Source organism: Onychostoma macrolepis, chromosome 08, assembly GCF_012432095.1.
Source record: "Onychostoma macrolepis isolate SWU-2019 chromosome 08, ASM1243209v1, whole genome shotgun sequence".
Classification (NCBI taxonomy): domain Eukaryota; kingdom Metazoa; phylum Chordata; class Actinopteri; order Cypriniformes; family Cyprinidae; genus Onychostoma; species Onychostoma macrolepis.
Genome location: NC_081162.1, coordinates 11830196 through 12058651, shown reverse-complemented (window position 1 = coordinate 12058651; position 228456 = coordinate 11830196). Strand labels below are relative to the sequence as shown.

The window sequence follows — 228456 nt, the reverse complement described above, 5'->3', positions numbered from 1 at the left end:
GTTGAATGGGATTTGTGAACTTTTTTAAATTTTAATTAATTGCATTTTAGTTAATGTCATTTGTAAATATTTTTATTATTTAAATGCATTTTTATTTACTTATCATTATTTTTATTTTATATTTACTGGTTTATTTTTGGAATCAGCTGGGAACAGTTACATATTTATATAAGTTGCATATGCATATTTTGCATAATTTATTTTACTTCATTTCTAAATATTAATATTTGTATTATTTAAATGTATTTTTATTTTTATTTAAGCTAAAATTTTAAAAAGTTTCATTAGAATATTAACAGTGTGCATAAAGCCTTGTAAGTAGTTTTATGTTACCTTTTGTTCAGCATATGCAGTAACATCTCTGTTTGACTAGTCAAAGGATGTCACCTATAAGCTACTAACTAAAGGGAGGGGAACCTCTCTACGCTGGATCTATGTCAATACCAGACTGACATTGCTGGGAAGGAGAGAGAGAGAGAGGGCGAGAGAGCATGCTTTGAGTGTCTCACTGTTTACTATTGCTTGTTTGGACATGTCACATCAGTTGGTGACCCTGACCTTTCAGATCCAACTGTCAGGAAAACAAAACTTTTTCCACCCCACACTGAGCAGCTTCAAAATGTCATTTTCCCTTTTTTGTCATTGCAACCCATTTTATTTTATTTGTTTGCTTTGTGCTCTGTACCCTTGCCTGTGTGCAAAAGGTGCAGAATAAAATCCAAAGAATTTAAGTCACCTGTCTTTTTTAAGTCTTCTTTTTTCGTTTTGATCTATGAATCATGTCATTTGGTTGATCACACTGCAATGGCCTAGCTGTCAAAAGGTTTCTCTGTATTTGTCTTTCTGTTGTCTCTATGTCATGTAGCAAATGTCTTTGATGACAAGCAGGTGCATTTATAGAGCTTAGACCATCATAAAGATCTGGAGTCAGTGAGGCTTCTAGACTCCTTTGATACCCTTGTGTAATCCTGTTAAACTCTATTGCTTCTTGCACTAAGACAGTTCTATCTTATCCTTTTGGATTAGGGAACTATCCCTAGTGAATTGGAGAGGCCCTTTAATCTGTTTCGCTGAATCAAGCAGACTAGAAATCAGTTAGTGAAACTGTAATATTGTTAACTTTAAACATTCCTCTCATCTGACAGACTGGACTTGTTCCTGTGTGCTCACGTTTGTCTTAGTGAAGTGGAACAATCAATGATGGCATAGAATACAGCTGGATAGAGATGCAATCACTGTAAAAATGTGACTCAAATATCCCAGTATGTTCTCAGTGAACTTTTTTAGATGTTTTTGCATTAATGTATCTGTCTGATATGGACTCTGCCCTTTTTAAAAAGCTGCCTGGAGCTTCTCCAGAGGTTTCCTATTTTACAGTGTGCTGCTGCTATGAGCTGTGTAAGTCAGAATGCTTTGGGTAACACAGCTGCTAAAAACTCTTCGCCTAAATTTATCCTGACACTTTCTCTTGTTCTCTGCTTCCTTATGTGACCATTCACATCAAATGCAATTGCACTTAATGGTGTGTTTATACTGCAGTGGGGAAATGCTATAACACCTCCGCTGCAATGCCCATAGTAAAGATTCAATGTCAGTTGAATACATTTTTGTAAGCCTATTCGAAATCAAAGCATCCAAACTGTACGCTTTAACATACAAATAACAACTGCAATGCATCCAATGTGTAAATAATTACACATTGTCCAGCAGAAACCCCAGCACAATCTGCATATTCTAAATGCTCAAGACTGACACATATTGCTGAAATTCATAGATATTTGCTGCCAATTCCCTCCTTATATGCATAAAGTACAACATTTCGAAACACTCCATTGCTTTCCATGGTCCCCTGTCAAATACGTTTTTAACAGCATGTCTCAAATCCATGCATTATTTTCCATTCCTCAAAATTTTGCATTCTCAAAGTGTAGCGTGAATGCTTTAAGGTCACACTTACAATTATTTGGGAGAAATTTTGTGGGTGATATACACTCATTTCAATAGTTCAGGAGTTTTGTGTGAAGAACACACTGAAATACATTGCAACAATGTACCTGTGAAATTTCACCAAACTTATGCTAATAACGGCACCTTTACAGCTTATAAATAGCTTAACTAACAGAAAATCATTGTGCCTGAGAGCTTTAGTCAATCTAATAACACCTCAAGAATTTCACCTCATACGTCTCTTTCTCGGCCTCTGAATTATCCTGAAGACATTTCTTGCGTTTCTGTATGAAAGCTATGTGAGAGTTTTTTCTTTAAACTCCATATATAGCTCACATTTGGCAATCTGCTGTACCTGCAGTGGCATCTGCCACAGACTTTCAGATATCTGAGGCATGTGGAGAGGCACATAGTGCCGATATCACAACATACCTACTGCATTTCATCTCTGTACAGACTAATCGTGTCTGAACAGTTCTGCATTTGATTCTGATATTTCGTGGACGTCAGATCTGCATTCTCAAATATCTGGCATACATGCTTATACCAACATATTTAGGCATCATATTTGAACATTAGCAGCGCTGCCAAATTTGTGACCATGCCTCTCCCACAACGACAGCATAGCACAGACACATGACTACAAAAGATAACCTAAAAATGCAAGGAATTTTGACGCTGTCTTCCACCCTGCATTACTGCCTTAATAGTAGATCAATGAAAAGGAATGCAGAACAATCTGAGCAGCATGTGACCCATGAATATCCTGGTGTGCCCTGCACTCATACCACACAGTTCAGGCCTGAATGTAGTGTCTGTACTCAGGCGCTACAATGCTATTCTGGGCCTGTTAGTTCATGTACTCTGAGATCAGAACAGGTTACATAAAGAGCAACCATCGTAATCAGGGAGATCACAGACTTCTTTAGAATGACAAAAGTACTGCTTATTCAACAAGAACAAGAAGTTTGTTTATCTGTTTCACATCAATGTATAAGCATGCACACATTTCTTCATTATAATATTGCAAACTCTGAAGAGATTGCATCCCCCAAGAAAAGGGAAATAAAAAACCTGTGTGAAATTCCTTCTTCTGTGGAAAACTAATTCTCAATGTTTCAACAATTTTTGTCACAAATGTGAAAGTCAATGGGGTCCAATGTTGTTTTTATTTCTCGCCAGGGGTTCCGTAAGGGGTGGAGGTTAGGACGATTCTAAAGGCCTGATGATGGAGGGGGGCCTCCCAAGGGGTCTTGACCTTTAGTCTGTCATCATGACCATCTGGGAGAATATGAAACACTGAAGGGCATCTACAGTCCGATAAGTTCAAAACAGCACTTTCAGAAAAAGCTGATGTCTACTCTCATATCTACTTTCTATGTCTACTCTCAAACCCACATCTCGTTGTTCCTGAGTCACTAGACACAAAGAACACTATGTCTGTGGCTGGTGATCAGAGCGAGCGTTAGTCCTAACAGATGCCAGTACTACTGTCTGGGTTGAGTCACTAGCTGCAGGGCTTACAAAGGAGGGGCACATGTGTGCACTGCAGACATCAAGCCAGCTGCAAAGCGGTTTTCAGGGTGAAGGGTTTTTTTCTTGGTGTTTTGAAGCCTTGTGCACCTGTGAACACAAATGAAAAGACACAAAATTTTTAATCGGTGGGGAGCAACAAGTCATTGCTGTTTACAAGTTGGTGAGTAGTCTAATGCTGAAACTCTGAAGCACACTTTGTGCACAGGGAAGTTTGGTGACCTTTCACTGACATTTCCTGAAAAGTACTGTGTGGAACTTTACTGTGTGGTTTTCACAAGAAGGTCTCTTGGTCTCTGAGAAAAACGCTACGCTTTGGGCGGAAATATGATGAGAAATGCGTTTCATATTGAGAGCATGTGAGGGCCCGTCGCTAGTCACATGCAGTGCACTCTCCACTGAGCAGGTGACAGATGTGTGAGTTGCTTAAGTCACGCAGTGAATGCAACAAATGACCAGACAGAAGAAGGCAGACACATTACAACATTTATTTTAAAAAAGGTGCGAAATCTGTCTGTTATTTTAAAGGAAATGATGTCTAGATTAGATACTATCCTTTCCCCACAACAAGCAGTTCAGAAAAAGATGTTAGCTGCAACTCTAAAACAGATACATAAAGACCTTTTTTCTTTAAATGGCTGTCTGTTTCTGAGAAAACTTGGACAGCTGTGATGAAAAAGACAACAGCCCATTTTTGACTGTCTGTCCGATTGGTTTTTAATTGCTCTTTGGTTCATGTAGTTAGGATGCACACAGTGATATTTAATATTCCCATTTTTCACAATTAAGATATTTGAAGTTGTATTAGAGTAGAAACAAGGCACGTGAAACTCCTTTCAAAGAAAAACTTTGTGGGTGTTTGTTACTAGAATGACCTGAAGGGGATCTCCATGGAACCTCCAATGCAATTGACCCAGTTTCTTGACTGCAATGCATTAGCTGTCATTAGTTAATGAAAGTAAACTGCAAAGATCAATTAGTATCCAAGGGAGTGTAAGATTCTCTTTGTGCAACCTCTGTCTGCCGTTCTTTGTTTTCAAAAGCAGGTGTGTGTTGCTTTGTGCGTGCATGAGCTTAGCTTTCTTGTCGGTTGACTTTCAAGTGCACAAAGACTTTTCAGGCACTACCTGAAATGCTCTTTTAAGTTTGGATACACATGCTTCGGGCATTTGCCATCGGTACACAACACCTGGTGCAAGTATTTGCTGTTAAACACATGCGGCTTTCTGTTCAGAAACTTTCCAGTGATGTAATTTTGTAAGACTGAGCACAAAGCTGACTGGACAGCGTAGCTAGAGATCAAACAAACCACGAATGAGTATCTGTCTTACTGGTAGTTTAGAACCCTTTCTCTAGTAAACCACAAACCATTTGCACACAGTGAATGAATTGAATCGACTTAATAAAGCAAGGAAATGGGATTCCTGTTAACTTGCTGCTAATGTACTTCAGCTTGTGCAAAATGTATATTTTTTCTTATTAAATTTTATAATTTTATTTAATGCAACATAAAAAAGGCGCATATTAGATTTAAAATCATCCCTTATATTGTAAACTTTACGGTCAAGACAGCTCAGTTTCGACTGTTGTGTTTGGTGAGTTCAGCTCAATTAGTCATCTCTAGCTCTACCCTGCCTCTGCTCCAAATGGATGGTGCAAAACCTACACATGACAGAAGTCAGTCCTCCATTGTAAAGGGGGCCCTTCAATTGAGCAAGCCGTTTAAAGAAAGCAGCTGGTGCATGGGTGGTGAAAGGTCAGGAAGAGCTTGGAGAGATGCCAGTTTCTCTAGTGCATTCGCAACCTCTTTTTCTCTCTTATGGACTGTGTTACTGAACTGCCCTGAACTCTATCCTCTTATGTAACTGTATGAAAATAAAACACATTTCTGAAAGCCGACAACTTTGAAAAGAAACATACCATAATTGCATTTTTAAGGTATTTATTTTTAAAATTTATTGCAGAAATGGTGGCTTCTTCACCACAATTTTTACATTGCATTGTGAATATTTGACATAAAGCACAACTTTACGATAAGAAAATCCATCTCCCCCCCCCAGGATATCACAAAAGACAAGTTACACTAGCGTCCGTGTAATATTTTTCAAACAACATCCCAAGTGCCCATTAGACCTCAAAACATCTTCAAAATGTCACTTAAACATAGTTCCTCTTTAAAATCCACATCTCATTCCTCAAGAACATCAATTCCAAGACTCTTCTTCGCCGTCAATCTCAAACGTGCTCTCACAGTCCACATGTCCTTTTCTCTCCACCACAACAGACTTGAGTGGCACGGGAGGCTTGACTTTTCCATGCTCGTCCAAAAAAAAGATTCTGAACATCAGCTTTTCCAGGACGGCCAACCGTACCGTACGCTGGATCAGTCCACTTTTATCTTCCCAGTTGTGAGGGTAATCCAGACAATATCTCAAAGCTTTCTCGCTTTGCACCGGTGTACCCTTTAGGATGGACGTCTTCGACTTGTTTCCGGTTTCATTCACGTGCCAAAGCCATCTCCTATCAGCGCTCTGGCAGAGTAATAGTAGGCACCCATTCGTAGACATTGCGGCTCTCCTCACAGAACAAGCCCAATCTCTCAAGAGCAGAATCTTTCCACGAGTCAGCAGTGGGGCTCTTTGGAAAAAAAAGAAGAAGCGATATTAGTATGACATGCAGATGTAGTACAAATGTAGGCGATGACAACGTGTAGGTGTAGATGCAGTAAAGAGGAGTTCAGCTACTCACCGTTACAAGTATGCAGTGTACGTCCTTAGGTTCCTCATCCTGATCGCTGCCCACGATGTCAGCAAGACGTTCAATGTCATTCACACGAACAATGTTGATGTCGTTGTCGAAGCAGAAGGCTTGGATGAGAGTGAAGTGGATCTGCAAGGCGATGTCACATTCATACTCCTCATCCGTAGCCAGGACGCAAAAAGCCACACTGTCTGGGTCACTGAGGTTGCATAAAGGAGATAAATTGATTAGGGAACGGTTAAACGTGTGCTGCTTGCATATATGCATAAGGATGTATCCAGTTATTCATTATTACGAAGACTAAGTAATTAAAAAACATTTCCATATGCCACCCTCTCAGTGTCTAAGGTCCTAACGCATACTAAAAGCAACAATTTTAGTAATAAATAAACAGATACTTACACATTCATGACTTGTGCAGACTCATATACCCCAACGGTAAGGCATTCTTGCTTCTTAGCGGAGACCAGAAGCTCCTCTAGTGCCGTTCCTGCACTCTGCATTCTGGAGAACACAACCGGCGCGTTAGTCAATATACCTTACGTAGTATTCACTTGATAAACGCAAACAACGAAAACAGCATCAACTGAAAAAGAAACTCACCTATCGCCAGTAGCAGCTGCGTTATCTTGTCCACTAAATTCTTCAAAAGTCATTGTTTAAATCCACGTTAGGTCGCGTTTCGCGTGTGTTTTCTCTGCGGCGAGCGGTGAGTTTGTGATGCCGTGTTAAGCGCTCGCCGTGTTTTATACAAGATGAGCTGAGTTTCTCGGCAGTGGGCGGGCATTCCCCTCATGCCCGGTTCTGATTGGCTGGCGGCACGGGTGTATGCAAATTACTCTGATGCAAGCGCCTTGACTGTAAACAGCCCACGTGGGTGTTCAAATATCACTCCATCAACAACACAAAGCACGGCTCGTGCTCTTGAGTACAAACTGCGTGAAGTTGAGTTCATTTTATTACTTAATCCTTCTTCTAGGAAGACGGAATTAATGGCAGAATTAATGTGGTTAACTCGCATCCCTTACTTTTTAATAAACTGATTTAATTATATGTTCATTAATCTAACTAACCCTTACAGAAAAAAATATTTGGAGTCTCATTAAGACTTTAATTAGTATATTTATTTTGTACATTTTCATCATGGGGCTGGTCCTCACAATGTAGGTGACTTCAGGTTGTTGATTTGTGGTTGTTGCTCCAGTTCAAACCAGCTACCATTTTCCATCCATGAATCCAGCAGGGTTAATGTCCTTGGGACATTTGGTCCCCACAATGTAAGCAAAACATGACCCCCACCACCCCCACAGACACAAAGACTGGTAAGTGAGGCACACGCCACTCTTTTGCATTTGTAAAGGAGTCATCCTAATTTACGTGTCTTTGTCGTGTGCCTATTAATGACTGTTTGGCCGGCCCTAAAGCAGGAATAATAGCCTCATGTTCCACCTGCCCCTGGCTTTGTTGCAGCCTGCAGAAAGTGTGTCCCAGTGAGACCAAGAGCCAAAACTTTTGTTCCAACTTCTTGGAAGTCAGTCAGTCAGTTGAATGCAAACATACAAATAGCAGATAACTAAAACTTCACTCCAGGCCTGTTTAGCTCATAGTACCACATCTAAAACGGTGAGCAATGTTATTCCCGTAAATAGAGATTAATCAATTATTCAGTAACATCTCGAAAGAGCATCGTGCACATATCGGACTACAGCATCAAGTCTTGTTCAAACTGGTCTAGGCTATTGGAAGCTCTTTGTAACTATGTCAGTTGGTCTTAACTGTTATCCCAGCCTAGGTGTAGAGGGGTATAGGCACTTTTGGGGTAGTTAGGATGGTAGACGAAGTCAAGTCTTGTTCAAACTGGTCTAGACTATTGGAAGTTCTGTAATTCTGTATGCAGTTGCCTGCTGACCAGTTTATTTATTTGGTCTTAACTGGTCTCCCAGACTGATTTTAGAGGGGTTGTAGGCACTTTGTGATAGTCAGGATGGTAGACTAGCTAAAGACCATTATAATCGTAAGGGAATCGGGTTTAAAATTATTTTTACTGCAGGGTGGAGTAGATATGACTTGATCTATGTTTAATTGCAACTTGTGGAGATTTTTCTCCTAATATGCCAAACGATGAAATGCGTCAAAAAGCACTGAGATTTGGGGTTTATGATTGCTAGAACTATAGAAAGTGTATGTTAGGCGCCATCTAGCGGCTGTGCACAATACCCTTTCACGCAGAGTATTGTAAATGTGGCCGAGTGAGTCACACCATGCAGATACAAAAGATGCACTTGCTCATCAACTCAAATAGCAGGGATGATTATTTGCTCATGTTGAAACACTCCACAAATTTATGCATCTGAAACCAAACCCGTAGGGTATTGATACACGATACTACAGTAAAACACAGTACAACTGATGATCGAATGTGGCGCTATATATCAATAGATTTATTGTTCTCTAAAAGCACCTATGCAGAACCAATGATGATGTGATTCGAGATGTTGTGGCGCCATCTGCAGGTACAACGAGGACATAAGAAAAACGATTTATCAGCGTTCCACTGATACACTATATTGCCAAAAGTATTCAAAAAATTCAAAAAGAAATGATTGATTGAGTCAGTGTGGAAGAACTTGACTGGTCTGCAGAAAGCCAAGTCCTAATCCAAGCTGAACACCTCTGGTGTGATTTTAAATGCAGATCTTGAGCCAAAAACTCTTAAACAAACACCAATGACTTGTACATATGGGTACAGTCATTTTAGACACTTCCAAAACTGTTGCAACAGAGGTGGAAATACATTTTTTAAATACATGAATTATATTTCCATCTTGGTTGCCACAGTTTTGGAAGTGCCTTTTTCTGTTCTAAAGAAGGGGGTGTCCCAATACGTTTGTCCATATAGTGTATGTACAAGTCATTGGTGTTTGGTAAAGAGTTTTTGGCTCAAGATCTGCATTTAAAGTCACACCAGAGGTGTTCAGCTTGGATTAGGACTTGGCTTTCTGCAGACCAGTCAAGTTCTTCCACACTGACTGAATCAATCATTTCTTTTTGAACCTTGCCTTATACACAGAGGCATTGTCATGTTAGAATAGAAAAGGGTCCTGTCCAAACTGTTGCTTTAAAATGAGAAGCACACAATTTGCCTAGAATATCATTATATGCTTAAACATTAAGATTTGTACTCATGGAAATTACTAAAGTAGTCAAACCTGTTCATTAGAAGGGGGTGACCCAATACTTCTGGCAATATAGTGTATTTAAATTCCCCTTAAAATTTACTCTTGGCCAAATATATTTAAGCGGTTTTAACTTTTAACATTGTAAGCAATTATGTTTTGTACTTTTATATACTTTTTTTTTTTTTGAGGTTATGACTTTTTTTGTGTAAGTGTCAAATAGATTGGTGCAGTTTTAGCTAGTGCATTTGCATTAAAGTCAGACAGGATCATTGTGGTTTTTATAGGTTACCTTGTGATGATTTGCATTTCGTTCTATCAGCATAAAACGGACATGTCTGGCTGTGATAACATGCTCGGACATGTACAGAAGATTGACCTAGTTTCAATGTAAGACTTTTATAGATCACTTTCTAAGAATCCCAATGGTCAAATGAGTGCCATTATATATCATATCTAGTGTAATTATTATTATTTTATTGTTTGTTGACATTTTTGTAGCAATTTTCATTGTGATGAATGACAAAAATGCATTTTTTTATAGTAAACTGATCATTTTTAAATTAATAATAACATGATCACGACAGAAAAAAAGTTTACAGATAGAAGATTCCAAGTTTACAGATACATCAGTGCATCATATGACCAAAGATTAAAAGAAATCAATAAAAAAGACTGCAATAGAGGAAGTCTTTTAACAGACAAAATATCAACATAAAAAAATAACAAAAATGCTTCGCTGACACAGCAGATCATGACATTTTTTCATACACATATATATATATATATATATATATATATATATATATAGACAAACAATGTATTATTATTGTGTGGATATGCAATACTATACCCCCTCTAAAAGGTACATTTAAAGCTAAATTTACAGCGGTTTAACTGAAGGGGTTCTAAGCCACAACAAATGCACAAGCAGAAAAAAATAGCTTTTCCCTTTTCTAAATACACTCCTATATCACTAGGATTGATCATTTTTCAGTAGTGAAATCTCTTTACGCATGTGGCTCCCTTACTAAAAAAGGGAAAATAATATTTTACTAGATGCCCAAAAGTCCTAAAATGTCTCAAGTAATACAGACAAATGAACACATTTCCTGAATGTACTAAAACTCAATGTGGACGCAATGCAGAGTTCAAAACAATATGACTCCTTCACGTTTCCATTGAAAAAGAATCATAATTTGTGCAGATGAATATAACAATAATTTCCTAACAAATGGCTGGGTATAAAAAAAGTGCTATTATTGCATGACAGTAGATCCATGTAAAAAATAAAAAACGAAAGAAAAAGGGTCAGGCTGTGATGCTACAATGAGGAGAAAATGGCTATACTGAATCTCTCATCTAAAACAAAGCAAGTTTTGTTTTAGATGCTCTCCTACATTTCATCAGATCGGTGCTGTTGTATAATAACTGACGTGGGTTTCTGCTCCATCCAGCTCTCCTTGGTTTTGCTCTGGCCGTCGTAGATCCCCGCAGACGCTGCTGAGTTCCTGTGGGACTCTGAGAGAGATGCGTCCGCTTTGAGATCTGACTGGGCAGGACTGGGGAAGTCAGCGGAGGAGTTGCTGTTGACACCAGACTCAGAGTCAGACTGCTCGACCCGCTGGTAGTCAGGTGTGTGGTTCTGAGCGCCGGACAGCAGCACCTGGTTATTCTCTACAGTGGCCATGAGGAGGACATCCTGCTCTGGCACTTCTTTAGCAGACGTGGATATGATGTCGTCTTTCAGGATAGCTGGATAAGACCGCAGGGCTCGAGACATTCCTAGAAGGCAGAGGAAAAAACATGTTTTTTAATTATGCATAAAGCACCAGTGCTTAGGTAGAAAACTGATGGGTAAAAAAACCATCTTAACACAATTGTTTTTTAACCTTGTATTTCTTTTACTGGTTTTTCATTGACGATTACAAGACTATTTATATATAACTTTAAAAAGTGTTTACTTGAGAAATATTTAAAGCACATAGTTATTGATATTAACATATTATTAGCAAAAATTGTGAAAAAAACATATTATTGTGAAATTTCACTGGTATTGCTTACTGGAACTGCATTATTGCATACATAGAACAATACAGTACAACAAAACACAGCAGAATAACAAGCAGGACAACATTCCTCAGCACCCTATGGAAACAATGACAAACATTGTGCTCACCTGTAGATGATGTATACAGATCTTTCTGATTGCTGCTGCCAAAAGGATTGACTGAGGGGAAAATGATCAGACAGAAAGAAAGCAGGAACACCTGAAAAAGGGACAGCAGAAAAGGTCAGGAAACACGTCACGCTGTCATTGTATTTATGTAAGACAGAAAGTTCACATTACGTGCTGGTGAAAGATTACACTAATGCATCAATATTTCATTTATGACCAATAAATATGTGTTAAAATAAACCAACTCAACAGAAGTACAACCCCACTGATAGATTAAAATTCTATATAATAAAAATACTTACCATAATACAAGTGCTAGTTGTGGTGGTTTTCATCGTGGACATTTTCACCATAGCCTGCAGTTTTCTCAGCTGTTCAATAAGGGACCTTAGAAAACCAACAATTATTGTTATTTGCAATTAAGTATAATTATAATCTTCACTAAAATTATGTTATGAAAACACACGATGAAGGCTTACATGTTTTGTTTCTGCAGCATCTCAACTTTCTTCTGTAATTCCTGATTGTGAGCAGTGCAGATCGCAACCCTATAGACAAACACAATATTATTTCAATTACTTATTAAAATAAGGATATTCAGCATTAAATTGAACAAAAGTGAAAGTGAAGACGTATAATTTTACAAAAGATTTCTATTTCGGATAATTGCTTATCTGAACTTTCTAATGGAATAAGATGGAATCATTTCTGAAGGATAATGTTGACACTGAAGACTGAAGTAATGGCTTCTGAAAATTCAGCTTTGCATCACAGGAATAAATTACATTTTAAAATATATTCTAATAGAAAACAGTTATTTTAAATTGTAAGCATATTTTACAATATTACTGTTTTTACTGTATTCCTGATCATATAAATGAGACCCCATTCTTTTGAACGATAGCGTAAATCATAAAAACAATACAGTATTACATCTTTTGTTTGCACAATATATAATCATTCATTCCTGACACCTTATTCATTGAATTAATAATACCTTCAATACCTTCAACTGATCTATAACAATTACAATCATTGGATTTACAGTGTATTGTGCAATACCTTTACAGTTAGGTGTTAAGTGCTTCCTGTATTTTGAGAGACATTATGATTGTCATGGAGTTTTTCTCTCTACACTAACCTGTTCTCTAGGCCATCAACGTAAACTTTCTTCTTCTTGCGACTCTCCTGAGCAGACTGCTTATTCCGGATCTTTCTCCTCACCCTCTTCAGGGTCCGTTCCTCTGCCTAAAGAGACATAACATTTTAGTGAACACTATCATGTTACGTTTCAAAATTTGTTGCAAGGCTTCAATATGAAACCATCATAAATCAGAAACCACTTCTCTTACCTTTGTAAGAGGCATATGAGCTGGAATGGTTGCACCTTCTTTCGCCAGAAGTCTCCTCTCCTCATCAGTCAAAACAATCTCTTTGAACTGGAACTGGAGACAAAATATGCACGTTATATCTGAGTTGTCATGGTAACAATCTGCTGTTTTCTTAAAATCCTTTGAAATGTACCTGGTTGTCTGGTTTGCTGCTTTGTGTGGAGTCTTCAATCGTGAGTGAGCAGGGCAGCTCTGGGGAGAAGCCATCATCCATATCCATATCCATATCCAAATCATCTGACAGGAAGAAAATCAATCTTAAGATGGGACACTTAAATAAGCCATTTGAACAAAAAAACAAAACAAGAATATTTCATATGTCTCTACACACCACAATAAGACCTTACCGACATCTATGAAGACATCAGACTCGGGGTTCTCTGATCGGACGCTCAGCAGGGCGTCTGTGCCCTGTGGGAGGGTGTAGCAGTGGTCTGTCTGCACCACCTGGGCCTCATAGCTCTCTGTCATATACTCGGAATAAAGCAGAGGCTCGACGCCTGGACTGGGGACGGTGTCTGTCTCGCTGCTATCGTGTGGACTCTGGCAGAGTGGAAGGGAGGTGTCCTCAGAGATGCCGCTGTCGCTGCCGTGAGGAGACTGAGACAAGCAGTTGATAGTCAGGCCGTCCTCTTCCTCACCCAGAAGACTGCTGAGAAAGTCCTCTGTATCCATTCCACTCAGCATCTGCAACAATAAAAGCATTTCTTAGTCTGCTTGTCTATTTAATCTACAGAATGTACAATAATGATTTCTATTTAGTTTAATAATAATAGTTATTATTATTATTATTATACAAAATAAATTTATATAATTGTTAACAATAAATGTATTAAATCTGCAACAATAAAGTCTGTCTATCTATCATGCACAATAATAATAATAATAAATAATAATTATTATTATTACATAAATAAAATGCATATAATTGTTTGTATTTATATTACTAATACTTCAATAATTATTATAATTATATAAAATAAATGTTTAAAATTGTTAACAAATGTATATAATCTGCAGCACCATTAGTTATTCTATCTATCCATCAATGTATCATCAGTCATGCACAATTATTATTATTATTAACATCTACATTACTACATAATTATTTTTATAACAATCAAATCATTGGTTATTCTATCTATCCATCATCTATCATGCACAATAATTATTACTATTATATAAATGTACATAACTACATATTATTATATAAAATAAATGTTTAAAATTGTTAACAAATGTATATAATCTGCAACAATCGAATCATTAGTTATTTTATCTATAATCTATGTTTTTATCATTTGTCAAGATAAAAGCATTTGTATCTAATCGCTATATGCATAATACTATAAAAGGTGCCGTTGTATCTAATTTTTATCGATTTTCTTATCATATTCATATCTGACTATATTATAGCTTTTACGTGACAAAAAACATGAAATTATATTTTTAGATTTAGATCACTGGACGTGAAGGGTACATACATCTTGCTCTGAAAGCAAATCATGCAGCAAGTTGTTCCCCTCTGTGAGGAACAGATCGCCGGATCCTGGGTCTTCATCCGGGAAGATTAGACCAAGCAGGTCTGTATTCTCCATATCCTCGCTTACTGACATCTGACACTGATTTGGAGAAGAAGAAATCAAATAAGACTATAAGAAACAGGGCAGATCCGCAGCGACGCTGCGCACTGACAGCTCGATCAAGTTCAGACCCCGCCCACTCATCACGTGACTGCATTTCCGTTTGAAACACAACACAAATAACAACTAACAACTTCACAGCATTAACAGTTCAACATATAAATCAAAATCGCAAACATAAAATCGTTATACTGTGTGTGAAAAATAGTTTTACAACTCATTAAACCCAACAGGAAATACTACTGCAACACGCAAAACGACGAAAGCTCTTTATAGCTCAGTGCAAATAATAATGTTACTAGTGCAAAGATGATAACAGGTCAAATTTGAATCTGATTTGGTTATGTGATCTGAATTGCTACATATTCAACACAGTGACCATACGTATTGCATAATTTACAGATTTATTGATAATAATAATAACGCTATTTATAATCCTGAAAATAATAAATACAGAACAAAATCTAACAGAACAGAACAACCGAATTATGACAAATGGAATATATTCTAGGAAGTAAATAAAGTATTTGGTAAAGCATGTGACAAGTCTGACATTTGACAGCTCAACAATAACTGTATTATGAAGAATTGTGAATTTTTTTGAGGAAAGCAAAGTGGACCTCACAGATGCATCTAAAATGCTTTAAATAAACCCTTACCTCTGATGATGTTGAACCGAAATAAGATACGTTGACATATACAACAAATAGGAAGTGCCTTCTCTCTTTGTCCTGTTCCTGATGAAATCACCCTCCAACGAGGCAAAAATTGCGTCATCACGTACGGGCGCGTCAGTGCGTGCACGTCTTCTGCGAAAGGCTTCCTGGAAGTTGTGGTGTAAAATGTCATGCCTCGAATACGCCATTTATGAGGAAGACTGTGAAAATGTTATTGCAAGTTTAAATCGAAAAATCCTAGAAAATGTACGATACGTTTTATATATATTAGAGGCATATTGCAAAGGGAATGTTCGAAACAATGCAGTCCAAAGCACTTTATTACATTTATTGAATACATTTATGACATGACATCCATGACATTAAGACAAAAGTCTTACACTCACTCACTTGCAAACGTTCATATTTTCCATTTATTCATAAAGACTACTTTATTAAAGGCATTCACTGATCTCATTTTCAATTGAAAAAAGATAACAAAAGAGGTATATCAAATATAACTAGCTGAACTAAGGCTCCTGTGAGCTGTCCATTATTATTTATTCGTTTTCTGAGCATCACAGAATGATGCAGAGTTTAGACGTATGCCTAAGGCTCCTGTATATCTTCAGACGGTCCTTTTTAGCTTCGGTTCCGTTCACTACGTGAGTAACTACTGGCATGCTCTCCACTGCTTGTCGTTTATGTGCGCGGTGTAAGAGGATTCGATAGACTCCAGTGATGGAGCTCCTGCAGTCTTTGCCCTGGTTGTTACGAATGTGGTCTGCGGTGATGCCAAGAGCCTCCAGGGCGTTCCTCACCTCTATCTCATGCTCTTCAAGCTCCCCTGGCTTAGACTCAGCCAGATGGAGCGGGTCCAGTTTGAAGGGCTCCATGGCCTTGGGAAACTCCACTGGCAGCAGCCACTCACAGCCCATCATCTGCTCTACGGTGTAGCGGTCAGACGGCTGAGGTTGCAGGATGCCGCGGATCAGTTTCTGGCAAGGTTCCGGGACCCAAGTAGGCACTGTGTACGTCCCATCCAGGATGCAGCGCTTCAGCTTGGCCACCGTTTCCGCACGGAAGGGCATGGTGCCGGTCACCATGAAGAAGAGCATGACCCCCAGGGCCCAGATGTCTACGCAAGCACCTATGTAGTGCTCGTCCCTGAAGAGCTCAGGAGCAGCGTAAGGGGGAGAACCACAGAAGGTGTTGAGGGTCTCATCACGGCGGCTGACGGTGCTGAAGCCAAAGTCTCCCACTTTAACGCAGGTGCTACAGGTGTAAAAAACATTCTCTGCTTTCAGGTCTCTGTGAATGATGTTATTGTCATGCTGCAAAATAAGAAAGATAAACTACTAAATATACAGATATTTTGAATAACAATATTGATAAACTGATTTAACTGGATATATATATATATATATATATATATATATATATCTTCTATGTGAGTATGTGTGTTAAAATATATGTTTAATAATATTTTATTTTTTTTAAATGCCAAACTATTTAATAAAGGTTTCTGTGTAAGAACTGCATTTTAGAGGCTTTTTCTTTATAATATCATGACAATTGTATCAGCAATTTTTAACTACAGAATACTTCCCAAAAAAAAATTGTCATTATTTATTTAATTTATACATAAGGTACACCATTGTTTTACATCAAATGTAGCAGTCTTCTAAAAATGCTGATTTATTTTTGCTGTTTTCTTTTACATTTTTTGTCATGTTACAACACTCAAAATAGCAAATAAATAATAATTATTATTAATTAGAATATTAATTATATTAAAAACATTTAATATTTCTTCATAAATTCTGCAAATTTCATATTTTGAGACAACTTAATTAAATTCAATTTATCCTAATAAGACTTTATATACTAAATATTTGACTTCAACAATTATTTATTGATGCAACATTTTAAAAAGTTAACAACTAATAATTACCAACTATAATATTAATTATATTAAAATATATATAATACTTTAAAGACTTCAATCTAATTAACTAATTCAACAACCTAATAAAAATTTAAAGATGCATATATCAAATAAGATTAACATTTATATATATATATATATATATATATATATATATATATATATATATATAAAATATATTCTATCAGATGAATACATACAGATGTATTTAAATTCAGAAATGATCATGTGAATGAACTGCATTTTCATTGTACTGTTGTATTTCTGAATACATTCTGACAAGAAACGGGCATTGTGTCACTGACCTTCAAATTATGCATCTTATAGAAAAACTGAAAAAGTAAACTGGCATGAAATGGCTTAAATCTGCCAAATTGTAAAGGTCAGGAAAACAGAGGAATCATAATGAGAATATGTTTGCACCCTGTAAACGTTCAGCCCACTATTATAACAGATTTCCCTCACTGAATTCTATTCATTTGCATCATGTACATCTCACCATATGCCTCACAGCTGAGAGAACCTGAGAGAAGACAATCTTGCTATCGATGTCAGAGAGCTTCCCCTCAGTGCTGATCTTCGTGTAGAGCTCTCCTCCGCTTGCGTACTCCATGACCAGGTGTAGACGGGTCAGCGTCTCCACCACCTCATACAGACGGATGATATTTGGATGGTGCAGCTTTTCCATGCTTGATATCTCCCGGGACAGCAGCCTTTGCGTCTTCTGATCAAGCTTGGTTTTGTCCAAGATCTTGATGGCTACTTTGTCTGTGGATGACGACGAAGCATAAAGTTTCAGTTACAGGAGTTTCTCATTCAGAAAACATTCATATTCTTCTGTCTGTGGGACATATGCATTCCTACTAATTTCAATATATACAATAATTTTTATCGATGTAAATCTAAACGTATTACACCAATTAAGAGAGTGGTCAAGGAATGGTCTGTGGAGGAAATAGATATGCTTATGGACTGTTTAGAGGATACTGATTGGTCTGTTTTTAAAGAGTCATGTTATGATTTGGATGAGTTCACTGAGGTGGTTACCTCATACATAAGTTTTTGTGAGATGGTGCGTGTACCTTTTAAGGCTGTTACCATATACAACAATAATAAGCCATGGTTTAATAAGGAAATTAACATATTATGGAGGGAGAAGCACAAGGCATTTAAGAGTGGGGATAAAGAGCTTTATAAAATCACCAAAGGTGACTTTGAAAAAGCTGTTAAAAAGGCAAAAGGAAATTATAAGTCTACGTTAGAAAATAATTTGAAGATCAATGACACTTATGGTGTATGGAAAAGTCTAGAGAAGATCACAGGCTATAAGATAAAATCTCAAGTCATTTCTGATGATATTGCATTGCCTGATGAACTTAATGCGTTCTACAGTCGATTTGAAAATACAATAGAGGGACAGGTAGGTCAGCCGACGTGGCACTCCTGGCCCTGTATTATGAGTCCTCCTTTTAAAATAGAGGAGTATGAAGTCAGGAATCTGCTTTGGAAGCAGAACAGCAGAAAGGCAGCAGGCCCTGACTCCATATCATCTGCAACATTGAAGTGGTGTGCGTTCTTCCTTACCCCAGTTTTTACTGATATATTCAACTGGTCGTTAAGAGTATGCAGAGTCTAAAGCAGCTGTTATAATTCCAGTGCCAAAAAAGTCGAATATCAGAGTTGCTTAGATGATTACAGAACAGTGGCCCTAACTTCAGTTGCTATGAAAATCTTTGAGCGATTGGTGCTTAGGTATCTAATTTCTCAAATCTGTTTGGATTCTCACCAATTCGCCTATAAGGCTAATAGGTCGGTTGATGATGCTGTGGCTCTGTGTCTCCATTCAGTTTTGCAACACCTCGAAGCACCCAACACTTATGTCAGAGTCCTTTTTGTGGACTATAAATCTGCATTTAATACAGTTATTCCAGTTAAACTTTTTGATAAGGTAAAGCAATTGGGGATTCATCACTCCCTTGCTCTTTGGATTTTGGATTTTTTGCAGAACAGAACACAAGTAGTTAAAATTAATAATACATTGTCAAGTTTTAAGACAATTAGTGTGGGGCCCCACAAGGATGTGTACTGTCACCATTATTGTACTCTGTGTACACTAATTATTGTGTTTCACATTGTAAATCAGTGCAAATTTTTAAGTTTGCAGATGATACTACATTGGTTTAATAACAGATAATAATGAATCAGACTATAGAAGGAAGGCGTCTACACTGTTTGAATGGAGTTGTACTCATAATCTGAAGTTGAATGTCCTAAAAACAAAGGAAACGGTGTTTGATTTCCAACGGAGCAAAAACGCTGTCTTGCCATTGAATATTAATGGTCAGGACATTGAAAATTAAGTTTCTCAGGACTACCATCTCTGCTACGTTAAAGTGGGACGACAACCTAAGAGGCATTGTGAAAAAATCCCATCAAAGGCTTTTTTTCTTAAGACAGCTTAAAAAGTTTGGTGTATCTAAAGTCGGTATGTTCAATTTTTATAGAGCAGTCATTGAAAGCGTGCTGACTTTCTCACTTATAGTATGGTTTGGTGGCTCCACAGTACAGCAGAGAAGTCAGATTTGTAATATCACTCGGGCTGCTTCAAAAATTATTGGTTATGATCTTCCCACTATTGATGAGATCTATGTCTCACATTTGCAGAAAAAAGGTTTAACAATCCTGAAAGACCCCTTACATCCAGCCAGACACCTATTTATGCCTCTTCCTTCAGGCAGACGCCTTAGAGCAATTAAACCTAAGTCTACATGTTTTCTGAACAGCACTTATTTTTGAATTGTTCATGCTCTTAATTCCTCTGGTATTTATGCATCTGCATTTCACTCCTTATAATTGATAGGACATATATGTATAGTTGGATTTATGTATGTGTATGTACTTATGTATGTATTTAATGTATGTTGTCATTGTTGATGAGCTCACCAAGCAAATCCCAAACAACTAGGATGTTTGGCAATAAATAAATAAATTGTTTAGTCAAACAGCAGTAATAATCAACTGTCATAAAGGAAAGACATTTGAGCAGTTTTGGTATCAGATATGGTGCCATGCGATATGGAATGTCATTCTACACCCTCCCTTCAAGATCTGCTGCAGCACTACAAATCCTCAAAATGCTCTGCGCATGAATTCACAAATGGCTTTGTAACGGCACACCTCAACCTCCTATCCCTTACACACAGCAATCTTTGATGAGGCCTACAGCGATTCTAAAGGTCTCAACAGAAATGTGACACGTCAAATCCACCCATCTGTGTCTGGACCAGACAAGTTGTCTCAGCTTGACTTTGACCGAGGGCATGCTTCCCACATTATCAATGTAAACTGGACTCTCAGGACACATATTCATCAAGACAATAACACTGAGCAAAAAGCATACGCGTGTAGCCAAAATAAAAAGTAGAAAAAAAATAATAATAATATATATAATATATATATATAAAATATTATATTATATTTAGTGCTGTCAAACGATTAATCGTGATTAATCACATCCAAAATAAAAGTTTTTGTTTGCATTACATGTGTGTGTTCTGTGTATATTTATTATGTATATACAAATACACACACATACAGTATATATTTTGAAAATATTTACAAGTAATTACATGCCTATATTTGTATTCATATCATTTATATTATATATAAATATATTTAATATATAAACAAAACATATTTTTCTGAAATATATACATGCATGTGTGTATTTATATAAACATAGTAAATATATATATAGTACACACATACACATATTATGTAAACAAAAACGTTTATTTTAGATGTGATTAATTGCGATTAATCATTTGACAGCACTAATTATATTACATTAATATAAAATGTGTTTCAAATAACATTTTCCTATAATAACATTAACCCCCTATTTAGTGAGAAGTATGTATTAATAATACATAATGGCTTTTTTTATTTTTTAAAATATGGGTTAAAACTTCATATAACAGCACTCTGGAATATATCATAGCAAGTTCGGAAGGGAAATGTTATTTGAAACACACATTTTATATTAATATACTATATAAACTATAACTACCTGTTTTGGTCCAAATGTCTTCTAAATTGGTGAGCTGTAATATATATAATTTTGCACAAGTTTCAATATGTTTAGTGAAAGTAAATTAATAATACTTATTAATTATAACATTAATTGTACAAAAAATGAACTACTTTAGAATTTAAGCATTTACTTTATCATTTTATATTCAAATAGACTTATATCTGATTCAACATAGCCTAATAAAACTATGTTTACAACACTGTTCAAAAGTTCATGGTCAATAATTTTTTTCATTATTTTATTTCATAAAAATAATGAAAAGTGACAATTTAAAAATTTAGCTTTGCCATCACAGGAATAAATTACATTTTAAAATATATTATAATAGAGAGCTTTTTTAAAATGGCAAGAATATTTCACAATATTACTTTATTTTTGATATTCTTAGTCAAGGTCAATGCAACTACAAAAACAAAATAAAATAAATCTATCAATATTGTAGCCTCCTTGTGAGGAAAACCTCTCAATAAAGTCAAGAATATGTACCAATTACTCAGAATTCAGTTCAGAGTCTTTTAACTGACATGTACCTTTCGTCAGAGCGTGGATGCCCAGCTTGACATGGGAAAAGTTTCCACAGCCGATCTCGCCACGTATCTTGTAGAAGCCGATGCGGCGGCCCACGGTGAGCTCTCTCACCATCTTCTCATCTTGACACATGTCCAGATTGAGCTTCTCCAGAGGGGTGAGGCGGCGTGGCTGGGTCCCCTCGTCGTCCGTGCAGATGTCGGAGCTGTCTTGTCGGCTCCATCGGGCATAACGCTGGGGACCCGTAGCCACTTCTGAGACCCCGACAGAGCCCCCCCCAGCCGGGTACACAGCAGTCATCCTGCCACAGGCCACTGGGGGGCTTAGCTCATGGCAGGAGACCTGGAACTAAGGCACCACCTGAAGATATGAAATGATAGACAATAAGAGAACCTGCTTTTTATTATTTATTTATTTTATATTTTGTACACTTTTTTTAACCTCTGCCTATAAACAAATCCATTATTTATCAAGGAGCAAATAAATAAACAAACAAATAAATAAATAATAACGTTTTAAATAATAATATTTTAATTTCTTAAAATTGTAGTAATTGTTTTATATGAAATTTTCTATATTATATTTTTACAATAATAATTTATTTAGTAAAATTTTATTTTTGATAGTTGTAATACACACACACACACACACACACACACACTTATTCATAATTAAGTGTATACAAATATAAATCAAATTATTATATACAATAATAAACTACACCTCTAAATATTATTTTTGATATTTGTAATACACACACACACACATTTAATTAATTAAAATTATTATATACAATAATAAATAACTACACACAAACAAACAAATATTTCTTAATAAAAATATTTGACAATATAATTTATATTTGTAAATACTGTTAGTAATAAATAGTTATATTATAAACACACTTTAATAAAATAAACGCACAACACAGTGACCGTTTTTCATTACAAAAGCAAATAATGGATAGTCCTTTCTCACCTTCACATGTTGTCCTGCACGTCTGCGTTAATTTCCAAAATTAGCTCATTATCGCCACATCTCAACCCAAGCTTACACACATATCAAAGTATAAAGGAGTAGATGTTTAGGGTCGTCTGCTTCACCCAAGTGGCCCGGTGCACAGTGCTGTTCCTTCCCCTCAGTCCTGCATCTCCCTGAACATCATCAGATATGCCCGAATTAATTGGTGCGTTGTCTCAGCGATAAAAATAGACCGCGGATCAGCGTTGAGAACGATGAGGGCTGTGATTGTTGCCTGGCTGCTGTAACAAGGCTCCACGTTACTCTCGGTGGCCCTGGCTTCTCTCATTTAACATCTTTACCTGGTGGTTCATTCAGAAATGGGGTCCCACATGGAAAACAGCCACTCCCTCTCATTTGTTCACCTTGATGTGTATCTTTGGTGGTTCAGACTCACTCTACAGTCTTCTTTCTGGGATTAGCGTGTACACAGATCCTAATCCGTGCCTTTTTTAGTGGCCCTTAAGTCTCCAATTTAAACAGTAGGGACTAAACTAAAGGATTCCCGTTTATCTGGTGAGAGAGAGAGAGAGAGACAAAGAATATATCAAGACCATTACACTGCCTTTACCCTGTTCTTAACTCACCTTTCCTTAAGGAAAACCCTTAGCTTATTTTTTTTAGCTTGTGTAAACCAGTATGTTTGTGGAAAATTGATGCATTTGCAGCATTTGTTAAATAATTTCAACTATTTACAATTAAATTATCCTCATTTTAAGACTCCAATGACAAGATTTTTTTGTTTAAAACTTGAACTAAATTATATCTTCCTACAAATGTGACTCAATGTGTGCGTTTGTGTGTGTTTCAGGATGCAATTAGGGTGAGTTTGCTGATGTAGTTCCTGTAACAATGTCCCTGAAGAGCAGAATATAAGAACACAGAGTGCCGTCACCTCGCTCTCTAGAGCCACTGAGTGTTAACAGCACACATAAAACAAGCACTACACACCCACTGCACCACAGTGGACCACAAATAAAATGATATATTAAGCAATAACAGAATATCAATTCACATATTCAAATGATCAATTCAAATGATTTCTAAAGGATCATGTGACACTGAAGCCTGCTGAAAATTCAGCTTTGCATTACAGGAATAAATTACATTTTAAAATATATTAAAATAGAAAAGAGTTATTTTAAATGGTAATAATATTTCACTATATTACTGTTTTTTTTCTGTATTTTTGTTCAAATAAATGTCTTGGTAAGAGATTTTTAACCTTAAAAAATCTTACAGACCCTAAGCTTCTAAAAAGTATTAAATCATTCAGAATGTAGATATGTGAGTTAGTTTTTGCCTGAATGTAGTTCATTATATTATGTACATTATACTTTTAGACTCTGTATGTTTTTTGCACGCGTTTCTTGATCAAAGAACACCAGGTGTGTTGAACTGAGGCAGTTTCTCCACACAGGACTGTTGAGCATTGCACCTGCACATACACCTTTAGGTGTGACAATGTGTTTTTGCAGGTGGAGGTGAGCGGTGATCATATAAGCTGCTGAGCTTGGTTTTCAACAGGGTTCTTTGACGCAATATTCTTTTGTTTTAACTTTCGAGCATCAGCATTATAGAATTAGCTAAACCAATCAGATCTGTTGAAAGTGCTTTGGAACTGACCAAGTGTAAAAATGCAAGTTTTGCCATTAAAAAGTGACAAAACAATCCTATAGCTTTGTATATTTACATGTGTGTGTGTGTGTGTGTTGTACATTTCTCTAAGTACTTGCTTGTGTAACTGCCATAAATGATTAGTGCTTTGACAATCGAACTAGAACCCGAACACTCTTCATGAACACGCAATCAGCAGATCTTTCTGAGAGGCAGATTTAATCCCCCTTCATTCACTCACTCACTCACTCAAAACAAGAGCTTACTTCTTCTGGCATCAGCACTGAGCTTTCAGATACCCCAGGTTTATACGCACAACTACACTGATTATAGAATACACTACTGTTCAAAGGTTTTTAGTAAGATTTTTTTTCATGTTTTTGAAAGACGTCATTATGCTCACCAAGGCTGCATTAGAAATGCAGTATAATTTGTAATATTGTGAAATATTATTTTAAATTAAAATAGCTGCTTTATGTTTTAATATATTGTAAAATGTAATTTATTCCTGTGATAGCAATGCTGAATTTTCATCAGCCTTTACTCCAGTCTTCAGTGTCACATGATCCTTCAGTAATCATTCTAATATGTTTACAATATGAAAACCATAACATTTTATTCAGGATTCTTTGATGGACAGAAAATTGAAAAGAACAACATTTATTTAAAATGAATGGAAACTAATGTTTTTGGAAACTATTCATTTCTTCTTTTTTTTAAAATAAATAAATAAAAAAAGTAGGCAAAAACAATTGCCTGAATACTGATTGCTCAACTTATTCTTATATAAATAGTTGGATGATAGCAAGAACAAATAACTATATGGCTGAAAAAATACTTCTGTCTGATACAGATATTTGACCTTCCTTATATTTGATATTGTTCTGACTGCCCTACTTCACACGCTCTATTTACCAAGGCACAGCACACAAAATCAAAGTGATGTTTCTCATGAATACTCAAATCCTCAGGCTTCAAACACCTTCCTGCATATGTGTGTATGTGCTGAAGGGGCTGAAAAGATTCACCGGCTGACAGAATTCTCTTTTAAAGTGTAAAACAAGCAGAAATCCTAAAACGATCCTTTCAAGTGCATGGATGTGCATGTGTCTGCATAATGGTCTTCCTCGCTCACCAATTTCCACCATCTTTCTCACCTTTAGAAATAAACCATTTTATTTATTCAATAAGTTTTTAAAATTTTATTTAATTGAATTATTCATTTTATTTTATATATATATATATATATATATATATATATATATATATATATAAATATAAGTAAACACCCTCTTCTAATGTGAAATAATATACAGTGCTTGCCTTTGTTTGCTGTTGGGTTCAAGGTTTAACTGCTTTATTCTCTAACAGATATATATATTTTTAAATTAAAGGAATTTACAAGTATTTTACATTGAAAATCGTTTAATGATTAAAACCCCAACTTCAATATCAATTACTAAAAAAAAAAAAGCAAATAGCTCATCATTTAGCTCCTTTCTGGTACACAGCACCATTAGCATGAGCCTCATGGGCAGGATTTAGAATGTGGTACTCACATCAACTGTGTGACTCCTTTCACGCTCAATGCGACAGAAGCACTGACTAAGCGTTAAGCGTCATCCACAGGGGCCATTTCTACTGATCCGGCCCTGATCTACACACAAGTGTATCAGTGGCACCTGGGCAAGAAAAAGCCTTGTTGCATGTACAGGGTTCAGCTAGTAAAATCTCTGGCTCTAAATGCAGGTACACATTTTATAGAAAGTAGAATTAAGTGAAGTAATTCTCACTTAATTGCTTATTCACTATGACTTTCCTCACAACATCCAATATGCCTACTTCCCTACTATATAGTGTGTATGTGAAAGGAGCTGTATGTCTGAATTCACAGTATTATTCACAAAATATTAGTACCAGGATGACCTTCTACTTCTGGCGAGATTCCAAAATGTGCATATGCTGGACACTTTACTATTCCATAAGGTCACAGAAGAGGTGTTGACGCAACTGACAACGTAAGTCACATGACAATGACAACATGATAAATGAAGTACATCCAGATTATGTTAAAAATATATATAACATCCTTTTTTAACGGCCGTGAAGTAAGTTCCAAATCAAATGTAGCACCTACTCAGTATGCGATTTCAGAAGCCGCTTCTGTGTTCACACTCACAGCCACGGCTACACAAAGCCCTCCTGTGTGTGTTTTGATTGAGACACATGGACAGAGAGGGGAAAAAAAGAGCTCAGTAGTGAAAAGATCAGGGACAATAGGGGGCCAGAGGTGCCAATCTGGAATTTCCATCACGTAGCTACAACTACCAAATTTCAAGTCATTTTCTTGCTATCAGATCAGCCACACAATAATTAAATATGATTACTATTTTGATAAATGACATGTCGTTCCTAACCCGTATGAATTTCTTTCTTCAGTTGAACACAAAAGAGGATATTTTAAACAATGTGGGTAGCCATTGATTTACACAGTATTTTTTTTTTTTCACACTATTGAAGTCAATGGCTACTGTGAAGTGTTTGGTCACCAGCATTCTTTAAAAATTGTCTTCAGTAGAAGAAAGAAACTCATAAAGGTTTGGAACAACTTGAGGGTGAGTAAACGATGACAGTATTTTCTTTTTTGAGTGAACTATCCCTTTAATGACAGAGTATGTATTAAATATGTGTGGATGACATTCATAAACATATTTTGAAGAGACTCTACTACACATGATGAAATGATGAATTGGTTAGTGTAAATAATGCTATTAATTCTACATAACTGCATTAAAAATGCACAAAACCACAAGCATCACACATGCTTCAGAACATGTATTCAGATTTTGATACATGTCTGAATGTGTCCATATTAATGAGTCCTTAAATAAGGAACATCAATTGATGTTTGGACCTTTGAGAGAAAAAACATGCAGATTATGCGATGAAACCACAAAAAAAGGCTGTTTCCGTTGCATTGTGCCCTGTTAATGTATTCTCAACCCATCAAAGCAGCTTTAATCTCAGACCTAAAACCATGTTTCATGTCATCCAACTAAGGAGTCATCAAAGGAGCCTGAACAAAAGTTGACATCAATCCGTGAGAAACTAGAAAGGATCATTCAATATCATAAATTACAATATTTTCAGTAAATTAATACTTCTATTCAGGAGCCATTTGGGATTCACACACCTGTACTGTTCAAACACTAATGCGGCTTTATTTAAACCAGAGGCCCTCTGTAGACCCCCACACATTCCCAAATGCAAGACTAAAATCATGTTAATTACAAATGCCATTTGTTCAGAGAATTTTTAATTAGTTTTACAAATGTTCAGCCATAAGTGATGGTATAAAAATGAAAAATATAATAAATCACTTTTACACAAATAATAGCAACACTAAATATGAAATATTATATTAATTAATTATATATTATTATTACTGGCAATAAATTACTCTGCAAGGGTAAATCTTTATTTCAAACGCATCTCAAGTCACTAAAGGTGACACCACGCACGTTTTAGTGTGTAGTTCAGCTCTGTGCAATATAATTATAAAATATAAGTAGCCTAACAGTAACACCAGCCTAATTTTTAATGAGATGATGCTCGTATCTGCGCCAAAGATTAATTGTAGTTTACACGCTTCCATAACAACTGCTGATGGCAGTAACGCCAGATACATCAACATCAAGATTTCTCTTTTGATATCTGAACAAATGATTTATATAAGCCTTGTAAACAATTTGTAGGCATACATTAATTCTTCATGCTTTTATGTATTCAATGGTAACCTCCCAGGATTATGAGAATTGATAAAAGTAAACATCCTTACCTGTTTTAAGCGTTGCCTCGTTGAATTATCGTGCGTATTAGTTGCAGGATCATTCAGTTTGTTTAAACTCGGTACGTGTCATTGGCCTGAATGTGATGCGCGAGGACTCCACTCCAGGCACCATCACAGCAACAGGGGGGTGTGACGGACAGTTCTGTTACCCAATCACAGCTTGGAGGTGGGACTTATGGCTTTCTTTAACCAATAAGATATTAGGACATTTCTCAAATATAAAAAATTATGAAAGTCCTTTGAGTTTTGCAAAAGACACAATATGCGTAAAAATATTTAAAAATTGAAGGCTCTAGTCTAATTTTTAGTTTTAAAAAAAGTCACACCTTTGAGCCTATCAATAAATTATCAGTTTTATAACAGTGATTATCCTGTAAACCAGTGGTTTTCAAACTTTCTAATTCCATTTATCAGTAAACCAACCGTCCCCTTGCGAAATATAAAGACAGCTATGTATTTTACTTTGTAAAGAAACTACAAATAAAAATTATAATGGAACGTTTAAGCATTTAATTCAATTGCTGTAATATTGAAATTAATTACCCATAGTGGGTCCCAGCCCCTTAGTTAAGAGCCACTGCCTTTATAGGAGGTCAAAGCTCCTCCGTTTGAGAAGGCCTGGTTTAATCCATACCTGCTTCACAGTGAAGAGATGCTACATATCCCAATTACATTTAATTTCCTGTTCACATAACTGCAACTGAAAACAGGCTCAGAGTGCCACACCAGGGTTAAAACCTGTGACAAATATTTTATACATTATTTTATTGCTCTGTACATCTGAACAGCAAACTCACTTAAAACGAATGAATGGTGCAGACTGAACAAAGAGAAAGATTAGAAACACAAGCCAGAACTGCATACATGTCGCCTCGATTATTTGGGGAAACATTTTGCCCTTTAATTCTTTTATGAAAATAAGCGTCTTGCACACACTATACACATACATCCAAAGATAACTTAAATAAAATAAAATGAAATAAAAAAAACATTCTTTCCACACCCGAAACAGTCTTGGCGACGTGCACTATTCATGAATTGAATTACATCTTACTATTCTTATCCACAACATACATTAAAAGCATGACTGAACCTGTGATCAGATTTATAGACGCTGCTTTCTGAGAAGTGAAGAGCAAAGCTTAAAGAAATTAAGCTGGTGACCCATCTTTGTTGGATGACACCACAGTGAGCATTACTGTATCATTTTAATGCGGTGGGAAAGGAGAAAAGGCCTGTTCACCTTCCCAATTCATTCTCAAAGTGTCCATGCACAGGAGAGGCCTTTCATACATCTGCAGTCTTTACTTTTTTCGAACAGTCCACTGCCTCTTGTTTAACTTGACATTCTGCTGGTTCTGCAACAGTCACCTGTGCTATTTGGATATCCATTGCTTGTTCTTTCAATCTTTCGCCATCTACTTGTAAAACCACTGTCTCTTCCACCCCACCCACAGTCTGAGAAGGCTGTATCGGCGTCTCTTCCTCCACCATGAGAGTCTCCTCAACAGCAACAACGTCCACCGGCTCCACAGTGACATGCTCCACCCGCATGCCATCCTCCAGGATCACTCTCTCCTCTCCCTCCTCAACCTCCGCCATAGCCAAGACCGTGGCTGGGTCTGAAATCATGACTTCCTCTGTGACGATAACCTTCTCCTGTAAGCCGTGGAGCTCTTGCAGATGAGTGTGGAGGTCTCTGGGTTGCGTGAACCACTGATCGCAGATGGTGCAGTGGTTGGGTTTCTCACCCGTGTGGGTCACTAAGTGGTCCTTGAACTGCTCCCAACTATTGAAAACACTGCTACAGACCTAAGGAATGAAAAAGATAAGTGAGTAGGGCTGCATAAATAAGCAAAATACAACCAAAACTGCCATATTGCTTTTTAATAAATAAATATATTTTTAGTTTTTGGAAATACAATATGCGGCAAACATCTTTCGAAACTTATGAGAAGTAATTATATACATGCTGTTGTCAAAGAACGAGAAGAAACCTGAGGTATTCTGTCAAAGATGAAGCTTGATGCTTTGATGTTTGTAAATGATATGAAGACTTTAATTATACATACATACATATATACATGTATTAATTTTACAGTTCTACTCTCAATTATAACATTATTATATTTTTCTTAAATATTCAATGTGTTATTTTGCAATGTAATATCACAATGGTATTATTTCTTATTTAATAGTTTACATTTTTTATAAATACTATTATCAAGTTGATAATTTCCATATTAATTGTAATTAAAGTTTTAGTAATTTTATGTTTCTCCAGTCTCTTTTTTTTTTTTAACTTCAGTTTTAGTATAAATGAAGTTATACTAAAATGAATTAATTGAGAAATTGCATGCAATATATTGCATCTTAAAAACCACAAAATCACATTTATCAGAAAAATTGCAATTTGATATTCTTTAGCCCTTTAAGTGAGTTTTTCAGAAGGTTTGGCATAGTTCAAATGCACGTTTGGGTAATATTTTACTGGCTAAAACCAACCTGGCATTCATATAGCTTCTTTCTCCCTTTTTTGGCTCCAGCGCCATTTTGACATGCTGACATGTGGCACTTCAGCGTACTGTTCCTGGCAAAACGTTCATGGCACTCCGGGCACTCAAAGGGTTTCTCACCTACACATACATGTATAAATGAGAAGCTGATTAGAGATTACATTTGAATACATTTCTTAAAACACATTTAACCTCATAATATCTCACCTGTGTGCTTCCTTAAATGCTCTTTGAAGTGTCCAAAATGATCAAACTGCTTTTCACAGTACTCACAAACATGCACTTTCTTTTTCTGTCGTCGGGATTGTTCCTCTGCATCAAAATGGTAATTATTCAAGTGCTGTTTAAGGGCTCCTTCCCGGGCATATGTTTTACCGCAGTGCCTGCAGACAAAGCCCCTATCCGGGGTAGCGGTGTGAGTCTTCATGTGCTGTTTGAGGTGGTAGTAGAGTTTGAAGCAACGGTCGCACTTGTCACAACGGAAAAGGTTGTCCAGCTGAGAGATCTGAACCTCCACCACTTCAATATTCTCCAGGGTCTTGGAGGCAATCACAGCCTCTTCCGGCACGACTACCGAATCCTCTACTTCCTTTTTCATCACATGGAGCGTCTGCTCTCCCTGTTGGTACTTGCTGGTGATGTCGGCCAGTAAGGCCAATGCGGAGTCATCCGATGAGGGTTCGGTGGAACTCCTAGCAGCATCCACTACCTCCACCAGGCCGCTTTCCTCCACCTCAATATGTTCCTCGTCAACCTCCACTTCGATTTCAACCGATTCAGTCTCCACTGAAGGAAGAGTCTCAGTGATCACATTGGAGGTCTCTGCGATTTTCCTCTTCTTAGCCTTGCTCTTTCCAGCCAAGGCCTGGGAGGAGTTCACTGAGGCGCTACCATTCCTTCTACATGGGAGAACAAACATAATAGTTTAAAATCAACTTCAGGATAAAATCAAGCAAAGGAAAATATACAATAGTGAGCAACCTGTTGTTCAAGGCTTTGATCGCCTCCTGCATTTGAAGGTACTCTGCAGCTCTCCAGACATCACTGACTTCTTCCTCACCATTCACAGCTAACGTAGCTGTATAAGTGAACTCCATTAGGTGACGGAAGGCAGTGTTGCCAACACCTGTTCATTGCAACAAAAATACCATAGTAAAGATTATTATTGAGCATTCATTATTTGGAGTAATTTTTAGCTTACTACTATTAGGGCTGGAAGAACATATAAAATGCAATAGCAGTAATGTGTCAACTGGTAGAATTAACTGCAGTCAACTTGGATACAAACACCTGAGGTCTGACTCAAATGGGTCAGGTTTAAAATTGACATGTTTCAGGTCTGATATCAGTAAACTTGGGTCTCTGGTCATTTTAAACAAATTTGAATTCAGGACCTGAATAGACGTAGATTTCTTTAAAAAGCCAACTTTCATTATTTGTTTTGGGCAATAAATAATATCTGGTAACTAGGGATGCACCGAAAAAAAAAATCTCTTTCGGTGTTCGGCCGAATAAGCGAAAAGACTGAATAAATTGTACCGAACAATGACGTGACGTGATCAAATAGAGGCGCACACTAATGCAGCAAACACTCTGCAGTGTGAAAGTATTTAAAACTGTCAGAGAAAGACGCAAAAATCATTCCAAGCACGAAGCACCGACAGACAGATAGATGCTTAGCGCTGCATCTCATGTCTCCGATGAGAAGAGGAAGAGGTGGTTGATGCTGGTTACTATGATGATTGAAATCGCCTCAAATGATTAGTAAATAAACTGCAGAATGTTATGTTTTCTAATACACGCACGGATTGCATGTATTCAAATAGCGCTGCACGAGCTCGCCGTGCCAGGATTCAAAGTCCAAAGCGCAAGGAACATCTGAGCTAAAACACTGTTACTCATCATTTGCTCAGTAACTTTTTTTTTTTTTTTTTTTTTTTTTTAAAGACACGTGACAATGTGATAAGTGCGACATACATCTTCCCAAATTCGTAATGAGAATCATTTAAATATCTGCATGCTGTTGTCAAAAAAAAGAAGCACCAAGATCTTCCTGTGGGTTTCTACCAAAATAAAGTCTAAGAAAAAGCAACAACTCCTTCAACATTCATAAAAGTTAGTATTGTAATTTTACTGTTGCTCTGTAAAAAAAATTAAAAAATAAGACAATAATAATACTGATAATAATTACCCTACAACCGCTCTATACATTTATTATAACATTCACAATAGTGTTCAAATTGGGATCTGTAATATGTTTTAAAAGAATTCTCGCTCAGCAAGGCTGCATTTATTTGTACAGTAAAAAATACATGCAAGGGGTCTCAAAAATGGCCCAAAAAATATTATTTTAATAACTTATTAATTTTAAGTTAAATTGTGCTTTGTTGGTATAATGTCTGATAGAATGTTAAAAAATGTTCAGTGTTAAGTAAATATTTTTAAATTGTTTTGTAACTGATTTTTCTTTTTTCTTTTTTTTAAATAAAAAGGACATTTTGGCTATGTAATTTATGCAGTGGTGAAAAAAGGAAAAAGGAAAGGAAAAATAGGCCTACATGGGGAAAAAAAAATACGAAAAACCGTGTTCGGTATTCGGCCTTTGGCCCAGTGTTTCATTTTGTTCGGCTTCGGCCAAGAATTTTCATTTCGGTGCATCCCTACTAGTAACACTTTATTTTAAAGTGTCCTTGTTACACATATAACAACAATAAATTATGCATAATTACATGCAAGTAACCCTAAGCCAAACCCTAATCCTAACCATATAGTGAGTACATGTAATTAATTAATATTACTCAGTATTTAAATGTATAATTACACTGTAACAATGATACCTTAAAATAAAGTGTAACCCAATATTATTTAAAACAAATACATGGCAATAATTCAGTGACATTGGTAAGTGCTTCTAGTTGCTGATTAAGATTAGTCATTGTCCAGGAAAAACAGGCTACATTGTAATAATATATAACAGTTTTGCCACATAGATGCATGTTAGATACCTTCAATTTCCACCAGAGGCTCTTGAGTGAAGTCCTGAAAGAATTTGTGGAAAAACTGACTGCAGGCAGCCAGAACAGCTTTGTGGGCCCTAAACTGATGTCCTGTTAAAGTAACCACAATCATCAGCACCTGTTTATTCAACTGTATAATATTTTGCAAGATTCCTCAAAGTAATAGAAAAAAAGGAAACCTCACCATCCACAATAAGAGTGATGTCTGTGAACTGATCCAGCTGACGCTGCTCATTCAGTTTGTCAAGCATCACTTTGTAATGGGCTGGAAACTCATGCCCATAGTCAACATCTCCATCAACAGACATGGTTCAGCCCTTTCCCTGCGCATGCAAGTACTGTGAAGAAACAAACAGACAATAAAAACATGACAGCATAATAAAAATAAGTAGGTGTAATATGTATATTATAATAAAAAAGTAAAGTTGCATTGGCTTCTTGGTACCAAAAAGCAGTTACAATAGTTCAGATTTTGTAACAGAGCTAACGTACAATATTAAAATGTTAAATGCATTTTGAAAGCCAAACTATTCGTCTACAATCTTTCACAGGCGTGTGTCATTTAACACAGACAATGCTTTAAGATAAATTAGGCACATACTTTGTAATGGCCCCTATGCCAACAGATCCACAGAGCGGCAGGCATATCTAAGCAGCATGCCGAATAAGCGCGCATTTCTACAGAGAGCTTCTTTACGCAAGACGGGCTGCTATACACCCAGCGGGTCAAAGTGCTGCAAAATCCACGTACTTCAACAGTCCAACCGTATGGAGGTCCTACAGAAATATACAAACGGCAAAAGCAGCACTGTGTGCTAGCCAGCTTCATGTTAACGTACTCGCACGCAGGGCCTGCGGCCGCTAACGCATTCGCCATTTGTTTTCTGGACCATTGTCGTTACGTCATCAAATCGCGCATTAAAATGCTCTTTTAATCAGACGGATTCCCTTTCGGCTAAATTATGAGTGGCGCCGGGTGTCTAACGCTCCCAAGAACTTACCCCGGGTGACGCTCCGATGTTTAGTGCGGTTGTTTATACGCGTTGGAGGCCTGAAGCGATCAATGTGCCGTTTTTCCTCCGCTCGTCGGAAAAGGGCGGTCGCTCCAGCTCTGGCCTCGAGTTCCCATAAGCCCCTGCGGTAGAGTTTTATCGCGCGAGGCTGACAGGTGGTGGTTACCAGGGCAACGGTGCCAAAAGAGCCTCTTATTTTCAAGTATGGAAAATGTACATTTGTTTTGGCTTAATTATTTTAGTAGATTATCACTGTGTTTTGTATCCTGGTTGTGTATATGCTTTACTGCTTTGCGTCAAGTCACATAGGTCTATTGTTCTTTTAAACAGCCTAATATTTGTGCTGTATGTATCCCTTGTGAGTGTTATATTATATGTCCTAAATAAATAAATAAATAGCTACATTTACATAAGAAGTAAAATTTTGGTTGGCAACCTGATTTGGATTAAAAGAAAACACAAATGCTATAATATAGCCTACTCTATAATTTATTTTAAAATTAAAGCATCTTATGGAAGGCTTGTAAAATTCATTGATATATGATTAGCCTATAGTTTTTGTTCACATTTTAAATTCATTTCAATGTTTTCTTTTCACTTTTTAAGTAATCTTATTGTCTTGTCATTTTTATTCGTTTTTCTTAAAAAAAAATTTCTTAAACAAGTTTTTTTCAATTTTTATTTCAGTTTTAGTTATTTTAGATAAGATAAAATAAATTTAAGATTTGTATATTTTTATTTCAGTTTTATTTTATTTCATATTTTTATTTTTATATCGTTTTAATTTTAATAAACCTGATCCAATGTTACTTTTGTTCAAAAACACATTGGTGAAAAAAATCCACAAATTAGGGAAAAAAACAAAACAAAAAAAAACAACATTTTATAAAATCAAAAGAAAATATTTAGTTAGGCCTAATTCTAGATATATATTATATTTCATAAGACCTTTAACAGAAGTAATTACATTTTTCACTAAGGATATTTGAAGTTAAGCTGAAATTTGACATAATAAAATGTTTTTTACTTCTCTCAGACTCCGAAACATGCCATATTCATTGACAGACAAAGCTCTCCACTGCCCTCCTGAGGCACAACTGAGATACCATGATGGTTCCTTGAAGAATCTTTAACATCCATGGAACGTTTCCATTCCACAAAAGGATCATTATAGTGGAAAAAGGTTCTTTAGATTACAATTTTCTTTACATTAAGAGAAATGGTAGTTTTAAGAACTGTTCACTGAGAACTAAAAATGGTTATTCTATGGCATCACTGTGAAAACCCACTTTTGGAATCTTTATTTTTTTAAAGAGTGCAGCGTTTAATGTATGACAAAATACTGATGCCTTTAAACGTAATTAAAGTAAGAACTAAGATTTGATTACTGGAAACATGTGTAAACTGTAAAATTAAATGTAAAAACAGAATACAACATAACCTTAATTCATATATCTTACAATAGTAACTAAACATCAATAGGTTTATACATAAGCTGAGTATGTTAAACCATTGCAGGTTTGCTAAACATTAGGCTAATCTAAAATGATTGTCAAAATTTGAGAGAAAAAGAAAAAACTAAAATCAAATAGATTAGACAATTCCTGAAGATGCTATTGATTTAATGCCCAGTTGTTATGACTTGGATATACAGTTTATTCTTAACTAAGAATAGACAAATGTATTGTCGAGATTTATGAGAATCAGTTTATCTAATAAATGATTTCATAACACCTTCTTCAAGTTAACTATTAACTAGCAGTAATCAGTTAAATGTGTTAACTGCATCTAAAGTGCATCACTAGGAGGTCAAACAGTCCTCCAGATCATGAGATCTGATAATGAACATTAACTAGTTGATCAATCATAAAACATAAGACGTTCTTGAGACTGTCTTTGAATGTTTATAAAAGGGTTTTGGATGTTTATGTAAGTTTTAAACACTTGTCTTCCAAGAAAATGCACTCTATCATTGTTTTTCCAGTCTTACAGAATTTTAAAAACAGGGTGTTCATCAAAGTTCAGCAAAAAGACAGGAAGTTTCAAAGTTTCATCTCAGCAGGAAAAGTGCTGACACTAACCCAGCTGTGCACTGCTGCACAAACAAAAATTACAGGAAGTTAAGAGAACCATGCAAATAAAATGATCATTGATTCTACGAATGAATGCTTTAATATTGCACACAATGCTCTGATACATAATTGGCTGTAATGTCTTTTCAGTGTTGCACTCAGCCCCCCACTTTTCAGCCCTTAGGGAAACAGAAGTCTGGAATGCAGTGTTCGTTAACTGTTTACTCTCTGGACTTTTTTTTTGTTGGCAAAAACAAGTGTAACTTTGCTATCAGTTTTTCTTTTCTTTCTTTTTTTTACATGAAAGAGACATGTGTGAAGAAATGAAAAAGTTAGAAAGGACAAAATGAAAAAGAAAATAAAAACAGACTTTGGCAGTGACACATACCAATACTTAATCCACTTTCTTTTTTTCCCTGCTCAAGCTTTGGCTTGTCCACTCAGAACATATTATGGAGGTTACAGACATTTACTGCTGATGCGTGTAACTCCTGGGGTGAATACGTGAGCTATTAAAGTTTTTGAAACAGGGACAGAGGGACCTTTGCCCTGCTTTCAGTCAGGAAAAACAAGAGGAGTATAAATAGGAGGAGCCGTGTGGGAGCGGGTTGTTTTTGTCTAGATCCAGCTCAGAAAGTATCTCTGCTGAAGACTCTCAAGTAAAACAAGTAAGTTTCTCATCAGTTATGAGATATCATATTTTTCTCTATTTCTTTTTTTTTTCCAGCCATTCTGAAAAACATCTTCTTTGCATTACTTAAGAATTTTTTTAATTATTCACATATATTTAAAGTTTAATGTAGGTATTAATGCATTATTTAAAACCAATTTGCACATTAATTTGGTTCTGACAACTGTGTGTAATGAAAATTTACAGTTTCCAGTTTCCTCCAATAGCATTTGTATGTACTATGGACTTTGCCCTAAACTTGATTCCATTGACTTTGATCACTAAATCAGGGTTAATTACCGTAATTACAGTTACATGATTATTATATGGCTAATACAAAAAAACGATATGGTTAGATATATAACTGCTGAGCAGACAGTAATGTCGATATGTGCTGACCAAAAGAGATTAGATTCCCCTGCAGAGTTTCCATCTTGTTACAAGTTTTACACCATTTTTCCTTGTTTACTGTTGAATTAAATATCAGCATTTTATTAGTATATTTTATTAGTATATCATATATATCTGTATATTTTATGGCTGACATTTGAGTATAATAAAAAATAAAATATACATACATAAAACTATTTATAATACAAAATGTTTTATTAGTATATTATTTTACAATAGTATATTTTATATAGCTGACATTAGAATAAAATAAATAATAAAATATATATTTATTTAAATTATAAAAATTAACGAATTTTGTGAATATGAATTCTGTGTACACACACACACAATTCATACTAACAAAATTCATAAATTAATAATAAATTCATAAAAATATATATGAATTGTTGATTTTCCGTTTGGAATTGTATCAGCAGTTTACAATTCAAATGTCTTCTATTTTTAATGGATATGAGACAACCTGTTGGTCTTTGTGTTTAGGTTAGTGGGTCTGTTGTTTGGAGTCATGTGGAAGGCACTCAGCCTTACCCTGGCTCTCTGCCTGCTGGTGGGCTGCAGTGCAGAGAGCGAAACAGAAGGAGCCCGCTGCAAACTTCCTCCCGTGTGGAGGATCGGAGAGGAGGAGCCCATGAAGAACGCTCTTGGACGTGTGACAGTGGTGGCTTACCTCCAGGCCAGCTGACTGTTCTGCTTGGAGCAAGCATCGAAGTGAGTGCACACTTTTTACTTTATACTAACAATTTCAAACATATCAAAGAAAAACAGCAAAACGTTGATGAGACCTTGTTTTTCAAACTCTTATCTGGTCGCATTCTTGATAGTGTTCTCTTTGTATTGTTTACACAAGGCGTATTTATCTAATCCAAATTGTTGAATGTTCTTCAAGGCTCAATGACTTGCTCCTGAAGTTAGAGAACCAAGGTTATGTAAATATAAACTACATGGTGGTAAACAACCGAGACGAAAGGTCCCAGCAGCTGCACCACTTGCTCAAAGAAAGACTGATGAATATCACCCTCTACACCCAAGACCTCAGTCAGCCGGATGTCTGGCAGGCAGTAAATGCTGAGAAGGATGACATCTTGGTCTATGACAGGTTCGGCTTACCACTCATCCAGTTCAATTCACCTGATGAACATGATCACTATATTACTTTAATAATATTTCACTAAACACCTTTTTCTCTACCAGGTGTGGCCGACTCACTTACCATCTGTCTCTTCCCTACACCATCTTGAGCCACCCACATGTGGAGGAGGCCATAAGACTTACTTATTGTGATGGTATTTGTGGAGAATGCAGCATTGAGGTAAAACAGCAGTGATAATAAATATAGTGTGTGATATACATAGAAAATAATATGCTTTCTGTAAGCTCAACAGCAGTTTGGACGTCTCTTTGGGAGGACGTCTCTTTGTTTACGTAAGGGCAGTCGCTCTGCACCATATAAGGAGAAGAAGGCGGGGCTACAGAAACGCCATTTAATGAATGTCTAGCGTGTCCTTAAAGCGGTAGATTTGAATGTGTGCAAGCGAATGCGCAGTGAGGGCTTTTTAATCGGCTTCGTTCAGAAAAAGAAATTCAGAATATGTACAAACACTTTCAATTATGTTGTTCTTTATTACAGATAATTCGTATTCCGTATAATGTTAATTTATTTATTATTCTTGGTGTTTCATACACGAATGCACATTTTAGGTAAGAATCCTCCACTGTTATTACTTAATGGCCATATAAAACAACAACAACAACAACAGCAAAACAAACAAACAAATAAATAAATAAAATAAAATAAATAAATAAATAAAAAACTTAAAAGTCAAAATTATTTTTAATGTTTAAACTAATATAAAAGTTTTTCTCTGGCTTTTGGATTTTGTAATATATGTTATGTTTTCTTTACCTGATACAATTTCATGTAAGTTGTTTGGCATGAAAATGCACATTTAAAAAAAGGTTATTTTTTGGGATCAGTTCTATGGCTCAGTGAAGAACATCCTTGGAACCTTTCCATTGCACAAAAAGGTCCTTATATTGGAAAAAGGTTCTTCAGATTAATAAAATGTTCTTGATAAATAAAAATTAAAAAAAACTTTTAAAAACTGTTCCCTGAAAGGTTCTTTGGGGGACCTAAACGGGTTCTTCTATGGCATCACTGAAAAAAAAAAAAAAAAAAACCTTTTGGAAGCTTTGTTTTATGAGTGCATAAAGTATTTTAATTTTGCCCTTTTCGTCTGGTCATTACAGAGTTCACTGCAACTTGAAAAGTGCAAGAAATCCACAGATGAGAATACACCAACAGAGGGAGAACAGCATCACCATCACGAACATCACGGTAATCATGGACATGGTCATGAAGGGCATCACCCCGACGGTGTGGAGAGGCACAGGCATCATCATCACCATCATCACCACCATGGCCAACAACAAGTTGATGTAGGTCAGCAGATCCTGACCCAGGTTGACTTTGGCCAGGCAGCCGTTGAGCCACCAATCATGAAACGGCCTTGAGCTAAGCACACTAGGTGAAAAGTTCAGTACAGCTGACAGCAGGGGGCAGACGCTCCAGCTACCAGCTGATGCTGACACTGACGACAGCTCTTTGGTGACAGCAACGGGCGTGTGGCAGGCCTTTGACACTGTGAGGGGGCTCTTCCAGCCTCCTGACACTGACAGGGCCTGAAGGAGGACAACCACGTCAGGGAGACCTGACAGTGACGTCCCGTCCCACAAGCTGAATGAGAGCTGTCGCAAAAAGCCTGAGCCTGACCAGCTGGGGATGCGAGTTGAGTATGACAGGAGAAGTAAGCAGGGCCGTTGGCTTTGTAACAATCTTGTCTGATCATTTATAGCTTCACGTAAACATCAGTGAACCCCACATTGCTGGTCAACGCTCTCAGTTAATCTTACCAACTAGTATTTGCACCTCAGTGTGTGGCAGCACTGGACCTTGGCATCCCATTCAGAACAATTAGCAAATTGGTTATTGTTAGAAGGAAGATAAATAATTCAGGAACATCTAAATGACAAAATGTGCACTAGATTTGGATATTTTTTTTGGTTACATCAAACAAACTTTAATGGGTCCAGTGTCTGTTTGCTTCTGAGAGTGTGTTAGGTTCATCATGTTACTGTCTTTTCACCTCTAGGTGCTTTATGTGGCCTTTATGAAGGCAGGTGCGGAAACTATGAACTAGTGGTGCCTGTTTGATGTTAGGCCACACAGAGCAGAGGGCAAAGGTCATGTAACATCCTGTAACCCTTGCTATACCCAATTAAAGCTATCCTATATGAAAATCTGGGGTATTAAAATCTTTTTTCTTTCTTTTTTCCTGGTATTCTGTGAGATGTTTTAGTTTTGCCATGTGGAGATGGAGGTGGTAAAGTAGGCGGAATGATTCTGATCTTAAAAGTTTCTTCTTAAGGACCAAACACTGTTGAATTATCTAGAATCTATATCTGTATTTTTCTAGTTAGTAGAAAAGATGTTGTAAGGGGATTGTAAAATGCATTTCATATTTGGCATTACAAAAATGTTAATGGATCATAGGGAAATGCACAAAAATTGTAATTTGTTACTACACATTTATTAGAGTGGAATTTGTATCCAAGGGAGTAACTGGAAAAAGGTTAAGTCATTGTTATCTTGAGAAAGATTGTTTGAAACATTTTACATACTTAATGAAGGTTGTCTGGAAAATCTAGTATCACCTGGAAGACCTGAGAAACTGTATGAAAAAATGTATGTTGTGGTGCCAATGACATATGAATGTAAAACGCATGTGAAATGTAAGACAGAAAAAAACATGTTACTCAGATAAACTCAAATAAAGTAAAAAAAAAAAAACCTTGAGTGAACTGTACTTTGATTTACAGTATGTGGAACAGACACAAAACATCCTACCAGTAATTCACGAGTTTGTGTGCCCATATAATCTTAGCATTAGCGGTAAACAGATTTGGCTTGATGTCTGCAGTGGAGGGCTCAGAGAGACTATTCTACTTGAGCTCCAAAAGCCCCCCTATAGACAGAAGGATAAATTAAATAAATATGTATAAAGGAGGAGATGGGGAGGTGGAAGGATGCCGAAAGAACTAAAAACGGAAATGGTAAGAGGCTGTTTTTATACTCGGCTATTAATTGGAAGATTAGATGGGCGTACTCCTCCCAAAATTACGTTAATAACTTCACTTCACATATGATTATTTGTTTTATCATTTAAATCAATATTTACTTTTTTTTATTTAAAAATGTTATAAAATATTTTATTTAGATATTATATATAAATATAATATTTTAATTAATTAAATTAAATTAAATTAATGGATTATAAATACATTGTTTTATTATGAATTAATGTACAATATACGTATAACATAAAGTAATTTTTCGAAGGTAAATAAATATTGGTAACACTTTATTTTACAGTGTCCTTGTTATATGTTACATGTACTTGTAGTAATGATAGTTAACCCTAACCCTATAAGTACACTTTGTACTCAGTACTTGCATAATTACATTGCAACTATGGCACTTTAAAATAAAGTGTAACCTAAATATTTTATTTTATTATAACTTTTAAATTTTGTTTAGATAATTTATATATGTACTTTATATATATAGTAATTTATATACTATTCTTTGCATACAAACGTTTAAATCATCAGCAAATGTAATTAACTACACATTTTTTTAAAGGGAAAATATAACAAAACCAGTTCAAACCAATTCTTTTTATTGTTTTATGTCATTCCGAAGTTCACCAAAAGATGGCGCGCGCGCACTGATTCATCTTTCGTCCATGTTGTTTTCCCTTTGAGAGCCTCTCCAGCATTTTTCTCCCAGACCTGCTGGACCATGAGCTGTCTGTAGTGTTTCCTTTTAGATCCGGTTTAGACACACAGATGTCTCTAGTCATACGCGTGGAACTTAAACACACAGTCTCCTGGCAGAAAACACGGGTAACGTTAGAGAGAACGTGAAGGAGAAATGATCCCTTTTAACCGCTGCCATGCAATACCTAATTGCCAAATTAATGTCATTTTTCAGAAAATTACTTGCACTATTAATAGCAAGACAGCATATGAGCCTCTAAATTGCAAACTAAGGGTTTCTATGTAGGAACCCACATAACTGTTTCAACTGTTATATTCATCAGTGAGATTTTCATCGACGTTTAGCAAAGAAATAATTAACAGTGTAGGTTTTTTTTGTTTTGTTACCATTTGTATAACCACAGATTGTATAACCACAGATTTACTACAAATACTTATTAGGCTAAACTATGGACAGTGCAGCAAAATCATAGTTAATTTGTGGTTACTATGGTTTAACTATAATAACCACGTTTGTTTGTTTTTATTTGTAGAAAAACCATAGTTAATTTTCGTAAGGGCTGGTACTAATATGTACTTTCAAACTACTAATATGTTCATTTAAAGGGATAGTTCACCCAAAAAATGAAAATTCTGTCATTAATTATTCGCCCTCATGTAGTTCCAAACCCGAAAGATCTTTGTTCACACATGTGTGGTACTCTCGTGAACGCGTGTCGAAAACTGACATGGAAGAGGAGAAATAGTTGATTAAAGTAGTTATTTTTGTTTTCTTTGAGCACAAAAAGTATTCTCGCAGTTTTATAAAATTACGGTTGAACCACTGATGTCAAATGGACTATTTTATTGATGTCCTTACTACCTTTCAGGGCCTTGAACTTTGCTGTCTATGCAGGGTCAGAATAAAGCTCTTGAATTTCATCAAAAATATCTTAATTTGTGTTCCGAAGATAAAAGAAGGTCTTACAGGTTTGTAACGACATGAGGGTGAGTAATTAACAACATAATTTTCATTTTTAGGTGAACTATCCCTTTAAGGTTCTAATGTGTACAATTTAGATGCAAATATGTACCTTTTAACTTTTGTACTGCCCTAGTGACAGCTTGTACTTTTTTCTGAGAGAGTATAGTGAAAATGTTCATGAAAAGGCCTCAGTTTCTTTCAGACCTCATGACTTTCAGGATATTTCATTGTTTTCAAATCAGCAAGGGCGCTGTGGGTTGTGTGGACAAGTAATAATTTGATCCCCGAAATATTTAGCATAAGATCAAGAATGACGTTCCCTCATTTCAACAGCCCTTGAGATGCCATATAAACGTCAGCTCTTTTAAACACATCTCAAACCTCCCGTTCAAAGCATGCAATGCAAAAGGTCAACAAGCAAGTAGAGGCAATAAATGGTCAGGGTGGGTGGCTTTGATAGGCTTAATTGGCCTGAAGATCCAGTGCAGGAGAGCAGAGACTCATGGCCAATTACTTACAATGTCCTGAGAGGCGGACTGTGAGAGCGGGCTACACAGATCCAATCAGCCTCACACAGTGTTGCTAAGTACGCACCGCTCGCCAAATTGCCTGATCTGCTTTCCCTATCAGCTGGGGTCCTGCTGCTTCTGTATCCACTTAGCAGAGACCGGAGAGCTTCTATCTGGTACTTGCTGGACGCCTGCTCTTCCCCTCGTTCCTGGTACATTAAGGCTTCGGTGGTGTTGACCTGGCCTTCATAATGCATCAGGCCTTCTCCACAGCATGGCTCTCAATGATGTAGTTAAGTTAGTCTGTCATACACATCACACCAACATCATATTAATGGACCCCTTGTGCTGTAGGTTACAGTTTGTTCCTGTTTTCCATTACAACGCTGTGAAATGAGAATGAAGACAACTTCCTGAGGTGTTATGAACTGGATATTACCCATGCGTAAGTGAGATGATCCATTTATTCATATCATAAGTGCCATGTCCATTAGCACCGTGGCATACTACAGAAACAGTAAAGTATATCTATCATAGTAATGTAATACATATATGTGACTCTGGACCACAAAACCAGTCACAAGTAGCACGGGTATATTTGCAGCAATAGCCAACAATACTGTCACGTAATGTGGAAGCAAGGAGAAAGCAGGAGGCATGAAATAACTTAAACTGTCTTTAATGACGAAACACAGGGATAATCCTGACAAACCCGAACTGAACAGACAGGAATTAAAGTACACAGGATGATTCACAAACACAGGTGCAGGGGATAAATCAATGAAACTAAACGATGAATAATCAGTTAACTAAACAAGAACAACCAAATAAGGGCATAAGGAAACACGGGGAAAAACTAGAACATGGAACACATGGACAGAAAACACAACACAAGCCTGACATTACCTCCCCCTCCCAGAAGGCGCGTGCCTCATAAAATCTACCGGGGAGGGGGGTGGGCGCTCTGGAGGCCCCTCAGGACAGGTAACACACAGGGATGGTCGGGCTCCAGAGCGGGACCCGATCCGGGAGACCCTGGCGGAACAAGAAGCTTGGGAAGCCATGGCGGATGGATAGTCCAGGGAGCCATGGCGGAGCAGGGAGCTCAGGAGGCCATGGTGGATCGTCCTCCGTGGCCTTGGCCAACGGCCTGGCCCCTACGGCTGGAGCTCTATTAGCCCGCCCCCAAAAAATTACTTGGAGAATCTCGGGTCTAGAGGCCCACCCTGGGCTGGATTTGGGGACTGGATCTCTCTCAGGGCCGGATATGGGGACTGGAGCCCTCACTGGGCTGGATTCAGGAACAGGACCCCTCTTTGGGCTAAACTCAGGAACAGGAGCCCATTCAGGGCTAGGCTCGGAATCAGGACATGAGACCAACAGCCCTCCTTGGGCTGAACGTGGTGACAGGAGCCCTCTCAGGAACCGATTCCATCGAGGCAACACGAGAAGCAAGCGGCTTGGGAATGGCCTCCATGGCCTGCTTCTGAGGAACCTTGACTTCAGAGCGGGGGATAAATCAATTAAACTAAATGAGGAATAATCAATGAACTAAACAAGAACAGGAACAACTAAATAAGGGCATAAGGAAACACAGGGAAAAACTAGAACATGGAACACATGGACAGAAAACACAACAAAAGCCTGACAAATACATTGTATGGGTCAAAATGATCGATTTTTCTTTTATGCCAGAAATCATTAGGATATTAAGTAAAGATCATGTTCCATGAAGATATTTAGTAAATTTCCTACCATAAATATATCAAAACTTAATTTTTGATTAGTAATATGCATTGCTAAGGACTTAATTTGGACAACTTTAAAGGCAATTTTCTCAATATTTTGATTTTTTGCACCCTCAGATTCCAGATTTTCAAATAGTTGTATCTTGGCCAAATATTGTCCGATCCTAACAAACCATACATCAAAGCTTTTCAGATTTTTGATGTATAAATCTCAATTTCAAAAAATGTATTTTATGAATTTTTTGTGGTCCAGGGTCACATATTATCTGGAAGTAGAAATGGTTTGAGAAACAGAAATGTGTGTATTATATATATATATATATATATATATATATATATATATATATACACAATAATTTGTTGGGAGATTGCACTAGTGCTCAGATGTTTGGGGTCAGTAAGAGTTTTCTTTTGCTCACCAAGGCTTCTTTTATTTGATTTAAAATACATTAAAAATACTATTATTGCGAAATATTATTACAAATTAAAATAACTGTTTGCTATTTTAATATAATATAAAATGTAATTTATTCCTGTGATTGAAAAGCTGAATTTTCACCATCATTACCCCAGTCTTCAGTGTCACATGATCTTTCAGAAATCATTCTAGTATGCTGATTTGGTGTTCAAGAAACATTTCTTATTATTAGTGTTGCAAACAATATTTTTGACCGTGAGACATTTTTCAGGATTCTTTGATGAACCGAAAGTTCAAAAAAACATTTATTTGAAATAGTATTTTTTTAAATTATAATTAATAAAATAAGTTAATGAAATTATTTTATTATTATAAATAATACAATAAAATTGTAATAATTAATATTTTAATAAATATATTTCCTGCTATTCACTACAAAGGCAGAAAGGCACTAAAAAAGGCACTACACTTTTCCTTATCTGTAAAAATATTGTGGAATACAAGTTTAGTAGAACTCTCTTTATGGTATACTGCTTTATAATTGTAGACTCTTGGGTGCCCATAATGCAAGTCTAACACTTTTTCCTCTTTCACTTCTATTGCTTGCTTAAAAATGAATTCTGTTCACATGCTGGAGGCTTTTTTCAGTTGTTGTTCACAATCCATCTTGTGTTCAGGGCTATTTCTGTTTATTTTTTACCAGTCTATCCTCACCTTGAGGGAAATGATGTCTGAAGAGCCGAAACATATATTTTCACAGTAATACCCAAGTGCACAGTACACACATTCAGCCAGAACAATATACTAATATTACCTGCAACAAGATTAACTTAACAGTCCAGTCCATGTCTATAAATAAAACATGAAACAACCAACAGCATACGGCCACAGATAATCTAATAGTTTGAAGCTATCTTTATTAAATTGAAGAAAACAGAACAAAGCAAATGCTGAAAATTAAGATCATTTGAGGTATGACGAATTCATCCAATTCCAAATAGCAAACCGTACAAATGTTTCAATAACAAACCTGAATCAAGTTCTTTATAATGTCTCTAGTAATGCTCAGCGGTGTGCATCCATAAGGCAAATACATCATTTGGCACAAAACTGCTCCAAAAATATCTAGTCACATACAGGACTAACCGTACAGAAGATTAAATGTACTAGCATGTCTATATATCATGTGCATTTGTCAACTTGCATGTACAGACAGGCATTTAACTGCCAATGCATTTTAAGAATTTCGTAAAAGACAGAGATTCATAAGAAAAAGCTACATGAGAAGGAAAGAGAGGAGCAGCGCTGCAGGAACGCAACATACAGCAGAAGCTAAAATGCATTTCGTACACCACATATCATGAGAGCTTAAGACATTTCCATTAAAACACGAACATGCTGGTTTCACAGCAATGGCAGCAGCAGAAGAGTTGTATAATACTTGATATTTCTCAATAAGGCAATATCTTTACATATAAAAGAATGGCACGTTGCTTAGCACAGTGTTAAGATTGACTACATCATGTATAGGCCTATTAATCATATATACACATAATAAACATGTGCAGGACTTCACAAGTGAAATCGTTACTCCTCATTTATGCTTTATCCTTACTGATTTAGCTTATGTCCTGTTGTGTGTGTGTGGAGGCACATAGAGTGTAGGCCATTAAAAATCTGTCTTATATATCAGAAATATATCATATATATTATATTAAATACTTTATATTTCTGCATGTCATAATATAAAAGTAAATCGTTTTTTTCTTCGTTTTCTCCAGCTCAATATAAGAAAAATCTAAATACTTTCTCCTGTACCATTTTTAAAATTTTTTAGCTCTACACCAATATCTACACTACATATATGGTAACACTTTACAATAAGGTGTCATTTGTTAACATTAGTTAATGTATTAACTAACATGAGCAATACATTTATTACACTATTTATTAATCTTTGTCAATGTTAGTTAATAAAAATAAAGTTGTTCATTGTTTGTTCATGTTAGTTCACAGTGCATTAACTAATGTTAACAAGCACAACTCCTGATTTTAATAATGCATTAGTAAATGCTGAAATTAACATTAACTAAGATTAATCAATGCTGTAGAAGTATTGTTCATTTTTAGTTCATGTTAACTAAAGAACCTTATTGTAAAGTGTTACCACATATATCTCTGAGCTTCAGCATCAAGTCAACTCCTCTCCGGCTCATTGTTCAACAGTTTTTGGTCCCATATGTCTTAGGTGTATCTGTGTGTTTGCACAATAACACAGGCTTAGCATCATAATTATGGCACTTCATTCTACTGCAGTACAATAGAACACTCAAATTGTACTAAATAAATTGTTAAATCAAACAATTTGACACACTTGATAAGCCTGAGCTGTTATTATGAAAACACATACAGTGCCCTCCAAAAGCAATTTAAAAAAGTTTTGTATTTAAATCGATTTTTCTCAGTAAATAAAACTATGGATCTGAGATTAAATACAGAGTTTACTTGTGGACTATCAAGTATTTAAGGACATGTTAACCTACGTGCAGGTTAAAAATAACAGTACATTTTAGACCTTTCGCATACTAAGGAAAAAACTGACCACAAAGTCTGCCCTAGACAAGCAGGTTCTGCTCATGGCATCTGTACAGATCTGGCAGAACATCAACAGGGAAAGATCAGCCTTGTTCTGTGATGTCTGTGAATAGTCATTTACGAAGATCAGTTCATCCAAAACATAATATTCTGTCATTATTTATAGTGTTATTTTATTCTGTGGAAAACAGAAACACCAAAAAAAAAAAATATATATATATTTGTATGCGCCCTACCATAAGTGTCCGCACCTCAAGAACCGCTGAGACTAAATGAGTGAGCCAGCGAGTTGAACTCAAAGACTGGATAATTGAACAAATTGTTTGGATTAGGATTGGATTAGATTTATAAATTGGACTATACAAGTCATTCCTGAATTGTTCAACTGACTGACTTCACTCTTAAAAATAAAGGTTCTTTATTGGCATCAATGGTTCTATGAAGATCCTTGAACATCCATGGAACCTTTCAAATGCAGAAAAGGTTCTTTAAAGGTTTAAAGGTTGAAAAAGGTTCTTTTTTTTTTTTTTTTTTTAGAAATTCTTCAAAATGGTTCTTTTAAGAACTGTTCACTGAAAGGTTCTTTGGGGAACCACATGGTTCTTCTATGGCATCACTGCAAAAATACCCTTTTGGAACCTTTGTTATTAAGAGTGTTCATGACCCAATCTAAATGGAGCTGAACATTATCACAGAATAACAGCTTCAAATTTGGTTTGTTCATCACGCAAAGCTTTCAAATGACATCAGGAGACTTTCAGCCATATTGATGACTTTTATGGGTCTTTAAAGTCATGGTCTATTGTTTTTGTAAACGACGAGGCTAAGATCTGCCTGAAGAATCTGTTTAAATATAGATTGAATTGAACTATTGAACTATTCCTTTAGCTTCCGTTGGAATATGCAATATTAATCATTAAGAGCAATTCATTGTGTCAAATGGTTTGCCAAACTGTCTGTATACCTTTAATATACTGGTTAAGTGTTTGGGGGACAAATAAATTTACCTCAAAATCAGAATAAAAATAAAAGAATTTGGGGGCACAAATAAATCAAAATCAGAAGAAAATCAAATGCTTTTGGAAGGCACTGCAACTACAACAGACACCTAAAACAAGTCAGGACCCAGTATTCAAGCATCATAGGCAAACCCAGGACCAACTGAGCTTGTAATCCAAAGGCTCCTTCGTCACAATCATATACCTCCACTGTGCTTCTCTAAAAACAGAGAACATGTAAGAATCACAAAGCGCTCAAAATAAGCTCATCAATACAACTTAACAAGCAAAACCTTTTCTGTACAAACTTATCAACAGCATAGAATTACATCTGTGAGAAATTCACTGACTGAGCTTCTAATGTGTGTCTTGAGAACTCTTAACAGTCTATGGTTGTAAAAAAAAAAAAAAAAATAATAATAATAATTCTCCAGTTATTATTTCTTCTATTATAATGCATTGATTTCATAAAATAGCTGTAGTTAAAAGCAGCCTTTGTCCCTGTGTAGAGGCTGTGGTGCACAAGAGTATGCTGTTTCTAGAGGACATCACTGAATTAACTGTCCTGACAAGAATTATAGCCTTATTTAATGGCAAGACTTTGTCTAATAAAACAAGTCCAAAAATTGGCACATCTTTCCCAGCTATTCTGTACTGTAACTCCCATTGTAAATGCGTGTATACATTTATAGTGTCTTCTTCAATATAAAACTGCTACATGTACAAAGGTAACACATAAGAAAACTTGCCATACAGTTTGCATTGCACAGCGAAGACTTTACAAGCGCTTTCTTTTGACAATTCCCCTGGATACATTAATACAAATAAAGACAAGTTCATTTTTCATTTTTTGAACAAGTAAAGGTAGCACCTTGTTCAGTGGGCTAATATCATTACAAAACTTGTCTCAACATTTTCTAGTAATGATCTCAAATATTACAGTCATATACAGTGATGCTAAAATACACATCTGCACCACAGCCCCATTTTTTAGTGTTTAAGCATATTGAAACAGTTCATTTGCTGAGTTTATCCATCTGACTATGGCAGAGGATAAAATGTGCAGAAAAGACGCAGCGCTCAAAATGGCTCCCATAAATATGGAGAAGCAGGTTCCCTTAAAAAGATTAACAAAAATAACGACTCGTCCACAAAACGAAATATTTTGGGAACCTTAAAAATGATGCAATGGGATATATTTAATATTCCATATTGCGAGCAAATCCAGGTTGAGGAAATCACAGTAAAGCGATACGTCTTTCACTTGTGTGTAAACAATTTTGTATAAAGATATGTTTGAATTTATCTTATTGAATCTATTTCATCCGAATGCCACTCTAGCTTTTGATCTGCATCTTTGTAATAAGATAAACACATTTTCAAAATGGTTCTCAGACACAGCAAGCGAGCATATTTCTGTAGTCTTTTTTTTTTTTTTTTTGCATGTAACCAGCTGACGTTTCTGATTGTAAATTGATAACACATTTATACTCTCTCGGCGAGCTAGCGTAGCACTACTGCAATAGCTGACAGAAAAGAAACGTTTTCAGCTTCTTACATTTTGTAGCATACAGCAGAGAAAATTCATGTGCAGAATTTCTGTCCCGTGTCGCGCCATTCATGCAACTTTGGTTTCCAGCAGTGAGAAGGTACAACAAGACCATGAACTTTGCTCTTTTTAGTCTCTTCATGGGGTCAGGTTTCCCAGAAGGTCTGGGGTGAGGTACCCCATGGGCATGGTTGGCATTGCTGGGAGGTGTTTGTTTGGGCTGTGAGGGCATATCGCAGGCTGTGAGGAAGGAGGATTCAGGAGGAGGCTGTGCTGGCCATCCACTTCCTGCACTACAGTATAGTCTGACACTGGGGGCAGTATGGGGGCTGGAGGAGCTTCGGGAAGAAGGTACGGCGTCTGGGAATCGCTGGTGGACACCAGGTACTCCCCGTTCCAGAGGTTTCCCTCAATAGCTTGGGTTGGAAATGTTTGGTACCCCTGCTCAGGACCAGGGCTGGGCGGCACGTCAGCGGAAAGTTGTCTGGCTGTGTTCTCTGAGGTGTAGGCTCCATCGGAAACCAGCTGGAATTGTATCTTCTTCTCATTCTCTTCTTCCTTCTTTTTCTCCGGAGAGCTGTTCAGTTGTCCAGGTGAAAGCACCACTCCTCCTGCTGGTGTGAAATCGCTTACTTGGGCATAAAAGTCCATGTTAACCCAGCTGGGCACAGCAGGTTGCGTTTGAATGGGCGTCTCCTCAACTTCTGATGTCTGTTGGACGCCAAGGTCAGGGATGGACGAACTGCTTCTGGAAACCAGAGGGTGGTTATCTCCCCGTCCAGAATGGCCAGGCAGAAGGGAAGCCAAGTCCTCGGCATTTGGGATTTCTGGGTCGTAGCAGCTAGCACGACCCGAATCGTCGTCGCTTTTGAAATTAAGGACGTGAGAAGAGCCTGAGCGGGACAAGCCCAGCAGATGTTGTGTATCAGAACTCTCATTCTTCTCTGCAGGGTCATCAAGGTCCAGCTGGATGAACTCCACCCATGGATCCTCGTGGTAGAAGTCCGGCTTGTACATATCCTGACTGCTCAGCAAAGAATTGAGCTGGTCAAGCTTTCCATTCTGTCAGTGAAAGAGAGAATATATGGTGTTATTAGATAGGACATAAGTGCTAATTAATAATAAATAAATAAAAATTCGTTAATTAAATAAAAAAATAAAACTGTGATAGAAAAAATACATTAAATCATTTTCAAAAGCATTTGTATTTCAAACATTACATTTTTATGTGGGCATAGGTGTGTTTGTTCTCGATTGCTCTGGGGATTTAATTGTTTCTTGCTTACACTACACTCTAAAAATGGAGTATGAGGGTTGTTTAATTAACAAGTCCCCAAGCTTTTTGTAGGTTTTAATAATTACAGGATAACACCAACAACATGTCAACAAATATGACCTTTTCAAAACAAGCAAATTCTGCAGTGATTCATTCCACTTTGCAGCTCATGCTAGATTTGCACACAGGCTTAATCTTGTCAGTCTAATTTTATAATGCAACAGTGAAAAAATTCTTATGTAAGGCTCTGTGTAATGTTCTCATTCATGTATTCACCTCTCATTGTTTTGCTGACAATTGCTGTAATGTATTTTATGATGAGCAACATGCCAGGCTTAATGTCTTTGTCATTAAAAAAAAAAAAAAAAAAACCCCAGTAATTCTTAAATCTTTTATCCTGTCTTATATATCAGCAAAAACACACTGGACAATACATTTTCCATGCTATATATACTGTATTACACATTATAATTACTTGCAGTTGCAAAAACAAGACAAATGTAATCTGTATAAAAAGATTAACAACATAAGGTACAAGTTGTACATGCTTAATGCAGAATTACCTTCAGCAGCTCTGGGTCAATGCCTTTAATTTTAGGTGCAGGAATAGGTGGTAAAAATATTACCATCAACCTGTGAAAACAAATTAGTGAATAATTTGAAAACAAATTATGCATTTGTAACTGTGTTGTTCCAAGTTTGTGTAGACAGAGCAATTCCCTGCTTATTGCTTAACATTGAAAATTGAAAATTCAAAAAAAATTTCATTTCAATTCAAAAGCTTCATTTTCATTGTGTAGCATACCATTTTTAGGCCTTTTATTTTGGGTCGAAATATGACCATATTATGATACACCCTATAGGGGTTTAAAAAAAATGGTCTCACCTCTGCTGCTGAGAGAAGATGAGGAGGACAAGTAGAATCACCAATCCAATCACTCCAAAAATCAACACCAACGTCATCGGGAACGTTGATTCTGTGCAAAGAGAAATGGTCTTTTCTTACCCTGGAGCATTTTGCTTAACTGATTCCTGATGGTTGAGCTGCACAGCTGCTTTTACTTTGTGCAAACAACAAGTCAAGTTTCTGGCGTCGACTAACCTTTGCTTGGTATCTGTGCCACATGCACAATGATGCTGTCACTGAATTCGCCAAAGTTGTCAAAGGCCGACATCTTGCAGCGCACCCGGACTTCATATTCTTTGTCAGTATGTAAACCATAGATGGACTGCTGTGTGCCACTCTCCAGGTCCAACTGCGAAAAAATGATGAAAAAGTATAGTAACAAAAGCACAAAACAAGGGATTGAGCAATGAACTAGCATTTGTGTGCCATTATGTTTACTCAGAGAGAGACAAATTGATATGTGAAAAGAACTGTACGTTTTCTCCAGGGCTGTCAATTTAATGTGTTGTGAAATGGTAAACAGATTTAATGTTAATTTAGTTGACAAATTGCAAAAAGGATTACAGTGGACTGTAGGCCAATGATATGGAAATAAAACAATATTTAAAGCCACTTTTTCAATGCGTATTTAATAACATAATGACTTTTAATTATCTTCCTTTGAGGGGCTTTTCTCAACAATGTTATTTATTTGTTTTTCTCCAAGCCTTGCTTCGTAACATTACTTTTTTGTACTAATCTAGCTTCATTTTAACCCACAAAGAGAATAACTGTCAAGAACCTCACTAAAATAATCCTTAAAGTTTATATCTGAAACTCTCTTGAGGACACCAAAAAGCGAATGTACTTGTATGTGACCTCAGCAGAGGGCCAACAGGAATAAATCATTCCCCTCTGATCTATTCAGGCCTGCCAACATACGGCAGTGATTTAACATGTGGCTCAGTGTGGTTTTTCGTGTGTCTGCTCAGTCTGGGCAGGATCGCTGGGCAGGCCGGGGGAACGTGGCTGTCGGGGAGTGTAAACCGAGAGGGCCCCTGAAGATCCTGCCAGATGCAAAGATCTCCCAGAAACAAGCCTGAATTACAGAGCACATATGACCGGATACACATATGGACCAGCAGTGACCCTTTTAGAAAGAGTAGATGAATACTGGCTTATAATGCGTCTCCAACACAAAATTGTATTTCTCAGAATACAATAAATAGCGTGGTATAGCCAATTTCCTCCACCGCAATGCTTACGAGTACATCGAGAAAGGAAAATTAAAACAACTACAGAATGTTCTGTGATGGTCTGATGAACTCCACAAACTGACTTTTAAAGATGGATTCACTAGGTTTAAATTACTTCATGCCACAGCACTGCTCATTTTTAATCCTCACTGGCTGTTAAAGGTTAGGGTAACACTTAATTCTATGATGCCATTGTTACAAGTTGCATGTACTGTACTTACTATAGTAATAACAATAAATTATGCATAATTACATGCAACTAACCCTAAACCAAACCCGCATCCTAACCCTAACCATATAATAAGTACAATACATGTAGTTTATTAATATAACTTAGTACTTAAATGTATAATTACATTGTAACAAGGACACTGTAAAATAAAGTGTAACCAAGGTTAGTTTTAATATATTAATATGAATGATATATTATCTAAGCAGCATTTGTTTTTACAACCTTTTACCGGGACACTACAGTATTTGCTCTAAATAGATAGATAGATAGATAGACAGTTACAAGTTTGTTGACTGCATTATAGTTGCATATCACTTTGCCACATCATCTAACTATTTAAAGCGAGAACATTTTATAAAAATGTAATAACAATTTTACTGTTTTCATTACATTACTTTTATTATCTACTGAAAGTGTTGCAAATTCAGTAGCTGGGTGAAAGTTCAAAGCAAATAATATCTGTGACTTTTAAGTCACGTGTATGGCTTATAATCAAAATGAGTCTCTCCCACACACAATATTTTTACTTTAATAACCGCCTAGAAACATTTTCAGGACATACCATTTCCCAGTGGGAGGCGTTTCTGACCCGGTACTGAACCTGGTACACCAGGCTCATCCAGCCCATCTGCACATCTGCTGACGGAGGCGGAGCCCAGCGCACAAGGATGTCAAAGTGCAACCCTGAGCGACTCACATTCAGTAGAGTCCAGTTCAGCCCAATTGGTGGGTCAGGATGCACTGGAAAGTCACAAAACATTTGTCAGACCTCCAACATAGATCATTCTGTAACTGTGTATAAACATTCACAGAGCAGTTTCACAGCTATTAACTCACCTATGTTCTCCACTGTAAAGCAGGCCTCGTCATAGGTTATGTTCTGACGAACTGAGCGCAGCTGGATGCAGTAGGAGGTCCAGATGTGTGTGAAGGTCTTGTTGAAGTAGCACTCGTTTTTCACAGTACGTGTGTAGTCTGGACACTCCTGCCACTCAGAGAGGGCGCTATATGCCAGTCAATAAAGAAAACAATGTTATTAGATGTATACAAATATTAGTCACCTCAGTACGTTGCACTGCATGGATTTATTGCTACGGGTAGTGGGCTTGAAGTACTTATAAATGATGATGAAAACATTCAATCATACAGTACAGTGAAACATGCTATACTCTAAAACCATTTTAAACAGCATTTGATAATTATTATGCATGCAGTTTTTATGACTTCATAATTAATGCACTCATACTTTTAGCAATTCATTTTTTACACCACAAGATAATTAAAGGGATAGTTCACCCAATAATGAAAGTTCTGTAATTAATTTCTCACCCACATGTTCCAAACCTATAAGACCTCCCTTTAGAATAGGGAACACATATTCACTATTAACTAATTAATAGCGAGAATAGGTCCTTAAAATAAAATGTTCCCCAGGTTTGGAATGATATGAGGGTGAGTAATTAATGGCAGAATTTTCATTTTCACTATCTCTTTAATATGAATGAATATAAATTTTACCTTAAAATGTTAAAGGTCCACCAAATGATACACAATTTAAATGAAAAATTCTGAACATTTATCAATTTATTTACATTTATTTGATAAAAATACAGTAATAAAAATAATACTACTGTGAAGAACTTTCTTTAAAATTTTAAAGAACTGTTTTCTTTTTTTGATATATTTTAAATTGTAATTTATTTCTGTGATGGTAAAGCTGAATTTTCTGCAGCCATTATGCAAGTCTTCAGAAATCATTGTAATATACTGATTTGCTATTAATAATGTATATATATTTTTTTAATTTCTTGAGTAAAATAAGAGACTTTATTTTATTTTTATTTTTAGACTCTTCATGATTCCAAATTTTTGACCGGTAGTCTAAAGTTTCAAATTATATTATATTATATTATTTTACATTATATTATATTATAAAATTGGCTGATTTGTAGTCTTCTAGACCCTGAATACTGTTTAGGAATTTAAAACATTTAATTCATTAAATCACATACTTTAAACTGTGTTTTCTCATGCTCCTGTGTAACTTTAATCTCTCCATTTTGCCTTCTCTTTATCTGCACATGTGACAGTACAAGGTCTGCATATTGGCAGGAGGAACGACTTTTGTTTATTAAATGAAAAGTATCCTCCTTCACCCTGTCTTTTTAAAACCTTAAGGTAGTTGGTGTCTTTCAGTGTTTGTCTCTTACTTTTTTGTCTGGTAGAAGACCCTGAGAGCTCCAGACTCGTTGAGGTTCTGAAAGATCCCAGTGCTCCACCAGCAACGGAAGGTCTCCTGCTCTCTGGAGCGGCAGCCCGTAAAATGAGGTCCTCTGCTTGGATCTGAAGCAGGAAGAGAAAATTGGACGGGCTATAAAATGAATGAACAGCATGTATATATCATTATTTAAATAGACAAATAAATACATAAATTATTCTTATTATACACTGTATGTACAGTATGTTATCTTTTGGCTCATTGTCAGCTCTGTCCTCTGCAGTTGAGCTCCTCTGGTGCCAAGTTTACCAGCAGTCCTCTCCGTCCTCTGCTTTTGCGCAGCCATAAATAAGCTTTGGAGGGTGCAATTGATTTCTCGTCCTCTATTTCTCCGCTCCTTTCCTAACTGCAGTATAAATCAGCAGAGCTTGCACGTGGCACCAAATCCGCTAAAGGTATCAAGATTTTCTATGACAGTGTTTTTATTTTATCCCTTTCTAAATTGTAACTAAGAGTAAATCCAGGTTAAATTAATAGTGGCTTTGGGGATGGAGAGGGCCATTAAAAAAAATCTAATTTACTCTGAAGAAACGTTTCTGCTGAGGATCCCCTACACACCAATTTTTCCCCGTTCTCCTTCGTCCAGCCCCTCGTCTAGTGACAACAAGATGTATTTCCCCCGTCCCACAGCTGCTGAGCGCCACAAAACTGCACCACAGTGACACTGGTCAGGACTGATCGTGTGGGGGAAGGGATTTCTTGTGGCTCAAGTTCACAAAAATGCATTCACATACACAGAAAACATAAACACAAACCTTGCTTATGATGGCGCGCTGAATTACTACAATGAGAAAATCACATTATTATGTGATTTTAAAAACAAAGCTACTTCAAAATCAATTTACAATGATAAATATCGATACATAATGTTTCTAAAACAACTTGACAGACTGTCAGGGTCGAAAAAAGGACAAAAACCAGGGATGCACAATATATTGGTACCACTGTAGTTATTGATATTAGATACTAGAACTTCAACAGAGAAATTCAGAATTATTGGATCTTTAATTGTGCATACTCATTTTTACATTTAGATTATGTTTCCCATTATCTAATGCCCACTTAAGGTTTTTTAAAACACAATCATTCTGTAACTCAACTCTGTAATCTTTAGCAAATCTCAAAATGAATATCAAATATCAAGACACAGAGCTACCTAAACAATCACTAATAGACACTAAAGCTTTAGTCTGGATTTTCTCAGTGTCTAGAACTCTCTCTCTCTCTCTTCCCCTTTCTGACTCCCAACACTCTGTTATTGCTACTCCCTCCCCCTCGAAATTCCGGCATGTGCAATAAAAGAGCCTGCTATGGAAGCGATTAGGTCTGAGATGAACAGATGATTTGTGGGCCACTGCGGAAAGGATGGGGACAGTACAGATAGGGACATTATCACCACTAAATTGTTCCTGGTCAATATTTGGTTTGGTGCTGGAAAGGGGGCAAAAAAAAAAAAACTTAGAGCACACACAATTTGCTCTCAAAAAACGTTGCAAAAGCAGCTGTAAAAAGGCCACATTTCAACTTCGGGACCAGTTTCAACTGTGTTAGATGTCAGTTTGGGAAATTTTTTATCACAATCAAATCAGATGTGGTACAAGTGGGAAAAATTACCAATGTGTTTTGGCTACGCTTTTGATGAGGTAAACTATAAAGTATAAAACCAGCTGCTCTCATGCAAAAACAGAATATAATTTCTTGTTTTTTCCCATAATATTAAGCAGAGAACGCAAATTGTTTGTGGGACGTTTCACCACAATCTCTTTTTTGATAATTATACACGCAGTGAGTTATGTGCATGAAGTTGGAACTATGAGTTGAAACTTCTGAGCCAAAGTACTTGCGCAAAATAGAGCTTATCTATCATTCAGATGTTTGGCAGAGCTGTGGAATACTAATCTGCGAATGTGGTTCTGCAGGCGTGAATATTTTGGACCTGTACTGACCAACGATTCCTACTCAAGAGACGTTACAAATCATTAATGAAATGCAATATGGATTTTTATACACTTGTTTCAGCATGAAATGCACCAAAGAAATCAAATACATTTTTTTCAGTTAGAACTTTAACACTGATTTTGCGAGTCGTGAGGCCAAAAATGCTTCATGTGATTCTGTTAATCCCCCGCCCCCCCACTCCCCACTCCATTCAGGTACTTATGAATAATAAATGAACATGCAGTTTCTTATGCACACACCTCCTGCTTGGAAACTTAAATAAAGCTACAGCTTGTGTGGGTGAAGGTTTCCTGCGAATGAAAAACATAATGTTTACTCAGCTTCCCGCAAAGACAGACCACTGGTAACTAGGATACCAGCCCAGACAGAAAGCCAGGACAAATGTTTTCCACTCCAGCAAGCCGCAAACTTCTGAATAAATAGGCCATATTTCAGCAATTAAACCATCTTGATGGATTGCGATCACTTGAAAAAGCACCTTTATCACTGGCTGTCCAGCAAATGTCTCGATTGGCTCAGGGTTATGAGCTGCTGAGCAGACACACCATCTTTTCCAGCTCATTTGCTGCAAAGATGACAGTTTAATAGCAGAATCAGAAGAAAGTGCGTACTTCAGCGACGCTAAGAGACTGTCAGATGCATGTGTCCGCTCGCACAGTGTCGGTTACACGTGCACTTATGAGAGCACTTACATAAGAGCTTGTGAGATTCTGTATGTATGCTGTTACAGTTGTGCGTCATTCTGGAACCATGTGAAACTCATTTGACAGTGAGCATTACTGTGCCCTACTGACACTGAAGCACCTCAAGTAAGCACTAAGAAGCTGCACGTTACATGGCACTTCATTTAAATCAGAATATTACCTTGATAACACGGCTTTGCTTCATTTAGTTGTCTTTAAATAGAGAAACAGCTAACCTTCTAAAAACATCAGTTAATTTCATTAAATAATTAATAAATTAATAAATTATGTCTTACATTAATAGGCTACAAACTCCTTGCAGATTGAAGGACTATTTTTATTCACATTTAGTGTTAAGTACTCTAACTGAACATTTCAAACACAGAACCTTAAACAATTACTACATATACAGTACAAATAATAAACCAATCATACATCAAGACATTCTGTATAAATACATTACCATTCAAAAGTATGGGGCCAGTATTTTAAAAATAAATAATAATTTTATTCAGCAAAGGATGCATTGTGTTACAAAATCTTTCTATTTCAGATTAATTCTGTTTATCTTTTGAAATTTCCATTCATCGAAGAACCCTGGAAAAAATGTATCAAGGTTTTGTCTTCATCATTTATAATCAGCATATCATAATGATTTCTGAAGAATCATGTGACAGTGAAGACTGGCGTAATGACTGCTTAAAATTCAGCTTTGCCATGGCAGGAATACATAATATTTAAAAAATGTATTAAAATAGGAAACTTGTTTTAATTGTAATAATACTTCATAATATTACTTTTTTACTATACTGCCCTACAAAGGCAAAAGACCTTAACTCGCTACAGTGTGAAACTGAGAAAAATTACTTTAAAATTTTTTATTTATCCAGCCAAATTAATTATAGGTAGGACACTGGAAATTTGGCAATTAGATGTTTTAGTAATGAAAATTATCTACATTAAAAAATTATGGGCTCAAACTAGATTTTTTTTTACCCCTATTTTGAAGTTACTGTACTCTGCTTTTGCATTGTCTGCAAAAAGTGAGAAGTCACACCAGGGCAAAAGGCAGTAACTTCCACATCATCAATATTTGGTTGCTGATCACCATTTACAAAATCGTTACAGTAACACCTGTATAAAATCTAGTGATCATGGACTATCTCATATAGAAATGTGACTGTATTAATGTTTTTTTTTTTTTTTTGACCGTAACAAGCAGACTAAATGTAAAACATTTGACCGTTTTGCAACCAATTTATCTGTTATGCTCAGTAACATAAAAGAATGCTAGACATAGCATAATTGCTTTTACACTGAACAAAATTATAAACGCAACACTTTTGTTTTTGCCTTGGCTTGAATGAAATAGCGTAACCTAAAAGAACGACTTGCGGATTTATGTGAACGCCAGCAAACAGGAATAATGCTCAGAATGCTTGTGGATTAAACATCTCCTACGATGTTCATTGCCATGGATTGATTTTATCGGGTTACAAGAAAAGGTAGGATATGGATTTAATTGCGAACTGTTAGTAGGCTACTGATTTTATGATTGATCATGCTACATGCTACGGCATTCGAGTCCACACACGTCCAACTAGAAGTGACAGCCTGGTGAATAATCTGCATTATAATAAGGAAAAAAAAATTACGTATTGCTACCAAATTATCTAGTCTTTACAGTGCTTTGTTAGGCTATATGGTGTTTGGTAGATCGTGATCTAATTCGTTTGTCTAAACCGTAATTTAAATGCGGCAGACTTTAATGGACAGTAAAAAAAAAAGGCAGAACACCGTATAACTCCAAGCCGCAACCGTAACTTCATTTTGACGCGCAGTTAAACAAAGTCAGAACGCCGTAACTCAATTTTAGTGTTCCAAACAAAGTGAAAGAGCCGTAACTGGTGTTATACGGTGTTCTGCCTTGGTTTCGCCAGGTCTTTTCGAAGTTACGGTTGAGACCACCCATTATTTTCTTGGAAAAACAACAAAATTGACTCAAGATACTTATGCACATGATAAAGGATGTCTTGAATGTCCCAAAAATATCAATAACTAATTTTCGACCAAAATCGAAGTGCCTTTACACGGCAGTATACTATGGCTCAAATAAATGCAGCCTTGTAAGAATAAAAGAATTCTTTAAAAACATTTTTAAAACCATATCGACCCAAACTTGTTAAATGGTAATATAGTACAGTTTACGGTTTACAGCCTACTGACAGCTGAAAACTGCCATAGCTGGCACATTTACCATTGCATTATAAATGTTTGTGTGGTGCAATAAATTGTCACGCGGTCGTGGTTGTGGAATAAGGCTCTTGACGAAGAAGTAAACAAACAGGGATCTTTAATAAACATACACTCACGTAGACCATTGAGGAGAACATTAAATACGAGACAAAGACTAGACAGAAACTGAAGGCTTATAAAGACATGGAACAAAGGAGCAAACAAGACGATTAATAGATCTCAGGTGAACAGACTAAACGATAATTAACTAATGATGAGAATTCAGGAAACTGACCAAATAAGGGCAAAACGGAACAGACATGTGACAGATCACCCCCCGTCCCGGATGGCGCGTCCCGCGCCGTAACAGTACCATCGGGAGGGTGGGCGGGCGCCCTGGAGGCTGGTGCAGGACAGGGACACAGAGGAAAGCCTCCACGGCGAATCAGGCAGACCTGGGAAGCCATGGCGGATCAGGGTTCTCAGGCGGCCATGGCCTATGGCCCCCCCCCTCCCAAATTGCCCGCAAACGGCGGTGGGCTTAACAGGGGAATGACTGACGGACTGGATGGCAGGCTGGTTCTGGATCGAGGCTGGACACTCTCCAGACACCGGAGGATCCCTTCCCTCCAGCTCAGTCCAGTGGTGCCTGGGAGGTCCACGGGGTGATGATAATTTGCCCCGATCCAGAACAGGGAGTTGAGGGTGGTGTCGTCCAGAGCTGTAACCACTGCGAACTCCCACGCATATTCCCCAAATGGGAGATCTCTGCGGGCCAGGGCGGAGAACATTTCGGTGACATCCATGCTGCGGAGAGGAGGGAAAAAGACAAACAAAAAAACTTGCAAACACGGGGGAGAAGAAGCGCCGCTTACTGTCAGTTATGGGTCTCGTATTCTGTCACGCGGTCGTGGTTGTGGAATAAGGCTCTTGACGAAGAAGTAAACAAACAGGGATCTTTAAGAAACATCAACTCATGTAGACCATTGAGGAGAACATTATATACGAGACAAAGACTAGACAGAAACTGAAGGCTTATAAAGACATGGAACAAAGGAGCAAACAAGACGATTAATAGAACTCAGGTGAACAGACTAAACGATAATTAACTAATGATGAGAACACAGGAAACTGACCAAATAAGGGCAAAACGGAACAGACATGTGACATAAACAAACATGAAAACATGCAAGGAATATTTCCTATTGATAGTCTTCGGGCGAATGTGCATGGGTATAAATCCCAGGAAAAAATATGTGACATGAGTCTCATCGTCTGCCAACAGTTTCCTTCAAAAGAGCAGAAAATGATCTTTGTATTTTTATGTGTTTGGTGTGAGGAGGTCATTTGGACACCTCAAGCTATCTGGAAACATCACAAAGCGAGTAATCTAAAAAAATCCTGGCCTTTCTGAGAAAAACAGCACGAGAACATTATGTCCCATTAGCATATGGATGCGTTCATTACCAGACAGGGATTCTAAGCCTTTATCACAGAGAAACAGAACATGATTATTATCATCCATTTACCATCCACAGATAGCTGGATGTTTTGTTTTTTAATTTATTCAACAGTAATTGGTTCTGGAAACATTTTAACCAGTATGCTTCATACCAAGATCATACCATTACCATTTACTGATTCTTTTACCTTTATTTACTCCAAAAGCCTGAATTATGAAAGAACACAGAAAGCTTCTCTTCATTTAAATTAAATGGTTGTGATTTCATAATTCATTACGTCAATGGGCTGTTGATGGGTAAAGAGCTACACAAATCGGGTCTTTTTATTTGAAAGACTATAAGAGCTCAACATTTTGCTTTAGGTGTTTAATAACATTTTTGAGTTAAAGGGTGAAGTAGAAACAAGTTTTACCATCGCTGTTGTTGCCAATTTTAAACTAATTTTTCTGACCTAAGCAACAAGAGGTCCACTTGGTTAATAAACAAGCCAAATAATGAGCACAAAATATGACAGCAGTTATTATGTGATTTTCATTCTCCTAGTCCCTCAAAACTAATTACCAATCTCTCTCACACACACACACACACACACACACACACACACACACACATTCACAGTCACTAATGAGCACATTTAAAAAGCCCTCTGACCCACGGCATAACCACATCTAAAATGGTTCAATATTTAGTCCAAAACACAATTAAAATAATCAATACATTTTCAAGAGAGCAAGAACTACAGCAGCAAACAACTCTGAGTAAATAACCTTTACGCAAATTAGTTCCTTAGCTTAAAAAATACACCCTACACGATAAGCACCCAACATACAGAAATGGGCTTAAGTGTAAGAAAGTCATGATTTGCTTGCGTTGGTAAAATCTGATGGGGCCAGACTTTCCCTTGGAAACCATCCAAAGGAAGTGCCTTTCAAATTATGCCTGATTAAAGTCCCATGGGAAAAAGGTCTCTAAGAAAGATCCATACCTGCAAGGTCATCTGGGGTGACCCTTTCAATGCTTTCAATGTTTATTACTGGTAAATCATAATACACCATAACACATAGCCTGCACTAAAGCACTTGTGAGACTTGAAAATCCATTCGTCATGCTGATCTGTGTTTACTATTGAAAAGAAAGAAATTCACTTAATACCATAATTTTCTGCTCTTAACAGATTTATATACTACAAGCACACAGGATGTTGCAAATTTGTTTTGCTCTGGCAAATCTCAAAATATTTTTAAAGAGACGCCAGTGTTTTATGTAATCAGATATTAGTCTACTCAAACACTGATAACATGATTTTGGCTTTGGCACCCCTCAAATTCCACCTATATATGAGGGAAATGGTTGAGAGACAGACATTATGAGAACATAAGAGCTGTGTTTCCAGAACTGTGCTGAGCATAAGAATTTGTGTCAGCAGCTGGGTCAGACTAACATCGGTCTTACAGACCAGCACATAAAAATACTCACTGACAGTCCAGCATGTGCACCACCTGCTCTTCTTTGTCCTTTACAAAAAACATAATGCTGAAAGGGGGGCAAAGAGGATGGGCAGTGGTTATGGAGAAGAGTGAGAGAGATGACCCTACACTGTAAAAAATCCAATTAACAAAATGTTGGAAGGGCAAAAATATTTAAGTTGAATTAACTTTATTGATTGGGCTTAATTGAGAAGACATATTATATTAAGTCTGCACAAATATATTTTAAAAACATTAAATGAATGGTTATTTTCAAATACAGTCAACATTCAGAATGCTAAATGTTGACTAAACTAATAAAAACAAATCCAGCCAACACTGAGATCATTCTACACATGCACGAGCCTGAGTGACTTCGCGGGAGAAACAGCGCCACCATCTTGTCAAGTTCACGTGTCAGGTAAGTCCCACTAAATAAATGTTATTTTTTTAGACTAAATTTAACGAGAAAATCATGCAACATATTCGATTTTTTTGAGTGGACATTTAGAAAGTGTTTTATGAGTTGTATATCCGAAGAAATGTGGATATAAGACAGTATGTCAAGTTCAGGCGTATATGTCAAATATTTTCTCAATATTTTGATTTTTTTGCACCCTCAGATTCCAGATTTTCAAATAGTTATATCTCGGCCAAATATTGTCCGATCCTGAATTTTCGAAAAAAATTGACACCTAAGACTGGTTTTGTCGTCCAGGGTCACATATGTCTGAGGGAAATTTAAGTGAATGGTCTTTCACCTTGTTTAATCCATAAAACACTTAATATCAAAAGCTGTGTTACTATAATGAATTTTAGCTAATTTTGGCATATTGTATGATATTTTTTGATGTTTCCGTGACGTGAAAAGATAATGAAGAGATTGCACAATCTTTCTCCATTATGCTTAACACGACTAACGTTAACCGAAATCTATGAAACGTGTAACTTAATGTAAACCACAGTAATGCGTTCATTTGAAGTTAACATGGGCGTGTTGAATGGGTTTTTCGACATTGAACGTGACTAACAACCAGCCACAGTGAAATGTATGTCGCTCTTTTCAAACTGGGCGGATTTCAAACAGCGTTTCTGGTCTCGTGATTGGAACTTCGGAGGAGTTTGTCGTTCCGAACGAAAATGAACAACTGAATCGTTTCACAAGGCCGTTCAAAGCGTCTCAGTCAGTTCCCTATAGGTAGTGAATCAGTAGATAGTGCACACAAGTTCCTGCACAGGGTGTGGGAAAGACCGTGGCTCAGTAAACACTGGGACAATTGATCAGTCAACTTGTAAATCGTCACCACTGGCGTTTATCAACGACAGGCAGGACCGTTATATTTTGATATTATTTTTATGCTATTTGAGGTAACTTAGCCCTATAATATGAAATGAACATTTTCTATTACAAATCCAGTAAGCATCAATGCTCCCTGTTGTGCAATGGATTGTGGAATGGATTTGTGCCAAAAAAAAAGGTGTGTGTTTCATCACAAATTTAATTAACTGATATAGATACATTGTGAAGTGTTTAAAAGGCATCATTTCATTTTTTTAACTTAAAATGTACTTTTCTTTCTCCATCAGGGTGTGGCCAAAGGTTTCATTTGTGCTTTGTCATCGTTGCAAGATTTCAGATGCTGGCCAGTCAGTTCTTCCAAGGCACCAAACACTGGCTTGTGACCAGACCACTCTACTGCAGCTACATACTGTGTGTGTACTTTCAAGTTTAGGAGTTTATTCTTTTCATTCCAGGTAATATGTGTAAATGTTTAGAGTTTTTACTACAATTATAATGTGCTTTACTGTTCTTAGTGGCATCTACACTAATATTAGTCTGCTTCATTCTTATTCCAAGGTGAATGTAGCCACCCAGTCCGTATCCAGATCAGATGGTGGATCAGAACCTAGAGATGACCTCGGCAGCCCTGAATGTCAGCTGAGACCATGTCAGCTAGATGAGCTCCAGAGACAGATCCCCTCCAAAGACCTCATTGCCCATCGGGACCACGAGAACCAGACAAGTCCTCTGCTCAATCTGACCTGTGTTGCAGCCTAGAATTAAAACAGGGCATGCTGGTTTCGTCTGGCCAGAGGAGAACTGCCCATTTATTTGTAAATGTTTGATTGCTAACATATTGTTTAGCTTGTTTAGTTTTTTCTTAAAATCGGCATGAAATCAAAAGTGAAGATTCTTATTTTTTGATGGAATACTGTAGTGTTTTATTAAAAATAATTTATCTGTGCACTTAATTATTATTATTTTTTAATTCATGTGCCCTCGTAATCTTTAATCAAAAATGTTAACCTCCCCTCCCCCTCAAAACGACTCATCTTCTCTTCTGGTCACGAGCAATGGTGCAAGGGCAGAGCTAGTGACGTAAGGGGTAAACGCTGGGATAAACGACAGGGGAAAAGCTGCTGATGCTTCACTTTATAGCATTGACACTAATCATGAGTATGTTACCCTTAAACACTGAAAAGATATTAGGATATCACGACAACATTACTCTTAGGACATCGTAAACTAATTTGTTTCATGAATATGACTTAACCTGATGGAGGACGTGCTCAGTCATTCAGGCAGTCTCTCTCTCTCTCTCACACGCACTGTTTTGGCATGTTTTGTGCCATTGATTGTCGTCGTCATCCCTAATAAATAAATAATTTATTCATGCTTGGTTGTCGGCAGTGAATCCAGTGGTGAGAAATCCCCCACGACTAACTGCAAACTGGCATTTCAGATCTGCCTCCATTTTGTTATTAACGCCCCAACTTCCAATGATCCAATCAATTCTCAAAGGACGAAATCAAGTCCCGCCCTCTCATTTTAGATGCCATTTCACTCGGATATACGTTACAGTAGAGAAGAAAAGACAATCGCAACTTCCGTTTCATGCCGACTTTAAGATTAAACTGAATTTTGCAGTTGTATTACAGATGTAATACATTAATAATAATAATAATTTGCTGTTAATTTACTGACCCTTAGGCCTAGGTCACTTTTTTTCATTCAAACTAATGTTTAGTTTGTATGAAAAATGTTATAAATGGAGATTGTTATTAAATAAAGGCTATTATGTGTTGTAAAGTGTGTATTTAGTGATTGATAAACACCAGTTAATAATTTTTTATTATTTTGTTAAACTGTAAAAATATATGTTTATGTAGTTCCCCAGCAATTTCTTATGATGCCCAAATAATAAATCTTAGTTTAGGTAACATATAAACACACATAGAGTAAACAGTTAAATTGACATAACTTGCTGTAGTCTTGTAAATATTTGACCAATTAAAACATTTTAGTTGAATGGACTATAAAACTAGTGCACTAAAGGTTGAGCCAATTACAAAATAACAATTGAGGTAACACTTTGAAGTCAGAAATTGACTGAACGTAAAATTTCTGTGGAACTAGTTACTAAATAATAATTTAATAACCGTTTGAATTTTTTTAACTTACTATAAATAAGGCCCTATGAAATCCATTTAATTTTTTTCCCAAATTCCATTTAATTTTTTTCTAAACTTTTTTCCGTTTTAATTTTTCTGGATTCCATTTTTTTTTCCTGGACTCCCATTTTAATGGTTAAATTTAACATGTCTAATTAATTAAAATCATGAAACTTATACAATTTAACATCAAAATATTAAAAGTTAAACAAAATAAATTACATTTTTAGGGCCCTATTAAATATGTTTTATTGTTTTCTCATGTTCTGTTTTATTGTTACCAAATTATGTGTTTAAGAATGTCTAATTATTTGAATGCATAAAACAACTTTATTTATTACAATTTATTTTTACAATAGCCCTATATAAAATGTTTTTATTCCCTCCCCCCAGAAATTCTGTGCTGTGTATTGAAATTTTTCTGGCTTTCAAATGAAGGCTTTGTTTTTTGCAAACATTTTAAATTTGAACATTATTAAAATTAAAACATGGGAGAAATATTGTGTGATTATTCCTCAAAAAAATTTTTTTGAATAATTTATTATTATTATTATTAGTAGTAGTAGTAGGACTAGTATTGCGTACATTCTACTGCACAATAATATATTTTTGACGGGTTGTCATGAATACCTTTACTTTTCTGTGTATGATATAACGATAGTTTTACTCAAATGAAATGGTAAAATGCTCATGAAGTGACTCTCAGAGCAGTTCTGGAGATGTTGCTCATGTATTTATGTCCTCATTTAGTGAGACAGCAGATGCTGAAATCACCGCACGCTTCAGTGTGTGTGTAGTAAACGAAACTGCGAGTCTGTGCCATTCATTCATACAGAGACACGCAGAACATGCAGGATTCATATTTAAAGCCCTTTTGTGGCTTAATATTTACAGATAATGGTCCATATCACGATTTAATTTACGCGTAATGACCTACTTTTGATTAATTCATCCAAACTTTGACAAATTCCGTGACATTCCACGTTATACAGTAAATTCCATTTTTATGACAGGATTCCGCAATTCCGTCCACGTTTTCTGCATCGTGGAAATCATAGGGCCCTATATAAAGCAATAGATTACCCATCATTGAAAAAATGGAGAAATTTTTAATAATGTCCAGGTCCCTTTTTTCCATTCAATTACAATGATTAGGGCTAAAGCTTTCAAGATTCATAAAGGTAGCAAAATCATCATAATTCATAATATTCTATTTTATATTTCAATAAAACTGAATATTACTATTCTACATAATATTCAATATTTGATTATATACACACATAAAATATAATTATTTATTTAGGTCTTGTTGTCTTTACGCCTGCAATTGTTTGTGGTCACAGCAAAACAGTCTTGAGGATGAACAAAAAGGTCGAAGGCAGCAGACACTTACAGCAGAATGTAAACTGGTGTTAAAAATAACTGCAAAGAACACACACACACACACACACACACACACACACTCACACAAAGTGTACAGAAAGGCGGATGAGAAACTCAATACGTTGCAAGTGCACACTTAACACAAACTCCAGTACTCAGATAATGTATAAAGGGAAGCACTTGAAACCACATTATATAGAATATAATTCTATGGCAGATTTGGAGGACGAAATCCAGACAGAGGCATCAATAACGACAGATAAGTGCCTATTGCCATTTGCTAACATGCAAATGATTGTTTTTCCCAATGTAATGTCAAGCCAGTGCAAAGAGCCATAAACAAATGCTGGCCTCCAACTGTCCTGTCTAAGACCATTATTAGCACAACATCTCTTTGATGTTCAGTGAACACAAATCCAGACCCTCAGGCCGAATTACAGCAGATTTATGTCAAGTGAATCTGCGATAATGACCGTAATCCTCCCTGATAACATAATAATGAGGCCATTACTTGAGTTAATCTACTAAATCAATTCTTTATTGGGTATTTTACCACATAAATAAATGTATAAAAGTAACTAAATATATTATGTTAAAGTACAGCATTACATAAATAAATAACATTTTATATTGTTATTATATTATATTATATTATTATACTTTGACTGACTAGAGATGCTCTTTTTAAATTGCTTACAGTTTAACATTTTTATTACCACAAACAAAACGTTCCACATTGCTATTCCTCAAAATCTATCAACCAAACATTTAACATTTGTCTCTCATATTTCTACAACCATTATGCTGAATCTGCAGACCACAGGAGGTTTAAACATGCCTGCAGATGCAGAGAAATTGTTTTATGGGCACACGTTCCTTGTGGAAAAAGTTTCATGTGAACACCCCTGCGGTTCTGCTCTCCATTTGGCAACTGGACTCTGTTTTTCTGAACAAAAAGAGCCAACCACTGCCTTATGTAACAGCAAACTTTGCTGTCCTCTGCTGTTCTACTTTCTTTTCGGGCTCAGCTCTCTCCCTGATTTCACCCCGCTGTCTAGTGTAAATAAACTTCAGCCCAAAAGGGGCTCCGCCTGCGTCTGAAACTCCCTGAGTCACAGCAGCAGACTCTCAGGTTGCGGAGCGCTCACAGCGGCCCCTGTGTCGTGTAAGGGTTATGGCAGACAGAACAGCGCAGGGAGAATTAAGGAATCAACACGCAAACATAATCACTAGGCTTTTAAACACAATGCTCTGCAGAAAACATGGCTTCAGCGGTACAATGGCTTGCTCCTCAGTGAACATATTGTTAGTGGAAAAAAAACTTCCACGAAAAAACTTTAGACAACTTCCAAGAATTTACTCGTGCTTCCGGCTGTTTCCTGTGTATGCACCGATTGCTCTGAAGTCTTCGGCACTTCTGTTTGCTTATTTATTTATTTATTTATTTAGAGGGCAATCCCCTTGAAACAACTTTACCTTGGACATTGTAGTACATCAGGATTGTGTTAAGATCCAAGCTTCTTGGGACTGCAGCACATATTGTGATTATTGTAATCTGAAGGGCTCTTTGATTTTTCAATGTTAGGTCTACCGATAAATAGCACAAACAGATGGGAAGCCAAATGGTAAAGTAATTTATTTATTATCATGTTATTGCATATTTTTTTGCATTAATTATACCCAAAATGAGTAAGAACCATTCATACTCAGATGAGAAGTACATAATGCCTCATACATTCATTCATAATGCTTTAAACTTTACAGTTAGACAATAAAATTAAGACAAAAACAAATTTGCAACTATTTTGCATAAATATAATAGTATACGTAACAATTATTATAGTTTATTATTATTCATATAAATAGTAGCAGTATAATATTAACATTTTCATAATGCATTTTGTTTTAATCACCTAATTATTACTTTTATTGTGTCAAAATGCAGAAATATAAATGATCATAATTATTATTATTTTATATATTCATAAATAATAATAATAATTATTATTATAATTACATGTTTTTATTAGAATTATTAATAATAATGATATTATCATCATTATTCATTTTATTGACTATATTGTCATTTATATTTTACTAATTAACATATTTATGAAGTTATTTAAATATTATGAATAACAATTATATAATAATGACAATGTTAGTAATTATAACAAATTGCATCATTAATGTATTAATTAATAACAGCACTTATTATTAGTTATGATAATAATAATAATTAATTATTATTATAATGTTGCATATATATATATATATATATAGTGAATTATAATAAATGTTATTGTTATTATTATTATTATTAAAATATGTTCTGTGTAGTGCTAAAAAGTACATGCTAATATTTTTGAAAATTTAGTAAACACGTAACTCTCTTTAAAGTGCTGCCAAAACATCAGGGCTTTGATAATTCCACAGCTCTGCTAATTAAATAGAGAATAAAAGGCTAATAAACTCAATAACACATTGCATCCTCGGGGGACTCTTATCCAAGAATTTAGCACATCTAAATATTGTAACCACATAACACAATCACTGAGTGATATCAAATCTATCAGCAGTCATCAGTAATTTTTGAAGCACAACAAATCTGCATGTTGTTAATAGCTGAAATTAGGAGCCTTATCTCATTACACCTCTATCATGAACCCCCATATGCTTGGCCCAGAGCGAGTTGAGTGAGTTGATCCACGCACATATGATTTATAAGAGACACATTAGCATACACGCATGACTTTGAGAGCACAGGCCTGAAGCGCTGCCAGTTCACTCTCTCCTCCATAAGACATTATCATGTCTTTGAAATTCCAGCCAAAACTGAAGAGTCATGCTTGCCAGACCTCCCTCACAAAAAAGTCCACAAATATGGCCCCTGTCTGAAGCCATAACTCAAGACGATTACTTCTGTTCTCAATCAAACCGCAGCCTGTCCTCAGAACACCTCTGAAGAGACCTTAGTCAGGGCAGACAGCATGAAAAAAGTCAGATGGACAGCCCGCTCAATAGGTTTTCCAGATTTCTGTCCCAAGGAATTTGTTTTTATGCAAAAACATATTTTTAATGCCGCATCATTTGAACAATTGACACCCAGAAGCACAACGGCACCACCCATCAAACACTCAATTGTGGAAAATATCCTAGGCAAACGATCTGTTCTATGAAGCATAGCTAGAGCAGTTCCTTAACATGCGATGCCTGCTACATAGAAAACTCATGCACATTATGATCTCATATGGTGTTTAAAAACTCTATTAATTGCCTTGGACAATGCACTCTCCTGACAATTTGTAACTAATAGTGGTGAACTCATACGTTTGAATTCAAATCTGCTTACGCCCCACTATGGACCTTCATGCTTAGTTTTTTTTCCTTCTAAAAATCGTACAAATTCATACAAATTCACCAGAACATAAAATAGTTGCGTTTTCTCATGAGACTGGGTTGGCTCGGGCAGGACATGTTTCACAAGGCAACATGTTGGAATAATTAAAGATTTTTGCACATAGTCTGATGAAAATAAAAACCTTTTATGTCATAATAAGTTCAAGCACATCTTTGTTGGCATGAATTAATAGCCCTTTCATTAGTTTAAAATATTATAAAAATGAAAAATGACACCATGGACTTGTTCTCCACATCACACTTTTCCAATAAACCATGCACTCCAAAGGCAACAAGGCAATATTTTCATCCACAGCAGTTAAATAATAGCTTAATAAACATTAAAAGAGTATATATTTAAACATAAAAGCAAAAAAAGTCGAACTTTAATCAAAGTGCTAAAGTCTGTGCTCCAACTTGTGTGCAGCTACTGGGTCATTAACCCAAGTCATTCACTGCATCTGTGAAAGCCTATTCTGCAAATGTTACTCACCAAAACATATCACTGTCTCCGTCTCAATGATAAGCTACGTGCAGTGATGACATCCCGTTTAGTTCATCATCCTATAAGCGCCACTGTATCCTGTCCCTGGACTTTGGATGACCACAGTCAATGTGTTTACTTTCAAACAAAACCTATTTATTGAAGGATTGTTTGACTAGACCAAAGTAAAATGTTCTGTGTGCTCAAAGGTGAATAATCTTGACACAGGCCCAATGATTTTCCAATAATGACCTGGCACAAACATCTACAGTTTAATTCTGTGATTGATGAAAGCCCTTTGTAAATGTATTCATATTACAATTGTCATTTTAACATCTTACATGTACATTTGCTACAATTATTTAAAATAAATAAATATTCATATATTCAAGTATGTATAAATGTATTTGCTTTAAATATTCCAAAACAAACAAACAAACAAACAAACAGACTGATTAATTGTGGCGAGTGGGGCGGGGCCGAGAGCCGTGGGAACGGAGCGAGGCCGGTGGAGTTAATGATAATGAGCGACACCTGCGCCACTCGCCGGTCTCGAGTCCCACGGAGGAGCTCCGGAAGGATAAAAGGAGGAGTGACGACAGTGGAAGACGAGAGAGGACCAGGCCTGGACTTTTATTTTGTATTTTATGTGCGGCAGTCGTCCGTGAGGGGCTGCCGCTTTACTTTGATGTTTGTTTATTTTATTAAAAACTTTGTTTAAGTGTTCGCCGGTTCCCGCCTCCTTCTTCCCGACCTACGAACTGTGTTACATTAATATAATATCATTAATAACTGCACAAGTCAACATTTGAAGTGGATCAAAACCTTTCATCAAAGTTGTCTTAAAACCTAAAACCAAAATGCGTTCTTGTCTTAGGACAACTTTGATGAACTTTTTTGATCCCAAATGTTGACTGCTATACTTATCGGTTTTAAAATTATACTATCTATTAATTGTATTATTTATTAATTTTATTATTAAATTCTTAATTTACAATAAAATAAAGTGACGCTAATTAACAATCCATGCCCCCTATAACTCATCTGTAATTTCCATAGTAATACATTTTTTTTTTTACCATCAGAGTAATTCAAAAAGTTGCACCTAAATACAAAGCACATTTTTGCTGTTGTACAGTTGACAAAGTAGCCAAACGCATCCATCTGATGTACGGTATATTTACATAAGCAAACAATTTTAAAAAATAGGCCATTTGCATAAACCGCATAGTACAGTTGCCTCATTCCAGCTTGGATAGACCTTAGGGCTCCACCATATTTCTAAATAAAATCAATATCACAATATGGATTTGTATGACTGTCAAATGGCCCAGGCAGTGATTTAATTAAATAAAATTATGCATTTTACAGCATGCCATTACACATTTGTAGCTCATGATACAGTGTTCAGTGTCTGGTTCATTTACTCTTCATTTACTACTTATTATTTTAAAGTATTATTTACAATATATTTCTTATTTTGTTTAATATTTTTATTTAATAATAATCACAACAATCTCAATTTTAACCAAAAACCACAATAAAACCATCACAATTATTATTTAATAGTGGGAATGTGGCCTATGAGAGCCAAAAATGTGATTTTTTTTTTAAACTCTGAAATAGTTAATGAAAGAGATCTGAGGTGGTGCTTGTAAAAAGTAAACCCAAGTAAAAACGCACTGATTAATTCTTCCCATATACAGCTATTCAATCATCGGATGAAAATTCCTGTATTCATTCATATCGGAATATAATGCAGAAATACAAAATATCGCCAAGTCAGTTTATTTTTCCCGCAGTATCGTGACTGACCAACTTGATTGCAAATTGGAATGCTGAGGCAATGTGAAATAACAAATGTTTCTGATGTGGTTGTGAGTGCAGTACCTGGAGTGAAGAGCTCGGATCTTGCAGACACCAGTCCGTTTCCACACAGCAAGCCCAGGTAGAGCAGACCGAGCAAGAGAGAGCAAGCCATAGCTTCTGCTGTCTTCCTGAGCGGGGGAAAAAGAAAAATCATTATCAGTGGTTCTCCCGGATGACACCCCTCTGACAAATACTGAGCTGAAATCCCCTGAGAGCCCCAGGGCCATTGCCATCTCCACAGCTTCTTCAATTAATTTCCTTACTCCTTCACGCCAAACTGCGTTGGCTGTTACCGCCATTAATTCTTAGCTGGTCTGTGCAAAACCCTATACGAGGACACCAGACAATTAACAACCAGACACAGCCTCTGCAACGCTCAGCACTTCCAGCCATACGTGGGCTTGTCATTATTTGTAGGTGACCAGGGGTCTTTTAAGCATGCAGACAGTGCGGAGGATGTTTTCACAGGCTAATACTCTGCATTTACTGTGTTAAACTAGAGTTTCCATTATAAAATTATGCTAGCCCGATGGAAAACCTTTCAAAATGTCAAACGTTCATGCTATCTCAGCTAAAGGTCCTGGTGAAACATCATCTCACACAGAATGAAGCATAAAGAATTTAAACTGGCTTCGACTTATATATTAGTGGTGGATGTGTGACAGAAATACTGTTGACAAGTTGCCATCGTTCATACGGTGATTTATGTATGTGGGGTCACTTCGTGATTTACTCGTTGTGCTTGGTTGAATCTGTTGTTGACCCTTGTCTCTATTCCCTCGCCACTTTTGGGTCTTATCACAATAATATTCCATAGAAGAGATATTGGTTTGTCTGAAATGGCGATGACATTGTGACATAGTGAGAAATAACTGTCACAAGCAAGTAGTTTGAACAGGCTGTATCCAGCTAGCCGAAGAGTTAGGCTAAAAATAAGTACACTATATTTGTTTGGTCACCAGCACAAATCATAGAGAGGTCAGTTGCGCTTTGGGACGGATAAGTATGATCTCAACAGTCCAACTAAGCCTGGAGATTTATATAGACAGTCTGATAGAAACGGAAAAAAACACATACTGATATGGTTTAAATGTGCGTCAAATATATGACATCAAATAAAATCTTACATGGAAAGTTAATAAATACAATCGGCCAATAAACGTTGTTTAGACTGGCCTCATCCTGATGCGTTTCTGGATCTGGTTCGATTAATGAGGAGTTCTGGCCTAAAACTTGGCTTTAAAGCTATTTTTCTTCTGCACTTGGCAGTGGATTGTTGAAAACAGCATCAGGCTATAATTTCCAAATGTGGGAAAATACGCAGTCAGCAAATAACTGGCTTTGTTGCATCTGACCTGTAGCTTCACCCCATCTGAACATCTAACAATGCTAGAATAACAACATACAGGTTTCATAACCATGTTTTTTTTTTTTTTTTTGCATTGTGATACATACATACAAACTCATTGGTACTTTGGTATTTTGAATTTACATTCACAAAAGCTAGCTAAAATATTTTATAAAATTATACTGAAATATTTTATTTATAAATTTATATATTTTATTTATACATTTATAAAATGATATTCTAGATATGTTCTTGCGTCCTTGTTCTTTGGTCTCAAGTCTGGTACAAAAAGGAGTGAACAAACACGCCTCAAACTCGCCTTGATAGTCTCTATTCTTCTCAAGGAGATGGCCCTTCTCAGTCAGGTATGGAGAGGCCCCAGTACTCTAAAGGAATGCTGCTATCATACAGCAAGAGAGTGTAAAATGCATTACACACCCATATTGACAGGTCCAATGCTTATTAGCAGGTCTATGAGACTGAATTGCTTTTAGTAAAGTTTAATTAAGTACTATTATTGATAGGATAAAAATAGTAAAACAGTGGGGCCGACCGACAGCGGCACAGCAGGTGGAGGAGGAGCCCGAGCCGGAGCGCAGATGAGTCCGGGCGAAGCCGAGGATCCAGAGGGCCAAGGTGGAGCCGAGGGCTCTGGCGACCGAGGCGGAGGTCCGGAGGTACGCGGCGGAGCCGGAGCGACTGAGGACCAAGGTGGAGCTGGAGGGAGGGAGGAGCCCAACGGAGCCGGTGGGGCGGAGCAACGAGGCACAGCCGGAGGAGTGGAGTCCTGAGGCGATGGCGGGATGACGACAGACCAAGGCGGAGCCGGAGGGACGAAGGAGCCCGATGGAGCTGGTGGGCCGATGGGCGACGGTGGAGATGAGGGAGCTAGGAGCCGAGGTGGAGTCCAGGACTCAGAGGCTGGAGGCGAAGACGAGGGATCCCCCAGCCACGATGCCGATGGAGACAGGCAGACCCGCGGCGATCTCACCGCACAGATGGTGGGCTGAGGGTGAGCAGAGGGACTGCCAGGATGCAGCGGTGGCGGGGCTGAAGTAGCCGGGATGATAGGAGGAGGCAGGAGAGGGAGGGTGGGTGGGAAATCCAGGTAGGTAGGCAAATCAGGATAGTTAGAGATTACAGATGAAGGCGTGAGCATGGAAGGCATGTCTGCAGGAGTTTCCCAATTTATTAAGTTCCCAGAGTCCTGCGACTGCTCACCCTCAGCGGCGGTGCAGTGGGCGGGGCTTTCTTCGGCACCCTCACGCTCCACTGTAGCTTCCACTGTCGCTTGCGATGTAGCCGGCTCTCGCACCTGATCGGACTGTCGATGAAGCTCTGGCTCGGGGCAATCTCCAGCTCAGTCGCTCCTTCTTGCGATGGCTCGTGGGTTGCAATGGGCTCTGGCTCTCCGTCCGCGGTGGGCTCGGGCTGACGCTCTGCGGCTCGGGGTGACGGTTGGCTGGGCTCTGGGTCCGGAGTGGGACTGGTGTCATCGTCCTCGTAGTCCACGGTCAGTGGGGATCCACAAGACACCAGCAACCACTCCACAAAGGTGGCAAAATCTCCCCGAGGACCATCTCCGGACAACCGCGCTCTGCACTCGTCATTCAAGCTCATCCGGTAGAACGTGCAGAAGTAGTGGGTATAGTTGGCGATTTCCACAAATAGTCTTGTATGGTCCTCGAGGGAAAGGCTCCTCTGCTCCAGCATGAGGAGGAGGCAGGCAGGGTCATTCATGACAAAACAGAAAATAAAAACTGATAAAAAACTGGAAAACAAAACGAGGGGAAACTATGCTTTACTTTCGTTTGTGGTCAGTCACGGGTCTGTGCAGTGCACACACAATATAGGCGAAGACGAAGGTTCAAAAGGGAATAAGAGATTTAATATAACATCAAGAAGAAGGAGTCCAACACACACAGGGTAACATAAGCAATAACCGACAAACTGGAACTCAAAGGACAGCAACTAATATAGTGCAGATAACGAGGGGCAGACAGGTGAACACGATGAAGGTGATTAACTCATAATCGTACAATGGCAGAAACTAGGTCACACATGGGGAATGAAAACACAAACAAAAGTCCATAACTGTGACAATATTATTATATTAAAATGCAATTTCTTTCTGTGATGGCAAAGCTGATTTTTTTAGCAGTCATTCATTACTCCAGTCTTCAGTGTCACACAATCCTTCAGAAATCAATCTAATATGCTGATAAGGTGCTCAAAAAACAACAACAACAACAAAAAAACATTTCTTATTATTTTCAGTGTTGCTTAATATTTTTGTGGAATCTTTGATACAATTTCTTCAGGATTCTTTGATGAATATAAATTTAAAAGAACAGCATTTCCAAAAAAAAGAAACCTTACCTAACATTATAGGCCTACATTTCTTTACTGTCACTTTTAATTAATTTAATGTGCCCTTGCTAAAAAATAATAATAATAATAATTGCACTGACCCCAAATTGAACATTATATTATGTTATGTTATATTATATTATTATATTATATTATATGGGTAATTTTATGAGGCATATACAAATGCCCTGCTGTCCCTCTTTTGAGTTTGCAGTCACATTTCCACAATGTGGAGTGTTTGGAGATACTGGGAAGGGCCAGTAGGGTCCGACCCCACGAGGGAGTTAAAGGGGCACGGCAGTCTACACAGAGGGCCTGATTGTCCAGACAGCCATGAGAGGGAGGAGGGGAGGAACCTCCCTTGAATCTGATAGGCTGAAAGAATTTCCCGCTTCTCGAGTTCTTCACAGATTGCTCAGCACTGCATGCGTATTAGGCAATCCTTCTCACCCTTTAACCTCCAAAATTTGTCTGCTGTTGAAAACACATCCCATCTACGGACTACATTTACATTTTTGCCATTTGAGGGCCATGACCAGTGTTGGGTGTAACGTGTTACCAAGTAATAAGTATTAAATTACTTATCCACTGAAAAAGTAAAGTAAGGGATTACTGCTCATTTTTAGGTAATTTAATTACAGTTACTTATAAAGTACTTGCGTTACATACAGTAAATCATTTCAACAGTTCTAAAATCAATATTGAATTTGAAATCTAAATTTACCGTCTAAAGATAAAACTGAATGCAGCGTCTTTTTATCCCTCTGCGTGCCAGCGCGTTCACTTTCAGTTTTTCCTGATTCACAGAGAAACATTAAATACTCAGATACAGATAAGACTAAAATCAATCGAATCTAAAAAAGGGCCTACTTTTTATTTGTGTACACTGACAATAACAACAAAACATTGTGCTTTTGCAAAATAAACAAAACAAACAGGGTGCACTTTCTGCCGTCTAGGTCTCTGTGAGCAACTTTCTATGCATTACAAACTCAGCGAATATTTGACACCATAGACATGAGAAATATGTCTATAGAAAGCTTGTGTCTCTACACTCGAAAACGAATATTCTCTGATTATGTAATCCGTATGAAACTAAAGCAAGGTACTGTCTTTCCCGTATATGAAGCTTGAAGTGTCTACTTTTAAATGAACGAATTCAAATCGAAAACGAATATTATCTGATTATGTAATCCATGTGAAACTAAAGCGAGGTACAGTCCTTCCCGTATCTGATCTCATTATACGCAGTTACATGTGCGCAAACACCCTCATCTAGATACAAAAATTAGATTAAAAAATATGTAAAAACATTAAGATTCGTCTAATTTTCATCGTTTTTGAAAGAAGACTTGCTATGAGGAATTTACATCAGAAGAACAGCGCGATCCGACATGGCTTTTTTTCAGCAGAGAAGATCATTTATGTAATTTATTCTTACCTTACCTACATTAGTTAACGTGTTATTTTTACATAAACCTGTACGGATTTTACTAGTTGGGCTTTTCCTGAACATCTTGCCAAACTGAAATGTATTGTTTAACTTTTCTTAAGCTTTTTTGTTATTGAGATATTTTCTTATCGAGAGTATTTCTATTTGTTAACCAAAGATATAAAAATGTTTAAGTATTACAGTTGTTTTAAAGCTAAAAGGCTAAACTATTCTATGTTTGACTCAAATTGAAAGAATAAAGAGTTTAATTTCTATTAAGGTTTAAAGGGATTTTAAGATGTAGCCTAATTAGCGATTTGAATAATTAAGTTACTTATTGAGTAACTAAGTTACTTTTCAGACAGAATAATTAGTAAAGTAATTTAAATACAATATTGATGATGTAATTAGTAATAGTAATTAATTACTTTTTGAAAGTAACTTACCCAACACTGGCCATGACTTTGAAACAAAAGTTACTGCAATGTTTCTCTTAGTCATTAGTGATGAGTCGTTCTTCAACGATTTGTTCTTTTTGAACAAATCTTTAATGTGATTCGGGAAAAAAGAGTCATCTTGGGGAGTGATTCGTTCAGTCGCGCATGCGCAATATCCTATAGATTCTGTACTGGAATTAGTCAAGTAGTTCACCTGTTTCGAGTCTTTGGGTTTTTCGAGTCGTTCGTTCATCAAGTGACAGCCCCATAAGCTTAACCAATGCAGTCTGAGCCGGAAAGAGAATTAATAACAATAACCAACTCTTTATTACCTTTGTTACCACATTCAGTGTTATGGAAAAGAACCATCATGACAGAAATTCACACATTTATAAACTAAGAAATAAAAAGCTATAATTTGAGACCAGAAACGCATCACATAAATGTAAGAGTAAATAATTATAATAATGATAACAATACTACTACTACTACTAACAATAATAATTATGCCCCCATTTGTAAGGAAGCTTGTAAATTAACTAATTTCTCTGTCCAATGCTGTCACGTCACGTGACAAAAGAACGAACGACTCGAAAGACTCGAGAGATGAACTAATCAATTCTCTTTCTGGCTCAGGCTGCATAGGTTAAGCTTACGGGGCTGTCACGTGATGAACGAACGACTCAAACCCGAAGACTCGAGAGATGAACTAATCAATTCTCTTTCCGGCTCAGGCTGCATAGGTTAAGCTTACGGGGCTGTCACGTGATGAACGAACGACTCAAACCCGAAGACTCAAGAGATGAACTAATCGATTCTATTTCCAGCTCAGACTGCACTGGTTAAGTTTACGGAGCTGTCACGTGATGAACGAACGACTCAAACCCGAAGACTCAAGAGATGAACAAATCAATTCTCTTTCCGGCTCAGACTGCATTGGTTAAGTTTACGGGGCTGTCACAGGGCTGAACGAACAACTCAAACCCAAAGACTTGTCAGATAAGAGGTGAGGTGAGCTAATCATAGACTGAAGACCCAGGTAAACAATGAATTAAACTTTTCTGTTTCTTATAGCATTATAGTTTTGTATTGTTTGTAGTTTGATCAATGTTTGTGTAAGTAGTAGACGTGTTAGTAACACGTAACATTTTAATTATATTTCGCTAAAATGAACGAAATGACTTGAAAAAAGATTCGTTCATTTTGCTGAATGAGACTCAAAGGTCCGAGTCGGTAAAATGATCCGAACTTCCCATCACTATTAGTCATGCGAACCTGTTGTATTTAGTGATAAGCTTTATGGGAATACAAACACTTTTTTTGTAACGCAGACATTTATATATATATATATATATATCTATCTGGGCAGTGTTGTACAGTGGGTTGTGCAAATAAACAGGTCTGTTTTACGCCAGTCGCAATGTGTGGTTGAGCGGATGACAGCCCACAGTTTGTTCAGATTTATTTGTTGCTTAAAGCATTTAGGGCAAAACTGTCAGACTTGTGTCCCTATGTCCTGTGTTTTTCCTCCCTCATGTTTCCTCATGTCCTTATTTGGTCTTCCTGTTTCTGTCCTCGTTTAGTGTCATTAATAGTTCATTGATTTCCAGGTGTGTCTCTTCATCCCCTCATCTTGTGTTGTGTATTTAAAGAGTGTTCTGTTCTATAGTCGGCCCTCGTCTGCTGTTAAATGTCTTCCTTCGTTGCATCCCCTGTTGATTGTACCATTAAAGATCAGTTTATGTTGAAGAACTCCACGTCTCCTCGTCTCCCCGTTCCACGGGGAACGTGACAGAACAGCGGACCAATAAAGATGACTGCGGCTGAGGATGCTCTATGGGGTTTGCGGCAGGGCGGTCTGAGGTTGGAGAGATATGTGGAGGAATTTCTCAAGCTTTCTAACCGGGTGAGCTGGCACGACGCTGCTCTAGGTGCGTGCTCCCAGCTGGGGTTGGATGACGAGATAAGATGCGATCTTCCCGTGGGTGATTTTCCCCTTATCGAGCTAATTAATCTGATTCTCTTCCTTAACGGTTCTGACTGAAGTCGAGGAAATCCCAGAGTCTCGTCATCCTGCTCCAGCTGGAACGTGCCACGTCTCCCCAGCTCACCCCACACCGAGAACCCCCACATGCCTCTCCAACGGCTCCTACTGCCTGCCCAACTCCAAAACCCCCTTTCCTCCGAAGTAGCTCCATCCTCCTCAGCCCAGAGCCGGAGTCTGCGGTAAAGTCGAGGCCGCTGTTCGCGGCTCTCAAGCCCACCGTCCGCGGGGAAATCCCCGGCGCCATCCACGGCTCACTCCAGCCCAGAGCACGCTCCAGTGCCAGCCTCTCGAAAGCGCTATGCTGTGCCTGCGCCTCCAGAGCCCGCTCCTTGACGCCGCCATCCAGAGCCCACTCCTCCAGAGCACCCTCAAGTGCCCGCTCCTCCAGAGTGCCAGCCAGAACCAGCCTCTACTTCCCCCAAGGAATTTATTGGGGGGGGGGTAGTATGGCTCCAGCTGTAGAGGCCGGGGCCGGGGCCGGGGCTGGGGCTGCGGCCTCGGAGGTGGTCCCGCCATGGCCTCCCGGGTCCCCCTGACCCGCCATGGCCTCCCGAGCTCCCTGCTCCACCGTGGGTCCCGGAACGGGTGCTGCCCTGGAGGCCGTCTGTCCTGTCTCCGTGTCCGTGTCCCTTTCCCATTGGATGTTATAGCGCGAGGGGGGCGTGATGTCAGACTTGTGTCCCTGTGTCCTGTGTTTTCCTGCCTCATGTTTCCTCATGCCCTTATTTGGTCTTCCTGTTCCTGTCCTCCTTTAGTGTCATTAGTTCATTGATTTCCAGGTGTGTCTCTTCATCCCCTCGTCTTGTATTGTGTATTTAAAGAGTGTTCTGTTCTGTAGTCCCTCGTCCACTGTTAAATGTCTTCGTTGGATGCCCTGTCGATTGTACCATTAAAGATCAGTTTATGTTGAAGAACTCCATGTCTCCTCATTTCCTCGTCTCCCCGTTCCACGGAGAATGTGACAAAAACTTTATATAAATAAAAAATTATTGCTATCAGTGTGGGTTTAAACCAGTCCTTACCAGTTCACACACAGACCACAAGACTCTTAAAACTATATAATTAAGGGAAATTATGCATCATTAACACTCTCAGTGTAAGACACATAACTCAAACAAATAGAGAGAGAGTGTGAGAGAGGGATGGGTTGATAGATAGAGATAGATAATTTTCTTTAAAATTATTAAGGCTGACAATCCTTGATTTAAGCAAAGAAATCCTGTATTTGGTATGGCAGGAAAATCACAATTACTTGCCATATTTAATAATATAATGTAATGTAATATAATATAATCAAAGTTCACTGTCTGTCAGAATTTTAATTATTTGCTGCCACAACTCTAATAAAAGGATCTGGTGCTGGCATGCATTTCTGCTTAAATGGCTGACCTTTTGTGTGGAAGAAAGGTCAGAAATCACCATTTTCACATATTCACTTCATTTAGTTCACATCTGCAAACACAAAATTTCTGAAAGCTGACTGTTGTAGCTTCCCTAAATGAACTACTAAGTTATCAGGTCTAGAACTCTAGAACAAGCAAGAGAGTATTATTCCTGTTGGGCCAGCATCCAAGACTAAATTAATAGCATCCAGAATTAGCAGTGAGTAATACATACAGAGTTCACCATTTCAAACCTGTTGATCCCTGCTATATAATAAAACGTCACTGAGTCATATTATGATGGTGTACTCCAAACAGGAAGTAATACTAAATCTATGTGCAGTGATGTGCTCAGTCGTAAATCGCTTTTAATGGCACCTATTTAGCAACTTTATATCAGCACTCAGACAATCAAGCAGAGATTAAATCTGAATGACTGAGTCTATGTGCACTAAGACTAAAACCACTGTGCCTTTTTCCAGGTCTTCTGAGCTCAATCCTGCTGTCAGCACATCTCTGATGTAAAACAAACATGTGGACATCACCTTTAGCAAACTGTGCTGAAACTACCGATGATATCAGTCCATTACCATGAATGTTGGGGTAACATGTTACACAAATAAATGTATTTGTTCAAGTAGCGTACCATGTTACAAATTTATAAAATTGACACCATCACTTAAAAAGTACAAAAGTAGCATGCATTACTTTTCCATTTATTTACTTTATTTAGTGGCAAATATAAATAGAAAAACAATGCCTTCCCAAAAAGGGAAAATAAAACAAAGATTACTGGAGTATGTTTTACAACAACATTTCAGTCTTTCTACTTTAAAATGTGTTTAATTCAACGTGTTTCTATCTAGTTATTTGTAACATTTACTTGCACAATCTGAATAAATCTACAAAATAAATCTAAGGGCATCAGTGGAATCTAATCGGACAAAGAAAAAATATAACTTCCATAGTATGGACAAAAATATGGAAGTCAATATAGGGACCGGCAACTGCTTGGTTACATTCTTCAAAATATCTTCTTTTCTGTTTAGCTGAAGAAATTAAGTTCATACAGATTTGAACAATTTGAGGGTGAATAAATGATGACAGAATTTTCATGTTTTCATCTAGTTATGTTGAATTAGGCCTTTAACAATTGCCATTACAATGGATCTCAGTAGAGTTCAGCACTTATGCATTCTTGCAGCATTGCAAACATCTCTGAATTTATTGCTGTAATCTAATTCTAACATAAACTTCATTAGCGCAGTACTGTAGCATAGATCTACACAGCATTTGGCTACTGCAGAAAAGAGGATAACAGACAGGATTAAACCTTTCCTATTCTGATTGATTTAGTCAGAAGACGATATGCAAAGTTCAAAGGTGACATTCAGTAACCCCATTGCACAAGCAAGCAAACAGTGTGTTATGGTGAAACAAGCACAAAACCTTGTGTAAACCATTATACATGTATATACATGTGCACAGAAAAAAAACTGCATGTGGTGCAGTTTAGCTGGTGGAAAGGGGTTTTAAACTTGGTTAGACAGGGGTTTAACACTTCACTGGGCTGTTCAAATAGAGATTAAAGTGGGCTTCTGCTAGCAGCAGTATATGAGAGTCTTTTCGCTTTGTGATGGCATTCAGTTCTGGCTGGTGAGACCCGATCGTCTCTGCCGCTCCTATTTCACAAGGGCAGTGGAAAAGTCTGGGTCAGCAGAGCAGGCTGCTGGAGGGGGACGGAGCTACATTCTGCCAAACCGAGTGTGAGTGTGTGAGGGGAGAACTGAGTTTTACTATTCTGACTCTAAACAAGAAGGAGAGAGCGATATCACGCTTCCAACACCCCTGGTAAACTGAGGTCAATCATGTTTGTGCAGATAGTGCTTGCAAACCTGTTTGTGTTGCAAAGGTCTTCGAACGTCTAGACATTTTTCATAGAGAGTCAAAAGCTGGTGCATTGTAACGTTAAACCTTTATAGTCTGTTCTCATACAGAGTTTGACACTTAAGCCACATCTAAAAACGTATGAATGTCTTTGCATCATACACTGCTGTTCAAAAGTTTGGGAGTCAGAAAGTTTTTTTTTTTTTAAAGAAATTCATGACTTCTATTCAACAAGGATGCATTAAATTGAAAATGGCAGAAAAAAATCCAAAAGATTTATCTTTCAAATAAATGATTTGAACTTTCTATTCATCAAAGGATCCTAAAAAAATGTATCATAGTTTCCACAAAAATAATAAATTAAGCAGCACCACTGTTTTCAAAATTGATAATAAGAAATGTTTCTTAAAAACCAAATCAGCATATTGATCAGATTTTCCATCACATGAATAAATTACATTTTAAAATATATTCAAATGGAAAACTGCTATTTTAAATTTTAATAATGTTTAATAATACTACTGTTTTTTTTACTGTATTTTTAATCAAATAAATGCAGTCTTGATGAGCAAAAGAGAATTCTTTAAAAAATATTAAAATATCTTACCAACCACAAACTTTTGAATGGTAATGCATAACAAAATATCAAACCAAATGCCATTTGCTTTTAACAAATTGTAGCAAAAACACGCTTTTTAAAGAAACAAATTACCACAGAATGGTCTGTTAATTAATAAAACAATACTCATACTACTAATAAAACAATATGTTTATTATTAATATGATGAAGTACAGTGGCTATTCTGTAAGAACACGTCAACTTGAGGAGAACAAAGTGCCACTAAACACAACTTAGGAATGGGTTAATTAAAAGTAAACACACACTGGCTCAAAAAAGTGAAGTTATTTCTGAGAAAATGCACAAATGCCACTTGGTTTGATATTTTGCATCCAAGTAATGATATGCAGACTTTTTAAGTGTGTTCTAAATGTGTGCAGATACTAATGCAATATCTAACCTAAATTGTAACTTTTCTTCAATTACCAGCACCTTGATCTCCTCTCTGTGTACACAGTGATTTCAGTCAACACAAAATGTTCCTGCATGTCTGGTGTGCAAAAAGCAATTACCATCAGCACAGAAAACATTTAATTACAGACAAACATTAAGCTGAAACAAGTAATTCAATTTACTGAGGGATGGCAACAATTTTATAATAAATTAGTTTAAATGAATAATAAATTTCAGGTTCAATAACAGCAGAACGCATTTTGCAATTAGCATGTGAAAATCTACTAAACCCATAGAGGAAGAACAGCTCCTCAGCATTAGGGGAAAATTTTGAGAGTGGAAACCAGCCGATCAAACATCTAGAGTTTACCATAAGTGCTTCTGTGCATGTAATGCCTTGACAAGGAAACCTGTACAACCTGTAACCTTTTCCACAATGAAGAAACATGTCGGAAACAATCTAAATAAACTGGGGATCTTCTCATGTTGGCAAAAATTTGCAAAAAAAAGAGCACTTTAAAGCAGTAGTTTAACTTCTTAGTTTAACATTTGAGTCATTTTTTTAGGAATATGCAAATCTGCAGCACTCTTCTTGCTCTATCATCTTAAGACCTCTCTCTTCATAACAAGCCGCCCATGTGCTTCATTCACAGACTCGTATCTATCAGGGACTCATGACCTTTCTGTTTAAGCATCTGTGAAATGGGAAATTTGATTGCAGTGCTTTTAAATCTCTTTGTTCAGGATTTTGTAGAATTGCACAGGTAATGTCATGGCTGCTTGGAAATATAAAATGCAGGGAGTCTCAGATTTGTAGCCTCATTTCAACGCCATTCCTGATGTCTGAAAAAGTGTTAGAGATGGTCAGAATGCATTTTTATAATTACTCCACACATTTTTGAGTTTTTAGATTTTCAGGCTTTGTTTTCTTCATCAATATTAAAATTCAAGGTGCTTGAAAAATTGATTATGGCAACTTTTAAAATTAAGATTTTAATTTTAGTGGGTTGTTTTTTTTTCTTTTCTTTCTGGGGACATACATTTAAATATGAGCATGAAAAGAATAAATCTAGCTATTTAAATACTAAAAAAATTCTAACAGTTTAGAATTATTTGCTCAATTAGGCTATTAGAATATTTGCTCAAGTTATATCTTTAATACTCTAAATTCTTATTTTACATTAGAGAAACAAAGTACAACAAATAATAATTATACAAAACTAGAAAACACATTTGTAGAAACAGTAAAGAAATGCCAGCTGCTTCACATTCTCATACCCCAAGTGGACTTGACAAAACCCGAAGTGCCCTAAAGTGTGTCAAAACCTGCGGAAAACACCTGTATATGACATATACGATATAACATGTGCATAAATCCAGCTGTCACGCAAAGTCATAACAGGAATAAACAGCAAATGTGTCCATTAATTCCCTCTCTGTTTAACTTGTTACTCTAGCCTTGATTTAACGAGGGTAATAAATATGTTCAAACACTTTTCACAGCAGATAAGCCACCTGAGGCCCCTTATAAACATACTGAGAAGCGCGTAAACTACATTTCTGCCTTATTCCCACTGTGCAGAGCAAAGTTTAGACGGCAGAACAACATCAAATGAAAAAGAAAAAGATTACTTTACTATCAAAAGATTTTCAAGCTGCACACACACAGCGCGCAAAAGTGCTCGATTTCGCAAACTGTTTACTGCCCTGTGCCCCACGAGCTCTGCACACCCCTGTAAACCAACGTGTAGCCCAACTAAAACTCTTCAATTTCAGATGTTTAGCTGTATATCATGCAAGAACACTTGATAAGAAGACAGCGAAACTCACTCAGCTCCAGAGAAGTTGTCCGCGAGCAAATTCTGTTGCGAGTTTTCACTTTTTCGGCAGTTCGTTCATCCGGATCAACAGACTTGCGCGTTGTGGGTCACTCGATATTCTCCCCTTTTAAAACGATGCAAAAACGTGGTCAGATCAAACTCACAAATCACCCGAACATCTTTTCGGGAAAACTGCTGAAGGCGCTGCAGGGTTTTTAGGTATAACGAGCAGAAAAGTGTTGACAGGGAATTGTTCAGAGGGAGTGGGGGGCACAGCGCGGATCCTGAAGGGTCTCACGTTGACTGCGTAGCACTTCAAGTCTTCAGATTCACATTTACTGGCTCGCGCAGTGTCACTGGCTCGCGCCCCCTGTCGACAGATATTCCAGTCCTGGCGCGAGCTACCAAATGCAGCGCTCTCCCACGCGCTGAGCGCGCGCAACATCCAAAACACTCATGCCGCATAGAATCGAGTGAGTTTAATCAGATTAGAACTTTTTGTTGTTTTTGAAAATCAGTACTGGTCACTTTTTTTTGTCGTATTTGGCCAGTTTTCTGAGAGAGCGAGGGAGAGAGACTAGTCACTCTTTTAGTCTTTTAGTTAGGCTACTTGGGAGAGAGCGCAATTATTTTTTTAACGAGCTTTTAAAAGACAGCCAGCTCAAGGCACTCTTTTGGGTCACTTATTAGCAGTGTTGAGCAATAACAGTAATAATATGCAGTAACTACTAATTACTAAGATTTCAGTAATAATATTACAGTTAGCTACCATCCATAAAACAGCTCCTTACTAGTTAGGCCTACTTTTGATGCCTCAACACCTACTGAGCCTCAACACCAAGTCCAACGATCCAATAATTCACAGATTCATAATTTTCATTACTTGCACATGAAGTCACCAGTGCAGCAGGCAAGCTTGAAAAATGGAAAAGCTTAGGCTACATTCAGCGGATGGAAATATTGCCATTAAATTGATTTTCTTTTCTTTTTTTCCAGGAGAAAAATGATCTGAACAACGATGTGTAAGTCGTGGCATTACTTTACATGGCCCACCCTCATCCCTCTGATCCCGTAATAAATTATATAAAATCTTTTTAGAAAAGGAAACATTTATGAACTTATGTGATTTCTGAAATTATTACATCAGAAATAACAGAGAAATTACAATTAGCTCCAAGCTACACATGATTAATGAGATTAATACAACACTTTTACTTAAACGTTACTATCAGTCACCACTTTTTGGTGGTGTGGAGTGTTTGCAATAAATTCTGACTGCGATTCAATGTGGATTTTGGTCAAATGACGAGGCTGAAGATATGCTATTACAACTTTATGTGGGGTGAAAGAAAAGTAATAACTAGTAGTGTGACTGTTACCAGAAAGTAAAGTAATAATATTAATTATGAAAGGAGTAACTATAGTAAAGAGTAATACATTAATTTTTTGGAATAACAAGCCCAACACTGCTTATTAGGGAGAGAGGACACTGGTTGCTCTTTTTGGTTCATTTAATTGGACTCTTTTGGGTCACTAATTTGGGAAAGACAGCACAATGGTGACGCATTTCTGTAATTTTCGTCAGGTATTTGAGCACGACAGGAGTGTTTTGTCAGTTTTTTAACTTACCCACACTTTTGATCTCTTTGTAAACAAAATGGCTGCTTTTTGGAGTTTGGCCCAAAAAGTATACAGTATTGAAGAAAGTGCATTGGACGTGTAGTCTATTTAAACATTTAGATTAACATAAATCTTGGGTTTTTGTAGATTATCTCTGGGTTAATGAATTGCAGATCAATGGACCTGGTGTGGACAAATTTCTTTAGATTATCGGGACAACAATACAACTGCCGCAAGAGAGTAATGACAGAGTAATATTTGTGTATAGGGCTCGGAATATTTTCTTTTCATCTTCTCTAACATGCAGTGAAGGAATAGAATTCAAACCACTGTAAATGTTTGTCTGGACAGCTAGATAGAATGATTTCATCTTTACTTTAGGTCAGAGTTTATCATGTCTCCTGTTATGTGACCTGCCTTCAAATTATTTACTGGACTTGGCTCTAATGGAGTAGTTTGCCATCTGTTTTTTTTAGACTTTGAGAAACCGTACATGCTCAAATAGATTAGACATCCTTAGTAATGTTTCCTTGTCAAGCTTAATTTTGTTTCATCATTCATGATCTCAGATGTGAAAGGGTATGATCCAATTCAAGATCTGCATGTTTTTACTGAAGCTTGCCTGTCTGCTTAGTATGAATTTAATCAATGCAAGGGTTGTGTTTTAATACATGAGAGGCTATCAGTTCTCATACCCACAGGTGTCTTAAAAATATATCAGAAATCCAAGGTTCTTTCAAAAAGAAACCATAACATGTGAGGTGTGATAGCCCTGTAGTGAATTTTGATCAGATTTTAGAAGGTTGGTCCATTGAAAGGGGCCCATTCTTTGCTCCCTATAGTGCCTCAGTGAATGAGAGTGGAAGAAAAAACAGCAACTTCACATTAAACGAATGTGGCATGTGAACAAAGCTCTTGGTCTAGATGCTGAGTGTCCAACTTCTCTTTCACCAAACTTAAAACGTTGCAACTTGCCCTTATATTTTATCTCAATAATGTGCATCATATGCTTGGCCAACATCTTTGTTGTTGTTAATCGATTTTGAGTCAGGGTCAAGCCCACATTCTTCAACTTATGAATACAATATGTACACATGTTGCATACACACTGAAACTCTGCCAGTACTGTGGTAAGTGTTTAGTTACATGCATGTAGTTATAAAAAGTATAAAAGTTGGAAAATGAACAGCTGGGAGGAAAATAGCCTTCGGATGGAACTTGAAAAGTGGTTTAAAACAGTAATACTTGTAAAATCCTTCTTTTCACACGAAACATGGCCTTTTCTGGCTCCAAATGAAGCGTAATTCACTTAGCTGGTGTCACACCAAGCTAATGTGTATTTACCTCAGTGTCAGTAGCTAAACCTCAATTGGATTAGAAGGGCTGTTGTGCAGCCTGTCGGCTGGTTGGACACAGCATTGGTTTTAAGTTCCCTGAGGCGTTAAGATAACATCATTTGTATAAGTTGTTGCGTAATTGAAATGACAGTAAGGCGTAAAGAGAAAAGGGAAACTATTTAACAGAGACAGAATGCAACCTCCATCAACATTTAGCAGATCGGCTGTTACCTTTTTTTGCCTCATATGCTCTTTTTTGGAATTAAATCTGTTCTAAGAAATTTTAGGTGGGATGTAAACTTGATTGGCAAATCAACAGTTAAAACAGAACTAATATCTAGATCCGGTTCTTGAAGGAGTGGCATTTGAAGACTGGTTTTTATGTAAATCTTTCCACGTTACATAATTACAGTACACAATTCATTTAACCAATTTGTCATTCACAAATCAAGTCATTTGAATTATTCACTCAACCTATTCGTTCAAAAACACTGATTCACTCTGGAATGAAACCGTGTGTCTGAAATCACATACTAGCTACTTCTTTTGGATAAGTAATTACTACAGTAGTTTAAAAAAGTATGTTCTACACTATAGTATGAATATGTGTCGTATGAATGAAATCCAGAAATACTACATTCGTCATGTTGTTATTACCATGTGACCTACCAGCATTAATTGCCTCGCTTAACTGCCATTCACAGATCCCCTCCCATGGCCTCATGGGATAGTAAAGTCAAAGCGTTCTTCAGATGTGCACTTCAGAATTTCACCAGTAATTTTATGAATACTATAAATTTGGACATACTACTTTTCGCTTACTGTTTTTGGCCCAAGGGAAGTATGCAGTTTCAGATGGTGTTGTTGGCGATAACAGCTTAATAACTTTACTAACATCAGATTTGAACACTGACTCGGGGATGATTTAATGAGCACTAGTGTAAATGTTTATCAGGCTGTTGAACTCAAAAGAGATGTTTTACCCACCTGCTGACAGTCTCAGTGGGTGAATAAAAACAAAGCAATTAGCATCCCAGTCCTTGTCACTGTTTTAATATAGTATGCAAATGAGATGTTTTCCTAATATTTTCTTGCGCATGGATGATCCTAATGGAGGTTAACGTTGAAGAATACAAATAAGACATTTAATTCTAATTGGCAGTGAAAATGGGTGTGTATGGGGGGAAGGGAGGGAACATGGAGCCATGTGTGAAATATTGCTATTAATCCAACAAAAAGAAACTACACTGTGTCAGTAATTCATGAATAAAAATGTAAAAGGTGGAAAAGTTATGATACAAAAATGCTCTCCTGTGACCAGAACTGCACGCCTGTTGCTTAATTCTGTTATCCCGTTTGAGGAGAATGGTAACCGTAATCATACTAGTGGATATCACAGGTATTATCCGAAGAGAAAATAGGATTAATTATTTTCGCAGACAGAAAACAACAACATTATAAGCTTTTACACAAAAAATAGCTATTTGGGGAGGAAAAACCATGATATTATCAGAAAAGAGATGCTACTCTGTAGACTCTGACCCACTGTGTCATGATGGAAAAATCTGAGTAAACAACTCACATACTAACATAAGAACTCATATGTTAGTCACGTTGTTCATGACCCACCTCTTTATCTCTGCAGCACTGTTTCTGAGATGAGCCGGGTCTATGCCACAGGTATTCATGCAGCTGAAGTGTTTGGCAGAGCTGAATCACATTAAAGCCACCTATGCTGAATGTTTTCTTTGTCTTTACACAAAGGATTTCACTTTATGAAAAGTTCAAAACAGATTACATCCATCCAAATGAGATTGTTTGTTTGATTGAACATATTTGATTATTTGTCCTGCATAACTTGGATGGAATATAGTCATCTCAGATGGTCTGTTTTTGATCCAGACAAGAGGAACGTTTTGCCGAAGTTAATCATTTAAAATATATTATGGCCTGCTGTCTGGTTAAATCTATCTATCTATCTATGGGCCTATTTACATCTGTTATATCTTGATTGGACAAACAACACAGAAAAACCTATAAGATTACAGTTAATTGTGATGCACACAATTTCAAAATAATCTCTGGAAACTGAACTTTTTTCTGCATAACTTGAAATATGGAATATAATCATCTCAGGTGGTCTATTTATGATCCAGACATGAGGACATTATGTAAAAGCAAACTGCTTTCGCAAAAGTAAATCAGACTGTCTGGTCAAAAATTGAAAAATAAATTCTGGTCATAAAATTGTCTCAAATATGTAGGAAATGAAATACAAACTGTGCATCTATCTATCTAACATCTGTTTGTTATATCTTGATTGGCCAAAGGAAATAGAAAAATCTACAAGACTTGGAAATATACTATAGAATTAAATTGATTTACTTACAATAAATTATAGGGAGAAATTATGCATGTAATTTTAAAATAATCCATGGAAATCAGCCGGCAATTTATTCTAAAAAGATTTCAGGCCTGTAGGTAGCTTTTCTATGGGTGCGGACAATGTGCAGTCTGTCTTGCTACATGAAATCATGGTATGAGTGAGTTAGAGAGGGATGTGTGGAGGAAAACTGTTTGCAAGAGCTTCTGGGGAGATGAAAAGAGAAAATTTTAATATGGAAAGGTCAACACTTTCTCTATTATGTCAAATTTCATTACAGAGCAGACAGCCATCTCTACCGTTCAGGTTAGACTTAATGCATCCAAATTGCAGCAATTACGATTTCATTTTAAAACATCCTTTTATTTCAAGACAATGATTATTGCTATACATAATCATTTTATGAGTAAGAACAGAGATTGCAAGAGAAACAATTCTGTTCTTCCTCTAGGGAAATACAAAAGGACTAAACATAATTTAATACATCTTCCACCTGGAATGGATTTTAAACCAAAAAAAAAAAAATAAAATAGTACATGCACTTAGTGCTCAAAAATGAGTCACTTGTCACATAAAACCCACCTGTCTAAACTATCAAGCACTCAACCTTTAAAATATGTTGGAAAGACAAAAAATACAATGACTCCTGTCTCTATTCTTTAAGGCACTTCAAGGCAACCTTTATCCTCCTATCGAGTCCCATTTTTCACTATTTCAAGTGACTCAAGTTTGACAGTTTAAGCATGCTCAGTGGCAGTGTGGCCTTTAGTTAGGCTGAACTTTAGGATTAGTCTTAATTACTCAGTTTAGCATATTACCTCTGGAAAATGCCGAAAGCATAGGCTGGCTTTAACTTTAATTAAACAGAGGAAGAGATCAGGGCCGCCTGCAGGCAGTCGCCAACAAAGAGAAGACAGAGACAAAGCAATACCTAAATATTTCTGGAACACTGGCCACTGGATGACCTCCACCCTGAATAAAACTGGGCAGCAGGTTATACAGGGTCAGTGCTCTTATCGTTGTCAACAAATCATCTTCATAAAGCTGAAGATGCTGCCTCTTTGTGGACAAAAGAGGAAAAACACCCTTCAGGAGTTAGAAGTGCTGGAAGAATGATAAAAACGGAATAATAAGTAATAAATAATAATGATTTTCTTTCCCCAAAATTGCTAGTTAATGTTAACTCTTTGGACTGAAACTTACTGACTTTGCTCACACAGAGCACTCACAATTTCCCAAAATGCTTGGAAAAAAAAAAGTTTAAATATTGGAACACCAAATTAGATAAAGGATTTTCAGCACAGCACAGGGTTAAAGTAATTGAACTATCATTATTTCACGTATATATATATATATATATATATATATATATATATATATATATATATATATATATATTACATGCATTATTCACCTAAGATAGTTTCATAAAGAGAGGAAACTGTTATGCTGTGCAACACATTTATACAACGGTTTCAGTCCTTGAATTTAATTGGCTGAGCAACATTTCAAGTGTAAATACGCACATATTTAGTCCAACAGCACTTGGACTATGACGAGTGAGTCAATGAATCATTAATGCAACCAATTCACTTAAAAACACTGATTCATTTATAGTTGTTTGGAGATGGTTGGGTCTGCTTTGTTTGCAAAGCAAAAGAAGAGAGAAGTAACAGGCAAAATCGTGTCTAAAATGTAAGCTGATTAATATTAACTTCTTCTTTATTGAACTACATTGTATCACAATCATAACATGTTATTCTGATTCTGAATATCACCTGCCCACAGTCAATTTTCAGACATGTTGATATTCAGTACAAAATCACTCTTGCTTGTGTAATATTGCCTTCAGAGCTATAATTTCCCTTAAAAAAATGAAAAATGCTATTTTTCTTTAAAAAATCTAATAAGTAAATTAAAGGACAACATTTAGTGCCAAAAAGTTTAATGTAAAAACAGTTCACTGAATTATGTCAATTGATTTCATGGCATGACTGTGGTCACCTCCAAAAGCATAACCACTACAATGGTGTGACTTGTATGTTGTATATTAATAAGATAATAAGATGATTGAAAGGCCTCTGTTATAACACATCCAGCAGCTTTCAGATTTCTTATTGGTTATAGTTTGACTCCAGAGTGCCTCAGCAGCCAATCAATGCCATCCAGCAGTCCTGTCAGTGTTTCCGCAGCAGTGTCCTGAACCTATGGCATGACAAAGCATATACCGAAGCCTTATTGCATATACAATATTCATTTCTTCTACACTTCAGTCAGAAATTCTTTGGTTATGTTTCCAGATGTCTTACCATCCAAGGGTTGGTCAGTGAGCTGAGCTGTAGCTGATGGGCAACAGTCACACAAGGTATCCTGCGTCTGTCTGCTGTCTCTCTAGACACACAGGAGAGCACCAGGATAGGGCGAGACACAGCACCCACCGCAGGGTCTAAAATAACCCTGATCTGGGCACTTTCCTCCTCCCACCCTCGGTCTGTTCCTCCAATATAGAAAAGAGAGATATATGGTACAGTACAAACTGCAAAATCACTTTGGGGATCTGCTTACATGTTTCAGCAAACTAAAGAAATTGATACTTAGGCACAATTTATATTTGTGTACAAAACTAATTTCAAGCATATAGGCATAAGCCTTTAAATCCAAAGTGTACTCAAAACAATCCAGGACATTCATACCTCTTTCTGTCTCAGCATTGACCACAAAGATGAATCCATTCACAGCTTGACATACTTGATTGAACATGGGGTTGATGCTTAAGGGTATGTTGGACTCACTATCCTCCTCATAGATGAAGAGTTTACTGCGCAGATTGAGGTGCTCCAGACGTGCTCTCTCTCGCTCTGACCTAAATCCAGAGACACAGACTCCCATTCATACATTCAAACTGTATTATGTGACACATTAACACATGAAATCCCATTGAAAATGATTTAAAGTTTCATGTACATGTGCGACAAATCAATGCACAAGCAACATAAACTACTACCTTTCAAAAGTTTGGGGTGAGTATGAAAATTAATACTTTTCAGCAAGGTGGCATTATTAAATTGATCCAAAGGAGAAATCAAAACCAACAAATGAGCAATAATATGCATCTTGGTTAGGCTGAAGAAATGACACTTTGCTACAATGTAAAGTAGTGAGTGTACAGCTTGTATAACAGTGTAAATTTGCTGTCCCCTCAAAATAACTCAACACACAGCCATTAATGTCTAAACCGCTGGCCACAAAAGTGAGTACACTCCTAAGTGAAAATGTCCAAATTGGGCCCAAAGTGTCAATATTTTGTGTGGCCACCATTATTTTCCAGCACTGACTTAACCCTCTTGGGCATGGCGCTGGAGTCCTCTTTCACTCCTCCAAGACAACATCACGGAGCTGGTGGATGTTAGAGACCTTACGCTCCTCCACCTTCCGTTTGAGGATGCCCCACAGATGCTCAATAGGGTTTAGGTCTGGAGACATGCTTGGCCAGTCCATCACCTTTACCCTCAGCTTCTTTAGCAAGGCAGTGGTCGTCTTGGAGGTGTGTTTGGGGTCGTTATCATGTTGAAATACTGCCCTGCGGCCCAGTCTCTGAAGGGAGGGGATCATGCTCTGCTTCAGTATGTCACAGTACATGTTGGCATTCATGGTTCCCTCGATGAACTGTAGCTCCTCAGTGCCAGCAGCACTCGTGCAGCCCCAGACCATGACACTCCCACCACCATGCTTGACTGTAGGCAAGACACACTTGTCTTTGTACTCCTCACCTGGTTGCCGCCACACATGCTTGACACCATCTGAACCAAATAAGTTTATCTTGGTCTCATCAGACCACAGGACAAGGTTCCAGTAATTCATGTTCTTAGTCTGCTTGTCTTCAGCAAACTGTTTGCGGGCTTTCTTGTGCATCATCTTTAGGAGAGATGAACCTCTGCAGCAATGCTGGCAGCACTCATACGTCTATTTCCCAAACACAACCTCTGGATATGACGCTGAGCACGTGCACTCAACTTCTTTGGTCGACAATGGCGAGGCCTGTTCTGAGTGGAACCTGTCCTGTTAAACCACTGTATGGTCTTGGCCACCGTGCTGCAGCTCAGTTTCAGGGTCTTGGCAATCTTCTTATAACCTATGCCATCTTTATGTAGAGCAACAATTCTTTTTTTCAGATCCTCAGAGAGTTCTTTGCCATGAGGTGCCATGTTGAACTTCCAGTGACCAGTATGAGAAAGTGAGAGCGATAACACCAAATTTAACACACCTGCTCCCCATTCACACCTGAGACCTTGTAACACTAATGAGACACATGACACTGGGGAGACAAAATGGCTAATTGGGCCCAATTTGGACATTTTCACTTAGGGGTGTACTCACTTTTGTGGCCAGCGGTTTAGACACTAATGGCTGTGTGTTGAGTTATTTTGAGGGGACAGCAAATTTACATTGTTATACAAGCTATACACTCACTACTTTATACTGTAGAAAAGTGTCATTTCTTCAGTGTTGTCGCATGAAAAGGTATAATAAAATATTTACAAAAATGTGAGGGGTGTACTCACTTCTGTGAGACACTGTATATAGGCTATATAAAGAAACAAGTAGATAGAATAGAAAAAGTACAGGGAATTCTAGTTTTAGAGGTTAATTTTTTTTATAATAAATGAAAAGAAAACAAGTAGACAGAATAAAAAAGAATAGAGAAAGATAGTTAGAGTCTCTTATTTTATTTTTTAAATTAAAACAAGCAGTTAGAGAATTAATAGAGAGTACAAGTGTTAGAGGCTCAAATGTTTTTTTAATAAAAAAGAAAACAAATAGATAAAAATAGAATTAGAATAGAGAGTGCTAGAGTTAGAGGGTCAAATAAAGATTGAAGAGATGTGTTTTTAGCCGTTTCTTGAAGACTCAGCTGATCGGACTGAGTTGGGCAGGTCATTTCACCAAGAGGGAACAGTTAATGTAAAAGTCAGTGAAAGTGATTTTGTGCCTCTTTGGGATGGCAAATAATGCTTTGGGATGCAAAATAATTTGCAGAATGCAAGCTTTTAGAGGGCACGTAAGTCTGAAGTAGTGAATTTAGTTAAAGGGGTGCAGAGCCAGAGGTTGTTTTGTAGGCAAACATCAATGCCTTGAATTTTATGTGAGCAGCTATTGGTAGCCAGTGTAGGTTGATGAACAGAGGTGTGACGTGCATTCTTTTCGGCTCATTTATGATTAATCAACCGCATTCGTAATTAATTGGAGAGGTTTGATAGAACTGGCTGGAAGACCTGCCAAGAGAGCATTGCAATAGTCCAGCCTGGACAGAACAAGAGCTTGAGCAAGGAGTTGTGTAGCATGTTCCGTAAGAAGGGGCCTGATCTTCCTAATGCTGTAAAAGCAAATCTGTATAAACCTTTATAAAAGATGTAAAAATTTATATCTGAGATATAAATTCATATTTGCATTATATAAGGAAAAAAAGTCAGAATTGAGAGATAAAAAGCTGCAATTAGCTTTTCAATTTAAAAAAAAAAAACAGAATTGCAAGATGTAAACATAAAAAGAACGTATGTCTTGCAATTCTCACTTTTTACCTTTTTTACCTTTGTCACAATTACCTTCTATATTTTTAATCCTTTGGCAGATATGGGCTTCCATAAGACACTGCTTTCAAAAACATTAATCTACAAAAATTCCAACCCCAAACATTTAAAAAGTAGTACACATATAACACTTATAAATGACAATATAAAATCCTCTCCCTCACCTGTTAGTCGAATATAAAGTTGCAATATTGAATCTGTGCTGATCTTTGTACTTAAAACTGATTCCAGATCCAATGCCTGAAAAAGTAAAAAAAAAAAAAAAATCCCATCAAGATCAAGTGCAGAAAAAGAAACCGCAGAACACAACATCCATGTATTCAGTTTAATAACTGACTAGAATAAACTATAAGTAATGGCACAGCACCATCAATCTGACGCTGAGGTAGTCCTGCTACAGGCAGTACATGAGGGGAACGCATGATCGTATTCATGAGGGAAATCTCCAACTGCTCAAGCCCCGGGCCGAACATGGCAAACTGTGGCTCTGAAACCGGTACAAGGGACTGGAAGAAGGACGTCACAGATTCAAACACTCTGGGTTGGTGTCGCCATTGGTTTCGACAGGCCGGACAAACACGTAGATACCTGTGGGTGCCATGTTAAAGAGAATATTACAGTAAATATTAAGGGTTTTAAATACAGGCTAAAAACCTTCATAGATACAAGTTAAAAAGCACTTTTATTATTTTTCATTAAATAAAGTATAATATAAATAATAATAAAATACAATTTTTAATATATTATAAATCTACCAGTGCAACATAAACAGGGTGCACCTAGAGCTGATTATTTCTGATACTGAAGTGCCATGTGGCACAGCGTTAAGCACTTACTCTGCCATATAATCAAGCTGCATCTCAGAGTCATCCAGCACAGCTGAGCCACTGAGCTTGACTTGAGGCACTGATAAATGGTCAACTGACTGCCAGAGTGGCATATCACGCAACAGGAAGTACTTCCACAGGACAGGGTCTCGAACCATTGACCGCCAGTATGTACTGGTGCCTCCCAGTCTGCAGAGGTCTTGTGGAGACAGGAAGGTCATAATGAGAAACTGCATGTCAACCTAAGAAAGACAAAAAATGAGTTATGGAGAATTGTTTTAAAAATATTACCATTCAAATGTTTGGGGTTACAGTAAAACAGTAATGAATGTGAAATATTATTGCAGTTTAAAAAAAAAAAAAGTTTTCTATTTTAGTATATTTTAAAATTTAATTTATTCCAGGGATGGCAAAGCTGAATTTTTAGCAGCCATTACTCCAGCCTTCAGCGTCGGATGATGCTTCAGAAATCATTTTATGTTTGTTCTAATGTTCTTCGTTCATTCTTCTGTGATAATTTTTTTAGGACTCTTTGATGAAAGTTAAAAAGAACACCATTTGTTTAAAATAGAAATTTGTGTAACATTATAAAATACCTTAATGTCACTTTTGATTGATGTAATGCATCCTTGCTGTAAAATTATTAATTTCTTTAAAAAATCTTACTGATTCCAATATTTTGAGCAGTAGCGTAAATAACACTACTACTAACAATAATTATTTAGAGAAATTATCTGGTATTAGCATCTATACAGCTGCAGTTTAGTCGACATGTGTAGTATATTGTATTTGTATATGCAGGCTATGTTTGGCAGAGCATACCACCATACTGCTCTTATTACTGCAGTATGTAGTATGTATACTGTGCACAGCAAAATGAGTGGTAAACAATAAGGCTTACTGTTTACAATACTGTATCCCTCTATTCAATGCACTTGTGTGATAAATGAACTGGAAGTAATAACAGCTGTGATTTTTCACATTTCTTTTTCTCATCTCATTATTTGATCAAACAAGCAAAAAAAAAAAATTGATAACTGGACCCCATTCAAATGAAATAAGCAAGATGATATAAATGTAGTAATATATACTGTTGATATGATGCCTTTCAGCCTGCAGTATACAGTGCATTCCATTCGCAACATTATCTGTAGGTTTAATAAAATATCAGTTAAATTAAAAAACCATACCGGTAGGTTATCCAGAGAGGGGCCCGTGACGTCATTAGCAGGCCCCTGGCCATCACTTTGCTCATTTCGTTGTCGTCTTGTATCAAAAAACCTGTCTCTAATACTCCTGAGACTTTGCACGACTATAGATCGGCTCAGCATACTGACACTTATTTGTCAACAATTTCGTGGAAACTTTTTTTTTTTTTTTAATGGAGCAAAGATGTTAATACATTTGCTTTAGTTCGTTACATGACATGTCAGTCGCCCATTACTCCTGATTTCAGTTGTGAAGTATCCCTGTGAATTTTTCCGGAACTGTCAAAAGTTGCACGTCTCTCGTGTTTTCATAGGCGTGCAACGTCACTCACAGTACTGCATTGTGGGAACTGTAGTTTTGGAAACACTGCCAAACTACAATGGAATAAAGCATGGTTTATCTGTCACGTTCAGTATTTGGGAACACATGTGGAGGGCTAGGAGTGACATGTAAAAATAAAATGAAGGAACAAGTTATCAATTTAATAATTCAAGCACAAAAATGTAATAATAGCACTTTTAAATAGACAAACTTTTATATTTATATATATTTTATTTGTAATTTGCAAATGTATTAGCCTATCAAGAGTTTAAAACACGAATTGAATAAATGGTTCTAAATGTCTACTTATTTCTCAATTTAAAAATGATTTATTAATTTATTGGATTTAACTACATTTAAAAACATGAATTTGAATTATAAACCTAATTCCTTGATTTATTTCTTCATCACTCCTAGTGCTTCCTAGGGACATACTGCGAAGCAGTTAACCTACTTCAATATTGTTCTTTTAGTGCCCCAGTTACCTACAGATTGTAATTAGAGTCAGTTTTGCAGAAAACTATAGTAATTCAATAGTAATAGCTATTCACAACCACAAATTAGTTATCTTTTGTGTGAAAGTTTACTTTGAATAAGCATATGATTTATTTTGGTTTAACATCAACAAAATTATGTTAAAGGCCACTACCATTATGTAGTGTTGCCATTAACCCCAAAACTGATGACTGAAATGTAAGGTAGTAAAGGTTTTTACTATGTCTTAAAAGGTTAGCAAAAGGAATATAAAATACAAGTACAACCTGAAATTTAGCTGAAGACCTTTTGATCATTACTGGGGACATGAAGACAATCAGCATCTTGTATCTATTAACACTCCTCTGGTGTGAAACCAAAAAAAAAAAAAAAAAGAGCACACATTCACATTTCTTAACCCAAAATTTATTTCAATGAAGACATAAAAAACAAAAAATGAACTTCATTTGAAAAAGAATATGACCAAAAGGTTTAGCTTTTTAAAAGTATACTATCAAAATATCCAAATCCCATCTCTGAACATTACATCTGGTCAATGAAAGGAATAAAGATGCAACTTTTAATAAGTGAGCAGAAGAGGTGTCATATACAAAGATGTTATTAAAAAGAAAAGGTCCATACTTAAAAATGGTCACAAATACTTAAATATGCAACATATACCTGCATTTTCCCCTCCTTTGTACCATTTCTTTTAACATATATAAATGTAATTAATTAAAAATAAATAAATAAAAATTAAAATAAATAAAAAGTTGTGATGTTTCTCAGCTGGAATTTTTCTTTCTTAAACAAATAGTTATTTGTTTATATTTTACATTAGAAGTATTATTCCACATTCTCAGCGAAAACACACATCCAGAAAACAAATCTGGACCGGAAGATAAGTGCCTTTTTTGTTTTCAGTATTTTCTTTTTTAATCTTTTTTGTTTGTTTGTGTTTTTACTTTTTTTTTTGCTAGCTTCAGAACAATGACATTTTGTGAACCTCCTCTCCTAAAAGCTCTCTCCAGGTTTACTGTAAAATACTAAGGATCTCCTTGGCATTCTCTGTGTTCCAGCCCTGACCCTGAAGTGGCCCCTCGCATGCCAGCACGTACTTATGGAGGATTTGTGTGCCAATATCTCGGAAATGAAGCCTGTCCTCTTTGCGCTCTGTGGTGTCCATGCTGCAGTCCTCATATTTCACTGCCCAGAAACACATCTCACCAATGTACATCATTGTAAGCAAGTGAGTATCAGAAAAGATACCTAATAGGGAAAAAAGGGGGAAAAAAAGTCAGTTTTGATAAGAATATAAACACACACACAACAAACATTTTATTTTGACTAGTAAAAATCATATTCTCTAAAAATAACACGTTATGCTTGATTTTAAGATGAATTAATAAATAAAACTCAACTGTCTCCTTCCAAAGTGACCGATAAGCTACATGACTTCAAAAAATATAATTTATTATTACATAGCAAATATTAATCATAACGAACTTCAGTTGAAAGCAGTGCATTATAAAACCGCTAGCAATCTCAAAAATGGAGTGGAGTTTGCAGGCTGCACATCTTTCCAATTGAAACGCACTTTCCTTCGTAAATCAGCTTAAATATTTGAAGATACTGATAACCCACTGGCAGTGCTGTTTAGAGATGCTATAAATCATGCTTTGAAAATCCGTCCCTGCAGAGACACAATGCCTGATGTGTCACACAGAGACACAATCTGAATTCACAATGACTTGAATGTCTGCAGCTTTCAGCTCCCAAATTCCAAACAAAACTCAGAAATGCCACAGAAATCAACCATTCGTCTTTCAGTTTTAGAACAGAAAGTACATTTGCAAAGATGTACCTTCTGCCAGAAAATTGGCGGTTGCAGAGTCATGAAAAACCACACCATCATTCAGCTTGACTGAGTTCCTCACTTGCAACATTCTCATAAGGTAACGCACACCTTCTTGAAGACACTGTGAAGACACGGAGCATTGCAACACTTACTCAAATCATGGCCACTAAAACTGGCACTGTGGAGTGAGAGGTTGGTGAAAGAACCTTAAGGAATGTGGCTTTGTTCTTCTTGATCCATTGCTTGCGTTGGTGTAGTGTGTGGCAGTACATATATAATAATGCCCCACGCCTCCAATATAGGCACTCCAGCAGCTCCAGCCCCAGCACAGACTGCACCTGATCCGAACCACAGCATCACACTATAGTTACTCAGAACAGCTTTCTAATCTTATTCAGTCTATGCCAATTCAACTAGAAAAGCATGTTAATGCTATGTATGCTTGGAGTAAAGAATATTTATTCTGAACACCCACATGTAAAGACATGATGCATAAAAACAAAAACAAAATGATGCTACAGTAAAAAAAAAAATTGCTTCAATTGCAAATTGCACAGGTGGTCTGTAACCAAAAATATTAACCAGTGAGAGTGGATGCCTTATTTAGAATCAACAGCAAATTAATCTTATTGTTCTAAGTAAATATCTTCTATGGATACAGAAATACAACACCTCTTGTGCAGGTACCAGTCGCCCGGCTAACACCTCTGGCTCTGTCAAGTCCTGTAGTAACTGCTGGATTTTGAAAGGGGAAGTGTCCTCAGGAAACTCCTGATCTACAAGCCTGTTTTCCTCATAGAATGTAATGTCCAAGACAACCTGTAGAAAAGCAGGTAAAACAATAGTCATATGAGCCATTACATCTACAACAAGGTATCTGCAGTGTTTTTACATTTAAAAAGTTTTGAAATGTAAGACTTTATATAAGCCCTGCACAAATAAAATACTGTATGCAGAACAAACTCATAAAATAAATAATATATTGCATATTCTTTTACTCAAGTAATCTAAAGGCTTAATCTAAAGGCTTAAAATGATATTCAATTACTAATTAACACAGTATTTTCATATTATTAACAGTTTTTTCACAAATCAAACATGTTAAAATATAGTCACGCTACGCTTAAGGGAATGTTATATGAATATATGAAGTACCTGTGTATAATCCTGCAGCAGTTTAGGGAGGCTGCTGCTCTCTCCTCCATGTCTATAATAGCTTTTCAACTTGTCTAGTATGGAAGATGCATTCTGTAAGTAGTCATCATCTAGGAAGGGAAAAAACCCAACATGTTAATATATATAATATCTAATAGAGGACATACAACATGAGAGTTTATAATTGGTAGTCTAAAACAACAACAGCAGCAGCAGAGGTTATCTATCGTTCTGGCAAAATATCGGCCCTAAATGACTTTGTGGAATCAGGCTTCCAAACATATCTATAAAATGAAAATATTACACTTATCAATTTTAATGCATGTAAATCCGTAAACTAAAGCACAGCTTTTGGTATAGCCTAAAACAAATCGCAACATTAATATCACAATGACAAAGAGGAAACTAGCTCTGTAAAACCCACATTGCACTGTCTGAAAAGAGCTTAAAACCCTTGTATATGTCCTCTGTTTTATTCTGATCACATGATGAGAATGATTCAATTGAAACATTTGAAAACAAAAAGCAGTAGTATGTATGTATACTACTACGTAAGACTGACAGGACCTAAACGCCAATATAGTGCAATAATCGGCATCATTTCAGACTACAAGTAAATAAACAACACAGAAACGTGATATTTTGATCATTTGTGACTATTTTTATATTACCGAGACCTTTTGTCTGGCTGAAGTAGGCAACATACTTATTGAATAATTCTGCTAAAAGAGTTTGACAGTCCGTTAAATTGCTATTTATCTCTTATATTGTTTAATGTGAAGCTTTATAACTATTGCAGAATAATTATGACTAACGTTACATATGTTATGTTTCATGTTATTAGTGCGTCGTTCTGCATCACTGCATGACCACATGCGTCTTCACAGTTTATGCAAAGTACTAGCTAGCCAAAAAATTGAAAAATTACAGAACGCAATAAACGTGCTTTACCTTTTACATCAGCTTGCGGTTTAGTACAAATACTATAGTGTTCGAACAAATTAGTTAGCCAAACGTTTGTCGTATAAACGGGGTGATAGCTGGGCAGGAAAATGTTTGTTGTGATTCGGAGGAATGCTAACGACGAGCGGCTAAGCTAACTAGCTAACGATGACAACACCGGGCTGATTCTGCCAATAAACATGCGTTATATATAATAACGAGAGTCTGGTTTTGTGCAATTGACGACACGATTCCTGGTTACCTGGTTTCTCCGTCCGAAGAGTGGCACACTTGTTATCTAACTCAAAAATCCTCCTCTCCAGCTCGACGCTTCGTCTGTAGTCGTCGGCCATGACTGCAAACGACAGTCACGTGACGAGCGCGCGATTACTCACGTGCAGAGGATTACAGGGGTGTTTTGTTCTTTCGTTTCATTCATAAACTTCACGCTTGGCACTTATATCAAAGCAAGAGCTTACTTTGTCCACTCTTATCCAAACTATCACCACAATACCCGGTGTTTGATAACGGCGGATTTAAACATTGGCAGAAGTGATGAATGGGAGTCCGACTCATTTTCCGCGAATCGATTCTTTCAAACAGTTCATTTTAAAGAATCATTTCAGAGAGAGATTCATCAGTTATTTTAGGTTGTGACGTAATTATGCCATCACGCGGTGCCATGTTGTAGCTTGTGCCTATTTCAAAATTATACCGATTAGCATTGATCTATTCTATTTTCTTCTGTTCCTTTTTATGTAATTTACTTTTTATGTCATTTACATACTGTTATTGTGGGTTTTATGTATTTTTATTATTTGTATTTGCATTTTATTTATAAATAACAATTTTCCCTGACTGTATTCTGATATATTGAAACTATATTGTAATTGAATAGAATTAGAATAGAGAGTGCTATATAATATAATAATACGTTATAATGTAATGTAATGTAATTATTATATGATATTATATTATATTATATTATATTATATTATATTATATTATATTATATTATATTATATTATATTATATTATATTATATTATATTATATTATATTATATAGATCACTGAAACTCGGACATGTACTATGCTGCGTTGTTCAATCTGGAACCACTGAAAGATTCAGGAAGATTCGTGAACGAATCGTTCAGGCAGGTATGGTGAACAGCCATGCGATTCATTAGAATGAATTCATAAGAATGAATCGGAAGTCGCTGGATGGTGGTGTGAGGGTTAAATGCAAATAAGCAAATCGAGCCCCCGACACTCCTTCGCTTACTTCATCCCGCCTATCTGAGATCAACGAGGGCATACTGTCACCATCATTCACTATACACAAAATTAGGCCTGTAATTTGCAGACATGGCGACTCTTAAAGCACTATCTAGAGTGGAGAGTGTGATCATCAGGAACGTGACAGCAACGATCAAGCCGAACATCTCGCGATTCTCCTTTGGCAAGGTCAGTGTTTACAAACAGAAGACGGTGCATCCGAAATTTTGCATGATGTTGAACGTGTCGGTGCTTCTGTTTTTGCCCCACTTTCCAATGCATAGCGAAGATGGAGGTGCAGATATATGAAGTGTGTGCATTAGTTTAAAATAATGGTGTGTTGCAACGCTTATATATTCACCTGAAGTTAAAAGCTTGTGTAATTGCATATTTCAGAGACTAGTGAAACTAGTCATTTTGTGCTGCATTGTGTTTTCTCAGCAAACCATTTCAAGAGCATCAGCATACATTTGACCTTGATTTTCAGAGTCACAACCAATCATTCATGTTTGTTTTCATGTATTTGTTTTATTGTTGACCTGGAAACACATGGTCACTAAGCAAAGCTGTCATGAGGCATAAACTACCACAAATTTTATCAATAACTTCCATAAAGATACTAGTTTTTAAAATTAGGACAACCTACTTGACAGCATTGCCAACACTATTTCTTGGTTACCAGTAATTTAACTCGGTTCTCTCCTACTCACACGCCTCCCCTTTTGTTCCACCCACCAGTTTTGGCTTATTATATCTCACAACATGTGAACAAGTTCACAGAACAAGGAGAGGAATTCTCCCTGACCGCTAAGCCTAGGTTTTGAAGTCATAATAGTTATGAGACAGTCCCATGCTAGTGTCATGTGGCAGTGAGTTTCATCAGGTTGTTCTGTATGCAGTCAGAGCAGAAACCTTTGTATGATTATTTCAAGGAATAACAGTGCTAATGATCATACATGGTTTCTTAGTTGAGTGAGATATTATGGTTTTTAGATAACTACTATAACTCAGTATTTTGGTTTATTATTATTTAGTAATCCTGCTTAAGGCTGCCATATATACAAAACAGAAGCAGATGAATTATTTATTGAGGTCAAGTGATAAGTGTTCAGCTGTTTCCTCTCCTTGTCATTTGGTGGGGCATTTGTGAGGTCAAACACACACTGTTGTGTCAACAAATAAAGATAAATTAAATGGATGGCTTGGCCGGACTCCTGGGGTTTATTTAGCATGTGCATGCCAGCATGAGAAAGTGGTCAAACTGTTGTAGTTGACTGAGGAAATCGATCTTATGCCGTTTATTTTAATTCACTTTTCTATGCATGATTTAGGATTCCATGAGAGGCGCAGCACTCATGAATGAAAAAGTCAACCACTGATCTATGTAGTATTTGTATTCCACTAGGCTTTGGAATAATCTGTGTCTAGCCATTCGTGCTGCCCCCTCTGTGTTCACTGTGTTTGAATCTGATTTAGGAGAGATGTAATGTATGTTTTCTTTTTTTTCTTTTCTTTTTTAAGATGTTGTGTTTGTCATTGTATGTGTTTGGTTTTCTTGAATGCATTGTACAGCACTTTGGGCTGCTCTGAAGGCAGTAGAAATGTGCTATGTAAGAAATTAACTAAACTATATTCCTCAAATCACTACTTAGATGGAATTGAGCAAACACTTGATTTTTTTCAATGGAAAATTAGGTAGAAGATTTACAGACAGCTTAAAAGATTTCAAGTGTTGTACAGATTCATTGACTGAATTCAAGTTTGTAAATCTCTTTCATTAATGCTTTAAAGTTGCCGCCTTTAGTCTTTGTTTTTGTGTGTTCAGCCTGCTTCATTCACTCTGTTAAATGCCTGTTGTTGGCAGACGTGTGGCTGTTACTTTTCCACTTCAAGTCAACGGTCCGGACGTTTTTATTCAGACCCCCTAGACGCCATCAAAGATATTCCTAATGGAGCAACTATTCTTGTGGGAGGTAAGGGTTATGATTTATTATCAACTCATCCTTTATCAGTAACTGTCGGATTATTACTTAGACTAGCATTCACAAGTATTGAGGCCAGTAATATTTCGTTAAATGTTTTTAAATGAAGTCACGTATGCAAAACTGTGTTTATTTGATCAAAAATAATTCAGCAGGTAGTCCATTACTCCAGGCTTCAGTATCACATGATCCATCAGATATCATTCTGTAATGCTGATTTGGTGGATATAAGATACATTTCTTACTTATCACTTATCACTATACTTATCACTAAAGCAGTATTCTTCAGCCTATATTTGAATTGTATTTATTTACATTGATTAAAAGTGACAAAGTTATTACAATCTAAGGTGTCCTTGCTAAACAAAGTATTCAATTCTTTAAAAAAAATTGCACTGATTTTTTTGAATGACATTATTATTATTGTATATATTAGTTATATTACATTACAACAGCCTTACGACAACCATTTTGTAAATTCTTTAATATCCTTTCCTCTCATTCACAGGTTTTGGCCTGTGCGGTATTCCAGAAAATCTGATCAACAGTTTGCTGAAGACAGGAGTTAAGAGCCTGACTGCAGTCAGCAATAATGCAGGGTAACCCTTTCTTATAGGCTATGTAAACAAGAACTTAAACTCAGCCAAAAACTGTGATTGCACTGAATTCGTCCAAATTTGTTACTTCACTAGTAGGCCTAACACTGACCTCCTGTACTTCCTGGCACATGCAAACAAACAGCTTATATTGAAATATTAAAACCAAGACATAATGTCAAGAACCAACAGTAAATGATGCTTCTGTGATTTGAGATTTAAAATCCATTTGGAGCCTTTTCAGAAATGGCAAAATAACCAAAACAATAAACATCTGTTAAACATCTGCGGTCATTGAGTACAACTCCATAACCTCAGTTGTTCTCTAGATGTCGCTACAAGAATTTCTCCCTTAAATGACAATGAGAATGTGTGCACAACTGACCACAAATAGAAAGAGATTACCAGTATGAAGCATCACACCACCTTTTTCTCAGTCAGGATAAACAAGTCTAATCTGTCAAGTAGGCCTAGGCATACTGGTAAATACAGCTGAGTGAACAAAGGGAAATGAATGATCAAAATTCCTTCTTAGAAGGAGTTAATGTTTTTTTAAATGGCTAGTTATACAGTCTGTTTGCTATCTTATTGGATATTGGTGTTTGGTTTATTGCTGCTATGTTGCAGCTGCTGTGAACATGTAACTTGACACTATGTATAGGCCTCTCTGTTCTGGCATTTTCCCAGGTTGGTTGTCTATGAATATATTATTGCGTAATTTCTGAAAATGGGCCGGTTATGTTATTTTGGGCCTTTATTTTTTCATTTCTATCGTGACCAGAGAGTGAGGACAGTGTGGGTTGCTGCTGAAGATGGTATAAGAATGTGATAAAGTGCATTCTAATCATCTTAGTCAGGCTTAAATAAGACTATATATATGTTGAATACACTCAAAAAAAACTTTTTCCTGCACCATTTATTATTGTCAGCTCCTTTATAACAGAATACAAACTTCCCAAAACCATAAAAGTACCCTTTTAGTTCAATACATATACTCTGGCTTTTTTCCAGAGTTCCCGCAAGGGAAGTTTCGACCTGTTTTAAATAGAAAGTTCTCAACTGATTCCCTTCTTGAAATTTATTTCCTTCCCGTCTGACTGCTTGAGTCCTGTTGTTCTTGTTTGTTGTCGTAGACCTTGTTCTGCGAGTTCTGAATCTCTGTGGTAAAAATCTTTTGGTGTACCACAGAGACACTTCTCGGTGAGACTGTAATGTGAAACCAGCGTCACAGCAGTATTTGGCATTAGCATGACGCTGTTTCCTATGCAACTTCTTTCCATCAACAACCCCTGCTGATACTTTTAACGTGTTGCTCATTACTTAGAAATGGAGTGCTGACTTGTTTGGAAGTAGTTATTGGCCATTGTGTATTATCTGGTTACAGACTGGTGTTCTTCTATGTTGAAAGAGCTTCCGCAACCCTGTAGCAGTGTTAAAGGTATAATTATACAACAGTTAGTTCCGCGTCTTGAATTTAATTGGCTGAGAAGTATTCCAAGAGTGCTGATTTTAAGATCCTACAGCACTGGGACTTTTCAATGTTTGACTGTCAGTCTGTATAATAGTGGAGTGGATGTTTCAGTAACTTTTTTGGCAGGTTGCCAGTAGGTGGCGAAAAGTGACTCTGTTTTTATGACAGAGTCACTGTATGATTCATTCAACAGATTACTCCACTGATGTAGTCTACTCTACTTGAAGAAGTGAAAGAAAACGAGTGAGCAAATTTGGACGCTGAGTGTGCCATCTGCTGGTCAGTTCTGGGAATTCAGGGCGCTACCTGTGCATGTGAATTAGCAGCTAGTTGTTGCGCGTACATCAGTTATTAATGTGGTACATTATGGGACTGAATGACTCAGTGTCAAACATTGGTTTCGGACACCACTACAAACGGCTGTCCCCTCAAATAATGCATTATTTACAGGTATAGGGGGTGAATCACTGATTTTGCTTGAACTTCATTTTGAACCTTTTCCACTGGCAGAGCAAGAATAAGAACAAGTAACTTCTGGCAATATTGTCTAAAATGTAAGTGGCTCAATATTAACTTGCACTAGTTAAGTTGTTGTGCTTTTTATAAAATGCAGAACTTCTAAGCACATATGACCTAGATAGCGGCTTCTTTGTTCCTTTCTCTTAAAACTAGTTTAGGTTCAAGCACTAAAAAGCCTTTGTCTTTTCTCTGGCAGGAGAAAAAGTGAAGAAGACACATTAGAAGAGAGTTAATGAGAACATGGCATGACACAGTATGTGTCTAATTGCAACCTTTCTCGGTCCAGTGAATGAGTCGTGACATGAAGAGTCTGTGCTCCCTGTTGATTGAATGAACCTAAAAATATGCATGCGCTTATAAAACGTCTGTATTAATTTTCATCAAACATTTGCCCCTCATATTTCACCAGAACTCTTTTGGTATTAACAGTGTAAAAAATATCCAGATCTGCTCTACTGCACTGACTACCTTTAAAATGGGATAACCAACATTTTTATACCTCAGTGCGTTTCAAGTCTCCGTAAGTCATGCCATTAGTTACTGAGTGACTAAATCAGTTTTGAGTCACTGCTTCTGTAACTGTGCCAAGCCACCGCACACACCAAACTGAGGAGGTCCGACAGATCTGTAAAATGTTTCTTGCTGTAAAATTGAGATGTGCGGCCTTTGTCTCAGTATTCTCTGCGTGTTTAGAATTTTAATGACAGGTTTGTTATAGAATGGCCAGTGGACACTGGATTTAGACCTGTTTAGGCAATAAGTGCTACTTTTCCAACAATAGTTCAGCCTAAATTGGACATTGCTTTTTTTTTTTTAGATGTGTATTTATGGGTTTGCAGATAAGACTGTATCTGAGGGCAGTGTGCCTAACTATCTGGATTTTCAAGAGATTTCAACCATAATTCAAACTACGTTTCAAAAGTTTAGGATTTAATTTCATATTTTATTTTAATTTATTTTACATGGACAATAATATGAAACATATTTGAGCACAGAATCGGCATATTCAAATGATTTTCTGAAGGATCATGTGACACTAAAGACTGGAATAATGGCTGTTGAAAATTCAGCTTTGCATCACAGGAAGTAATAAATATTTAGAAACATATTACAATAGAAAACAGATCATTTAAATTATAATACTGTTTCACAATGTTACTGCTTTCACTGAGTTTTTGAGCACATAAATGTAGCCTCTGTGAGCATAAGAGACCTAAAACATTTGAGACAATGACATTGTGATGTTACACATTCTCTTTACTAGATCTATGACGTCAAAGGTAGCAGACAAGGAAAAATATCTAGTCCATTTCTGACTATTTATTTGACATGGTTACTTTTGAATAGTCATCAGTGGAGAATGATCATTTTTACAGTCATGTTGTGTTCTTAAGGCAAATACTAGAAGGTGATAACAGAAATGACTTATGTATTGATTTGAAATATATTGCATAAGGATATATTAAGGTGTATTTTTTTAATTTTCTTTATGGTTTACACAGAGTGGATGACTTTGGCCTGGGCCTGCTCCTTCGGACTAAACAGATCAAGCGTATGATCTCGTCATATGTCGGGGAGAATGTGGAGTTTGAGAGGCAGTATCTCAGTGGTGAGCTGGAGGTGGAATTGACCCCACAGGTGAGACCATCCTTTACCCATCCCTTTAGAATAAACACTTTGCCTCTGTTCTCAATTGCAAGTTAACTGCCAAGTATATGTATGCTAAAGATTTTATAGTACCATTCTTCCAAAGAAATCCAATCAGGTGGATTTTGTTTACCCATTGTGCTGTGTTGATGGCAGGGCACGCTAGCAGAGCGGATCAGGGCCGGAGGCGCAGGTGTGCCTGCCTTCTTCACTGCCACAGGCTATGGCACACTTATCCAAGAGGGAGGCTCGCCAATCAAATACAACAAGGACGGCACCATTGCTATTGCAAGTGAACCCAGAGAGGTCAGAGCAGCTGCTTTCATCTTCCAGTCTTATTGAGTGATACAATAATACTGCTGAAGTTTGATCAGTAAAAATAGATATAAGATTTATATCGATTTCTATGTCGTGTTTCAGGTGCGTGAATTTAATGGCCGGCACTACATCATGGAAAAATCCATCATGGGCGACTTTGCGCTGGTCAAAGCCTGGAAAGCAGACAAAGCTGGGAATGTCATCTTCAGGTACAAGTGTCTATTTTTTTCTCCAGTTGTTCAGCCCTACTTCAAATAGACTAGAAGTTGTTTTCCTTAGCTGTACAGTGTCACATGTTCACTGGTATGGTTGGTGTTTTGCCCAAACCTGAGAATAGCTATTTTCTCTCACCTTTCTGATTTCATTTAGCACAATCCCACGGACTCTTTCACTGAAGGGAAGGCCACATGAGACTCTTTTGTAAAAAGGAGACATAAACAGTACCTTATTTTAGATTAAATTTTAAAAACAGTAGACAAGGCAAACTATTAAAATGACTGTCATTTCTAACCCAGTCATTTTATTCATTATACATCCCACAGAGAATAATGTTCTAAAAATAGTACTAAAATACATTAAAAAAATAATAGTGATGTTTTTAAATATTCTTTTTAAATGCACTACCATTTAAAGGACGTCTGCTTAACAAAGCTGCATTTATTTACTCAAAAAAAAAAAAAAAATGCAGTAATATTGTGAAATATTATTACAATGTAAAATAACTTTTCTAATTGTAACATATTTTAAAATGTGTATAACATATCTTTATTGAGTTTTTTTACAGTTTTTCCAAAAAACACATCATTCTTCCCCACAACTTAACCCAGACAGGTTAAATAAATAAATAAATAAACAAATAAATCGATCAATAATAAAAAAAATAATAATAATATAAAAGATAAAATAAAATATGATACACTTCTTACATTCCATAACTTCACACATCTAAAGCATCTTCAATATCTCCATTTTTAACAAAGTCTAAAAACACCTCCCAGATATTAAAAAAATCAAAGGGTTTCTTTCTTATTACATATGTAAGTTTTTCCAACATATTTTAAAATGTAATTTATTCCTGATGATAAAGCTGAATTTTCAGCATCATTACTCCAGTCTTCAGTGTCACATGATCCTTCAGAAGTCATTCTAATATGCTGATTTGGTGCTCAGTAAACAATTATTATTTTTATCCATATTGAAAAGAGTTAAAGCTGCTTATATTTTTGTGGAAATCATCATGATTTTTATTTTTTTAAATATTCTTTAATAAATAGAAAGTTCAGAAGAACTGCATTTATTCAGACCTTTTTTTTTTTTTTTAAACAATGTACTGTAAAAGTCTTTATTGTCACATTTGATCAATTGAATTAATTCTTGCAAGATTTAGTTTTTTTTTTTAAGTATTAAAAAATCTTATTGACTGTATTATATGTATAAAATGCATTAACAAATGTTATAAAATGTTAAAACACAAAAAGCATGTTACCATATTAAAATGATTGAATTGTAAGTGTTGTAAAAATAGTTGTGTGTAGTATATTGCATTGGTCTTATATTGCATTTGAAGAGATTTCACATTCCCAACATTACATCATTTTGTACAGTGTTTTGTTTTACCACAAGGGTGCACTGTTTCCTTTTCCATTAAAAATGAATGTACTCTTATTCTGCTTTGGTTAAATTTTTTTTAGCATGGCACCACTATGGATGATGAGTTGATAATAGGTGTTTTTGACAATAGTCAAACTGATTTTTAGAGCTTGTCATTCTGGCTTATTTCACTAGATTTCATCATCAGTGCCTCGTAAACAGAGGAAAGAACATTTCAGTCTTTCATATACAACATTTCACCTCAGCTCTGGAGATTTAAAGTCAGTTTTACAGACTTTAATGTTGATCGTGTACTTTTTATCAGGAAAACAGCACGGAACTTCAACCAGCCCATGTGCAAGGCAGCCAAGATCACAATTGTGGAGGTAGGTGGATACCACATGACCACATAACATGTGCTTCTTTTAGATTCTGTTTGGTGCATTGTTACAAGTTTAAAAGCTTGTACATATATCATATTATCCATCTTATTAATTCAATTGCCCGGAACATATATCTCTTCGCCTGCGTTTCATTTCATCATTGTTTTTCACATAAACAAAATAAATTGTTGGTTTCATCTAGATCTTTGAAGTCCCCAGTTCACTCCTTTTTCATTTCCTTTCTACCAAGAGCGCTTTTCAAACACTTGTCTGCATATCAAATATGCTTTTATCTAAGCCTTTGTTCAAAACACACAGCTACGAACAAAAGACTTATCAAAAGGCATTTTCAGTCACCATGAACGAACTCCATTAATTAATATGGTCTTCCAGCATTCCGTTCTTTCTCTTGCAGCCCTGGCTAGAAATGGTTTACAATGTGAAGCAACAACTGAATTCAAAACCTTTGAGTAGAGATTTTTGTAACTAGTCTTCACTCTTTTTTGTTATCAACTTTTTTTATTTTTTATTTTTTTACATACAACATCACAACATCTATTCAAAACAACAACAACAAAAACCAACAGACATATAATCAATACTTTTAAAGAGTCCAGTCAAAAGGAAGAGAGAGTGGGAGGGAAAAAAGAAAAATTCCTTTATATAATCAAGTATGTTAAAGGAAAAACACTGCCAAGCATCAATAGTAGAAGGCTTGGCCCCATTAATTCGTGCTGTTGTACATTCACAAGTCACTATTTTCAGGAGGCTATGGATCCAATATGTTTTTCCACGCATGTGCGGTGTAAACCAGTTCTGTATTATTGTCTTCTTCGCAGCTGTAAAACCAGCAAACAACATTCTCTTTTGTATTAAGCTTATACAGACACCAGAATCATCATTAAGAAGACACAAACCTGGGTTAGCAAACCAGTCAGTTTGTAGTAAGGAGGGTAAAACCAGGTTTACATGTGTCCATATATTAATGACGATAGGACACTCCCAAAACATATGAAGAAAAGTTCCTGATGATGCAGTATTACACGCATGGCAGTTAAAATTTGGTTGTAGTTTCATTTTGAAACTTTTGTAAGGAGTTATGTATGCTCTGTGAATGACTTTGAATTGAATAAGGTGATGAGCCAAGTTTTTAAATGTTAAGCTGATGTTAGACCACACTCTCTCCCAGTCGACAGATAAATTAAGGTCAGATAATTCCCTATTCCAAATAGATTGAATAGAAAGAGGTTTTGTAATGCAATCAATAATTTTATTATATATTAAGGAAACAGATGACCGACCAGAAGATGGTGCAATCCAATCCCGCATAGGATGAGAGGAAATGGGAGATGCCCAAGGATCTCCATACGCTTTGAGAGCAGAACGTAATTGAAGAAAGACAAAATATGCGGATGCTGATAAACAAAATTTGGTTCTTAATGTCTGAAATGAACAGAGGCCCTGGTTATCATATATATCACCGCAAGCGTTTACGCCTAAAGAAGACCAAGAGGGTTGGACAAATGGACGATTTCTGCATACAAAATTAAAATTGTGTCATAAAGGTGTACTGCTACATAATTTGAAGGGTCCTCCTATCAGACGTTCATTTTAGTAGAATTAGCCACAACTGGACCAAATTTATGATTATCACCTTTTTTTCCTGTGCCAGTAAATAAAATATCTTGGAGTCTATTTGGTTTAACCATGTCGGCTTCAATCACTCTCCATGAAATTTTCGATTGAGGATCAATCCAACTAGTCTTCACTCTTCACAATCTGTTTACCAATCAATCCATTGCTAGTAGTGTTATCAGGAGGGAAGACTTTTTGCTCACTCATATTGTTTAATTGTCTTCTGCAACAATCATTTCGGATGCTATCAGCACATTAGAGCTTTTATATTTCTGCTTTTCAATCTTTATTGTGGCTATGCAGCAATATGAGCAGTTATTAGTGGCCAGTATCATCTGACAATACGGTTATTGCAGTCCCACTAAAGATAAGATTATCAGTTCACTTAACACAGAGTAATGGTTAAAGGCCTTTTTCAGTGTTTGCGCATCTGGTGATGAAAACCGTCCTGCTAGGAGAATGAATCAGTCGGCTGAGTGCTGAGAAACAGTGTGTATCTTGCATTCTCCCTCTGTTTGACTGGCTAAGCTGTTGTTTGTTGCAGCAACTCTTCAGCTTTCGCAGCAGGGACTCAGAATAAAGATTGACTCATGCCATGCGCTGCCATCACTGTTGTCTGGAGATGAGAAAAGAAAACAGTCATCTGGTTTACTACAGGTGTCTGTCTCAAATGTTTTAAAAGATAAACTCCAGGATTCTATACTTATCCATTGTGCTTATACACTACCGTTCAGTTTGGGGGCAGAATTACTTTTATTCAGTAAGGATGCATTAAACTGATCAAATGTTACAGTAAAGGCATTTATAATTTTTCAAATGGTTTCTATTTCAAATACATGCTGTGCACTTTTCTATTCATCACGGTTTCCAGGAAAATATTAAGCGGCGCAACTTTTTACAACATTGATAATAAGAAATGTTTCTTGAGCAGCAATTCAGCATATTAGAATGATTTCTGAAGGATCATGTGACACTGAAGACTGGAGTAATGATGCTGAAAATTCAGCTTTGCATCACAGGAATAAATTACATTTTAGAATACATTAAAACAGAAAACAGTAATTTGAAATTGTAATGATTTCTTTACAACTATTACTGTTTTTACAGTATTTTGATCAAATAAATGCAGCCTTGGTGAACATAAGAAACTTCTTTCAAAAACACACAAAAAATGTTATGCTAACATTTGAACTGTAGTGTAGTTTGTGAATCATTGATTTTAATACTCAATAACAAAACAAGAATGGGAGCAAACAGCAGACGCACATAATTGTCTGATTCCAATAATCAAAAATCACAAAATTCAGGGTATTTCCTATATACCCATGTTTGAGCAATAGTTTTATAAATGTAGGATGTGCAGACAAATCTGTCAATTACATTGCATTGATTGCATTTTGTTCACACCATTAACTGCAAATTCAGACCAAAAAAATGACACGATTATTTGTTCTAGGGCTGTCAATTTAATGTTAATTTACAATTAATTATTAAAACAATGGTCTAATTAATATATTAGATTCCGGTTATGATGTTCATATTTTTAATATTGTGTGTATTGGTAGTATCTTTATTATTAACATTGTTATATAATACAGTTGGAGCAAGCTACAATTAATGAATACATTTAGTTGCATTTAGTTACTATGGAGTTGGTTAATTAATACATTGTATAATTAATTATGTTACAAATCTAATTGATTGACAGGCCTAGTTAAAACTTTAGACCAAATGCATGTAGTGGAGATTTTGTGCAAATGCTTTTTGAGAGCATAGTGCTTGTGACCCAGTTTTGTGGATATTGTGTGGATATGCAAGTACATGATGGTTCCAAACAGAACCATCCTGTTATGTGAAGATGATGATGTGAATCATCCTTACAGTCCTTGATCAGCTTATTATGGTCTCTTGAGCTTGACTGGAACCAGCATAAGCTCTGTCCCATGTTTTACTTCAAAGAGACTGCCATTTCCTTTGGCCCTTCACCTGTACCCCCCCCCTGCTGTGTTGGCATATATTATCTGGCCACGGAGTACGTTATATTTTAAAGCTTCAGCATTTCTTTGACTTTCTGCCATCTGATTTTTCACTCTAAAATAGCTGAGGCCATATTTAGCTGCGTGGAAGGGAGACAGTGTTTTATGATCATCCAGTTATAATCTGCCAAAATCAGCAGCCATGTTGAATTATTTCCTCTCAATTGGCTGGCTGATGAGGCTTGCCAATGGCTCAGTGTTTCGAGAGAAGCGTTCCTGTTGCCTGTCAGAGCCAGGCGCTGGAAATACTGATGCCACTGGAGGAAACTGCCACCTTATTTCCTCTCGTTATGAAACAGACAGCGCATCACAGCGTCCTAATTAACAGGATATCTGATAGCTGCGCATCCATAAAGCTGCTATTTTCCTGATGAATTAAAAAGAAATGATCATTAGCATTAACCAAAGGAAATGCAGATTGCCAAAAAAAACAATAATAAAGCAGACAAAATCGATTCGGTCAGTCAGTTGCCAGGCGACAGAAGCCTGCACGGCAGATCCGTGGCATATTCCAGTTATCCTGTTATTGCAGGTACAATGAGGCCCAGAGCATTGTGGGATGTAAGGGCAGTTGGTTCAAACAAGGCCATATTTGCTAGTCGCTTCGGTTATAAAGGAACCGATCTGTTTTTTTCAAATTTTGTTGAAGCGACAGGTTGCATGAAATGGGTTTTCCAGGATGAGGCTAATTGGTTATTGATGAAATTCGTCCTCAAAGGTATTATCTCTCCTCCTCCCTCTGCCCAATTTCAAAACGCTGATTATCCTTTTGGTTTGTTGCACATAAATTACCAGTGCGACAGCTGGGGCGTTGTGAGCGAGTTCAGGGATATTGCAAAATGTGAAGCCAGTAGATCATAGTGTTGATTTTTTCAATCCTGTTTCAATCAAATAATTACCTAGTATGTAAAGATTTCCTTATTAGTCTGCAAATTCTTAGTTTTGCTCCCTATCACGTCTTGATCACAACTGTATAGGACACAGAAAGGTTATTATAAATAGAAATGTATTTGAAGAATTATTTCATTAATTTCAAAATGATTCATTCTATCTTTATGGATACATGATATATAATTTTTTTATGAACTTACAGTTAGTTTTCATTTTAGATTTAAAGGTTAAAAAAGGGCACAAAGGCACCAAAAGTATTATACAGTCTTAGAGTAAATGTATAAAAGTTGTCACTGGGGAAGTACCTAAAAATACTTGTTACCTTAAAAGTACATTATTAGTACCTCAAGTGTACATATTAGTACCTAGAAGAAACAAAAGTGTACCTTTTTGTACCTTTTTTGGTAACACTTTACAGTAAAGTTCATTAGCTAACATTAGTAAACATAAACTAAGAATGAACAATACTTTTGTATTTATTAATCTTAGTTAATGTTAATTTCAGGATTTACTAATGCATTATTAAAATCACAAGTTATGTTTGTTAACATTAGTTAATGCACTGAACTAACATGAACAAACAATGAACAACTGTATTTTCATTAACTAACATTAACAAAGATTAATAACTAGTGTTCATTGCACATTGTTCATTGTTTGTTCATGTTAGTTAATACATTAACTAATGTTACCAAATGACACCTTATTGTAAAGTGTTAACTTTTTTTTTTCTGAGAGTTTAAAAGTATAAAAACTGCATCAGTGAACAGTTTGTTCTTTTAATTTGAATCTTTTCAATGGATAAACTGTTCTGGTTTACAAAATGATTCGTTCACAAATCTGAGATTCTGTACCGTTGCTGAGTTGAATGATTCACTAACTGTGATTAGGTGATTAGGATCAAAAGATGATTGTGTGTGAAATTTCTTTGCTTCTCACACATATACTATAAATACTAATTTTTGCTGCTTTAATGTTGCCTTGTAATGCCTTTTTGAATACTGTACAAAACAATCTGTGAAATTACTGGTCAAAAACTGGCAGCATTTTTAATGTTAATTTACATGAAATCTCACATTACAGTTTTCACCATATAAAGTAAGGGAACAGGTTTTTACTATATAATTTTTTATAGTCTTTTACCATTAAAATGATGATATTTTTTTATAGTAAAACATCAGTCATTGTTTGCTGTAATGTGGAATAGAATGATTAAGCATATCATCTAAATTTTCTCCTTTCGTGTTATCATATGAAGCTGAATAAATTTTGACGATTTAAAAAAGCATGTGCAGAGACCGTATGATAATTAGCTATTTATATTATAGATTGCCTAGTTAGTTTATTTGAAAGTTCATTCTGTTTTATCAAGGCCCTTGGCGTAGATTCATTTTATGAAAATGTGCTTGATAAATACCATTTTTAAAACTTACCTGTTTCTTTAGAGGTCCCCTTCTCTTCAGTTGGTGCATATTCCCCTCAAGGGCCACTTGAGTGAAGTGGTAATTGTATTTAGCCTCAGGTTGGCGGCCCCCTCAAGGTGCATGCTGCTGATAGGCCAGGACTCTTCTAACATACTCATACTGAGCTGAAACCTGCTTCAAAAACATCTGGCTAGGAGCAGGAAGAGAAGAAGTAGTGTTTTTTTTTTGTAATTTAAAAATAGACAACTATTTTTAAACATACCTGTTTTTGTGTTTATTGGAAAATGTCACATGTTGTTTTGTCTTAGTGCTGTTCATGCTTCCATTGGATTTTGAGTTTGGATTTGTCTCATCATGCTCAGTGCCACAATGCCTAACTATTCTTGAAGATTATGGTTTATTTGTGCACCGTCTGTTGCCTTTGCTTGGCATTGGTATGAAGTGGGACGTGCAAAAATAAACACTGAATCATATTTAGCTACCTGCCTGATTCTAAGCGTTATGTAGAATATATCCACTGCATGCTTTTGATCGAGACACCAACTGTTTCATAACAACATGTGTCAATCATGTTCTGTAGATTTAACCAGCTTTGACAAGGATCTCGGTCCAAAAAAAGAACAAACCCTTGAAAAAAGGTTTCTCTGTATCCCTCAGGGATTTTGGATCCCTGTTTTCCTTCTTTCTAGATGACATCAAGGTTATTTTCATTCCCATTGAAGACCGAACGCCACTTCAGAGGAAGATATGTCAATATCTGAGTTAATTCCTGGGGGCTGCTTGTGTATACATATAGATAATATGTGACATATAGTATCACATGATATCTGTATATGATGTGTAATTTATAGCTCAAAAAGCATAGATATTTTATTTTATTGTAATTTATTATAAACAAAATGATATTAATGAATATTACAACACTAACAAATTAACAAAGTGATAATGCATAATGTATTGTAAAGCTAGTACACACAACACCTTTTCACATTATAAATGAAAAATATTATATAAAATAATATAACACAAATGCAGCAATATAAAGCAGTAAATTGTCCTTTACTGCAGCGATTTTCTTGTACATAATATAATATAAAATAAAATATTAATGTTGCATCTAAAATCAGTATACACACTATTTTTCACGTTAAAGCAGTATATACTTTCTTATTACATTATAAATTAAAAAATACTTTACTTTATATAATATAAATGCAATATATAGTCCTTTAAGGCAGTTATTTTTGTATCTAGTCTAATATGATATAATATAATATATAATGTAATGTAATAGCAATTCACCTCTGTAATTGTCACTTTAAAGGAATAGTCCAACCAAAAAAAAAAAAAAAAAAATTGTCATTTATTAAAACTGTAATTTGTTTTCTTTCTTTCAGTAATGACAGTTTTGTGTAATAACAGCATAAAGATTTGGCCTGACATGAGGTTGACCATTTTCATTATGGGTGTACTGTTCCTTTAACCACTATACTATCTATTTGTATCTTAGCATATATGGTAAATGCATGCATGAAGGGTTAATGAGGCAGCAAACTCTGCAGAGAGAGTGTTGCTAACTCCAACAGATTTAATTTTGTGCTCCGCATTAAACCCTTAGGCCGTCTGGAAGCCTGAGCCCTTCAATCACTCTCTGCCCTGCGCAGCCCGTCTGATGATAAAAAGCCAAACGCCACCAGCGGTAACCATGACAACAGCAACACCGCTCAATCTAGGCTCATCTTTTTGCCCTCTCTAACGGCGCCGTGTGCAGAGGACACATTTGTAATATTTCAAGAAATGTCCCTCTATGTGCGATGCACAAGTGTGCAGAATCTGAAAAGTAAAGTCAGACTGTTGAGGTCTGTAGGATCCTTAGGAAGCCTGGCCTTTGTTCTCTGTTTGTGCACATCTGCAGGGCTTAAACATGCTTTGGGTGCATCGATTTGCTTCTCGGCGAAGTGTGTTTTCTCCCCCGAGCCTTTATCTGAGCTTCAGATTTTGTTCAGTATTTTAAGAGCTTATTTTTGGTCCTTAAAGGAGTGCTAAGCCGCTCTGTGAGCTCTCAGCGGTGCTGTCTGTGAAACCACGTGTGCGGCTTTGTGCTGTTATCACACACACCACCAGAACAGGTACAACATCAACATTCATCACGGGAGGATGCGGTTGAAAATACGTTTCTGCAACATGAGACCTACTCGGCAAAATTTAAAGTTTACACTGTATGATTTCTGATCACAAAGTTCATCCAAAAATTGAAATATCTTTTAAATCCTGTATCATTTTCTCTGTTCCATGAAACATAAAGAGTTTTTTAGCAGGATGTTTCACACGCTATTGGTTGTAATGTGTACCTTGTAACTGGCCACGATTTGCAAATATTAAAGTTGCACAAATTAAATATTAATTACTAATTTTTGAGTATTACTAATATTTAATCACCATAGGTTTGTTATTAGTAATGGTAAACACTATCTCTTGTTTCTCGTAATTGGTTACAAGTGCCACATTTGCATATGCAAATATTAAAATTGCACAAATGAAATATTAATTAGTATTTAGTATTAGTATTAGTTAATTAGTATGGAGTATTAATAATTAAGTGCCAGGTTTGTTATTAGTAATGGTTTCTTGTAACTATTTACAAGTGCCAAATTTGAATACAAATATTTAAATTGCAGAAATTAATTATTATTGGAGTATTAGAAATGAATCACTAGGTTTGTTATTAATAAAGTTAAACACTATTGGTTCTTGTGTTTCTTATAAAAAGGTTAGAAGTACCAAATTTGAATATGCAAATATTAAAATAGCACAAACTTGGGGTGTTAATAATGAATTAGGGATAGTTGACCCAAAAATTTAAATTCTATCTTTTATTACTTACCCTCATGTCGTTCCAAGAAAACAAAAATAACGACTTTATTAAACAATTTCTCCTCTTCCGTGTCAGTCTCCACCGTGTGGAGATGAACAGAGGTCTTAGGGGTTTGGAACGACATGAGGGTGAGTAATTAATGACAGAATTTTAACTATCGCTTTATCAATGGGAAATGTGCTTGCATTTTTTTGTAACCAGTTAGAAGTGCCAACTTAGAATATTCAAATAATAAAATTCACAAATATTGGTAGCTACTATGGAGTGTTAATAATTAATCACTTTGTTATTAATAATGGTCATTTTTGCTCATGTTAATTGTATGTAAAAGAGCTATGTGCATTTTCTGCCAAACATCTCTGTAAAAACTGACTTTCATGAAAAGTGTCACTTTAGCCTGATATATAAAGGAGTTTTAGAAACTTGAGTTCAAGATTAGTGGTTACGGAAAGTTTGTGATTTTTTTTTTTTTTTTAAACTGAGTAGCTGTCAGCACTTTATTCCCTGCTTCTCATATCCTCTAGTCTCTAAAGAGAGATAGGTTAACATTTCCCCATTTGCAGGGCAAACCCTCCTCAATCAGACTGCTTATATGTGACAGGTTTATTGTTCCCTGTAGGCTCCTCAAACCTGCCCATATCAATGGTGTGTGAAGTCTCTGTAAAGGTAAAATCAACATCAATTCAGAATAAAAGCTTTTTCCTACATCTGACAAAGTGTAAGGCGTCGCCACCATTTTCAAGGGGCAGTTTGACCTACAGAGGATGGTATGTTTTTCAGCTGTAATGGATCGCAGACAGAGAGCTGATGATAGATGATGATACAGGGCACTGAAGAATTATCTGACACTGAACTGTCATCTAGCCTGGCATCATTTTAAACTGTAGGTTTTCAACCTCACCCAAGAGTCGCAAGTCTTAAAAAAATGGGTTGTCAGGATAATTTAAAGAGAGAGTTCACCCAAAAATGAAAATTCTGTCAGTAATTACTCACCCTCATGTTGTTCCAAACCCGTAAGACCTTTGTTCATCTTCTGAACACAAATTAAGATGTTTTTGATGAAATCCAAGAGCTCTCTGACCCTGCATAGACAGCAGTGCACCACCATTGTGCAAAGTTTATCCTAATGCATTCACTTCAGATTGCTGCGTATGCAGGGTCAGAAAGCTCTCGGATTTCATCAAAAATATCTTAATTTGTGTTCCGAACATGAACGAAGGTCTTACAGGTTTGGAACGACATGAGAGTGAGTAATTAATGACAGAATTTTCATTTTTGGGTGAACTATCCCTTTAAGGAAAATGTGTTTGTAAATATTTACAGCCTATATGTATGTAATAAATTCCAGTACTCAGGGAAGAAGGCAGGAACTAGCAAATGACATAAACATAAACAACATAAAGAAAGTAGAGAGGCAGCTGCCTCACAGCTTATTCCTTTATTGGCAGAGATGAATTTTCAGCATGATTACTCCAGTCTCCAATGTCACATGATCCTTTAGAAATCATTCTAGTATGCTGATTTGGTGTTTAAGAACCAAATCCAAAAAAGAAAAGAACCAATCTTTTCTAAAGTCTTTACTGTCACTTGTGATCAATTAATGCATCCTTACTGAATAAAAGTATTACAAAAAAATAAAAAAATCTTACTGACCTCAAACTTTTGTATGTATTTGATATATACAATGATATAATGATATTCAGCCGATAAATAGGCTAAAGCGTAACATTCATCAGCTGGAAAAAATGGTTCCGAAAGTGATATTGTTTCTCTGTGCCTTTATCGTTATAGTTGTGGTGTGGACTTTGCTATTCTTTAATATTGAGAACGACTTTTAGACCTATATCTTTATCGTTATCTTTATAGTTATCGTGCTTTGTGTGAACGGGCCTTTAATAGCTGCGTTCTGTTATTGCACTAAATTAGTTTTTGAACCTTACGGATTATGCAAAATAACCAAAATATTATTCATTGCAGGTGATCTGAAGTCCGACAGTGCTTTAAAAGGGATGAATGTAGAGAAGCAACTTATCCGACAGTTTGCCATGCTGACAGTACTGATAGACTCTTAATGTGCGAAGTGCTACATACTGTCAACATCCTATAACTGTCTCTGAGAGGTTACAGCACCCGCTCTAACCACTACACACTAAATTTAAAGCTACTTAAAATGATCGTGACCGTACTAATCAATGGACAGTCAGCAGTTCTGCCCATCTGTAGTTCCTTTCTTATTGCAAAGAAACAAGAGATCTTAACCTCATTGTCATCATCAGCTGGTCTATGTTCTGTCTTCAGGTGGAGGAGATTGTAGACGTGGGCACGTTTGCAGCAGAAGACATCCACATCCCCAGCATCTACGTCCACAGGATTGTCAAGGGAGATAGCTACGAGAAGCGGATCGAGGTGAGGTGACTTGACTTGACTCGTCTGGCTCGTTTCTATCAGTTTTCCTTTATCCAGCTATACTCTGTCATCTTTTTTTTTCTTCTTATTGCCGCCCCTCTGTCTGACCTTTTGCAGAGGCGTACAGTAAAGAAAGGCCAGGCTGAAAATCCCAAACCCAAGAAAGACTCTGATATTGTGAGAGAGAGGATTATTCGCAGAGCTGCGCTGGAGTTTGAGGACGGGATGTATGGTATGTACGGTGTTTCAGACCATGTCGCTTACATTTGATCGATTTTAATTTCACACTGAAGACTGAAAATTAAAATCCTGCCATCATTTATTCACCCTCATGTCGTTCCAAAACTGTATGAGAGTTTTGTGAACATAAAAAGGGGAATTTTGAAGAATGTGTCTTTGCCATGCAATTACAATGAATGGGAATTGAAGCTTTCAGAGCATAATAGAAGTGAATCACACAACTTGTGTGCATATTTCAAATATATGAAAGCTATATTGAAATTTGGTGACGTTTTCCTTTAATTTTAACCAGTTATTATAAGTAACAATGGTTTTAATGTTTGCTAAGAATGTCATTTCATGTGTGTCTCTCATGATAAATCTGTTAATGCGGTTTGATAACCTTTTTAGCTAACCTGGGCATCGGAATCCCTATGCTGGCCAGTAATTTCATTAAATCAGATATTACCGTCCACCTGCAGAGTGAAAATGGCATTCTGGGGCTGGTAAGCTCTCTTTTTACAGATTTGTATTGAATTTGCTAAATACGGTTATAGATTTGGTTATACAAGCATTTGAAAATCCTGTCTGTTATGATTTTATTGTTCTTGCATTCTTGTTTATTTTAATGAAACAGAAAATCACTCAAAAAAATAATAGTTGCTTATGAAATTTTTTAAATGTTGACATGCATGAAATTATTTAAAAACTACACTACAAGTCAAAAGTGTTTTGAATACTTTTATTCATCAAGGACACATAAAATGAGTTAAAAGTGACAGTAAAGACATTTATAATGTTACAAAGGATTTCTGTTTTAAATAAATGCTAATCTTTTGAATGTCCTTTCCTTTCCACAAAACTATCAAGCAACACAGCTTTTTTTTATCATTGATTATAATGGGAAATATTTATTGGGCAGCAAATTAGCATATTTGAATGATTTCTGAAGGATCACGTGAGACTTTACATTAAAAAAAACCCTCCAAATTTTTGAACTGTAGTGTACATTACAATATATGCAACAATATATGTACAATAGTGTATCTAGTTTGTATGATTTGTATTGTATTGTTGTTTAATGTCAAATATGACCACTATTAGATATACAGCAGGTATCATGTATGAAAGGAATAATAATGAATTTAGACACACAAACAATATTCTTCATCTACATTCAACAGTTGAATCCTTGGCTCCATCTGACTTTAAGTGTTGTTAAACGTCATATTTATTTTTGTAAATCATAAAAGCATTCATAAGTACTGTTGTTTTTTTTTTTTTTTTTTTTTTTTTTGTGCTTTTTGAATAATTCAGGGCCCTTACCCAACAGAGGAAGAAGTTGATCCAGATCTCATCAACGCAGGTAATAATTATCCCTGATTTTCATACTAGTAGACAGTCATACAGCATTAGCATTGCATAAATTGCCTTTTAATAACCTAATTTGTCCATTCAGAGCACTTAATGAAATCTCTTTCCATTTCACCCTCACCCTTTCAGGTAAAGAAACTGTCACAGTTCTTCCTGGAGCCGCTTATTTCTCTAGCGACGATTCCTTTGCCATGATCAGAGGGTAAGGACGAATCACATTTAAGTCTAACGTTATTCAATCATATTTAAGGACTTTTTTATATAAATTCAGTGTGTTATAACCATTCCCACAAAACATTTTTCACAAGTTGACTTTCAGTAGATTGTTCCTCAGACAGCCTGAGTACTTTGACCCAGATACTGACACTTTTAAAGTGGCCAGCTGTGGGTGGAAGAGCTCACTTAGACATTCCGGTAATAAATGTGACTTTTCGTGTCGAATGAAGCGCTGTGGCTGTTTTGTGGCGTAAGGGCTTGATTTGGAGCAGGTAAATGGTTGTTTGCTGGGTGTTAATGGTGAAAGTGAGGGATGGAGCGGAGGCAGAATATACAATGAGTCGGCCGTGATGCTGCCTGCGCCTCAGGCCACGTTGGCTGACATTTTCAGCTCTGTCAAAACAGGTGGCTACTTTAATTGGATGCTTCTTGTACAGCTCAGTAGGGTGAGACGGCCGGAATGAAGGTGCTTTGTCTCTGCCGGGACCGTTCTGGCCTTCACAGAGAGATCGTGCAGTGCTGTCGATAAAGCAATTGACTCTTGCTGGTCTTAAGTGCGTGAGTGTGTAATTGTGTATCCTGTGTGTGTGAATATCAATTTCCTGATGACACCATTTTAAGTGGTGTTTTTCCCAGTGTACTTTATGAGGGCCCAAAAGCTACTGGAGTCTAAGACCACTAATAATATTTATATAAAGAGAGATTTATTTCAATATATGCATATAAAAACATATTTCTTATATGTACTGGTTATTTTGATTCCTTCCAGTTATCTGTTTTAGTGCAATCATAAGTTAAAATTTGCTTTTAATAATTCTGTTATTTGCATAGCTGTATGTAGAAAACTCCCCGTTGATGCTTTATGAGCCTTATCGATTTTTCCACAGGCAGCTGACGCCTTCTTCCCACAAGCTTCACCGTTATTTCTGTTTTATCCGTCTGCGAATTCAGCAGCGGTCATATATTTAGGCCTTAATTGTCTGGTGCAATAGGGAGCACAGTGAATGGTCATGGGGTCTTTGCTGTTCCCAGCACAAGGGGAGTCGTGACAGCACATACATTAAGAATAGAGCCCTTCCACCCACTTACAGTCTGTCTGTAGATTCATGAATAAGACCTTCTGACAATCCAGTGGTTTAGTGGTGCACTATTTCAAGCCAATAGGCTCAACTTTTTGGCACACAGGACCTTGCTACTTAAAAGATTTGGTCTAGTCTGTTAGGAAGTGTTGATGTTTTTGGGATGGCCTTTTAGAATCGACAGTTTTTCTTAAAGGGATACTATACCCAAAGATGAAAATTCTGTTTAATTACTCACCCTCTTGTCGTTCCAAACCCGTAAAACCTTTGTTCATCTTCAGAACACAGATTAAGATATTTTTGATGAAATCCGAGAGCTTTCTGACCCTGCATAGACAGCAATGCAACTACCACATTCAAGGCTCAGAAAGGTAGTAAGGACATTGTTAAAATAGTCCATGTGACATGATCAGTGGTTCGACCTTAATTTTATGAAGCTACGAGAATACTTTGTGTGTAAAGAAAACAACAATAGGGACTTCAATAGCAATTTCTTCTCTTCCGTGTCAGTCATTGACACGCATGCGTGTACATTCCTCTGCTTTTAAACAAGGCAAGACAGATCCAGGTTCTACATCAGAACGCCGGCTCCTGCGTGGTACTCTCGTGGAAGTTAAACACAATATTGGCAAATAAAGACATGGTCACATTTAAGATTGTTCAGTGAATTTTCATGGACAAAATCCAGTCATTTCTATAGGAAGCTGAAATTGTAGGAGCAAAAGATTTCCAAATGCAAATATCGAAAAAGGTTTAGTTGAAACCAACAGAAAGCTGGTTGTTTTGAAAGCCGTGTTTTATATATTGCTATACTTTTGACAACAGACAATAGACCTTTTTTTCCCCATGAAATTTCAGCATAATGACAGTTTTCCCATTGTTGATTTGATTTATTTTTTGTTTCCTCCAGGGGTCATGTCAACTTGACCATGTTAGGAGCCATGCAGGTATCCAAGTATGGAGATCTAGCCAACTGGATGATTCCGGCAAGTTCACAACTTAATTTCCTTATTTATACAGTACGACTGACTTTGAACAATAAGAGTGAAGCCGAAACAAGATTTGTGTAAAATTTCACTTGCTTCAATCCAGCCATTTGTATCTCGCACATAAAACATTTTGTTGTTTTGCAGATACTGTATGTTTTTAATTGCTAATAGTTGTATCCTTCTTAAGTATTTTAAGACACCTGTACAAGGTAAAACCTTATCCATAGTTTCATCATGCACACATTCATTGCTGAATCAAACCGAACTTCAAGACCATCATAGCCCAACTCCAATTCTTTCCCTTCTTTCTCCCGCTGAAATTAACTCGAGAGCTTTCCTTTTGTTTTATGGAAATCACTGAGCAGCTAATGACAGAACTCGCAGCGTGAAATCAGAAATGACTTATGTAGAAGATGATGTTCTCTGAGGAGCACAAATACAGATGTATGGTGTCATTTTACGCCTGTTACCGTCTCCTTTCAAGCAGAAAAAATAAGTTGTCACTCAGGTAGCACTTGTATGAACCCATGAAGAGTTTAATTCATAATGTAACATGGTAGTGCAAACGTGCATAACAATTTTGGTCTGTATATTAACTAAACCAAAAGCTAATCCAGATTTTCAGGATCCAAATTTGACTTTAGACATGTCTAATCTGTATTTTTTTGGGTCACAATCCACGAGTTGAGAACCACTACAGTTAAGAACCACAACGTAAATCTCAACAGTTGAAATGTACAATAGCCAGTGAGCTAACATGGACTCCAGTTAATCCGACCCACATTGTTCAGTGTAATTCTTTCTTACAGTCATCCAAGTATTGTCTACACATCAGTTAGCCTGCTATTGTCCTAAATCCAAAGTCATTGCTTCCTTCTAGGTTAACAAAAGGGTTTCCAAGGCTTAATGAGAGTCAGTGTTGGCTGTGGTTTTTTGGAGCCGTTTTTCTGCTGGCTGTCGCCTGTGGCGCCTGGTCCTGCTGTCAGTTGAGGGACTGTCGATACACAGCTGCCCTGCATGCAGACACCTCTGCAGGGTTATTTATAGTTCTCCAGTGCCCTCGCCCTGTCACTGACTGATGCCTCCCAGCCTCCTGGCCCTCTGCGCGTCTCGCTTATCGAGTTTGGTTGAAGGTTATTTCTCTCAAACTGGTGCACATGGACCATGAGATGCACTCTGCTTTCGGTGATTTTTTTTTTCCCCCCTCGCTTGCACTTTGGTAAGGGCAAAATGTGAAGCAGAGATCACACTCATGAAAGATGTGCTACTTAATGTGTCTAAGATGGCGAAGAAATGGATTGGTGAGCTGATAACATTTAAATTAATGTGTTTGTCAGAGGCTTTTATCCAAAGCGACAGCAACATAGCATTCAGAGTATACACTTTATCACTTTGTGTGCTCCCTGAGAATCAAACACATGACATTGGTGTTGCTAGTGCTTTGCTTTACTATTTGAGGGCCCTGCTTTACCATTTCTACCCTCTTATAATGGAACTTCAATGGGTTCCGGGGAGAAATATGTTATTTTATTATGTGTTTCAATATATAAAATGTATATTATTTATTGAACCTTTTATTTATATATATATATATATATATATATATATATATATATATATATATATATATATATATATATATATATATATATATATATATATAATTATGATTATTATTATGATTATATATATATATATTTTTATTTTTATTTTTGCTAAAACTATGACCATTTTATTTTATTTTATTTTATTTTATTTTTATTATTATTTATTTTTATTTCCATTTTATTCCAAAGCTTTGTTTGGTATATTCTAATAAATGATACAATTCTTTTGTTTACTAATATAATTAATTTTTTATTTATTTCAATAAGACTATGTTGTGATTTTTATTTTATTTTATTTTAATCTAATTACTGGACATTTCAGAAATCTCAGGCTTACTCATTTTTACCTGCATACTGGAAAACTAAAACTGCCTACCCATTACACAATATGTACAAATGCTTTCAGAATAAGGATGTATTTGTAAACAATAGTTATACAAAGTATTTGATCTAAACTCGAATAGCCTTTACCAAAAGGTAATTTTAGATCCATTCATACTTTTACACATTTATTTACATATGTCTGACTCTTTTCAGTCAGAAACATAAAGCGTTCTACTAGCTTAAACAGTGGTGCATAGTATTAGCAACAGCAAGTTCATGGGTCGATTTCTAGGGAAGTGTGCAATGTAAATGTAATGCAAATTTAACCTAAATACAACATACCTGTAAAGTCTATATTCTCCCGTGATGGTATGTTTAGGTCAGTAGCTGTCTGTGGGGACATCAGAGTACATTATCAAAAATAAATAGATTTGCATGCAGCACTAGAGTGTGCTGTTCTAAGCTGTCTTTAGCCTTTAAACTCTTAATGAATCAGACAAGCCTGGCAGACTAATTACAATAATCCCTCCAATTACTGTGAGCTCCCCAGCCACCTCTCAAGACTAAAGGGACAACAGTCTGTAATGTAGCCAGAGGGCCTAGCTGGAAGACTCATACTATCAAGAGAGGAACAGGGACGTTATAAGATCCCTCCTCTTCCATCTGCTCATCGGCTGATAGCAGCTCTCTCTCCACAGCATCCTAAATGATGATGAAGACATGCTACATCAAATAGTCATGGCATCTTCAACAGGGGGCCGGTAACAATAAGAAGCGGAAGAGTTGTGTCAGGGTGTGCCAGATTACAGTGTGAACTATTATTTATGGGAAAAATTAGTGTGAAACTGGCGTTCAGCTGTTATTATTAATCTTCACTTTTTGGACCATTAGTCAACAAATCCCCTGTAAACACCACAGGTGTTATAATGGCGACAAGTATGAAGGTTAATATTTTATTTAATCGAGCTAACAGGTTGCTAAAACCCAGCTCTCTCGTAGATCGTCATTTAAAGTAATTTCAATTCAGAATTGGCCAAAAGTGGTTTACTTCCTAAAGTCTTCTTTATAATTAGTCCATTTTCACCAGTTTGACCCATTCCTTTGGATTTGCTGACCAGTTGTGAGCATAATAGAGTTTGTTAGTGCCTACCTACTTTTGGTTCTGTAAGTATTTTTTCCATTTCTCACATAGATTTTTTTTTTGTTAAGGTATTATAAGCCATGAATCACAACATTACAAACTTTGATTTGAAGCAAGAAAGCATTTGAAAATCATACAAAAAGGTACAAGACTGCATATTTAATGGCTTTAGTGAGGGAAAGAACTACAGTCCCACTAAGCATTGCAAATAACGTAATCAAATTAAAAACTATGGAGAAATATAAAACTAATAATTTAAGGTTATATATGTGTGAATGTTTGTGTCTATATATATATATATATATATATATATATATATATCTCAGAGGTTGTGTTAGACTTTAACATTGTCCATCATTTTGACAGACAGGGTCGTAAAAATTCCATCATAATCTATCATCTTATCAATATTGTGTTACTCCCTAAAACATTTACTAATTACGTTACTTAGTTACTTTTTATGTAAATTAATGCGTTACATTACTTTTGTGTTACTTTCGCGTTACTTTTTAAATATGAGCAGGGCTTGATTGTTTGTTTTTAATATAAAAAGTTCTATTTATAGCAAATGTAAATGCCCTTTCACACCAAAAAGTGTAATGAATGAATAAACCTCAGGCTGAAGGAAAAGTAAATTAACGACTGTACAGTAGAATGCAGGAGAAGAAGGTTCAACACTCTTCAACACTAAAAAACAATGAAGCACAATTGTTAGTTTATCTAAAGTCATTTTTGCTTATTAGTATGGTTGAACTGGATCGTCAAAGGTCAGCAGCAAAGACATTGGTTAATAAAATGGGATTAGATACATTTGTGTTATTTAACATTTAATTGTTGCAGGTTTGCGTCATATTCTGAGTTTGCATTTCACTGTTTTAATTCATTTTGATGAATACTGAATCTGTTTTTTGTTTTTTTTGCCAGTGAGATGAATTAATGCACGTTCACATTTAGTCTAGAACTACAGTAACATCATGTTCACGCCTCTGTACTTCCAATTTCTCCCAACATGGGGACAGGAGATATTTTCTTCTAAATTAAAAAAGTAATGCATTACTTTACTAGTTACTTGAAAAAAGTAATCTGATTACGTAACTCGCGTTACTTGTAATGCGTTACCCCCAACACTGATCATTCTTATGAACCAATGTCTATTCTTAAAGGGGCCATCGGATGCCAAGTTGATATGATTCTTTAGGGTCTTAATGAAAAGTCTATAACATACTTTGGTTAAAATTTCTCAATGGTAGTGTAAAAAACACCTTTTTTACCCTGTCAAAATCAGCTCTGTTTTCAGTGAGATGTTTTTTAGTCCATGTTGCTTTAAATGCTAATGAGCTCTGCTGACCCCGCCCCTCTCTTCCGTGGAATGACGAGCAGACTGTAAACTTCAGCCGTGAAACTGGCTAACTAGCACATTATTAGGAAAGGCGATTTGCAAAGATTCATAAAAACCTTTATACGCACTTCTTCTGTAGGTGAGGCTGGATCACGAATGATTTGCGCAAACATAGATGCATTTATGTAGATCGGGTTCGGCACATTCCCTTCAAAATGAAAGTAATGTTAATCCTCTGCGTCTTCAGCGGCTCAGATGGTGGGAGTAAATGACGACTGCTATATTCGTTATTACATCCAACAACAAAAGCAAGGTTCCATTTTTACGCAGATGATACTACTGTATACTGTTCAGCTCCCTCTAAGCAACAATCAGTGGCTGAATTACAGTCTGTTTTTGATATTATCCAAAACAGGTTTCGTGCTTTGAAGTTGGTTTTAAATGTTGAAAAAACTAAATGTGTGCTATTTTCAAATTCTAGAACTTCTTTAGAGAATGCTATTGTCCTTCAAACTTCTTAGGGGAGCCAATAAGTTACCTCAGTGTCAGAGAACAAATATCAGGGTATTATCATTGATAACAAATTACTTTTCGGCTCACATATTAAGTATCTGAGTAAAAAATTAAAGAAGACGTTAGGGTTTTACTTCAGAAATAAGTCATGTTTCCCATTTAAGCTGAAGAAAAAATTTGTGTCCGCTACATTTCTGGCGATTCTCGATTATGGGGATGTGGTTTACCAGAATGCCCCCTCTTACCTTCTTTCTTCTCTGGATGCTTTGTACCACGGTGCTCTAAGATTTATAACTGATTGTAAATTTTAACCCATCACTGTGAGTTATATGAATGAGTTGCATGGCCTTCTTTGAGAATTCGGAGAAAAATGCATTGGCATTTGTTGATATATATAAGGCAATTCTGGGTAATTTGCCAAATTATCTCTGTTGTTTTATACAAAGGACTTTGTCTGGAAATCATTCATTGCGTTCTCAATCAATTTATAATCTCTGTTTGCCCTTTGTCAGAAATGAGCTTGGTAAAACCTCTTTTAAATATGCTGCTCCTCAGATTGAAATCTTCTCCAAAGGGAGGTGAAGTTACAAAATTTGGTGTCCTATATTTATTTTAAGTCCTTAATATGTAATCTAGAGAGCAATTTAACGGTGTGTAACTGGTTATATGTTACGTAATGTTTGCCGTAACTATGTTGTTTATTTGTATATGCAAACTCGGCTGCCGATCTTGGCCAGGACACTCCTGGAAAAGAGATTTTAATCTCAGTCAGTCTTTTTCTTGGTTAAATAAAGGTATTAAAAAACACCTCAATCGCTTAATCGGAGACATTCTTGTCTTCCCCTGCACCAGAGTCGACACAGTGGCGGACAGCTCTCAGCTCATTCAGGGTGGGTCTAAGGTAAGATGGCCTTGTCAATCAACTATCGTGGGAGAGGTCTGTGCAACTACGTCATTCTGACAGGAATCTCAGAGCAGCCTGATTTGAGAAAGGGGATTTTAAAACAGGGATTTAAAAAGAAAGACTGGGTGGATTTTTATCATCATAGGATGGATGTGTACACACACTTCCAAAACACATTTATGTTCAAACAACTTGTAAAGTGAATTTTGCATCTGATGACCCCTTTAAATCCCAATCAATGCTGTTTTCTTTGATGAATGCACAGTAGCCTACATATAGTCAAAGACTGATATAGTGCACCAACATCAGTGATTGCGCCTCCCATCCACTAATTCGCACTAGGCTAAGCTTTGTGCTTTGTTACTTTTGATATGAAACAAAGTCTCAGATTTCAAATTCTGTCCATTTTATTAGGAAATTCAAGCAATAAATACTGTTTTGGCGCTCTTTAATGTGGTGTGATAGATAGCTGTAGACACCTCAGATCAAGTGCAGTGGCAATAAACTGATCATCTCTTTTGCTTGACTAGTGTGTACTCGCCTGTGTGCAAAGACTCGTGACAGTTTTATTTTTGTTCTGGAGCTGATGATCCCATGCTCTGCTGCCACACTGGAGCCCAGTCGCCACCAACTGGACAGGGGTGGGAATTACAGTTACAAATTACAATAGATCACCCTCAGTGTAATCTGTCAGAGTGACGGACGGCCTTCAGATTATTCCATTACTGCTAAAAAAAAATCCGTCAATGAGAATTCCGGAGAATTTTCGGTTAATGCGACCTCTGAGATATATTTGAGCGTTTGTTGCTCTAAAACCTTTATATACCTTTCAGCATTCATAGTGCCTTCCAAAGAATGCAAGCTGCCCATACCATATGCACTTATGCACCCCCATACCATCAGAGATGCTGGCTTTTGAACTTAACACTGATGACATGCTGGAAGGTCTCCCTCCTCTTTAGCTCGGAGGACACGGCGTCCATGATTTCCAACAAGAATGTCAAATTTGGACTCATCTGACCATAGAACACACTTCCACTTTGAACCAGTCCATTTTATATGAGCATTGGCCCACAGGACACGATGGCGCTTCTGGACCATGTTCACATATGGCTTCCATTTTGCATGATAGAGCTTTAGTTGGCATCTGCAGATGGCACGGCGGATTGTGTTTACTTGAGTGGTTTCTGGAAGTATTCCTGGGCCCGTTTAGTAATGTCAATGACAGAATCATGCCGATGAGTGATGCTGTGTCGTCTGAGGGCCTGAAGACCACGGGCATCCAACAAAGGTCTTCGGCCTTGTCCCTTATGCACAGGGATTTCTCCAGTTTATCTGTATCTTCTGGTGATGTTATGCACTGTAGATGATGAGATTTGCTAAGCCTTTGCAATTTGACGTTGAGGAACGTTGTTTTTAAAGTATTCCACAATCTTTTTATGCACTCTTTCACAGATTGGAGAGCCTCTGCCCATCTTTACTTCTGAGAGACTCTGCCTCTCTAAGACATTATAGCTAATCATGTTACAGACCTGATGCCAATTAACTTAATTAGTTGCTAGATGTTCTCCCTGCTGAATCTTTTCAAAATTTCTTGCTTTTCAGCCCTTTGTTGCCAACTTTTTTTAGACCTGTAGCAGGCATCAAATTTGAAATTAGCTCATTTAGTGGATAAAAGTGTAAAATTTCTCCATTTAAACTTTTATGTTCTGTTCTATTGTGAATAAAATATTGGCTCATGTGATTTGAAAGTCTTCAAATTTTATTTATTTGGGTTGTGTGTGTGTGTGTGTGTGTGTGTGTGTATATATATATCTTAGTGCTGTCAATCGATTAAAAAATTTAATCGCGTTAATCACAGTCAATCACAGGATACTAGGATTTACCTGTAAATGTGTTGAAATAAACTAGTTTGTCATGCATTTCTTTAAGGAAACAGAACCTTTCACACTTCCGCCAGGTATGAGACATAATCCTTATTAATCTTTTATCATTATTCTTTTGTTTTTATTCAGCCATTATCAGCCTTTATACTGCCAATAAAACGTTTACCAAGCCACATCGCTTCAATCCCAGTATACATTTACCCAACTATTATCAAAAGTATTTCTAAATAAATACAACAAAACATTTCTTGTGACCTTACGTGAAGTATTATGACAAAATACATTATGAAGAAGAATTGGACCTGTTCTGCAGCTGCATTAGAGCTAATATTAGCATCATGCTTCATAAGACAATTTATGAGATTAATAGTACACTTTTACTCAGAACTCACTTCAAACCACCATCGAGTGTTTGTAATAACTTCCTTTTGAGATCACATGTGGAATTTGGTTGTTTACTGTTGTTAAAATATGCTATTTATAGCCTTTTATATCGCTGCACAAATTAACATTTCAGATGTACACATTCAACTCAAAAATCACATACAGACCATATCTATCGTAATCATGTATTTATTATCTTATATAATCTATAGTGGCTGTTGTCATGTTTATTTCTGCTGTGTAAAAGCCTTAACATGTATGCGCTGCTGAAATTCACGTTGTTTGATGTTACAACCGCCTCTCCGTTCTTAAGTTGCCAGGGATACATTCCAAGTATAATACACATTAGTAAAAGGATCTATTTTAATTATTATTTGTCTATATACACTTTGGGCGGCCGCCGTACATTATAAAAGTAGCCCAAAAAACTGCAACCCACGGCTATGTAATTTTTCCCACAACTGTATTTTCAAAATAGCCCATTCGTGCCTTTACCCTGGCAACACTAGTTTGCTGTACCCTCATCACACAATGATATATAACCTTCCAGGCTGCGATGACGGGAAGAAGTTGGGGTCAAACCTTATCAAGCAATTAATTTGCGTTAAAAAAATATTAACGCGTTAAATTTTTTTTTGATTAATCGCATTCGTTAACACGTTAACGTTGACACCCATATATATTAGGGTGGAACGATACATGTATTCATACCGAACCATCACGGTACGGTCATCTCGGTTCGGTGCATGAGGCCTTACAACGAATAAAGGCAATTCACCCCCAATCCGGAAGGGGGCGCCTGCAGTAATGCAACGCTGTTTGATAATCGCCAGCAGAAGAACAGCGAATGCCATGAGTTGCGCACTTGAAAACAAAGTCCCCTAGACAGTGACTATGTGCTGATTCTGAATGTGTCTCTCACATAGACAGACAAAGGAGTATACTTTAAAGGCTTGCGCACTCAACTGTTTGCAAAATGGAGCTTTGTGCTCATGTATCCTACCTCTCTCATTCGGCACAAATCCAAATATTCTGTAATATTTCCATATTTGCGATGTAATGTATCTGAATGCTAAAATTTTATTTATTATGTAAATGATAGGCTTTGTACTTCAGTCACGTTCCAACGGTGACACAGAGGCGGGTGTGCTGATGTTTGGTTCACTGTATTTTATTTTGATAAAGTACCAACTGTGCTGTCAAGTTAGCAATGCTGGAACTGATGTGTTTTGTGTGTGTGTGTGTGTGTGTGTGTGTGCGCGCTCCGGCGCGATCACTTCAACTGTTTCCTTATACCAGCAGAATCAACTTTAAACACTTATTGTCTTATTAATAATGCATCACTGTATAAAGATCTGTTTTTATTTGTGGACACTCACAATGAAAACAAAACATGCTTTTGTAAACTAAGGAAAACAAATAGAATGTTGCTTTCTGCCATTTCAGTTTCCTTTCTATGAACAAATTAAGCGTCACAAAAATTAACTGAACAACTCAGCATATATAGGCTACGTTATGTGTCGCACTGTTTTTTTCCCTTGTTTATCTGTAAACTAAATCAAATATTTTTCAAGAATTTATTCCTTGTATGTAGTGTTGTCACGGTACCAAAATTTCAGTATTCGGTACCGATACCAGTGAAAATCCACGATTCTCGGTACCAATTTCGGTACCACATGCTAATTAAAAAAACACACTATTTTTAATAATAAAGTCAAACAAAAATAAAATGTACAAAAATCAATGCCATTCTTTAAATTGTGTTACAAGTTTTTCCGCAAGTAATAAAAGTATGAAAAACAGTAAACAAGTTTCACCCAAATTTAATTGTCTTTTAATTAATGAAATTTAAACACATTTTTTTGGTAAATAAAGGGGATTTACTATTAAAATTAAAATGTGAATACCTTTTAAATTTTTGTGTGTAGCTATATGATATATGCTGGTTTTACTCAAATGAAATGGTAAAATGCTGAAATCACCGCGAGCGTCACGCGCGCTTCAGTGTGTGTAGTAAAAAAAAAAAAAACACGCATCTGTCATTCATTCATTCATTCACACAGAGACTCGCAGAACATGCGGGATTCATATCTGAATCGATTTTTGCGGCTTAATATTCACAGATACTAGTCCATGTTGCGATTTAATTTAAGTGTAATGACCTACTTTTGATTAATTCATCCAAACTTTGACAAATTCCGTGACATTCCGTGCTAAACTGTAAATTCCATTTTTATAACTGGATTCCGAGATTCCGTCCACGTTTTCTGCATCGCGGAAATCATCAAGTATGCGTCAAGAACCGGGTTGACCAGGTACTCGGTAACACCGGTAGTTAAAAAAAACCTGGTGCCGTGACGTTTTCATTTTTTTAGTACCGACTTGGTACCGAAGTACCGGGTCTTTTGACAACACTACTTGTATGTATATATGTACTGCAGTTTTTATATATATGTAATAATATTTAGTATTTCCACATGTAGGTGGAAAAAATTGTAATTTGTACTACTGTCTGTTCAAAATAAATGAAACCGAGCATAGTAGATTATTATTATTTTTTTCTTGTTGTACCGGAATCATATCGAACGTGACCCCGAACCGAGGTATGTACCGAACCGTGACATCTGTGTACAGTTCCACCTAAAAAAAAAAAAATATATATATATATATATATATATATATATATATATATATATACAGGTGCATCTCAATAAATTAGAGTGGAAAGGTTCATTTATTTCAGTAATTCAACTCAAATTGTGAAATTCGTGTATTAAATAAATTCAATGCACACAGACTGAAGTAGTTTTAAGTCTTTGGTTCTTTTAATTGTGATGATTTTGGCTCACATTTAACAAAAACTCACCAATTCACTATCTCAACAAATTAGAATACTTAATAAGATCAATAAAAAAAACATTTTTAGTGAATTGTTGGCCTTCTGGAAAGTATGTTGTTCATTTACTGTATATGTACTCAATACTTGGTAGGGGCTCCTTTTGCTTTAATTAATCTTGGGAGATTTTTCAGCTTTTTTTCTGAATAACATGCACTAGATAGACGTTTGTCTATTATGCACTCACCTTGCATGTCTTTTGCAGCATTTTGTGCATGGCTAAAGTTCTAATGACTTTGCACTCAAGTTTTAAAAAAAGACCTTGCATTTTTTCCACTGCCCACGTCTTATTTTTTCAATGCAAAAACACGTGCTGTGTGAATGGCCAATTTGACCTTTCATATTTAATTTTATTTTTGTACTGTTGATTGTTTTCTCATCCAAATTATTTTGAGGATGCGCTTGCATCCTAGGAGAAAATGCCCCTGAAGCATCGGTAATGGGGATTTTGAATTAGCATTCGTAATGTTCCAGAACAGCTTAATCCAAAAACAAATGTACATCAGCCTTGAGCTCTCAGAAGAGCTGGTTGGCGTTCATTGGTAAAGGAAGGCTTTTGGTTGTCGTTTTTTTTTTTTTATGATGAAGTGGTGTTATCTCTCTCTTTTATGGACAAGAAGAGGGAAAATAGAGCCATTCCTCGCTTTATAGTCATGCTGTGTCTTTAATTATAATGTACAACGCTGATGCAAAAAATGGGGGTCGAACGCGTTCTGAACTAGATGAAATGAAATAGTCCCGCTTGCTTCCACATCCTAACACCCACACAATCTCTTGTTAAAAAGATGTGATTCATGTGCACAAACCTTATTTGGGACTCTAACTCTTGACCCTCACTCAGAAATGGCTCTCATACAGCCTTTCAGCAAGCCCAGACACAAAATTATAGTCCACTTCAAATTACCCATTACCTGATGGAACTTAAGGACACAGAAGTTGCTCAGTCTCTGCTCACTATTCTGCGTGAATCTTGTTCTCTCTTATATGTTTTAGGGCTTTCAATTTAACGTTAACTTGGTACACTTAATTATTAAAAAAACCCATCAAAAACGTATGCATATGTACATGTACACTACCGGTCAAAAGTTTTTGAACGGTAAGATTTTTAATGTTTTTTTTTTTTATTTTATAAAAGAAGTCTCTTCTGCTTACCAAGCCTGCATTTATTTAATCCAAAGTACAGATGTTTTTTTGTTTTTTTTACAATTTAAGATAACTTTTCTATTTGAATATATTTTCAAATTTTATTTAATTTTAATTATTTAAAGCTGAATTTTTTGCACCGTTACTCCAGTCAAATGATCCTTCAGAAATCATTCTAATATTCTGATTTGCTGCTCAAAAAACATTTATTATTATTGTGTTGAAAACAGCTGAGTAGAATGTTTTCAGGGTCCTTTGATGAATAGAAAGTTCAGAAGAACAGCATTTATCTGAAGTAGAAATCATTTGTAACATTATAAATGTCTTTATCATCACTTTTGATCAATTTAAAGCATTCTTGCTAAATAAAAGGAAAAAAACGGTATAGTGTATAGCTTTTTATTACAGATAAATGCTGATCTTTGGATCTTTATATTTATCAAAAAATCCTGAAAAATGCACTCAGCTGTTTTAAATATTGGTAATAATAATAATAATAATAATAATAGTCTCTTGAACAGCAACTCAGCATATTAGAATGAGTTCTGAAGGATCATGTGACACTGAAGACTGAAGATTTAGCTTTGATCATGAGAAAAAAATTATATTTTAAAATATATTCAAATAGAAATCATTTATTTTAAATAGTAAAAATATTTCACAATTTTACTGTTTTTCTGTATTTTGGATCAAATAAATGCTGGCTTGGTGAGCAGAAGAGAATTCTTTAAAAAACATAAACAAATCTTACTGTTCAAAAAATTTTGACTGGTAGTGTTTGCACATTTCATAATAAGGAATTTTCATATCTTCAAGGTTACACCAAAGCTGACTTAGATATGTTACAAAACTTTAATTATTTTGAACTAATTTAATGGATAGTTTTTGGTATTAAATTAAAATATGATATACATTTATTTATGTCAGAAACTCATATTAATTTATATAATAATACAAGTAACTGTATAATTATTAAGTATACTATGGGGCTGTTGAATGCTTGAATCTGATTGGTTGACGAACGTTCTAAGGTGTGCAATTATTTTCAGGGAAACGCACAGCTAAAGTAGTTAATTCACCAAATGATTTCCGATATTTTAAAGGTCCTTACAGCATACAACAGCAAAAGAAACAAAACCCACAAAGACACTGACCAAGCATATACATATAGCAAACAATAGGAAAAAACTAAATAACTTATTATTTCTATGTTTTTGCCACAAAGTTGCATTTTATTATGTATGTAAAGCCAATGCTTCACGTCGTAGCAGCATAATCATCTCAGGAGTGAATTATTTGCTAATAATTCAGTGGCCTGCTGTTGACTGTTCCTTACTTATATTAATAATATTCATAATATCTGATTGTAAATAAGTAAGTATATTTATAATGAACCTTTCTTCATGGATCTTGATGAAGTGCATTCTAGGATTGCATTATTAACGAAAGATGTATTGGATGCTGCTTACATTAACTATGTATACATAATTAAATATTTAATTTTCTGTATATTTTTTAAATACAATGTGTTATTTTTAATTTGCTTAAAGGGATAGTTCACCCAAAATTTAACATTCCCTCTTTACTTACTCATTATTTTCCAAGCCTGTACAGTCTTACAGATTTGGAAATGATGAAATTTTCTTTTAACTATTTATTTATTTATTTTTGCCAAATTTGTGCTTCAAGGTTCCCTGAAACCAATTTCTTGATATTAATTAGGGAAAAGTGTCAGCGGCTATCACGCTGCACAGAGGAAAGCCACCTTGCCAAAAGGTTATGTTTCTGGTTAATTATTTAAAAAAGAACATGGAATGTAATAACCTAAAGTTCACAGACTTCATAAGATGTGATAAAGAATTATACAATTCTCTGCAGTTTTTCGGCTCTGTTAAACTACACAGCCTTTTGTCACACTGTCACTGGCACTTCAATTGTTGTCTAGGAAACGGCATTAGCGCTAGTCACCGTTGTATTGCCACGCATTTAAATGTCCAGCCGGTTTGTGTAGGAGAGAATGAATTTAGAGGAGTGGATAAGGATGCAAACCGACAAAAGGAAATCGCCTGAAGTGAAGGGCATAATTTTTGTCTTAATCAGCAGGCATGAAAAGCAAGGATAGTGTGATTTACAGAGGAAATATTTGATAAGTTGTCATGGAAACTCTCAGTCTGCTGTTCACTAAAGTTGAATTCATTTTTTTTTTCTCCATGTGAAATATCCCCTCAACACATATATACACACACACACCCACACAGCACTTCCATGTGGCACTTCCCCAACGTGTAAACAGCTCTCCTTCCAGAATGTGCCTCCTTCAAAGCCTGCATAAATGAAGAAGAAAAAAGCCCAGGTGTCTGCACTTGGACCCTTTCTTTCCACTTTGCTTCCTGTTATTTATTTGCATGCTTGTCAAGCTCTCTTTGTTAAGAGCCCTTTGCAGTGATGATGAGAGCTTGATAGTTGATTGATTGATTTGCTCTTTGTGGTTTTGAGATAGACTCTTGGACCATTTTCAATCTGTTAATGCATTATTATTCATCTGACAAATCACAGTTCGAGTTTCATATCCATATACGTCATTTGATGTGATTTGTGAACTGTTTTCAAGGCTGGAAACTCAATGAAAGCTTACATCACCCTTTGGCAATTATTATTTGCTATATTGTTATTAAGTTGTAGGAAAGCCATATGTAGGGCGGGGAACAGCAACAAGATTCATTTCAGTGAGTAATGTACAATGTCACAATTGGATTGCAGTTATTATTACTGCTTAAAACTAATTTGGAAATAATAAAATTAGATTTTAATTGCTTTAATAAAAAGACAAATATAACAAAATGTGCCAATTAAATAAATATTGAATGTTAAAGACCACACTGAGCTTGTGACATAAACCACACACATCTGAAGAACATTTGAAGGACTGTCTACTGACCTGTCAGTCAACCATTGAGCAAAAAAAGGGTTTAAATGTGTCAAAAATAGAAGTGTTTTTTTTGTACTTTATCAACATGTTACACTCTGATGTAAGTGATTTATCAAGTCATGAAATGACCACACTCTTGAAATCAGTGTTAATTTAGCATTATATATGTATTACAGTATTTATGAATATTTTTAATATTTAATTTAATTAAAACAAAAAAAAATTTCCTTTAACTTTTAATAATGTGTGATTTTTCATTTTTTTAAATAATTATTTCTAGTTTTATTTTTAAAGTAATTTTTGTACTCCAACTTATTTCAGTAAATTGTCAAGGCAGAAATTCCCTTTTTTTTGTTTTGTTAAATGCAAGTTTTCATCTAATTCCTATATTTTATTATATTTAATCTTTATTTCAGTTAATGAAAATTGTTTTTATTAGTTGTAGTTAACAATAACAACAAAATTGAAATTCCGATCATAAGTGGTCACAGGAGACTCATTGGAGACGCATGTTACTACTAGTTATAAGTCGTTTTTCGTCTCACCTGACCACTGTTAAGATGTATTGTAGTGTGAAATGTAAACTGGGCCCAGCACAATTAAATATCCAACTGGGACAATATTGTGCATCCCTAATCGTTGTGCAATGTCGTGAAAAGTTTGTAAAATTTTTTGCATATTTGTCACACTTAAAAGTTTCAGATCATCAAACTAATTTTAATATTACACAAAGATAATCTAAGGAAATACAAAATGCAGTTTTTAAATGATTTCATTTATTAATGGAAAAAAGCTGTCCAAACCTACCTGGCCCTACGTGAAAAATTAATTGCCCCCTCCTGTTAAATCATGAAAGAACTGTGATTTAACCACAGTATTTAAAAAGCGGCGTTAAATTTCAATAGTCAAACCCAGGCCTGATTACTGCCAGACCTGTTGAATCAAGAAATCAGTTAAATAGAACCTGTCTGACAAAGTGAAGCATGCTTAAAGAGCAACACATCATGCCACGATCTAAAGAAATTCAAGAATAGATAATAGTTTACATGTAATAGTTTACACAAAATAGTTTACATGTATCAGTCTGGAAAGGGTTATAAAGCCATTTCTAAGGCTTTGGGACTCCAGCAAACCACGGTCAGAGCCATTATCCACAAATGGAGAAAACTTGGAACAGTGGTAAATCTTCCCAGGAGTGGCCGGCCTACCAAAATTACTCCCAAGAGTGCAATGACGACTCATCCAGGTGGTCATAAAAGGACCCAGAACTGCAAACCTCACTTGCCTCAATTAAGGTTAGTGTTCATGATTCAACAATAAGAAAGAGACTGGGCAAAAACGGCATCCATGAGAGAGTTCCAAGGCAAAAGCCACTGCTGACCAAAAAGAACAGAAAGGCTCGTCTCACATTTGCCAAAAAATATCTTGATTATCCCCAAAACGTTTGGGCAAATATTCTGTGGACTGATGAGACAAAAGTTGAACTTTTTGGAAGGTGTGTGTCCCGTTACATCTGGCGTAAAACCAACACAGCATTTCATGAAAAGAACATACCAACAGTCAAACATGGTGGTGGTAGTGTGATGGTCTGAGGCTGCTTTGCAGCTTCAGAACCTGGATGACTTGCCATAATTGATGGAACCATGAATTCTTCACTCTATCAGAAAATCCTGAAGGAGAATGTCCGGCCATCAGTTTGTGACCTCAAGCTCAAGCGCACTTAGGTTATATAGCAGGACAATGATCCCAAACACACCAGCAAGTCCACCTCTGAATGGCTCAAGAAAAACAAAATGAAGGTTTTGGAGTGGCCAAATCAAAGTCCGGATTTAAATCCGATTGAGATGCTGTGGCATGACCTTAAACAGTCCATTCATGCTTGAAAACCCTCCAGTGTGGCTGAATTAAAACAATTCTGCAAAGAAGAGTGGGCCAAAATTCCTCCACAGCAATGTGAAAGACTCGTTGCCAGTTATCGCAAACGCTTGATTGCAGTTGTTGCTGCAAAGGGTAGCACAACCAGTTATTAGATTTAGGGGGCAATTACTTTTTCACGTAGTGCCAGACAGATTTGGACAGCTTTTTTCCCTTAATAAATGAAATCATCATTTCAAAACTGCATTTTGTATTTACTCAGGTTATCTTTGTGTAATATTAAAATTTGTTTGATGATATGAATTTTTTTAAGTGTGACAATTATGCAAAAAATTAAAAAACCAGGAAGGGGCAAAAACATTTTCACGGCACTGTATATTAATACATAATTAGCCATATATACAGTCATGGCCAAAAATATCAGCACCCTTGGTAAATATGATCAAAGAAGGCTGAAAATTTATCTGTATTGTTAATCCTTTTGATCTTTTATTTTAAAAATTCACAAAAATCTAACCTTTCATTGGATAATAAGAATTTAAAATGGGGAGAAATATCATTACGAAATAAATGTTTTTCTCTAATACACAATTAACGGCACCTTTTTATTCAATGCTTTTTGAAACCTCCATTTGCCAGTTTAACAGCTCTAAATTTACTCCTATAATGCCTGATGAGGTTAGAGAACACCTGGCAAGAGATCAGAGACCGTTCCTTCATCCAGAATCACTCCAGACACTTTAGATTCCCAGCTCCATGTTGGTGCTTCTTCTCTTCAGTTCACCACTCATTTTCTACAGGGTTCAGGTCAGAGGACTGGAATGGCCAGCAGAAGCTTGGTTTTGTGCTCAGTGACCCATTTTTGTGTTGTTTTTAAGGTTTGTGTTTGGATTATTGTACGGTTGGAAGATCCAAACATGGCCCATTATAAGATTTCTAACAGAGTCAGTCACTTATTGATTTTTTTATCTGTCTGTATTTGATAGAATCCATGATGCCATGTGTCTAAACAAGATGTCCAGGACCTCCAGCAGAAATATAGGCCCACGACATCAAAAATACAGCAGTATTTTTCATTGTACACATGGGGTACTTTTTGTCCCTGTGTTCACCAAACCCATCTTGAGTGTTTGCTGCTAAAAAGCTAATTTTTTAGTTTCATCTGACCATAGAAGCCAGTCCCATTTGAAGTTCCAGTCGTGTCTGATAACTGAATATGCTGTAGTTTGTTTTTGGATAAGCTAGGAGAATTTTTCTTGAAAGCCTCCCAAACAACATGTGGTGATTTTATTTAATTTTTTTTAAGCTTTTCTGACCCCGAAACTCAACTGTTTTCTGCAATTCTCCAGCTGTGGTCCTTGGAGAGTCTTTAGACACTCAAACTCTCCTTCTCACCGTGCATTAGGACGATATAGACGCATGTCTTCTTCCAGGCAGTTTTGTAACATTTTATGTTGATTGGAAATTCTTAATTATTGCCCTGATGGTGGAAATGGGAATTTTCACTGCTCTAGCTCTTTTCTTAAAGTCACTTCACTAATTTGTGAAGCTCCATTATCTTTTGCTGCACATCAGAAATATATTCTTTGGTTTTTCTCATTGTTATGGATGATTAAGGGAATTTGGGCTTTGTTTTCCTTCCTATTTATATTTCTGTGAAACAGGAAGCCATGGCTGGATGATTTCATGTTCATAATCAGCCTGGAGTGCTCAAAATTGTGAATATGAATGGGAATATACTTCAGAGATATTTTACTCATAAGAATTTCTAGGGGTGCCAATAATTTGGTCCAATGTGTATTTGAGAAAAACATTTATTTCATAATGATATTTCATAATTCTTATTATCCAATGAAAGGTTAGATTTTTGCTTTGTTCAGGTTAGATGTTTGTTCATATTTACCAAGGGTGCCGATATTTTTGGCCATGACTGTATGTCTTTGTGGCCACTTAATTTAGCTAAGATTTCTCCAGCACGTTTAGAGTACACAGAAATTACTTTCCGTAAGCCTGCATTGAAGACATTATCATAGATAAATAGACCTTGAAAAATAATATTGTTCATAATTTTTATTTTTATAAGATATTCCTCTGTACGTAAGTGTGCACAAAATGTAGTCACCTGTAGTAGAGAAAAACCATAAAAGACTTTAGGTATTCCATTCTTATTCACTTCTTTTATTGAGAGTCTACTCAAGCATTTTAAGTATGTCTGTCTCTGTTGGAGACTGAAGGAGATCATGCTGGTTGAGCTCGAGCCCAATACTTTGAGAAACAGCCGAAGACATTTTCTTAAATGAATTCCCACAGCCTATAAAATAGATTTTGGAAATTCCTGTAAAATGACACTACGGGGGATCAGGAAGCATGAACGGTCAAGGCCGTTTCCATTTTTCATAGCGGAACTAAATTATGGCAGAATATCTAGGCATTTACTTAATGTGTTGCTTCAGGGATGGCAGGAAATGTTGTGTTGATGCATTCAAGAGCGAAACAAAATCTATATGGCACACAACAAGCTTATACTCCTCACGGATTTCTTAGCCTCCATGTGCCCAGTTTGTTTGTGCATGTCTGTATTCGAGCATGTTTGGGAAAAAACAATAAAATCAACGTCACTGAAAAGGCCCTTTTGTTAAGTGACTCCAGCCACAGGTAATCTGGTTTATGGTTTCCTAGCAACAATGCCCTTTCAGATCCCCTCCAAAACAAACCTAACCGAGCTCTCCTGTGCTCTTCGAATTGAACTAGACACATAGACCACTGTAGGATTTCATTTGAATTGCTTAATTAATTCTCAATTGTTTTCTTCAACCTGAAATATTGTGTGTTTGTAATGCAAAAATGTGTTTTGATTTACATGCATGTGTTGCTCATGTCTTGCAACATCTTTATTTGTATGTTTCCCTGCAGGGTAAGATGGTGAAGGGCATGGGAGGGGCTATGGATCTAGTGGCCAGTGCTGGAACTAAAGTGGTTGTTACAATGGAGCACTCTGCTAAGGTTGGTGTAATCATATGAGACAGCTGGTCAATAACAAAAGTTTTATATAGAGTAATTTGCATTTCAAACACAATATGGCCATTTGTTTGTTTGTACTCTGCTAATGAAAATAATTCCAAAAGAAGCCAAATGATCAAGTTTTGCATGTCGCAGAGCAACTGAGCCATTCTGGAACACAAACAAGCAAAGTGACAGATGGTAAAGTGTTTTGACGCTGCTGTGGTTGAATTGGGCCAGAATGACACAGAATGATGTCCCGGGACCTTTGAATTAAAAAAGAAAATAAATTCCATTTCATTTTGATCCAGTACACAAAAATTTGATAACACTTTATTTTAAGGTGTCCTTGTGACACATGTTGCATGTACTTACTATTATAATAACAGTAAATTATGCATAGTTACATGCAAGTAACACTAACCATATAGTAAATACACGTAGTTCGTTAATATTACTCAGTACTTAAATGTATAATTTAACAAGGACCCTAAAATAAAGTGTAACCAAAATTTTTTTAAAGTTAGTAACGAATTAAAAAATTATATGCAATGAAAAGTGACCCATTTCCGACATATGCACTACTGTTCAAAAGATGTTTCTTTTTTTTATTAAATTGATCAGAAGTGACAGTATTTCAGTTCAGTTTTCGCAAAATATTTCAAATAAATTCTGAACTGTCTATTCATCACAGAATCCTGGAAAAATGTACCATGGTTTCAGCAAAAATCTAATAATAATAATAATAATATAATATGAAATGTTTCTTGAACAACAAATCAGCTATTAGAATGATTTCTAAAGGATCATGTGGCATTGAAGACTGGAGTAATGGCTGCTGAAAATTCAGCTTTGCCATCATGGGAATAAATTATATTTTAGAAAACTGTTTTTAAATTCTAATAATATTTCACTATATTTATTGTTTTTACTTTTAATCAAATAAATGCAGCTTTGGTGAACATAACTTCTTTCATTAAAAAAATAAAAATAAAAATTACAGACCTGAACAGTAGTTTATGTTAGTAATTTTACATTTACATTTACATTTAGTCATTTTGCAGATGCTTTTATCCAAAGCGACTTACAATTGGGGATTTTAATTGGATAATTGTTAGAAGTTGCTTGGCTTATTAAAAGTGAACTTTAGAACCAACTTAGGAAAAGTCATGGATGACATGGATAAATATATGACACGAGTGGTCCTGTCATATATTTATCCATGTCATCCATGACTTTTCCTAAGTCATTACACTGTAAAAAGTGATAAGTTGACTTAACTTAAGAAAATTGAGGTAACCCGTTGTCTTAAAATTTTTAAGTAAATTATAATAATAAAAAAATACGTTAAGTGAATTGTCAAGTTCACTTAACTTTTAAAAAATATATATTATTTACTTAATAATTTTAAGGCAACGGGTTTCCTCAATTTTTTTAAGTTAAGTCAACTTATCACTTTTTACAGTGTAGAACCACCACTCAGTTTGAAGACTTTCCCCACTCCTGAAATCCCAATTCATACCCTGGTTTTTAGAAATGTCAGCACCTTTTGGGAAGCTACTTAGAAAAGTAAAAGTGATGTTTCTTTCTCTTGAGACAATGGTAAATCAGCTCTCAAAGATATGGTATATGAACAGAATATGTTGCGTTGAGCATTATGTTGAAAAGGTATTTCTTGTAATTCCTCCTAGTAGTTTTGTTTTAAATGTAGAAGCAAGTGATGATTGCATCAATCAGTTTTAATGAGCAGATTCTTATTGAGTCACAGTGCATGGCACGTATTCCCTGTGAGAAGGGCATCATTATTTCCTGTGAGTGACAGAATCTCTTTTCCCTAAGCAGACAGTTGGAGAGGCGTCAGTATTCTGAGAAGCTTTCAGCTGTGCAGACAGTGCAGTGCATATACGCCGTGTCAGGGGTGTATGCTACACATTCTTGCAATCTTAAAGGATAGTTACTCAAAAATGAACATTGTCATTTTTTACTCGCCCTCATGTTTTTCCAAATTTGTATGCTGTCATTTTTTCAGTGGGGAACAATTTTTTTGTTTGTTTGTGTTTTGAATGTTTTGCTCCAAACAGCACAAAAAACAACAAAAAACTAGGGATGCACCTTATTGGTTATTGGCTGATATTAGAGATATTCAGATTTTTTTGGTTTTCATTTTTGATCAGTTTAGACCAGTGTTATTTTAGTTCCATTGATATACTACTACTATAGTGTTTGTTAATATTTTGAATTACATATTGTTTTCTGCTTTTACAATTGTAGATAGTTTTAATCATTTTTATTAGTTTTTTTTTTAAACATCAGTACCATTTTTCAGTTTATTATTTTTAGTACTGCAAATTATACTAAATGAAAATGAGAAATATTTCCTTGGCAGCTAGACTAGTTTTTTTTTTAATGGTTTTAGTTTTAGCTAGCTTGAAAACAATTATTGGCTTAAGAGTATCGCACACACAGTTTTAATAATGATGCATCTCTACAAAAAAGCATCATTAAAGTATCCTGAAATTGGCTTGTGCATTACAGTATTTTGAAACTACAGTATATATAATAGCTTTGTATGGTTTCAAAAGATTTGTAATATACTGCATGAGTCACATGGACTACTTTTTCTGCTGCTTTTGTGGTGTCTTTTTGTAGCTTGACAGCCACTATGAACTGTCATTTAATGGAAAGAGCTGTGTAAAGATTCTTCAAAAGCTTTGACAGCATACGGTTTGAAACGGCATGAGGGTGCTCTTTACTCTTCCTAGAAACAGTTCTTTAGGTACAGCTTTAGTGATATATGCAGCACATTTGGAAATTGTCGATCGACTCACTACATGCTGTAAAAGAAGAATCAAAGAAGAATTTAAATAGAATGTAGTAGAAAGAAATTCATATTTAAAGAATTAATTTTTCTGCAGAAATTGGCCATCGGCATGTTGTCAGATTCAAAACATAGAGTATTAATTAACAATATTTGTTTTAATTTATAATTTGATATAGATAGATTATATTTATATACTGTATGTGTGCGCTAAATTATCAATTCTTCATGCAGGCTGTTGTAATAAAACTAGTAACGGCACGAGGGGCAAGAGGGAGAGAGAAAGACAGACATAGATTTGGATATTTTGATGTGTCCATCATCAAAACCCCCTATTAAACCTAAATGACACCATTGCTCAATAATCTATGTCAGAGTTCAGTGTTCCCATCTGTGAAATGTGCTTAAATTTGTACCAGGGTCGTGAATAGTCTCGATTATGACAGTGGTGACATAATTCCCTTCACACCACTCAGATCACATTGTTTCAGGCAGAGATGGAGTGAAAGACGAGAGAGATGGGCATAGAAAGACATGGCTCCTGCTGTTCACATGCTGCCCTTGCTTTGTTCATGCTGGCAGTGGCCGGCCTGGAGGAAGGCTAACAGGGCCAGCTGCCTGCCCCTGGTGGGATGTGAACTCTCTGGACATGAGTAGAATTAACCACCATCAGCTATCTAATTATTATCCCCTGATCCAACAGCACATGGAGTCAGCAGGGCCAGTGTATCCATTACGCCTGATGATGAACACAGCTAGCTTAGAGTGTTTTCTGTACCCATGGGCTGAGTGGATGCACCATTCAGCATTTAATTCAGAGCGTCTTTTTTAACTTGCAGTTCCTGAATCTAGATAAACCATCCAATTAAAATTGAAATTCAAAATTATAAAAAGTAGTGCAAAGAAATTCATGTTCAATGGATGTTTTTCTCTAAAAATTAGTCATAAGCATATAATTAGATACAAAACATATGGAGTATTTATGGAAAAAAATTAATGTGCAAATGGGTTAAAATGGGAAAAATGGATTAATAATGTTTATGTATTTATATTAGAACTATTTAAATGATCATACTTGAATATAATTCATATTAAATAAAAATTAAACATTAAATATGTATGCATATTTAGTATTTATTGTAAATAAGTTATATTTAATGTCATGTATCAAATTATGTTACTATTATATTACTTATAATTATTTATTATATCATTTATAATATTACTACTATAACTACTTATTGTTATATAATTAATCACTAATAATTCATTTCATATAATATATTAAATATATATTATAATATTGACAAATATTATATTATTTATATAATATTATTGTATTGCGTTATTTTATGGAGGAACACCAGAATGCTCTAATGTGATGAGTTCACTTCATGAATACTCATTTATTCATATTCATATTCATATTCATATTTATTCATATTCATTTATGTTATAATTAGTGCTGTCAATTGATTAAAAAAACAACAACTAATTAATCGCACATTTTTCTGAAATGAATCCCACCTAACATTAAAGTTTTTAAATATACTTTAAATTGCAATAATTTCGCATTCAATCTTCAAATTAATGTACAAACAACATATTTTTAATATTTGTTTAATGGCATCTTTTTTATGACTGGAGGCCAGTATCACTGATACCAAGTAATACTGATTTCCCCTATAATATTTAACCATTGACTGTAGCCATTAAACATTACATTATAATTAAGAGCTTAAATTTTAACATTTATTAGACATAATAAATTATTAGAAAATAACTTCTAATTTAAGTGAACTTAAAACAATCTTCACATATACCCATTATAATAAATGTCATATTTGCTAGTAGAGGTCGACCGATTCATCGGTTTTGCCGATTAATCGGCACCGATAGTTGATTGCCACAACTATCGGTTATCGGCAAAAATCCATGCCGATAGTTTTCCGGTTCGCAACCGTTGCCGGAATGGCTGAGAAGGGTCCTCTGGCATTATACAGTACGAGAGCGGCCTCTAGAGGCGAAAATCACTGACAGCACGTGTTGTTTATTTTGACACGTGACACTGTGCGCTGCACAGAGCGGGAAACTCCAGACACGCATTTAAATACAGCCAACAGAAAAGCCTGCCGCGGAACAGAGCGCCATTCACATAGTTTTCTATTAAATTTGTCCCAAATCGTTGTGAATGTATATAATGACTTCACCCTAGGCTATAAATTATGTATTGTGCATTTTTCACCAAAACGTTTCATCACAGAAAAAATTTTAATAAATTGTTTTAGACCGCCACTTGATTTGAACACAAAGCATCTGGTGTGTGTGTGCGTGTGTGTGATACCTCTGAGTTCTCCTAGACGCAGCGCTGCGTGACTAACTCTTTTTTTTTTTTTTTTTTGATTAGATAATTATCAAGTGTTAAAAAATAGAAGCAAATAAAGTGTGTGAGTACACATACAATATCCATATGTATGTAATTTTAATGCTATGGCCTTGTGTAGATATTTAAACATGGCCATCTTTAAGCATGACTGTTGAAATTAAATGGTAACACTTAACAAGAGTCCATTCGTAGCATTAATGAAAACTGTAGACGTATTGTTCCTTGTTAGAGTGTTTTCATTTCAACATTCACTATTAGCTACTAATAGGCTATATTTTTACTTTTTAAAGTTTCTTCTTTTAACATTAGCAAATTATGAAATAACTTTAATGATCAATATAGTAAATAATATTAATATTTTTTTCATTTACAAAGTATGGTTCAGTACTGTTGCTGCTTTTTTTTTTTTTAAATAGTAAAGCACTAGCTCTCTTTCAGTATCCATTTTGAAAACTATCGGTTGATTAATCGGTATCAGCCAGTGTGGTCCAACCTAGCTATCGGTATCGGTAAAATCCACTATCGGTCGACCTCTATTTGCTAGGCTACCTGTGCTCCTCTGCAGAAATATTTAATTTTAACGCATTAAACTGAAAAAATTAATTGCCTGCGTTAACACGCTAATTTTGACAGCACTAGTTATAATTTAATTTCATGCCATTTACAGAAGTACATTTAATCAAAAATTGTTCTGCATTTAAGAGGATAAATAGATGCACGTCTTATGGGTCTTGGTAATTCAGTTTTAAATTAAATTAATTAATTAAATTGAAATTAGTTACTAAATCATCCAACCTTTAGACAGTCCTCAATAATATGTATTAATATATATTATAATTCTAATATAATATATTAACACTAATATAAGTCAAAAGGCATTTTATTTTTTTGTTTTCATTTGAATATTAAATATTCTACATTATATTTTATAGTCTTTGTTTTGTTACATATTTTCTAGGGTGATGAGCACAAGATTCTGGAGAAGTGCAATCTGCCTCTGACTGGAAAACAGTGTGTGGACCGGATAATCACAGAAAAGGTGGGTTTTTATTTATAAGAGTCATTTTAATTTACCTTTTTTACATAGGAGACTACTTTAATCAACAGCCCACACAGCGTCTAACCAGACTCTGCTGGTAACGAATAAATGTCATCTATTCAGCAGCTTATCACTTCATCAATATACCGAAACAGCCTCGGATAAAACTTCAGTCACCACAGTGAAAATGGCTTTGCTCTTTTCTCTTAACGCACGTGCAAAGACATAAGGAGGCATGACGAATTGATATGACACTGCACATAAACAGTGGAAAATAGAAATCCAATTATTGGGCCAACCCTAATCAAATCTCCTGATCGGAGCGACATTACATATCGACTGTGTTTTTTTTTTTTGTTTGTTTGTTTTGTTTTTTTCAAACCCAGAGCTCCTTAATGTGAATGTTACCTAATAATATTATTAGCCCTGCCACATGGCCTGTATTCGGAGAGCTGGATGGTGGAGACTAAGGATTTGCTGTAGTCTCATCAAAGAGCCTTACTAGATGGTTCAGGGGCTCTTGATTGCTGTGGCTGTTCATAGCCGCTGGTTTTTATGGACTGCTGCTGGCACTTGTTGAGCCGACCTCTCTTCTCGCCAGCGGTGTCACTGGACTGTATAACAGCAGTCTTTCTCTGCTCCTTACCTGTTAGTCTTCTGTTTCTCTTTGTATGCTTTGCCAGCGTCTGCTTTTGTAACAATTACACACCGTGGTTTCCAATGAAAGGATTCTGTCAACATTTGGAAAGGTTAGACCTCTCCAGCTACACTGCCACCACCTTCTGTTCAGCCTGTGTTTGTCATGCTACCCTGCTGTTCAACACAACCCCTGTCTGTCAGCCTAACAAGCTGAGCTTTAGCTTCGCTTGTAAGAAGAACCTTTGGGCTCTTTAACCCTCATGTTCTTCAGGACCCCAAGGCCATTTTAATAGCTCGAGGAACATGTTTAGCATTCGGGTTCTTATAAGAATTTATTATAAGGAACTGAATATAATTTCAACTTGAGAACATTCTTCAAATAACAAAGTGTTATATTTTATCGGTTTGTGGTCTGGGAGGTTACAGGTTCCTGTCAACAAAACGTAAATTAAACGTTTATTGTTTATTTATTTGATAGGGACAATGCATGTTAATGAACATTTGTAGTAATAAAAAATGTAAACAGGCGGGATTATAGCAACATTGGTAATTTACATCCGCAGTCCCTAGGCAGGTACACACAAGGACACAAACTCAAATACACATACAACAGCGCATAAAAGACTAATATCCTAATAAGCCAATTTTTTAAATGATCTTTAAAGGTATGATAAGTAGAGCATTGTCTTATTGACGGCTGTAGGCTATTCCAATATTTACTCCCTATTACAGATAACACTTTCTGTCCAAAAGAGGTTCGCCTATATGGCACCTCACAGTCCCCTCTAATAGTAGACCTAGTACCAATACTACAATCTATGCTCGCTTTTGTAAATACTTTTAATGGAGGGGGAGCAAGCCCATTCAAGACCTTATAAATAAAACATGTATATTTAAAATTTTTAAAGTTTTCAAAACTCAATAGATTGTTTTTTTTTTTAAATATTACAGCAATGAAATGACAGTTTTATCTAAAAGTGTTTTATCTAACACTTTTTGATCGCCGCCTTATACAATGATTCTATTGTCTTTAGAGTTGTGTTACTTATAAATGACCAACTATTAAAATAATACTCAATATGAGAAAAGACCATTGAATATAAATACAACCTAGTGGCATCGACTGTCAAAAATGGCCTAATATGCTTAACATTCTTTAAATTAAACTTTACAATATTAGACAACTTTTTCACATGACTTTTAAAAGTTAACGCAGAATCCAAAGTCACCCCAAGGTATGTAAACTCTTTAACAATTTCAAGCTCCTCCCCTCTCAGGAATACCTTGGAATGTGTCATCTCTACTGGTTGTTTTGCAAACATCATACACTCAGGTTTTTTTGTGTTCAATAATAAACCTGATTTGGTAAGCCATTCCTGAACATTGGTCATAGCAGAAGCAAAGTAGCTGAAGCTTTTTCAAAGTTATTAGCATGGGTAAAAATTACTACATCATCTGCATACAACTGAACATTTACATATTTACATACTCAAGGTAAATCATTAATATAAAGTGAAAATAAAATTGGTCCCAAGATGGAGCCTTGTGGAACCCCCTTGGGGCAAGCAAGGTATGAAGACTTTGTAATTTCAATACACACACATTGTTTTCTATTAGAAAGATACGATTTTATCAAAAGTATAGCCCCTTCTGAAAAATTAAAATTTGTTAATTTAGATAAAAGAACCTGATGGTCAGCAGTGTCAAATGCCTTCCTTAAATCTAAAAAGACAGCACCCACAAAGTTACTTCTATCTAACAAGCATTTGACTTTCTCAGCAAACAAACGATTTGCTGAGTCTGTTGAATAATTACTGCGAAAATCAAATTGCATTGGATGTAAAGAAGTAAAACCGTTATTATTATTTAAATGATTAGTCAGAAGCTTAGGTACCCCATTTTTCTGCTACCTTCGATGTAATCGGAAGGATACTAATTGGCCTATAGTTACTCAAATCTGTTTTATCTCCAGATTTATAAATTGGAGTAACTGTAGCCACCTTCCAAGCTGATGGAACCACTGCTTGCCTAAAAGACAAATTTGGCATATGTGTTATTGGTCCTACAAAGGAATCTTTATTATATTTTTTTTTAAAAATAAAAAAAAATCGTATCAATCCCGTAGGCATCCTTTGCTTTAGAGCTTTTTAATGCATCAATAATATTAGCTACTTCTAATTCAGTTACTTCCTCTAATTGAAAAATAGGTTGAGCACAATTAATAGGGCAATGAGTAATATCTTTTAAGGTAAAGAGCTGAGTTATTTCATCGACTGAATTTAAAAAATAAGCATTAAGATTAGTAGCTATAGTTAATGGATCTTTTACTAAAATATTATTAATTTTAAGTTCAATACTTTTTTACATATTCTTTTGTTTTCCAACTAGTTTATTAATAGTTTGCCAGATTTTTTTCCCATCCCCTTTCGATCCCTCAATTATATCCATAAAAATACTGGCTTTGGTCTTTCGTAAAGTCTGGATTACTGTATTCTTCATAGAAGTATATTTATAACGATCAGTAATAAGACCAGAGTTCAATGATTTTTTAAGGAGTTGATCTCTATCCTTCATCAACTTCCTGCATTCATTGTTAACCCAGGGCAGAGTATTCCCTTTTCTTTTTATTAATCGCCCCCTTCTAGTCGTGTCCTAATGGTTAGGGAGTTGGGCTTGTAACCTGAAGGTTGCAGGTTCGATTCTCGCGCCGGCAAGAATTGAAGGTGGGGATTGTGAATGAACAGCACTCTCTCCACCTTCGATACCATGACTAAGGTGCCCTTGAGCAAGGCACCGAACCCCTAATTGCTCCCCAGGCGCTGGAGCAATAGCTGCCCACTGCTCCGGGTGTGTGTTCACTCTGTGTGTGTGTGTGTGTGTGTGTGTGTGTGTGTGTGCATTTGTTCACTACTCACTGCTGTGTGTGTGCACTTGGATGAGTTAAATGCAGAGCACTAATTTCGAGTATGGGTCACCATACTTGACAATACGTCACTAACTTAACTAACTAACTTAACTTCTGGTAAACAACTCAGACACTTCTTTGATTTTTCCCAAAAAATAATCACATCCTCTCTCTAAGTCCCCACTTAAGAGGACTTCACTCCAGTCTGTCTCTTTCAAAGCTATTCCAAGATTTTGTTTCTGATTTTTAGGGATGATATCTTGATAAACAGTATTTTTAAATGAATTTAAAAAACGTTGTTTTGTAAGTTTTCTTGAAAAGAAAATTACATTATGATCAGACAATCCTGTAAAAAAATGATAATGCTTTAAGATACTTTCAGGTTTATTTGTAAACAATAAATCTATTCTAGTTTTAGAATGAGGGGTTATTCTAGTAGGCTGTTCTATCAGTTGTTTAACATTAAAATAATCAAAAATCTGTTTTAAATTTTTTCTTTCCTTCCTTTCATTCCAATTGACATTAAATTTTCAATTGGTCATAGTTTACGATACATACAGATTAAAATAAATGACATTTCAGCAGAAAGTGAGATATTCACACCAACACATTCAAGACCCGATTCACTTAACCATTCAATTTGCTTGCATTTGAGAGTGATTTTTACATATAATAAAACCCCTCCACCCTTCCCGTCATCCCGATCTTTTCTAAAAACATTATATCCAGGAATATTTACTACTGAATTTTGTTGATCGATACCTTTTCATAACCGGATTCCTAGGTTTGATGGATCTGTTCAAATGTGCGTTCGAGCAGATAGGTGTTGAAGGTAACCGAACACTCACCACCAACAGATTTGGCACTTTGCAAGCCAGCTTGCGCCTCATACAAATACACTGGATCCAGTCCACTCCGCGCACGAACACGAACACCTCCGCGATTAAACATTCCAGCGGCATCATTGTTAGAGAACCCCAGAAGAGTTGGCACCTCTGGGCCATCAGAAACACGCCCTGAAGCCGCCGACGTTGGCATCCCCGCTAAGGAATCCGCACACGGGCCAGCCGCACTACATAGACCAAGCCATGACACAGGAGGCTGAAGCTGAAATCCCTGGGACAGTGAGAGTGGAACAGTCTTGGTCGGATTAATTAGACAACCGTTATTCACGTATATTCGCACAGACATCGCCATTATGTAATCATGCCGTAGAAGAATGTACACAGCCAGGACCCATTATTCCAGATGGTTGAGGACCTGGATTAAGCTCTATATCACCAGCCAAGAGTAATATTAATGTGAGCTGAACATATCATTGTTGGATGACAATACCTTTTCACGAGTCCGGTACAAGCCGACTTTACATTCCCATTGTTTAGAATCTTAGGGAATAGTGCATGTTGACTCCTCAAAACCAAGGGGAAAACTCCATTGTTGTTTTCATTAATATATCGATGTTGCACCATTAGCAGTAAAATTGCAAAAATATATGACATGAAAATCCAATTTAATGAAAAGGATATAGATTAAACAAATCTTGATGTCGATTATAATTATTCTCATATATATTTTCAAGGATTCTTTGATGAATGGAATATTAAAAGAACAGCATTTATTTGACATAGAAATCTTTTTTTTTAACATTATAAGTGTCTTAAATGGCACATAATCAATTTAATGTGTCCTGGCTGAATAAAAGTATTAATTTCTTTAAAAAAAAATCTTACTAACTACAGACTTTTGAACTGGCTGAATGACGCCATTCCGGACAGCGCGCTTCATCTGCCGGGCTTTCAGCTGTTTAGAGCGGACTGCGACGCAGAATCAACGGGTAATCGCGCGGCGGCAGGACATGCTTTTGCATCAACGAAAGGTGGTGTATAGATATAACTGTGTTAAAGAAGATGTGCCGTTCAGACCTAGAAGCTCTCTTCATTAACTGCAAGCCTTTCTACTCGCCGTGGGAGTTTTGCTCGTTCATTCTCATGTGTTTACATTCCTCCGCAAGTGCACGTGAACAGAAACTGGCTATCAGATCACAGAGACAGAACAACAGCACCCGGACTCTGTTTTAATCATTCTCGGGGACTTTAATAAAGCAAATCTCTCCCGTGAACTGCCAAAATACAGACAGCACATCACATGTCCCACCAGAGACAGTAATATACTGGATCACTGTTACACAGCAATAAAGGATGCATATCACTCTGTCCCGCGGGCAGCTTTGGGGCTCTCTGATCACTGTTTAGTTCATCTCATACCAGCCTACAGGCAGAAACTGAAATCAGCTAAACCTGTATTAAGGACTGTAAAAAGATGGATTAATGAAGCAGAGCGGGATTTACAAGCCTGCTTCCACCTTACTGATTGGAGTGTTTTTGAAGCTGCTGCCACCGATCTGGAAGAGCTCACAGAGACTGTAACATCATATATCAGTTTCTGTGAGGATATGTGCATTCCTACCAGGTCTCATTTAACCTACAACAATGACAAACCATGGTTCACTGCAAAACTCAGACAGCTCCATCAGGCCAAAGAAGATGCTCTCAGGAATGGGGACAGATTGTTGTATAAACAGGCCAAATACACCCTGGAAAAGGAGATCAGAGTGGCAAAGAGGAATTATTCTGGAAAGCTAAGGAACCAATTCTCTTCCAGTGATCCTGCTTCAGTGTGGAAAGGTCTGAAAGACATCACCAATTACAAGACACCATCCCCCAGCACTGTGGAGAATCAACAACTGGCAGACGATCTGAATGAGTTCTACTGCAGGTTTGAAAAAACACCATTCACATCTCCTGCGCCCCCCCTCCCCCTCCTGCACTGCAGATCAGTGAAGATGATGTGCGCCAGGTCTTCAGAAAGAACAAGAGAAGGAAGGCACTAGGCCCAGACGGTGTGGCACCAGCCTGTCTGAAAACCTGCACTGACCAGCTGGCCCCCATCTTCACACAGATCTTCAACAGATCACTGGAGCTGTGCGAAGTCCCCTCATGCTTCAAATTCTCCACCATCATCCCCGTCCCAAAGAGACCCAAAATTACTGGACTTAATGACTACAGACCTGTGGCTCTAACGTCTGTGGCCATGAAATCATTTGAAAGACTGGTTTTGGCTTATCTGAAGGACATCACTAGACCCTTACTGGACCCCCTGCAGTTTGCCTACAAAACAAACAGGTCTGTGGATGATGCAGTCAACATGGGACTGCACTACATTCTGCAACATCTCGACAGACCAGGGACTTATGTGAGGATCCTGTTTGTAGACTTAAGCTCTGCTTTTAACACCATCATCCCATCACTCCTCCAGCCCAAATTAACTCAGCTATCCATCCCCACCTCTGTCTGTCAGTGGATCAACAGCTTCCTGACAGGCAGGCAGCAGCTAGCAAAGCTTGGTAAATTCTCATCCAGCACCCGTACGATCAGCACTGGTGCCCCCCAGGGTTGCGTCCTCTCCTCTCTGCTCTTCTCCCTGTACGTGAACGACTGCACATCTAAAGACCCCTCTGTCAAGCTCATGAAGTTTGCAAGATGACACCACAGTCATCGGCCTCATTCAGGACGGTGACGAGTCTGCTTACAGACAAGAGGTTGAGCAGCTGGCTGTCTGGTGCAGTCTTAACAACCTGGAGCTGAACATGCTCAAAACTGTGGAGATGATCGTGGACTTCAGGAGAAAACCCCCCTGCTCTTCCCCCACTCACCATCATGAACAGCACTGTGACTGCAGTGGAGTCATTCAGATTCCTGGGTACCACAATTTCTCAGGACCTGAAGTGGGACAATCACATTGAGTCCTTTGTGAAAAAAGCCCAGCAGAGGTTGTACTTCCTTCGGCAGCTGAGGAAGTTCAACCTGCCACAGGAGCTGCTGAAACAGTTCTACTCCACCATCATTGAATCCGTCCTCTGCACTTCAGTAACTGTCTGGTTCAGCTCAGCTACCAAATCTGACCTCAGAAGACTACAGAGGGTAGTCCGGACAGTTGGGCGAATCATTGGTTCATCCCTCCCCACTCTCCAAAAACTGTACTCCTCCAGAGTGAGCAAAATGGCTGGCAAAATCACTCTGGACCCCTCACATCCAGCACACTCCCTCTCTGAACTGTTGCCGTTTGGTCGACGCTACAGAACTCGTGGAACGCGCAACACTATTATACATTATTTACTTAACACACATACTTATTTACATTTCAAATTTGCACATATCATACCTGTACATACATAATTGTCTATATTATATATTGTGTTTTTGCTAGTTTGTACATTGTCTATTTTGTATATTTGTATATTATTCTTTTTATTATCTGTGTCACTGTGGAGCTTCTGTAACTATAACAAATTCATTGTACGTGTAAACATAGCTGGCAATAAAGCTCATTCTCATACTGTATATTTTTCTGCACTGTGATATCATGTCTGTTTATAATATATGTTTTATTTATAATACAGCGGCTTGAAATACTATAAATGTTTTAATATATGTAGAAATTATCATTAACTAAAATTATAAATGCTGTAAAATATTTTTAATTGTTAGTTTGTGCTTCCTAATGCTTTAAGTAACGATAACTAATTTAAACTTACCCAAGTTTCAGTAATATCTTCCTACATGATTTAATTAGTTAACATAAGCATTTAAAAGAATTTGAAGGAAAAATATATTAATTTTGAAATTACTAGTATTGTTTTGATGCACTGCACATCACTGAGACTAAACATAGACACTCACTGAAAAAACACAAGGTTTAAGCTGCTTTTACAAACCTCTCGCAAAAATATTAACAAGAAAGAGCAACTGTTAGAGCCAGAGAATCAAACTTAACGTATGTGGTTCATATGTTAGTTCATGGACTTATTTTTATGATAAGATGCTTTCATTATGAGGTGTTGTCTTAGAAATAGAACCAATACAGGGCAAACATCCTTGCTTCCTAGAATGCATATGAATCCAAGTATGGCTTTCTGAGCCAATTTGCCACTTGTCATCTCAGCAGCACACATATCTCCAGCAATGGAAGTTTTTATATAAATATTGCTGGCAAGCTGTGATGTGATTACGCCATCTATCTTGCCGTGTTTGACTGTTCTATTCACTTTCCTCTGATTGTTGAAAAAATAAACAAGCATGCAGTACAATATCTCTGAGGAGAGAAACATTTTTTTGGACTGTCAGAGTTTACAGCTGGAATGCTGGCAGGTGGATTAATCCTATCGCCTACATTGTTACACATCCAAGCAAATCCTCCAGCAATTAGAGACTCTCATTCAGGTGGAAGAGAGGATGCAGAGACAGCAGGCCCAAGGCAAAGCGACAGCAAGCGTGCTGCCCATGGCAGGTTGTGCTCCACAGGTATTGGGTGAAATGAGACTACGGCAAGATTAGATCTGGGTCACATTGAACATTAAAGGGATAGTTCACCCAAAAATGAAAACCTCATGTCGTTCCAAACCCATAAGGCCTTCGGTCATCTTCAGAACACAAATGAAGATATGTTTGATGCACTCTGAGTGCTCTCTGACCCTCCATAGACAGCAAGGATCCTTATATGATCGGCTCAGAATCGTAGTAAGGAGATCCTTAAAATAATCCATGTGACATCAGTGGTTCAACCATAATTTTACGAAGCTACAAGAATAATTTTTGTGCACAAAGAAATCAAAAATAACGACTTTATTCAACAATTCATCTCCTCCATGTCGCCCTATAGTGCCATTATAGAGCGTATCACATATGTAAACAACGTATGTACACAGATATGTTGTTTACGTTCAGATCTTTTAGAGCATAAACAGCGTATCCGTGTACGGTGCTATTGACACAGAACAGCATACGTTGTTTATGTATGTGATACTCTATATAATGGTGCTATAGGGTAACGTGGAGACGAATTGTTGAATAAAGTCATTATTTTTGTTTTCTTTGCGCACAAAAAATATTCTTGTAGCTTCGTAAAATTACGGTTGAACCACTGATGTCACATAGATTGTTTTAACGATCTCCTTGCTACGTTTCTGAGCCTTGATCGTGTTAGGATCCTTGCTGTCTATGGAGGGTCAGAGAGCTCTCGGAATGTATCAAAAATATCTTAATTTGTGTTCCGAAGGTAAATGATGAAATAAAGTTTGGAACGACATGAGGGTGAGTAATTAAAGGGTTGGTTCACCCATAAATGAAAATTAGCCCATGTTTTACTCACCCTCAAGGCATAGGTGTATATGACTTTCTTCTTTCAGACAACTCCAATCAGAGTTATATAAAAAAATTTTCCTTGCTCTTCCAAGCGTTAAAATCGGAGTAGAGGGGTGTTTTTGTTCAACAGTCCAAAAGTAGTTAAATAAAGTGCGCGCATCCATAATAAAATGTACCTCACACGGCTCCGGGGGGTGAATAAAGACCTCCTGTAGCGAATCCATGAGTTTTTTTTTTTTTAAATTATCCATATTTAAAACCATATAAACACCTTTTTCTCACTTCTCTTAACTGCCGTAGGCAGAAGCTATTCCAGCGGATGACCTAAGACGTATGCATAGTGCATGCGCTGGTGATTAGTGACGAACGCGGAAGCGCGACGGAGAGAGAACAAAACAAAACGCTAGTCACGAATTAGAAGCACAAAACGAGGATTTGTAAAGAAAAATGTCGGAGGATTTCGATATAAGCCAAGAGGAGACTGGTTTTCCTTTGCTAAAGTAAGGAAACTTTGCTTCCTTTGCTTGTGTAAACAAATGTTGGTTTTCGCGAGATTCACACGTGCATGCACTAAGACTACGAAAGGCAGTCTCTCGTGAACGCGCGTACGACAGTCAGCAGAAGTTACACAAAACTGTTTATATCATTTTACATATGGATATTTTTTTTTACAAAAACATACCGATTCGCTACAGGAGGCCTTTATTCACCCTCCCCCCGGAACCGTGCGATGCACGTTTTAATATAGATGGATGTGCTTTATTTATATACTTTTAGACTGTTGAACAAAAACACCTGCCTACTCCCATTCTAACGCTTGGAAGACCAAAGACGATTTTTAATATAACTCCGATTGGATTCGTCTGAAAGAAGAAAGTCGTATACACCTAGGATGCTTTGAGGGTGAGTAAAACATGGTGTAATTTTCATTTGTGGGTGAACTAACCCTTTAACAACAGGCTGCTGGTTTCATGCAAACATACATGATTATTTAATTAATAATTTAAGGCAACGGGTTTCCTCAATTTTTTTAAGTTAAGTCAACATCACTTTTTACAGTGTGTGAACCAAATCACGTACGTGTCTCTATAAACAACATTGTGTATTACGTATTATATTATTATTATTACACTGTAAAAAGTGATAAGTTGACTTAACTTAAAAAAATTGAGGAAACTCGTTGCCTTAAAATTTTTAAGTATATGATCATTTAAAAAATAAGTTAATTGAATTGTCAAGTTCACTTAACTTTTTTCTTTTAATTATTGTGTACTTAATTTTAAGGCAACGGGTTTCCTCATTTTTTTAAGTTAAGTCAACTTTCACTTTTTACAGTATACAATAATAGAATAAAATGTTATAATAATGATCTGCTCACCTGTTTTGAGCCCATTTAATCACTGCAATCTGAATGAACACAATAAAAGAAATGCCAAAAACTGCCCTAATAGTTTGCAGGTTTATATTCCTATTTTTTCCAGTGTGGTCTCAGACTTTTTAGATACAATGTTTTCATTTTATGACATCACAAAGTGCCTTTTTCTGTGTTTTTTTCACCACATTGCCTTTCTCTACCCCATCTGACCACATCCTCAAGGTCAGAAGAGTTCACTACACATGGCTGCACATTTGATGGCACTTCTGTCATGGTCACATTGTTTTCCTTTCTTCTCCAGGCGGTATTCGATGTGAACAAGGACAAAGGTTTAACCCTGATTGAGGTTTGGGAGGGTCTGACACCAGATGACATTAAGAAATGCACAGGGACTGACTTTGAGGTGAATGACACAATCAATGAATTACAGAAACACGTAATAATATTGAACAATTTGCACAATACACAAAACCCTCTAATACTTGCTTGAATGAAAATTAGCTAGAATACAAGGTCATAATTTTGACTTCTACTTATTTTCCTGTTGTTGTTGTTTTTTCCTAACAGGTCTCTCCAAACTTGAAACCAATGCAGCAAATTTAACGGTTTTAGAAAAAACGCTTAAGGCTTTTAGACAGCTGAAAGACACACTTGTTAAATCCCCCACGCAAATCCTTTTAGTGCTTCAACTGAAGATTTGTGAGGAAATTTCACTGAAGCATGTTGAAAACAACAAATATCCAATAAGGTCACCAAACCATCACAGTATCTTCATCTGTTTCAATGAGGTCCATGAATGTGCAATAGCCTGAATGGTTGTTTTAGCTTATCAATATGAGTTTATTCAAATGTAAATTCGAATGGATTTGTTAGAATGTCAATAGGTATTGAATAGAAAATATTGTCAATAGGTTAAACAGGGAAGTATTGTGTTTATTTTAAAAAGAACAGTCAGTCATTTCATATTTAGATTTTACATTTGCCCATCTAATTTAACTTTACAGGTCTGAGGCCTTAAATGTTCTGTCTACAATGTGTACATATTATTTGTACAAAGCAATAAATGTGCATTCAAGACCTGAGAAAAAGCCCATCTTAATTGTGTTTTTATATTCATTAACTTCTTCTAAATTCTTATATGTGACCCTGGACCACAAAAACAGTCATAACGGTCAATTTTTTGAAATTGAGATTTATACATCATCTGAAAGCTGAATAAATAAGTTTTCAATTGATACGTTTGTTAGGATAGGGCGATATTTGGTTGAGATACAACTATTTGCAAATCTGGATTCTGAAGGTGCAAAAAAAAAAAAAATTAAATATTGAGAAAGTCACCTTTAAAGTTGTCTAAATTTAGTCCTTAGCAATGCATATTACTAATCAAAAATTAAGTTTTGATATTTTTATCGGTAGGAATTTTACAAAATATTTTCATGGAACATGATCTTTACTTAATATCCTAATGATTTTAAAAGAAAAATCTATAATTTTGACCCATACAATGTATTGTTGGCTATTGCTACAAATATACTTGGTTTTGTGGTCCAGACTGAATTTTGTCAGTGGAACACAAAAGGTGATGTTAGCAGAATGTTAGAGATTTGCAGTCATCATTTACTTAAGATCTCCTTTTAAATGTATATTTGTACAATGTTATCACATCTTTGAGAATATTTATGGAAGCTCTGTAATTTAAGCCTGTTGTTTTGTCATTTGTGATGCATCAGTTTACACTTGTTGCACAACGGTTTGTTCTTAACGCCGCTTCACTCAGACTTATGAAAATACACAGCGACCGTGTTAATATCCAGCGTGAAAGGTCGAATGTGTATGATGCTTGGATCCAGGATTTGTCCGCCCTGTTCCTCTGCACAACAGTAATTGTTCAATAACATCAAATGAATTAATTAAATCCGCGCGCGCTGAAGTCTATAGTTGCGCCCACACCCAGCACACACATGGGAGGGAATAATTTAGACATCATCTATGCAACGAGCTTCTAAATGTTTGTAAAGACGCTGTTTAAATCCAGAAGGCTGGGGGAAATTGTGATGTAGGAGCGGCGCGCGCCGTCTCGGGGGTGTGGTGATGCTCGCGCTGTGAACTCACGCGAGCGCGGGCGCTGAATACTAGAGCACTCAGAGCGAAGCACGGACACCGAGCATCACAGAACCAACAGCATGGCTTCGTCTCAGGGGAAAAGCGAACTCCGTTATGCGGACTGGATGTCAAGTTTACCAGACACCTTGCACGGTACCCCTCTTACCAATCTCGCCATACCAGGTAAGCATTATTTTGCCTTTTAATGCGCGTATTGGACTAACTGTGGACAGTGAGAAACTGCTGCAGATTATATATAAATGATTGTGGTCTGGTTTTTAAGACTTAACTGACCGTTTCCAAAAAGTTTTTTAGTATTATTTTAATCAACTCTTGTTCAAAACGCACATTGCGCTGAGAGGTCACCCCAAACGTAGCCTAGATAAAATGGGTTCTGCGTATGACATAAGCTATTGTGTGACTAATAGGTTGTCGACATTAATATTGCTCCAATCTAGCGAGTTTATAATAATGTTAAGTGTGACAGACATTAAATAGGACACTTGTTGCTCGTGGCTCGAAATCCGTCTCCGCGATGGATTTACAGACATATTACACGTGTGCCACAGCCTTGACCAGATATAAAATAACACTTGAGATTATATATGGAACTACAATGTAGCTGGATGAGCAGTAAAAGAAAAATATAAATACCAGCGAAGTGAAGAATAATTGCTTTGCCACTTTTTTTTTTTTTTTACTTTACCCAACGTATTCTAAATATTCTGAAAAACCCTAAACAACTTATTCACAAGTAATAAGATAATACACAATAGCACCCACCCCCACCCCAAAAACACACTTAAATATATAGGTTCTTTATTGCAATCCATGGTTCTATAAAAAAAAACCTGTAACATATAGCCTGTGGAACATTCCCAATGGAAAGTGTTCTTCACAAGAACTCTTTGAGGGTCCCATGATTCTTCTATCGCTTTGCATTTTAGAAACCTTTGTTTTTAAGAATGTAAAACACCTTTCTCACAGGCAGTACTCCCCATAATATGCTCCAATTGTGCACTTAGTGACTTAGATGTGACATATAGATGGCATGTGTGTAATCATTATAGTAACTGTGATTGTTGACACTGTCCTGAAGTGCAGAGCAATAAAAAATATATCGGAAGACATGTTGGAATCAGAAGGTGCTAGACTATTAGCATACAGGCGTTGCATGTTCACGGTGTACAACTTATAATGATTCATCACTTGTTGAGAGAATGTCAATTCTGTAGAGACAAATGCAATCAGTGATTGAGCTCTCATTACTTGTATGAATCTGTTTAAATCTGTTGTAGGAATAGTTCAGCCAAAATAAACTAAAAATAAGAACATTTACCAATATATGGATGAGTTTGATTCTTCATCTGAATATATTTGGAGAAATCTAGCATTTCATAACAAATCTTATGCAGTGAATGGGTTCGGTCAGAATGAGAGTCAAACCAGCTGATGATAAACATCACAATAATTCACAAGGGTTGGTAAATTTTCAGCAAATTTCCATTTTTGGGTGAACTGTTCCTTTAAACTTTCAGGCAGGCTTCACACCTTGCTTAACCCTGTATAAACCTAGGGTTAAACAACATTTCAGGGGAGTAGCTTCTATAAGAGAGCAGGGTTCTTCCCTAGTAAAAAAGTAATATATTTAAAACACATTTATTTCATACTAAGTATAGTTCAAATCTATTAACATATTTACTGACAGATAACTCGAGACTTACTGATATAAAAATTTTATTGGCACTTTATTTGGAGTATTATTTGTGCACAATGCACATTTCTTATTAATAAGCCAAAAATGTGTTTTAATGTCACTTTTGATGAGGATTGTATAATATATAATTAAAAAATATTTAAAGTGTACCTAAAGTATACTTCCAATAGTTCCACTTTTGCACAATCAAATATACTAAGTATGTCTTTAATTGGACAATTAAAGTGCATTAAGTACAAAATTATTTGTTCCAATTTAGCAGACTTGAAGTATACCAGTTTAGTATGCTAAAAGTACAATTGCAGGGCATTTTATTAAGTACATAAATATGAAAATGTATTTGTAGTATATTTTTCACTAGGGTTTTCAGCCCCAAAATACAGTGCCAAATAAATAAACATGAATTACTTGCCCAGGGTAAAGTATGAACAAATAAACATAGAACAAGATGACCTAGGATTACATTATTATTATTTCAAATTTGAAAAGCACAGTTTTTATGGCCTACATAGTTCAGAATGGTTCTGAAAGTAAGAGGTTTTGTGTTTTTTATAGTGGAGTTTGGGTAGTTGAACTGCACCAAAGGCTGGAGCAATCAGCCCCGGACAGCTCTGATTGAAGCCCCTGATTAACGTCTATGTCGCTAATTTTGACCCTGTGCCACAGGGACCAATTAACTGGCCTGCCACCTCCAAATCGTCTTGTTAATCATCAGTTACAGATTCTGATTTCTTGATCGTACTATACAGTAAGTGCTCTGACTTCAACATACTGTATAAATGCAAACTAAACTGCATGATTTGCATGGATGGCTGCAGTGAAGAAGATCACCTCATGCTACTGATACTGGTCTGTGCTGGATTCATCATTCCAGCAGTAGTATAGAAGCAGTAGCCTACTTAAGGACAACTTGACCCACTGTCATCATCACTCTTTTGTAAAACAGTGTTGTCGGCGAGGCTGTGGGTGGGTGATGGAAAGTTGTAGTGTAGCAGCTGTTTATCAAAAAGCTCTAAACGAATTAAGGCTTCAGTAAGAATTCTGGACACGTACCACTCCCACACAGATATCTTGCAAAACTGTGAGCTTTTGAGTTAGTCTTACAATGTGCGGTTAACATTAACTCTTAAAGACAAGGAAAAAGATCCATTAAAATGGAGGCATCCTGCCCAGGGGCTTGTATACAAATGACACTGTATGAAAAAGTATATATCTGTCTGTTTCTCCATCTGTCCTTGTAGCCATCCATTTGTCCAATTGTAGAAATGCATTGATCATCCGCAACAGTGAAAGCTTTTGCATCCATTCCTTCATCCATCCATTATGATCTCGTGTTAGTCAAGCCTGATTTTGCTTAAGCCACTGGTAATAGAGTATGTTTTTCAGTTTAACTGTACACAGATATAATTAGAGAAGGCAATGGTCATTTTAGCTTCTCAAGATCAGTTCCAAAAACATAATCACTGATCTTTCGCCTTTGTCTCATGCATATTTCAGTAGTGCTTTATTTCAGCCTGAGGCACTTTTGCTCTCATACTGTCGTATTGTCAGGCTGGTGGAAGCTTGCATGATTTTCCAGAAAAATTATATGTTTGTTTTTTCAAAACGTGCATAATGCACTTTGTTTTACTTTATAAGTCTATATTAAAGACACCGTGAAACCAGAACCGACGTGTTTACTTAATGCATGTTCCTTGTTTTCTGTGTTATGCTGGTGTTATTCTAGTGCATGTTATTCCCATGGAAAATGTAAAAATAATCTTTATTAAAGCCATAAACCAAACCAACCAGCTACACAGTAAATCACAATGATCCAATTTTGGATGTTAAGCATAGAAAGAATGTAAAATTGGAAAAAAAGACAAATATACAAGGCTGCACTTAACAGCTTTAATGAAGGAACAAACTAAGAAGCATTACAAATGAAGTAATTGAATTTAAAAACAAAGAAGAACTATAACTATTGATTTAAAGATTGTATTGAAACAGTAGACGTTGTTTATTGCAAAATATGAATATGTGTTTAGTATATAAATAGTTTGAGAGCATAGGGAAACTAACTCTATTATTTGGGGTGCTTCCTGGAAGTGGGCAGAATTCTTTTGGTGCGATTTGCTTGCCGTGCCCATGATTCTCTGATTGGTGGAGATTTATGTGCAGAATCATGGATAATGTAGTTTTTCACCAGGAATTCTACTGTTTAACATGATTATTTAAAATAGGTTTTTGATGGCTTCAACAAAAGCATACCATTAACAACCTCATAGTTCACAGTAGATCTGTCTTTACAAGTTATGATTAAAATCGAATTCCTCTTTAGAGAAAATAAATGTGATTTTTACTTTCAGAAATAACTCACTTTTGATCTACCTCCATTCTGGTATGTAACATTCACTTTTCACAGTCCAATCTATTTTCTTGGAAATACATCATATTAGTAGGCTAAATCTTGAACTTTCTCACTTCTAATAGCAATCCCTTCCTATACAATCATTTTAGAAAGCCATCTGCATCAAATGTCATCAGTATGTGCTCAGTATGTGGACATATTATAGGCCCTGATATTTTTAAGCACTGCCACTCAAAAACTGGCTTTGCCACCTCCTGCGGCGTGAAGGTCAATGTTTGCGCTAAGAGAATCTAGTGTGTCTTTTATTTCCTCTATCGGAACTCTTTTTATAGTCATTCCAAATTAAGAGGCTCAGGAAATCTTTGTAGCCTCTCAAACCTCTCTCTAAGATTAAAGATTTGACTGATCCTCCTCTTGCAACTCAACATTGTTTACTTGCAGCATCAGTATTGGCAGTATTTTGGAGGTCGGCTAGTCGTCCTCCACATACACAATTGCAAAAACATGAATCATTCTCCTATTGGCAAACAAGTCCCCGGAGGTGGGGGTGGAGGGGGGCAGACATAAAGCATACCATTACTGAACTGAATAGATATTCTACGTTCTGGCCTCATATTGTTTGTGTCATGGGGATCTTTGCCACCAAGGGATACATTTATCCCTTTGTTGTGGACATTGAACAGTGTTTATGTACATAATAAACCTGCGTGCCTCTGCTAAGCGTCTTAGAAAAATGCCTTTTATGCAGAGGTGGGCTTTTGTGTGGCTCTTATACTACTGTACTCTGCTGGATGGCTGGCTTGATGAGGTCATCACCCCGTTACAGTCGCCATTGTCACCTGCACAGGCGGCAGGACCGGGGCAGAGGAATTGTGTCAGTGCTGAGGGTGCTTGTGCTGAAGTGACAAGCCCACAGAATAAGCAGGACACCGCTGCTTTATCAGCCACCTGTGCCTTGAAAGTACGCAGAGTGCTGCAGTTCAGTGACAGACATGGAACCAGGGCTTATTAGGTTTTATGGAGAGCCATAATTGATATTCATGCTACGGCTCTCCTAAGGGAATGTGTCTCTGCCCCTTAATCATATTTAGTATGTAATCAGCTTTTGAGTGGCAGCCAATGACAGACACAGTAGAAAAAGAAAAATCTGAGGGTTGTGAGTGTTTTGCTTTTTTAAAATTTATTTATGCCATACAAAAATGTAAACACTTTATTTTCTACAATGTATTAAACATGGCAAATTTTACTGATTAAAAGCAACATTATACAAGTTATACAAATTTTTCATCTTTACTAAAGACGTATTCCTGTGCTTTTTCAGCTTTCAGTGTCGCATGATCCTTCAGAAATCTTTCTAATAAATGCTGATTTGCTGCTTAAGAAACATTTTGTATTATCATCAGTGTTGAAAACAGTTGTGCTGCTCAATGTTTGTGGAAGTGGTGATACTATTTTCAAGATTCTTTCAAAAATTCCAAGAAGTTCAAAAGAACAGCTTTTAATGAAATAATAAATCTTTTGTGACATTGCAAATAATTGTACTGTAATGTTTCACCTATTTAATGTATTCGAACGGAATAAAAATATAATTAATGATGGTATAGACAAAAGCATTAACCATTAATTAACAACAGCATATTTTACAGTAGGTCTGTATTTAACAGTTAAGTTATTAAAAAGAAAATGTTAAAAAACCCTTACTGATCCCAAACATTTGAACTGTACTTTATCTAGATTCAAATTTGATAGTGAATGATAGTGTTAAAAACATTAGTAAGAGTAAGTTAAAAATTACAAACCAGTCAGCAATGTTTTGCATCATGTGCCATCATTTTCTTTGTATAATTGTTTGTGAAAAGAGCTTTTATAGATATATACTATATGTGTATTTGTATTGTTATTGCAAATTAAAAATGTCTGTTTCAAAAACATTGCAATTTTTGAAAATAGTGTTATCTTGCCCTATTTTTCATACATGGTAGCGTATATAATCCCACCTATTCACTAATGAAGAATAAGTGGGATTATGCCACTAACCTGAGCTTTTTGTTGATGAGCTTTATCGAGGCTTCGCAATCTAACTGCAGTGGTATGTTAGAAGTGATCTTGTCCGGTCTAGACATTTGACCTTGAGACATCAGGGGAGTGCCATTAGAAACTCATCTGCTATGCCAAGTCTTTTTCCTGTCCATGAACGGCATCCATGGCCAGTTATTGGCTAAACACTTGGACTGATTGTACACGCTCGGTTGAAGACCAAAAACATCATCCAACTCGAGGCACATCTTTGTTGCAAATAATTGTTCTCTGAAAATTATTTTAATTACCCATTTTTCTCTTCCTCTATCACTCATTTTTCTTCATAGTAGAGCATTGCATTGCTTTGATGTCAAAAATGCCTACCCAAAATGTTTCCTGTGGTGAAGTGTAGGAATTACTTATTTATTTCCTGACAGATCATACACACACAAAATGATTTCAGTTACTTAAAGTTGCACTAGAGGCATGAAAAATCGTAATGGATTCAAACCTCGAAGGCACCGTTTGCTCTTGTCTGATTCATCTTTAAATCTGTCCATCCATTCAATTGTTCATCCATTAATCCTGCACTTTAGACCCAAAAGAGAGGATTTTTAGCCTGCCGTGTCTCAATAAACAAGATAAATGGAAAAGATTAAGTGACCAGACAAGAAATTGCACAGTCACCATGGGGAAAAGAGTCACTTTTTCCTGTAATGATTACTTTTTTTCCTGCTGAACTGAGAGGCCATCCCCTGTGGTTGACAGTGACATGTCAGTCTTTTGGGATAAGTAGTTACGTCATCACACAGCAGCCTAAGGGCTCACAGTAAACGCTTGAACAGAATCTACTGTATGTGTTGCTGTTGCTGGTTTGTTTTTTAGTATGAGCAGCATGACTCTGAGCTGCATGATGTTGGACAGGTAACCCAGGGAGATTTTGAAAGATCATATTGGAAAATAATTCATGCTAGCCCTTATTCACTATATCTAAAAACACATTAAATCAGAAGATAAAGGCTTATGATGAAAACACTGCAGTACTTTCTCATATAGGTTTGTTCAGCAATGCTATGAACAGGTGTTTTGTGTCATACATATAGGTGTTTTGTGTATATATTTTTTGTTTGTGTTATAAGCTTTACTTATAACACACAGGTCTGTGACTTCTCTGCACAACAAAATTGATTGTTTCAGTAATCATCTCTGGATTGCATGTTTCAAAAACAAAAATGAGACTTTAATCCACTCTAATGTGCCTCCTCTCAGAGGTTCAGAGGTGAAACATGAGCCCAGTCAGTCGCTTTCATTTTGTTAAATGGTCCATTTTCCCAGAAATAATTTTCCTCAAACCTTCCTAATATCAGCTCAGTGCATCTCAAAGCAGGGATCTCATAACAAGATACTCCTTTGCATGTAGCTGAGGAGTTGTTAGAACACCAAATAAATGCACTGGGTCCTCATGGAGCTGTTGTTGTTCAGGCCTGTTGAATTTCACATGGTTTTCTTCTGAAAACAGCTTCAGTGTAAATTCACTTTTAAGTTTTGCACAACACACTTTAAGGAGAAAAGACAAGTTGCTATCAATTAGTTTTTTAAAAACTAATAGTTAAAAAAAAAAAAAAGTGTTTAAATGTATGCGTTTGAATGTATAGTGCTGTTTTCATAAAAACTGAATTACGGTTACGCTCACTTTTTATCTCCCTTCACAGTCTCTAATTTAATGAGACGTACATGGAAATTGCGTTAGTGGAGACTTTCCTCCGTTTCCACGTAGCAGAAGGCATTACCTATGTTAAGGAGGGAAATGAGACATATACTGTTACTCATTAATCTGAATTTGACACAGGAGGTAACCAACAAAATCTGTGTATTTCCAGGCTGATCTGTTTAATGAACATTCATTAGATATATGACACACGTCATTGTCATAATAGAGACAGATTGTCATTGAACTGGGAAAACTGTAGCAAATCTCTAAGGGTTGCAGTTCTTTCTTTCTTTTTTCTTTCTTTCTTTCTTTCTTTTTATTATTATTATTATTATTTACTTTATGTATGAAAAAATGAATGTTCTTTTTATTCTTAAAAAATATACTTAGGTCTCAGTTTTTAATGAATTATTAAAGAAGACCTAAAAGTCTTTCTTTCTCTCTCTCTCTCTCCTTGGCTTGTTAAAAGCAGCATCTAATGCTTCCATCATTTGGACTGCTTTTGTTGTTGCGGTGATTGCTGAGATGTCTTTGGCAGGCAGACAGCTGTTTGTCTAATGGCCCTTTCCCATGGTGAATGTTGATGCTGCCTTCAGATGCAGAGCTGCATTGTTTATTCATCAAAAATAATATTCGGAGAGTCTCTCTCACACGCACAGGTTATAGACTGCTTAATGCTTTCATTTAATTACATTAGCAATGCATCTATTTAAATAGTTGTTTTGATTTTTGGAGATCAAACATAGCACCTGGCTTTGCTCTGTATTTACATTGAAAGCGTGCTTGTGAACTCCACGTTATTATCCTGTAGGCCCTGGCAACGCTTTTCCTCCTGCTGCAGTCTGGATGCAAGTGTTGGCTATTGCATTATTCCATTATTCCATTTAACCATTACAACAGCCATTATATGTATTCTTAGATTCCTGCTGTACAAAAGTACTGCAGATTGTCAGGCAGTATTAGATTTGAGTCTTTTCGGAGCATGCCACCTTAAAATCATTGTTCTCATCATTTTTAGAGCAGTACATTTGATGGTAAATGGTACATTTGATGTGCACTCTAGTCTTGTGCATGCCTGTGAAGGATAATAAAGCAGGGATATTCGCTAACTTTACCAGCAAAGGAGCCAAAATTGAATATTTTCGGGGACATGCCAGCCAGAATATTCTGTCGATAAAAAGCTGGGCCTGTATTCACAAAAAAATCTTTAAAATAATGAACGTGACGATCCTAAATTTAGGACTCCTAAAGTTTTGCTCAAAGACTATTTCACAAAGCATTTTAAAACTAGCTCCTAAATCTGTGAGTTGTGAAGAGAACTCCTAAGTTATTAAGACCAAGCCACAAACTATTCCTAAAATGGCTGTTTTAGGCTGCTTTTAACATTTTAGAAACCTTTGATGATAATGACCTTTTAAAAAGGTATCACCTTTGGTTTTGGAGGTTACCCCAACTCAAAATTTTCCTTTGATTATATCCTTGTTTTCATTAACCAGCTGGGCAAGAAGTAACAGCTGTTCTTGCATCCAGTTTGTTTGTTTGTTTTACGTTTGCATGCATTACTATCAGCCATGATTATTCTACTCTGTTAATTAAAAGGCTATTTATATGCATATCCGTTATTTGTTATTGAGAAGTATACATGTAAGAGGCTGACAATAAGCTGAACATATACTTGTTTAATTAGTGACACTTATCCTGCATTTTAAAATCTTTATTTGAATGTGGCAATTAACTTTTTTTTTATTTTTAAACATTTATTTGAAAACGGTAACATAATATTGTGCTCTACAATATTTCCATGAATAAATCTCTGACGGAGACTATCAGCCAATCACTGTGTGCATAGTTAGTAAGCATGCTGACACATCATCCATAGCAACGAGGTCAACCCCGCCCTTACTCTTAGCTTAAGACTTCTCTCTATTCCTTAGTAAAAGTTTGTCTCAGCAGCTTTGTGAATAAGTTTTAAGAGAAAACTCTTAGCTAAAAACTTTTACTGCTATTTAGGAGAACTCTTAGTGCTAAGATAAAATGTTTTGTGAATACGGCCCCAGCTCCCTACTGTTTTTTGCTGAAAATATTTAGTCAAAATATGAACTTAAACTTACTAAATTACTTTATCGATCCACTGAATAAATCTTTATTATTAAATGTGTACACTACCACTACCAATTAGTCTGAAGTGATATGTCAATAAATATGTTAAAGGATTTGAAGTATATTTAGTATGAAATAAATGTATTTTAAATAAATTATGGCATAGATTTTTTTTTTTTACTAGGGTTCTTCTATAGCGTGAATGTTGTCGTTATCTTTCCAGCAAAACTGGTGATTTTTGGTATTATACATGAAATAACTATTCAGATCCCTTTGGAATGTTTTATTTGAGCCAGAAAATTGCATTTGTTCGCTCAGTTGTCATCATCATTTTTATGTTCTCTCTTAATGAATATCACTAACTCAGAAATCTTTTCATCCAGGTTCCCATGACTCCTTTAGTTTTTACATCGACGAAGCCTCACCAGTTGGGCCGGAGCAGCCTGAGACCGTGCAGAACTTTGTCTCTGTTTTTGGCACAGTGGCCAAGAAGCTGATGAGGAAGTGGTTGGCGACACAGACCATGAACTTCACCAGCCAGCTGGAGGCAGGCATCCGCTTCTTTGACCTCCGCATATCCACCAAACCCAGAGACCCCGACAACGAGCTCTACTTTGCACACGGCCTGTTCAGCGCCACCGTACGCGAAGGCCTGGAGCAGATCAGCACCTTCCTGGCCTCCCATGCTCGCGAGGTCGTGTTCCTGGACTTCAACCACTTCTACGGTGTACAGAACCTCCATCACGAGAAGCTGGTCCAGATGCTGCGCACCATCTTCGGGGACCGACTCTGTCCGGTAGTGTTTGCTCAAGAGGTAAGCCTGAAGTACCTCTGGGAGAAAGAGTATCAGGTGCTGGTCTTCTATCACAATCCCATGGCTCTGGAGGTTCCTTTCCTGTGGCCTGGTCAGATGATGCCCTCTCCTTGGGCCAATACCACAGATCCTGAGAAGCTCATTCAGTTCCTTCAAGCCTCAGTAAAGGATCGGAGACGTAAGGGCACCTTTTTTGTGTCCCAAGTGGTTCTCACTCCCAAAGCAAGCACCGTCATGAAGGGTGTCACCAGTGGTCTGAGGGAGACCATCACAGAGAGGTAGGCTATTGTACCAAATCTGTTCTGTGAAATGTGTGGCATCAAAGAACATGTTGACTCATTAGATCTCACTCTCTGTTGTCTTCAAATCAGCGCCAGGTAGATTTTTTACAGTCCCAATTTAATCTCATTACAGTTATTAGCCATTGCTCAGAGTCTCTTGGGCTTGACTGATCAGGGTTTGTCAGGTTTGGTTTGAAACATGAAACTCTTGGCAGAAAGCAGATTTCGAAATGGCTCTGGATGACAGAACAACATATTCAGTGCATTAATTCTAGAGTGCACCAATATTCTGCTCATTCAAATGACTGAGAGGGGGTCTTTCCACTTACCGCATGGAATACATTGGCATCTGCGGCTGTCAAAGGATGATCTTCTGTTATTCTTCCTCGCCTGTCAGCAGGCATGATATATAGTGTGCCACTGGGCATGCAGCTAAGCACAGCCATAACAACTAGGCATTGGAATTGTAGAGAAATGTAATAATCCGATTCCTCTCAGCAATTCTGGTTTCTTAAAAGAATGATTCATTTAGTATTTCTAAAGAAGAAATATTTGGAAAATATATTTTTTTTCTAGCTGATTAGATAATAAATATTTGTAAAACAATTCCTGCAAAACCCAGATGTCTTTACCCAGACATTTAAATGACTCTTCATAGTCTTACCATAGATGCAGTACATAAAGTTGGTGTTAAATATGCAAGACTAAATGCTGGAAAAAAATTTTTAAGAATTTTTAATGCATTTATTTATTTTATAAAATACCACCCACACACAAAACGTATAATGCTTATGTTTAACTACACATAGTCCTATGAACAACCAGTCAGTGAAGTCTCATGACACCTAAATACAATTACAGATTACAATGCAGTTTGATTCACTAAAAAGAACCAGCTCATTGTTTGGGAATCATTTTGACTACATTAGTCATGCTGTGTTGATTTGATTCATTAAAAGAACCAGCTAAAAATTGTTTATTCAGTAATTAGACTACACTTGTCACATGTTTTTCACTATACACTACTGTTCAGCAGAAAAAAAACAGTAACATTCTGATGTATTCCCTAGTGAAAAATAAATATACTAAAATGTATTTGAAATCCATTAATTTCATGCCAAGTATACTAAAAATACATTTACATATTTATGTACTTAATAAAAATACCCTGCAATTGTACTTTTGGTATATTAAACTGGTATACTTAAAGTCTGCTAAACTGGAACAAATAAGTTTGTACTTAATGCATTTTAATTGTGCGAAAGTAGTGCTGAAGTGCAACTAAAGATATTTGCTAAAGTGGAAGTATTGTAAGTATACTTCAGGTACACTTTAAATATCTTGCAATTAAAGACCAGAGGCAGCCTTACAATATCTTTCTATTTATAGCTTTATTATTATTATTATTACTATTATTATTTCATCATTACTATTACTAACATTATTATTATTATTATTATTATTATTATTATTATTATTACTATTTGTCCTCTTCCTGATTCCCCAACCACTCCCTGTCTCGGATGAATAAGTTTATTATCGTTATTGCTGCTACTATTACTATTATTACTTATCACCTTCCTCATCCTCCATCCTCTAATTTTTGTTATTAATGCTAATATTACTATTATTATTATTATTACTGTTATCATTACTATTATGTTTTTGTTTTTTGTTTTTTTGTTTTTTTGCTGTTGTCATGTCTGTTGTACTTTCTTTTATTTATATACTTCCACCCCCAACACCCAGTCACACTTACACAAACACACACACACACACACACACACACACACTCACTCACTCACTCACTCACTCACTCACTCACACAAATCATGTTGGCTGTCATGTATGTTTTGTTGACCTTCGTTATTTTGTATTTGATTTGTTAAGTGTAAATAGTATGTTTGTTTGCATAATAAAAAATTAATTAATTAAAAAAAGACCAGTATTATTTAAAGATCATACAATCCTCATCAATAGTGACATTAAAACACATTTTAGGCTTAATAGTAAGAAATGTGTGTTGTGCACAAGTAGTTTTCTAAATAAAGTTTAATTATAATTTTTATGTCAGTAAGTCTCAAGCAATATGTTAATAGATTTGAACTATACTTAGCATGAAATAAATGTTTAAATACATTACATTTTACTAGGGTTATTACCATTTAAAATCATTGTTTTCTATTTGAATGAAATGTAATTTATTCCAGTGATGACCAAGCTGAATTTTTAGCAGCCGTCGCTCCAGTCTTCAGTGTCACATGATCTTTCAGAAATCATGCACATATGCTGATTTGCTGCTCAAGAAACATTTCTTATTATTATTATTATCAGTGTTGAATTATCAGTGCTGTTTAACATGATACATTCTTTTCAGGATTCTTTGATGAATAGAAAATTCAAAAGAACAGCATTTTAAAAAAATAGAAATCTTTTATAACATTATACATGAATTTACTGTCATTTTTGTCAGTTTGTGTCCTTGCTGAATTACAAGTATTAACTTCTGACCCCAAACTATTGAACAGTAGTATAGATTCAGTAGCGGTGTTGTTGGTACCAATGCATAGTCAGCAGGATGATTCTGTTAACAGAACTGAGTATCATTTTGTCAAGGTATTTAAAGGAGTGGAACCATATCTGAACTGTAATCACACCTTATGATACCACCTTCATGCGATCCACATACGTAGCTGATTCCCCCGGGTATTTGGTGAGGAGCAGCACATTATTTCTGCTTAGTGTAACTGGAACATTAGCTAAAGGGCAGAGCTGACACCAGCGTTAGTCACCCTGGTTACAGGAAGACTCATTCAGAAGTCTCATCTCAGCATGTCGCAACATCTCAAGCATCAAATCTCTACTTTCTAAGGAAAATGCACACTTTGGTCATATGTTTAAGTTCATTTTATCCAGGCCAAAGCCTGTGTGATAGTTTGGTGTCGTTATTTTTTGCATCGACTGTGCTGATGGCAAATTAATTATAGATGAGGGGGGGAGGTGGGGCACAGAGAGTAAAATGATACGGCCTCTGCCAGCACACTGCAATCTGACAAGCAAGGCGTCTTATTAGCTGATAAAGCCTTCTAGCCCTTGCATCATCTGGGAGTGAGCAGCAGAGCATGAGATAACTCCTGAGTCATAGTCCTCACAGGAATGAGTCTGTGTCTGCCGATGTGTCCCCACTTCAGGTGCATCACCACCTGCAGACCATTTATAGACAGACCCAGCAAACAATGCATATTAGATTTGTTCCAAAACCTAGACAGTATCCTAATCACATAATTTAATCATGCTTCCTACTAAGACTAGGAAACCCTGCTTCTGCCACATAAGAAAAAAAAATATTGCTTTGTTGAATAATTGTGACATAAAAGCAATTATGACATAAAAACATGAAATTAGGACAAAAGAAATTTAAATTATGACTTTGTCAAAAATGTTTAATTTCATGGTTTCAACTTGCCGCAGTTTCAACTTTTATCTCTAATTATGGAGATAATTTGAACTTTTTATCTCATAATTATGACTTAGTATCTCTTTGAATTTTCTGTGTTATAATTAGGACTTTTATGTTATAGTTACGATTTAGCATAGCATGATTTCTTATGTGACAAAGTCAAAGTTATGACAAAACAATTATGACATTCAAATATAAACTTATAAAGTTGAAACTATGAGATAAAAAGTCATAATTATGACAAATGAATTATAATTATAGAATAGCTAAAATGATGATAAAAGATTGACTTTGTCATAATTGACTTTTTTGTGTAAAGATTGATGTTTCATTTCATAATTTTGATTTTGATCCCATAATTGACTTATGACTTTGCAAGTCATTATTATTATTTAGCAAAAGCATGATATTTTTTCTTCAGTGGCAAAAAAGTGCTTTCATATAAGAGAACTCATTTTGACCACATTTTAAGACAACATTGCATGTATCCTTGAACTATGAGATGGCAGACGATGCGAGAGAAATGTTGATTCTAAACACACTCATAGCTTTCCTGTAGCTCAAATAGTAGAGCATGGCGCTAGCAACGCCAAGATCATGGGTTCGATTCCCAGGGAAAGCAAGAGCTGATAAAATGTAAAAACTGTAACTTGAATGCAATGTAAGTCGCTTTGGATAAAAGCGTCTGCTAAATGCATAAATGTAAATGTCATAATTCATTCAATTCTAAAAAAGTATTAGTGAGAATAATTGAAGAATTATTTTACATTAAATGTTAGTTTCTGTAAATAACTAATAAAATAAATTGAATCTAATTTTATACTATTTCATCAAAATGTATATATCTTTGCATATTAAAGTATTGCATCATGATGCAAGATGAAAAACAAATCACTTGTGATTTGAGACTGCTGTGTACTTTGCATGAGGAGCGCTATTTATATGGCATATGGTGTTGCAGCTTACATTCCAAGTTGGTCTCTTATAAGTTACATTTCAGTCAGGATGCTGCCTTAATGTTTTGAAACTGCGCTATTTTGTGTTCTGTTTGGGAACAAATCCCCTTAGATTGAATCGGCCTGTATATTTGTGTTTTCTCAGGGCTCTTCCTGGCATGATGCAGTGGATCCGCTCACAGCGACCTGGGGAAAGTGGAGTAAACATCATCACGGCCGATTTTGTGGAGCTGGGGGAATTTATCAGCGCTGTTATCACCCTCAACTACTACCTGGATGATGAGGAAGAAAACGCCACCTGAACCTCCACATCTCCCACATCGCTTGTGGTATCAATTACTTGCTCCCTCTCTCTTTGCCATATTTTTATGTTTTATTTATTTTTTGGATCATAGAGACTGTGTTCGTCTGACATTTTTAGGGCTAATGGAAACCATTAGAACGATAGTAGAGACCAGACACGGTCAGGTGGAATAATTTCAGGTTTTGTCTGAGGATGAACAGGCGCAGATGGTGATTTCATTTCTTTCTGGGCAAAAAAGGTGACTGGCCTTTTCCCATGTTTCTCTGCTTCCGATCTGTTGGACTACTAGTTACTGATCCACATGCTCGAAACCTTGATAAGTTCTGCCCAAATTCTGCTTCTGATCAAAGTAACAGTAACATTAACTCATTTCATGGGAATAAATATTGTTTGTACAGTGAATGTGATGCTGAATCTATAGTAGGTTTATTTCTAGTGGTCATAGTAACTTGTATGATTGTCGAGTTGTAAATACTTGTAAACCTGTTGAATTGTAACTTTGCTCACTATTTGTCATGCCCGAACATACATCAAGAGTTGAGGTTCCGTTCGAGGCCTCAATCTGGTCTTACAATGTTGAAGAAGTGAACTATTAGATGTTTGTATTCACAACCAAAAATTGCAATTGTATGTAACAGCATTTTTGCCTTTCTGGCTTTGTATTTACATTTTTGTAGTCGTCTTTTACTTTATCCAACAGATTCTTTTATACATCCGTGAACAACATACATATTCTTTGCATCTGCACTGCTGTGACTGTGGACTGTTAAAGAGTGGCCACTGAAGTTGCAGAAAAAAAACCACACAATCCATCCATCAATTAATAATGCACAATTTGCATTCAATTGTAAACATGCCTACATAAACAAACACGCAAGAGACTCACTTAATGGGTGTGAACAGACTTATTATAACACCATTTTCTAATTAGCCAGACTAATTGGGTAAATGGCCATGCTAATTGTTTTAATCACACAGATGCCAAGTAATTGAATTTCTTCAATATATGACATTATGAAACAATGTCCCACACTGCTGCCTTCTCTCTTTTACAGTCAGGTGGCACTGGAAAACTAACTAGAAAGTTTGCAGCATTGTTTGTTTATTGAAGTGTTTAAATCATTTTTATTAATGTGACAATCCCATGGCCAACCTAGAGCATGGATTTGTGTGAATGCATTAATCATGCCTTTGTACAGTATAAAATTGCATGTAGTTGTCTAGGTCGATAAATTGTATTTACATGTAAACTTTCTATGGGTATATGTCCTAATCGAGCATTTCTGACAAATCTGGTGTACAATAAATGTAAATACTGCATATATACCACATAGTGTGTTTTTTCCCTTTTAAAAAAAAAAACATTAAAATGCAATAATGTATTCAGTTACTTGAATACAGCTTTTCTATGACAATCAGAAAAATGCATAAAATAGGAAGTCTCTCAAATTCAGTTAATTAGATTTTTTTTTTTTAATTTTTCATTAATTTATGACAAGGCAAGGTTAGTTCAGGTTATAAAATGTCATGTGCTGTGACTCTTCAACAACTGCATCATATTTATGAATTAAAAATTCATAATATTGATTAAAATATATATATAGTTGTATGATCTCATTCATACTTTTCTTTATGATCTGCTTACGCACAACTAAAGGTCTGTTCACAAGAGAGGACAATAATTATAACAGTGCTGATAACTATAAAGCAGCCTATCAGATTCCATCTCACTTTAAAGATCTCGAGCATTTAAAGTGGCAGAGGGCATAATTGCAGCACATGCTTAGAATAAACAGAACATTATCGTCCATTGGTGTGAACACTAATATTGGTATCCTTATAGTTATCATTATCGCTGTGAACCGGCCTTAAAGGAGTAGTTCACCCAAAAATGAAAATTCTGTCATCATTTACTCATCCTCAACTTGTTCTAAACTTGTATGAGTTTCTGTGTTGAGCACAAAAGAAGATAGTTTGAAGAATGTTTGACTGTTTGACAACATTCTTAAAAATGTCTTCTTGTTCAGCAGAAGAAAGAATCATACACGTTTGGAACAACTTGAGGGTGAGAAAATGACTATTTTAATTTTTGGGTGAACTATCGCTATAAGGGTTAGGTTTAGAGGTGGACACTTCTTTCCTAAAAGTCTTACTTTTTAACTCAAATCAATACTAATCTATACTAATGGATGTACAATCATAACTGATAATGTTAGTTAAATACAGTTAAATTGCATGTGCTGAAATTCTTGCTCCAGGTCTTCTATGATATCCTCCACCAAATGAGCCATGACTGTTGAAATCTATTGAAATGCAGATGAGAAGCTCATTTTAATAAATAACGATAGAAAAAGTAACATTTGCAGTGATGTGTAGTTTGAGTCCGTGGCCTCATTACATGCTTTCTCAATTACAGTTATTCATTGCTGGCAGAGGTCCGCTCAGCTTGTTTTTACAATGGCACTATGCAGCTGTGAAAAACCTCTCTTTCACTTATTTGGAGCACTATGTGCTCTCTTTCCTGATTGTGAGCTTATTAGTAGAAGCTGTTAGTCTGCTGATTGTATTTTTCAAACTGCAACAAAGAAGTGTTACTGTAACTGTGATTCTCTAAATTAGTGCACAGCAGATAAACAATCTCTGCTGTTCAACGGTTTCATGGCATGTAACTGACCTCTTGAAAATCACACGGAGATGTTTGTATTTAGCCAGAGTGATTTTAGCCAGATTGCTAACTTCTGCCAGTAGCTATACTTAACTTCAACTACACAATCTTTATACAAAACCATTCTCTAAAGATATGTCAGCCAAATAGAATATTCAAAATGACTCGCAGGCAGAAAACCTTTATGATTGGCTAGTTTTCTAAGGGATGCTCCCCTGATTGTGTTTATTGTTTACAGAGCCTATACTTAGCCTTTATCTGTGACATAAAGATGTTTGATTTGACAGGACAGTGATATCTGTCAGGTTATGAGGACATTTTATTGTATGCATTCTAAAAATAAAATCACTTAAAGCTGCTTTAATTTAGCTAAAATTAATGTTAGTTGCTAATATTTTAGAATGTTTATGTTGTAATAATATTGAGAGGAATTCTGTGATTTCTTAAGAAGATAAAAAAAAAATAGTCATCCACCTCTTTCTTTTCTGTGGACAGGACAATTATTATTATTATTATAACTTTCATATTATAATAATTTATATTTTTGAATCTTTGATAACTATAGATAACTACTAATAATAATAGTTTTTCATTGACGTTGGCATTAGTAAATTCCTATATCTTGGGAACTTCATAAAGTGTATTATTATTATTATTATATTACTAAGTTATTATAGAATAATATTATAGAAATGTTAGATTCAGTGCAGCTGTGGTTTTCTAATGGATTGGGGTAGAAGCTTGATTTCTGACAGTAATTCAACTACTTAATCAGCAATAATTCCTGATTCCCAGTTCTAGATGTATGTAATTCTAGAGAAATGTTTCTCTTGGGCATAAATAAAAACCTGTTGTGGGAGGCAATTATGATATAATCATTAGTCAGTTTCCATTTCTGATTAAGAGTGGACATTGTCTGACTGGCTCTTTCTCCTGCCAACTCAATCTATTCGTGTTTGACAGTTGCCTGCAGCGATATTAAAAATGCTATTCAGATTGCCAAATAAGGATGGGCAGTAACCTCACATTCAGTCCACAGTGTAATTACAAGCAGCATGGCACCATTTTGAAAGCAGCGCTGGCATAAGATAAGAGTTTCCCTAATGCCGGCATGCTTTTAGACAGGCAGCTGAACAATATTAGCTAGTTAGAACATCCTAGTTTGACAGCATCCATTTACAACTCATACTGAGTCAGATAACACAAAAATAACTGTATAAGTAACGTTTTTTTCCTCACATTTTAGTGATGTTAACAATTTAAATAAATACTGAATATCGCTGCATGTATTACAATTCAAAGCAGATTACTTGAATTTGCTAGTGGTGTATAATCTACTGTTTCTTCAAACTGTCAGACATTAATTTACTCTATATTTAAGCTGGATTCTTCAGTTTCAGTCATCAGAACCACAAACCGAATGCTCCTTTCTAGTCCCATTACATACATAGCACTCAAGAAAAGCAGATGAAGATACCATTTAATATTACTTGAATTTTCCATTATGTATATATGCATAAATACACTATCAGTTTTTAAAAGGCAAAAAAAAAAAAAAAAAAAGTAATTTGTTGCTGTGATGGTGGCAGAGCTGATTTTTTCCAGCCATCACTCCAATCTTCAGTGTCACGTGATCCTCCAGAAATCATTTTAATATGCTGATTTGCTTCTCAAGAAACATTTCTTATTATTATTAATGTCTGAAAACATTTTAATATTTTTTTTTGGAAACCATGATACATTTTTTCAGGATTCTTTTAAAGTTCAAAAGAACAGCAATTTTGTATGTATTCTACATGTATTACATATAGCAAAACGAATTGGGTTTCACAAGTCTTGGACCCCATTGGAAATGGGATTCAAAATCTACCTGGAAAGTTTTATTTTTGGGGAAAAAACAGATTCTGGAGATTTCAAGGTCGCTACAGTTATGGGACTCTTTGTACAGACGGTCAGATGTTCTTCCATTGATGCTCAAGATGTTCTATGGATCATGCCAAATCATTCTGGTGAACATGATCTTCAGGTTTTAAACAAACTTATGGAGTTCATGCAGTATGAGTGCTGCTGTCATATCAAATAAGAGATGCATGTTCTGTAATTAAATTAAACTTTCAATTCAAATTATATTAAATTAAATAATGAAGAACAGAAGCATTTTCACTACTGGTCTCAGACTTTGGACCTCACTGAACAACCCGCATGGCCTTTTAATGAGTGATTTGAAGAATGCTGTATATGGTGTCAGCAAAAGGTCTAATTAGATTAATTCAGCTCCTGATCTCCTAAGTTTCCATTCATTCATCAAAATTCAAATGATTTGAAACATACAAGTGTTAATGAAGAAACATACCAGAGCTCCCAGGTCCAGCAGTAGATTTCCTGCTCTGTGCATTTCAGTGTTGAGAGATATTGTATGTATATGTTTCTGTTTGTGTGAACACATGCAGGAAAGGACTCTGTGACCATATGACTCCGACATGATTTTATGATGCATTACTTGCCCGCTGAACATGTTGCTAATAACAGCTTGCTGATGAGGGGCTCACTGAGAAACTCAATTACCTTTTAATTATGCAAATGAGATCCTCAGAGGAACTGTGGATCCTGGGGTCTAAGGAGCGGAAAAGCATGCCGATTAACCCCTGACCCAGTGACAATACAAGGCATTATTATTCACAAAGCCATCTATATGCTGGGAAAGTGCTGTCGTTATCTTAGGAGATACATCAGGAGATTTGACTTTTAAATATAGTGACCTTTCCAGTAAACACTATATATTAAATGCTCCACATTACATCTTCTTAAAGGGATAGTTCACCCAAAAATTTTACTTTTCTGCAAATTTACCCTCAGGCCATTCGAGATGTGGATGAGTTTGTTTTCCTCCAAATCGGAACAGATTTGGAAAAATCAATTATTCACTAATGGATCCTCTGCAGTGAGTGGGTGCCATCAGAATGAAAGTCTAAACAGGTGATAAAAACATTCCAATAATTCACAAGTAACTCCAGTCCATCATTTAACCTTTTATGAAGCGAAAAGCTGTGTGGTTGTTAGAAACAAATCCATTAAGGAAGAGAAATATGCATAGATTAAGCACTATTTAAAAGCAAAAAATTGTTCTAAACAAATGTCAGAGGATTTTGATGTGAGAGGACAACAGAGGATGAAGTTTTTCACCGGAAGAAGTATTTTATAATGGATAAAGGACTGGTATTTTGACCAGAAGTCTGGGTTAATTGATGGACTGGAGTTTTGTGAATTACTTGTGGATTATTGTGATGTTTTTATCAGCCGTTTGAACTCTCATTCAGACGGCACCCATTCACTGCAAAGGATTGATGCAAATGAAGTGATGTAATGCTAAATTTCTCCAAATTTGTTCAGATGAAAAAAACAAACTTGTTAACATTTTATTTTGATAGGCCAGTTTAGACAGTCTGCTGACTATAAGCAAGTACATCTCAATTTATTCTACTAATCCCTACTCTAATGAGAGTTAGGTGATGTTTAGTTGCAAAGTTACTTACAGTTAGTAGTACAATGTCTAAAATGGACTATCGAAATAAAGTGTAATTTTCATTTTTGGGTGAACTGTTCCTTTCCTGGTGCAGAATTGGATGCAAAATGGTGCTTTGTCTCCATCAAGTGTTTATTGTGTATACCTACTTGACAGAGAATCCAATGTAGATGTCTAATTCTCATTAGATGCATGACAGCTACCTAAGTGAAAATGATTTCATCTGTCTATTTACTCAAATGGACATCCATGACTGTCCGTTTAATTCTCGGCATGCACCATAAATCCTCTAGAGTCATTTGAGAGATTTATGTGATCTTCCTATCTCCGGAGTCTCACTCACATTCCAGTCAAATGAGGAGTGTGTTGTTACAGGCATTTTTGGCAGAATAATGATCATTTCCCGCTCATGGCTTGTTTTCTCGAGATAAGACAGGGACAGGGACAGGGAGTGTTTCCTATAGCTGCCTGCATACAGTAAAGACAACAGGTTTGGAGAGAAACGTGCATACTGCTTTAGATTATTACAATGAAGGTAAGCACTCTTGATTTTTAACAGGTATCTAATAATTTCTGCATCATTTTAATGGACCACTACAAATATGCTTTTAAAGCCTGATGCTTTGAGTTTACAATCTGATGCAAATTATGAACTCCAGTATTATTGTCAAGATTAATGCAATATTATTCAAATGTATTTTTCCCCACAACTTATAGCACAGGAAAACTGTTCTCAGTTCTCAGTGTGTGTTCCTGCACAAAGTCTTTCTTGTCTCACTGTTGTCTTCAGCAGCAATTACACAGTAAGTAACTAAAAACATCTTTGCCACTATAACATGTGCTATCGCTTTATGAGCAATCACGTTTTAAGCAATAACTAGATTTTGATCTATCTATCTATCTACAGTATCTATCTATCTAGCTGTCTGTCTGTCTGTCTGTCTGTCTGCCACCTGTATAACTTGAAAACAAAATGTATAGTTTGAATGCAGTGTAAAATGCTTTGGATAAAAGCATTAAATGAGAATTATTTATGTAAGCATGTATGTGTGTATGTATTTATTTATGAAATTAAATATTATGTATGTATGTGTGTGTATGTATGCATTTAATTTTCTTTTGAAATTAAATGCATGGCAGTTTTAATGTGATAGAACATACAATATTCATAGAGAGTGGCCCAAAAAGTGTTTGACACTGAAGTCTCACTTTAAAATGTAATTGCATCATATAACAACATAAAATGTGAAACCGAAAATTTAATTTAATTATGTGATAAATCTATAGATTTTTTAAAAATTATTATTTGAATACTTTGTGGCATTTTCATATTGTAGTAAACTCTAATATATACTGTATACTGCAATATACTCCAATAGGACACTTGGGTGAAGGCAGTTCTAAGATAAGCTCCAGTGTCATTTGTTTGCAGATGTCACTTGGTTTGATATTCTGTTATGTAATGTAAAAATGTCCAAATCTTTTTTGTGGTCACAGTACATATATAGCATAATTTATATTTCTGATGACATACTTTCATTGAGCTTGCTTGTGAATCAGTGCAGTGTCAGTGAGGTCCATTAGGTCTGTGTCTGAACCTGTGCACTGCCAGTGGGGACCCTGGTCCCCTGACAGCTGGTCCGCCTGTGATGGATGCTCCAAAACACAGGTGGGACTAGTAATTTGTTTCTGACCTTTTACATTTACATTTACATTTAATCATTTAGCAGATGCTTTTATCCAAAGCGACGTACAATATGAGACCATCGAGAGTGCAGCAGTATACAAGTGCCATGACAAGTCTCAGTTAGCCCAGCACAGTACACGTAGCTAGGGCTTTTTTTTTTCTTAGACATGCATCATTGTAAAAGTGTACATTTATCTCACACTAAATAATTGCATGCAGTCTAGTACACTGAATACATTTGCGCAAATGCAATTGCGGTATCTGTATACTGACATATGGGGGCATTACAGACTCAGAGCCGCTCCATTGCAGTCTACCCTCAGTTTGGTGGTCAGCCTTGCACTGGGAGCTCAACCCGCACTCAGTCATGTATACCGGCTCAGGTCTGTCCTCTAGAGGAGGGTTGTGGAGAACGTTTTCACTGCCAGTCCGGTACATAATTTGATAACTTTTTCCTATTTGAAAGTCTTTAGAAGTTAAAAAGTTTTAAGAGGTGTTGAAAAATTTCTCTCTTTCTTTCTCTTAAGGGAAATGTATCAGCCAGTCTCTGGTATGCAATGGAGATCATGACTGTGAAGATGGCTCAGATGAGTGGAGATGTGACAGTAAAGAGCTCTGTGACCTGCAAAAACCTCCACCGAATGTAGAGCTCACTGGTCAAGGGTAATTCAAAAATATCTGCTTGTTTCCATATTCAGTTCAACAATACATTCACTCACACACATACACCGATCGCTAAAGCCACTTTGATGGTGAATGTTTGCATTGTAGGTTTGATGCAGTGAGGGGAGAGGCAAGAGGAACAGTTATCAACACCAAAAGCTTTGGAGGTCTGTGTAAAAAGACCTTCAGTGGAGACCACAAGGACCTATATAGACTTCCCCAAAGTGTCCTCCGATACACTTTCCAGGCAATTGAAATTTCACAATTTACTAGAAAAATAAGTCTTGTGAGATAATAAAAAGAAGAACATATTACCAATGCAAGAGCAGAACCTGGGGACTTTCTATTAAGTTTACTTTTGTCTCGGTTTCTGCATTTGTTTTTGCCAGGTCACAGCAAAAAATGATTTCACAGATGAATCCTATGACAGCACTTGGCACTACCTTAATCACATTGAGTATCATTCAAGAACGACAGGCACAACTTATGGGCATGAAGATTATGTCTTCCATGATGAGCTGTTACAGTCACAGGTACTGTATGTTTCGACATATTCACTGTAATAGTGACATTAACTCTTGAAATTTGAACATATATTGAGGATCTCTTGTGAAGCACTTTGGTCAGTCTTGTGGCTGTTTTAAATGTGCTACACAAATAAAGTAAACTTGAAACTTGATTGTTTCATATTTCACTGTGTTTTATGCTGGGTTAGTAATTTGTCCTGGCCTGTCAGGTTCTGTATATTTAACCTTCTTATTTGCATATGTATGTGGTTAATACCGTTGGTTGAAGGGATAAGCTTGTGACCTGTGATTGTGTACATGATGACACAAATCCACTCTTTTTGTTTGAAGTCTTCTGAAGTACTGCAAAAATAAAGCTCTCATCACTCATCACTGTTCTCATCAACATTTTCTCCTCAGATTCTGCAAACTAAAACTAAACAGAACCTAAAACTAAAAACTTTTTTTTTTTTAACAGTTCATGAATAAAACATATACTGAGCACTGAGGCAGTTAACGATTGGTTGTCTGTTGCTAACAAATCCATGTGACATTCGAGCACTGTGTGGCCATGTCTTTGGCACAAGTTATAATCCAAGATTAAAGTCAGCATGAAAGGAATAATTCACCTTATTTATTCTCTGAGTATGAATAATTATTTTATTTTATCTTATTTTATTTTGACCTCGTAATCACTACTTCCATTTCTCATTGCGACACGGTGCTAACCCCTTTAAAAAAAATATGTGAAACTTTTTTTTTTTTTTTTCATTAAATGTGGCTTGGTAATGCTTTATAATATGGTTAGATTAATTAACATTATTTACCAGGTATCTTAAACTAAAAATTAAACTAAACAAGGTTAATGTTACTTTAAAAAAATGTCAATGACTTAAACAACACATGCCCAAATATTAAAATATGAAACTTTGTTCTCCTTTCAGTCCAAAAATCTGCTGATCATGAAGAGTGATATGGACGTGGCCCAGTTCCAAAACCAGGCCCCAGAATATCTGCCACTTTCAGAAGAGTTCTGGAAAGCACTGCGGTCCTTGCCTGTTACATATGATTATGCTGCCTATCGCAATGTGCTGGAGAGATTTGGGACACACTATATTTCAGAGGGCACTCTTGGGGGACAGTTTAGATTATTTATGGCGGCCAGCCAAGATTTTGTTAAAAAAATGAGTAAGTGGTCTGTATGTCACACATTTGTTTCACTATTACGAGAAGTTGTTGATGTTATGCCATTTCAAGATGTTTCATCTAACAGTTGTCTGTTATCTCTTTTTACATAGAAACTGTGCAAAGAGACTATAAACATTGTGTCGAAACGTCCCATTCTGTCCTGTTTATCATCAGGTGGACCACAGTAGATTGTGATGAACAAACGTTTCGGGAAGCTCAATCCTTTTGTAAGTCATTTAGAAAAAGAAAGCAAAATCAAACCATAAATGCTCAACTGAAGCTTTCTTTTGCTTTTGGGAGACAATGGCACTAAATTATGCATGCGTACTTTCATGATTGTTTCTGTATACAGGCAATGTACTGTATAATAATATTCTGTTTTGCATTCAATATGTCTTTCAAACAGATAAAAGCATATCAAAAAATGATATGACCACAAATATAATTGGTGGAGCTCCTGGATATATAGCAAAATTGTCAATGTTAAACAAAAACACAGCAGAGGAGAATGGCAGGACTTTCTCGCAGTGGTCAGGTTCAGTGAAGGACTTTCCAAAAGTCATCAAACCAAAGGTTGGTTTGGAAAACCAATGTTAATATATGGTTATTGTATGCAAGTAAGCATGTGTTATGCTAATCATAGAACATAATTGAACTTTGAGCTGTTGTTACCATAAATTGACCCCCAAGTATGCAATGAAACACATGCAATGATTTAATTCTTATATGAGAAACCATGTGTGAATTTCTGATTTGTGCAGCTCAGACCTCTCCATGAGCTGGTGAAAGAGGTCTCATGTGCGGGAGTGAAAAGGCATCACTTAAAACGTGCAATTGAGACTTACCTCAGCGAGAAACACCCATGTCACTGCAGAGAATGCCAGAACAACGGGCTGCGTGTGCTGGACAATGACGTCTGTAAGTGTGTGTGCAAACCAGGCACCAAAGGCCAGGCATGCGAGCAAGGGACACCACAAGATGAACAACCAGGTACAGATTAATCACTTAAATTAATATCACATAGATAAGGGGTTTTTACACTTTTTAAAGCCACAGACCCTAAATGATGATCCCAACTGAATCTCAGGAGAAAATGTAACCATTTTACTAGTTGTCAATTTTAAATGATTCAATTATAATTATATAATTGATTCAAGTCAAGTCAGGTCAAGAGATACAATGAGATAAACAGAAAAAAAACTGCAGAATCAATTAAGGAAACCTCTGCTGTAAAGCAGCTCTAATTATATTATTATATTAAATTGTTATATTAAAGGGCACCTATTATGCCCCTTTTTACAAGATGTAATATTGGTCTTCGGTGTCCCCAGAATGTGTCTGTGAAGCTTCAGCCCAAAATACCCTACAGATCATTTATTATAACAGCTGGAAAATGTCATTTTTTGGGGTGTGTCTAAAAAAAGAGCTGTTTTAGAGTGTTTGGCTTTAAATGCAAATGAGCTGCATATTCCCGCCCGTCTCCAGAAGAGGGCGTCGCGTATAAGTCTCTCTGCATTGCATATTTACGGCAATAAACAGCCGGTAGAAGCAACATAACTGAGAGCGAGAGAACGGGTGTTCAAGTCAAATGCAAAAGTCAAGTCATTGTTCAAGTCAAATGCACTGAAAGTGGGACAAAACAGCGCGATGTTACAGGGCTCGCGCAGCGCTGACCTGTCATCGGTGCGGATCAATGGAACGAGCCGTGCTACAGAAGGAGTCTCGCGCTACGAACGGCGCAAACTAATCTCACAAGCAAGGCGCTGATCAGTTAAAAAAAATACTTAATGTATGCACACAAATATGGTTAAAACGCTATGCACTATAACGACATGGAATTCACAAAGGAGTCTGGAGTGATACACGTATTTAGGTAGATTTTGAGGCGCATTACCTTGAAAAATGAAAGTAATCCACAGTCCTCAGCAGCTCAGATGTTGGGAGAAAATGAAGATTCTTATGTTCAGTCTTACATACATTCAAACATAGAGCAGTGAGACTGACTTGGTTGGTGGATTTTTATAATTGTAGGGTGGTTGTGTTCACACACTGCCAACACACATTTATGTCCAAACACCATATAAAAGTGGATTTTGCATAATAGGTGCCCTTTAAAAATGATTTGATTTGAATGAAAATGTACAATTTTTAGAAAAAAGATTTGCCTCAAAACTGATAAATTCCCATTAAAGGGATGCCATGCCCAAATAAGGCAGCTGAATATTTTCATGTATAAGACCAATTTACATTGTTACATACTGTATATTCGTTATCCATATTTAGAGAATTATTATAGCTATGTATGTATAAACATAAAGAAAACTGTGTAATTGTGATTTATCTAATGAATTACAGTCTTTTGAAATCATAACAAAACAGTAATAGTGTAATATTAAAAATTATATATTTATATATAATTGTATTCCTTTTATAATAATTAAAAAATATTTTTTCAATTTTTTCTAATTTTTAGTGTATGATTTTACTATATGATATGAGATTGGGAATGTACTGTAAATATAAACATGCTCAATTTATATTTAAACAATTCATTATTAAGTGTGGCTTAAGTATCCTAATATTTTTTGGGGTCACTATACTTGTTTTTGAGTGTCAAGTGTTTTTGTGTCTTAGGAGTGATCCATGGAGACTGGGCCTGTTGGTCTTCATGGAGCTCCTGCAAGGAAGGTCAGAAACGCCGGAGTCGCTCCTGCAGTCGTCCCGCTCCTTCAGGCGGCAGGGACTGCATTGGGAACACTGTGGAGATGACAGCCTGTGATGATGAATTAGATTACCTACGGTGAGGAAAGGTCACCAGCCTGTTCAACAGCACAAAGCTCTGTTCTGAAAAGCTGTAATAAACTGTTCTTTACAAGGTGCTAGATACCCAGAGAAAGTTACTGTGCAACAACACTGCCACTATGTGGAAACCTGACTTATTGGTTTTTAACCTATTTTTAGTACAATGGAGCCTCACTGCTTTGAAAATTCATTCACACCCAGGAAAGGTTGTAAAACGCCACCCTTCCTCGCTAACGGGTTTGTTTTGGTAATAATGATTATAATTATAATTATATTATTAAAATTTGATTGAATATGTTTTTTTATATATTATAATGTTGTTGTTTTCCCTTAATTGCAGTACCCCAAAGATGCATTTCCAGTAGGCAGTAAGATTGAGTATGCATGTATTGAGGGCTTTCACCTGATCGGGGATCCTATAGCAGAATGCCAAGAAAATCTGGACTGGTTGAGAAATCAAATAGAGTGCAAGAGTAAGTGTATATGACTTTTTAGAGCTGTCATTTGCTGATGGTAGTATCTATTTTCAGTGTATCTTTATTCATACACACACCCATGTATATGTATATATATATATATATAATTAAATATTAAATGATATAAACTATCTTATGTAACATATATAATAATTATTGCTGTTTTAATTATTTTAATTATACATTTTAGAGAATGAGAAACCATGTTTCATAAATACTAAATGATATAGTATTTTTTTTTTTTATATTGTGTATAAAATAATTGTATTACTTTGAATTTTTATAACTTTTATTATTTTTATATTATTTATATGGCTTTCCTGTAGCTCAAATAGTAGAGCATGGAGCTAGCAACGCCAAAATCATGGGTTCGATTCCCAGGGAAAGCAAGAGCTGATCAAATGTAACTGTAACTTGAATGCAATGTAAGTCGCTTTGGATAAAAGCGTCTGCTAAATGTAAATGTAAATGTATAAATTTTAAAGAAATTAAAAACCATATTTTATTAATACTATATGATATAAATACATAAATACAAGATATTTTGAATAATTGTTTTTTCATTTTTTCATTCTTTAAATATTAACTTTTTAAAAATGTTATATTTGATTATAAATATGTTTTATAAGAAATGTTGCTTGCTGTCTGCAGAAACATTATGTGATCTACCTCAGCTTCCTCCAGATGTCACTGGAAGCCCGTGGAAGCTTACCTATAACATCGGTGAAGCTGTCTCACTTTCCTGCCCTGAAGGTAAAGTCAGAGAAGGTCCGGCTGAGATTCAGTGCAATGCTGGTCTTTCCTGGTCACCGCAACCAAAAGAAACCGGGTGTCTCTCAGGTACAAAACTAGTTTGGAAGCTGTGATTTTTTTTGTGAACAATGTCAAAAAGAAGGAAATGATACACATTATTCAAACATTGTAAAGGGACATTCATTACAAGGTCATTTGACAAATTTTGAAATGTATTGATGCATAAAAATTTAGAATTAATGCGAGTAAAATGATTACAGTGAGTCAAAGTTATTTTCTTTCCACTAGTTTTTAAGTCAGCCACTGTGCCGGTGCAATGCCAGCCATGGGAGAATCTGGCAAAGGACAAATGTGTGTGTAAAGTACCCCACGAATGCAAGTATGTTCCCAGACAGGAAGGCTTTAGCATGTACATTACACAAATGCAAAAATTGTAATCATTTTAAAATCATGTAAATGTCAGAAGGCCATTTTTATACAGCCATCCACCAAAACCGACACATTTTATTTTCAGCTTAATAAAGGATTTTTTATCTCTATTCTTCAGGTCTTCCTTGGAGATATGTGCCACTGATGAGAAGCGCGGTCGGACACGGACACTGAGTCTGTGTAAAGTACAGGCTATGCAATGTCTGGGACATCAGTACACGCTTGCTGAAGACAGTGCCTGCCAGTGGCCACATCGCTCATCCACTGCTTGCCCGCACTGCACACTCTGGGAGACGTGTGATGGTGAGGGATTGTAAAATACAAAAAAATCCCCTTGTGAAAAAGAAGCGCACTTTAGCATACTTTTAAAAAGAGTAAAAAGGAAATAATATACCTCATAAATATATACTTAAAGGGATATTTCACCCAAAAAATTACAATTCTGTCATTAATTACCCTATTGTTGTTCCATACCCCCTAAGACCTTTGTTCATCTTCTGAACACAAATCAAGATATTTTTGATGAAATCCGAGAGCTTTCTGATCCTGCATAGACAGCAACGCAACTGACACGTTCAAGGCCCGGAAAGGTAGCAAGGACATCGTTAAAATAGTCCATGTGACATCAGTGGTTCAACCTTAATTTTATGAAGCTACGAGAATAATTTTTGTGTGCATAGAAAACAAAAATAACAACAATCAATTAATCACACTTCTTTTTCACAAGGGTCATTTTGTAACATGCAAAACTGAGTATCAAGACACTTTGACATTTATTTTGGCATTTTGAAGGTCTGTGGCTAACACGACTTGACTGATTGTTTTACAACATGAAGTACATGCTTTCATACCCAAACATGAATGTAGCACAATGCTTTAATGTTGTAAAACAAATCATGGCCATCTCTTCAAATAATGCTAACCACAGAAATTGAGAACTGCCTTTTGAAAAGCCCATTTGAAATTCCTGAGGGAACCTATGGCCTGAAAATGTAAATTCTTGCTAATCTGGTTAGGAAAGTGCTATTTTAAAGACTTGCTTAGTTGTAACAATTGTGTCGTTGTAGAGCAAACAAACAGCTGCCGTTGCAAGACAAGTGAGGAATGCTCATCCCTGGACGCTTGGATCTATGTGTGCGTGCAGCAGGAAGGAGCGTCTGCACCAGTGACAATGACAGAATGCGAGGCGGCTGTGAGGAAATGCAGAGGAGAAGCTGTCCGCATTGTCAGCATTCAACCCTGTCAGTCATAATCTCAGGGCTTCACTAACATATTAAATAGTGTAAATGAATTTTGTACCCTAAATTCAATCAGCAAAAGTACAAAGCTAAATGTAGGCTATAAAAAAACTACACCACAGTCACATGACTTCAGCGTCACTAAGCTTCCAACTCTTTATTTAAAAAACATTTTTCATGAAAGCTTGCGTTAGAACAGTTTGCCGTAGTGTCCACATAGTAGACAAGTGAGTAGATACGTTTTCCTGTTAGCTGTGATGATATTTAATGTCCAAGACAACCTCTGTAGTCCCATTTAACTTAATTTCTCAAGACAAGTAAAAGCTTTTAAAAAATCTTATTTTAAAAAATGTTATGTCATAGAATAAAATGAGAATCAGTCACAGACAAAATTCAAGCACAACTATGTCTGTTTGGTAAGCCTAATAACCAGCAAAAAAGTAAGAAAGCACAAGTTAAACCAACATTGCCGTGTATTCCTGTCAACCTGTTCTGGACTTCCTCTGGGCTCTGGACAGCATCATATTGAGCCAGCTCCAGACGTCCTGCCAAACTCGTGACAACCAGCCCGGATTCCGCCAACAGCTTGTCCAGCGTCAGCACTGCAGCCAAATAATTAACCTGAAAACCATGTCTGTTCCTGTAAACGCTTTTTTTTTTTTGCACCCTCCATTACTGCTTCAGCATTGTTGCGAGAAAGTAAAAGGGTAGGCACTGCTGCCAGGTGCGAATTTCACAGCTTCCCTATTAATGTGCTAACAAATCCAATTACCTATAACTGACTGAGATCCAAACATGATAAATTTAATGGGAGACGCTGAAATTGGAGCCTGTGACCTGTCAGAGGGTTGTTCTGAGAATCGTGGATAATAGGGTGGATATCAGATATCAGGTTTATATTGTTTCTTAGTGAAAAATCTGATTAATCCGAGTTTCTCTGAAAAGAGGGTAATATCTATTGATACTGACTTTTATTATTCCACAGATTGATATCTGTACCTTTTCTTATGGTATTTTGTATGTTAAATAAAACAATTTCTAATACAAGACACAAAGTTCCAGTTTGTTAAATCATTAAAAAAAGGTTTATTACCAATGTAAAACGACACTGCGCCTTTTCATAAACACTACAGTATCTTCACCATGCCTGACACATTTAGAACTGTTATTAATAAGCAAGACCCATGCTGAGCCCCTCCAATCTGGACTTATATCACACCAGATGGATAGACATGCCACCCTTTACTGACAATCTCTTTAAAAGAATCACAGTTTTGAAAAATAATTCAGAGCGCTAGGTTTACATTGTATATGTACATCTCTAAAATGTCCATTTATAGATATATTCTTTATTTACAAAGGCTTCTTCAGGTATTATATACTCCTAAAGGCTGAAAGAAAACGAAAAAAAGTTACAGGATTTCGGTTTATGGAAGACTAAATAATACTGTAGTAAAAACATGGTAACAACAAAATCAGATCAAAAGAACCAACAGATAGCACATTCACTCATGTTGCAGTATATTTTTCTTTAAAAAAAAAAAAAGAAAAAAAAAAGTTTAGCATAACCTAGGCTTTAATTAGCTCTCTTGAACGCCTCATTTTACAACACCTGTCTTGACAAAAAGCACAGCATATGAATCGTGTGGACAAACATAGCAGTATTCATACTACAAACCATTTTCTTTACTAAGCATAATGTAGACGAACATTCAGTTAAAAATGAAAATCTGTCGTACTGATCAAATATTATATAGTGTTTGTATGACTACTGATGTTACACAGATATTACTATTTATTCTCATAGCAGTAGGAAATTGGACAGAACTCACCAAAAGAAAGCACTGGTTTGGGAAATGGCAGTAGTACCGTTGATTGGTGAGTGTCACACATTGTGAGGAAACGCAGTCATTTGTGACTGGATTCTGGGAGAGAGAGCTCTTAGCTGGACACCAGACAACAGAGGCCAAAGAAACGCCGCTTTCTCTGCCGGACCAACGGGTATGGCGTCAGATTCAACAAACTGCTGTCATCTGTATTGATACCAAAACAGATACATGTAAAGATTAATACAGCAAGCATTAATGAATCATCTGTCCTTTTATTGGTCATCATATACGTTATACGTTTAACGAAATATTATTTCTGTCAGGACCACTATCGTCAAATATGACTGGCAATTAGTATACAGTTAGGATTGGTGGTATGGTTCTGTTCTGGGCAAGAACTCCCTGCGCTTCCATGCAGCCTAGCATGGATGAGAACAGGTAGAGCGGCGATAATCCCCTAAAGTAAATGGAACAGAACCAACATAAATGTATTGCAGATATCATTAATGTTCAATCATTTTATGTAAACATTTTAGAAATGAGTCTGTTTCAGGAATCAGAAGGCTGAATTCTAACTGGACGAGAGGAGGAGCTGGGGATGGAGAAGGGTAATTAGCTATTGAGCAACGTGAAACTGCTGATAATACTGAAGGACCCTATATATGAACACTGAGATAGGTGTCGTATTCCTATATGTAGACGTGGATCAGCTGAAAGTCAGCTGATGAGAACTTGACTAACATGACCTGCCAGAACTAACAATACTCTTGATTTTTAATTCAACATTTTGTTACCATCTAGCCAACATTAACTAGTTGTAAATCTAATTTTGAAATAAAATCTAAATGTTGCGATATTCTGAAATTTGCAAAATGGAAATAAAAACGTGGCCACTTGGGGAAGCAACTAAATTATTATTACTATTAATATTATTTTTCTGGCAAATAATCCTATTAAGTATGAGGACATCTTTAATGCTAAGTGAATCTTAATATATTACCGTTTAAAAGTTTGGGGTCAGTACTTTTTTTTTTTTTTTTTTTTAAGAAATTTTTTAAGAAATACTTTTATTATGAAAGGATGCATTAATAATAATAATAAAATCACAGTAAAGACATTTACTTACATGTTACAAAATATTCAAAAAAGTTCAGATAAATGCTGTTCTTTTAAACTTTCTATTCATCAAAGTGAAAAAGTATCACAATTTCCATAAAAATATTAAACAGCTGTTTATAACATTGACAATAAGAAATATTTCTTGATCAGCAACTCATCATATTAGAATTATTTCTAAAGGATCATGTGACACTGAAGACTTGAGTAATATCTGCTGAAAATTAACTTTGCTACCAAAGGAATAAATTCAATCTGAAAAATAATATAAAATAAATAATTAAAAAATATATTTAAAACAGACAACATGTTTTTTTTTAAATACTATTTTGAAATGTTACTGTTTTACTGTATTTTTGATCAAATGAATGTAATCTTGGTGAGCATAAGACCATTCTTTCAAATACAGAAAATCTTACAGCCCCAAACATTTGAACGGTAGTACAGATTAACAATTTGAGACCTTGATACTTTTGAAAAATTGTTGTTTGATGGCCATTTTGTGTAAGCTTTCAATGAATTTGTCGGTAAAATTTGCCAAAATATTCAGAAAGCCAAGAGATATTACCTTGGTTCTTCAGTGGTAAAGGCATGGTCTCCCTGAGTTTGCTTAGCAGATTTTTCATTTCTGTCATGTCCCTAGAACATCGAGGAGCCGTTTCAGATTCAAACTGTCAGTTTCATAGACAAAAAAAAAAAAAAAGAAGAAGATCCTGTTCAGCAGCTCAGACTATTCACCTCTCGATGTTCTCAATGTCTGTGGCCACCAGGAAGTATGTCTGCGGACATTCCGGCGGAGTGGATGACGTGTCTTCCAGGATTGGGATGTCAGAGCTGTCCTCTTTCTTACTTTCTACCTTTGTAGCTCCTGAATAATGTTTTCCTAGAACACATACAGTGAGACATCACTAACAGAAATGGTCAAAATATGTCATCTCAAGGTTTGACCCCAGGGCAACAAGTCAACCTGCTCCCAGAGCATCCATATTTACTGCTTCTGATGAGCTCAAATCAGATACAATTCACAGAAACTAGCAGTGTCGACTCCTGCAAACATTAAGCCACTGGAAAGCTCTACAGTTGAACAAGCCAGCCTTCATCAACACCAATTTCCTGTCGCTGGTGTGGCTGTTTCCTGCTGAGAGCCCAGGGGCGCCCTCACAGCATTACCTTTCCTGTGGAGCTGCAGGGATCCCAGCAGACACACAGACTTCAGCATCTCCGTCAGGTACATTTCCAGACAGCACTGCAGCTGGATAAAGAGGCGGCAGATCTCCGGATGTATTTCTCCATCTTCTGGGCTGTGAAAAAAAAGCATCAATAATGCATCTTAGATCTGGATTCTGCAGAGTTCTGGCCCCGAGCCCTGCGCGTCAACCTGTCTAATTTCTCACAAGATACATATCCCTGCGTTCCTATGCCTCACAGTCCACAACGAGTGACCAGTGACGGAAATCATCTCAGACACATTGTATGTCATGGTAGGCAATATAGCTATAGTATTTATTGTATATCTTGTCATTTTTAAAACTTTTGATGATATTGAATATATTTGTATTTATTATGTGCACTGAAATTGCTTAACAGTGTCTTTTTCCAATCTGTAGGACCATCATTTCAATTTAACAGCCACTGTAGATTCAAAAATTAAAAAAAATGAATTAAAAGCAATAATGGCTAAATTAATTTAATTTATTCATTTAAATGCACATAATATAACAATACAAATAAACAAAACTATTTTTAAAATGTGAAGCAGACCGAATGCAAATTGAGCTTTGAGTTGAAATATGGAAACAGAAATGATTCCCTTTATTTAACTTTATTAAACCATTCATGAAACTAATAAAATTACACTATCTTTATGAAACTTAATGACCAAATAAAAAAGCCCATTGAAATCATACCAACATTCAACATATATTCAGTATATATGCTATATGCCCTAACTAGATATTTGACTATTTCTGAGCAGCATGTTTACAAGGCTGTACAGACAATCTAGATCTCTAAACATATTAGCTCAGTGGCGAGTGAGAATTCTCAGAAAATCATTTTTTCTCAGAATCCTACGCCTGTAATTACTGCTCTGTAATTCCCAGGTGTAATGCTGTGGCATGGTGGAGACTTGATTTTCCTGTTCTTTTTTTTCCTTTTTTTCCCTGTTCTTGAATTACTTGGAACAGAGAGATGCACCAAATGCATGCATAAAAGATAAAGCAAGTAAAGCAAGGCCATAACCATGTCTTGAACCAAACCATTTTTTTTTTTTTTTTATGAAGTATAAAGAAATAAAACGCTAGGTCTGTTTCTAGTTGTAAAGTAATCATTTAGAATTATGTGCAAATAATATTTTAAAATATGTACACATTCACTCTTATTTGTATGCTTAATATGTTGAAAATGCAAAATGTTGTTTCATCACATTCAGTCTTAATTTTGATTCAGTTTTAGGCTGGTTTGAATCACTTTATATCACTGTCGGTTGTTTCATTACTTTCAACTTACCTTGCTCTCTGTCGATGTTAAAACTGAAGCTTGTTGCTGTACAGTAAACTTTCTATGTACAGTAAACCTCAACTTGTTTAATTCGACTGACCATCTCAATCATTTTGACATTGACAAACACTGTCAAACCGCTGAGACAGAGTACAGCAGAGCAGAGCAGTGCAAGAATTTCAGATATTGGGGGGACAATTTGGCCATTTCTAATCAAAAGCTGTGGTATTGATTTATTGTGTTCTTAGAATATGAATTCATGTAACAGCCACAGTATGCACAATTTACAACTTAATTCGCATTTACCCTGCTCGTCAAATAAAGCGCATGATATGCCAGTCAGCATCAGCTGATATTTATAACCTTATGTTGCTGTGAAGGTGAAATTTTGTCACAGTTTCATAATATATGACATGATTTAAATAGGGGGCCCATGACCCCTAGGGTGCCGAAGGGGTACTACAAGCTAATTATTGCTTGATAACAAATGGATTTTTGTGAAAGAAATGAAAAAAAAAAAGAAAAAATAAGACATTAATTTTAAACAATGCCACATTAAAATGTACTGTTAATATGTATGACTCTTTGCATCCACAATCAAATACCTGTATGCATGCATGTATGTATGTGTGTTTTTACCCTGATATTGCAGAAAGGTTTTGATGTGCAGTCCGTGCCATCTCACAGCCTTTTGTGCGTGTCTTGTGCATTTCCGCACGAAGAGAGGGACAATCAGCGGAAATCTCTCCAATAGAGATAACCAACTCCCTATAGAGGGCCACAAGTGTATTGAACTCCTGGACAACCTGATGGAAAAAAGAAAAACAGATGCAAACTGAGAAAATACAGGGCTCACAAAACCCTTTTAACCTCGAAAATGTATAAAGCATATAAAAGGAAACGTGACAATGCATTGATGAAAAGACATGTATCCAACTTGTCAAGAATTTTTTTTTTCATTCTGAACATCGAAACAACCTGACAATGCCACAAAGGTACAACAGGCTATTTGTTGGAGAGCAGCGCCACAGGCGACAGATGCTCATGCCGTTTTATCAATATTTGGCAGAAAGGAAGCGTTCAATGGCAAGCTGGTCTAACATAAATACTTTTAGCTAGAGTCTATTACTCGTTTTCATGTTTTAATTACTCATAAGTAATCTCAGAGTGATTATTTATTATTTCTCTAGTAACTATTCATTACAAATTAGCATTTATTTCAGTAGTGACAGTCACTAACACTTATTCACTCACTACTATAGTGACAAGTAACTGTGACATTACACACACTGCATATTTTTGTTGACAAGTTGCTTACAAACACCCCAGCACTTACAAGCAACACTGGAATAGTGACCAGCAACAACTGGAATACATATGTGACCCTAGACCACAAAACCAGTCATAAGGGTCAATTTTTTAAAATTGAGATTTATACATCATCTGAAAGCTGAATAAATTTCCATTGATGTATGGTTTGTTAGGATAGGACAATATTTGGCTGAGATCATAACTATTTGAAAATCTGGAATCTGAGGGTGCAAAAAATCAAAATATTGAGAAAATCTCCTTTAAAGTTGTCCAAATGAAGTTCTCAACAATGCATATTACTAATCAAAAATTAAGTTTTGGTAGGCTATATTAATTGTAGGAAATTTACAACATATCTTCATGGAACATGATCTTTACTTAATATCCTAAGGATTTTTGGCATAAAAGAAAAATCGATATTTTGACCCATACAATGTATCATTGGCTATTGCTACTTGACTGGTTTTGTGGCCCAGGGTCACATATTAGTCATAGATGAACAGCTAATATCAGCACCACAGAATTCGGTGTCAAAAATTCAAAGCAATTGGTCAATGTTAACCCGGCTTGCCACAAGCCTTCTGCCCGTTAATGGGGCAAAGACTCCTCAAACACAACACACAAGCCAGTTTGCTTTCCAAATGTGCTCGCAATTTTAACCCAAAATGGAGTACTAAATCATATCGCTCACTCCATGCCATAATCTGCCAAATGAAACGTTGTTCTTTGAAAATCAGCCCGAGAAAATGAAGCTGGAACCACCGCCGCCGCACCACAGGACAAGTCACAGACCTCCAAGCCAAATCATTCAATATTTAACGTCCCTAGTGTCGCATTATACATTTAGGATGTTGGCACTTGCAGAACCCTACGTGAATTTAAAACAGTGCTTGAAGAATCAGCAGGAATAATGCTGTGGGTCATGACGCAGGGATATACGCACCATTCTGCAGTCCGCTACGGCACGCAGAGCCTCGCTGCTCTCCCGGCGCTCCGACTCTCTGGACGGGGGCTTACTGCCGATCTGGAAAATGGTCCCGGCAGTTCTGGGGCGGTTTTTGCGCCCATTCGGTGCAGAACTCATGCATACACATCAAGTGAAGAAACTGCCCTGATGTAAAATGCCGATTGATCAATATGCTGCCACTCGTTTGGTAAATTTCTTACTCAGTTGATCGATCTGCCCGTGTCTTGCTCCTGGATTCTCTCCGCATTGCCACGATGCAGAAGCCGAGTCACCTTCATTCACTCCAGCAGAGAGCTGAAGTGTCCTTGCAGGGCTTCGTCTTCTTCAGCAGAGAGAAATGCGATAACAAAGAACCAGATGCAAACATGTCTTGATGCCCCGTATAGTCCTTCAACGAAGAAATAACAGCCGCTTTTAAACGAAACACCTCCCCGCGACAGTAACCGCAACTCGAAATAGACTAATATGCGCCGCAAGTTGAAACGATAAACTCTATATGGCGTTTACTGAGAGTAGGTAGCAGAAGGTGATCTAAGAGCTCTGTTCTAACCTTGATAGGTGCAGTTGCTTGAGGCATGACGTGGTTGAACACACTGCACTCTCATAGGATGAGAATACTAATGCAACAGATTCACCAACTCCAGTGTGTTCACGGCTTCATCAAGTGTGCCACTGAAAGGAAGCAGTAAAAATACACGAGTGAAATCATAGGCAGCTAAAATCTATCTATACCCTGCTGGAAGAAAAAGCACTATAAGTCAAGGTAAAGCTGGTGTGTCCAAAACACTTTTAAACCAAACAGACAGACATTTTGGATCAGGCTGGAGGACAAATCATCTTAAGACTGGTTTCAAAGTTTTTCAGCAGGTGCTAAATAGGCTATATAAGAAATAGTTAATGAGTATGTGTGTTTGTGTGTGTAAGCCATTTCAAATGAATCTTATTAAATATTCATAAAAGTAAAGTATCTTAAGGCTGGTTATTAGGTAATGTTGTACTTGTGGTTGACTCACACTAATTGTACAAAAAGCTAATTAGATTTAATATAGGATGAGTTGCTAATGGCAGCCTGTTTTGCTGTACTCTGCCAAATAACTAGAAACCAATGCAATTGAGATACTGTGTGTGTGTGTGTGTGTGTGTGTGTGTGTGTGTGTGTGCATGCACAAGATGAATAGAATTGATGTGGAGTGTCTTGACAACACATGTTGTAGAACAAGACAGCTTGTGTTAACAACACGGATTGGACAAGTTTCCAAAGGATAATACTTCATGCTTTCAACATGAAATATTTATTCAAGTGCAGGAAAAGATTTCCACTGCTAAAAGATTTTTATTGCTGCTTCATGTTTTTTTTATTTTTTATTTTATTTTTTTAAGATAAATTAATACTTGAATATAAAATCTATATATTGAATATAAAATAATAATAACATCAATCATTTTCATCAGAAACAATCTGTGACCAAAAGACAGTAGCAATTAACAGCAAATTGAGGTCCTTAATATCTTCAGTCAAATTTTATGGAACAAATAAAACATTGTTCCCTCATCATGTGCAGAAAGAGAGAGAGAGAGAATAAAAAAGTCTATCTAAGACAACAAACTGAGTAATAGGTATTGAGACCAGACAAAGAACCTTTATGGCAAATTTACAAATATTGTAAAAGCAAGCAAGAAAGGTTAAAAAACAAATGAGATGTTCTTATTCTCAGCAATATTTTATGAATAGTTTAGAAGCTGACCTATAGTTATGGATAGTTTACAAACCTCTAGAGAAGACCTTTTACAAGTTTATTCACATGAAAGTACAGCATGTGAATACAACTTGTAGTGAAATGAATAGTCCACTTGTGATTATCCATGCAAAGCTTCTCCATGCAGTCGGCCAAAATTCTGTTTAAAAGCAAACAGATATTAGGCAAACCACAAACTCAAAAATCATGATTCATCTTTACAGTAAACGGATCATCACGCTCTGGAATTTTTGCTGCATGAATTCATTTCTCTCTGTGACCGATTGGTGTTTCCTACACATAGTCCAGAAACAGCTGCAGTGCGTGATTCCCTTCTTGATGACTTTTGTATTGTCCTAAAAGATCTGAAACACCGCAGACAGCTTCCCTGTGCCTTCTCTTTAAAAAGAGAGGAAGAAGAAATAGCAGAAGAAGCAGAAGATAATGAAGCCAATGACCCAGTTGACGGAGTATATATAGATGATCACCATGTCCATGTCAAATCGCCAGCCATGCGAATCATCCTCAAAGTTGAAGGCATCAAGCCGGTAGCCCCCGTGAGGGAACTGGCGTCTGCCGATTGGACTTGCCTGCCTTTGAAAGCCTAAGAAAGAGAGAGTGGGAGAGAAAAAAAAGAGCAAGACAAAGAACAGTGAGCATTACTACCATATGAAGAATAACAACCGAATCTTAAGGCAAAACGATTGGAATAGTTGAAAAAATACTTTTACCTCCAAAAATTCGAAACAGTTTACGGCAGCTCGGAAGAGGCCATTTTGCACAGCCTGCTTTCTGGAAATTCTGCTTCCGAGACAGATATTCCTTTGGGAAGAATGTACGGGCTGTATGGTTCAGTTCTGTGAAGAGTGGGATGTGTGAATTTATTTATCTGTGAATCATCGGTGTGCTTATGTGCATTACTTCCAGAAAGCCCAGACTCATTTTAAATGGATTTATAATATATCTCATACAGCTTGTTTCTCAGATCAGATTCTGTCGGTCATATTTCATGCCATTTTTAGTGTTTGATATCAATATAAGATCCAAATTTCTGCTCAACCACTGTGAAAAACCATATAGAATGAATTAATTTTCCCATTAAGAACACAGATTTTTAACAATTCTCTGTAAACGTTTTAAGACTATAGTACAGTGAAAATAATTTGGTGTAGAAACAATTTTCACTGAGAAATTGGTTGTAAATTTCACAAAGAATTAAGAAGACATTGCATTAAACATGAAATTTTGAAGTTGAAAGACAATTTGACCTTGTAAAACTTTGTATATACAAAATACAACTACATATATTCACAATCATTTTTTACAGTGTATGTGATTTTCTAGATGCCATCAAATATTCAGAATATTCAAATATGCACTTCACTCTTATTAAAAAGAAAAGAAAAGAATCTCAACATCTCACATGGAATCTACTGTATCTCAGAACTGGTAAAAAACGTTTTGAAATCCCTATGGACAACATAAATGGTAAAAGTACTTCCAGAACCAAATTGTCTGAAAAATGTAGGCGCTCACTCTTGTGTTCAATCCCACTAAAAAGGTCCGTAATGTGAGGGAAGGATGTTACATTTGATCCTTCCTTTACATTTGAAGCCCACATTAGTTCCATTATTAGAACTGCCATTTAATATCTTCATAACATATCTCTCTGCTACATCCTTAGCCATAGAGATGCTTTTGTCTGTGCATTATCACTGCAAGTCTTAATTATTGCAATGTTCTTTTCTTTGCACTATTCTGCAAAACTATTCAATAAGTCAATAAATATATAGCTTCTGTGACCCATCTTTCTGAGCTCCTCCAACCATACATGCCATCACTTTCAGGTTCTTTAATTCAAGTCTACTTCAGTTAGCAGATTATTCACTGTCGTGAACTTTCTCCCTCAGATCTGAGCTTAAGCTCTATTCTCACAGTACTTCTCCTCTCCTCACTGTTAATCTTTGTCTTACAGAACTGTTTGAAGGCCAACCCAGAAGGCTAATGCTACATGTGTACCCTTGGGAATTTCTAATGGGTTTTCAGTCTATTTAGCCTCTCCTATTTGTTATGTAGCAACCTGTTAGCCACTTATGTTTATAAAGCACACAAAGGTTTAAAAATTCAGACTGTTTGTATTTTATGTTGTTGAAAATAATGTGAAAATCTCTTGAAGTAATATGAACCACAGACCTCGCTTTACTCACGAATCTAAACCCATAGGAAATTCCAGAGGAAATCGATTGCTTGTAAATCCTAACTGTCTTCAGGGTTTCAGGACTACAAAGTGAAGAGATCTGTTGTGCTGTTTTGTTTTGCTCATTTCCTTCTTTTGATGTTATTTCATTTTATGCATTGTTTTTTTGTTTACACTCTGTTCAAAATTTTTTGTTTGCATATTTATAGAGTGTCCTTAATAAGTATTATTATTAATAATAATAATAATAATAATAATAACAACAATAACAATAATATTTAACAATATTATATATATACAGTAATAGTAACAGTAATATTTAACAACAATAATAATAATAATGTTATTATTATTAGCTCTTTTGACAAATTACCAAATAAGATTACAAAAAATCACAACAACAATAACAAATGATTAATAATAATAATAATAATAATAATAATAATTAGCTGTTTTTGCAACCAATGTGACAAATCACAATAATAATAATAATCCTAAATTATATTTAAAAATCATATTAGTAGTTTTTCTGTTGTCTATTAGCTAGTTATTTTATATTATTATTTTTTATTAGCTAAAGTTGTGTGTTTGTTTGTTTTTTTTAAACTCTTGGGTAAATTCTTTGACAAATTCCCAAAAAGATAAAAAAACATAATCATCATCATCAACAGCAACAACAACAATAACAACAAATTACAAATAAATTATGATTATTAGCTGTTTTTTGACAAAGATTAAGATTAAAATAATACTTAAAATAAGATTACAAAAATAAATAACAAATGATAAATATGATAAAATATTATTAGCTGTTTTTGCAAACTCTTTGACGAATCACAACAACAGCAATAATAATAATAAATTATACAAAATAATTTAATTTAATTTAATTTAAACTTTTGGGTAACTTCTTTGACAAATTCCCAAAAAGATTTAAAAAAACAAAAACAACAAAAAAACAGCATCATCAACATCATCACCAACAAAAAAATAAATAAATAATTATTATAAGTTATGTTAGCTGTTTTTCGTCAAATTCCCAAAATTGATCCTTGAAAGTTACAACATTATTATTATTATTATTATTATTATTATTACTACTACTACTACTAATACAACTACTCACATTTTCAAAAAGATAACAGAACATTTTAGATGCCTTTCTTCTGAAACAAACCTTTCTGGAAGAAGACATGTGTTATGGTGGTTCTGCACAATGGACAGGGTGTGTTGGTGGGGCAGTTCTTGGCCAGCGTCCGCAGACAAGGCTCACAGAAGACGTGGCTGCAGGGATGGCACATGTACGGACTGAAGTAGACATCCAGACACACAGCACAGATATAGCCTTCACGATCCCGGCCGGGCAGCTCCTCATCCTCACTGCTGCTAGATGGGTTCCCTGTAGAGCTCTTCAGCAGAATGAGAGAGCAGAAGAGATGACTCAGTGCTGCTATTAAACTCAACAATCTGCTGAGCTTCACCTTTACTAGGGAGCATCGCTTGCAGTGTTATGCTGATGGCTCGTATAAACAGTGTTTTAACTTGATTGTTGGACTGTCAAACACACGGTAAAAGATTCCCTGAACTGTCCTGTTTTGGATTGTGTCACAGGCAGCCCGCAGGGGTGTTGTGTCCCACACGTCTCCTCTAGTGCACAGGGCCTGTCTGCATAATCACAGCTTTCCCACCCATGGGGACCTCCAGAGCCCATGGCCCTTGTTCCCTAGGTGTGTCATTATCACCAAATACACATCCCATAAAAGCCTCCACATCCCACTTGACAACCCAGAAATGCTTCCTGTGGACACCAGAATCCTAACATCAACATCTCACATGGAATCTGTTAGTGCCTATAATAAAGTAAAAACCCATCCTCTTTTATATGAGAGCATTTATAGTATTTTAATTGACATGGTATGTCACACTTGAAGTGTGTGCACTCCAAATGGAAAATATACAGCCTACCATCAGAATTATTACCAGTGAAATGAAAATGTAGGATTTCTCTTTCTCGTCACTGTATTATGAAGGTTCCTTACTTCATCTGCCAAATCACAACCCACCCCACTTCTAGACAGTGGACAATGACAAATGAAGGAGGAAGATGTTACTGCGTTTGAGTACTAGTAATCAGACCAAAACCAGGAATTATAGAACCAGCGCATTCTAAGAGCTGTCTTCTGTGGGTTTTGATTTCGTAGGAGACACTTTGGGGTGTTGTGCATTAAAGGATAATCAAAATCATTGTGAAGAGAAATACATTTTAATTTTAATAATCATTTAAAAAATGTTATTTGGTTTTACTTGAAATTTTTGAAAATGCTGGTGTGTTTATCGCAGTGAATTCAGAATCACTAATGCAGAACCTTTTGATTGTTGAAAGATGCCCTCTGCTGGAAAATTATACATTTTGAATTAATGATCTGTGAGTGATCATTCAGCTTTATAATGAGCTAAAGAAAAAAGGAAGAAGTAATGAATAATATACGAATATAGGAATATATATGAGAGATAATGTACAGCCAGTTGACCATTATCACAAAATAAACCCCAACATAAAAGATTAATTTGAGAAAAAATATTTGAAGAAAAATGGCCCATTACAATGTAGAAAAAACAATCAGTCTAGAAACTGCGAAAAGTGAAAATAAAAAATTATAGTATATATATATATATATATATATATATATACACACAGTATCTCACAGAAGTGAGTACACCCCTCACATTTTTGTAAATATTTTATTGTATCTTTTCATGTGACAATACTGAAGAAATGACACTTTGCTACAATGTAAAGTAGTGAGTGTACAGCTTGTATAACAGTGTAAATTTGCTGTCCCCTCAAAATAACTCAACACACAGCCATTAATGTCTAAACCGCTGGCCACAAAAGTGAGTACACCCCTAAGTGAAAATGTCCAAATTGGGCCCAATTAGCCATTTTCTCTCCCCGGTGTACTTTTTTTTTTTTTATATAATTTCGTGAATGGGGAGCAGGTGTGTTAAATTTGGTGTTATCATTCTCACTCTCTCATACTGGTCACTGGAAGTTCAACATGGCACCTCATGGCAAAGAACTCTTTGAGGATCTGAAAAAAAAAAATTGTTGCTCTACATAAAGATGGCGTAGGCTATAAGAAGATTGGCAAGACCCTGAAACTGAGCTGCAGCACAGTGGCCAAGACCATACAATGGTCGACCAAAGAAGTTGAGTGCACGTGCTTAGCGTCATATCCAGAGGTTGTGTTTGGGAAATAGACATATGAGTGCTGCCAGCATTGCTGCAGAGGTTGAAGGGGTGGGGGGTGAGCCTGTCAGTGCTCAGACCATACGCTGCACACTGCATCAAATTGGTCTGCATGGCTGTCGTCCCTGAAGGAAGCCTCTTCTAAAGATGATGCACAAGAAAGCCCGCAAACAGTTTGCTGAAGACAAGCAGACTAAAGACATGGATTACTGGAACCATGTCCTGTGGTCTGATGAGACCAATTTAAACTTATTTGGTTCAGATGGTGTCAAGCGAGTGTGGCGGCAACCAGGTGAGGAGTACAAAGACAAGTGTGTCTTGCCTACAGTCAAGCATGGTGATGGGAGTGTCATGGTCTGGGGCTGCACGAGTGCTGCTGGCACTGAGGAGCTACAGTTCATTGAGGGAAACATGAATGCCAACATGTACTGTGACATACTGAAGCAGAGCATGATCCCCTCCCTTTGGAGACTGGGCCGCAGGGCAGTATTCCAACATGATATCGACCACAAACACACCTCCAAGACGACCACTGTCTTGCTAAAGAAGCTGAGGGTAAAGGTGATGGATTGGCCAAGCATGTCTCCAGACCTGAACCCTATTGAGCATCTGTGGGGCATCCTCAAACGGAAGGTGGAGGAGCGCAAGGTCTCTAACATCCACCAGCTCCGTGATGTCGTCATGGAGTGGAAGAGGACTCCAGTGGCAACCTGTGAAGCTCTGGTGAACTCCATGCCCAAGAGGATTAAGGCAGTGCTGGAAAATTATGGTGGCCACACAAAATATTGACACTTTGGGCCCAATTTGGACATTTTCACTTAGGGGTGTACTCACTTTTGTGGCCAGCGGTTTAGAAATTAATGACTGTGTGTTGAGTTATTTTGAGGGAACAGCAAATTTACACTGTTATACAAGCTGTACACTCACTACTTTACATTGTAGCAAAGTGTCATTTTTTTCAGTGTTGTCACATGAAAAGATATAATAAAATATTTACAAAAATGTGAGGGGTGTACTCACTTATGTGAGATACTGTGTGTGTGTGTATATATATATATATTTATATCACATAGTAATATATAGGCCTATATTATTAGTAGTAGTATTATTTCTGCAAATCAAAGTTACATGTTTACCTCTAGGTTTACTCTCATCCAGCTCTTTGTCTCTTACTAGTTAGATTTTTTTCCACATGGGTGATGTTTGCATTGTCTTGTTTGAACTTTTTTATTATTTATTTATTTTTATTTTTTTATTGTCTTGTTTTAGGTTTTATATTTATCATAAAAGTAACATTGTAGTCCCCTGATGCTATTTCAACCAAGCCAGTAAACATTAATAACTTATATAAATACCAGCATTTACTTATATAAAACAATTTGGGGAATCTAAATTGGGCTAAATAACTGTATAAAACTTTATATATAGTATATATAGATTTTATATGTAAGATCTTATAAAAATATATGCATGTAAACAAATTAAATATTTCATTTAAAAAAAGTTTTTAATTTTGACTGTTTTCATTATAAAATAATTTATTTTAATGTTACATTATTATTTATTAAATGATTAGCTTTTCATCAACACTTGAAAAGCTGATGATAAATCAATTAAATTAATTTGATTTATTAACTAGACAAGTTATTCTATAATAATTTAATCTTTAGCTCTAAATTTACAGAAAAATATTACAACTGCATATTAATTTGTTGCATTGTTTTACTTTTTCATTTGTATCACATTTGAAAGCGACTTAACAATAGCAAATAAGTTTTTCTTATCTTCATTTGCTGTCAGTGTTTGCTTCTTTAGAAATGCAGCTGAAAAGAGCTAATATTCTGACAGAAAAGCTTCGGTCGTATTACAGCTCAGATAGCATGTCTAAGTGTGTAAATACATGCTTGATTGCGTTTCTGTTTCACCTGCACGTTCTCCTGCTGCTGGCTCTGTCTGCAGCGCTCTCTCCTCCTCTGTCTCCTCCTCAGGCTCTTCAGTCGCTTCCTCTCTCTCTTACCCGGCCTGCGTTCCCCAGTGGGAGTGGGTGTAAGCAGGGATGAAGCCACGCTGAGCCCTGCTGGAGCTCTGCCAGCCTGTTCTCCAGCCTCCTGTTCCTCGTCAGAGCTGCTGAGAGACATCAGAGGAGCTCTGCGGTTGAAGGAGCCGCCTGCTTCCTGATCCTCGCGAGAGATGTGTGAGCCTCTAATAATATCCGACCTAACAGGTTCTAGATCAGACCTCCTCGAAAGCATCACAGCCCTGCTATAGGGAGGAGGACTCGTCCTATGGCATGGGGAAGTGGAGGCCTGCTGGCTGGCTGTGGACCTCAGAATACGCCCTGTCTGGAGATCACGGTCTGGAAAGTGCAGTTCAGAGTATCCTGGGGAGTTTTGCTCCCTGTAATGAGCCTCCCGGTGGGCGTTTGTATAGTCCAGACTGAACGTCTTCCTGTGGGCTAGTCTGGCTCCAAGTTTGGCCTTCTGCAGAGGCCTGACCTCCAAACACAGGGCCTCCGCCGTGTGCCCAAGGTCCTCTTCTCCATGCGAGTCCATCTCAGATCGGACAACTCAATGTTGAACCGAAACCTCCCCCCCACCCCACTGCACCCAACTCTGCAGCAGGCCAGGAAACATTTGAGTTCATTGTTGAAGAGGTGAGCAGGAACATACTGGCCCCCTGAGGTATTTTGCACTGTTGACAAAGGTAAAGCCCCCTAAATAGTGGCAGTTCAGCGACCCGATTGTCTCTGGGGGCCTATAGAATTCAAACAACCCACAATGCATGCATTGTGTTACAAGGGTGGCAAAATTAGGTGAAATAACTAGACCAACCTTTTTCAACAGACACCGTCAGCTCTTTTTCTATCTGAACAATTGGCAGCATATGGGAATATGACAGTCACGCTGACTGAAACGAAATTTGTGGTCATTTTATACAGTTTGCAAGAGTGGCTTCTACTTTTCTAATTTTTCTTTTTCTTTTTTTCATACTGTCATTATGTTATAAGGGCAAGTTTTAAACAATTATTTTATTTAAACAATTATAATTTGAATTAAATATGATATAATATTAATATAATTATTAATATATTCTTAGTTCATTCATATTAAAATATTTTTTATATTTTTATATTTAGTATATTTTAATGATATCTTTTAAAATTTAATGATATTTTACAGTGGATAACAAAATAGTTGTTCATATGGATTTTTTGTAAGTAATTTCAAGAAAATCTTAAATCAGTTATAAGTTAATGCAAAATTAATTTCAACTTCATTGATGAAAATAGATCAAAGATACATGTAAAACAGTAAAAGATTTCTAAACTCTTAATGGAAAGCAAAGAAATGAATAATACGTTTATAATAATAGGCTAATAATAATAATAATATTTTTAATACGACAAACATCTGTCTTAGCTTATGTCCTCCAGAGTAAAGGGCATAAAGAGTAAAATGGTGATGTCTTTTTAATTGTCCTCTGCACAGTTGTGAATATGCAAACTTTCGTTGAGCTCAGTTTTTTTTTTCACACCTCTCACAACTCTGGCATGTTTTCAAAGACACATACAAGTTGAATGCCATTACATAAGGTAACGTAAGCATGTTATCGCACATTTTTCATTATTAATCATACATATTGATAGGCTTTGCGATAGCCGTGGTAAAAAAAAAAAAAAAAATGCATTGATATAATTTTTATTCCAGCACTTTTTCAGTATTAAATGAGGTGGGAGAAGGAAAGTCTATGCAGTATGAAGTTAAGAGTGATCTGAATCGTTGGGAAGAGGGGTCTCGTTCCACAATACATCCTCGTTATTTTCTTTCATCTTTTTGCCATGTTCTCACCAGATGGCAGCAGATTTCCGTTCTGGGGAACTCATGGAACTGTCCGTGGTGCTGAAAGTGCATTTTCCCGATGCATCTCTGCAACAAAAGTCATAGGCCTATAGAGTACATCTAATAATCTAATAATCATCAAAAAGTTTGTGATATTCAAAACATTATTACTGTCATGATATATTACTGAAAAAAAAAATGGTAACCTAAAAATGTTCTAAATTAGTTGGTAGCCTATTATTCCAATCAAAAAATATTATTTAGCATCACTGAATCAACCTAAGTACATTAATACAAGCAAAACAAATTTTTTTTATTAATCAAAACAGGTAAAAAGTAGATCTTTAAGGCAACAATTGCAGGTTACGACTCTTTAGAGTGTAATGATCATATAATAGCCTATTAACGGTTCCATTTTTTAAAATGGCATTATTTGTATACACATTTTTAATTCATTGTAATTTATTCATCAGATCTAGCTACATGCACTGCCATTATTATCTTTATTTCCAACAATTAAACTTACACCCATTAATAATTTGTCTCAAGATTCAAATTTCAAGCTGATTTTCTTTATCTGCAACGAAAATCAAATTGGTTGAAAGAGTGCAAGGACTTTTTCACTGCAAAACTATAATAAACGAATAAAAACGTTTCAGACGGCTGTGTGAAGAAATAAATTCGAGTTTCATATAACATGTTTGCAGAAAATGTGCCTTTGTCAGCAAACGAATAAAAACGTTTCAGACGGCTGTGTGAAGAAATAAAATCGAGTTTCATATAACATGTTTGCAGAAAATGTGCCTTTGTCAGCAAAACAAGTACCTCAGAAACAATTTACCAGAAGCAGCACGTTGTTGAATTAGCCTGCGCAACTTTCATAACAGCAACTGTTGAATATCTCAAAACATATTGTACTAGACCACTGCACATCCGAAAGGACAACTTTGTCCTGCTGTAAAGCTTGCACGGCCGCTCTGCAAAGTGCGCGCGCCATCTCTGACGCACTTAGCACGACTCGTATAAATGAATTCACTTCGTCACTGGGCGCCAATGATCGCAGCTCGAGCGTGCGGCACTTCCTGAGCCCGGAGCCCGCCATGCGTCTTCAGAGCAGCGAGGTGACCGGCGCGAGGGACCGTCTCTGAGTGACCGCTCTCACCATGGAGAGTTACAACAACACCACAGAAAGCCAAGACTGGAACGGGAACGCGACGACAGTTAGCGAAGTTGCTTTGAGTTACCAAATAATCGGCTCGCTTTTCCTGGCCGCGTTAATTCTGTTTGCCATATTGGGAAACGCGTGTGTCATCGCTGCCATTGCCTTGGAGAGATCGCTTCAGAATGTGGCCAACTATCTCATCGGCTCTCTGGCCGTCACAGACCTCATGGTGTCGGTTCTAGTGCTACCCATGGCAGCCCTGTATCAGGTTCTGAACAAATGGACTTTGGGACAGGAGATGTGCGATATTTTCATCTCTCTAGACGTGTTGTGCTGCACCTCTTCCATCCTGCACCTGTGCGCAATCGCTTTGGATAGATACTGGGCCATCACTGATCCCATAGACTATGTGAATAAAAGGACCCCGAGACGAGCGGCTATCTTGATCAGCCTCACTTGGCTAATAGGATTTTCCATTTCCATTCCTCCCATGTTGGGCTGGAGGAAACCAGAGGACCGGGCAGATCCCGACGCGTGCACAATCAGCCAAGACCACGGGTACACCATCTACTCAACTTTTGGAGCTTTCTACATCCCCCTCATCCTCATGCTGGTCCTCTACGGGCGGATATTCCGAGCGGCGAGGTTTCGCATAAGGAAAACCGTGAAGAAAACTGAGAAAGCTAAAATCGCGGACAAATGCCTGGCGGTGTCTCCGGCGCTGTTCCCGAAGAAAGCGAACGGCGAGGTGAGCAAAACTTGGAAGCGAAGCGTTGAGCCGCAGCCGGGACCGTGCGTAAACGGAGCGCTCAAACACTCGGACGACGGAGAGTCGTTCGAGATTACAGAAGTTCAGACCGTGTCCAGAAACCACCTGAGCCTGCCCAACAACCCTCAGTCGTGCTTCGAGAGCAGAAACGAGAGGAACACGGAAGCGAAGCGCAAAGTGGCTCTGGCCAGAGAGCGCAAAACGGTCAAGACTCTGGGAATCATTATGGGCACGTTCATTTTCTGCTGGCTGCCCTTCTTCATCGTGGCGCTTGTTTTGCCTTTCTGTCAAGAATGTTTCATGCCTGAGTGGTTGAGGGCGGTCATTAATTGGCTTGGATACTCTAACTCACTTTTGAACCCCATCATATACGCGTACTTTAACAAAGACTTCCAGAACGCATTTAAGAAGATCTTGAAATGCAAATGCATTAGACAGTGAACGATGCTGTTTAACGGATGCTAATATGCAGATATTGATTGTTAAAGAACTGCTCTAAAGGCATTAGTACGAACGGACCCAGTGCGGGACAGTACAGCACAAGAAGAGGTAGAGCTCTGTCCTTGTGTATTTGTTTATCTGTGAAGTTTATCTGCATCCACCACAAAAAAAAAAAAAATTGCATATACAACTGGATGGATTCAGATTAGACCAGGACTCTCAGACCAGCTGTGTGCATTCAATAATAAAGCCCTTAAACAAAAAATGCTTTTATTTTACTGTATATGATGAAAGCCACCTTTCTCCGAGCAGGAAGCTGTGGTGGGATTGTAAGCACACAGAGATGTCAAGATCCAGCAGATCATTTATGTAGAAAAATGTAATGTGAAACCATTTCTCATTTTTATTTATTTTCAGCAGTTTTCTTATATGACATGGACTGACTGGAAATATCTTGAAATAAAACATAAATCTAGATCACAAAAAATGGACTGCATTTGAATCATTGCATTTGGGGTGGGATGGGGCTCTTTAATGAGGATGGAAAGAAAAAAAATCACGTGTTTAACCACACACTGTTCAGGTGTATAATTGAACAAAGTCATGAACAAAAATATAAATTATATTTAAATACCAGTTAGTGTGACAGTATAACGCAACCTCCCTAAAAGGATTATGTTCTTTTTCATTTGGCATATAAAGAAGCTCTAGGTAAGCCAAAAATATTTCATTTGCAAATATGTGCACTTAGATAATAAAGCACTATAAAGTGTGTGTTAAATGTCAGTGACGGTTAGTATCAGAGTACGCAATGATCAGTTTGCCTCAGGCACAGCTAGGCCTTTACCCATGGGGCCTTTGTTCCTCTAATTCTGCAGTCATGCCACACTGCATTAAAAAGTAACTTAGAACCCATAAGCCCAATTCAAGTGATTAAAAACGAAAACCCTTCTGTTTGTTCTCGAAGGTTTTAAAGAGCCTAATAGGAATAGTTTACCCAAAAATTAAAAATTGATGAAAATTTACTCACCCTCGGGTCATCCACAATGTAGATGAGTTTATTTCTTTGGAGATTTGGAGAAATTTATTACATCACTTGCTGTCCAATGGATCAGTGAATGGGTGCCGTCAGAATGAGAGTCCAAACAGCTGATAAAAACATCACAATAATCCACAGGACTCCTATCCATCAATTAACATCCTGTGAATCAAATCGAATGTGAAGGTACGTGAAACAAATCCAATCGTTAAGATGTTTTTAACTTCAAACCATTGATTTCAGCCATAATAGAGTCATCTGTTCATAATATTTCTTGCTTCAGTGAAAATCAAGCCAAAACAGTCGAATACAGTTCTAAACGAATATGTTGGTAGATTTTGATGTGAAGGTATTTTGGTACTTGTTAATTGATGGACTAAAGTCATTGTGATATTATTGTGATGGTTTTATCATCTGTTTGGACTCTCATTCTGACGGCACCCATTCACTACAGAGGATTCATTGGTGAGCAAGTGATGCAATGCTACAGAATATCTCCAAATCTGTTCCGATGAAGAAACAAACTGTTCTACATCTTGGATGACTTCAGGGTGAGTACATTTTCAGCAAATTTTCATTATTGGGTGAACTGTTCCTTTAAAGTCTAAGGCAAATAAAATGACTTCAGCTATCGTTACAGACCTCCTCTGGTAAATTGAATTTGCTTATGTCACCCAAACATCTTTTACACATGTCTCCAGATGTTTAATTCTTTAAAACTAGCCCTATAGCTTATAAACCTCCTCTATTTCCAGTGACATTTTCAATGTATCAAGTCAGTGGCCACATGCACAGTCTGATGGGAGAGGCAATGGTGCAGAAATGTTATTCAAATAACATCCTAAGGCTCTGCCCACACAGAACCCTGGCAAAATATAAATGCCAGAAAAGATAAATGGAAAATACTCAACGTAATGTTTATGATTCGCTTTTCCCCCTACATTTGTAAATGTGCTGTTTTTACTGACACTGCCTTGTGAGGAGGATGTTCGGAGGAGCTGACAGCATTGATAACATGACAATGGATATTGTGAATGAACACAAAGCTCTTGCTGTAATATCCTCTGTAGATGTGAAATTTTGCTGACTCACTCCTTTAGCACACAGAGGACTAATTTTGCCCATTTTCACTTGTGACATTTTTTTAAATGTTCCAGCACTTCTCATGGCAGTGGTCATGCCCTCGTGTCAAAGTTATAAATGGCCAGTCACTAACTTTGGCTTGATTGGAAACTATAGGGGAAACGCACAATATGTATTCCTCCCCCTTGTGCTCTGGAGTAAATTGAAATGGCCATGAGGGACATTCGCAAGGTCATTCTAACCTTGATACAACTATTTGTGAGGCTAAATGACAGCGAAATAACATTTTGAAGTCACTCTCATCTTCTGAGGAAAGTCTCAGTCTAGAGACAGCTAGTTTTTGAATGTGGCTGTTAGTTACTCAGCTGACCTTTGCTTTAGAGTATTAAGAAGAGATTAAGCTGCACGTTTGTCATTTCTTTCTTTCTTTCAAAAAAAAGATATTGTCTATAACCTATGAATCATCACTTCCTTGAACTTAAACAAGCTCTGATGGATCTTTCCCCTGCTGAATAGTTGAAATTAATAGAAAGAAATTATTATAACAAGCTGTATCTGTGCGATAAGTTGACACAGTGTTGAATCTCTGGATTGTAGCACATGACCTTGTTGAGCGCTCCTATTAAAAGGACATCTCAAATCAACACATTATTCTAGATAAAACATTTTTTTTTTAAATCAGATGCTCGAATGGATGTTTAATCCCTTTACAATTCAGGTTAGTGTAGGGTAAAAGTTTGGGGTTGATTAGAATGTTTAATGTTTTTGAAAGATCATTCTTATGGTGACCAAGGCTGTTATTTGATGAAACATACAGTAAAAGCTGTAATACTGTTAAATATGATATTTTATAATAACTGTATTCTATTGTAATATTTATCCCTAGTCTTCAGTGCCACATGATACTTTAGAAATCACTCTAATATGCTGATTTGGTGTTTAAGAAACAGTTGTACTACTTCAATATTTTTTGGGAAGCATGATCATTTTTTCAAGGATTTTTGATGAATAAAAAAGTTCAAAATAACAGCATTTATTTGAAACAGAAATCATTTGTAACATTATAAATTTCACTTTTGATAAATTTAATGCATCCTTACTGAATTAGCATGAACTTTTTTTCAAAAAAGAATCTTATACTGACCTTGAAGTTTGAACAGTAGTGCATTATTTTTGCAATCTATTAAAATTTGTATGAAAATAATATAAAAATACAAAACAACATAACACAATATAAATATATATATAATAATATAATATACAGTATAAACTAGGATCTTTTGAACATAATGAATAATTATACAATGCATTGATCTCTCCCAATGGCACTTTCAATGTTTTCTCATATGCTGTATTATGGTATTTCAGTGAGCTAATTTTAGAGGTAAATTTACAAAAGGGATGACAACAAACTCCTTTTAAGACTGTTAAAGTGAAAGGCCCTAATGTAACGATGAGTTCACGCTAATGCATGTTTAGTGAGTCATTATCTCAGTCACTTCAGCTTCTGTTTCAGTGTTGGTTTTGGAGAGGGCCAAACCAAAGAGCTTTATGGGATCAAAAGTCCTCCACTGGGACCATGATAACATTTATTCAAAAAGAAACAGAATGCAAGCTAGTTCATTAAATAGACAGATATTTCTGTTCTACAAAAGCAAGTTTATATATATATATATATATATATATATATATATATACATACAGTATATATATATATATATATACTGTAAAAGTGATAAGTTTTCTCAACGGGTTTCCTCAATTTTTTAAGTTAAGTCAACTTATCACTTTTTACAGTATATATATTAGGGGT

At 36.4% G+C, this 228456-nt stretch overlaps 15 protein-coding genes across 22 annotated transcripts; 5 read left to right on the top strand and 10 right to left on the bottom strand.

Annotated features, from left to right (window-relative positions):
* Positions 1 to 5405: 5405 nt before the first annotated feature.
* gadd45ga (growth arrest and DNA-damage-inducible, gamma a) lies at positions 5406 to 7001 on the bottom strand. Its single transcript, XM_058784880.1, has 4 exons — positions 6844 to 7001; positions 6643 to 6744; positions 6229 to 6439; positions 5406 to 6117 (listed from the first exon to the last, which is right to left on the bottom strand). Exons 1-4 carry the CDS (start codon positions 6894 to 6896, stop codon positions 6004 to 6006), a joined length of 480 nt encoding a protein of 159 aa, XP_058640863.1. The 5' UTR covers positions 6897 to 7001; the 3' UTR covers positions 5406 to 6003.
* A 2870-nt stretch (positions 7002 to 9871) lies between these two features.
* On the bottom strand, positions 9872 to 15437 carry creb3l3l (cAMP responsive element binding protein 3-like 3 like). The gene is made up of 10 exons (XM_058784768.1): positions 15289 to 15437; positions 14471 to 14608; positions 13334 to 13673; positions 13120 to 13223; positions 12948 to 13040; positions 12737 to 12843; positions 12075 to 12143; positions 11898 to 11982; positions 11596 to 11686; positions 9872 to 11201 (listed from the first exon to the last, which is right to left on the bottom strand). Exons 2-10 carry the CDS (start codon positions 14600 to 14602, stop codon positions 10813 to 10815), a joined length of 1410 nt encoding a protein of 469 aa, XP_058640751.1. The 5' UTR covers positions 14603 to 14608; positions 15289 to 15437; the 3' UTR covers positions 9872 to 10812.
* Positions 15438 to 15615: 178 nt separating this feature from the next.
* nim1ka (NIM1 serine/threonine protein kinase a) lies at positions 15616 to 28459 on the bottom strand. 3 transcript variants are annotated; one of them, XM_058785005.1, is made up of 6 exons: positions 28330 to 28459; positions 23177 to 23387; positions 22833 to 23008; positions 21857 to 22214; positions 17733 to 18001; positions 15616 to 16619 (listed from the first exon to the last, which is right to left on the bottom strand). In XM_058785005.1, the coding sequence occupies exons 4-6, from the start codon at positions 22152 to 22154 to the stop codon at positions 15864 to 15866; spliced, it is 1323 nt and encodes a 440-aa protein (XP_058640988.1). In that variant the 5' UTR covers positions 22155 to 22214; positions 22833 to 23008; positions 23177 to 23387; positions 28330 to 28459; the 3' UTR covers positions 15616 to 15863. The 3 variants fall into 3 exon arrangements, with proteins under 3 accessions (XP_058640988.1, XP_058640987.1, XP_058640986.1); XM_058785004.1 differs by adding an exon at positions 26629 to 26693 and having other exon boundaries at positions 22833 to 23387; positions 28330 to 28425; XM_058785003.1 differs by having other exon boundaries at positions 22833 to 23387.
* A 630-nt stretch (positions 28460 to 29089) lies between these two features.
* Positions 29090 to 35026, bottom strand: znf131 (zinc finger protein 131). 3 transcript variants are annotated; one of them, XM_058785881.1, is made up of 7 exons: positions 34876 to 35026; positions 34059 to 34212; positions 33863 to 33964; positions 31839 to 31983; positions 31065 to 31756; positions 30847 to 30977; positions 29090 to 30153 (listed from the first exon to the last, which is right to left on the bottom strand). In XM_058785881.1, exons 2-7 carry the CDS (start codon positions 34180 to 34182, stop codon positions 29629 to 29631), a joined length of 1719 nt encoding a protein of 572 aa, XP_058641864.1. In that variant the 5' UTR covers positions 34183 to 34212; positions 34876 to 35026; the 3' UTR covers positions 29090 to 29628. The 3 variants fall into 3 exon arrangements, with proteins under 3 accessions (XP_058641864.1, XP_058641866.1, XP_058641865.1); XM_058785883.1 differs by lacking the exon at positions 34876 to 35026 and adding an exon at positions 34626 to 34819; XM_058785882.1 differs by lacking the exon at positions 34876 to 35026 and adding an exon at positions 34476 to 34619.
* Positions 35027 to 37476: 2450 nt separating this feature from the next.
* selenop (selenoprotein P) lies at positions 37477 to 41714 on the top strand. The gene is made up of 5 exons (XM_058785549.1): positions 37477 to 37627; positions 38524 to 38751; positions 38930 to 39139; positions 39235 to 39352; positions 40291 to 41714. The coding sequence occupies exons 2-5, from the start codon at positions 38549 to 38551 to the stop codon at positions 40849 to 40851; spliced, it is 1092 nt and encodes a 363-aa protein (XP_058641532.1). The 5' UTR covers positions 37477 to 37627; positions 38524 to 38548; the 3' UTR covers positions 40852 to 41714.
* An 8795-nt stretch (positions 41715 to 50509) lies between these two features.
* Positions 50510 to 90093, bottom strand: ghra (growth hormone receptor a). Its single transcript, XM_058783951.1, is given in 10 exon segments — positions 50510 to 51952; positions 51955 to 52722; positions 53500 to 53569; positions 53823 to 53913; positions 54039 to 54192; positions 55873 to 56051; positions 56148 to 56314; positions 57521 to 57653; positions 76004 to 76106; positions 89728 to 90093. Coding segments are annotated over 9 exon segments (1980 nt in total). The 5' UTR covers positions 76095 to 76106; positions 89728 to 90093; the 3' UTR covers positions 50510 to 51625.
* LOC131546094 (uncharacterized) lies at positions 76250 to 78498 on the bottom strand. Its single transcript, XM_058785416.1, has 3 exons — positions 78071 to 78498; positions 77884 to 78029; positions 76250 to 76308 (listed from the first exon to the last, which is right to left on the bottom strand). The coding sequence occupies exons 1-3, from the start codon at positions 78496 to 78498 to the stop codon at positions 76250 to 76252; spliced, it is 633 nt and encodes a 210-aa protein (XP_058641399.1).
* A 6575-nt stretch (positions 90094 to 96668) lies between the features above and the next one.
* fbxo4 (F-box protein 4) lies at positions 96669 to 103482 on the bottom strand. Of its 2 annotated transcripts, none has more exons than XM_058783953.1 (7): positions 102663 to 103482; positions 101482 to 101714; positions 101013 to 101233; positions 100810 to 100885; positions 97751 to 97920; positions 97367 to 97548; positions 96669 to 97262 (listed from the first exon to the last, which is right to left on the bottom strand). In XM_058783953.1, the coding sequence occupies exons 1-7, from the start codon at positions 102801 to 102803 to the stop codon at positions 97179 to 97181; spliced, it is 1107 nt and encodes a 368-aa protein (XP_058639936.1). In that variant the 5' UTR covers positions 102804 to 103482; the 3' UTR covers positions 96669 to 97178. The 2 variants fall into 2 exon arrangements, with proteins under 2 accessions (XP_058639936.1, XP_058639935.1); XM_058783952.1 differs by having other exon boundaries at positions 96671 to 97262; positions 97367 to 97554; positions 102663 to 103477.
* Positions 103483 to 103880: 398 nt separating this feature from the next.
* rimoc1 (rab7a interacting mon1-ccz1 complex subunit 1) lies at positions 103881 to 108017 on the bottom strand. The gene is made up of 6 exons (XM_058783954.1): positions 107694 to 108017; positions 106490 to 106599; positions 106007 to 106153; positions 105541 to 105672; positions 105341 to 105455; positions 103881 to 104745 (listed from the first exon to the last, which is right to left on the bottom strand). The coding sequence occupies exons 1-6, from the start codon at positions 107782 to 107784 to the stop codon at positions 104510 to 104512; spliced, it is 831 nt and encodes a 276-aa protein (XP_058639937.1). The 5' UTR covers positions 107785 to 108017; the 3' UTR covers positions 103881 to 104509.
* Positions 108018 to 108626: 609 nt separating this feature from the next.
* On the top strand, positions 108627 to 170816 carry oxct1a (3-oxoacid CoA transferase 1a). Its single transcript, XM_058784891.1, has 17 exons — positions 108627 to 108896; positions 110572 to 110680; positions 111198 to 111288; positions 114778 to 114913; positions 115079 to 115228; positions 115343 to 115449; positions 117156 to 117216; positions 128373 to 128480; positions 128598 to 128712; positions 129111 to 129205; positions 130017 to 130065; positions 130203 to 130275; positions 132279 to 132354; positions 152212 to 152301; positions 158461 to 158541; positions 169962 to 170063; positions 170228 to 170816. The coding sequence occupies exons 1-17, from the start codon at positions 108798 to 108800 to the stop codon at positions 170261 to 170263; spliced, it is 1578 nt and encodes a 525-aa protein (XP_058640874.1). The 5' UTR covers positions 108627 to 108797; the 3' UTR covers positions 170264 to 170816.
* Positions 170817 to 171380: 564 nt separating this feature from the next.
* On the top strand, positions 171381 to 188799 carry plcxd3 (phosphatidylinositol-specific phospholipase C, X domain containing 3). Its single transcript, XM_058784892.1, has 3 exons — positions 171381 to 171946; positions 182044 to 182752; positions 187317 to 188799. The coding sequence occupies exons 1-3, from the start codon at positions 171844 to 171846 to the stop codon at positions 187471 to 187473; spliced, it is 969 nt and encodes a 322-aa protein (XP_058640875.1). The 5' UTR covers positions 171381 to 171843; the 3' UTR covers positions 187474 to 188799.
* Positions 188800 to 194051: 5252 nt separating this feature from the next.
* Positions 194052 to 204459, top strand: c7a (complement component 7a). The gene is made up of 18 exons (XM_058785462.1): positions 194052 to 194198; positions 194381 to 194466; positions 195224 to 195332; positions 195641 to 195782; positions 195878 to 196013; positions 196122 to 196260; positions 196403 to 196546; positions 197464 to 197707; positions 197818 to 197934; positions 198114 to 198280; positions 198469 to 198697; positions 200342 to 200507; positions 200669 to 200756; positions 200850 to 200982; positions 201637 to 201825; positions 202027 to 202117; positions 202286 to 202470; positions 203235 to 204459. Exons 1-18 carry the CDS (start codon positions 194193 to 194195, stop codon positions 203417 to 203419), a joined length of 2556 nt encoding a protein of 851 aa, XP_058641445.1. The 5' UTR covers positions 194052 to 194192; the 3' UTR covers positions 203420 to 204459.
* Positions 204460 to 204528: 69 nt separating this feature from the next.
* Positions 204529 to 211829, bottom strand: rgs7bpa (regulator of G protein signaling 7 binding protein a). Of its 3 annotated transcripts, XR_009272608.1 has the most exons (7): positions 211104 to 211826; positions 209489 to 209655; positions 207521 to 207651; positions 207089 to 207233; positions 206919 to 206989; positions 205238 to 205438; positions 204529 to 204796 (listed from the first exon to the last, which is right to left on the bottom strand). XR_009272608.1 is itself a non-coding variant. In XM_058785463.1 (6 exons), the coding sequence occupies exons 1-6, from the start codon at positions 211242 to 211244 to the stop codon at positions 205347 to 205349; spliced, it is 747 nt and encodes a 248-aa protein (XP_058641446.1). In that variant the 5' UTR covers positions 211245 to 211826; the 3' UTR covers positions 204941 to 205346. The 3 variants fall into 3 exon arrangements, 2 of the variants coding, with proteins under 2 accessions (XP_058641446.1, XP_058641447.1); XM_058785463.1 differs by lacking the exon at positions 204529 to 204796 and having other exon boundaries at positions 204941 to 205438; XM_058785464.1 differs by lacking the exons at positions 204529 to 204796; positions 205238 to 205438 and adding an exon at positions 205446 to 205691 and having other exon boundaries at positions 211104 to 211829.
* Positions 211830 to 212666: 837 nt separating this feature from the next.
* rnf180a (ring finger protein 180a) lies at positions 212667 to 220884 on the bottom strand. The gene is made up of 4 exons (XM_058785623.1): positions 220236 to 220884; positions 216238 to 216469; positions 213595 to 213720; positions 212667 to 213467 (listed from the first exon to the last, which is right to left on the bottom strand). Exons 1-4 carry the CDS (start codon positions 220860 to 220862, stop codon positions 213265 to 213267), a joined length of 1188 nt encoding a protein of 395 aa, XP_058641606.1. The 5' UTR covers positions 220863 to 220884; the 3' UTR covers positions 212667 to 213264.
* Positions 220885 to 222699: 1815 nt separating this feature from the next.
* htr1aa (5-hydroxytryptamine (serotonin) receptor 1A a) lies at positions 222700 to 224933 on the top strand. Its single transcript, XM_058785135.1, has one exon. The coding sequence runs from the start codon at positions 223313 to 223315 to the stop codon at positions 224519 to 224521; it is 1209 nt and encodes a 402-aa protein (XP_058641118.1). The 5' UTR covers positions 222700 to 223312; the 3' UTR covers positions 224522 to 224933.
* The last annotated feature ends 3523 nt before the right edge of the window (positions 224934 to 228456 follow it).

Excerpts from the sequence above, each read along its gene's own strand:
- oxct1a (XM_058784891.1), top strand. The coding sequence starts at position 108,798 with ATGGCGACTCTTAAAGCACTATCTAGAGTGGAGAGTGTGATCATCAGG. Across the intron at positions 114,914-115,078 it reads AGGTGGAATTGACCCCACAG|GGCACGCTAGCAGAGCGGAT; the intron begins GTGAGACCATCC and ends TGTTGATGGCAG. Across the intron at positions 128,713-129,110 it reads GTTTGAGGACGGGATGTATG|CTAACCTGGGCATCGGAATC; the intron begins GTATGTACGGTG and ends TAACCTTTTTAG.
- plcxd3 (XM_058784892.1), top strand. The coding sequence starts at position 171,844 with ATGGCTTCGTCTCAGGGGAAAAGCGAACTCCGTTATGCGGACTGGATG. Across the intron at positions 171,947-182,043 it reads TACCAATCTCGCCATACCAG|GTTCCCATGACTCCTTTAGT; the intron begins GTAAGCATTATT and ends CTTTTCATCCAG. Across the intron at positions 182,753-187,316 it reads AGGGAGACCATCACAGAGAG|GGCTCTTCCTGGCATGATGC; the intron begins GTAGGCTATTGT and ends GTGTTTTCTCAG.
- fbxo4 (XM_058783952.1), bottom strand. The coding sequence starts at position 102,803 with ATGCTGAGCCGATCTATAGTCGTGCAAAGTCTCAGGAGTATTAGAGAC. Across the intron at positions 101,234-101,481 it reads CAGCTTGATTATATGGCAGA|GTATCTACGTGTTTGTCCGG; the intron begins GTAAGTGCTTAA and ends TGGCACCCACAG. Across the intron at positions 100,886-101,012 it reads ACCTCAGCGTCAGATTGATG|GCATTGGATCTGGAATCAGT; the intron begins GTGCTGTGCCAT and ends TTACTTTTTCAG.
- creb3l3l (XM_058784768.1), bottom strand. The coding sequence starts at position 14,602 with ATGTCAGTAAGCGAGGATATGGAGAATACAGACCTGCTTGGTCTAATC. Across the intron at positions 13,674-14,470 it reads ATTTGCTTTCAGAGCAAGAT|ATGCTGAGTGGAATGGATAC; the intron begins GTATGTACCCTT and ends TTATTGTTGCAG. Across the intron at positions 12,844-12,947 it reads CTCATATGCCTCTTACAAAG|GCAGAGGAACGGACCCTGAA; the intron begins GTAAGAGAAGTG and ends ATGTCTCTTTAG.
- gadd45ga (XM_058784880.1), bottom strand. The coding sequence starts at position 6,896 with ATGACTTTTGAAGAATTTAGTGGACAAGATAACGCAGCTGCTACTGGC. Across the intron at positions 6,440-6,642 it reads TCTGCACAAGTCATGAATGT|TGACCCAGACAGTGTGGCTT; the intron begins GTAAGTATCTGT and ends ATGCAACCTCAG. Across the intron at positions 6,118-6,228 it reads TACACTGCATACTTGTAACG|AGCCCCACTGCTGACTCGTG; the intron begins GTGAGTAGCTGA and ends TTTTTTCCAAAG.
- znf131 (XM_058785881.1), bottom strand. The coding sequence starts at position 34,182 with ATGTCTGTTGATGGAGATGTTGACTATGGGCATGAGTTTCCAGCCCAT. Across the intron at positions 31,984-33,862 it reads GCCTCTGGTGGAAATTGAAG|GTGTTGGCAACACTGCCTTC; the intron begins GTATCTAACATG and ends TGCAATGAACAG. Across the intron at positions 31,757-31,838 it reads ATCAAAGCCTTGAACAACAG|AAGGAATGGTAGCGCCTCAG; the intron begins GTTGCTCACTAT and ends TCTCCCATGTAG.
- rgs7bpa (XM_058785463.1), bottom strand. The coding sequence starts at position 211,244 with ATGAGTTCTGCACCGAATGGGCGCAAAAACCGCCCCAGAACTGCCGGG. Across the intron at positions 206,990-207,088 it reads GACATTGAGAACATCGAGAG|GGACATGACAGAAATGAAAA; the intron begins GTGAATAGTCTG and ends TCGATGTTCTAG. Across the intron at positions 205,439-206,918 it reads TTTACCACTGAAGAACCAAG|ATGACAGCAGTTTGTTGAAT; the intron begins GTAATATCTCTT and ends GTATCAATACAG.
- nim1ka (XM_058785003.1), bottom strand. The coding sequence starts at position 22,154 with ATGACTGCTGTGTACCCGGCTGGGGGGGGCTCTGTCGGGGTCTCAGAA. Across the intron at positions 18,002-21,856 it reads CATCCACGCTCTGACGAAAG|ACAAAGTAGCCATCAAGATC; the intron begins GTACATGTCAGT and ends CGTCATCCACAG. Across the intron at positions 16,620-17,732 it reads TCTCAGCTGTGAGGCATATG|CATGACAATAACATCATTCA; the intron begins GTGAGATGTACA and ends CTTATTTTGCAG.
- LOC131546094 (XM_058785416.1), bottom strand. The coding sequence starts at position 78,498 with ATGCCTTCCATGCTCACGCCTTCATCTGTAATCTCTAACTATCCTGAT. Across the intron at positions 78,030-78,070 it reads TGCTCCGCCCCACCGGCTCC|TCGCTCCGGCTCCGCCGCGT; the intron begins GTTGGGCTCCTC and ends CTTGGTCCTCAG. Across the intron at positions 76,309-77,883 it reads CACCTGCTGTGCCGCTGTCG|GGTTTTGCACAGACCAGCTA; the intron begins GTCGGCCCCACT and ends GTCCTCGTATAG.
- rimoc1 (XM_058783954.1), bottom strand. The coding sequence starts at position 107,784 with ATGGCCGACGACTACAGACGAAGCGTCGAGCTGGAGAGGAGGATTTTT. Across the intron at positions 106,600-107,693 it reads TCTTCGGACGGAGAAACCAG|ATGATGACTACTTACAGAAT; the intron begins GTAACCAGGAAT and ends TTCCCTTCCTAG. Across the intron at positions 106,154-106,489 it reads TGCTGCAGGATTATACACAG|GTTGTCTTGGACATTACATT; the intron begins GTACTTCATATA and ends GCTTTTCTACAG.
- c7a (XM_058785462.1), top strand. Across the intron at positions 196,547-197,463 it reads ATGAGCTGTTACAGTCACAG|TCCAAAAATCTGCTGATCAT; the intron begins GTACTGTATGTT and ends TTCTCCTTTCAG. Across the intron at positions 200,983-201,636 it reads AAATCAAATAGAGTGCAAGA|AAACATTATGTGATCTACCT; the intron begins GTAAGTGTATAT and ends TGCTGTCTGCAG.
- htr1aa (XM_058785135.1), top strand. The coding sequence starts at position 223,313 with ATGGAGAGTTACAACAACACCACAGAAAGCCAAGACTGGAACGGGAAC.
- rnf180a (XM_058785623.1), bottom strand. The coding sequence starts at position 220,862 with ATGGACTCGCATGGAGAAGAGGACCTTGGGCACACGGCGGAGGCCCTG. Across the intron at positions 216,470-220,235 it reads AGCAGCAGGAGAACGTGCAG|AGCTCTACAGGGAACCCATC; the intron begins GTGAAACAGAAA and ends ATTCTGCTGAAG. Across the intron at positions 213,468-213,594 it reads ACTGTTTCGAATTTTTGGAG|GCTTTCAAAGGCAGGCAAGT; the intron begins GTAAAAGTATTT and ends TCTCTTTCTTAG.